Source organism: Eretmochelys imbricata, chromosome 6 (assembly GCF_965152235.1).
Source record: "Eretmochelys imbricata isolate rEreImb1 chromosome 6, rEreImb1.hap1, whole genome shotgun sequence".
NCBI lineage: Eukaryota > Metazoa > Chordata > Testudines > Cheloniidae > Eretmochelys > Eretmochelys imbricata.
The window spans coordinates 123303390-123591747 of record NC_135577.1 but is presented as its reverse complement, the minus strand read 5'-3'; the positions used below and the strand labels follow the sequence as shown (position 1 = coordinate 123591747).

General features: G+C 44.6%; 1 protein-coding gene across 2 annotated transcripts; it reads left to right on the top strand.

Moving 5' to 3' along the window:
• The first annotated feature begins 135781 nt into the window (after window positions 1-135781).
• Window positions 135782-269075, top strand: PELI2 (pellino E3 ubiquitin protein ligase family member 2). 2 transcript variants are annotated; one of them, XM_077820745.1, is made up of 7 exons: window positions 135856-135930; window positions 171789-172278; window positions 183805-183934; window positions 252378-252479; window positions 264749-264946; window positions 265711-265899; window positions 268407-269075. In XM_077820745.1, exons 2-7 carry the CDS (start codon window positions 172136-172138, stop codon window positions 268971-268973), a joined length of 1329 nt encoding a protein of 442 aa, XP_077676871.1. In that variant the 5' UTR covers window positions 135856-135930; window positions 171789-172135; the 3' UTR covers window positions 268974-269075. The 2 variants fall into 2 exon arrangements, with proteins under 2 accessions (XP_077676872.1, XP_077676871.1); XM_077820746.1 differs by lacking the exon at window positions 171789-172278 and having other exon boundaries at window positions 135782-135930.
• Window positions 269076-288358: the final 19283 nt, after the last annotated feature.

The following is a 288358-nucleotide window of genomic DNA, read 5'->3' as shown; positions in this document are numbered from 1 at the left end:
ACCTCCGCCCCCTCCAACCGCTCCCTGCCCCTTATCCAACCCCTCCTCCCAGCCCCAGCCCAGCCCCCTTACCATGCGGCTCAGGGCAGCGTGGCTGGATGCCGCGCAGCCCGCTGGAGCTCGCAGCCCCACGCCCTTATCATGAAAGCGGCAGGAGCTGCCGAGCTGCCCAGGAGTGGTCCAGAGGCAGCGCGGCACGCTGAGGCTCTGGGAGAGGGGGGAAGGCGGGCGAGGGGCCAGGGGAGCCTCCCCAGCCGGGAGCTCAGGGAGCCGTAACCATTTTTAACAACCGATTCTAAAACGGCTTTAAAATTTAACAACCGGTTTGCGCGAACCGGCTCCAGCTCACCACTGCACCGATCCATGCTTAAAGAGCCATTCGCAGGGTCTTTGAGAGGGACGCTCTCAGTTTTGGGAGAGGCTTGCTAATAGAAGATTAGTGGGACAGCTTTTCTGTATCCCACTCCAGGGGCTGCTGGCTCTCCTACCCCAGACATGTATGTACTAAGGAGCCCCACCTTCCGCCTTGTCACAGCCCAGGTTTTTGACTCAGCCTAAGTCTGCTTCACCGTCATTAATGCCTCTTTGCTGTTAGGTTCAGGTTTTGTGCATCCTTAAAATCAGGTTTCAGAGTAGCAGCCGTGTTAGTCTGTGTTCGCAAAAAGAAAAGGAGTACTTGTGGCACCTTAGAGACTAACCGATTTATTTGAGCATAAGCTTTCGGGAGCTACAGCTCACTTCATCGGATGCGTACTGTGGAAAGTGTAGAAGATCTTTTTATACACACAAAGCATGAAAAAATACCTCCCCCCACCCCACTCTTCTGCTGGTAATAGCTGCTGTTACTCTGAAACCTATCTAAAGTGATCACTCTCCTTACAATGTGTACGATAATCAAGTTGGGCCATTTCCAGCACAACTCCAGGGTCCATCATTTAAAAACCTGTTAACTAGTTACAAGCTAGAAATGATGCATGTGATCCCAATGGTAATCTAAAACGCTCCCCTCTGTTCAGTCCACGTACATCATTTCCGGGCTCCAGGACGATTTGCACAGCGTTCTAGGTATCCAGGAAATTGAGCCCATAATTGCACCACAGTAGCACAATGGCCTAAGAAGGGGGCGGAAATCAAGCTGCTGTATGGGACTTGCCCCTTGGGCATAATTATATTTGTACATTTCAGCCACTGCACATAAAGCAGAGAGAGAAAAACCCACCAGCATTTGGCTATAAAATACGCATGTACAGAAGTGAGACTAGCATATGGCCGTGGAATAATAAACCCAGGAAGAGGAATTGAAAGATGCCCGTATTCTGAATCTCAGCACTATGCTTTTCCCCCAGATAATGATCTCCGGTTGCCCTCGTCACGGCAAATATGTAAGAAATGCAGATGATTCAGTCTGGGTTTGCTCACGCAAGCCTTTCCTCAGCTGGACAGGAAAAAGAAGGGAGGGAAATGAGGATGCCTTTTGGAAATGCATTAATGACCTGGGACGTGCTACTCGGCTTTTATGGCCTTGCCTTTAAATTAAGAAATGACAGCGTTGACGATTGCAGCCAGGCTAGAGACGTTTCCGATCAAAGATCCCTTTTACCTTCCAAGAGCATAATGGGGATCTCTACTGAGTACGCCATATACACACAATAGCACCACTCAAGAGAAAGACTTGGGTATTGGGTTAGCAAAAATCGTTATAGTAAGACGGATGTGTGTGTGTGAGAGAGAGAGAGAGAGATGGTTATAGAACTGGGCTGGGACCCAGGAGAGGGGTTCAATTCCTGGCTTTGCCACAAGCACCCTGTGGGACCTGGGACAGGTTGCTTAATTGTTCTGTGCCTCAGTTTCCCACCTGTCAACTGGAGCTAATAATACTACCTTTGTCTGTCGTGTCTACTGTAAGGGCAGGTGCTGTCTCTTGCAATGTGCCTGAACAGCACCTAGCACAATGGGGCCCTGACCTCGGCTGGGGGCCTCTCTGGTGCTCCTGTTATTCAAATAACAACAATACATAGATTGTGCATTATTACAGCTGCTGGCTAGGGCAGGTTTTTGTACTCCATGTAGGAAAAGCTGTGTCCTTAATGATCCTGCCGCTGAGGGTTATTTGTAGGGTGTAGGGGGGAAAGGAGCAGTACGTGTGTGTGTGTGATCGAGAGAGAGAGAGAGAGAGATCTCATAGTCAGAACAAAGACTGGGTCAGTAGGATCCACTCCTGGATCCTGGTCTCTCTAAGCCGTCACGCACTGTGTGACCTGGGACATCTTTGTGCCTGGCTCAACCCAGCTACAAAAGCATGGGGACTGGGAAGCTGAGACCGCATGCTGCACCCGCGCTGCAATAGATCATCAACTGGCTCTGGATCTGGCCACTCTGCTCTCCCCCTGGCAAGGTGTTTTGGAGGGAGCTACGGGGATCAGGCATCGGAAAACCTGCCTCTCTGTGCCTAAAGGCTGCTTTTTCCTACAGCCACCCATTGTCTGCTTGACTGCTTGACTCAAAGAGGCCACTGGTTCCTGTGTACAAATCCATTAGTCAATTATGGGTAGGGAAGGAGGTGAGAGGCCTGGCAGTGAGTAGAAAACAGGCCCATTGGTGACTACGACTGCATTTTTGGGCTCTGTCTCTGAATTGTTTCTTTCCAAACAGATTTTACCTCCTTCCTGCTCTTCCACCCCTTTCCCCACCCAGTCTGTCATGCATGGTCCTTCCTCCAGCCGGTCTTGCTCCAGAATTCTTCTAGCCGCCTCTCTGCAGCTGACTGTGTGGGGGCAACATCCTGATCGACTCTCCTCTGGCTTTTCCTTCATCAAAGGCTCACAGAGGCAGAGGCCCCGCCGGCACTTGCAGTCCGACACCACCAGAGCCCCTGCACTGACTCAGCGCTGTTAAATGTGCACTTGAGTGGACTCGGAGTCATTTTTCCCTCAGAGGATTTTTTTGCCATCAGGACTTCAATGCAGGGTCCTGCCGTATGCTGCTGTTACCAGCCGGCTCGCTCTGTCTCCTCTAGGATATTCAGGCAGTGCCTCTCTCTCCTTGCTTTGCGCCCCCGGAAGCTTAGCGCTCCACAAAGAATACTGCACCTTAAACCGTGATAATGGGACAGGAGTTGGAAGGAAAATGAATCAGATTAAAATTCCAGGATATTACCTTGTATTACACCAGGTCTCGGGCAGCTTTCAGAACCTCCCCTTGCTTGACCCAGGCAGTACCAGCAATTCCCATCTGAGTTTTGGGGAAAGATCTACTCTTAATTCCTTGAAGCCAAATTGGGCCTGACAGAGCTCATGTTGTTCAATTCTCAGCTCCTGAAGGGCTGTCTCAGTACTCGTTTAGAGCCTCGGGTCTGCCCCTCTCTGGAATCTCCTGATCCCTGTATCCTGAACATGGGCCCTGAACACCGGACGCTTTATACGCTGTATGCAAAAAAAGGGTTAATCAGCTGCTGAGTCACTGGCTGCTGATCTTACTCAGATCATGTTCTTTTTTTTTTTCCACCATCAAACTGCAGAGAGAATATTCCCTACTCCAGCAGTGCTTAACTTACACAATGCTTTGAAAGAGGTAAAGACCTAAAACCCAACCATTTTAGGTGACTGTGACCGTGGATTGTGCTTGTATAGTAAATATTAGAAGCTAAACCCATTACAAGAGGTCACCTTTCCCTGATACCAGACAAAATTACATTCCAGCGGAGAGGTGCTTGTTATAGCCATAATCCCAGATCTTTCACAGCAGCGCTGTTGTCCTGCATGATTTCGCCCTGGTTAATCTTTGTGACTTCCAGTTTGTTTGCTGACTTTCTCAATGTCATCCTTGCATAGTTCCTTCCTGTTCTGGTTGCTCACTCTTATCCACTTCTGCAGAAACTCTAGCTGGCAGACCTGCTTCCTTCATCCCCAGGTTGTTTTTTTCAAACAGCAACCTAAATGGGGTGTTTGCAGAGCCAGAGAAGTGACTATGTAAAAGTGGCACCTTCTCTGAGTCACATCCCTTTACTTCACTTACAAAACTAAGGCCTAGTCGACACGTAAAAGTTAGGTCAACATAGCTAAGGTGGCCAGCCTAATCCCCAGTGGAGACACACATAGCCATTGACATAGCTACTGCTGTTCGGGGATGAACGCCTTTCATCACTATAGGAAGCATTTACATGACAGTGCTATAGAATCATAGAATATCAGGGTTGGAGGGGACCTCAGGAGGTCATCTAGTCCAACCCCCTGCTGAAAGCAGGACCAATCCCCAATTTTTGCCCCAAATGGCCCCCTCAAGGATTGAACTCACAGCCCTGGGTTTAGCAGGCCAATGCTCAAACCACTCTGTGCTGCAGTAGCACATGAAGTGTAGACATGGGTGACGTGTTTACGAACTGCAGCTGCTATCCCGGAAGGCCCCCTGATGCCACGGTGATGGGCGATCTTGTAAAAACCTAGATGGGGGATTTCCAAGGGCTTTGCCAACTTTGCTTCACAATACTCCCATGAAGCAGGTGAGGGACACAATGTTTAAAGTTCAGTGAACCCACTACTGTAATGCAGCTAGCTCTGGGTGGGAGGTGGTAGCTGATTGACAGTACACAGCAATGCTACACACCGATTTAGGACATATGAAACGGTAGGGAGGCAGGCAGAATGTCACCCGACCTGAAATTTGGCCAGGACACGCAAATTAGGACCTCAGCTCTTACAGCAGGGGTGGGCAAACTTTTTGGCCCGAGGGCCACATCTGGGTATAGAAATTTTATGACGGGCCATGAATGCTCACGCAATTGAGGTTGGGGTGCGGAAGGGGGGTGAAGGCTCTGGCTCGTGGTGCAGTCTCTAGGGTGGGGCTGGCGATGAGGGGTTTGGGGCATAGGAGGGTGCTCTGGGCTGCAACCGAGGTGATCAGAGGGAGGTAGGGGGATTAGGGCTGGGGCAGGTGGTTGGGGCACGGGGGGCGGTAGTTCAGGAGTGCAGGCTCCGGGCAGCGCTTACCTCAAGCAGCTCCCGGGAGCAGCGGCATGTTCCACCTCCGGCTCCTACGCGGAGATGTAGCCAGGCAGCTCTGCTGTGCACTGCCCCGTCCGCAGGTGCCACCCCTGCTGCTCCCATTGTCTGCGGTTCCCAGCCAATGGGAGCTGCGGTGGCGGTGCTTGCGGCAGGGGCAGCGTGTGGAGCAGAGCGCACTGGCTGCCCCTACGCGTAGGAGCCGGAGGGGTCACATGTCGCTGCTTCCGGGAGCCACGCAGAGCGGCCCCCCGACCCTGCTCCCTGGCTGGAGCAGGGCAAGCTCCAAACCCCGCTCCCCAGCGGGAGCTCAAGGGCCGGATTAAAACGGCTGGTGGGCCGGATGAGGCTCACGGGCCGTAGTTTGCCCACCCCTGTCTTACAGTCTCAAGGGGTCCTTGACGACCACAAGTAGGTCAGGACTTTCAGTTTATATCAGATCTAAGGGACAGCGTCCTGCCCCCTAGCCCTAGGGCAAAGGGCTGGACTCAAGGTAGAGAGCCATATACGCAGTTGTGAAGGCCACTTCTTCCTGTCGCTACGCATGGTAAAGGTCACCCACATGAGCGGCAGGTAGCATAGGCAGGGGAAGGCTGCCTCAAACAGCCTGGCATGGCCCAGCCCACGCTCCACCCCCCAGGAGCTGTTCCCTTCTGTGGCCGAGAGGCTGGGGCAGTCCGGGCCGCGGTGCGCACAAGACCCTGGGGCTGGGGCCACGCCACGCTGCCCGTCTGCCCAGCTCTGGGACCGCGCTGCCTGCCCAGTGCTCTGGGGCTGGGGGTGCTCCGGCTGCGCTGCCTGCCCACCCGGTGCTCTGGGGCTGGGGCTGGAGGTGCACAGGGGGCGGGGCAGCGGCCACAGTGTGTGTGTGTGTGTGTGTGTGTACTAGGCTCCAGTGGGGGAGGAGGGGCCTCAGGCAGAGGGGGAGGACCGGGGGCTAGTCTCCCCCAAGGGCACGTTCACCCGCAGCCCATGGTCACCCACCTAACTCGGTCTGTGGGATCTGAGAGGGTGACCAGAGAAGGTGACTACGACGGTGATGTTTGTGAAAGCAGAATGAATGTGGCCTTTGCAGACACAAGGTCATGTTTGCAAGGCTGGCAGTTAGGGATCTAATCTTTTCAGCTGAGGAGAAACTGAGGATCTGGTCTGAAATCACTGGAGGAGACTAACTCTGGAACCAGCTGATGTCAGCCTTTCTTGTTTCACCATGGCCCTTTTCAGGTGTCCTGTTAATGTGCTTCTTGTTTCTGAAAGATATTCGCCAATGTAAGTAGTGTAAACTTGTGATTAAAAGCTTGGGGTAGCAGCTGTATTCAGAGCCATTTGCATGGGGTAGTTTTTAAAACATGACGCTGGCACTTAGGAGGCCTGGGTTTTATCTACAGCTCTGCCATAGACTCTGAATGTGACCATTTTAACCTTTCCGTGCCTCAGTATCCCCACCTATAAAAGGGAGGAGAATATCTTTAATGGCCTTTGGAAGCACGTCCATCTCTTTGGTTGAAAAATGCTGGGGACTGCACGTACCAAACATGGCTAGTCTGTTTTTCTTTAATTCCTGCAGCCTTTAAAGTGACACAGGATTACTTCTTGTAACTTCCTCCTTTTTCGGAGCATGACAGAGATGGGAGGCCAAAAGCGTAACTAGGCAACCAAAACAAACATTACCTGGGACTCATGTGGAAACATTAAGTTGCAGGGCTGTTTAAATGGGTGGGTGGATGAATCAGAACTTGGTCAATACAGAGGCGGTTTTTTCTGTTCAGATCCCCGAGGAGCTGGTACTGGGGAAGCTATAATTACAGCACAGCTATCCTGGAACGCACCTCCAAAAACTGCAGAGCTGATATACATTGATCGAGCTGCTGTCAGTGCTGAGCAGGCTGGACTTAGAGGTGAAATTTGTTCTCTTCTTGTGCAGTATTATGAAGATCTTACTCAGCCTTTGTGTGGGGTGAGCACTTAACCCCCCCCCCCGTCCCCCACCACTCAGCGCAATGTTGCAATAGGGGCTGAGATCAACAACCCTTGGGGCTGAGAGCGACATGTTGTTCTGGAGGAATGGCAAAGATGGATGGAGACTCTCATGACAACCATGACTTGTACTCCAAATTGGCCATAACCCCAGAGAGCAGCCTTCATCCACATCCCAGCCAAGAGCAAGTGGCAGGCAAGAATGTTCCCATCCTGTTCAAAAGCCCGGGACTGCTCCTTGCTGAGAAAAGACCGGTGCCCAAACCCCAGCAGGGTCTCTCCTGTCCACAGTTGTCTGTATCAGCTAAATGTGCTTTTGCCAGGAGGTCCCTTGCATAAGCTGACAAGCCTCTGTGTCCAGTAGAATCTGCAAAAGGTATCTTTGGGAGAAGCTGGTGGCATTTCTCCTGGATTGGCTGCATAATAAAGAGAAGCTTTGCCCTAATTTGCTTGGTAAAGGACATAAAAGTGCAGATTCTCCTCTCCTCTGTAGTGGTGAATGGAGAAATGGCTCAACTGATTCCACTCACTCTGCTTAGTCAATGGACCAGACATAATGTCCTACTCTTCTGGATGTTCTAAAAGGTCTTAGAACTCTGTCCACATATCTATTCAAGGGACACCATCATAGGACCCAACCACATCAGCCACACCATCCAGGGCTCGTTCACCTGCACGTCTACCAATGTGATATATGCCATCATGCCCCTCTGCCATGTACATTGGCCAAACCAGACAGTCTCTACACAAAAGGATAAATGGACACAAATCTGACATCAGGAATTATAACATTAAAAAACCAGTAGGAGAACAATTCAGTCTTCCTGGACACTCAGTAACAGACTTAAAAGTGGCCATTCTTCCACAAAAAAAACCTCAGAAACAGACTCCAACGAGAAACTGCAGAACTGGAATTAATTTGCAAACTGGACACCACCAAATTAGGCCTGAATAAAGACTGGGAGTGGATGGGTCACTACAAAAACTAATTTTCCCCTGCTGATACTCACACCTTCTTGTCAACTGTTTGAAATGGGCCACCTTGTTTACACTGGCCTCATTAGCACTACTAAAGTGATTTCCACCCCTTCTTGTTGACTGTTGAGAGTAGCCCACTTCCACCTTAATTGAATTGGCTTGTTAGCACTGACCCCCCAACTTGGTAAGGCAACTCCCATCTTTTCATATGTTGTGTATTTATACCTCTCTACTGTATGTTCCACTCCGCATCTGATGAAGTGGGTTTTAGCCCATGAAAGCTTATGCCCAAATAAATGTGTTAGTCTCTAAGGTGCCACAAGGACTCCTTGTTGGTTTTTTTTAGAATGTACAGGCTCTCTTTAGAATTGCATGCTGAGCTCGCTGGCCCTGTTAGCCTTGAAGTCCGTCTTGTGGGCATTCTGGAGGCGTCCAGGGATTTCAAGTCTGCTCTATCTCCGGTTTTTGCATTATGTCCCTACAAAAGTTTAAATTACATGCAGCCAACTCTAACTACAGTCTAATTCAAAGATTTACTGTACTTGGTAACACTTAAGCACAGTTATTCTGAGCCGCAACAACCTGATAATCAAGCAAAAAGATACTAAAAAAACCAGGGGCAAACAGTGGGTTGTTTTTCACTCTGAAATAAAGCTGATCATTCCCGATCTCCTCCTTGTGTGCAGAGAAAGAGCTAAGGTACGGTCCCCCCCTCCCATTTGCTGCAAAGTTTGGCCTTCATGAAATAACATGTTCACACACGAATGTTTTCTGTGGTAGGAAAAACTAGCTGGCTCCAGCCAGCAGCTGTTCCCAAGGAGAGGCATACAGTGTGCTAATCACAGTGATGCATTTGTAGCTATGAACACAGTGGGAGCTTAACAGCAGTGCATGAGGTGTTTGATTTTTCAAAGATGTTGTAGGACTGGATACACCAAGCAGCCATTCTGTTTTGCTTTGGCAGGCTTGATAAAGCAAAAAGTGAGTCCCGTAGTCTCCAAGTTACTCATTAGTCTTCCAAAGTGTGACATTTCAGACAGCTCTCAAAGGCTTTGTCCCAGTTAGATCTATTTCAAGCTGGGGAGGTGATATGTTTTTTCCAGACACAGAGAGCAAAACATATACTTTCAGTCTGGGGCAACTTATTTTAGGGGAAGGAAAAGGACAAAGAAAGAAAGAACAAATATAACTCTCCAGGAGACAGCCAAGTATGTCTGAGTCTGAAAGATCGTCCGTCTTGAAAATGTATCAGGGGTCAACCCTCCAGCAGACAGACAAGAAACGTGGCAAGGGAGCAGTGGACAGAGTTATACCATGGCTTTCTAGACTGGAGAGCAGGTATAACTCTGGAGGTAGCAGGATGCAGGGGATAGGGCACTGGGCTGGAAGTCAGGAGACCTGGTTCCTTCTCTGCCACTGAACTGCTGCGTGACCTTGAGCAGGTCACTTCACCTCCATGTACTCCACTGCCCCAGGTTGTCTATCTTGGGCTGCGACTGTCTTACTATGGGTTTGTACAGCATCTTAGAGGTTTTTAAGGTCAGGCTTGACAAAGCCCTGGCTGGGATGATTTAGCTGGGGATTGGTCCTGCTTTGAGCAGGGGGGTGGGACTAGATGACCTCCGGAGGTCCCTTCCAACCCTGATATTCTATGATTCTATGATTCATCTAGTGCAATGGGGCTTTGATCTTGGCCCATAAAAGAAACAAGCCTAATAAGGGTTTCCAGGGGCATAATTCAATAGGAGCAGAAGTGTTACTACAATTACCAGAAAACCTGTGGCCCTGGAGGAACTTAATGAAACCATCAACATAACTGCACTGTAGAGGTACCCAGAACGTGGCTATTGCTGTCAAATACGTTTGGTGGTATTTTGAACCAAGACATCCTGACTTTGCATCGCAGCCTGGCAATCCAGTGCCATGAGTCAGTGACTCAGTGGAAAATGTTTTCAAAGTGGCAACCCTAAGAGACTATTAGTTTAGAGGTATCAGCCTCCTTTCTTGCAGGGGTGGCCTCTGAAATCCCCAGCCCCTCTCTGCCAGCAGAAGCCATTTTTCCTCCTGTTAGGAAAGTTCCTAGGGTTCCTCTCTGCTCTACGTACTGGAATGGGAAGGTGCCTTGCCTGTTCACAAGAAGAAATTTCCTGGGAAAGCCAGTACTTGTGTAACCCACACACCTGGGTGTGGTGTTCTGTCCCATCTAGTGGCACCAAGACCACTTAGAGAGAAAGATAAAATGCTCTACAGCCTTAGCTAATAGCCAGCTGTCTTTTAGCTCATGCGATAGAGGCTCATGCACTAAGCTCCAGAGGTCCTTGGTTCGATCCCGCCCTCCGGGGGTCTGTCGGCTTTACACTTGGACTCATGGTTACTGTGTCTAATGAGCTGTAGCATTTTCCTATTACAAGGAATAACTGAGAGTTTCCCTTTATGCATTTTCATCAAAATACTACTACTTAGGATCTTACTAAGCATGGCTTTGGAAAAGACTTTTAAAAAAGCAAGAAGATGAATATCGGGCAATTAAATGAAAGCTGAGAGGGGGCTGAACCATGGACCCCTCAAACTATAGGGGAGTTAGGCTCCACATCCAAATATGAATTTACTTATGTATGGGTCCAAGCTAGAATTCTGGAACTAAATCCCCTCCAGTCTGGGAAAAGGTTAGCTCTGTTTTTACCAGGGTGTTGTGTCCCAGAGCCATTATATGCTGTGTCTGAATGAGAATGCTGGCTCCCAACACCACCTAACTTGAAGACAGTTTGGATCCAAACTTTGCCAAAGGAAAGGGAATGAGCGGGAAAGGAAGGATGCTCCAATGATTAGGGCATTAGCCTAGGATATGAAGCCCTGGGCTCCGGAGCCTGCTCTCTTAAGAGGGGCCACATAAGGAGCTTAGATCGATAGAAATGTTCTCAGCCCTCCTAACACCCCCTGAGATTGGGAAAGAAAGGAGCTTCCAGTGTCATGGGGAGTGACTCTGTGTCATCAGTTACCCTAGTGCAAACTGCGTGCAAAAGGCTACCAAATCTGTTTGTACTGGTGTAAATGACTGTGTGCAAGGTGCAGGGCAATGGAAAATCAGGCCCACAGACTCATCCACGTGTCCCTCCAGAGATGCACTAATGCGTAAAAGGAGCAGCTGAGCCGGGCTGGCTGGGTACATGCTGCTGTTTGGGACTGAATTGCTTTCTGCTGTTCTGTGCTGTGAATGGAGCATTCACAGAAGCGATTTCAGTGCCAGCCAGTAGAACAGCAGAGTCGCTCAGGAGCGCACTGTGTATTGGGACTAAAGGGATCTGTTCTTTCCTTGATGAGAGTCTGTAAGGGCTCCCCTAATGGAAGCTGCATGCATGTGCCGAGGGGAGACTACAACCCTAAATTATGACTCCAGCTGTTAGTACCCAGGTTACGAGGCAGCAACATCAGAACCGTAACACCCAGAGATCTTAGCCCTTCCAGCTTGTGTCCGAGCCCTGATCATCTCATACCTTGGCTACTGTAAAGTCCTCCTCTCTGGCCTGAGGGCTCCACCGTCAAGTGCATTCCTGCTGTCATTCTGATCACCTCATCCCCCTCCACTGGTTCCCCTTCAACCACTGCATCAAGCACAAGACTTGCGACTTCATAGTCTGGGAGCATGTATGGTTCTCTGGGCAAGTTAATGATAGGAAGGTAAGGGAGGTGCCATTTGATTCTTAAAAATCAACAGAATCATAATTTTGATGGTTTCGCCCTCTGTGCTGTGGCGGGGTGATGCGCTGCCCACCCCTCCCAGCTCCAGGTGCTCCAATTGATGGGACTTTTGATAATACAATGTCGTCGTAAATAGGTCAAGTTGGGTATCCTTCAAAAGCCTTTCTCGCACAAACACAACGGTACCAAACATGACAAGCCTAGAACATCTATGTTTTTTTAATTGTTTGCTAACACAAACCTGCCGAACATGCAGCCCTCGCAGAGTTAAATGGTGACCCTTGACCTCCAGGACTGTGTTATCAGTTAATGTTCAGAACATGAAACTGGCTTAACTTTTTTAATGCTACAGGTTATTATAAACAGAAGGAGCTCTTCAAGTTGATTTGCCATTGTGATGCTGGCAGACCATGTGCCAGCTCATACAAAGGCCCCAGGCCTCACTGTACACTGACAAAAGCATAGCTGGAAACCGGTCTCACGCACTTGTGGGTTAGTATAGTTAAAATAGATGTTAGCATTATAGGCATGGGTTTAGTGTTTATCCCGTGCTATAAGGTTATACTTAAGTGTTTGCTCTATAACTGTAAAATGTTTGTTCGAAACTGTAACTCACCAAACAGGAAAAAAAAAAAAATCTTCACCTAATGCAAAATGCTGGATTCCTAGAGAAGGTGTGATCTCCTGCCAGTAAGGAAGGACTATTGCATCCAAATGAGCCACTGGGAACAAAGCCTGTCTATTGCTCCTCACACTCACCCATGAGGAGGTGATGTACAGAAGCGCTCATTCTATGTGCTTGGACTCAAGGAAAAGGGGAGATAAAAATCCCTGACCAGAGGGAATTAGGGTCTCTTTATCCTGTCTGGACTCTGAGGGGCAAAGATTCCTAAACATAAGCAAAAGATCCCCATGCTGCTTGGCATAGGACAGCCCTAAATGTCATATAGAGCTGCTTATTACAGAAGCTTATATTACCATCTTAAATCGAAGACTGTAACTCATCTGTGTGTGTATGTTTCCTGTTTTAACCTTGTAAATAACACCCTTGTTTCTTTTCTTAGTTAATAAAGCTTTAGTTAGTTTATTACAGGATTGGCTACAGGCTTTGTCTTTGGTTTGAGATCTGAGGTACAACTGACCTGGGGTAAGTGACTGGTCCTTTGTGACTGGGAGTAACCTGAATACTGGTGTGAGTTTTGGTGTACAATGACCAATTCTATCACATAGTCCAGCTTGCCTGGGTGGCAAAATAGACAGGAATGCCCCAGGGGACTGTCTGTGACTCCATGGTGAGACTGGTATAATGCTTTAGGAGTTTGCACTTGTTACTGGGTTAGTGAAATCTAATGATAGAACATACCGCCAGTCTGGGGCTTCTGCTCTGCTTTTTGACAGTCTGCCTAAAGGGTGGCACTCCTGGTTGTGAGCCACTCCAGACAGCGTGACAGCCATCACTGGCCAAAAAGAAACAGTTCAGTGGTATTGATTATCAGCTTTGTTTGTTATGCCAAAAGAGTTGTAATTAGGCATCGGTTAACGCATCAGCATCCAGACAGAAATTACTGGAATCCATCCATAGGCACATAGTTGCACAACATACATTACCTAACATAATTAATCATAATCCCACAGTAATTTATTACCAAAGCCTTGTTTTTACTTTGGTCTCTATCACTTTTAGGCATCAATGTGGAGACAAAGAGTACTGACCAGTAGCTGAACCTTTGGAGAACACCACCTTGGAGAACCTGGTTCAACAGAACATTCAGTGGCATCTTACAGGCTATAAGTGCACACCCATAAACTGAATTTAGCAAAGTTGGAGAGGAAGCACATCAAGCACCAGGAAGAAGTTGAAGGGACAAGTGCCAGCTTTGGTGAGACTCTCCTTATACGAGGTTCCATGGTATGTGTTTTGAGAGGAACACCTGCTTCTTCTGCCTGAAGCCCACAGGCACTCATTAAGCATAGATTCAACCCAAGCCAGGTGAGAAACTCTAGGAAACAGTCACTCTTAGCAAGACAGTTGCATGGAAAGTAAAGTTAAGTGGGCGCGTGGACCCAAAAGACACCCACACATATGATATGGTATATCACATTGGGTGCTACACCAAGGACATATGTAATGTGTTGAATTAAACGGTAAAAGCCACAGAAACAAAGACCGATTTTACTACTGCAAACTGAAATTCAGCTGGAATTCATAAATTGCCTTGCAGACAGAGATGACCTATACCTACTGAGAGTGGGCAGGGGGGACGGGACAATTGAAAGGTTTGGCCACCCCTGGAACAGTTCCAGTCATGATGTCCCCCCTTTACCCTCAGTCTCCCCTTCCTGCAACTCCCGGCTGCTGCTCCTGCCTCTCCCTGAGGTGTGCAGCTTGTTGGCTCTGGCAGCTGCCATGCAGGGAGGGGGCCTGGCCGCACCATTTGACCGATTGAGGTTGGCAAACCCTGGCAGAAATCTGTGGGGGGAGGGGACATCACCCCAAGTGCCCCCCCCACATTGCTTATGCTTGCAGAGGCTCTAACGTATGGGAAAGTAGTGGTGATAGCCAATGCAGAGGCTAAGTACAGAGAAATTGAACACGATTGAAGAGAAACAAATGTCTAGCCGAAAGGCTCTTAACGCACTTATTGAAGACGAGCTGTGGGATATGGATGTCGTTTTTAGCAAGCCTATCCACAGAAATGAATCACAGCCCATATCCTTAAAAGCAGCAAAAGTGATGGTGCTCTCAAAAGTGGAAGAAAGTGCCGATTTCAACAGTAATGTGGAGACCTCGGCAGCTGCTGTATTTTAACAGCAAAACATTTTGTCCTGCAGTACGTGGGAGTGTTGGGGATCCATTTCTGGTGCTAGGCCTGAACAAACAGTACTGTGTGACCTGCATTTCTTCTTTAAGTGATGTATCAGTGGTCGCAGTGACTTCAGCACCCAGTATGTCAGACAGCGAGCGAGTGGAGCACAAGGCTGTCATTTTATCACAAAGCCTCAGGTACGAGTTGCTTAAGCAAAAGGCAGGTTTCCAACACATACACGACACCTGTGTGGCATGAGCATAATCTACTGTTACAAGTGGCTGTTGGTTTAACAATTCATTCTAAAACCCCTTAGGAAATTCCTCATGCAGCTTACGCACAACACTGACTTCTCCAATCACTCCGACAAAGTACTCTTCCTGGAGACTGCAATTGGAAACGAGGTTCTTTGCTGCACAGAACTGAAAGAAGGGTCGTACATTCCCCCCAGACCTCAAGAGTAGATTTATGTTTTGTGCTGCTGATAATGTAGACTTCCTTCATGACAGATCAGATGGCAAAGGCACCCTTCAAACTACTGTTATGGTGTTCTAGCCAGAGCGTATTTATGGGGACAAGTCCCAGCCTCAAGTGCTGTCTGAACAAGCAAAGAACCATTTCTTGAAGGAGCCTCCTGACTTCCTGACTCACTTACTTTCCTGCCACGGTCCAAAAATTTTTAAGCCACAAAGTCCAATTTTCAGTGAAGTGGAAGTTAAATCAACTATGCTAGAGCTTTCTTCATTCACTACTCTTGACTTCACTTGGTTATTGTGCAAAAGTGGGATGAACTTCAGAGGTGAAAAAATCATTGAGTACAGCTTTAGCTGAAGAGATTGAAGATGTACCCTCAAATGATCTGGACATCCAGGATATACTGTACCGCACCAGGGGCATTCTAACATGGTCAGTCTTTAACTTGGCAGTACATGTAGTGGCAGAGTGAATGACCCGTGAATTCATCCTTCCAATCAGACCTGCTAGCCCTACTCAGACCACTAAAACCCTGCCAGGTTTCCACACCCTTTCAAGATGTGACAGTAGTGGAAAGTTGGGTGGAAAGATCAAATTATGATTCATTTGATTCATCCTCCGGAGAGTATCTCCTTACTCTGAAGATGCTTGGAACAGCTCAGCCGGTCCTCGATGAAGTCATAAATGCCCTGGAGATGTTTATATGACAAGGTCACCATTTGAAAAACAACATTACGACACTTGCGGGGCTCTGTTGGTGGATGTTTTCCAAGAAGCAGGCAAGTGGAGGAAAAATTGCCAGAGACAAGGGGTGCATTTATCCCTGTTATCAAGAGGGCAAACGATCAAGCAATGGAATGGCTCCGGGATGATCGAGCGCATCTAAAACAACCTTTTTCTTTCAGGCATGGATGGGTCTTGGATAGAGACCAGTTATGTGTCAAATACCATGCGCTCCCGAATCAATCCTTCCTCTAATCAAAAGCTTGGGTGCAAAGACCAGATGCTCATCACCTTGCAAATGTTTGGCCAGCAGCCTCCCTTGTATGGAGATGTCTGAGTGGGGCGCAGACAAGGATCGATGTGACAACGAGCCTAGCAGTGGGGCCTTAGCCAGAGATGACGCTGATGATTGCTTTGATGAACAAATGTTTTCAAACTTACATGTCCAGCAAAACTTTCCTAGGATTATCAAAGATCAGTGTCTTTACCAGTCGGAGAACACTTCAATCTCTCTGGTCACTCGATTTCTGACCTAAACGTGGCTATTCTTCAACAAAAAAACTTCAAAAACAGACTCCAATGAGAGACTGCTGAATTGGAATTAATTTGCAAACTGGATACAATTAACTTAGGCTTGAATAGAGACTGGGAGTGGTTGAGTCATTACACAAAGTAAAACTATTTCCCCTGGTTTATTTCCCCTCCCCCAACTGTTCCTCAGACGTTCTTGTTAACTGCTGGAAATGGCCCACCTTGATTATCACTACAAAAGGTTTTCTTCCCCCCCCCACTCTCCTGCTGATAACAGCTCATCTTAAGTGATCACTCTCCTTACAGTGTGCCTGATAAACACCCATTTTTTCATATTCTGTGTGTATATAAATCTCCTCACTGTATTTTCCACTGAATGCATCCGATGAAGTGAGCTGTAGCTCACGAAAGCTCATGCTCAAATAAATTGATTAGTCTCTAAGGTGCCACAAGTACTCCTTTTCTTTTTGCGAATACAGACTAACACGGCTGCTACTCTGAAACCTGTCATTATGCAACGCACTGCATTTAGCCGTATGGAGTGGAAATCTATCAACTTCTTGAAAAAACTCGTACAGATACAGACAGACATCATCTTCCTTTCCAAATGCAAACAGATGGACATCATACCAAAAGGACTGAAGGTAAAAAATCCATTACAATCTACATACCACACAGACTATGCTGACAGCTTGTGCCACACGCTCTCAAAGAAACTGCGGAACCACCTGATCAACATCCTCTACAGCAAACAGGGAAAGATTAAGAATGAGCTCTCAAAACTGGATACTCGCATGAAAAACCAATCTTCCACACAAACTTCCTCGTGGCTGGACTTTACTAAAACTAGACAAGCCATTTACAACACACACTTTGCTTCTTTACAAAAGAAAAAGGACACTAAACTATCTAAACTACTACATGCCATAAGGGGCCACAGCAATGGTTCCCTTAACCCACCAGCAATATTGTTAATCTATCCAACTATACTCTTAGCCCAACAGAAGAATCTGTCCTATCTTGGGGCCTCTCCTTCTGCCCCTCTACCCCCAAGAACTCGATACAGTTCTGTGATGACCTAGAATCCTATTTTCGATGTCTCCGACGCAAGGAATATTTCCCACACACCTCTGAACAACATACTAATCCACAGAGACCTTCCTACCAACACTACAAAAAGAAGGATTCTGGGTGGACTCCTCCTGAAGGTTTAAACAACAGACTGGACTTCTACATAGAGTGCTTCCGCCGACGTGCATGGGCTGAAATTGTGGAAAAGCAGCATCACTTGCCCCATAACCCCAGCCGTATAGAAACAATGCCATCCACAGCCTCAGAAACAACTCTGACATCATAATCAAAAAGGCTGACAAAGGAGGTGCTGTTGTGTCACGGAGTGTGGGGGAGTCCAGGTCCTGCACCCCTCTTCCTGGGATTCACTGAGACTCTCAGCCAGCCAGTAAAACAGAAGGTTTATTGGACAACAGGAACACAGTCCAAAACAGAGCTTGTGGGCACACCCAGGACCCCTCAGTCAAGTTCTTCTGGGGGAGCAGGGAGCTTAGACCCCAGCCCTGGGGTTCCCTGTGTTCCTCCACCCAGCCCCAAACTGAAAACTAAACCCCCGCAGCAGCCTCTCTCCTGCAGCCTGTCTTCACATTCCTGGGCAGAGGTGTTACCTCCCCCTCCTGGCTCAGGTGACAGGCTCTCAGGTCTCCCATCCCCAGGGCACATTCCCAGGTCAACACTCCCCCCTCCCTGCTGCGTCACATCATCACACGTCATCATGAATAGGTTGGAATATGAACAAGAGGCTGCTCGGCAGCTCTCCAACACCACTTTCTACAAGCCATTACCCTCTGATCCCACTGAGGGTTACCAAAAGAAACTACAGCATTTGCTCAAGAAACTCCCTGAAAAAGCACAAGAACAAATCCGCACAGACACACCCCTGGAACCCCGACCTGGGATATTCTATCTGCTACCCAAGATCCATAAACCTGGAAATCCTGGACGCCCCATCATCTCAGGCATTGGCACCCTGACAGCAGGATTGTCTGGCTATGTAGGCTCCCTCCTCAGGCCCTACGCTACCAGCACTCCCAGCTACCTTCGAGACACCACTGACTTCCTGAGGAAACTACAATCCATCGGTGATCTTCCTGAAAACACCATCCTGGCCACTATGGATGTAGAAGCCCTCTACACCAACATTCCACACAAAGATGGACTACAAGCCGTCAGGAACACTATCCCCGATAATGTCATGGCAAACCTGGTGGCTGAACTTTGTGACTCTGTCCTCACCCATAACTATTGCACATTTGGGGACAATGTATACCTTCAGATCAGCGGCACTGCTATGGGTACCCGCATGGCCCCACAGTATGCCAACATTTTTATGGCTGACTTAGAACAACGCTTCCTCAGCTCTCGTCCCCTAATGCCCCTACTCTACTTGCGCTACATTGATGACATCTTCATCATCTGGACCCATGGAAAAGAAGTCCTTGAGGAATTCCACCATGATTTCAACAATATCCATCTCACCATCAACCTCAGCCTGTACCAGTCCACACAAGAGATCCACTTCCTGGACACTACGGTGCTAATAAACGATGGTCACATAAACACCACCCTATACCGGAAACCTACTGACTGCTATTCCTACCTACATGCCTCCAGCTTTCATCCAGACCACACCACACGATCCATTGTCTACAGCCAAGCTCTGCGATACAACCGCATTTGCTCCAACCGCTCAGACAGAGACAAACACCTACAAGATCTCTATCAAGCATTCTTACAACTACAATACCCACCTGCTGAAGTGAAGAAACAGATTAATAGAGCCAGAAGAGTACCCAGAAGTCACCTACTACAGGACAGGCCCAATGAAGAAAATAACAGAACGCCACTAGCCGTCACCTTCAGCCCCCAACTAAAACCTCTCCAACGCATCATCAAGGATCTACAACCTATCCTGAAGGACGACCCATCGCTTCCACAAATCTTGGGAGACAGGCCAGTCCTTGCCTACAGACAGCCCCCCAACCTGAAGCAAATACTTACCAGCAACCACACACCACACAACAGAACCACTAACCCAGGAACCTATCCTTGCAACAAAGCCCGTTGCCAACTATGTCCACATATCTATTCAGGCGACACCATCATAGGGCCTAATCACATCAGCCACACTATCAGAGGCTCGTTCACCTGCACATCTACCAGTGTGATATATGCCATCATGTGCCAGCAATGCCCCTCTGCCATGTACATTGGTCAAACTGGACAGTCTCTACGTAAAAGAATAAATGGACACAAATCAGATGTCAAGAATTTTAACATTCATAAACCAGTCGGAGAACATTTCAGTCTCTCTGGTCACTCGATTTCTGACCTAAAACTGGCAATTCTTCATCAAAAAAACTTCAAAAACAGACTCCAATAAGAGACTGCTGAATTGGAATTAATTTGCAAATTGGACACAATTAACTTAGGCTTGAATAGAGACTGGGAGTAGTTGAGTCATTACACAAAGTAAAACTATTTCCCCTGGTTTATTCCCCCCCCCAAAAAACCTGTTCCTCAGACGTTCTTGTTAACTGCTGGAAATGGCCCACCTTGACTATCACTACAAAAGGTTTTCTTCCCCCCCACCCCCACTCTCCTACTGGTAATAATAGCTCATCTTAAGTGATCACTCTCCTTACAGTGTGCATGATAAACACCCATTTTTTCATATTCTGTGTGTATATAAATCTCCTCACTGTATTTTCCACTGAATGCATCCGATGAAGAGAGCTGTAGCTCATGAAAGCTTATGCTCAAATAAATTGATTAGTCTCTAAGGTGCCACAAGTACTCCTTTTCTTTTTGCGAATACAGACTAACATGGCTGCTACTCTGAAACCTTTCTTTTTTATGTAAGCAATGCATCCCCATGTGAAAGTATCGTTTAAAATAACTGATTTTTAAACATTTTCTTGATGCTATAGCTACATAATTGTTCTAGGTTTGGTACCATTGTGCCCAACTCGACCCATTTCCACCAGCCAGAGGACTTGGAGCTGGGAGACAGGGGCAGGGGAGAATGAGTCCTCCCTGCCACCCTGTAGAGGGTGACCCCACTGAAATGATGATTCTGTAGATTTTTATGAGTGAAATGACGCCACCCTTACCTTTCAATCATTAGCTTGCCTGAGGATCTGCACATGCTCCCAGACTCTAAAGCATGTTTCCTAACCCTTTAATCATTCTCACAGCTCTTCTTTGACAGTGAATGGCCTGGGGCAGGGGTTGTCTTGGGTTTACTTGTTTGGACAGTTCCCGGCACGATGGGCAAGATTTTCAGAGACGCTCAGAGCCAGATTTTCAAGGGCTCAGCAGCTCCCATTGTGACACTTGCAGGCAGGATTTTCCCAAGACCTCAGAACTCAAAATTCTGAGCTCTTTTGAAAATAGAGCCGTTTATTTAGGTATATTGGAGCTCTGCTGGGGGATTGTTATCATTTGTTTATAGTAGGGCCTACGAGGTGTGAGGCACTTCCCAGACATTCTAGAACTCACCTACACACCCTGTCCCTTTAGTCGACGCTGCCAGTGAAAAGCGGCACTTATGAAATCCTTCCAAAGTGTCGTATCCCTTCAAAAATGGTGGCCTGGCTAGCGTGGGAGCTATCTGCATCACAGGAGGGGCAGCCGGCTCTGGAGAGCTGCTACATCTCCCCTGCCCACACCACTCGTGTAGGCATGCGGGAGGGCTGGAGGACTGGTGGCGGAGCTTTGTCTCTGCTCTTCCGTCCAACACGCTGCTCAGAGTAGCCAGACTCAAGCTGCCTTACTTACTCTTGTGCAATTGCATCTTCAAACAGCGCTGTCTATTAACCCTGGGCTACTCTACTGAAGGTTAGTGGGCGTGGGTAGGTGTTAAGGAGAGTATATGTTGGCTGGCATAATGCTGTGATTAGGGAGGAACCTCGCTTGACTCCCAGCTTGAGTTTCCATGGGTGGCAACAAGAGAAAAGCCATGATTTGTAAACTGAGCACATTCTATCTGGAATTAGCCATTATGACAACGAGGCACAATTAAACATAGAGCCCCACAGAGCCATTTCCACAGGGTCATTTTCACGAGACAATCTTCACTTAAAAGTCACTGGACTTCAAAGACTCTGTGCTGCCCCTCTAAGGAGATGTGATAAATTAGAACAGCCTGAGGGCTGCTCTAGCTTATGGCAGCTTCTCCATGCCTGCCTGTGGAGCAGATCAATACAGGTTTAGTTAACAACAAACAGAGTGTAATGCTCTGGCGACTCCTCTCCCACTGCTTCCTGCACCCAGCAGCCTCTAGGCTGCCACACCTTGCAGCCCCTGGCATAGGAACATGGCAGGGGCATGTTGGAGGCAGAAGAGGCTGTGGCTAGAGCACTGTGCTCTGTCTGTTATTGCAATAACCCTGCATTACACCTCTCCAGCTCACATTCCCACTGGCTTAGTACACTGCAGCTCAAGGAAGACTCAGGTTAATTGCTGACCCAGTTAGCTCCTACTAAAACTTGAATATTTATAGCCAAAACTTAAGGGGCTATCCCACAGGGGGTGGTGTAGCCCAGCGGGTCTTTGGATGAGTTATTTGGGACACATAGAATCAGGTGGAATCTTTCCCAATTTTTATTTATGACTGAGGGTGAAAACTATAACGTGTGTGAAAACTATAACAGATGCAGCCTTCCCTTACATAGACTCATAGACTTTAAGGCCAGAAGGGACCATCATGATCATCTAATCTGACCTCCTGCACCTTCCAGGCCACAGAACCTCACCCACCTACTCCTGGAACAGATCCCTAACCTCTAGCTGAATTACTGAAGTCCTCAAATCATGGTTTAAAGACTTCAAGTTGCAGAGAATCCACTGTTTACACTAGTTTAAACCTTCAAGTGCCCTGTGCCCCAGGGTGCAGAGGAAGGCAACCCCTCCCCATCCCAGGGTCTCTGCCAATCTGACCCAGGGGCAAATTCCTTTCTGACCCCAAATATGGTGATCAGCTAGACCCTGAGCATGTGGGCAGTATCCAGTGGGAATTTTGCCTGGGTGAGGGCTGCAGGGTTATAGCCACGTGCCATACTTTCAGGCCTATCTGGTGCATGCTGACATAACGCCATTTGGAAGTTAAGCCACCACTGATATCCTTGCTTATTCTAACTCCCTAGTGATGTGCTCAACTTCTGGCATCAACTTGTTTGTGTTTCTGCAGAGGGTGATACCCAGGCCCCCCTCATTTTCCTCTTTCCTCAGCCTCTTGCACTGGGCCAGCCCATCTTGCTGGTTGACCACTGGAAGCTGCGCCCCCACGGAACCAGCCCACCCTGCTCCTGGGTCATGACTTGCATGGAAGATCATGTTCAGTGCTCCCTCAGCCCAGCACTAAGTGGCCTGCCTGTACAACCCACTGGTGAGTATATGTTACAGGTCCCTTTCTGCGCCGATCCACAGGGGGTATAGCCTCCAGTGACTGAGCTTTAGCTCAAGCTGCAGCCGCTTGGCCTTTTCCCGCCAGAGGTCCCCGATGCAGTCCCTGGGGTGTCATCCAAGATGGCAGCCATCACGCCTGCACTGGGCTAACAGACTCTAGCAGCCTGAATAGAAAGGGCCTGGAATTCTGATCAATAGCATGACGGTGCATCCCACTCGCACACCCGGTGCTAATGAACTGTGCGTCAGGGACCTGCCAGGCTGGCCTGCTCCCTGCCTAGCTGCGCTGCTAGGCAACCAACGAGCCCAGCTGCTCTGCCTTGGAATTGACTGTGTGGCCACAGCCCCTGGTGGGCTGCTGGTTCAGCACTTGGCTTCTGTCCCTCCAGTACTGACCCTCGGCTCGTTTCCTGGACTCTGCCCACCCTGGACCCAGCTCTGACTGGTAAGTCGAACTCTCACTTCCACCATGGCCTGGTCAGCTACACTGTAGCAATATGTGTCAACCTCGCTTGTTTTCCCAAATATTTTACAAGGCCCCCAACACACCCATTTTAGCCTGTAATTATTGTTTATATGACAGTAGCACCTAAAAGCCCCCAACCCAGCCCCATTGTGCTAGGCACTTACAAAGGCATAGTAAGAGACAGTCCCCGCCCGAGAGAGTTTATAAGCTAAATAGACACAACAAAGGATGGGAGGAGGCACTAACCTCATTTGACAGATGGGAGAGCTGAAGCATGGCGGAAATAAATACCTGTCCCAAGAATGTAGGGGGACTCTGTGGCAGAGCTGGGAGCCAAACCTGGGTGAGAGTGGGGTGAAAAACTGAATTTTCAAAAAACTGAAAATTGTAGAGTCTTTTCACAGAAAATGTTTTTGGCAAAAATTCAAAATATTTCAGCCTAAACCAAAATATTTGGATTATGAAATCCCACCACAGTGCCTCATGGGGGTTGTAGTTCAAATGCCTCATGCTCCCATTCTCCTCTAGAGACCAGGAGAGGCTCCATCTCCCATGATGCAGTGCTGCATCTCCTCTTGGGTAGGGGAGGTGGTGCATCATGGCTGTCACATGACTACAGTGCATCATGGGAGATGAAGTCTGGCTGGGGAGCCTGGCCCATAGAGGGAAATGGGAGCATGAGGCAGCTAAAATACGACTCCCATAGGGCACTGCAGTGGCATTTCCAAACTTAAATATTTTTGGTTTTGGCCACAAGCAGTAATTTTTTTCTGGCTTTCAGGTATTCATCTTTTCAACAGAAAATCAACATTTTCCCACAGAAAACAAACACTTTTTTGCAGAAAAGTCTACTTAGTCAAAACTCCAATTTTCCATTGCAAAAGCTATTTTGACCGAAACATTTTGAGGAGCATTACCGCAGACCTCCTGAATCCCAGTCCAGTGTCTTAGCACGAGACCACTCCTCCTGTTAACACAGTCACAACCCTGCCAGGTAGCATCCTTATGGTTCTGGAACAACGCCTTCAGTGCAACTGTCTCAGAAAAGATATGACCAATTAACGCGGATGGAGAAAAAACACACACACAACCTTGCTTTCCAATCATTTTAAAGATTTAGTGTCTCTGAATGTATAAAATTTAGGCAGAGGTATAAAAATCAGTAAAACTTGGACTTGGCTAAGAGGAGAAGGCAGGTTCTACTTATTACATTTGCAATAACAGGGTCCATTAGATTCCACTTTGCTGTGTGAAAACACTGGCAGCTGAACTATGTTCAGCTGGCCTGGATAATAAACCTACCTTGCACTAAGTAGTGGGTGACACAGACAGTGGCCATCACATAGCAAGAGGGAAATGTGGCTTTTCAGAAGACTTGACGGTGGATGCTCTCGTTCGAGGAGAGACAGATGAAGAAGTGTCAGTTGACCTCCCTTTTCCAATAGGTTCCTCTTCTAAGCCTAAGAAACTTTTTCAACACTGCAACCAATTTCCCTGCTGATCTTTATAGCTGCTGGTTTGAAATGTTTGGCAGTTTGCTCTGGCAAGGATTTGATCTCAGAAAAGAACTGGCTGAACTTTTAACCCCTGCTTGCCCGTCAGCATTAGGAACTCCTTGTGACTGGTCTCCTGATCTCCGTTTCAGTGTGACTCAAGAAGCCCACCGCATGTGTCTGTGATGCACTCCATGCTGCAGTATCTACATACGATCTGCTCCGTGCGTTAACATTCTCCCTGCGTCCTAACATTCATGGCAGGGCAGAATTGTCAATTGCACCATGAGGTGCAGCAGTTTGAGGAATATTCTTCCCAGATGCACTCTACGAAGGGAAGGAGCTGCTGGAGAGTGTCACAAATTAGATAAAATTACTCCCAAAGGGCCTTCACCAGCAGAATGGAGACGAGGCATAGAAGCAGCAGGGGGTTACATATCAGGGTTTCGCACATGGACGGATCAATTTCGCAGGGAGCTAAATTCTGGATGAAAATGCCTCTCTGAATTTGTGGCTTGGTAGCACCCACCTGGCAAAAATCTCAGTGGGCCTTATCCTCCACTGGTGTAAATTGGCTCCACTGAAATCAGTGTGAGGGGTGAGATCTAGTGGTTTGGGCCAGTGTGAGTGGAGGGTGCATAACAGAAGCCCATCACTGGAGTTCCTGGCTTGGGGAAGCGGGATTTTTTTTTTTTTTTTTAACTTTCAATCTGGTTCATACACTAGGCTTCTGTAACTTAAGACTTCATTCTTAAGGATTTCATTCTTGGTCTCTGGGAGGAAATGTTTTCCCTGAAGTTCCCGCGGGGGTGGGGGGGGATATACAGGATATTTGGCCCCTTTGTCAGCAGCAGGGACTGGATCTTGCACTGTTCCCTTTAGTGTTCCCTGGTTTTCTCCCCCAGACTTCAGCGCTGTTTCTCCTCAACCTTCTACTTACCTTCCTCTTGGGGCAAAGGTCTCTGGTGACTTTCAGTGTCAACTTTGTGTACATACCTATTCTTGTGCATGTTCTTAGCACTTTCTCTTCTTGTCAACATGCTTGTGAACAAACCTTCGCTCTAATAAATTTGAAGGTGGTTGAAAATACTGTCAAGTAAATTTGGGGCATTTATTCAAACAAATGTTTGTGATAAAACTTACTTTGCAATACTCCCTGAGCTCTGGTGCTGTTTGCTCGCTGTCTACTTCACTGTCAAAATCTGCTTGGTGACGCTGCAGATACTGTAAATAATTTGTACAGCACTTTGGGAGGAAGAGCCAATCTGAAATGTCTGACAATTGTATAGGAAATACTGGTAATACTATTATGTGGGCACTGTGCAACTCAGTGTGGTTTAGAAACATTAATTAACCTTCATAATGCCCTGGTGAGAGAGGGTAGGTATTATTATCATCCCCATTTGAACTATGAATAAACTGAGGACCACAAAATTTGCGCAAGGTAACACAGTGAATTAATATCAGAGCAGGAAGTGGGAGCCAAGAGTCCTGACTCCCAGTCTCCAGATGTAACCATTAGGCTACGTGCCTTCCATTCCAGATTATAACTAGTGCTTACCTATCGTAGATCGCCAAGCATTTTACAAAGGAGGGGAGTAGCCCTGCCATTTTGCAGATGGGAAAACTGAGGCACAGAACAGGGATGTCACCCAGCAGGCCAGGTCTCCTGAGTCCCAGTCCAGTGCTCTACCCACTATTCCTGAATGGGTGCCCAGTTCACCTCCAGCTGAAGTCAGTGGGAATCTTTCCACTGAGAACAATGGACTTTGGATTGGGTCCTAGATCTCCAAATAACCTGATGGCTGGAGTGCTGCAGGGAGGAATGCTGGGCACTGTTCTGTCAGCTGGCCCGAGAAGCACTCAATCCCAGGAGTCTACACAGGCGTGTGGAGTTTGTACGGGGGTGATTCAGCTTCAGGTTTCTCACCAGTCAAGTGCTGGGAACTCATGATGCAGAATGCGACTAACACTTTGCTGCAAATTAGCACCTGCAGTTAATTTATGCTGGACTCGCTCAGAAAACAGACGTTTTTTGTTTTCCTAACCGTTCCTTTGTCAGGGCTCTCTCTTGAAGGAATCACCCTCACTGGCAGCTCTCTCTGTGCCGTCTGAGGGTGTAATGCTTCTAGGCAGCAGAGTAACGAGCAACATGACTGTTAGTCATTAAAGACACCTGAAAGGTGCCGCGTTTTCTTTCTCCAGGTTTGAAATTGACATAAGGGAGAGAGTAAACTTCAAAAAGGGCCACCTATAGGAAGGCACAAAATCAGCTCTCTCTGCAGGTGCGTTTCATAAAGAGGTCGTTTCTGTGGGAGACAGCATGGCCTCATGGATAATGCGCTGGCCTGGGAGTCAGGAGAGCTGGCTTCTAATCCTGTCTCTGCCTGCTGTGTGCCCCGGGCAGTGGCGGGTTGTCCAGGGGTCACCAGTCTGGTGGCTGCGGGCCTGGCAAAAATGGGCTCTCCCCTGCCCCGAGCCCCTCTCCCCCCTCGACAACTGTGAGTGCTGGAGGGCAGAGCAGGCGAGGTGGGCTGAGGAGAAGAGAAGGGGAGAGGAAGGGGGAGGGGACAGGGAAGAGAAGGGGATACGGGAATGGGTGGAGGGAAGCAGGAGCTCGGCATGTGGCGTCCCCTGGGCAGCAGCGGACCCGGCAGTCCCAGTACCACTGTAGGCAGGGAGAGAGAGCCAGTGAACCCAGGGGACTGGCTTCAGTGTCCACGTATAGCACACTGAACTGCGCCTATGGCCCTGGGACTGAGGAGCTCTAGCTCCCTGCTGCGGCCGGGGGCCATGGCCGGGGAAGTGTGGACAGAGCTTCTCCGGTCTTGGAGCCGCAGTGGGAGGCAGAATGGGGCTGACCATGTGTGGAACAGGGGAGGGTGGCAGGGGGAAGGGGCAGAATCGGGTGGGGGGGGGTGGGGAGGGGCGCCCCACTTGCTCTGGCCCAGGGCCCTATGAAACCTTAATCCACCTCTGGTCGTGGGCTGAGTCACTTTCCCTCTCTGTGTCTCAGTTTCCCCATCAGAAAAGGCCTGATAACATGTTTCTACAGCCCCTGGCACAATGTGGTCCCGGTCTATGACAAGGGCTCCTAGGCGCTATGGTGATGCAAAGAATAATGTAAGATGCATTGCAAGTGTCGTGAGGGACACGTCATGGGGATACATAGCCAGCAGAAATCTGTAGGAAATAGAAATATACAAACCTAGATTCTTGGGAGGGCAGTGTCAGACAATCACTCCTTTGTGCAGCACCTCCCCTCTAAGGATCTGAGAGGGCTTTCACAATATTAACCCATTAAGCCTTGCAATGCCCCTGGGAGGTAGATGCCGATTGGATGTCCTTTCATTTCCATCCTTTCCATTCTCTCTATTCTGAGCAACAGATGCAAGCAGCACAGGGACAGGCATCTATAAACAGGCACGCTGGTATTTTAAGTGCTGTGTGAGGCAGACTGCGGCAAATAATAATCATGCTGGGCTGAGTTTTCTGTTGGTCCTGTTGCATCCTGTATCTGTTCTGAGATAAAAAGCCCACTATATAGCAACTCATTAGGTCTTGTGCAGCATCACTGGTTAATAGTGTAATTAGTTACAGTGGCAAAGGGAGATTTTGCAGACCCAGGAGAAGGGATGTTAATCTCTTGGTATTTCAGGGGACAACAAAGGTAGAACACTGCTTGTTAGAAAGAACAGCAGAAATATTGCAGTCTATTAAGTGCCTAACAACTAAACACTGACCAGAGGGTGGTTGTGGCTATTGCTAGAAATATAGGAAAGCACAGATTTTAATTTCAGAAAATGCCTTGTAGCCTCAAGATAGTAAAACACCCATTGGAACAAAGAAAATACCCTCCTGTTTGTGGGCAGTTCAGGAGACTGGGTTTTACCTGCAAAATGTTGACTCCAAGCTTACAGTGCCTGACTCTGATCCCTGGTGTCAGAGAAAGAGACTTTTTAGTGAGGAGGGGCAAGGTGAACTATTTCTGATCAATACAAATATGGCTGTTGTTTACTGGATGTGTGGACAGCACCTATCAGAATGGGGGCCTGATCTGGCTGAGACCTCGAGGTGCTACCACAATATCCATGTTAGAGAATATCATTTGCATTTGTCTTCTTCAAAGTATTTTACAAACATTAATCCTCGCAACAGCCCAGAGATCATTATACCCTTTTTACAGATGGCAAAACTGAGATACCAAGATTAGGGGACTGATCCAAAGCCCATCAAGGACAATGGAATCCTTTCCATTGGCTTCTGTGGATTTGGATCAGGTCCTGAGAGACTTGGCAAAGGGCAACAGGGAATCAGTACTAGAGCTGTGATTGCAAAAAGAAAAGGAGTACTTGTGGCACCTTAGAGACTAACCAATTTATTTGAGCATGAGCTTTCTCCTTTTCTTTTTGCGAATACAGACTAACACGGCTGTTACTCTGAGAGCTGTGATTAGGACTCAAGATGTCTTGGCTCCTGTGTTCAGCCTGTGAGAGTCCACCTAGAACAAGTCCAAAGCATCCTCTGAAAGTTGGACACAACTCAAAGGCCTTCCTGATTTGGGGCAGTAGTTAAAGCTGAAGGAACCAAAGCACCAGAAGAAAAGCTCTCTCTCCTTGCAATAGACCTCGCTGGATTCATGAGGAGCCAGGAATCTCATGAGAACATCTGTGTCTCTCACATTGCCAGCGTAATTTCCAGACCAAAGAGGTTCAAGGAAAGTTCAGCTATGCTTTGGGAAAACATTTGAACTTCAGAATGTTTGTGTGAACCGATTCTCTGAGGCTCACACTTTAGTGCTTCACAGCCAATAAGAGACCCAGTCCAGTACAGATATTGTGGTGACATGGCCGAATTGTATTGGCTTCACAAGAAAACGAAGCAATGCTGTGCATTACTGTGGTGACCCAGCAGGAGACCAGTGACAGGAAAGGAATTACCTTGCATTGACGTGGTGCATCCTAGACTGCTAGCCACTCTCCTGCATGTTAAGAAAGTCTATTCTATTACGTCTAGGCATATACACCCTGCTTATCACCGCCCCCAGTATCTGAGCACCTCATATTCCTTCTTAAATGTTTTAGATCTCGATACACAACCATGTATATGATTGTCTTAAAAAAATTTAGAAGAGTGGCAGATGGGCTTTAAAGGGGCCAGTGAAGTATATCATTGTTATAGCATTATAAAAATAACAGAAAGTATGCTGATCTTCTGGCTAGAGGGGCAGAAATTGGAACAAGGATGATCTTATGGCGCAAACAGTGGGTTGGGACTCAATAGATCTGGGTTCAATTCTCAGCTCTGAAATGGGCTCCCTATGGGACCTTGGCCAAGCCACTTTGTGCCTCAGTTCCCCATCTTCTGCTTGTGTGTTCTCTTTCCCCTCACCCTTTATATGGCTGCTGTCCTCAGATGGTGAGCTCTTCAAGATAGGCACTGTTTTTCATTGAGTACATGTACAGCACCTGGCATAATAGCAACTGGGGCTTCCAAGTGCGACCCTAATACAAATTAATAATAATGAACTTCTTACAATATGTTTCAGAGTAGCAGCCGTGTTAAAAGAACAGGAGGACTTGTGGCACCTTAGAGACTAACCAATTTATTTGCGCATAAGGTTTTCGTGAGCTACAGCTCACTTCATCGGATGCATTACAATATGATACTCTCCTGAAATGTGACTGAGGGCATTTACAACATTCCACAGGAGATCATCATCTGAGCGGGTTTGAAAATATAGTGGTGGAGTGATCTCACTGCATGAATTCCTGTTTCTGCCTGAGTTCTTCTCTCGTCTGGGATCTCAGAGGTGAATGACGCTAGCTGCTACCCACACAGGATCTCTACAGCAGCAGTTTAACATGAGCATAAAGCAGCACTATCTTGCTGTGGATCAACTCTTAGAGAGCTGGTAAGGTGCTCAGGAGCTTTTGCTTAGCTCTGGACCAGGTTTTACCCGCAGCGCTGTGTGTAGGGGGTGGGTGGCTTAGAGAAGATCATGAAGATGAGAGCTGGACTGGCCAGCATGACGGTGAATCAACCAGACTTCGATAAATGTAATTGAACTAGGCCTGTCAGAATGTTTAAATACTTGCTGTGTTCAGAAGGTTCAGATGGTGTGAGCTATTAGTCCATCAGAACATCAGGTAGTCAGAGGACACGTAAGAAAGGTATGCACTCTCTTCTTGTATCTCCAATCATCCAGAACCATCACTACAAATCTATGGGAGCAGGACTGGGTACTTAAAGTCAGCCTCTGGGTGGGGTTTTCAAGAGCTCTCTGCATTGGCCTACCTCTGCTCCCAGGGAAGCCAAGGGCAGATTCATCATTAACTTCTGAGTGAGCCAAGGCAGGCCAGCATGGAGTGCTTTTGAACACCCCCACCCCCAGAGTTTTCCCATCGAACGAATCACCAATGAGCTGCAAGCAAAGGGCACAACATAAGTTGGCTCTCAAAAATGAACAGGGAAGCTGAGCACAAATATTTAGTTATTTACTTGCCTAGCCGTGGTGCTATTCTTCTTCCAGGCGGCAAGGAGAAACACCCCCATATTCCACAGTAGTTAACATCCTTCTTTTATGATTTGTGGGGCCACAACCAAGACCAGCTCCCCAAGTGGCTGAAGGGACCGTGACAAGAGAGAGAGCCATTGGACAGTGAGTTGCCTCCTTTGCCTTTTCTGCTGCGAGGAGGCTTGAGGGTGAATTCCCAAGACAGCACTAGATTGCGAGGCCCAAAAAGTGCAGAGCTGCAAGCACTCAGTGGCATTGCTTGTGTCTGAAGCCAGCCTGTGTGGTGGATATTGGGATTATTAGCCATTAAAACACAAAATAGAGTGAAAGCCAGGCTGGATCCAGCCTTGTGATCTGAATGCACAGTGTTGGTATGTGTTACAATAGCACAACCATAACACGTGCATGTCCAACCAGGAAACGGGCAACTCACTAGAGGAGAAGGGAGAGAAGCACTTAATGCTAGACATAAATAGATAAATAGCCTCTCTGTCTGGTTGCATTTCCTCCATTTCCACCTAAAAATGGTGTGTTGTGTCTCAGCAGCATTTCCTGACACCAACCAGCCTCTGGTAGCTATCGAAACTTGAAACAAAGCTACTGTAACAAATATATTCTTGTCACGTGTTCTCCAGTGGTGTGCGGCTTCCCTCCTGCACGCACCCATGCCAGCCCAAGCAACCAAGGATAAGACTGGCAGAACCCCCCAACCAGACCTTCTCCATGGTTCTAATTTGTAGATAATTTTCAGCAAGTAACTTTATGTCTGAACCACAAACTGGGAAAAACAGTAGCAGAACAGTCTATATCAGCAGGGTGATCTCAGTCCTGCCCATTGCTCAGGAGTGTGGGAGACGATTTTGTTCTGAATGTTGCTATCCTTGTAAATTCCTAATTGGAACAATATCTGTGGTTAGATACTGTGGCAATGGATTTTTCACTAGCACCCAAGATAAATAGATGAATACTCAGCAGCAGGGAAGCTATTGCTGAGCCCAGGGAGAGGTAGAGCCAGAGGAAGATAGAGAATGCCAATAGTAGATTTGTCAGTGGAATCCTGTGGCTTAGCCCTCAATGCAAGGGAATAGACAAACCTATTATCAGGTGGTTGCACAGCTAGTTGGCAACTGGTACTCAGTGATTATCAGTGGTTCACAATCAAGCTGGAAGAGCATATTGAGTGGGGTTCTGCAAGGATCTGCCCTGGGTCTGGTTCTGTTCAATATCTTCATAAATGATTTAGATAATGGCATGGAGAGTACACTTATACATTTTGCGGACTATACCAAGCTGGGAGGGGCCGCAAATGCTTTTAATTCAAATGATCTGGACAAACTGGAGAAATGGTCTGAAGTAAATAGGATGAAATTCAATAAGGAGAAATGCAAAGTACTCCACTTAGGAAGGAACAATCAGTTGCACACATACAAAATGGGAAATGACTGCCTAGGAAGGAGTACTGCGGAAAGGGATCTGGGGGTCATAGTGGATCACAAGCTAAATATGAGTCAATATGTAACACTGTTGCAAAAAAGCTAACATCATTCTGGGGTGTATTAGTGGGAGTGTTGTAAGCAAGACACGAGAAGTAATTTTTCTACTTTACTCAGCACTGATAAGGCCTCAGCTGGAGTACTGTGTCCAGTTCCGGGCACCAGACTTTGGGAAAGAGTTGGACAAATTAGAGAAATTCCAGAGAAGAGTGACAAAAATGATTAAAGGTTTAGAAAACATGACCTATGAGGGAAGATTGAAAAAACTGGGTTTGTTTAGTCTGGAGAAGAGAAGACTGAGAGGGGACATGATAACAGTTTTCAAGTATGTAAAGGGTTGTTACAAGGAGGTTGAAGAAAAATTGTTCTCCTTAACCTCTGAGGACAGGACAAGAAGCAATGGGCTTAATTTGCAGCAAGGGTGGTTTAGGTTGGACTTTAGGAAAAACTTCCTAACTGTCAGGGTGGTTAAGCACTGGAACAAATTGCCTACGGAGGTTGTGGAATCTCCATAATTGGGGATTTTTAAGAGCAGGTTGGACAAACACCTGTCAGGGATGGTCTAGAAATACTTAGTCCTGCCTTGAGTGCAGGGGACTGGACTAGATGGCCTATCAAAGTCCCTTCCAGTCCTACATTCCTCTGCTTCTGTGTGGTCCAGGACACAAGGGATCCACTCTCTGAATCATCATGGCTGAAGCCCTGTCTCCCTTACCATGCAGGTTTTACAACGGTCAGTTAGCATCAACACATTGCTCCAGCAAATAACCTCAACCCTGATGTGGAAGGATCATCTCTGGTGATGAGTGGGTGATTGCCGCTCCAAGTTCACTGTATCCTTCGTTTCTTTGCTGAGACTATCAACAAGGATACCGACTGTGGCAGTGGTTTTTGTGATGTGCAATCAAACAGACCATCAGCTCGCTTATTGTAGCCACTGAACTTGTAATATTTGGTTAGCAACGTACCTGTCAACCCTCTGGGACCCAGCGGCAGGACAAAGATGCAAACAGAGGGTACACAAGAGAATTATCAGCATGTGTCGTGTATACTATTGTGGAAGGAACATTCTTGTGTGTGCTCAAAGATATATTTGGTTCTAAAATAAGGGGCAGCTGATAAATTTGTTCACTCCAGAATTTGAGCTGGTTGAGGTAGAGATGAAAGGCAAAACATCCAATAACCAATCCCATGAGCTATCCATGTTTCCTCTTTCAAACACTCATCCTGGATCTTAACATCCTGTTTTGCTCTGCGCATTCTGTGAGAATTAGCATGTTAGTGAGATAATCCGTCCCTTATTGCTCAGTGAGGAGACATGACAAATCAGTTCTGGCTTATGCTCCTTATGAATCTGTCTTTGAGGCTGCATTGGAGGATTTAGATATTGCTTTCTTTGAGTAAGATACAGCCGTATCAGTTTGAACCACAAAAGGTTACAGCTCCCTCCAGAACCCAGTTAGACTCTTGGCAAGCATTAGAGGGATGTGAGGATGACAGACGGCTAAAAGATGCCAATTAATTGTAAGTAAACAACATGTTTTGTTTGATTTCGAGGGGGAGGGGAAAGGCAATAGAAGAAGACAAAACACCAAGCATACAGATTAGTCTTCTCTTGATCTCCTCTGTAGATACATGATAAATTGTAGTGTCACTTTCACAGCGCTCTAGTTAAGAGTCACTTTTGGCTGCATTGTTTCACTCTGTCATTTTGAAGCAGCTTCAGGCAGAAATTTGGCGTGCCTGGGTTTAGTGCAACAATATATTTTTAAAGGGAAGGAAAAGCGGATGCTCGATGGCTCAGTAAAGAATAACACGCCACTACCATTATTAAGTTCATGAAGTCCACAAAGGACTTTGCTATGACAACCATTTAACCTGGAAAATGCTCAGATATACACTGATAGACCCCAGAACAAAACCCTAAGATATTAGGTACTGGGCCAAATCCTCAGCTGCTATAAACAGGCATAGATCTACTGAGGCCAATGGAGTTATACCAGTTGACATCATCTGAGGATCCAGATCGCTAAACCTACTACCTATGTGCCACTTCAGACCTAAATTATGCAGCCAGGCTCTCCAGTTTCTGAAGCACAACTGCACTAATGTCTGCAGTGCACAGAGAATTATGTGGCAATATTAATTTTATTATAAAAAGGTACCACACAGTGAAAATACACGGTCTGTTTGTCCTGTAACAAAGCAGACCACTCCTGCATTGCTTCTGCTGAGCTGCTCCTGGGGGTCAGGGAGTTAGGAACTGTGCACTGCGGGGGAAGAATCCCTAAATCACATCAGAGTGGAGTTCTGGATTATTGCTGGGTGACATTTTTCATACACAACTTTTTTCAGTGAAAAATGCTGATTCCATTTCACTGAAACATTCTGTGAATTTGGGTTCATTTCACCAAATTGTTTCGGTCAGAAAAAAAAAAAATCCTGAAAAAATCGAAACATTTCATTTTGACATTTTTGAAACAAAATGTTTCGATTTTTTGGTTCAAAAAATTCTATGTGAATCATATTTTTCTTTAATTTCATGTAAAAAAATCAGAAATGTTAAAAAATGCTGACAATTTAAATGAAACATTTCAATTGACCCCAAAATGTGAGTTTTTTGGTGGGTGTGTGTGTGGGTACTTTTTGATTCACCAAAAAATTTGAAAATTGTTGGTTAAACTTGAAACAATTTTTTCCCTGTTTTTTTTTTCTTCCCAGAATTGCCAGTGAACTGAGGAACCCACTAGTCACCCAGCTGCACTCTGGATGTTCATAGAATCATAGAACTGGAAAGGACCTCGAGAGGTCATCTAGTCCAGTCCCCTGCACTCAAGGTAGGACTAAGTATTATCTGTTAAGCTTCGTCCTCCTACAAGCGTCTCCTATTCTCCACAACTCAGGTCTTAGAATCATAGAATATCAGGGTTGGAAGGGACCTCAGGAGGTCATCTAGTCCAATCCCCTGCTCAAAGCAGGACCAATCCCCAACTAAATCATCCCAGCCAGGGCTTTGTCAAGCCTGACCTTAAAAACCTCAAAGGAAGGAGATTGCACCACCTCCCTAGGTAACGCATTCCAGAGCTTCACCACCCTCCTACTGAAAAAGTTTTTCCTAATATCCAACCTAAACCTCCCCCACTGCAACTTGAGACCATTGCTCCTCGTTCTGTCATCTGCTGCCACTGAGAACAGTCTAGATCCATCCTCTTTGGAACCCCCTCTCAGGTAGTTGAAAGCAGCTATCAAATCCCCCCTCATTCTTCTCTTCCACAGACTAAACAATCCCAGTTCCCTCAGCCTCTCCTCATAAGTCGTGTGTTCCAGTCCCCTAATCATTTTGATTGCCCTCCACTGGACGCTTTCCAATTTTTTCACATCCTTCTTGTAGTGTGGGGCCCAAAACTGGACACAGTACTCCAGATGAGGCCTCACCAATGTCGAATAGAGGGGAATGATCACGTCCCTCGATCTGCTGGCAATGCCCCTATTTATACATCCCAAAATGCCATTGGCCTTCTTGGCAACAAGGGCAAACTGTTGACTCATATCCAGCTTCTTGTCCACTGTAACCCCTAGGTCCTTTTCTGCAGAATGGCTGCCTAGCCACTCGGTCTTCTGCTCTTCTAGCCCTCTGAGGGTGTGTCTAAACTGCAGTCTGTGGTGTGAGTAGATATACCCTCTCTAGCTTTACCTGTGCTTGGATAGCTAAGAATAGCAGGGACGATGTGGCAACAGGGGGTTCAGCATGGGCTAGCAATGCGAATACACACCCAGGCCACCCTGTGTGCTTGTACAGCTGCGTCTACACTGCTGCGTCTACACCGCTATTTCTAGCTGTGCCAGCATGGGTAAAACTAGCATCGATACATCTACTCGAGCTGCAGTCCCTCCTCGGGTTGCAGCACTGGAGTTCAGACAGGGCAGGTTTGCTCCCGTTCTTGCTGCTGTTCTGAATTGTACATGATCTCCCTTCCGCTGCTTGTCTTTCAAAGGGCAGCGAGGTTATGTAGGCCCTATGAAGAGCAGAGTGAGAGGCTTGTATGTGATGCCCTAAGCTAACGCAGGGATTCAGGAGACAGATGGTGTAACGGCGGAGGAAGGGTATGTCTACACTGTGATAAAAGAGACGTGACATGGCTGCAGCTGACTTGGGCTCGGGATGCGGGGCTATACAATTGCAGTGTGGATATTCAGGCTTGTGCTGGAGCCCGGGCTCTGAGACCCTGCGATGGGGTGGGTCTCAGAGCCTGGGCCCATGCCCAAATGTGAACACTGCAGTTTTTAGCCCTGTGAGCCCCAGTCAGCTGACCTGTGCTCTGAGACTCAGTGCTGTGGGGTTTTTTATCACAGTGTCGACCTATCCAAAGGTGGCTGGGCCGTACATTCTGGGTGGACTGAAGGAGGGGAGAGGAGGAGTGTATAATGACCAAGGCCTTGGAAAGAGAGAAAGATGTGACAGAACTGGATATGGGGGAATGACGGCAGCCAGTCAAAGATGAGGCGAAGTTTATGAGCCGGAGATGGGAATGAGAGCAGAGCTGTGCACATGATAAGTGGTTCAATCATAGGCTTGTTGTATGTTACTTGGCTCGAGGCTTTTGTAGTGCTGCAGGCAGCTCCTGCATGAATATATAGAATCCCTTTGGGGTCTTCTATGGCCGCTCTTTTACTCAATTTCGTCAAAAAGAAGTTGCTCAAAACCCTGTTCTCGTTCTCCATGTTCACAGGAGCCTCGTGTTCTTTTTCTTTTCGCACTTCACGAGGGGGAATACGCGCCGTGCCTTGTCCCTGGAAGAAAAGGAACACCCTGGAGGACAACAGTTCAGAAAATCTCTCTGAGCTTCCGGTCTTTTAATTTGAAACAGGTTGAGAAACAAGTTCCCCAAGGCAGCTATACTGTATTTAAAGAGAAGGGAAGAATTTAAAATGCAGGGCTAGAATGTGAGAGTCAAGGTGGGCAAGGTAATATCTTTTATTGGACCAACTTCTGTTGGTGAGAGGGACAAGCTTTCGAGCCACATAGAGCTTCTCTTCGGGTTGTATCCTGGGACCAACACAGCTACAACAACGCTGCATAGGGCTAGCACATGTCATTTAACCATAGCCCTGTATGGGGCACAGTGCAGAACTGCACCTCCCTGATCCTGCTGGTAGCATTATCTATTTATAATTTGTATTACGGTAAACCTGCCCCGACCAAACTGAGATCAGGGTCCTGTTGTGCTGGGTATTGCACATCCACATAGAAATAGATAGGCCCTGCCCCAAAGACCTTGCAATGTAAAAAGACAAGAGGGCCCAAGGCTGAGTGGAAAGTTGGCCCAGTGGCAAGGGTGCTAACCTACAATTTATTAGACCCAGGTTCTATTCCCTAGTCTGTCACATGCTCCCTATGTGATCTTGGGCAAGTCACTGAAGGCAGGGTTTCTCCATGACCAGACAGGTGCCAGTCCCTGTGATCTCCCGGACCTAGTTTCGGAAGGCAGCAAGCCAGTATGGAAAAGGTTGAGAAATGCTGACTTAGGGTACGCATCTGCACTGCAGCGGGGAGGTGTGACTCCCCGGGCTGGTAGATGTACACTAGCTGTGCTAGCTCTTCCCAAGGTAGCACCTAGCAATAACTGTGTGGGTGCGAGGACACAGTGATGGCTTGGGCTAGCAGCCAGAACGCAGTCCCCACCCCTTCCCCAGGTATGCACCTGGCCACCCCCAGGGCTATTTTTAGGGGCTAGTATTTGTATGTCTACCTGAGCTGAGAGTGACACCTCCCAGCTGTTGTGTAGCCCTACCCTTACTTGCTTGGTGCCTTGGTCAGCCATCTGCCCAGTGGGGATAACAGCCCTTCTCTGACTCACAGGCATGTTGTGAGGATACAATTTCATGACACTGCGGTTCTGGGGCCACGTAAGTACAGACTGTATCTAGGTGTTTGGCAGGTGGAGAACTGAGCCCAGACAGACGATCTGACTCCCTCAGGTCACACAGCCTCTGTGCCCCAGCTGGGAACTGAACCCACATCTCCTGAGTCCCAATCCAATGCCTGCACCACAAGGAGACCCCTCCTCTCTCTGGGGTGGGGTTTCCTCTGCCCAAGGGGGCGCTCCATGAAGGACTGTGCTGGGTAAGGCAGGTCTTCAGGGAGCTCCGGGGGCGTGTGCTCGCTGCAGCACCCAGAACAGCCTGCTCATCTCCAGTCCATTCCTGGCCAGCTCCGTGGGTCAGTGTGGAGGGGGCATAGAGCAGGGCTGGGACTGCGCCTCCTCCCTGCCTCTCCCCACCCTCTTGGTAATGATCTGTGCTCAGGGTGGGGGCCACACAGAGAGAGCAGTTCCTGCACTCCCCCACGCTCAGTGCACAGGTCAGGGGAGGCTCCTTGCTCCCTTCCCGCCCCCGCAGCATGCAGGAGCCAGTCACAATCTGCACCACGACCATTCAGAATATTCCAGCATGAACACAGGAAAAATCATGGGTTTCCTAGTCCCCCAAGACCTGGGCTGTGCGCTGGGGCGTTCGGGATCCTCTCCCCCACGCTGCGAAGTGCAGCATCTCCGTGACAGATAGAGAAGTGGGGCAAGGGCGGAGGACACTATAGGACAGCAGGGATTTGAGCTGAATTCAATCACTCAGCACTTTGTTTATTTGACACATGCAGCTGCACCTGCTCTTAGTGCCCTCAGGGCCTGAAAATAAAGGCTGGGATGATTACCCTGCATCCACCGGATGGCGGCTTCGCATGCATGTGTCTGAGCAGCTTGAGATTTAATCTGGCTCGTCTGGAGGGTCTCTATGCCCTGGACCAGGGACACGAGGAGTATCTTCCGGGGGACGGGCCACTGGTGCTGGCTTTACTTTGAACATACTGAAGCTTTTCAGTGAAATGTCAGAGGTTAATTGTGTTAAACATTTGGAACTCGGCAACGGACAGTAGTAATGGAGCAAACATAAGGGACTAGCGTATGTTATAAAATATTCTGTAGTGATGCTGGTCTAGGAAGATTTACACAGCAAGCCAAGCATATGGCATGCTTTCTCACTGTAATCATCTCTCAGGACCTGTGCTGCCACCTAATTACACAGCCACATTTTGTCTTTTCTATTTGACGTCTTGTCATGTTTCCCACAGAGACGTCATTGCAGATCTGGCCAAGCAGCAAGGAAATCATCGCATGTTTCCTGTACAACGGGAACATGGGAGGACCAAGGCACTTGGGGGCGGATGGTATTGAGCACCTCCAGCGTAATGACGAGGGACAGGTAAGAACCTAGAGGGGCAGATAGGACTTTCCTACAGAAACATCGTGTGGATTCTGAATTCATGCTGGTTGAAGCACCCAGAAGAGAGCCTATGTAGGGCGTAAGTCCTGTGAACTCTACCACAGAGCCTGTGTAGCTGGTGTGGGCGGTGGGGCGATGCCTGGGGAAGAAATGCTGCATGCCAGAGGGTGGGGGAATGCTCCCTGGTTTGCTGGCAGGTAGTGACCCACTCTGGGATTGAGCTTCATGCTGCACAGGGGCTGCACATCTCTGTGGCAGCTCTACTAAAATCTGTCCTGACTCGTGTGGTGGAACCAAACCAGTCCTTCTGGTGTGCCAGCCAGCAGGCAGTCTGTGACTTAGGAGTGCATAGGGTCCAATGCAGGTGCCCTGCACCGGGGCGAGCTTCAGCCTGACGGTCACTTCTTCGTCCTCCCCATTGGAAAACCGGATCAGCTGCCACCTTCCCGCCCTCCCTTTCACCGAGCCGAGCTGCTGCAGTAATTGTGCATCCCCTCCCCCTCCTGTGAGAAACATGTCAGCTCCCAAGGAGCGGGGGAGGGCTCTGCCTGCCACCTTTGCCGAGCAAACAGGCTCTCTGTCCCATAGCACATGCTGTGCTTCTGACTGGCTGCCCTTCCCCCGGAGGTGGGAAAAGGAGGAAGGGCAGCCAATTGATGGGAGTTGCCTATAAACTAAGGGCTTTCCCTGTAGAATCATCTGAAGACCCATTGCGTTGGCTGGTCAGGGGCACTGTTATCCTGGTTTTACTACTATGGAATGAGATCTGGTGACTTGCTCACGGTAACACAGGGAGTCTGTAGCAGAGCACTGACCCCAGGTACCCATCCAGTACCGTATGAAGAGCCTGATTAATCCCTGAGTCCTTTCTCCTCAGACTGCAGGTCTGTTCCCTATGTGGCATGCTCTCATAGGGCACCGGGGGACTAGAACCCAGGTCTGTAGAGCCAGCTGACATCCCACATCACCACCAGGAGGCCATACAAAGCCACCCTCAAGGAGCACTGAGGAGATTAGGTGCCACAGGAAGACCCACCCGAAGGGTCTAGAGCTACAGCACCCTGCAGCCTTCTGATTGGCCCATGCTCACTGTGTAACTCTGGATGGTGGCTCAGGAAGTTATCTTGGCAGCCAGGCAGACTTCTGGCTTGCTGTGACTCCAGACCTCACCTTGCTTTCTGATCTCGGGATCTGACCCCAGCCTGCCCCTTGCCTCCTGATTCCAGCCTGTAACTAGCTCTGGTCTCCAACCTTGGCCTGACTGACCTTGACTCTTGCATATTGATCCCGGCTCTAGCAATTATGCTGATCCCTGCTTGCTGACTACTGCCTCGTGGCTGCCCTTGACTCCTAGATGCCTGTGTGGCTGTGACTGCTAGGCCAGACCACCCACACCCTGGTCCCTTTCCATTCTAGAGCTAGCACCAGGCTAGTCTTACACATGTAAGAAGTTTTGTACAGCATTCTTGCTGTTGGATTGCTATTATAAAATGGCCATCGGGGGGTGGGGAGGGAATGGTGGGGGAATGAAAGAAACAAGATCCAAATACTCTGTTGGTTGCAAACATTTCTGGTGGTGCTGAGAGATTGTCTCCTAGGAAATGATCTGTGACAGATCAGAGTCTTCTTTTTGTGGATGCTACTGACCGAAAGGTAGAAAAGGATTCATTTCTCAAGGCACCTGTCCTAGAATGTTGTTATGTAACCGTGGCAATGAAGTTAAAGTATAGTTACTAATGTAAACATGTCAGACCTTGACTTTCAGTGGAGCTTAGACTGATAAGTGCCTGAGTCACTTTGAAAATAGGACCTAGGCTCCTAAGTCACCTGAGCAGTTTTGAATTTTTTTCCTTAGGTGTTCTTGCCAGTTTATCTTTCAAGTGGATGGAGTACTAGACTCTAAATTGGGAGAGCAGTGTTCTATCCTTGGCTTGGCCACTGGGTGCCTTTGGCAAATCACTGCCCCTCTCTGTGCCTCAGTTTCCCCATCTGTAAAATGGGGATAATGATACTGACCGCCTTTGTAAAGTGCTTAGAATCATAGAATCATAGAATATCAGGGTTGGAAGAGACCCCAGAAGGTCATCTACTCCAACCCCCTGCTTGAAGCAGGACCAATTCCCAGTTAAATCATCCCAGCCAGGGCTTTGTCAAGCCTGACCTTAAAAACCTCTAAGGAAGGAGATTCTACCACCTCCCTAGGTAATGCATTCCAGTGTTTCACCACCCTCTTAGTGAAAAAGTTTTTCCTAATATCCAACCTAAACCTCCCCCACTGCAACTTGAGACCATTACTCCTCGTTCTGTCATCTGCTACCATTGAGAACAGTCTAGAGCCATCCTCTTTGGAACCCCCTTTCAGGTAGTTGAAAGCAGCTATCAAATCCCCCCTCATTCTTCTCTTCTGCAGGCTAAACAATCCCAGCTCCCTCAGCCTCTCCTCATAAGTCATGTGTTCCAGACCCCTAATCATTTTTGTTGCCCTTCGCTGGACTCTCTCCAGTTTATCCACATCCTTCTTGTAGTGTGGGGCCCAAAACTGGACACAGTACTCCAGATGAGGCCTCACCAATGTCGAATAGAGGGGAACGATCACGTCCCTCGATCTGCTCGCTATGCCCCTACTTATACATCCCAAAATGCCATTGGCCTTCTTGGCAACAAGGGCACACTGCTGACTCATATCCAGCTTCTCGTCCACTGTCACCCCTAGGTTCTTTTCCGCAGAATTGCTGCCTAGCCATTCGGTCCCTAGTCTGTAGCTGTGCATTGGGTTCTTCCGTCCTAAGTGCAGGACCCTGCACTTATCCTTATTGAACCTCATCAGATTTCTTTTGGCCCAATCCTCCAATTTGTCTAGGTCCTTCTGTATCCTATCCCTCCCCTCCAGCGTATCTACCACTCCTCCCAGTTTAGTATCATCCGCAAATTTGCTGAGAGTGCAATCCACACCATCCTCCAGATCATTTATGAAGATATTGAACAAAACCAGCCCCAGGACCGACCCTTGGGGCACTCCACTTGATACCGGCTGCCAACTAGACATGGAGCCATTGATCACTACCCGTTGAGCCCGACAATCTAGCCAGCTTTCTACCCACCTTATAGTGCATTCATCCAGCCCATACTTCCTTAACTTGCTGACAAGAATACTGTGGGAGACGGTGTCAAAATCTTTGCTAAAGTCAAGAAACAAGGTCTCCTGATGAGAAGTTCTATATGAAAGCTGGGTATTCTTATTATGTATTAATAATAATTACAATTTAACCAAAGCAGCCTTTGCAGGGCCGTCCTCACCCATATGCAAAGTACTGGCATGCTGCTCCAGCCTCTTCCCCGTGCCAGCCCCGCCCCCACTTCCCTGAGGACAGTAGCAGGGTCGGGCCTGTAGTCACCGGCGGTGGGAAGTGCAGTGACCCGGCCCCAGCCGCGCTGCCGGTGAGTGCTGGGGGGGGCAGTTCTCCCCTGCCCCCCGAGCCAGCGGAGGCCTGGGGCCCCACACACCCCGCGGCGGGCGGGGGGGGCGCTGCGTAGGGCCCCAGAATAGCTAGGGACGGCCCTGAGCCTTTGACATTTTTGGACTGCTGTAATGAATTACAAATATCTTTTAATGTAGCATATTTTCACGGAGGTTGTTCAGCAACATACACAACACATGAAACAAAAAAGTCACAAGTGATGCACTCAAGTGCTGATTTGCCTTATATTTCCAAAAAAAACCATATATTCTTTGTTGCTATGAGACTCAGAAGTTTTTCCTAGATCCAGTCATTTTGTTCTCATGTCATGGATACAGATCTGAAAGAACAATACGCTGCTAATGGTATCTGCTTTAAATCCTGCTTCAAGAAAACTTTTGCCTCCCACACTTTTTAAACAAATAGATTTGTTTTCCTTTTGTTCCTTTTAACGTCTTAGGTAGATTTGTCCAATGGTTAAATCACTGTCCTCTGTAAAAATGGGTGTCTTTATTTCCATAAAGAAAGAATTCTTTACCCGGCAGCCACTCCTCGAAAGTCAGAGCCAACAGTATTACACAGCTGGAGTATTTGGGTAAATGTAGTTTTATATCAAATTTACCAAACGAATATAAGATAAAAGCAAAGGTCACTCCACAACCCTGAGATTATAAATGTGTCTGAGTTAGGGCCCTTCCTTGTATTTGGCTCCAGTTAAATTATTTCATTAGCCCCCACCCCGCTTCTTAATTGGTCACTTATGTTTAAAGAGTAAGCCAGAGTATCTCATGTGCTGCATAATAGCTAAACAAGCTCTCCAATAAACAGCAAACACCAGCTGATATGCTTAAAGAGATGGATCTATGCTCCGGTCTCAACTCCGAGCCTGGGAAAACCATTAACTTAATGACGGCGTTTTTAATTTGACACACTGTGTTTAATGTGAAACGTATGTGAGTTTCAGAGAATTTGTTTGCTTAGGTGCAGGGAATGGCTGTAATCCCAGTGGGTTTTCAGGGCTGGAGTGCGGCTGCTGTTGTTTCTTGGTGGGTGTCTAAGAGAGTAGGCAGGAGAATGCTGAGAATTCAGCCAAATTAAGTCCTGAAAAACAGCTCTTCGATTAGATTAGAACAAGCTTCGTTTATCCTTGTGTGCATTAGATTCTGTTGTTAACTAAGGGCTGCAAGCATGCATCAAGTTGCCCTCCTGTCCTGGCGCTTCTCCAGGTAACATGTTGATTGCCTGCTTCTCTGAGGTAAACCACAACATGACCCTCCTGCAGCTCCCTGGCTTGGCTACCAGGGAGTTTCAATGTCATTCGTTCAGACAATGTAGGTGGCTCATACCCTGGATCACATAACTAGCATTCCACAGCCATGTGGCTTTGGGGTTGATTCGGATTGTTGAGCTAATGCTCTTTCTTTCTTGTTAATTTCCCTAATACTCTGCTGATCTCCTTCGGTCAATGCAAAGGGAACAGCTGCGTGGAGGTGTGCAGATGGTCAGTCACCTATGGGGTTTCTACTCCTGATGGCCAATCTGGGCTTCTTCCCAGCCTACAATGCAGAATGCTTGTTACAAGCTGATGTCCATTGAGCCGTGTATCCTTTTTTTTTTTTTTTTGGTAATTCAACTGTACTGGGATCCTAGTGGCTACAGCATGTCTGGGTGGCAAGGAGAGAGCTAGGAGCAGGGGCAAGTGGGGAATAGCCTTTGTGTGGCTCACAATGAGAGGCAATGGTAAAGGTCACAGTTAGTGATAGTCCCTGTATCCGAGTGTAACACCGACAGACCCCAGTCATCCGCAGGCAGGATCAAACCTGGGACCTCTGGAGCTAAATGCATGAGCTTCTCTACTGCATGAGCTAAAAGACACATGGCCCTTAGCTAAGGCTGTAGCAGACTCATTAATCTCTAAGTGGTCTCGATGCCACTAGAGGGGACAGAACACCACACCAAGGAGGTGTGTGGGTTACACAAACATCCTGTGCTTTGTGAGCATTTGCAGACAGAACCTGAATCCAGATTTTGAAAATGGACCCTGAATAGGCTGGGGCAAATTCCCTGGACCCTAAAACCCTTGAAATTTGGGGCTCAAAATCGAGCCCCTTGCCACTAGAATCTGCTGTGGCCCAGCATGCTGATTCTGCCAGCGTACAAGGGAGATCCCCTGTGCAGCACAGGGCCCATAGAAAAGCCCTACACTGCTTCCTGACTACTTGCTGTCCCTTACTAGAGTCACACTGGAAATGAGGTTGGGAGGGACATCTCAGGGAAAGAAGGAGTTGAGGCTGGAACACATTGTGCTCTGACTATTCTGGGACTCTGGAATGGTCCATAGGAAGCCATTGCAACAAAAGCAATCCCTGAGGCTGCTCTAAGTTACACTGAGGACATCTGTGGTCCCTGGTTGGCTCCAGAATATGGGGGCTGCACAGCCACTTCTGTACCCTCTCCACCACAAGTCCTGCTCAGAGCCCAGACCTAAAAACATTTTTTTTATAACTTGAGCCTAGTTATAGTATGCATCACTGGAACATGTAATACTAGGGGCAGTATGGTCCAATGGATAGGGGCAGGCGCAGAATTCATTCACCCAGAGTTGTACTCCTGGCTTTGAAGCTGACTTGCTTGACCTTGGGCAAATCTATCTCCCTGTGCCTCTGTTTAACCCATCTGTAAAATGGGCTTATGATTCATAGATTCATAGACATTTAGGTCAGAAGGGACCATTATAATCATCTAGTCTGACCTCCTGCACAGCGCAACACATGACCCTCACCTGCATTCCGTTCACAACTGACTCCATGCAACATTGCCAACATTGCCAACCCCAAGTGTTCAAACAGCATTGTTGGGACCAAAAATATAATGAGTAGCCTAACAATAATTATGATGTTTTTTTTCTCCAAGCTCTGTAACCAAGAAGGCTAGAAATGTTTTTTAATGAAAACTGAGATTTTCCCATAATCACCTGACTCCAGGAGTTGGGGCTTTTAAGAAAAACACCAAGTGTTATGACAAAATTGCAAGCTGGCAACACAATGTGTGATCTTGTGCATGTCACTTAACTCAGTGTCTCTCAGTCTTTCCAGACTACCATACCACTTTCAGGAGTCTGTTTTGTCTTGCGTACCCCCAAGTTTCACCTCACTTAAAAACTACTTCCTTACAAAGTCAGACATAAAAATACAAAAGTGTCACAGCACACTAGTACTGAAAAATTGCTTCCTTTCTCATTTTTAGAATATAATTATAAAATAAATCAATGGGAATATATTTTACTTACATTTCAGTGTATAGTAGATAGAAAGCAATATAAACAAATGACTGTATGAATTTTTAGTTTGTACTCACTTTGTTAGTGCTTTTTATGTAGCCTGTTGTAAAACTAGGCAAATATCTAGATGAGTTGATGTGCCCCTTGGAAGACCTCTGCGAACCCTGATGGGTACATGAACCCCTGACTTAACCATTCTCTATCTTAAAAAGAAAAGGAGGACTTGTGGCACCTTAGAGACTAACCAATTTATTTGAGCATGAGCTTTCGTGAGCTACAGCTCACTTCATCGGATGCATACCGTGGAAACTGCAGCAGACTTTATATATACACAGAGAATATGAAACAATACCTCCTCCCACCCCACTGTCCTGCTGGTAATAGCTTATCTAAAGTGATCATCAGGTTAGGCCATTTCCAGCACAAATCCAGGTTTTCTCACCCTCCACCCCCCCACACAAATTCACTCTCTTGCTGGTGATAGCCCATCCAAAGTGACAACTCTTTACACAATGACAGGTTTCAGAGTAACAGCCGTGTTAGTCTGTATTCGCAAAAAGAAAAGGAGTACTTGTGGCACCTTAGAGACTAACCAATTTATTTGAGCATGAGCTTTCGTGAGCTACAGCTCACTTCATCAGATGCATACCGTGGAAACTGCAGCAGACTTTATATATACACAGAGAATATGAAACAATACCTCCTCCCACCCTACTGTCCTGCTGGTAATAGCTTATCTAAAGTAATCATCAGGTTAGGCCATTTCCAGCACAAATCCAGGTTTTCTCACCCTCCACCCCCCCCCCACAAATTCACTCTCCTGCTGGTGATAGCCCATCCAAAGTGACAACTCTTTACACAATGTGCATGATAATCAAGTTAGGCCATTTCCTGCACAAATCCAGGTTCTCTCACTCCCACACCCCCCTCCAAAAACCCACCCCCATACACACACAAACTCACTCTCCTGCTGGTAATAGCTCATCCAAACTGATCACTCTCCAAGTTTAAATCCAAGTTGAACCAGAACATCTGGGGGGGGGGGAGGGTTAGGAAAAAACAAGAGGAAATAGGCTACCTTGCATAATGACTTAGCCACTCCCAGTCTCTATTTAAGCCTAAATTAATAGTATCCAATTTGCAAATGAATTCCAATTCAGCAGTTTCTCGCTGGAGTCTGGATTTGAAGTTTTTTTGTTTTAAGATAGTGACCTTCAAAGTCCTCCTTTTCTTTTTGCGAATACAGACTAATGTGGCTGTTACTCTGAAACCTGTCATTCTCTATCTTAGCGTCTCCACCTGTAAACTGGAGAAAATGCCATTTGCCCACCTCTGTGTAATGCACTTGGAGATCTATGCCCCATAAAGGCTAAGTATTTTTATTAACTGTTATTCTATACATATTTTTGGAGAACGCACCTCACATATGTATGACTTAAGTTCTTTCAGGGCTTTTTGCTTAACTTAAAGTTAAGCACATGTTTAAGTGCTTTCCTGAATCTGGGTCTTAAAGGGGAATATTTCAGACATGAGATTCTATTCTGTTTTTTCTCCTATTCTGTACAACAGGCAAAGGTTTTATGTTTTCTCTATCATCATCTGTGTTTAATACCAATGTGTGTATATTGTTTTGCTATAACGTTTTGTACAGTAGGCCAGTTTAGTCTGGGGATTTTGTCGTTCGGCTTTGCCCCAAATAGGAAAGTAATGTACTTATAAAATCAAGTCTTTGTAGATGTTTTGTAAAACTGGTTTGTGCCCTAGTGCTAAGGAGTTCCTTGAAATCCCGTCTTTCTTCTATTAGTGGGTAGAGGTTTTTTTAAATAAGAATAATGCTTAATTGTTTCATCTGACGTGAATGAGAAATGAGAAACAGCAGCCAATGCTGAAATAAAGTCTCTTTTTAGGAGCTGAAAAGAAGATAGAAGTTAAAATATGCAAGTATGTTGTAGAGCAAGAAAACTGTGAGCTCTATCAGAATTAACTAGTGAGAGCTGTTCTTCGTCTCCACCATACAGCAGAGGGGATAGACTCCCAGAGCTCCTATCGAAAGGGTATTTTATTTTGGCTAAGACTTGCACAAACTCGAACAATCACTCCAATACAGTGTTTCTCACAGAGTAGATTACTGCTCCCTGAGGGGGCACAAAGGACTAGCCAGGGGCACAAACAGACCTCTCAATTGTTCTCTAGTCTCAGCTTTCATTTAAAAAAAAATAAAGTAAGTATCTAGTTCTTTTGTTGAGAAAAAAACCTTCACAGCCTGAGGCCTGGCCCACACTTGGAAGGCTAGGCTGGTATTGCTCCACTGGTGTACTATCCCAGCAAAGCGCTCTAAGTGGGGACGCAGCTCATTCTGGCAAAAGCCCTCCATAGTGGCATACTCCAGGATCATACTGGGAAAAGCTTTTGCCAGCATAGCTATGGTGGTCACAAGTGACATCTTGGCACACCCCTGACTCACGCAGCCATGCAAGAAAACATCTGTAGTGTAGCCGTGACCTGAGTTTGAAGAGAGCCTGAAACAATAGCTCTGAAGTTTGAAATTTCCCATTCCCTTCAGCTCAGATTCCAGTAATATTGCTTTAAAGGTCAGCATTGTTCATCATTTCACTGCTCACCAAAGTGGGTAAGAAAGGAGAGGAGGACTCACAGCTTGGAGATCCCCACCTGGGCGGGTGGGGCAAGGAAGATGTCTGAATTCAGATGTATTTGGGCCTTTAACAACATGTTGCAGGGTTGCAGAGCAGTGACTGGTTTTATTTTTCTGAAGGCAGAGGGGGCTCAGCTTTCCAGCGTTTGGGAAATGTTCTTCTAACTGAAATCAACATTTGCTTAATGGGAGTTGAGTGTCTATAAGTAAATTGAGGGGGTGTGTGCCTCTTTAGGACTAGACTGTGTCATAGAGGCATGGCCCAGAGTTGGGGAGACTTGAGGGGAAGAGGATTGAAGAGATGCAGTCCCTCCCAAGCTCCCTGGTTTGCTGGGGAAGTGCGTGGGCTATACCACTAACCGCATTGACTTCAGTGGGTGTTGGATTGGGCCTTCCCCCTTTTAAGAAGGGCTGTAGGCACTAAAGCCACCACTAAGGGCCTTATTCTTGCATAGGAGTTCAGGGGCTTGGAGAGGAGAGTGCAGGGAGCCCACCTTTCCCTTGTGTGCTCTGAGCAAAGACCAAGGATCTTTAATGTAGCTAGAGTTTACTCAGGATAGTCCTTAAGGCCTGATCCTCTGCGTGGCAAGGAGAGGGCCCTTAGTGTGGTCCAGAAAAGGAGGAAAGCCTAATCCTGCCAGTGGGGATTGGGCCCAAAGTGATGGAAAAAAACATGCAGCTCTCAAGGGAGAAAAGCTAACTTTTATTTTGCCCTTACGAGGGCTGACCCAAGCAACCTGGCTGTTTATACGTCCGCTGGGTTAAATGAGCATGATGATCACTTTACTAAAGCGGAGATATTCCTGTGCTGCCTCTTAAAGAAAGCAATTACTGCATCTATGGTCAGTATATTAGCTGACACCATTTAATTAAAGCCTAATTTACCTGTGAATGAAACTATTTAAAATTGCTGTGCAGTGTTTTATTTCATTCAATTACTACGAATCACCGTCCGTTTCCTCCGCTGGCAAGGTGGCTGCGAGGCAGAAGAACCGCGGCTCTGTAATGTTCAGGGCCCAGTGAGTTAGACCCAAGGCCCACGACCCCTACACTGCTCCACCTTACAAAATGTCTGGGGTTGGGGGCGGATGTGGGGGCTGGAGGGACAGTTAAGTCTTTGTACTCAAAGCAGCTTGTATGGTGAGCTAGTGAGTTTTCTCAAACTGGGGGCCAGATTTTTCAAAAGAGCTGGGCCCTCACAATTAGGAACAGATTTATTTTTTTTTAAACTCCCTAAAGAAGTAGTTGACCCAAAAGACTGAGTGCCAAGCTAAGGCCTTGTCTACACTACAGAGTTTTGTCGACAAAAGACATGTTGACACTCAAAAAGCAATAAAATAAAAATCGGTATTGCACGTTCACACTCACTTCCTCTGTCGGTAATTGGGGCACTATCATCGACTGTGTGAGCAATGCTCTGTGGGTACCTATTCCACAGTGCAGCTTGACACCTTCTGCTGCTAGGTCTTGTGGGAGGGCAGAGCCGATGGTGGCGCATCTTGGGACTGGGCTCAATGTCCCATGTTGCATTGTTTTCCGTCCCAGCATTCCATGGGCTTGTGGCTTTCTTTTGTGGCATTTTTCAATGGCTCTTGTTTGCTGTGAACCCCAGCATCTTTGTGGGAAGGGATGGATCCCGCACTGCACTCAGATGCTCTGATAACTGTCATTAACGAATCACGAATGGCAGTGCAGTTAATCAAGAAGTTCCTAACTGAACAGGTTTCAGAGTAGCAGCCGATGAAGTGAGCTGTAGCTCACGAAAGCTCATGCTCAAATAAATTTGTTAGTCTCTAAGGTGCCACAAGTACTCCTTTTCTTTTTGCTAACTGAACAAGACTCCCAGCTGCCTGAGATTGTGTGTGATATGGATAGGAGCAACTTTAGATTTCTTTTGGCATTCACAGAACAGCTGCACATGGTGGACCGTCGCTTTTGGGCTTGAGAAACAAGCATTGAATGGTGGGATAGTATTGTCATGCAGGTCTGGGATGACGAGCTGTGGCTACAGAACCGCCTTCCTGGAACTTTGTGCGGAGCTTGCCCCAGCCCTGTGGCACAAGTACACCAGAATGAGATCTGTCCTATCGGTAGAGAAGCGTGTGGCAATCACAATGTGGAAGCTGGCGACTCCAGACTGCTACCGGTCAGTCGCGAATCAGCTCTGAGTCAGGAAGTCGACTGTTGGGGCTGCGTTAATGCAAGTGTGCAGGGCAATTAATCACATCCTGCTACCATGCAGGGCCATCCTTAATATTTATGGGGCCCTATGCAGTATTATTAAACTGGTGCCCCTATGCCCAACGGCTGCCCGGGCTCGCATGTGTATTTTAGATAAGGGCGGTCTTTTGAAGGATTTATTTAGAAAACTATATGTCTGAAGATCCAAGCATTTAAGGTTAAAGATGAATACTCAGACTGTGTATCTAAAATCTATACAAGGATTTTTTAGCGATGTGATTTTATAAGATTCAGCAACACACTGATGAAATATTTTTAAAGTAAATGTTAAACTAAGGTCCTGTAGACTAACATGTTCTGAGTAAATATTACAGTAATGCACAACTGTTTTTGTCATTAAATTCAGAAACTGACAGTATATACCTGGAGGTTGGCAAAGCCTGTTAAATGGCTTCATCACCACTTGAATGGCTCTTTAACAGTTTCAGTGTTGTGCTAACAGGTCTGGCATTTTGGAAGGCTTTTTCTCTTTTAAGTACTAGATTCCCTTCGGAGGAAGACTCACCAGGCTGCAGCAGCCAGCGGTGGTGGGAGCCTACGGGAAGGGTCAGAACAGGGATGGGAAGAGGCGGGCGGGTGGACACTAAGACCCAGGGATGCCTCAAATTTTCAGGTGCCCTATGCAGCCGCATATGCTACATATGCCTAAGGACGGCCCTGGGACAGTTATTCTGGGAAATGTGAGTGAAATAGAGGACGGCTTTGCAGAAATGGGTTTCCCTAACTGGAGGGGCGATAGTTGGCACAGATATTCCAATTTTGGCACCAGACCACCTTGCGATGGAGTACATCAATAGGAAGGAGTACTTCTCCAGGGTGTTGCAGGTGCTTGTGGATCACCGTGGGAGTTTCACTGACATCAACATAGGGTGGTCCGGGAAGGTGCATGATGCAGGCATCTTCAGGAACACTGGCCTGTATAGAAAGCTCCAAGCAGGGACTTTCTTTCCAGACCAGAAGCTTACAGTGAGGGATGTTGAAATGCACATAGTGATCCTGGGAGACCCGGCACACTCCTTACAGCCATGGCTCATGAAACCTTACACAGGAAACCTGGATAGATGTAAGGAGCGGTTCAACAACAGGCTGAGTAGGTACTGGATGACCGTGGAATGTGCCTTTGGCAGATTAAAGACACGCTGGTGTTGCCTTTATGGCAGGTTAGGCCTCAGTGAGCATAATATTCCCATGGTCATAAGCCACGTGTTGTATGTTGCATAATATTTGTGAAGCTAAGGGTGAAAGATGTGCTCAGGGGTGGAGTGCTGAGGCAGACCACCTGGCTGCTGATTTTGAGCAGCCAGATCCCAGAGCTATCAGAGGAGCCCGGGGTGGGAGGTGAGGGGCAGTTTAAATCGGGGAGGCTTTGCGGTAACACTATGAAAATGAAAACCAGTAACAGACAGTATATCTCTGTGATTGGCGCTGCAATGTTACATTACATCTAGTTTTCCTAGGACGCAATGGTGACATTTAGGGTCTTAAATTCCAGAAAGCAAATGATTCAACTGCCTGTGTATGTCTTGGTAGTGCCTGCTATCTCAATTTGTAGGACACAAATGAAGATGAGTTATCATTCAAAAACTTTGCTTTTATTTCACAAAAAACAACACACACACACACCCAAACACGCTTGGTGGAAAGGGAGGTACCAGTGAAGTGCAGACTTTCAGAGCTGTGTGGAGGTCCAGCTATCATTGTGAAAATTGTCCGAGAGGGTGGAGTGAAGGGGAAACTGAGAAGTCCCGGAAGGTGGAAAGGACTGTGCAGGTGGAGTTGGGGTTGGGGGGCACGGGAAAGAGTTCTGAATATGCTGCCGGGGAGGGCGGGCAGGCATCTGCTCAGTCCGCAGCATTATTAAGGACTTCAGCATCTGCGTTTGCTCCTCTATGACTTTAATCATCTGCACAGTAGCATCCTTAACGAAGTCCTGATTTTCTTTTCTGACCTGCCTTTTGGCTTCCCTCCACTCCCTGCGTTCCCTTTTCTCTGCATTGGAGCACTGCAGCACCTCCCAGAACATGTCTTCTTTGCTCCATTTTGGGCGCTTTCTTATCTGGCGCAGATGCTCTGCCTGAGTGCATGGGGTGTCCCTCAAACCACATCTGCAGAAGCACAAGAAACAATCCACAGAAGCAGAATTGTTAAGTTCATGCGCATCATTTAAACTTTTCCGTAAAATACACCTCTGGTAACATTACAGTCACTTTCTCACTGACCCGTGGCAAGCGCACAAACACCCAAAGCATGGTGAGTGTTTGGCGAACACCCAAAGCATGGTGAGTGTTGGCTGGGGCGGGGGAAGCAGGGTGGGGAGAACGCTCTACATGGAGCACTCTGGAAGGGGTGCGGTGCAGCAGACTAGGGAAAAAAATTCTAAATTCTCCCACACTTTTCCAAAGGTGGGGGGGGTCATTGTAGCAGATACCTCCCTCCTGAGGGGAAGCAGGGAAGCAAGGGCACATCTACTACACACGGTCCCTATGCTGCTTGCCACTTTGGTTCCTGCACAAGTGGTTGCTGAATAGCATGGAAAAGTTTCCTACAATGGGGGAAGGAACAAAGCAGCTCTGCCAAGGAACCTTCAGCAGAGGATTGTCAAATACCTCCTGGAAAATTTCCTAGAGATCTCTCTGGAGGATTCCCGTGAAATCTTAGCATGCATTAGCACCCTGTTCCGCCATATTATTAGCTGCACAGGGAAATGTACAGCTCACAGAAACACAGCCAGGCATGTACATTTCTGTACCCTGAACCCAACTCTCCACTACACAAACCACAGCCACTTACCAGGCATCTCCTCTACTGCTTCTTGCTCGCCGGAGAGGAACTGCTGAGACTGGCTAGACACCTCTGGAGTGGAGAAGAGTTCCTGGCTGCCTGCCCCAACAGGCAACCCAGCCAGGAGCTCCACATTTTCGTCTAAGTCCACCTCTTCATCAATGACGTCATCCTTCAGGTTTGGTCCTCTTTCCGTCACCTCCGAAGTATCCACGGGGCTCTTGGCAATGGAGGTGGGGTCACCACTGAGGATAGTGTCCAGATCCTTATAGAACCAGCTGGTCTTAGGTTCGCCTCCCTCGCCTTATGGTACGCCAGCCTCAGCTCCTTTATCTTCGCTCTGCACTGCAGTGTGTCCTGATCATAGCCCTTTTCGCACAAGCCTCCAGAAATCTGCCCATAGGTATCCCAATTCCTATGGCTTAAGCGCAGCTGGGACTGCAGTCTCCTCTTCCCATATACTGATCAGATCCAACAGCTCTGCAGTGGTCCAAGTGGGAGAGCGTTTGGTGTGATAACCCGCCATGGTCACCTGGGAAGATGCGATGAGACTTCTGCACACCGAGCAAACAGGAAATGGAATTTAAAAAATTCCTGGAGCTTTAAAGGGGGAAGGGCAGATGGTTGTTTGCCTGGCTGCAGGGCAGTGGAGTTCAAACTGCTGACCAGAGGGTCAGGATGGGCATTGTGGGACACCTCCTGGAGGCCAATTAAAATGATAAAATTGAGCGCAATTTCTACACTGGCACTTTGTCGACAAAACTTTTGCACAAAAGCCCCCTATGTCTCTTGTTGAGGTGGTTTTATTTTGTCACCAAAACAGGGCATTTTTGCCACCAAAAGTCACATCGTAGTATGAAAACAGCCACTGTTTTGTCGACAAAAGCTGCCTTTTGTCAACAAAACTCTGTAGTGTAGACAAGGCCTCAGTATCACAATGGGAGCTGCTGGGTGCTGAGGACTCTTGAAAATCTGGCTTTCATTTAAATGCCTAACTGGGAGGCGAGTTCTTTGGAAAATCTGGTCCCAAGTGTGGGTGCTGAGCCTTTGAAAATTGGCCCCGTATTAATATAGGATCAACAGGCACCAAAAGTATATAACTTAGGGGAGTTAGGACGGTTAAAAGAATCCCATGTCCATGAACCAAACCAAACTACACAGATTTCAGAAACAAAATGAAACATAAAGGAACATGGGATGAAATCTTGGCCCCACTGAAGTCCCTGGCTACATTACCATGGACTTCAGTGACCCGTAGTGTCTGATGAGGTAATTCAAGTGTTAAACTGAACAGCTGGTTGCAGCAAAAGATAAAATACAGCAGAAAACTGCCCCGCTAATAAAGTTACATTTTGCACAGTATGTTTATGTTCAAAATAATTCTCTGTATTTTGAGCAACAGAAGCTAAACTACTCAGGTAATTGTGGTTAGCAATGCCAGCTTGGAATAAATGTAGGCAGAAAGAACAGTCACTGCTAGCTAAGGGTGGATAATTTACTGACTGTGCAGCTAAACAGTCTCAAGAAATATGCCTGATTTATGTGTGCGTGTGTGTGTGTGACCAATGGACCAGGAAAAGGCTTTAAACAAATAAAATAAAATATTCATGGCTTTGGTCAGACACTCTCTGGGTGTATGTTGGGGTTCTTCATCTCCTATTTAGTTATGTCACGTTAGAAAACAATTGCAGGGTGGAATGTGAGAAGGTAGGTCATGATGGATATGTCTACACTGCAATGTGAGCCCAGGGTTTGTAGAACTCGAGTTAGCAGACCCTGAGTTTGTTACCAAGGGCATGAGCATCTATACTCATTTGTAACCCCAGGTTAGGAATTGTTGAACCCTGGGTTCCACTCTGGGTCTCTAGCATCTACACTGCATTATGGGGGCCTGAATCCAGCCACCCACATCCCAGACTTCCTAGCACCCTCCCAACATGTGGCCTTTCTAGCCCTTTGTTCATGGTGCAGTGTGGGAAAACTTGACTGTCCATCAAACTCGACTGACCAGAGCACAAAGAAAATTGGCCCATGGGGTTGAGGGATACTTTTAGCAGACTCCCAGAGCACGAGGCCACTGAGGCTGTGTCTATACTGCAAAACCATAGGGCTTGAACCTTGGGTCCTGGCTTGACTCAATCTCAGACCCTGCATCCCTGTGAGATCCAGGGACCCTGGGTCTGAGCCCTGGGTTAGTGTAATTTGTGTATAGATAGAAGTGGGGTTAGGCTTGAGCCTGAGATTGAACCCTGGGCTTACATTGTAGTGTAGACATACCCTATGTTGACTGACATGATGCAAGATCCTCAGGAATTTTAAGCAAGTCCTTATTTTTAAAAAGATAATTTTGTAAATTGCTTTTTTAAAAAAAACATTTCTAGCCTGATCTTCTGTTTGAACCTGGGGGGCTGGGAGAGAAGAAGCTAAATAGTTGGATGCTGTTATCAGGTTATGTTACCTTCAAGAAGCAGCTAGTTATTCATCACCTGCCATTTGGATAAGTGCCCTAAGCTTGAGTTCTGATCTTGGCATGCTTCAATGCAGTAGGGTAGGAATCTGTTCAAAGGCTTTCTCTATAAGTTTTTGGCTACAAGCAGAGTTTGATGATGTGTCCTAATGATACAAAGCTGGTGAACACTGTCCTGTTTACAGCGCGTTGAACTTGTAGGAAACAGAACAAACGATTTCAGGGCTTTTGAAATATGAGTCTGTTTAAATGAACGTTAAACAGACTGAGCTGTTGACAGAATAACATTTTTGTGCCTCAAACCAAAAGATACACAGCAGCCCAGTAAAGCCCCTTAAATATATGAAACCTATTAAAAATAAACTCCCCCTGATGCAAAATGCAATAGGCCCTGAACAGATCTGTTCAAAGAGAGCAGACTGGGCCATACCCTCAGCTGGTGTAAATGGGCAGAGCACTGTTGGAACTATTTCACCTGAGGATCTGGCCCTCAGTTTCAAACCAAATTATCTTTCAGTAAACAGCAGAGGCCTTTTGAAAAGATAGAGTTTTGGAGCAACAAAGTTCTCCTGTGCTATTGGCATCTCCTGGCCCCTTGGAATTGGGAAGGAAGCAGGTGGGAGGAGGGAAATGCCAGGAAGAGGTCTCCCTACTTTGGCAAAAGATATTATCCTCCCGCTTTTTTACATATGTTTTCCTGCAATACCGATAAGCTGTTGCTGCTCGTTTTCCAGCATTTTGAAACATTCAGGCTTCACAGCACAAGGGGGAGAAAAGTGTTGGCCTTTGTAGTGAGCTGACAGTCTTCTCTTCATGCAACCTAATAGTGTAGGCCCCAGATCAGGAAGGCACTAGATCCTATGTTTAATTTTAAGCACACTCTTAAGTCCCATTGGCTTCAGTGCTTAAGTGCTGTGCTGAAGAGAGATAGACGTAAGCATATGCTAAAGGTTAGGGATGCTTTTAAATGCTTTGCTGAATTGGGACCCTAGTTTTTCCATTTCCCCTTGGCCAGATCCTTCAAACTATTTATCTGAGACATTTCATTCATGGCCAATACAGGCAATATTACTATAAACATAGAATCATAGAACTAGAAAGGACCTCCAGAGGCCATTTAGTCCAGTCCCCTGCATTCTAAGGCAGCACTAAGTATCATCTAGACCATCCCTGACAGGTGTTTGTCCAACCTGCTCTTAAAAATCCCCAATTATGGAGATTCCACAACCTCCCTAGGCAATTTATTCCAGTGCTTAACCACCCTGACAGTTAGGAAGTTTTTCCTAATGTCCATCCTAAACCACCCTTGCTGCAATTTAAGCCCATTGCTTCTTGTCCTATCCTCAGAGGTTAACAAGAACAATTTTTCTCCCTCCTACTTGTAACAACATTTTATGTACTTGAAAAGTGTTATCATGTCCCCTCTCAGTCTTCTCTTCTCCAGACTAAACAAACCCAGTTTTTTCAATCTTCCCTCATGGGTCAGATTTTCTAGACCTTTAATCATTTTTGTTGCTCTTCTCTGGACTCTCTCCAATTTGTCCACATCGTTCCAGAAATGTGGCACCCAGAACTGGACACAATAGGCCTAATTGAGGCCTAATCAGCATGGAGTAGAGCGGAAGAATTACTTCTCGTGTCTTGCTCACAATACTCTTGCTAATACATCCCAGAATGATGCTTGCTTTTTTTGCAACAGCATTAAATTGTTGACTCCTACTTAGCTTGTGATCCACTATGACCCCCCAGGCCCCTTTCCACAGTACTCCTTCCTAGGCAGTCATTTCCCATTTTGTATGTGTGCAACTGATTGTTCCTTCCTAGGTGGAGTACTTTGCATTTGTCCTTATTGAATTTCATCCTATTTACTTCAGACCATTTCTCCAGTTTGTCCAGATCATTTTGAATTTTAATCCTATCCTCCAAAGCCCTTTCAACTCCTGCTAACTTGGTATTGTCTGCAAGCTTTATAAGTGTACTCTCTATGCCATTATCTAAATCACTGACATAGTTTCTTATACCCAAAAGCTTCCATTCCCATGGGTATCAATGGGAAGTCCATGGACAGATCTAGGACATTTTAATAGTAATAATAATAAAATAGCACATTTCTTCCCCAGCACTCAAAGTACTGTCCAAAGGTGGGCTAGCACTATTATCCCCATTTTAGTGAAGGACAAACTGAGGCACAGAAAGGTGAAGTGGCTAGTCCAAGGTCAAACAGCCAGTTAGAGCTGGCAACAGAACCCAGCTGGATGTCCTCTCCACTGCACCATGCTGTCTCTCATGGTGGCATAGCAGCTCTGAAAGATGTGAGTGGAGGGGAGGACAGTAAGCTGGTAGGTGGCTTTAGGCCTTGCCTGCAATTGAAAGTTAATTCGGATTATGGTAGGGTGTGAATTCCTGAGTAACTCCATGTGTAGATACACTTATTCTCAAATAAGAGGCCTTGTTCCTCTTTAGTTTAATCCACTTTGTGGATTAAGTGGATTAAGCTAAACTGGAACAAAGGCACTTTATTCCAATATAAGATTAAACACACGTAGCTATTCAGTAATAACTCCAGGTGTAGACAGCTGTCATATATCCTGATGTATAGATCTGAGAGTTGGACAGCAGACTTTAATGTCAGAAACGTTGTGGTTCTGATCAAGGAATAAGTAAACCCCTGTGGGTTTTCTTGCAAAGTTAATTCTACTTTCTTTCTAGGTTAGCCAGCATTGTTCCCTTGTATGCAGTATTACAGTTTATTATTCATCATGACAGAACAAAAGGAAGGGGTAACAGAGACACATGATGCAAAATCCTGTCAGCTGTTCAGTGTGATGCAGAATGAGGACAGGAGACTGATCTCAGACCTACATTGTAAATCTTTCTTATCCAACAGAGATCTCTACTACTTTACTTCTTTTACTGTATTATGAACCTATTGTAGTAAAGTGTTTTTGACAGGTGCCAAAAGATCGTAATAGATAAAAAACCAAGCTGCCGCCCCTCCCCACATACTCTGTTAATAGAGCTGGTGAAAAAAATACAGTTTGATTTCCGTGGACAAAATGGCAAATGAATTATCTCATTCAAAAAATGTTGCTGAAAATGTGGATGGAACACGCTCTAAACTGGGAAATTTTCCTTTCATTCTGAAATTTTTGTTTCGGTTTCCAAACCAGAATCAAAATTTCAAATCAAAAGGACATGAAATAAACATGGAGGAGTTCATCAAAATGTCATTGTCTGTATGGAACATTTAAATGTTGATGAAACTGCATTTTTGGGTGAAAAAAAATTACAGGAAAATGGGCACCAGATGTAGCCGTTAAAGATTGCCCAATTCACATCAATATGCTTTAGTCAAACACAAGTGAATGGGCTCAACACAGGGGTCAAAGAGGTGAAATGTTATGGCCTGTGCTTTCCAGGAGGTCAGACTAGATGATTAATGGTCCCTTCTGGCCTTAATCAGGGAGGGAAAATATCCTTTAAAACAGATGTGATGCTTAAATATAATTATATTCTGTTGCGTATAATGCGATGCACAAGAAAACAGAGACATTTCACATTTTGGCTGTTTGTCACCCACTTTGATGGCTTATGTCGCATATTGACAGATTTGAAGGTTTACAGATAAGATTGTAATGTTACTATGTTTCTGAGTCTTCCTTCTTGTCTCAAATGCTTTCTCTCGCTCAGTTTCTAGCCTGGCTGCAAATCTGATAAAAATACATATGCACCCGTCATTTGGAATATTATAAATATTGTCTAGTCAGTTTTATTTCCTTGTGGAATTTCCTAATAACACGGACTGCTCTCGGCTTCTTTAATTTATCTCTGCCTTTTTATTGCTTGTATGATCCTGATCAAGATTTGTTGTAGTGATCAGTTCTGCTCCAACCACCCTGCTTTCCTACTACTTCCTTGCAAGATTCCATTTTTGTAGCCACAGGAATGTCATATACTTTGTCCCGTGCATCTGTATTCCAAATTGATATGTATACAATAATTGCTGTATGATACTATTTACTTGTTGTAATCAACAAAGCCGGACTTATTTTATTGAAGCAGGTCCCTGAACATTCAAATTCCTAATTCAGAAAAGACTTCCCAGAAATGTACAATTTTTTTTATTGAGGAAAATAATGTAACATGTCCATGTTGGGCTCTCAGTCACAATGTATTAGTATTGTATGGATGCTAATGGAATGCAGCCTACTACCCAATGCATTGTGGATTACGGTACGATAAACTCCTTGTACGCAAGAAAGCTTCACAAAGCCGAAACAGGCTTTAGCAGCCCGTGAGTGCTAGTTACTAATGTAAAGAAACATTTTATTATAGCTAGTTGTTATGCACATTCTTATCTTTCAAAGCTCCGGAGTCTGCATGGCTAAACACCCACAGAGGCAGAATTACTCACTATCTCCTGAGGAGAGAGACATAATTATTTCAAAGTTGCTGCTTCCCACCCATTAACTCAGGGGAGCCTGATCCTGCAGACGCTTCCTCACACAAGCTGTCCCATGTGGATTGCAGGGCAACTACTTGGGCATGTAACTCTTTGAAAAATCAGATCCGGGAGTTTTTAGCTTTCCATTTCAACTTATGGGTGGAGTTTCGCCTATGGCTATTATATTGTCATAGCAACATCAAAATAAGAATTGTAAATAATAAAGTCTGAGATATCTGTGATCCTTCCCCTTTGGGGGCTCAGTTCTGCAGCCTTTACTCAGGGCCTGCTCCTGTTCCTATTGGCGTGTTCCCACTGAGTCTAGTGGGAGAAGCTCTCCCCTGCCCCCGACCCCCCCCCCCCGCCGCCTTTCTGAAAGGATTCTCTAGTGTCCAGGGTCTGGGCAAGAGCTGTAGTAGGTTTCCTTGCTGAGAAAGAGCTGGGGAAGGAACCCAGGAGGAGGCCATACAAAAGGTGTCTGAGATGACCTAGGAGACAGGCCAATGAGCCAGGATAGATAGTTGTCCAGATGGGAGGATGCAGCAGCACTTGAGGCTGGAGTGGATGGTCCCTTCGCTGTGTAGGGCCCCAAGACTGAAGCCTGTGGTAGCGTGAGGGGAGCACGACACCTCAGCTGTGCCACAATGAACCATTGTGAGCCCTGGTGCCAAAGGGGAGGAGGTGGAGGCCACACAGACCCAGCGAGAGAGGTGTGCCTGGGGGAAGGCAAAGGACGATTCGTGGATGCCTCACAGGAAGCGGTGAAGGTTGGTTTTTCACTTATCCCAGAAAAGGATGGTTTAGCCAGTGGGCCAAGCTACCTAAGAATGCAGGAGTGAAATCAGGAAGGCCAAATCACACCTGAGTTGCAGTTAGCAAGAGATGTTCAGAGTAACAAGAAGAGTTTCTTCAGGTATGTTAGCAACAAGAAGAAAGTCAAGGAAAATGTGGGCCCCTTACTGAATGAGGGAGGCAATCTAGTGACAGAGGATGTGGAAAAAGCTAATGTTCTCAATGGTTTTTTTGCCTCTGTCTTCATGAACAAGGTCAGCTCCCAGTCTGCTGCGCTGGGCAGCACAGCATGGGGAGGAGGTGACCAGCCCTCTCTGAAGAAAGAAGTGGTTCGGGACTATTTAGAAAAGCTGGACGAGCACAAGTCCATGGGGCCGGATGCGCTGCATCCGAGAGTGCTAAAGGAGTTGGCGGATGTGATTGCAGAGCCATTGGCCATTATCTTTGAAAACTCATGGTGATCGGGGGAGGTCCCAGATGACTGGAAAAAGGCTAATGTAGTGCCCATCTTTAAAAAGGGAAGAAGGAGAATCCTGGGAACTACAGGCCAGTCAGCCTCACCTCAGTCCCTGGAAAAATCATGGAGCAGGTCCTCAAGGAATCAATTCTGAAGCACTTAGAGGAGAGGAAAGTGATCAGGAACAGTCAGCATGGATTCACTAAGGGCAAGTCATGCCTGACTAATCTAATTGCCTTTTATGATGAGATAACTGGCTCTGTGGATGAGGGGAAAGCAGTGGACGTGTTGTTCCTTGACTTTAGCAAAGCTTTTGACACGGTCTCCCACAGTATTCTTGCCAGCAAGTTAAAGAAGTATGGGCTGGATGAATGGACGATAAGGTGGATAGAAAGCTGGCTAGATTGTCGGGCTCAGCGGGTAGTGATCAATGGCTCCATGTCTAACTGGCAGCCGGTATCAAGTGGAGTGCCCCAAGGGTCAATCCTCAGGCTGGTTTTGTTCAATATCTTCATTAATGATCTGGAGGATGGTGTGGATTGCACCCTCAGCAAGTTGCAGATGACACTAAGCTGGGAGGAGAGGTAGATACACTGGAGGGTAGGGATAGGGTACAGAGGGACCTAGACAACTTAGAGGACTAGGCCAAAAGAAATCTGATGAGGTTCAACAAGGACAAGTGCAGAGTCCTGCACTTAGGACGGAAGAATCCCATGCAGTGCTACAGACTAGGGACCGAATGGCTAGGCAGCAGTTTGGCAGAAAAGGACCTAGGGGTTACAGTGGACAAGAAGCTGGATATGAGTCAACAGTGTGCCCTTGTTGCCAAGAAGGCCAATGGCATTTTGGGATGTATAAGTAGGGGCATTGCCAGCAGATCGAGGGACGTGATCATTCCCCTCTATTCAACATTGGTGAGGCCTCATCTGGAGTATTGTGTCCAGTTTTGGGCCCCACACTACAAGAAGGATGTGGAAAAATTGGAGAGAGTCCAGCGGAGGGCAACAAAAATGATTAGGGGACTGGAACACACGACTTATGAGAAGAGGCTGAGGGAACTGGGATTGTTTAGTCTGCGGAAAAGAAGAATGAGGCAGGATTTGATAGCTGCTTTCAACTACCTGAAAGGGGGTTCCAAAGAGGATGGATCTAGACTGTTCTCAGTGGTAGCCGATGACAGAACAAGGAGTAATGGTCTCAAGTTTCAGTGGGGGAGATTTAGGTTGGCTATCAGGAAAAACTTTTTCACTATGAGAGTGGTGAAGCACTGGAATGTGTTACCTAGGGAGGTGGTGGACTCTCCTTTCTTTGAGGTTTTTAAGGTCAGGCTTGACAAAGCCCTGGCTGGGATGATTTAGTTGGGGATTGGTCCTGCTTTGAGCAGGGGGTTGGACTAGATGACCTCCTGAGGTCCCTTCCAACCCTGATATTCTATGATTCTCTGATGAATGAGGGGGAGCTGAGGCATAGCACATCCAGACAACAAGAGGGAGCTTGCAGATCAGTGGGAAACTGAGGCAGTGATCACATGTGTGACGTCAGAGAGGTAAGTTCCTCTTAGCCTGCCTCTGTGGATGTTTCTTCCAGAGTGTTTGTGCTATGGCAAAAGTCCCATTTATCCAGGATCGAATGACTCACATCCATGCCCCCTCTAGGGCACCCTGGGAACATGATGTGGAAATCTTCTCACCCCATAAACCTGCTGGCTATCTACAGTGCCAAGAAGATTTTCCCTGCTGTTGTGGGGGAAGGGGGTCCTGTTAACACTCCTTCATCCTGGGGTACTCCAGGCTGCTGAAACGATTTGAGAATAACAATTACTAATGGTGCTCTGCTCAGAAAAACACATGCATTCATGCAAGCAAGGGAAGCTCTCTGAATGACAGGAGATGGAGACCCCCACAGGTCTCTTCTACCTAAAGGAAGGAAAAGTTTTTAAAATAAGATTTTGGACCAGTGCACAATGCTGAATCTCTTTATTCCTAAGAAGCAGGCGTCTAGCACCAGGGGCACTCAGTGCCTATTGCTGCTCAGTGAGGCCTACCAGTTGCCATGACAATAAGGGCCATGATCGAGCCGTCTAGTCCAAAAGCGTATCTTCTCTCTCATCTCCTTCCAATTGCCTGGCCCGAGGACAGAGAAGTGCTACACAATCAGCTCCTCAAAGATAGCCATAAAGGGTCCAGGGGACCTGACTTTGCCACAGGTGGGCCCAATCCAACTCGCATGACAGTCAATGAAATGATTCCCATTGACTTCAGCCTCCACTGATCACTTGTACCAGAGTTTGTGGATTTGGGGCGCGGTTCTCAACCTAGTGATGTCTGGTCTATTCAAAGAACTGCTCCCATGGTTTGCCTGTGTTGACTAGACAGCCTGTCTGAAGCCTTGCTCTCTACTTATCCTTCCTTACCCTCACCTTGAATACGCCATGTCCTAGTTGGGTTTTTTCCAAAAAGCCTGATACCAACACAGTCACCATATTTCATGGCACTCCCTTTCCTGCAATGCTGCATGGCTGGCGTCAAGTCCAGGAATTGGACTGGGAAACTGAAAGACCTTGGAGAAAACCAGTTCATTGTAAGGAATCAGACCAACCAGGCTGCTTCTCTCCTGAATGTTTCATGCAGCCTTTGGCATGCCTGGTGGTGCAGGCTGTCTTTAATTGCCACCTGGCTTCCTCCATTCATGCCACTTGTGAGTTGTCGAGCCTCCATTTCTTACAGCAGGTGTAAACAGGAGGCAATGAGGCGCCTCTCTGCGCTGGAGCTGTTGGTGGGGTGGATGGAGAGGGTGCAGTACAGATGCGGCCCTCGTTAGCCTGTTTATCAAATCCCAGTGCTGTGTATGCAGAGAAAACCCGTGAGAGTGACTGCACTGTGTTCTGGCCCCATTCTCAGCCTCACTAGGCATGCATACAACACCCCCCTGCTACACCTGTAGGAAAGTGTCGGAAAGCACCACTAGGACCCCGCATGGTCTCCTTTGTAAATTTGCCCCTAGTGACTTCAGTAGGTGTTTTGACTGAATAAAAATGACAGGTCCTTGTGGTCCCTCCAATTAAGTCACCTTCCCTATGGTGATCGTCCTAACTGGCAGAGTTTAGAGAAATGCAACCCGCCATTTACTGATAAGAAGAAAGATATGCTGGCTATGTATTTTTATAGTGGCACCAGATTTTTTCATAATATGCAAATAGACTTTTTCTATAACATTTGGCATCAACGAGGGGGTCTTGACCAAGCTGCATTATCCTTGAGAACCTCTTCTATTCCTTGGTGCAGTTTAACTGTTGGCTGAAACAGTGTATTTCTGGTATATGAGTGTGTGAGTGTGAGGCCTGCCATAAGGTTATGCTCTATGCGTGACCATTTTTTTTTCCCAGTCTGGTAACTACTATCCCTTATTTTCAGGGCATAATGGACCCATTCTCTCCCTCTTTAGAATATCATTTTAATTGGACTGAAACAGAGGCCTTTATTATCAAAAGAAATAGCTCGCAACCAAGGCAGTACTAATTATTTCACTACAGAATCTAGAATAATTTAATCACTGTGTTCAGATTATAAAGCCAGTATTATTAATAGAAATGGACACTCATGGCCTGTTTAGCCTCTAAAACTTCTGCACCTTATGAGAAGGTCCTAATGGGGAGCAAGCTATTTTTCAAATTTAATGTTGTCCAGGCATGTTGCATGGGGGGTTGCTTGGTTTTTAAGGTACGTTTGAGGCTAAACAGGTAATAGAGGTAGATAAAAGAAACTGCTGTTTCATGCTATATGTAATTGTGTTGTAATTAGACAGTGGAGCTCATTGTCACTGGACGTCATTGAGGCCACAACCTCAGTAAGATTCAAAATGGCACTGGAAATTAATATAGATTGCAATATCCAGAGTTATAATAGTGATAATAAAAATTCTGGAAGGGACATTATACCTCATGCTTCAAGGCCTAAGCCTAGTTATTCTCTTACTATTTAGAGACCTATGCGGGGGCAGATTATACTACATCTGCTACTGTGGGGTTCCTTCATCTTCTTCTGAAGGAGCTGGTGCTGGTCACTGTCAGCGACAAGAGACTGGAGTACATGGACCTCAGATCTGATCCAGTCTGGCAACTCCTATGATGCTGTTTCCATTCTCTCCTCCCACCTCCATCTTAAATGCTCTCTATCATGATTTAGGGCTACCTGAACCTCTGACCCCTTCTCTTGGCTGCTTCTGAGTGCAGCCCTCTTCTGGGTTTAGGCCCTGAGTCTTTACCTGTCTTGGGTGGAATTTTGTGATTCTCCCACTCTCAGATCCGGTGCTGGGATACAGCCCCATGTGTACCAACTGTGATTGTCAGCAGGTCCGACTGGACTTGGTACCTGTTCTTCTTACCTTCAGGAACTGTGATCAATGAATGAATACAGCTAGTGAAAACAGCCTCTCCAAAACAAAGTATTGCTTAATCTCAACAGTAGGTGCAAAGAATTGCCAGAGAAATGGAGTTTTAACTCAATAGAAGGTCTCTTACCTAAAACATAGGTACGTCTCGTTTATCCTATTCACCCCCATGGGGTTCCCCACAGTTCCTGCCCCTGGCTGTCCTTCCTGTGCTTCAGGGCTCAGCTTTTATCGACTCCTAAGTTCTTCATTTCTGTGTATCACTTGAACCTGGTCAAACTGATTTATTCAGGACATGTGGGGATGAGGAGGGCAGAGGTAACATATCACACCACATGATCCATTGTCTACAGCCAAGTGCTGAGGTACAACCACATTTGCTCCAACCCCTCAAACAGCGAACAACACCTACAACAACTTCACCAAGCATTCTCAGAACTATGATACCCACATGAAGAAATAAGGAAACAGATCAACAGAGCCAGACGTGTACCCAGAAGTCTTCTGCTGTAAGACAAGCCCAAGAAAGAAACCAACAGAACTCCACTGGCCATCACATACAGTCCTCAGCTAAAACCTCTCCAATGCATCATCAGTGATCTACAATCCATCCTGGGCAATGATCCCGCACTTTCACAGGCCTTGGGATGCAGGCCAGTCCTCGCCCACAGACAACCCACCAACCTGAAGCATATTCTCACCAGCAACTACACACCGCACCATAGTAACTCTAACTCAGGAACTAATCCATGCAACAAACCTCAATGCCAACTCTGCCCACATATCTACACCTGCGACACCATTACAGGACCTAACCAGATCAGCCACACCATCACCGGTTCATTCACCTGCACATCCACCAATGTAATATATGCCATCATATTCCAGCAATGCCCCTCTGCTATGTACATCGGCCAAACTGGACAGCCCCTAAGTAAAAGGATAAATGGACACAAATCAGATATTAGGAATGGCAATATACAAAAACCTGTAGGAGAACACTTCAATCTCGCTGGACACACAATAGCAGATTTAAAGGTAGCCATCCTGCAGCAAATAAACTTCAGGACCAGACTTCAAAGAGAAACTGCAGAGCTTCAGTTCATTTGCAAATTTGACACCATCAGCTCAGGATTAAACAAAGACTGTGAATGGCTGGCCAACTACAAGAGCAGTTTCTTCTCCCTTGGTGTTCACACCTCAACTGCTAGAAGAGGGCCTCATCCTCCCTGATTGAACTAACCTTGTTATCCCTAGCCTGATTCTTGCTTACATATTTATACCTGCCTCTGGAAATTTCCACTACATGCATCCGACAAAGTGGGTATTCACCCACGAAAGCTCATGCTCCAATACGTCTATTAGTCTATAAGGTGCCACAGGACTCTTTGCCGCTTTTACAGATTCAGACTAACATGGCTACCCCTTTGAAGCATATCACAGTTAATAGTCCTGGGGGTGTTTGCTAATGAACTCTTACATGGGCTATTATGCATTGTTGTTGTAACCATGTTGGTCCCAGGATATTAGAGAGAGAAGGTGGGTGAGGTAGTATCTTTTATTGGACCAACTTCTGCTTGTGAGAGAGACCAGCTTTCAAAATGCACAGAGCTCTTCTTCAGATCTCTGTATCAGCTGTTGTCCATCTTCCTCGGCAGTTTTCTCGCTATTGAATTAACCCCTTGAAATCATATAGTAAGTAATACAGTAGCAAACAGATAAACATAGAATCATAGAAGATTAGGGTTGGAAGAGACCTCAGGAGGTCATCTAGTCCAAACCCTTGCTCAAAAGAGGACCAACTCCAACTAAAACATCCCAGCCAGGGCTTTGTCAAGTCTGACCTTAAAAACGTGTAAGGATGAAGATTCCACCACCTCCCTAAGTAACCCATTCCAGTGCTTCGCCACCCTCCTAGTGAAACAGTTTTTCCTAATATCCAACCTAAACCTCCCCCACTGCAACTTGAGACCATTGCTTCTTGTTCTATCATCTGCTACCACTGAGAACAGCCTAGCTCCATCCTCTTTGGAACCCCACTTCAGGTAGTTGAAGGCTGCTATCAAGTCCCCCCTCATTCTTCTCTTCCGCAGACTAAAACATCCCCAGTTCCCTCAGCCTCTCCTCGTAAGTCATGTGCCCCAGCCCCCTAATCATTTTTGTTTCCCTCCACTGGACTCCCTCCAATTTGTCCACATCCTTTCTGTAGTGGGGGCCCCAAAACTGGACGCAATACTCCATATGCGGCCTCACCAGTACTGAATAGAGGGGAATAATCACTTCCCTCGATCTGCTGGCAATGCTCCTACTAATGCAGCCCAATATGCCATGGGCCTTCTTGGCAACAAGGGCACACTTTTGACTCATATCCAGCTTCTCATCCACTGTAATCCCCAGGTCCTTTTCTGCAGAACTTCTGCTTAGCCAGTTGGTCCTCATCCTGTAGCGGTGCATGGGATTCTTCTGTCCTAAGTGCAGGACTCTGCATTTGTCCTTGTTGAACCTCATCAGATTTCTTTTGGCCCCATCCTCCAATTTGCCTAGGTCATACTGGATCCTATTCCTACCCTCCAGCATATCTACCTCTCCCCCCAGCTTAGTGTCATCCGCAAACTTGCTGAGGGTGCAATCCATCCCATCACCCAGATCATTAATGAAGATGTTGAATAAAAGCAGCCCCAGGACCGACCCCTGGGGCACTGTGCTTGATACCGGCTGCCAACTAGACATTGAGCCATTGATCACTACCCTTTGAGTCCGACGATCTAGCCAGCTTTCTATCCACCTTATAGTCCATTCATCCAATCCACACTTCTTTAACTTGCTGGCAAGAATACTGTGGGAGACCATATCAAAAGCTTTGCTAAAGTCAAGATATATCACGTCCACCGCTTTCCTCATACCCACAGAGCCAGTTATCTCATTATAGAAGGCAATCAGGTTGGTCAGGCATGATTTGCCCTTGGAAAATCCATGTTGGCTGTTCCTGATCACCTTCCTCTCCTCCAAGTGCTTCAAAATGGATTCCTTGAGGACCTGCTCTATGATTTTTCCAGGGACTGAGGTGAGGCTGACAGGTCTGTAGTTCCCTGCATTCTCCTTCTTCCCTTTTTTAAAGATGGGCACTATATTTGCCTTTTTCCAATTGTCCAGGACCTCCCCCAATCTCCACGAATTTTCAAAGATAATGGCCAATGGTTCTGCAATCACATCAGCCAACTCCCTCAGCACCCTCGGGTGCATTAGATCTGGATCCATGGACTTGTGCATGTCCAGCTTTTCTACATAGTCTTTAACTTGTACTTTCACCACTGAGTACTGCTCACCTCCTCCCCATACTGTGCTGCCCAGTGCAGCGGTCTGGGAGCTGACCTTGTCTGTGAAGACCGAGGCAAAAAAAGCATGGAATACTTCAGCTTTTTCCACATCATCTGTCACTAGGTTGCCTCCCCCATTCAGTAAGGGTCCCACACTTTCCCTGACCTTCTTCTTGTTGCTAACATACCTGTAGAAACCATTCTTGTTACCCTTCACTTCCCTGGCTAGCTGCACCTCCAATTGTGCTTTGGCCTTCCTGATCACACCCCTGCACGCTGTAGCATTATTTTTGTACTCCTCCCTAGTCATCTGTTCACGTTTCCACTTCTTGTCAGCTTCCTTTTTGTGTTTAAGCTCACTGATGATTTCTCTGTTAAGCCAAGGTGGTCGCCTGCCATATTTGCTATTCTTTCTGCACATCAGGATGGTTTGTTCCCGCGCCCTCAATAAGGCTTCTTTAAAATACAGCCAGCTCTCCTGGACTCTTTGCCCCCTCATATTAGCCTCTCAGGGAATCCTGCCCAAAGTCTGCTTTTCTGAAGTCCAGGATCCGTATTCTGCTGTTCTCCTTTCTTCCTTTTGTCAGGATCCTGAACTCGACCATCTCATGGTCACTGCTGCCCAGGTTGTTACCCACTTCTACTTCCCCTAACGATTCTTCCCTGTTTGTGAGCAGCAGGTCAAGAGGAGCACGGCCCCTAGTTGGTTCCTCCAGTACTTGCACCAGGAAGTTGTCCCCAACACTCTCCAAAAATTTCCTAGATTGTCCGTGCTCTGCTGTATTGCTCTCCCAGCAGATGTTAGGGTGATTGAAGTCCCCCATGAGAACCAGGGCCTGTGATCTGGAAACTTCTGTTAGTTGTTTGAAGAAAGCCTTGTCTACGTCATCCTCCTGATCTGGAGGTCTACAGCAGATGCCCACCACGACATCACCCATGTTGCTCTTGCCTCTAAACTTAACCCAAAGACTCTCAACAGGCTTTTCTCCAGTTTCATACTGGAGCTCTGACATATAACATTCACATTCATAGAAATATTTCAGGCATCTTCCACCACCTTCATACTCTCCCATTTGCAGTTCCTTTTCTCCTGACTGGTTTCTTTCTTTCTGTCTTTCTTTTTCAAAAAACCTTCTTTCCCTTTTCTTCCCAGAGGCAACATCTTTCCCCTTCCTTTGTCCCTTCACTATTCCCCCCATCCCTCCACCCATTCACTTTTGTCTGCCCCTCTCTCCCTTCCTCAGTCTTTCTCCCGTTTCACAGCCCTGTTTGGCTGTCACTCCTGCTTCTCCCTTCCTTGATCCATCATTTCTTCCCCTTTATCTCTCCCCTTTACTCCTGTCCCATCACCCTGCTTTTCTCCCCGGCTCCTCTGGAGTTAATGGTGCTCCCAAGGAGATGAAGCTTTGTCCCTGAAACAATTAATAATAATGAAAAAAGGAGCTCTGTGGAAATAATTCTAACTGTGGCAGTGGGTAGCCTAGGTTATGTTGAAAGGTGATTTCCGTTCTCACAGAAAAGAGCAATTTAACTAACAAACAAACTGTAGAACTTTATTCTTTCCATTACCTGACATTTGAGACAAGGACAGACAGAAAACAGCAAGCAATGTCCTTTAATTAATGACATAAGAGTGTCTGTGTCCCTGGCCATCTGCCTAGTAACATAGCAGTTGACAGACAGGGTCAGATCCGCTTAAGAGGAAGGTGCAAGAACCCACGGCATAGGCAGATGTGGGATAATTTGCCCCCATGATGGTCTCATCCTTCTCCTTGCTGGTTAGAGGTTGGCTCAAGCTGTGGAGCATGAGGTTTAATATCCCATCCAGGATTTTTGTTACCATGAACTATTCCAACTCTGGATATTATTATTATCCATATAAATCATCAGCAGCATGGCCCATCAGAGATAGGAGTTTGAAGAGGCTTTGTAGAATAGACAAGGTGCAGAGCCCTGGTCTCTCCACCCCGTGAAACTCCCAGTAAACACCAAGGGGAGAGCACATTTCACTGGGAGCACATGGCAGTGGAGGAACTGCCTTAAAAATATTATGGCCGGCAGATCTGATGAAAGAAAATGTCACCTTTGACGTGGGGTGACTGAAGTGTTCCCAGTTCATGGGCTAGAGGCATTTTAATAATCAGTTTGAAAGTAACTATTACAAAGCCTCTTTTTACCACATTCTGCCATTTTCTTTACAGTAGTTTTGCTTTTCCTTTCACTCCATAGGTGCTGGAACTAGGGTGCTGGGGGTCTGTATGTACCCCTGGCTTGAAGTGGATTCCAGTATATGCTGCATTTACAGTTTTGTTCACTGGCTTTTAGCACCCCCAGTATAAAACTTGTTCCAGCACCCCTGTTTCATTCTTCACTGTATGTAGGTGATGATTATACCGTTTTGGTTGTCTGCATTAATGGTGTTTGTTTATGCCACTATAGGTCCCTAACACCCAAGGACTAACAAGGCTTTTCTTCCTTCAGAGGAAACATTTTCTATTATCAGTCTTTCCTGCATATTTTTCTGTAGCTAGAAAGACAAAGCAGGGACTGCTTGGTTTCCTTTTCCTATGGATCCCAGGTCCTTCTCTCAGCCCACACACTCCTTTGCTTGTTAATAGCCACTATATTGTTTAGGGGGAGTTTCATGTGGTTGGGGTTCATTTTTTGTTGCTTATTTGTCATTGTCGTAATTGGCAGGAAACTAACTTTTGCATTGGAAGAAGGAACGCAGCGATAATAAACTGACCTAATTGTATTTCCTCCCCCATAAAAGTGGAGGACGTGCTTTGTAGCCTTTATCAGTGCTTTGTACTTTGCTCAGGCTGGGCTAGTCATTGTTTCTTTTCTGATTGCCTTGCATTGTGTGCCTGGAGAAGGATTGTTTCCTCAGCTTTTTTTCCCCCTGGAAGCCATTTATTTTTTGATGTATGTAAGAATCTAATAAAGGGTTGGGGGGAAATAAAAGTGAAACAGGTTCCTTTGATTGGGGATTGGCTGCCTATTGTGGCCTATTGCTGTCCCCTTTAAGGACACTGGGCTGCTGGGGCCAGTCGGCCTTGTTCCAAGGCGTGGTCCCTTTAAGAACAGGTAGTTCTGGGAAGGATCACTAGGCCGTGATGGGAATGGAGTCCAGGTGCTTGAATCATGTGACTGACTGCTGAGGTTATAAAGGAGTGAGCTGAGCTCAGTCTAGGGATTGACACATGGCTGTGAGAGATCACAGGCCTCCAGCCCAGGATGTGGGTTCCCAGGCAGTGTGCAGACCATGGCACACACCTGGCAGCTCACGCCAACCCCTGGAGGAGAAGGGGGTTAGCGAAGCAATAGCTCACAAAGAGCCTCGCCCATAAAGCCCCTGATTGGGGGATGTGTCCAACCCCGCGGATTGGCTGGGATGTGCTATGTAAACCAGGAAGAGGCACAGAAAAGTTGTCTGACCAACTAGGTGAATCCCTGGCTGGTTGCGACTATGGACCCTGCCTACTTGCCTGATTCCTGCCTTCCAATCTGTTTCTGCCTTTGTCACCTCAGACCCCTGTCTTCTCCCGGTTCCTGCTTTTCTGGCTTGATCCAGGTCCCTATTCCTATGCATTACTCTCCACACTGACTCCAGCTTTGACTCTGACCTTTGGCTTGGCACCTGGCTCTGAGGCCAGCTCTGACCCTGGTTCCAGGCTCCAGACTCTAACCATTAGGCCTGACCACCCATGCCCCGGTCCCTACAGCAGCCTGATGCTATCAATGTTTCCATCAATGATGGAAGTAAATATAAAATCCTGACTGATAAAACTTCTGAAGGACACACAGATTGGCATTGTGGTAAAGAATGATGAGGACAGGGTGGTCATACGGAGTGATCTGGGTCACTTCGTAAGCTGGGCCTATTCAAGCAAAACTTGTTTTTAATACAGCTAAGTACAAAGTTAGACATCTAGCTACAAGGAACGTTCTATAGGTACAGAATGGAGATCCTGGCGAGCGGTGACAGAAAAGGATTTAGGGGTCATGGTGAACAAGCTGCTCAACATGAGGTCCCAGAGAAGTGCAGTGCCAAAAAGGGCTAATACAATCCTTGGCGTGTAAATGGGCAGGAATGAGTGGGAGGTGATTTTCTCTCTGTATAGGTGAGATTAATACTGGAATGCTCTGCACAGTTCTGACGTCGGCATTTTTAAAAGAATGTCTGAAAATTGGAGAGGGTGCAGAAAAGAGCCACAGAAGTGACTGAAGGGCTGGGGGAAATGCCTTGACAGTGAGAGACTTCCAGAGCGCATTGTGTTAAGTTTATCAAAAAGACGACTGAGCAGTGACTAGATTACAGTGTTTATCTATGCTCATGGGGAGAAAATATTGGGTACTAAAGGGCTCTTCAATCGAGTGGAGAAAGGCATAAAAGGAACCAGCGGCTGGAGGCTGGAGCCAGACAAACTCAAATCAGAAATGAGGCACAGATGTTTAACTGACGAAACCCTGGAACAAGCTATCAAGGGAAGTGTTAGGATATAGATATACAGGCCTGTCTGTAAAGGCCTGTACTCTAAGAATTTAGGTGTATTCTTATCACTTCGCTAGTCATAGAGGTATAAAAGAAAGAATCAAAATCACTGTCTGCCGGTGTAAGGTCCTTCTCTTACTGTGACAGTCTGAGGCCCTGTGCTTAGGCTAAGGCCTTTGGCTAAGCAACAGAGGCAGCCATAAGCTGGGAAGCGACCAGTCACATCCTCACATTCCAAACTAGTCACATTGAAATCAGGTGCTATTGGGCTTTTAGGAATACAATCCTGTCCTGATAGTGCCTATAAGTGAAGTGCCTAGAAAATATAAAAGAAAACTTAGTTTGATAGCATCCTGTCTGGCAAGAACTCACTTATCAATAGCTGGGATGTGAAATCCTCACTTCTGTATTGTTTTGTCATTATAGTTCCCACTTTGCTATTGTTTATTTGCATGGTCTCTGTCTGGTTCTGTGATTGTTTCTGTCTGCTGTATAATTAATTTTGCTGGGTGTAAACTAATTAAGGTGGTGGGATATAATTGGTTACATAATCACGTTACAATATGTTAGGATTGGTTAGTTAAATTTCAGTAAAATGATTGGTTAAGGTATAGCTAAGCAGAACTCAAGTTTTACTATATAGTCTGCAGTCAATCAGGAAGTGAGTGGGTGAGGGGGGGAAATGGGAACAGGGAATGGGGGTTGGAAAATTGGAATCATGTTTTGCTAAGGCGGGGGAATGGGAACAGGGACACAGGTAAGGCTCTGTGGTGTCAGAGCTGGAAAGGGGGACACTAAGGAAGGAAACTGGAATCATGCTTGCTGGAAGTTCACCCCAATAAACATCAAATTGTTTGCACCTTTGGACTTCGGATATTGTTGCTCTCTGTTCATGCGAGAAGGACCAGGGAAGTAAGCGGGTGAAGGAATAAGCCCCCTAACGGGAAGTGGTAGATTCTTCCATGTCTGGACAAATCAAAAGCTGCTAAGTGGAACTTTTTTAGCCCTAAAACCTTGGTGGCCACAGGCTGAGGCCCAGTCCAAAGCATAAACAAGCCTAACATATCTCCAGGAAAATGTCTTCAAGCCTTTGGAAGAGATCAATGCGAACATCACTTAACTTGAAACAACAGTGGGGAGTGGAGGAGCAAATGATTGCACAGAGACCAGCACAGAAAGCCAGGTGGAAAGATCAGACCACGTTATGAAATCTGTGAGAGGTCAGGAGCAAAGGGGATGAGATAAAGGGAGGAAAAGACCTGAGATGTTAACACTGCTTGAGAGCACTTGGGTTAGCCTCTCCCTGGCCAAAAAGAACATAAAGGAATAAGGCAGGTTCTGATCTTTTTGTCTTTCTTGATGCTTGGAAACCTCATCCTCTAGGACTAGAAAGCAGAGCAGAACATTGCACATCATATGCTGGAGAAATCCTACAAAGAATATGGAAGGGGGAGAGAGAATCATCTTTAAACTAGTCAGTGTGAGGGGCAGACAAATAGGTGTAGGTCTGCTCCTGTTCCCAGTGAAGGAAGCAGGAAAGCATCATAAGGCCCTGGGTATAGGAAGTGGTGCAAAACAGCCTCAGCAAGGAAGATTATGGACAATGAAACGTGACTCATTGGATTTTCCAGGGGAGGTCCTATCACATAAGTAGATAAGCATGAATTTATCCCACTGAAGAAAACCTTTAAGGGGTAAGACACAAATTGTGGGTGCAAGACCAGTAACCCTGGGGCTGTACATAACAAAGATGCAGGGAAAGAGGACAACTGAGGTCTCAAAGTGCTTTTCAAAAGTGGGGAAGCATCATTATCACAATGTTACAAACGGGGAAAGAGAGAGGAAATGACTTACACACAAGGTCACCTGCAAAGCCAGGATCAGAACCCAGAATTTCGGACACCTATGCTAGTAGCCTAAGGCACTGGCCCACACTGCCTAATAGCCTTGGGTTTAGCTACAATTACTGGAGCCTTCAAGATGTGTCCGTCTCTTCATGAGTCGTGTATGGTCTTATTACTACACTTGCCTTCCTTTCCCATTCTTCAATTTAGGCTTGTCTGTTTATGACTCTCTCTTCATTGTGCCTTTTTCACTATGTGCTCTGTGGGGCACAGACCCTTGTTTCAGTATGGGGCCTTGCACACTGCGGTGCTGAAAAATAATTTGAACATCATAATGGTCCCTTCTTTGTATCTGTTTGTACCATACCAAGAACAACAATCCAGATTGGGACTTTTGGCTGCTACTGGAACATAAATATTCAAACTGAAAATAAGATCCAAATTCTTATCAGTGAGGGTACTTAACCACTGGAATTGATTACCAGGGCAGGTGGTGGGTTCTTCATCACTTGGAGACTTTCAGTCCAGACAGGGTGTCTTTCTGAAAGGCATGCTCTAATAGTTCAACTACACGTTGTTCGGCTGGAGGCAGGAGTCACTGGCTGAAATTCTCTGGCTGTCAGGAATCAGGGTCTGCAGCAGAGCCAGTTTCCCAGCAACCTCACAAGCACAGCTGGCCTGTAGTAGGCTGCCTGATTGCTGTGTCACCTGATTTGGTTGGACGAGTCAGCAGACCAGCTCTTAAGCCCACCAGCAGCAGCTGCTGCTTCAGTGGCTGCTCAGATCATTCTGCTAGGGCTACAACAGGTCCTGTACTTACGTGTTCCCAGCCTTGTTCCCATTCTGCTGCAGCCCTGCTCCTGCCCTGTCTCACTGCAGGTAAGCGGGTCCGGACCCTCAGTTCTGATGTCTGACCTCTGGCTCTGACTCCTGACTTCAGCTGTGACCCTTGGCTCTGACTGCCGACTCCTGGATTAAGCACTAGGCATGACCGCCCACATCATGGTCGCTGACACCAGCCTGTGTTATGCAGGAGGTCAGACTAGATGATCATATTGGTCCTTTCGGGCCTTAAAAATCTATGAAACATAAAAAAAAAGATCAGACTGATATAATGTTTCCTGATTGCTTTATGTCCCTTTGATTGTTTTCTCATTATTTATATTGGGTGCCAGCTAAAACACAGGCTAACAATTCCTGAAATCCAGTAACACCAGTAGAGTCACACTGATGTAGGTGAGAGGAGAGTCTCGTGCTGGCTACTTAATATGACAAATTTGCCCAGACACAGACATGCTCATGTTGTAATAAGACGTCAACTTTCCAGATGCTTAGATACCACAGTGATGAGCATACTATCAACACCTGGAGAGAGATTGTATTTTATGGGTACGGTTTGTGCCAATGTAAATGTCAAACTGTAGTAAACAAACCTTTATGGAAGTGGATCATCGTCTCTGGTTCTGTAATCAGGCTATTTGCCCTCTCACTTGACCTCAATGCCTCTCTCTTTACTGTGTATGTGTGAAGCTGCACACAAAAACCGGTTGGAACAGGCGAAAGTCTCTCTTCAGACGTTGAAACCCATGTCATTGCAGACCATCTTCCTGCAGCCTCAAAGCCGCTGCTTTTGGAGAACTGTCTTTCAACCACTGGTTTGTGTGCTCTTGTTTCGCTAATGGTTGGTATTTGTCAGTGCTTTTCCACAATGGGTGCATGCGATATTATTAACAGTGAAGTGAGTGCTGAGTGGTTTTTGTGTGTGGTGAGCAGTCTGTGCTCTCTCGATGAGAGACTATAATGCTAGAGTAGGACCGCTGCTTGGCTAGAGATTTCTAGATAATATGTAGTATTCTGTAGAGATAATTACCAGCAATGGAGTGGGTATTTCTTCCTGCCGTGTTTGTATCAAATGCTTAGGGTAGCTGTGTATAGCTAAACACTCAGTCTTTGAAGTCATGATTCTTGTGTGCACTGTGCAGGGACTTAAGGTGGCACCATCATTGCCTTCCTATTAATGGGATCACATGACCTTTGGGTTTTTTCCATCCCTGTCTGATGCTATTTGCAAAAATCAAATAGGATCAGCCCCTGAACTAAAACCCTCCCAGTGCATGAGAACGTCACACCTTTTCCTTTCATCCACCTAAATCCCTGCTCTTCAAGGGAAAGCACGTGAGTTTTGCAATATGCTCCTAACAAATTTAGGATTTGTCAGACCAATGGTGGAGGGAAGTGAGTTCCAGAGCAGAAAGCCCTTCGCTGAAAACTCCCTGTAACAGCCCCATCCAGCTGGAGCCATTAAAATCTCATTTGAAGTTTTGTGAGGTGTGAGAAGTGGGAATACAGATATGGTGCTGCTGGCATTTTCAGGGGTGATTATCCACATGGGACTCTGCTAAACAGAGCAGGGATTGTGGCTATTTGGATTTGTACAGTGCCTGTCGCAATGGACCACTCAATCTGGCTGGGCAGGCTCTGGGTACTGCAGTGATGATAGATTAATAATAATGGTGATGCTGTCACCTCATGCAGCTTGATTGGGTCTCAGGAGCACAGCCACCTGGGATGGCATATAGGGCATTCCAAACGAGTTCTCAGCTGGGACACCAAGGTAGGCGGGATCATCATGGGCCCCGACTTGCCCAGCTGTGACCCCGAAACCTATCCTAAAGCCTTTGGAGGTCTCAGTATGGTCGTGAGAGCGAAATATTGAATCTTGCATAGGATGTGTAAACTGTGGACCTTTGTCATAATCAGCATCCAGATAATGAGACAAAAGGGATGGCTGAACTGACACCCCTCACCTTTGGTAGGAGAGACGGGCATACCTAGGAGCTAATCAGTATCCCTTGTGTGGTGGATGTTGGTGTTATTGCTGGTATAAAGAAAGAAGTGGGATCTCCCTGAACATATGCTGGAGGATTCTCTGCACCTTGAAGTCTTTAAACCATGATTTGAGGACTTCAGTAGCTCAGATGTAGGTGAGAGGTTTATTGCAGGAGTGTGTGGGTGAGATTCTGTGGCCTGCATTATGCAGGAGGTCAGACTAATGATCATAATGGTCCCTTCTGACCTTAATGTGATAGTTGATAGTATGATATTTGGCAACATGGAGTTGGGCTGGGTATTATTTTACTATTTTCAAATGTTTGAGTGTTTCTTACGAATAAGGAGACTCCAGGGGATGACTCACAAAGTCCTCTATGCAGGTGGTAGACAGCACCCTGGGTCCTGCCTGCCAATGTGGAGCCAACAGTAAGCTGTGGGGGCTCGGCACGCTCAGAGGTGTTCAGTCGGGTCAGCAGCGTGTGAGATTGACCAGATTTGAAGCCATTGCTGACCAGTGTGTATGTAGCCATGTACGTCTTTGGGGCAGAGTCCAAACTTGAAATGAATTGTAGAAAGTCCCCTAAGGGTTTTCAAGGACCCTAAGTGTCAATCTTTGCCCGCCTGAGGGTTTGCATGAAGTCGCACATATGAAACAGTGCTGTTTTCTCTGGCTAAGTTACCGTGTTACTTAAAAACAATGAAGAGTCCTCGTGGCATAAGTTTTCGTGGGCTAAAACCCACTTCATCAGATGCATGGAGTGAAAAATACAGTAAGCAGAATATATGTGATAGCACATGAAAAGATGAGCGTTGCCTTACCAGGTGCGAGGTCAGTGCTAACGAGGCCAATTCAATTAAGGTGAAAGCTTATGCCCAGATAAATTTGTTAGTCTCTAAGGTGCCACAAGGACTCCTCGTTGTTTTTGCTGATACAGACTACCACGGCTACCCCTCTGAAGCTTGTCACCATGTTAATTATGTCCTTCTCATCCTGATGATATCACTGCATAGACACAAAATGAATTCTCCTTTGATTACGTACATGTTGGAACATGATGTGCTTCAGTTAGCAATGTATGTGCTGTCTAGGGTGCTGCAGGCCAGCTGAATGCAATGGTGCAATGAGCGGCAAGCCAGAGCCTGTCTATCGTTATTCCCCCTATTGTAGAAATGTGTGTTTAAAAATGATCTGCAACATCTGTCACCTTTAGAAGCTGGTTATAGCATCTAATACCCAGAGAACAGAATTTGTTAATATGAATTTGGCCCAGGCCAGTCTTATTCCTATTCAGAAATGAAAACGAAAAGTATCTCATCTTCCCAAACCCTGCTCTTGGTGTTAATACCTTCCAATTTGTTGGATTTAAGTTTCAAAGCCTGAGCGCAATGTTCCCTCTCATTTTTGAGAGGCCGTGTGTGCAAAAAATTTCTTCTGTGCAAATTATTGTGCTTCTGTGCAAATTTTTGTGCGCACAGTGTTTCGCCGGGTGCACAGGGTTTAGGATCTGTGTGCGCGCACACATCTTAGAGGAAACAGTGCCTGAGAGACTAACAATGTATGTTAATCCATTACCACTTTATGTTGTGTTGCTGTCAGATCTCGCAAGCTTGGCTGGGGCACTCGTTGGATGGGAGAGTTTGGCAGAAACTGGTGGTTTCTGGAGGTTCAGTAGGTGGCACCCAGTCCCCAGGATTAGTACTGGACACATATCACAGCATGATGGAAAGGGGCATGGTCCTGCTGGAGCGGCCACTGTTGTCCTGGCCAGTACTGAGTATTTAAGATCCCATGGCCCTTCTTTTAAGACCCAACTTTACCTCCCATGACCTTTCTAGAAGGGAACGTGATAAACCTACCCTAGCTAATCCCTTTGTGCCATTGTTCCCCATCTCTCTTCCACCCTTTGTGTCTCTTCTCAAGTTAGTTTATGAGCTTGTCAGGGCAGAGACTGTCTCTTACTGTGTGTTTGTACAGTGCCTAGCACAATAGGGCCCCAATCCAAGTAAGATTCTCTAGCAAGAGCTTCTGCAGCAGGACCAAAATTGCTTTCCTCACAATACATGTGGAAGGGTTGGCCACACTGCAGTTGTCACACGCACACTGGAGGGTGAGCAGGGACAGTTCGAACATCACAAGACAGACCACGCACATAATTTAACCTTTGTTTTTAAACCATGATGGTTGGGGAGGCCGACTCATGGTTTTTGAACTCCCGGAAGTGGCTGGGAACCAGAATTGAATTCAAATCTCTGGCAGTGAAAGTCCAGAAGCTATTGTGCCATCTGGGTCCTGGGTTCATCCCTGCGTGCAACGAGCAACGAAGTGTGAACTGGCCAGGTGAAGAGCAGCATGCACTATGAATGTAAACTCGTTAAAGGGGCTTATTCACCACATGGATGAACCGTTCATGGCAGCTCTAATTTTTCATTAATACTCCACTAGCCTCATTTGTGTCCCACATCTACCTCCCCAGATCCTGTCCCCCGCCCCCTCCAGGTGACTATCATGTTCCTAACTCCCCCTTGCAATTGCAATTCATTGTCATGACCCCTGACCTCATCAAACAGAAATAAATTGCCAAAGTATGGGGATGAGGCATGCTCACATGCAAAGCTGAATCTACACGATCATTGAGAGGAAGGCTGGACATTTGTACCTGATGTACGATAAACAATATTTTCATCTAAGGACCTCAAAGTGCTTCACAAACATTATTTAGCATCACAGTAGTCCCCAGAGACCCATTGTGCTAGGGGCTGTATGCATTCACAATGAGAGACAATTCCTGTCCTGAAGAGCTTGCAATCGAAATCAATGAGTCAAAGAATGGGAGAAAGGAAGTATTATCCCCATCTTACTGCTATGGAACAGAAGCACAGCGAGATTACCTGATCTTACACCCCTGAGCTCATCAGAAGTGTGGCCATTGATTTTTACTGGTGCAGGAGCTGGCCTAAGTGACTTGCCCAGTGACACACAGGAAGTTTGTGGCAGGGCCAGGAATTTGAACCTAGGTGTCCTGAGTTCCAGTCCAGTGCCTTAATCACAAGATCATCCTTCTTCTCATGCCTTACAATAGAGATTCAATAGCAGTTACGGGAAATCTTACCTCTCCATTTTGGGATGAGCAGCCTATAGCAGGAATAACTATGAGTCTCCACAGAAAAAGGGCATTTTCCCCCCACGGCGCAACAATACATTCTGTTACTCCAGGTCTAGGTTAGTATTACAACCACTGTACATTTATTGATCAATAAACTAAGGAGCAGAGAGGCTAAGTGACTTTCCCAGAGTAACACTGTGATTCACTGGGGAGAGCCAGGAGTAAAACTCAGGAGTCCTGGCTTCCATTCCTATGCCCTATCTCAATAGGGATACTTCCTCTTCTTTAAATGACTGTATTTTACGGAGCTGTCAATAGCCAAATTAATCCTCCATTTTTCACCATAGCTGGTCCACTGGGCTGCATAGTGACACTAGTGATTGGGCAAAACATCTGATTGTTCACAGTTCTGTTCAGATGCTACTAGAATAGTTCATAGGTTTGGATAAGCTCTCCAAAGCAATCTGACCTAGAAGTCAGGCTAGGACTCTGTCTCCTAAGGGAAGTGATGAAAGCCCCATTGCTTTGGGACTTAACATTGGAGTGGACAGAGTACTAGTAAATATAGAATAGGAAAGAATTCTGCATTGGCAGGGAGATATAGAATATCTATATATAGATATAGACTATCAGAGTTGGAAGAGACCTCAGGAGGTCATCTAGTCCAACCCCCTACTCAAGGCAGGACCAACACCAACTAAATCCTCCCAGCCAGGGCTTTGTCAAGCTGGGCCTTAAAAACCTCTAAGGACGGAGATTCCACCATCTCCCTAGGTAACCCACTCTAGTGCTTCACCACCCTCCTAGTGAAACAGTGTTTCCTAATATCCAACCTAGACTGCCCCACTGCAACTTGAGACCATTGCTCCTTGTTCTGTCATCCACTACCACTGAGAACAGCTTAGCTCTATCCTCTATGGAACCCCACTTCAGGTAGTTGAAGGCTGCTATCAAAGGTGGATTAGGTGTGTCAGGGTTCCCTCCCCACTCTGAACTCTAGGGAACAGGTGTGGGGACCCGCATGAAAGACCCCCTAAGCTTATTTTTACCAGCTTAGGTTAAAAATTCCCCAAGGCACAAATTTTGCCTCGTCCTTGAACAGTATGCTGCCACTACCAAGTGATTTAGATAAAGAACAGGGAAAGGACCACTTGGAGTTCCTATTTCCCCAAAATATCCCCCCAAGCCCTTACACCCCCTTTCCTGGGGAGGCTTGAGAATAAACAAGATGAGCACAAACCAGCCTTGGATTTTTAAGACCCCCCAAACCCAATCAGATTCTTAAAAAACAGAACTTTATTAGAAGAACAACAACAAAAAAAAAAGATAAGAGAACAACTCTGTAAGATCAGAATGGAAGATAATCTTACAGGCAGTCAGATTCAAAACATAGAGAATCCCTCTCAGCAAAACCTTAAGTTACAAAAAGACACAAAAACAGGAATACACATTTCCTCCAGCACAGCGAATTTCACAAGCCAAAACAAAGAAAACCTAACGCATTTTCCAGATAGATTACTTACTAATTTTACAGGAGTTGGAGGGCTTGCATCTTTGATCTGTTCCCAGCAAAGGTATCACACAGACAGACAAAAGCCTTTCCCCCCGCTCCAGATTTGAAAGTATCTTGATCCCTCATTGGTCATTTTGGGTCAGGTGCCAGCCAGGTTACCTGAGTTTCTTAACTCTTTACAGGTGAAAGGACTTTGCCTCGGGCCAGGAGGGATTTTATAGCACTGTATACAGAAAGGTGGGTACCCTTCCCTTTATGTTTATGACAAGGTGACATCATAGTTTATTTTCTATCTCATCTGTACAGAACTGCAGAACCTCTCCCATGGAATCGGAGTATTTTATTGCTTTCCCCTGGCAGGCGAAATCAGGAAGTGATGAGAAAGGTGCATGAAAATTATAATTTAAAAAAACTAACTGCATTTCTCAGAACCTCAGGAAGGTTTGGCAAAGGCTTAAATAGTTCATCTGATTGTGTTCTCCCATTAAAAGAAAAGGAGTACTTGTGGCACCTTAGAGACTAACCAATTTATTTGAGCATAAGCTTTCGTGAGCTACAGCTCACTTCATCGGATGCATACTGTGGAAAGTGTAGAAGATCTTATTATATACACACAAAGCATGAAAAAATACCTCCTCCCACCCCACTGTCCTGCTGGTAATAGCTTATCTAAAGTGATCACTCTCCTTACAATGTGTATGACAATCAAGTTGGGCCATTTCCAGCACAAATCCAGGTTTTCTCACCCCCGCCCACAAACTCACTCTCCTGCTGGTAATAGGAAAGTGAAACCTGTTCTCCCATTGTTATGCAAAACCTGGAAGCTCAGACTTTTAAAGAGCATTTTTGGTAGGAAACAATGTTAGCATTTTCACTGCCAGGACAGGTAGCTTATACAAAATAGCACAACCCTGCACTGTTGCGGGGTGGGGGGGAGGGACTGCTTGAGCTCATCTGTAGCATCTATCAGACTAAAGCCAACCCCCACCCCTGTGTCATAATCTTAAATGTTTCCTGTCAGTACATTTTGTTCCTCATTTCTCTTGGTGTATACTGAAGTGGGAGATTTTTATAATGACTCACAATGTTCTACTGAGTGGCTTGAAGCAGCAACCTGGGAATCTGCTAAGTGGTCATGCAGCCCAGAATGTTTTGTACACTATTAGAATTGCAGCATCATAATTAAAGGACACGCTTCAAATAAGTGACAGAGGTGTGGGGGGAAGGGGTGCGGGGGGTTTCCAGTGGAGAGAAAGCACAGTGGGGAAGGAGGAGAGTTGGAGTTAAATATCAAAAGGCACAACAAGCTGATTTGAGCAACTAGTATCAAACAATGAAAGCCGATGCAATTCCTTTAAAATGCTAGATGTTCTGGTATCACCAAGGGAACTTTCTGTCTGATTAAAAATAATTACTGCTGGCATTAAATCTGTTTGGAATTACTCCACACAATTCATCTCCTATTTCACACTGCTACCATATGCCTAGCTTGATGAGTGGAAAAGGCTCTTTCATTCTGATAAATGGTGCTTTGTAAATATTTAGAGATGAATGTTCTGGATCACTGTGTGATTTCTTTTTCTTCCCCCCCACCCCGCCACCTTCTGATGGAGCCTTAGTTTGAGGCAGAGACCATAAGGGACCAGATTAATCCCTAGGATAACTCAGTTGATTTCAGTTGGGTCACACAATTGGATGACTTTGACCCAAGATGACGTCCTGGGCGTATAACTTCTACTGCAGAGTAAGTGGTGGGTGGAAACTATGTGCCCTAAGAGTCTTGCTCAGCTGAAACTGAGAGCACTATGTAAAATGTTTCCTGAATCCCAAATAATGCCACACACCGAGTCAGGTATTTTTATCTTGGACTAATGCTGTAGAATCTTTCTGCTGCTTTGGGGCTCTAGTCACATGGATTTTCAGATGGCTTCAGTCTTGGAGATAACAGGGAGTATGACAGATATTGTGGAACTTGCCTAAAGACCTATTTCTGTCTTATTAAAGGAATTCTTTATAAACACAATCCCGGTTCTATGCAGTACATATTCAGGATTCCCCTTTCTGGGCTATTAAGGCTACTGCATGCCAATAGAATCTTTGTTTCTCAAGAGTTCACCTGTTCTCACAGCTTTCTTCCCCACCTGACACCATAATCCTGTGTGTTGGGGCACCTTAAATGTCTCCACTGTGATTGTTCAAACTCCTCTTAGCTGACGTAATCCTACCTGGGGGATTTTCACCCAACCCGCCAACGGTAGATGGCTCAAAGCTCCTCGTCTTTACAGTTTTATTATTTCTGTTGAGTAATCCTGTAGGCCCTGAAACATGGCACTTGATGCTGTACAGAGATATAAAGGAAAAAATTCCTGTCTCAATACATTGATAATCTTAGTTTAAGGCATCATGACAGGTGGGCGCAACAAGCGGAAGTGAGAGAGGGTGGTGAAGCAACAATCTTAATGTGTTTCTGGATAGATGAGCTATGTGCCCCAATTGCTTTCTTCCCAACCCTCCCCTCTTCCTTTTTCTTTATCACCTATTTTACCAGCCTCCGAGTCCTCTAAAATCTCAACTTTGGTATCTCCTTTGACGCCTCTGTCCTTCTCCCTTCTGGACCACGCTGTCACTAAATCCTGCCAATTCCTCCTCCTCCAACATCTCCAAAATTCCACTTCTTGACTGCTATCTTTCATCTGGGCTTCTGCAACCTTTTGATCTCTGGACCTCTAGGGTCCCTGCCTCCTCCCACACCTCCCTCCTTCAGTTTATCCTATAGTTTGAACAAGAAAAAAATGGTGGCACTCCTCTAAGCTCCACCCACAGATCAAGCTCTGCCCACTGTGATGCCAAACTGTGGCACCATTCACAGCGGATTGTGTCACTGTTCAAATTACAATCACATGAGCTTTGCTGGGCTCCTCAGTAAGGTTCGGATACACCCTAGGGCAGGGTGGGAGTAGGAATAGGGCCATGATTAGGACAGCAGGTCCCAGATTCATGTGATAATGTCACAACCTCAGCTTTCATTTAAAAAAATGTTTCTGACCCTCACAGTTGCAAAGAAAACCTTGAATGTGTGAACTTCCTTCCTCTCACACTTTGTCTGCCTCATCTATTTAGATTGCAAGTTTTCAGGGGCAGGGACTTTCTCTTACTATGTGTTTGTACAGCTCCTAGCGTGATGGGGCCTGATTTTGGTTGCAGTCACTGCATTGACAACTTTGTGTGCAGCTTTTATGGCAGTTTCAGCATTACACAGCATGAAAGGAAAAAATACTTAGCTATAGAGCAAAGAGTATTGTGCATGAAAGAGTCAGTGGGGTCTAGTGGCTTTCAAAAGTGGCTCCATTTATTTATTTCACTGGCTGATGGTCCTGACAATATAGTGGGGGAAGTGGTTTTTAATGATTGATTGAATGGAGATCTCTATAAATGTCATCGCTGATCATATGATCAGGGCTGCTCTGGCTTGATAGCAACTTGGTGGCACTGTGGGTTATCCTCACTCCAGTGGGCAAAATGGGAGTGTTTGCAGTGCCCATGCACTCTTCCAATCTGGTTTTTTCAAGCCGTTTATGAACACAACCCACTGCTACATGGCATAGTCTTACATTTTGTAAGATAAAGAGCCTCATGTGTATGCCAAATCATGTAGTAGAAACCAGACAAAAAGCTGCTCAATTTTTCTAATAAATGTTTTTAAAGTTATAAATGAATTCTGTGCAGCTGAAAGGTGCCCGATGAACTTTCCTGGAGAAGGAAAGCCTCTATTTATCCAAAGCACAGGGAGTGGGAGTACCAGATTCCCTATCCTATCCAGCAACATTCTTCTCCCTGGAGCTGGAGGAATCACCTCTACAGATGAGAAAGTGAGTATCCATGTTCACTGCTTTCTTGGCCCCTCTCCTGAGAATGCCACAAGAGTGTCAGTGAGTGTTAAATAGTGGTGTGATGGGTTGATAGCCTTATTCATGTTGCATAGTATCTTACTCCATGAACATTCTTCTTGACATCAGTGTGACTATTTGCAAAAGTGAGTGAAGGTCTCAACAATGGTGTGCTGTGTCTTTTGCTCTTCACAAATCAAAAATAATATGAAGAAACCACAGGGGCACAGCTGGGTCCCAAATAACCATGTTGGCTAAATATAAAAAATATACAGAAACATGGTTTCTGGTGGCTTCTAAAATATAGAACAGAGTGAGTGCCACTAGGGGGTTCAAAAACTATTTAAAGGGATATTACCCTATCTCCAATCATATAATGTGAATTGGGCATAAACCACATAGGCCTCTGAGCATCCCTCCACTGGTAATGGCTCTAGGTAGTTCTTGACCTGGTGTGTACTTGAACGAGCAACCTAGAGGTGAAAGGCACCAGAGATGACTAGTGAGATGACATTGAGCAATCTATACTCTCCCCTCCCCACACAAGACACTTTGAAACTAATGGTTTCAGAGTAGCAGCCGTGTTAGTCTGTATTCGCAAAAAGAAAAGGAGGACTAAGTGAGCTGTAGCTCACCAAAGCTTATGCTCAGATAAATTTGTTAGTCTCTAAGGTGCCACAAGTCCTCCTTTTCTTTTTGAAATGAATGGAATTCTTAGTCTCTGATAGAATGTCCTGTTACTAGACTTCCTTCCGACACAGGATATGCATCAGAAAGTTTGAGGTGACAATAATAAAGGGCCAAAGGCCAGAGTCCTCTTCAGTGAGGTACTGCAGTCAGTCCAGCTTATTTTTCTCTTTCTCTTTGTTCCAGGCAAATTAAAAAAACGGAAGGAGCCCTTGCCCGTCTCATACTCGTGCATACTTTCTGAGAAAACGCCAATTCAATGTATTTGTTTTGCATTTGATTAAAAAGCAAAAGCAAACAGTGGGTATTAGTGGATCCATTAGTTTATTATGAGGATACATTTTTAGAATTCCCCGATTGATTTTCTGAGTGAGCCAATAAAGTGAGCAAACCCTGCATTATTTACAACTGAGTTTAAATGTAATGTCTGAATCAACAGAGCTTGTTTGCTTTCTAAAATTCAAACAAGGACAACACTAAGCTAATTTCTGGGAGACTGGGATTCTTACACCATATGAGGATTTCCCCCAGCTCTCTCAAAAGGATGTAATGGCTTGAGGGAAGACTTTAAGGATTTGGCATAATCCTTCCTTGGAAAACCTTTATCTCTGCATATCTGTACGTTTGTATTAATACATGCAAGGTGGAAGAAACTGGGCAAGAGTTTCAAAACTAGATAACAGACCAAAAAGGCATGGAGGTGGGTTTTTTTTTTTTTTTAAACAATCAGCTAAGTCATCAACTCCATGTAGTTAATTATACATGCTTGCAGCTCCCTAATTAAAGTAATTATTTACCTTAGAAAGTGGGGAGTCATGGCTTTTCAGTCACTCTTCAATTAGCAGAGCTTTTGTTGCTGCTGCTTTTCACTATATTCTGGAGTTCAAAGAGAAGGTGGATAAACTGATCTACTCATTAAAGGTGAAGTCCCTGGGGGCTGCAGAAAACCCATTACTATGGTTCTGCTGCACAGGGAGCGAGGATGTAATGCTGCCTTAGCTTGCTCAACAAGCCTTTTTATTCTGGGTTTTTATGCCCCTTAACTTGGTACTGCACTTGGGCATTGTGGTGACTGGCAGTTTCTAAAAAGCCAGAGAGGAAGGAAATATGGTGGGTTTCTTTTGCAAGCCATGGGGCGGGTTTACAGCAGCCCGCAGAAGGGGGAGGATGTATTGTTGGGCAGGAGTGTGACTAGTGGTTTGCAAATTGCATTGATCTCCTGGTCCACAAAGACCATATTCTTGCCCATACATTCTGGTAAGAAAGGAGGCAACATGGCTGTGGGCCCTTCAGTGCAGATCTGTTCCTCCTCTGGCTGAGGGCATGCCCAGTTTACCCAGGCTGTGTGCTCTTCTCAAGAATGAAATTCTAACCTAGCTTCGGGTTCAGGAAAAACCTCAAACTCACTAGTGCATAAAGAGTCATATTGTGCCCTCAGATACCTTGATCGACTCCGCTGAGTTCCTTTGGGTTCAGACTGGTGTAATAAAGAGTAGAATTTAGCACTGGGAATATATATATTTTTTTCCTTTTTGGTATCCGTGCAAAGCAAAAAAAATTCCAAGACTTTTAGGAATAGTTTTTCAAAGGCACAAAGGATACCTATGCACCCAACTCCCATTGAGTTTCTTTGAAACAGCCCACTGTGCCCTTGAAAACCTTCCCTTCAAATCATTGTCTTCCAACTGGGTCAAAAGTGTAGCTTAACTTCCCCCAAAAATGTAGGGTGAAATTATTGATTGATAAAGGTAACTGGATTGACCTAATATTTAGTACTACACAACATTCTGATTTAAAAACCAAGCACTATACAAAACCAGCGTAGTCCATGATCAAAAACTGGCTCACTGATGGATCTCAGAAAGTTATTGTTAATGGGGGATCATCATCCATTGATGGTATTTCTAGTTGGGTCGTGGGAGGATCTGTTCATGGTCCAGTGTCATTCATTATCTTTATCAATGATCTGGAAAAAATATAAATAGTGGCTACTGTTAGAGTTTGCAGATAATACCAAAATTGACTGAATGACAAATAGGTCAGTTGTCTGGATTGCTTGGTAAGATGGGCTCACTGGAACAGCATGTGTTTCAGTGCAGCCAAAGCAAGGTCACAAACCTAAGAACAAAGAATGTGCAGGTCACACTTACAGGATGGAGGACTGAATCCTGGGAAGAAGTGATTCTGATAACAGCTTAAGGGTGCTGGTGAATCATCAGCTGAATATGATCTCCCAGTGCAATTCAGTGGCAAGGAGGGCTAATGCGATCCCTGGATATATAAACAGAGAAATATCAAGGAGGAGTGAGGCATATTCGGCATTAGAGAGACCAATGCTGGAATATTGTACCTAGGTCTGTTGTCCATATTTCAGAAAGAATGTTGACAAATTACAAAGAGTTCAGAGAGGAGGTACCGGAATGATTTGAGTTCTGGATAATCTGCCTTACAGCGAGAGATTTAAGAAGCTCAATCTTTTTAGTTTATTGACAAGAAGGTGAAGAGATAACATGATCATAGACCTATATGAGTGTGACAGGGTGTACCTACCCTGCACTGGCCCCTCAGGGGTTAACTGTGCATTGCTGGCTGAGGAGGCCACGCCCCTCTGCCTCTGCTGGGCATGCTGAGCCTGGAAGCAAGGTATAAAAGGAAGCAGCCCAGCTCAGTCTGGGCAGGCTGCTGAAGGGGAAGGATACAAATTGCAGGCTCTCTCCTAGGAGCCACTACAGGCCTTGACCACAGAGCCAAGGCGCACCAAGCCCCACAGGGACTCCAGGCTGCCTATGGAATGCAGAGAGGGGACTGAGCTGCCAGGAGCTGCACCGGCCGAGGACCCTGGGGAACCTGAGACCACCATTGTGGAAAACAGTGTAGGAAGCATCCCAGGAGACTGAGACATTGCCCTGGTTCGAGAACTGGGGAACAAGTCAGAGTGTTTTGGGAGGATCCCCACTGACTCAGTGGTGAGCACCCTTGCTGCTGCCAGGGCCCTGGGCTGGGACTCGGAGGAGCAGGGAGGGCCCGAGTCCCCCTTCCCTGGGTGCCATACACGTCTAGGTGATGCTCTACATCCCAGTGGGCCAATAGACCCCATGGAGGTGGGCAGCTTTGCTGACTCTGAACATTGGGCCCCGCAGTCCCATGAGGAAGGGTGAGTTTATTGACTCCAACCACTAGGCCTTATTACCATGCTTTATAGTCAGGGTCACCAGCTTAGGGCCTAACCAGCTGCGGTACAGTCTTTCCCTTTCTTTTGACCTTATGTGACCTGACACCCTGTGATGGGGTGCACCTACCCCATGACAATGAGGATAAGATTTCTGATAGCAGAGGGCTCCTTAATCTAGCCGATAGACTTTAAGGTCAGAAGAGAGCATCATGATCATCTAGTCTGACCTCCTGCATAGTGCAGGCCACAGAACCTCACCCCCCCACTCCTGTAATAGACCCATAACCTCTGGCTGAGTTACTGAAGTCCTCAAATCATAGTTTAAAGACTTCAAGTTACAGAGTATCCACCATTTACACGATTTAACGCTGCAAGTGATCCATGCCGCAGGGTGCAGAGGAAAGCAAAAACAAAAAAACCCAGCCTCTCTGCCATTCTGAATTGGGGTGGAAATTCTTTCCTGATCCCACATATGGTGAGCAATTAGACCCTGAGCATGTGGGCAAGACCCACCAGCCAGACACCTGGGAAAGAATTCTCTGTAGTAACTCAGAGCCCTCTCCGGTTAACATCCCATCACCAGCCATTGGAGATATTTGCTGTTAGCAGTCACAGATCAGGTACATGCCATTGTAGGCAGTCCCATCATACAATCCCCTCCATAAACTTATTAAGCTCAGTGTGACTTATCTGGTTAAAATATGACCATTTAGATCATCGTTGCAACCACGGTTGTATATTTGCAGCAAATATTGTACAAAGGTAGTTGGGTGCGGTGCCTATGAAAAGGTTATGATTCTGCTATCTGTATGCATGTATCATTTTTGTATGTGAAGTTATAAGTATTGGTTCTATACCTGGATTTCAAATGGTTGCTCCTGGGGTAACGCCCACAAGGTAATACCTGGCACATCTCAGAAGGACTATTCAAATTAAGTGGCTCATCAAGAAACACTTGGTTGACAATGGACCATGGGAGACACCCATTTACACTGAGTGGACTGTCATGTAAAGGTGCTGTCTGGAGTGTAGGTAATAGCTTCCTGCAATGACTGAGGGAAATTGGACATGAACATGTGACTTGCCCATGTGACTCCAAACTCCATCTTGTTGCTGTGATTTTCCAGAGTAAGAACAAGGGGGTGCCCTCCACATGGCAAAGCCTATAAAAGGCCCTTGAAACACCTCCATTTTGTCTTCAATCCTGCTTCTTACCTCTGGAGGAACCTTGCTACAATCTGAAGCTCTGAACAAAGGACTGAATGACCCATCCAAACTGTGGATGTACTCCAGGGACTTGACTTGAGCCAGCAGTTTATTCCATCACTGCTACAAGTCTGAACCAAGAACTTGCCATGCTGTATGTAATTGATTCCTTTAACCAATTTTAACTTTCTTTCTGTCTTTCTTTCAATAAACCTTTAGATTTCAGATACTAAGGGATTGGCATCAGCGTGATTTTTGGGTAAGATCTAAGTTATATACTGACCTGGGTGTGTGGCTGGTCCTTTGGTATCAGAATAACCTATTATTTCATGAGACTGGTTGTAAAGAACCACTCATCTCTGAATCCAGTGTTTCAGTGATGATATAAGAACTGGAATGCCTGAGGAAACTGCCTTTTGTTTTCTTGTAAGCCAGTGTGGTGAAACAGGAATTTTATTTTTGTGGCTGGTTTGGTATATCTTATAAAAGAATAACCACCAGTTTTGGGTTGTGTTTTCTCTATTTCTCAGCAGTTTGCCCTGAATTCGGCATCCTCAGTTGTGACCCATTAAGACACGGTTACACTCAGTCCTGAAGGCAGTTAGGTCTTTTGCCCACACTGCTCCCCTTGGAAGTCTGTTCCAGAACTTCACTCCTCTGATGGTTAGAAACCCTCGTCTAATTTTAAGCCTAAATTTGTTGATGGTTAGTTTATATCCATTTGTTCTTGTGTGCACATTGGCGCTTAACTGAAATAATTCCTCTCCCTCCCCAGTATTTATCCCTCTCATGTATTTATAGAGAGCAGTCATATTTTCCCCCACAGCCTTCTTTTGGTTAGGCTAAACAAGCCAAGCTCTTTGAGTCTCCTCTCATAAAGTAGGCACATCAAGATCCAATGGCTGGAAACTGAAGATAGACAAATCAGCCTAGAAATAAGGTGCACATTAAGTGAGAATAATTAACCATTGGAACAACTTACCTAGCGATGTGGTGGATTCTCTATCATTTGCAGTCTTTATTTAAAGATTAAATGTCTTTCTAAAAGATACTCTAGCTCAGCCACAAGCTATGGGCTTGATGCAGGAATTACTGGTTGAGGCTCTATAGCCTCTGTGATATGGGAAGTCAGACTAATTGAGCATAATGGTCCAGTCTGTTTTTAACATTCATGAAAACATCCCCTGTATAGAAGGCAATCAAGAGGCTGATGCATCATTTAAGTCCCACTTAAGCCCTGAGAAAGCCCTGAAGTGTTTATCATTAGTTTATAATTACCTTCATGAGGGATTTAAGAGATGCATAAGCCTTGTGCTAGACCCCTGTGCAGGGGGCATTTCACCGGTAATGCTGAGGCTTTGTCTGTCATCTGCAGCATTATGCTTAGCTGATGCACAGGTTCCCCAAGCAGTCCCCAATGAGATGGTGCCAGCTGTGACATTTTGGGGTGGGTGACTGAGGCCCAGAGAGAGACTGAATTCCTTGCTTGGTGTTTGCTTTAGTCACCACCCTCGTGTGATGTCAGTTGAATTGCATTATTTTTCTTATTGACGGTCAGCTTTGTGCTGGTGCCAATGGATGAAGGTGGGGCTTGTGCTTTTGCCAGTGAATTGTACCGATGGACATCATTAGAGACTTAAGGTATGTCGTCACTGAAAACAAACAAAACTCCTGCAAGCAGCGAGTCTCAGAGCCCAGGTCAACTGAGCCAGGCTCACAGGGCTTGCGCTGAGGGGCTGAAAAACAGCAGAGCAGACAGTCAGGCTCAGGCTTGAGCCTGAACTCCGAGACCTTCCCTCTTGGCTGGGTCTCCAGCCTGAGACTGAACATTTACACTGCTGTTAAACCCCACAGTGCAAGCCCGAGGAAGGTGATCCAGGCTCCGAGACTTGCTGCAGCAGGTCTTTTCCCCTGTGTAGACGTACCCTTAAGCACTCTGTATAGCTAAAAGGGGTGCAGCAGTCACTCAACCCAGCCACTTCCCCCGAGTCACTCTACCCTTAAGTGCCTTAACTCTGCCCTTAACAACTCTCTGCTGAGGCAAAGGTAGTTCAGTCTCCACAGTCCACCCTGGCTTTGTCTCTCCTGCCAGCAGGGAGATCAGTTCCTCGTGGATGCGTTGCTTGTTTTGTGGGGGGGACACCTGTCCACTAGGGACTGCACTGAGACACACCTGCTACTCTTCGGGGAATTCTGCGCCACTGAGCAACGCAGAATTTTACAGAAATTAATGTTGTGTCCCTACCAAGAAGAGGCTCCGATTTTTGTGTGCACATGGCAGTGTTGCTGATTTAGCAGAAACAAAGTACTTTCTTGGGGATTATTTCCCCTCAATGCTTTTTTTAAAAAATGGATTGAAAAGAGACTTCAGGTTCCTGGTATGTTGTAGGGACCAAAGAGACTGCAGCTTGTATCACAGCCAATCAGATCACACAAGAAGCAAAGGCAAGAAATCACTCCTCAGCCCTGCCACTTGATTTAGACAACAACACTTTCAAAGTTTTCACCAAAGAGACTATTACAAAAGTAAGTCAAAGCCCTGATTTAAACCATCTTGTTTAAATATTTTTGCGCTCCTTGTGGTTAGTCTCCAGGCTCTTACTATGTGATTACGTTAGCAGGAAAAAAATGATGCTGTCAGAAGCAAAAAGAAAGGCCTGATTCATTGATGAGAGCAAGTCCTCCCTGCCAACAGGACGCTAGTGTTCCTGCAAAATATTTGCAGGTTTGAAAATGTCCTATAGTAAATACAAACAAGTAAGCGTTGTCACTAAGCAGGGGAAATATTGTAGTGAGGCACCAAAAAGACTATTTGCAGGATGTAATTTGTATAAATGTGGTTTTCGTAAAATTCTCTGTATGGGGTGGCTGTGAACAGATGATTGGATTCCTAGATCACAATACAAAGAAGTTCTGTTCTATGCCCTATCTTAAGGGGGAAAAAATAAATGGCTTTTTTTACTTTAAAGCAATATGGTGATGTGGCAGCAATTGGATCCTTGTTTTACTTCACCTTCCGTCTGAGCAGCCAGCCATATAATCTATGCAGTTACAGCTGTATGAAAATAATGTTGATCTAATTGTGGCCTTGATATAATAAACAAACTTTGCTTTCAGTTCTTTCCTGAATCATGTGCTTCATACTTTTGCCTTTACAGAAGGCTCTTAGGAGAATTTGTTGATTCTTCCTCTGTGTTGCTTCTTCCTTTCCATCTTTGGGGTATAAACCAATCCCTAACTAGTGGGGCTTTAGGAATAACTCATCCACTCAGTTTCCTCCAATTGCCTGCTGCAGGGTTTCTTCTTTTAAAGGATTGTTGAGACTGGTTCTTCTAGTCTGAACCAGTATGGTAGTTCCTCTTTTTCTTGTAGCGATGAACCCAGCCCCTAACCTCAGATCCAAGGACCTCTGAGCTTTGGAGAAGTTCACATCTGGTTTTAGAGCTGAGTTTCATGGCTAGATCCATCTTTATAAGGGCATTATTTATTATTATTCATTTGTGTTGCCATAGTGCCTAGAGTCCCCAGCCAGGCCCCATTTTGTGCTAGGTGTAACCCACACACCTTCTGGGTGTGGTGTTCTGTCCCATCTAGTGGCACCAAGACCACGTTAAGAGAGAGATAAAATGAGTCTACTCTACAGCCTTAGGGGTAGAGACCATCCTGCCTGCTGACGACCAGGGTCCGTCAGTATTACATAGGCACTGTACAAACAGAGACCAAAATGATAGTCCCTGCTTAGGAACCAAAGTTCCATATCTAAACTTGGAGTTCAGCTCCTGTTACAAATACTGTGCTTTGGGTCTATTTATAGTCTTTTGTGATGAACGTCATTTGTTCTAGCATCGGGACTGGTCTGTACAGATGTAGAAGGGGCCTTTTAGCTAAATACCATTTAACTGTGAAATCTCTTGCAGTTGGTAGAATCATTTTTGTTCAGTCTGACATCCTCTGCATTCATAAACCTATTGTGTACCCGACCTAATTGGCTACTTTGTTCCTGATTGAAAACCCATTTACGTTGGAGTCTTTCCACTGGCTTCTATGGACTTTGGAACAGGCCTTTAATCCATATATTTTGCAGGAGGTAATGTTAACGAAGAATTCTGCCAGGAGAGCCACGGCTGATGTCAACATATCCTATTTAAAAACAAAGATGTCTGAAATAGCTCAGGGACTGCAGGCAATGGATATTTTTAACAATAACACTGAAGCGAGCGGATGCTCTCCTCTCTTTACCCAAATGTCTTTGTAAGGGCGTCTAGTCTCCATCAAGCAAATTGCGTGCATCTTGCATATGTCGGTGAAAGGTGGATTACTACAAAAAGTTCCCATTGAAGCTGTGGTTGTGAGATCAGCTGGGCTAGATCCAGCATCCCTTATTCATGTTAAATATGTTACCCTTCGAGTAGTCCCCATTTCTTCAATGGGACTACTTCCAGAGTGAGGTGTTACTCAGTGTGAATACGAGTTGCAGAATCTGGCTCTTAGTAACTCCCTTTCCCCCCTTCATTTATTATTTGTACTACAGCACTACCTATAAGTCCCATCTAAGAACAGGGCGCCATTTTGCCAGGCTCTGTACAAACATACAGTGAGAGACAGTCCTTGCCCGCAAGACCTTACAGTCTAAATAGACAAGACAGACAAATGGTGTGAGGCTAAAAAGAGACACAGAGGTGAAGTGATTTGTCACACAGTACATCAATGGCCGAGAAAGGAAATAGAACCCAGGTCTCCTGATTCCTAGCCTCCTGCCCTATCTACTAGATCACGCTACCGTTGCAGTTTTTCCCCTCCGAGGCTACTGATTCAGCCATAACAACCTTTAATAGTTTGTCAGCTTGTGTCACAACTTCACATTTAAACACCCGGTTTTATATCCAGAGACCAAGAGGAGATAAATTATTAATAGAGGAGATTTTGAGGGTTCAGGTGGGAAATGGAATGAAACCCAAAAAAATCCATTTAACAACATCTGCATTCCTATAGAAGGTGGCCTGTGTTATGCAAATCCCTGTAAGGTGTTTATTCATTCCGCCTCGCTGAGCTCAGAATGAGTTCGCTGTTCGTATTTTAACGAGTTTGAAATGAATGCTGACTAGCGGCATAGAATTTTTACAGAATAGCTGCCTGCCTCTCACCTGAGTCTGACTGCGAGGTTCCTGCCTCATTTTAGGCACTGGCTCAGCTCTGTTCCGTGTAAGTCTGCTGCTGTTTCACTGCTTGTTAACATCGTTTAGGGGCACGAGAGGTCCTGAGTCGTGAAGCTGAGGTGAGAGGGAAACTCTGTGGCTTGGAAAGACGGAAATCCCACATTCTGCCAGGAATCCCCCCCTCTGCTGTTTCTGTCCTATCCCTCCTGTAGAGTGGGGTTGTAGGTCAGCTGTACATGACTGGGCAAGGGAGTAAGCCTCCACTGTGTAGCCTCCCTGGACGGCAAGTCTGGGCACAGAGGGGACAGCAGGTTCTGCAAGGTTGCCACTGTGAGGCAAATCCTCAGCCAAAGCAGGGCTGCTCGCTCAGCTGCCTCTCCAATGGATCTGGACCTCAACATCGGGCCCCTGCTCCGTGAGCCTCCCCAGCTGCCTCCTCCACATCAGCTGAGTCAGCTACATGACCTGCAGCCAGCCTGCCGCCGAACTGTGCCTAGGAAATAGCTGTGCATGCTCCATACCCTTCACTTCCTCACCCCTGTGTCCTGCCCCGACACCAAGTAGCAGGACCTCTTACCACTCGTGGAGGGTGATAAGCCCCAGTGGGGATATTAGTTGGCAGCTCCTTCATGGAGCCGTGAGCATAGGCATGTACCTGGCACAGTTCATCCCCCTCCCCAACATTCGCCCCTTTTGTGGCCTAAGGGAGACGATGGCACACATCTACCTCAAGTGTGCCAGGTTGAAACCTTTCTTCTGGCTCCTCCAGAACTTTCTCCACAGGTTCTGGCAGCACTTCTCCCCACAACCACCTGATCTACACACACCCCATCCATGGCCCTACAAAGTCGCGAGACCTCCTCATCAACCTCCTCCTGGCACTGGCCAAGGTAGCCATCCTCTATACCAGGAGGAGGATGCAGGACGGGGAGGTGCTCTGCAACTGTGTGGCCTATTTCTGCTCCTCCCTGAAGTCACATCTCTCGGCAGAGGTCCTCTGGACCACGTCCACTGATTCCCTGGATGCCTTCGAGGAGCCGTGGGCCCTGTCCGGGGTTCTCTGCTCAGTGTCCCTCCCTGCTGTTGACCCTCGCTCCTGTCCCTGTTTTCTCATTTGTTGTCTCCTGAAACTTTCTTGAGACCTGAATCCAGTAGTTCTGCCCCTTAGTCTGGGGGGGAGGGGCCTTTAGATGTGGGTAGGCTTGTGCCCACCCATCCCCCAGAGACTCAGTAGGTGCCCCTCCCATGGAGTGGAGGCAAGTCACCATTCAGGCATGTAGCAACAACTCAGCTGCACTGACTTACCCTTCCAACAGGCCTGCCATGACTCAGCCCTTGGGCATGCAGCAGCATCCTATACTGAGCTGAGTCTGGGTCAGAACCCTGGGCTTGAATATTTCCCTAATCCTACCACAGCTGCAGCTCAGTCTGTGCAACAGCCCTACCCAGCTGAGAACCCTCCTGCTGCCTTGCAGCGCATCAGACTCTCAAGACTCCCAGCCTGCTCTCAATCCTGTTCCCACGTCTGCCACAGCCTTGCCCGAGCCGTGCTCCAGTTTTGGCCTTGCCCTGCTCGATCTTGCTCTGGCCCTGTTACTGGCCCGCTCCAGCCTGGCCTCTGCTTCCTGACCTCCCACTCTGACTACCCAGCTTTGATCTTTGCCCTCTATCCAGACCCTGCCAATGGTACTGATGTGGCTTGCCCCTGGTTTCTGACCACCCGGCTTCGATCCCTGGCTTGCACCTGGACTGCGGCTACGGTGCTGATTCTGGCTTGTTTACGGACTCTGGTCTCAGAGCTGACCCCGGCCTGTCCCCAGACCTCGAGTCCAGCACCACTCTTGGCCCAGTCCCCACACTATGTCCGGCTTGGACCTCTGCTCCAGCCACTAGGCCTGACTACCGAGAGGCAGCTTTTGGCAGCCACTCCCTTCTCGCATCTTGCAATTGGGCACAGTGTTGGTTCCAACCCCTTTACTCTCCATCCAGCAGAGATGGGAGAGAAGATGTAAGTGGCATGTTGTAATGGCCTAGACTACATTATTTCCGCTGGAACAAGGGGGTGGGCTGAGGGAGGAAATGTTGACTCAACCTTAGAAAACACTGGCTTTGGATTAGTCTCTGGGAGAAATTCTGGGTCCGACCCGATTTGGTCATCCTACTGAAAAAGCCTCCCACGGCAGGTCTCGGACACTGACCTTGTTCCAATCACTTTTCACGCGTCTCTCTCTTCACAGTCCAGCTGCACCCACATCACCCTCCGCATTGCCACAAGTTATCCCACAGAGAAGACTGGCTTCCCTCCCACACAAGTTCCAGCTTATAAATGAACCTCCAGGGGTGAATTTTCAGCTCTCAACCTACACTTGGGCATGAGCACAGGACTGCACTTTGCAAACACCTGCTAAAATTCTAGCACCCGTGTGGGCCCTTCATATAGTGGCACATCTGCATAAGCACAAGCGTTAGCTGTTTTCATGCATTTGCGAACCGGCAGATAGGAATTGCCAGACTGGACCAGGCGGGTGGTCCATCTAATTCACTATCCTGTCTTCGGGTGTCTCAAGATGCCTTAAGAGCATGCCCTTGAACTGGAACTTTGGCTGCAGCAGCAATTCCACCCCCCCTTCCCCCCGCAAACTGGACATATGGTTATTGCCCAGGAGATTTCATTCATGTAGTCTGCACCAAAATGCACTCTCGCACATCCAAGATATGTCTCTAGAGCTATGTAGATCATAAGCTTTTTGGAGCAGGTACCATCCTTTTGTTCTGTGTTAGTATAGCACCTAGCACAATGGGGTCTTGGTCTATCACTGGGGTTCTTTGGTGCTATGGTAAGACAAAGCAAGACAATGCCGAATCAGTAGATGGATATTAGAATTCTCTAAGGAAACACACAAATTCCTTCCTCCAGAATAGGCAGAGTAAATTTATACCAGGCATTGCTCTTCTTAGACGTGCATGTAAAATCTCTCCATAACTGATGTTCCAATAATTGCATGCAGGCTAGGGGAGGCTGATGAATCGTGAAGAAAACTAATGTATGGGCTGATGATATTTCCCCCCTCCCCCCGCCTCCTTCAAATTACAATGTGCTAAATTGTCATTATAGAATTATGAGTGTCAAATAAATAGGAACCTTAGATGCAGTTAGCTCTTTAAACTTATTGTGGGGACTCAATTCTGGGCAATTCGATGTTTCTCTTTGCCATCCAAAGACAAGAGCAATATGCTAAGTCATGTGGCAGGGTTAGATTGAGAGCTGGATGTATGGTCAAACTGCCGCGCATTCTTGTCCTTGTAGCTCAGGATAAAGGGAGGAGTTGTGCAGCGTAGTCACTGGAGAGAAGTGTGTAGTGCGATCTTAGACGCAGTGGTTAGCAGAGCTTAACACCATGGAGTGTCCACTTTAATCACACGCTCTGATCCTTGGGGCTGAAATGACACTGTGCTTTGACTCTCTAGGTTAATGCTCTTCTTTCCATTGACAATTATTTAGACACAAAGTGCTGCTTTATATCCTTATTTTTTTATTCATCTATGTTCCCAACAGTCGCAGTGCTCCTAAGATCTGTGCAAACCGTCCACTGTGGTCTGCTGTCCACCCCAGGTTGGGATCGAGTACCTAGGACTGAAATGTGAAAGAGAACCCTGAGGATGGCTTTAAAGAGGGTGGTGTTATAAACGGATTGAATAGGGTGTGTGACGAGAGCGGTAGAGTGGCAGCTGCCCAAGCAGGGAATTCTGACACAAGCCCTGCTCCTACAGGAACATAAGCATGTGGGCAGCTTTACTCATGTGAGTAATCCCATTGCAAATCAATGGAACTGCTCATTGCAGTAAAAGACACATGTGCTAAAGGGACTATATATACTGGTGTATAGGGCACTGGACTGGGACTATATGTACTGGTGTTTAGGGCACCGGACTGGGACTCAGGAGAGTGGATTCTATTCCTGGCTTGGCCAATGACCTGTTGTGTGACCGTGGGCAAGTCACTTGACGTTTCTAGACCTCTGTTTCCCTTCCCAACCTTTGTCTCTCATCTATTTAGATTGTAAGCTCTTGAGGGGCAGGGATTGTCTGTGCAGCACCACGCACCTGCCTTTATTTTGGGCCAAATTCTGCTGGTCTTCCTCATATTGAATAATGCCGAACTTCTCTGTTAACCCTGTTGGTTTCAATGGGACCACTCACCCTGGTGGCAGGATACGGCCCTCAAAACAAGTCATGAGTCATTTGGGCTTACGCTGAGCAAGAAGTCTTCTCACTGCCCCTCCCAGAGATCTTAAAGCAGCAGCTGTCTGCCACTTTAAGATGTAACAGGCTCTCTGGAGCCTACAGCATAGAGCTCACTGTGGTATGAAATCCCCCTGTGTGCTGGCCAAACAGGGATAGCGGGACTGCCAGTGTAGTCACTTGTACCCCAACAAAGATTTGGTTTAGTTCCAGCTGGCTCAGAGGTTTGGGGCCAGTTCTCATTTCTTCTGCCTTGCCAGACCCTAGATACTAGACTCATAGATTTCAAGGCCAGAAGGGACCGTTAGATCATTTCATCTGGTTGCCTGTGTAACACAGGCCAGAGAATATCCCCATGTGGTTCCTGCATCCAGACTGTAATTTCTGGTTAAGCTAGACCATTAGGAATCTCGGTCTGAAGACGTCAAGCAATGGTGAATTCACCACATCCCCGGGAAAGTTGTTCCAACGGCTAATTGCCCTCGCTGTATAAAACAGGAGCCTTATTTCTCGTCTGAATCTGTCTAACTTCAGCATCCAGCCACGAACTCTGGTGGTGCTTTGTCTCGCATACTATGACTAGTGCCTTTGCAGAGCAGCCCAGTGGTATTTGGCCAGCCAAACGTTGCCTGAATGCCTGGCAGTACTTGTCTGTCTCAGCTGCATCTAACAGCAGCAGCGCTGAGCTAAGAATGCATTAGTTCTGCTCCAAGCAGCTCTCTGGTTGGTACAGAGGAACCGGGGAGCAGGTTAGGAATGTGGGGCAAGGGGTTAAAACACTGAGTCACCACAACCAGAAAAAAATCTTAAGGTGATGGGGAAGGGCCTGGGCTGGCCTAACCCTATTCAGGAGAGGACTAAGGGTCAGAGGAAAGCAGCTGGTACTTGGACTGGGGTAGAATTCCCGTGCAGAATGCTGCCTGCCTTCCTGATTCTCACTTGATTACAGGAGTCTCTCTTTCCTTTTCTATTTTTTTTATTAAAGTGTGTTTTTACCCATGGCTGCTGGGCAGTGTGAAAACATGAACCCTTCAGGCTCAGAAACCAGAAGGTAAATAAAAGGACTTTCTTACCATTTAAAAGTCAATGTCGTGCTTTTGGAGAGCCTGACTTGCACTTTTGGAACACTTTGGGAACACTTTCTTTCATTCAGTACTGGATTCAGAGGACTTATCTGCAAGTTAGGATCCTGAAATCCAAATGTCATCGTATGAATGAAAGAAAGAAATCTGCCTCTTGCCCCTCCAGGCTGGCTATTAATGATTTTGTCTTAACTTCTTTCTGCCTCATTTTACACAGCAGTTAAAAAGGAGATCACTGAACGTAACCTCAGGTGCATGCTCTGTGGCTTGTGGGTTCAAAAAAGAATTAGATGAGTTCACGGAGGATATGTCCATCAGTGGCTATTAGCCAAGATGTTCAGGGATGCAATCCCATGCTCTGGGTGTCTTAAACCTCTGACTGCCAGAATCTGGGACTGAATGACAGGGAATGGACCACTCTATAAACTGCCATGTTCTGTTCATTCCCTCTGAAACATCTGGCACTGGCCACAAGGCAGGATATTGGGTTAGATGGACCATTGAGCTGCCCCAGTGTGGTCATTCTATGTTCTATGTAATGAATTAACGTATTTAAAGCATTTGAAATTCATGGAAGACATTCATAAATGCAAAGTATTATTCTTTCATTGCTAACATACAACTTTCACAGTACATGTTCCACATCCAATTTGTTCTTTATCTATATGCACCATCTATTTCCTGCACAATGGTTACTTGGCTACTTTTACCTTGAGGCTGGGTTACAAGGCCTGTAGTTGCATGTTTTCTCCTGGAGTTTCCTGCCATAAACTCTTCCTCTCATCTTCCATTCTCCCACCTGGTTCTCTCTCTTCCTCTGTGTCTCTCACCTTGCTCTTGCAAAAAGTGTTCTACATCCCTGGGGGTATTAGTTTATATAGCCCTCTCCATGAATGGCACCAAAGCACTGTTAACCAAGTGTATGGGTCTGTGCTTATTAACATAAGGGGTGAGGGATAGATAGCTCAGTGGTTTGAGCATTGGCCTGCTAAACCCAGAGTTGAGAGTTCAATCCTTGAGGCGGTCATTTGGGATCTGGGGCAAAAATTGGGGATTGGTCCTGCTTTGAGCAGGGGGTTGGACCAGATAACCTCCTGAGGTCCCGTCTAACCCTGATGTTCTATGAACATACCAGCTTGGGAGCTCCACGGTTTCTGGATGCTCCTAAGTGGCTTTGCCAGCAAGACAAGCATCACATCGCCTGGATTCCTAACAGAGTTGTATTTAAAGCATTTTTCCCCACCCAGGGGAAAAAACTGTTGAACATGTCATTTAATTCTTTGCTGATCCGTGGTCCTTGTGAAACGTGTTACTCAGTTGAGTCAGGGAAAAGAAAGAAATATTGCAAGTTGCATGTTTGTTCCCATCACTCTGGGATTGAGGTCACTGAGAACATCATTACATCAGTACTCTGCTGGGGCACCTAGCCAGTGAGACATGAAGTTCTGTTACACTTCTGGTGTGCACATGTGAAATAGGTATTTCAGGGAGAGATCCTTCTACTGTCTCACTGGAATATTTTGTTTATGCGGTAGGAGGAATCTCATTAACACTAACTTGAGAGGAACCCAGCCCTGCCAGCTAGAAGACAAATGTAGCCGTGTGGTTGTCATTTGTCAACTAAAGCAAGAGTGACCTTTGCTATCCATTAGGGTGGAACGAAAAGCTTTGGGTTTTAACTGTGTTAAAATGCGCCTGGCTGTTTTTTTAGATCTCACGTCCGTGCATTGCTGGGATTAATCAAATTGTGCATTTGGTAGCGCTTAAACAATATCGTTACATCTGTTATATAAGTCAATCTCTGGATGTTTTTCGAAACAGCAGGCCAAAGTCTGACATTGAAGCCTGCTGCAAGATCGACCCCCCCTGTGCTAGAAGGTTTAGGAGATTGAAGGGCTTCTGAGCTAAGCACCTACCTAAAGTTTTTAGATTGTGTTTAATTAGGTTCAAGTTATCCTAGCCAGAGTTTTAAAAATATATAGGGCCAAATACTCAGCACAGCTCTATGGAAGTCAATGGATCTACACCAACTACAGATTCCAGCTTAGTAGATTTAGGTGGGTCCTCAGTGTTGTCAGACATCAGTCCTCTCTTCCTCGCTTTTGACTGATTGTTTGTTCAAAAGAACATAAGGACGGCCATACTGGGTCAGACCAATGGTCCATCTAGCCCAGTATCCTGTTTTCCGACAGCGGCCAATGCCAGGCGCTTCAGAGGGAATGAACAGACCAGGCAATCAAGTGATCCATCCCGTGTCGTCCACTCCCAGCTTCTGGCAGTCAGAGGCTAGGAAAACTCAGAGCATGGGGTTGTCTCCCTGCCCATCCTGGCTAATAGCTATTGATAGACCTATCCTCCATTAGTTACAGGCACGAAAGGCCACCAAATGAAGACCTATCTCATTTTGAAGGAGTCGTTCCTTGTCCTAGACTCTGTGCAAAGACTGCTCCTGGGTAGTGCCTGTAGTGATGGTAACAACCCCAGATGGTATGTGGAAAACCTGGCCAGCCACGGTGGAGCGTTAAGAGGTGTAGCAGCTGGCATGTTGTACATGGTCTCCTAGGACTCTGCTAGGGCAGTGTGACTGTCCCCTCCCCCCACCCCCCTAATCAGACCTCAGCCTGAATGTTCAGAAGGGTGTGGTAACCACAACCGGGTGCTTGGCATGTTGGGTGTTGAGCACATTTAAAAATCTGGCTCTTTTGGTAGGTGCCCAAATGGGAGCGGAGCTCTTCTGACAGTCTGGGTCTGGTTGCAGGTGCCGAACAGAAGAAAATCTGACCCTGAAACTGACTCCATAGGCAGAGTGGAACTCTTGCCTAGGGAAAATGACTGAATTCAAATGCAGGAGGAACAAAACAAAACTCTAAATCAGAAGTTTCTGACCTCTGCAGGAAACGGTCAGCTTCCTTCAACACAATCGACTGTGCTTTTCTTGCAATCTTGTCCTCCTGTAGCTTCCGTGACTCTTTCCTTTCCTGTTTCTCCTCCCACCTCTCTAATTGCTCCTTCAGCGTGTCCTTCAGAGGATCTTCTTCCTCCTCTTCCCTCCAACTTTCTGTGCGAGTTACACAGGGCTTTGTCCTTGATTCCTCTCTCTCTCTCTCTCCCCCTCCCCATCCCCCCTTATATCTGGGTAATCTCATCAGCAAACACAAATTAAACTACCATCTCCATGTGGATGACTCACAGATCTCTCTCTCTCTCCTCCTGACCTGTCTCTTTCCATTCAAACTAAAAATCTCAGCCTGTCTGACATCTCCAGTCTAGCTGTCAGTTCAAGTTAAATATGACTAAAACAGAGCTCCTAATCTCTCCCTCCAAGATCTTCCCTACACCTCTCCCTCCTGCCCCTCCCAAAGATTGAGAAAGGAATGCCACCATCATCCCACTGCTCACTTGGGCCCCTAACCTGGGCGTCATCTTTGACTCAGACCACTCTGCCTGGATGTGAGGACTGAATGTCTAAATCATGCCAATTCCTACGGCAGAACATCTCTCAGATACGGCCTTTCCTATCCATCCAACTGTTAAAACGCCGATCCAGGCTCTCGTCATCTTGATTACTGCTACCTCGTTTGGTCTGGCCTTGAAAAAAGCCATCTCCATTCAGACTGCTGCTGCTGCTGCGATTGTTTCCTTAGGCCGGCACTTTGACCACATCACCCCTCTCTTTGAATCCCTCCACTGGCTCCCCCATCTAACGCAAGCATAAGCTACTTGACAACCTTTTCGAGGCCTGTCGCCGCCCTGCTTACCTCTCTTTCTCATGACAGAAATGCCTTTGGCTGGCCCAGGATGCCAACCTCCTCCACGTGCTCGTTACATTTTCAAACAAGCTCCTTCGTGCTTTGTCCCATGCTGCCCCTCACTCCGCTGCAAGATTAACTCCTCTGTCAAATCCCTCCTCAAAACTCTTGTGTTGCCTACACAAAACCATGACCCTAGTTCGGCCACTCGTGTGCTGAGACCACTGCCAATCAGCAGACCCATATTGTTTCCTTGTAACCTCCCCCATCCCCAATATAGGTCTGTTGTCTCTTGTCCTGTTCTTAGATTGTAAGCTCTTTGGGGGGCAGGCTCTGTCTGTTTGCTCTGTTTTGTACAGCATCTGGCACTATGGGGTTCTGGTCCATGACTGGGCTCCTAGGTGCTACAGTAACACACAGTCTCTAAGATGTCAGCTAGAAGAGCCAGTAACCACCTAAAAATAACAAGGAGTCCTCATGGCACCTTAGAGACTCACAAATTTATTTGGGCATAAGCTTTCGTGGGTTAGAACCCACTTCATCAGATGCATGGAGTGAAAATACAGGAGCCGGTATAAATACATGAAAGGATGGGGGTTGCTTTACAAAGTATGAGGTCAGTCTAATGAGATAAATCAATTAACAACAGGATACCAAGGGAGGAGAAATAACTTTTGAAGTGGTAAGAGAGTGGCCTGTTACAGACAGTTGACAAGAAGGTGTGAGTAACAGTAGGGAGAAATTAGTATTGGGGAAATTAAGTTTAGGTTTTGTAATGACCCAACCACTCCCAGTCTCTCTTCAGGCCTAATCTGATGGTATCCAGTTTGCAAATTAATTCCAGTTCTGCAGCTTCACATTGGAGTCTGTTTTTGAAGGTTTTTTTTGTTGAAAAATGGCCACTTTGAAGTCTGTATTGAGTGACCAGAGACATTGAAGTGTTCTCCTACTGGTTTTTAAATGTTATGATTCCTGATGTCAGATTTGTGTCCACTTATTCTTTTGCATAGAGACTGTCTGGTTTGGCCCATGTACATGGCAGAGGGGCATTGCTGTCACATATCACATTGGTTGAAGTGCAGGTGAATGAGCCCTTGATGGTGTGGCTGATATGGTTAGGTCCTATGATGGTGTCCCTTGAATAGATATGTGAACAGAGTTGGCACCGGGGTTTGTAGCAGGGTTTGGTTCCTGGGTTGGTGTTTTTGTTGTGTGGTGTGCAGTTGCTGGTGACTATTTGCTTCAGGTTGGGGGGCTGTCTGTAAGCGAGGACTGGCCTGTCTCCCAAGGTCTGAGAGAGTGAAGGGTCGTCCTTCAGGATACGTTGTAGATGCTTGATGATGCGCTGGAGAGGTTTTAGTTGCGGGCTGTGGGTGACGGCTAGTGGCCCTCTGTTACTTTCTTTGTTGGGCCTGTCCTGTAGTAAATGACCTAGTGCATCCTACTCAACTGTGCCTGCTCTAATAAAGAACCAGCTTTGGGGCTGATTCTGTGATCCCAGGATGAGGCTTCAGACCTTTGCTACTGGTTAAAGTGAGCACATCTGAATGGGAGATATACTCGGTTAGTGCATGGAGACTCTGCATGAAACCTTATCATTAAGTTAAGCAGGGGAAGCATAGGGTACCATTTCCCCAGCCCAGCGATACCAATACTGGGGAAACATACCACTGAGCTGGGTGCCACTGACTTGCCCTTATTTCTATGCAGAAGTTGCAGATTTTAATAAAAATTTTTAAACACGTATAAAAGTCACTGTTATTGTCGTGTAAGGGTAGCTCATTTTCATTTGATCTTAAACCTGTTCCCAATTCATAGAATATCAGGGTTGGAAGGGACCTCAAGAGGTCATCTAGTCCAACCCTCTACTCAAAGCAGGACCAATCCCCAATTTTTGCCACAGATCCCTAAATGGCCCCCTCAAGGATTGAACTCACAACCCTGGGTTTAGCAGGCCAATGCTCAAACCACTGAGCTATCTCTTCCCCAATTGATTCAAGCTAAACCACAACAAACCTGATTTAAAACAGAAATAAGAATCTCACACAGCCTTGAGCACCAGTTTAATTAAACTGTTTTTTAAAAAAGTCACAGAAAGGGCTTGTCCTCAAACAAACTGAAACAGAAATAACTATATATCAGCTGTAATTCACACTTGTGATTATTTCAGTGCAAGTCTGTGTGTGGACACTTTTATGGCAGATTAAGAGTGTCTAATTTGGATTTAATTTAACGGGGTAAATAATCAAATTAAATCCAAATCAGACACTCTTAATCTGCAATAAGAGTGTCCATTCATAGACCTGCACTCTGTTAATTACAACCAATATATAGCGGCAAAGAGTCCTGTGGCACCTTATAGACTAACAGACCTATTGGAGCATGAGATTTTGTGGGTGAATACCCACTTCGTCAGATGCATGTAGTGGAAATTTCCAGAGGCAGGTATAAATATGCAAGCAAGAATCAGGCTAGGGATAACGAGTTAGTTCAATCAGGGAGGATGAGGCCCTCTTCTAGCAGTTGAGGTGTGAACACCGAGGGAGGAGAAATTGCTTTTGGAGTTGGCGAGCCAGTCACAGTCTTTGTTTAATCTTGAGCTGAGGGGGTCAAATTTGCAAATGAACTGAAGCTCAGCAGTTTCTCTTTGAAGTCTGGTCCTGATGTTTTTTTGCTGCAGGATGGCTACCTTTAAATCTGCTATTGTGTGTCCAGGGAGGTTGAAGTGTTCTCCTACAGGTTTTTGTATATTGCCGTTCCTAATATCTGATTTGTGTCCATTTATCCTGTTACGTAGGGACTGTCCAGTTTGGCCAATGTACATAGCAGAGGGGCATTGCTGGCGCATAACGGCGTAGATTATATTGGTGGACGTGCAGGTGAATGAACTGGTGATGGTGTGGCTGATCTGGTTAGGTCCTGTGATGGTGTCATTGGTATGGGCAGAGCTGGCATCGAGGTTTGATGCATGGATTGGTTCCTAGTTAGAGTTATTATGGTGCGGTGTGTAGTTGCTGGTGAGAAAATGCTTCAGGTTGGTGGATTGGGGCGAGGACTGGCCTGCATCCCAAGGCCTGTGAAAGTGCGGGATCGTTGTCTAGGATGGGTTGTAGATCACTGATGATGCATTGGAGAGGTTTTAGCTGAGGACTGTATGTGATGGTCAGTGGAGTTCTGTTGGTTTCTTTCTTGGGCTTGTCTTGCAACAGGAGGCTTCTGGGTATACGTCTGGCTCTGTTGATCTGTTTCCTTATTTCCTCGTGTGGGTATCGTAGTTTTGAGGATGCCTGGTGAAGCATTGGTGCCACAGGACTCTTTGCGCTTTTACAGATCCAGACTAACATGGTTACCCCTCTGATACTTGCAACCAATATATAGTTATATCAACTTCAGTATGCAGGCCAGCCCTAATGTAAACCAGTGCAACGTTATCAGGTAGACCAGCCCTGCAGCACGCATCTGTTACCACAGCTATACTGCAGAGCCACAGAAAAGTAATGATCTTTAGAGCGGCAGACTTGCAAATAAGTGTCTTTTGTTGGTCTAACATCGACACCTAGACTTTAAGGTCAAAAGGGACTATCATGATCATCTAGTCTGACCTGCACATTGCAGGCCACAGAACCTCACCCACCCACTCCTGTCATAGACCCATAACCTCTGGCTGAGTTACTGAAGTCCTCAAATCATGATCTAAAGACTTCAGGTTACAGAGAATCCACCATTTACAACAGTTTAAACCTGCAAGTGACCCATGCCCCATGCTGCAGAAGACAAAAAGACAAAAAGGGTCTCTGCCAATCTGATGCAGGGATAATTGCTTCCTGACCCCAAATATGGTGATCAGTTAGACCCAAAGCATGTGGGCAAGACCCACCAGCCAGACACCTGGGAAAGAATTCTCTGAAGTAGGTCAGAGCCTCCCCATCTAGTGTCCCATTACCAGCCATTGGAGATATTTGCTGCTAGCAGTCACAGATCGGCTACATGCCATTGTAGGCAGTCTCATCATACCACCCCCTTCATAAACTTTTTATCAAGCTCAGTCCTGAAGCCAGGTGGGTTTTTCGTACCCACTGCTCCCCTTGGGAGGCTGTTCCAGAACTTCACTCTGCTGATGGTTAGAAACCTTCACTTAATTTCAAGACTAAATTTGTTGATGGCTAGTTTATGTCCATTTATTCTTGTGTTCACATCCTCTCTGTTTAACTTAAATAACTCCTCTCTCTCCATGGTATTGATCCCTCTGATGTATTTATAGAAAGCAATCATGTTTTCCCTCAGCCTTCTTTTGGTTAGGCTAAACAATCCAAGCTCTTTGAGTCTTCTCTTATAAGGTAAGTTTTCCATTCCTTGGATCATCCTAGTAGCCCTTCTCTGCACCTGTTCCAGTTTGAATTCATCTTTTTTAAACATGGGAGACCAGAATTTCACACAGGATTCCAGATGAGGTCTCACCAGTGCCTTGTATAACGGCACTAACACCTCCTTATCTCTACTGGAAATACCTTGCTTGATGCATCCTAGGACTGTATTAGCCTTTTTCACAACCACATCACAATGGTGACTCAGTCATCCTGTGATCAACAAATACACCCAGGTGTTTCTCCTCCTCTGTCATTTCCAAATGGTACGTCCCCAGCTTATAGCAGAAATTCTTGTTCTTAGTTCTTAAATGCATGACCTTGCACTTTGCACTGTTAAATTTTATTGCATTTCTATTTCTTCAGTTTACGAGGTCATCCAGATCTTCTTGTAGGATATTCTGGTCCTCCTCCATATTCTGATACTCCTCCTCTACACCTCCCAACTTTGTGTCATCCTCAAATTTTATTAGCACACTCCCACTTTTTGTGCCAAGGTCAGTAATAAAAATGTTAAAGAAGATTGGTCCCAAAACTGATCCCTCAGGAACTCCACTAGTAACCTCCCACCAGCCTGCAGTTCACATTTCACTATGATCCACTGCAGTCTCCCCTTTAACCAGTTCCTTATCCACCTTTCAATTCTCATATTAAGCCCTATCCTCTCCAATTTAACTAATACTTTGCCATGTAGAACTCTATCAAATGCCTTACTAAAAACCAGGTAGATTAGATCTACTGCATTTCCTTTGTCTACAAAAAATCAGTTATCGTCTCAAAAAAGGAGATCAGATTGGTCGAGCACAATCTACCTTTTGTAAAACCATGTTGTATTTTGTCCCAATTACCTACGTTCACCTCTGTGTCCTTAAATATTTTCTCTTTTGAAAATTGTTCCAAGACTTTTCATACAATTGAGGTCAAACTAACAGGTCTGTAGTTTCCTGGATCGCCTTTTCCCTTTCTTAAAAATAGGAACTATATTAGCAGTTCTCCAGTCATAGGGTACAACCGCCTGAGTTTACAGATTCATTAAAAATCCTTGCTATTGGGTTTGCAATTCCATGTGCCAGTTCCTTTAATATTCTTGAACAGAGATTTTTCCAGGCCCCCTGATTTAGTCCCATTAAACTGTTTTAGTTTGACTTCCACTTCAAATGTGGTAAATTCTACCTCCATATCCTCATTCCCATTAGCCGTCCTGCCACTACCTCTAAGCTCTTCATTAACCTTATTAAAAATGTAGGCAAGTATTTGTTTAGGTGTTGGGCCATGCCCAGATTATCTTTAATCTCCACCCCGTCCTCAGTAGCTAGCTGTCCCACTTCTTTTCTTTTTATTTATGTGGTTATAGAAACTTTTATTATTGGTTTTAATTCCTTTTGCAAGGTCCAACTCTGCTTGGCTTTTGGCAGTTCTCACTTTATCCCTTCACTTTCTGACCTCCAAGGGGTAGCTTTCCTCACTGATCCATCCCATCTTCCATTCCTTGTAGGCTTTCTGCTTTCTCTTAATCACCTGTTTGAGATGCTTGCTCATCCAGCTTGCTCTGCAACCATTCCCTTTCCCCTTGCTTGGGATATAGGCCTCAGATAGAATCACTGTAAAGCAAAGCTGCAGAAACTAAGTCCCCTCCACATCCAGCAGTTGGCTAAAGAGTTGCTGATACCTCAGTGGAAATGAGTCTGTTAATTAATATCTCTTCCTGTTCTGTACAAGATAACACACAATGTGAAAACACCTAATTGAAAACAGGATCTCTAGTTCATAAGAACTCTTATTTGTATGTCTTTCTTCCTGAGGCTTGGTCGACACTACACTCATGTTGGGATAACTACATCGCTCCGGGATGTGAAAAATCTGAGCCCCAAGCGACGTGGTTATACCAACCTACTCCCCAGTGTAGACAGTTCTGTTAATGGGAGGGCTTCTCCTGTCAACATAGCTACCATTTCTTGGGGAGGTGGAGTACCTAAGCTGACGGAAGAAGCGCTCCTGTCAATGTAGGTAGCACCTTCACTAAGTGCTACAGTGCTGTAAGTGTAGACAAGCCCTGAGAGTTCAGTTTTTTCCTCACAGGTTACTATTAGACATGGGCTAAGTTTTCAGAATTCAGTCCACACCCCTAACTATCCTGCATGTTTGAATGTAGAGTGCTGGTGCTGGATGCTTTAGATATGGCATTTTGGCTCCACTCCTTATAAAGATAGGAGCCTTCTGCAAAATTCAGCTCCCGCTTTGGAATTTAAATAGCCCCAAAGGCCAAATGCACCTTGCAAATGCTCACCCTTACCTTTGGGGCACCTCTCGTTCCCGGACACAGCATTGCAGAGGACTTTGCCTTTCACACTCCCTCTGGCAGCTGCTTCCTCGGCCTCAAAGATAAACCCCAGCTGATCCGTTCTCTGGGCTTTCTCTAGACTGTCTGTGGATCAGCTCTTTGGCCAAGTCACACATGGTTCAGTCCCCTTCTGGGATTGAGACTTAAACCCAAAAGTCCTTTGTCCCTCCTGGGCTCACCTCCAAACAATAAGTCCTTTACCCCTCCTCAGCTTGACTCCAATTCTTCCCCCTTTATCAGGGTGCTGGCCAGTCAGGTTTTTCCCTGCAGGGAGTCTAAGAACTCTCTACCCCAACTTTCCACCCCCCCCCCATAGACTCCTACCTCATTCCCTGGGTTTCACAACCCCTAGCTCAAGGCTCCTCCCCACTGTAGGATCACCACTGGACTTAACCCTAGTCCTGTGGCTCTACCCCTAGGTCTAGCCCCAGCCAGTCCCAAACTGTCAAACCTTCCACCAGGCTCTTTCCCAGGAGGAGAGAACTCTCCCTAGCTCCTGTTTCCTCCTCAACTGAGCTTGCTCTTGCTCTCTCTCAGAACCATATACCACCTAGCCCTGCCTCCTCTGGCCAGAAGGCAATCAGTTAATCAACTCCCAGGTGCAGAGCATCCCTGTTTAGGTTTCCTCTCTTGCCCCACTGATGGGGATTAAGCCCCAGTGCACACCTAGGTCTGGAGTTTTGCTCAGGCCTGTATCTAATAGCTTTAGAAATTGTCACAAACAGGGTGGGAAGCTTGAATTGAGGAACAAGTGATAACAAATGTTGACTGCAGAAAAACAAAGTTTCCGTTTTTTGCAAATGGAACAAGCAGGGGGTAAAGAAGGGAACAGAAATACATAAAAACACATGCTCTATATGCAAAAATATCTCTCTGCAGAATCTTTTTTACTAAACTTCCCCTGGTGAGTTATCAACAACTTTTTTCATATTTGTGCAATACAGTAGCTGCAAGGCAGGAATACATGCTCCAGTAACAGGTAATTCTCTTTCCCTGGTAACATTGACAGTAGGATTTCAATGCAACATGCAAGCAAACCAGCAAAGATTTCACACTGCAGGTATGGGAGGAAGCACAGTGAGTTATTCTTCATCCAGCCCAAGTCAAATGAAATGTAAGATGCACATGTAGGAAGAGATTTTCAAAGGCACAAAGAACTTTTGGTGGGATTTGGGTACCCATCTGCCTAGGGTCTTTAAAGATCTTCTCCATACTATACACTTAGAACAAACAATGGTCACAGCCAACAGGCGAGTGTAGCATTTCAGTTCTTAGTAGAGAAGAGCCTTAGATGCAAGATTTTGGGGTCTGCAGAGCGGGGAGAGGTTATTTGGATCCTAGAAATTGACTTAGCCCGTTGCAAAATTTGCACTTAATTTGTCTCCAGCATCTGAGTTAGCAGAAAATCATTAATCAAGTGATCTTCTCAAGTTTTCACCATTTGGGGCTGAAATGTCTCAGAAACACCTCTTAAGAGTTTGGTGCGGTTGAAATTTGACGCCAAAATCAAGGCTAACCGTCATCCTAAACCAGGGCTGAGCCCTGTCTCCGCAGTCCACTGCTAACATTCACTGTTTTCTCATTTGCTTCAAAACAGGACCAGGGGCACATTGCTAAATGGATTGAAAGGTTTAGTGTCACTCTAGCTAACAGCATAGGCTTTGGTGCCCTGCACAGAGCGGCTGTTCGAAACCTTTTACAAGCATAGCAATAGATAATCTCTGCCCCTTCCACGGCACCAGCGAATTGAGTGGGATAGTTTTTCGTCCTTCAGTAGTGGAAGCCACACCTCTGCCACAAAATGGGCTGGCGCATCAGTTATGCAGCACCAGCAAAACGTGCCCTTCTAGACCTCTCTGCACTAATACAGAGAAGCAGCACAGTCCAGCGGACAGGCCACTGGGTTGGAACTTGGGAGACCTGGGTTATTCTATCCTTGGCACTGGGCCTGACTCAGCACAGGACCCGAGGGAAGAGAATCAAAGGTGGCTGTAGGACATCCTGCAACATGGGGACAAGCCAGGGGCGGCTTCCCTCCTCCAGCACAATTTAGAGCAGTCTCAAGGTGCATTCCAGTGGCTGCAATGGGGCTCCAGACATTCTGCCACGCCAGGAGCCACTCCCACCTGGGTATTCACCCATTCCAGAGGGCAGGAACAGCACGGAGCAGGCAGAAGGGATGCCAATTTATGGCCTATGACAGGGGTGGCCAACCTGAGCCTGAGAAGGAGCCAGAATTTACCAATGTACATTGCCAAAGACCCACAGTAATACGTCAGCAGCCCCCCATCAGCTCCCCAACCCCGCTCCCAGTGCCTCACACCCACCGGCAGCCCCGCCGATCAGCACCTCCCCCTCCCTCCCCGCACCTCCCGATCAGCTGTTTCGTGGCATGCAGGAGGCTCGGGGGGTGGGGGGGTGGAGTGAGGACACTGCAGGCTGATGGGAGGGGGCAGGAAGGGGTGGAGTGGGGGCAGGGCCTGTGGCAGAGCCGGGGTTGAGCAGTGAGCACCCCCTGGGACATTGGAAAGTTGGGGCCTGTAGCTCCAGCCCCGGAGTCGGTGCCCAGACAAGGAGCCGCATGTTAACTTCTGAAGAGCCGCATGTGGCTCCAGAGCCACAAGTTGGCCACCCCAGCCTAGGATCTCTGCTTCTTTAGAGCCATCCACGATTTGTGCCCCTCTTCAATCCCCCTGCATAGGAAGAGCACATTTCCATTAGAGAGACAGGCCGTACCCATGATTATAAACTGAACGCTTACTCTTACTGGGAAGTGGTGTTTTAGCAGGGAACACTAGCATTGTGTCGTGTTATACAGGAATGTGTCTGCAGAGATTCTGTTTATTAGGAGGCTCTCTTGTGAAAAAGAAAACATTTTTTTTACATGGAAAGTTTTTACAAGCTTGAATTTGGAAGCTTTCCCAGTTTTGGGGAAATAAAAATTCTAAATCTGTCCATGGAGCATTCCCAGAGGAATCTCAAGAACGTGGAAGCATTTTCCCATGAGTTAGTTTTGGAGTCTTTCTTATTGCTGCATTTAAAAAACTCCCCAAATGATACTCGTTCTGCGCCTACCCATGTGTTTGAAACAAAGGAAAAGCCTGATCCTAAAATCAATAGGAGACTTTTTTTTTTTTTGATGGAACATGGAACTCAGGATTTGGCCCCATAAGCAGAAGAACAAATAGCAGGAAATATCAAAACTACAGTCTTCATAGCTGGCGGAGCACAAAATTAATGCCAGCAACACAGCCCTTGTTCCATGTGCCACGGTTTTGTACACAAGCCTGTGCATTCACATGTCTCACTTTTATAGCTGCTTTGTAGTGCAGCCCATTTGTTAGAATATGTAACCTGTTTCCTAGCTCTAATGTGATTGCAGCAAGCAAAGGTGTTTCCAATAAAATCAGAGAAAAGGACACGTCTGGCCAAACTCCTCTATATTAAACCTTATGCAGTATGTTAGCCCGAGAGGGGTCATGTTATCTACTTTACTCCTTAATCCCTTAGGGAGGTGATTAACCGAAGTTTTACTTAGCAGAAGGCTGTGGAAAATATTTTCTCCTTTGTCCATTAATTTCATAAAATCCAATAGAATGGCTGGGGTTTTCTGAGACCTGAAAAAGTATGTTGTATTTTAATTAGGGCTATCAAAATTAATCATGATTCATCACACGATTAAAAAAATTAATTGTGATTAATTGCACTGTTAAAACAATAATAGAATACCATTTATTTCAATATTTTTGGATGTTTTTCTACATTTGCAAATACATTGATTTCAATTACAACACAGAATACAAAGTCTATGGTGCTCACTTTATATTTATTTTTGTTTACAAGTATTTGCACTGTAAAAAACAAAATAAATATTTTTTTCAATTCACCTAATAAAAGTACTGCAGTGCAATCTCTTTATCATGAAAGTTGAACTTATTAATGTAGAATTGTGTAAAAAATAAATAAATAACTGCATTCAAAAATAAACCAATGTAAAATTTTAGAGCCTGCAAGTCCACTCAGTCCTACTTCTTGTTCAGCCAATCGCTCAGACAAACAAGTTTGTTTACATTTGCAGGAGATAATGCTGCCCGCTTCTTGTTTACAATGCCACCTGAAAGTGAGAACAGGCGTTTTCATGGCACTGTTGTAGCCAGCATCGCAAGATATTTACGTGCCAGATGCACTAAAGATTCATATGTCCCTTCATGCTTCAACCACCATTCCAAAGGACATGCGTCCATGCTGATAACTGGTTCTGCTGAAAAACAGTCCAAAGCAGTGCAGACCGACGCATGTTCATTTTCATTATCTGAGTCAGATGCCACCAGCAGAAGGTTGATTTTCTTTTTTGGTGGTTCGGGTTCTGTAATTTCTGCATCTGAGTGTTGCTCTTTTAAGACTTCTGAAAGCATGCTCCACACCCAGTCCCTCTCCTTTGGAAGGCACTTCAGATTCTTAAACTTTGGGTTGGATGCTGTAGCTGTCTTTAGAAATCTCACATTGGTCCATTCAGTCACAAATTTAATTAATGCATTATTTTTTTAACAAGCGTCATCAGTATTGAAGCATGTTCTCTGGAATGGTGGCTGAATCATGAAGGGGCATATGAATGTTTAGCACATCTGGCATGGAAATACCTTGCAATGCCAGCTACAAAAGTGCCATGCAAATGCCTGTTCTCACTTTCTGGTGACATTGTAAATAAGATGAAGGCAGCATTATCTCTTGTAAATGTAAACAAACTTGTTTGAGCAATTGGCTGACCAAGAAGTAGGACTGAGTGGATTGTAGGCTCTGAAGTTTTACATTGTTTTGTTTTTGAATTAAGTTATGTAACAAAAAAAATCTACATTTGTAAGTTGCAGTTTCACGATAAAGAGATTGCACTACAGTACTTGTATGAGGTGAATTGAAAAATACTATTTTTTGTTTAACATTTTTACAGTGCAAATATTTGTCATTAAAAATAATATGCACTTTGATTTAATTTACATCACAGAATACAATATATATGAAAATGTAGAAAAACATCCAAAATATTTAATAAATTTCAATTGGTATTCTATTGTTTAAAAGTGTGATTAAAACTGTGATTAATCGTGATTAATTTGTTTGAGTTAATTGCATGAATTAACTGTGATTAATCGACAGCCCTAGCTGGAATTTTTCTTCTATAGAATAATGCAGCATGAAACAATCTTTAGTACAATATATTTCATACAAGCTGCACCCCTGAAAACTTAAAGGAGTTAAAGAGAGTTAAGTAACAGTGGCAGAGAGCGGACTTACGTCCAGGAAAAGGAGGAAGGATTTGCTGTCCGCTGAAATCTGGGAAAAGATGGGAAGTCAATGAGGCAGAGAGACAAAGGAAGGCTCTGGTAGGACAGGGACTGGCACCAACACGAAGGGGTAGAGGAAACCTGGACTCAATGAGCATGGTGGCAAGCACAAAGAGATGAGAGAATTTCTGCAGGATTCAGAATGCTCAGGTCTGCCTCTGTTTGGGGAGAGAGGGACGAGAGGCAGTATTATGAAAACTTCGCTTTGCCCACAGAGTGTCTTCTCTGCGGTTCTTTTCCTTTCGCTTTCACGGTACGTGCTGCTGGTTACTGCTGCGGGGAGGGTAGTCCTGAATCATTTTCTAATGTGATTTGACTGGCCATGGGTCAAACTGTGCTAGAACAGTTTTCAGAAACAGTTTTCAAACACTGCTCCAGAACGTATGCCAATGGGGTGTAGGACAGGGTATATACACCCCGCACTGATGAGGAAGGTGCCAGAGATATCCTGTGTGCAGGGCGAGCTCGGCTCTGCTCCTCCAGCCCTTTCAATCATGTATGGTAGAGAGGAGCCCCCTGAGCAGGGAACTGCTGGAGTGACTCCTGAAGCCACATGGGGAACTCCCATCCAGGAGATCTCGACCCACACCCTACGGGAGTGCCGGGAACCCTCAGGGTAAGCCAGACAGAGTGAGCCCAATTCAGCAGCCCAGCCAGATTTCCTTGAAAACTGCTACACAGATGGCCCTTAAGTAAGAAGTTCCTGTTAGCCGCTTTCCCTCTGAGCTGGCTCCAGGAAGAAGTTATTCTTGGGTGCGCTGGGACATTTAACTTTCCTTTTGATCCTCCGTCAGAAGAGACTTAAGAAAGTCTGGAAAAGGCAGAGTCCCCCGTGAAAGAAATAAGAAATTGAGGTGTGTGTATATGCCACCCAGTGGAAATAACTGGGTGTGGCCAGGGACTCCCACCATCTGGGAGAAAAACTGATGAGGATTCTTTTACAGGATGCTTAAAAAGCTAAAAAGATTCAAAGTTAATGCACGATTGAAAAAGGCCAGGATCCACTGGCCCTTTTGCCACTGCTGTGTGCAGTAGTGATCCAAAGCCTGCTGAAGTCAGTGGTGAAATGCCTACTGGTTTCAACTGGAGCCGGATTGGGCCCTAGTGCATGTGTCTGATTGCATAGCAAACAAGACAGAGATGCACTGATTTGCAGCACAGGGGCTGGCTGTGCAAAGAGAATCTCTTGAAACTTTCTTTGGAACAGCAACTTACATTCCACAGAATAGAATGAAATCTGCAGGACAACTCGCAGTCCGTCCAAGAGGAAGATTCATATTGCTCTGGTTGGCGCTCCCCCATCTCCAGAGGATTAGGAGAGCTGGTGAACTCTGTGGGAAAACTCGATACTTGTTGCAATCTTAGCAGTGGCTGTTCTCCAGGGCTCAGTGCTGAAATATCACCTCAGAACAATTGAGGGAAGAAGACTCAGTCTATCCTCTAATAGCAAATTAAACACAACTTTGTGGGTTTGGTGGTTTGCTGCCAAGTGCCAAGACTGTGCTCTGTATTAATAGTTCATGACAGGATTACTCTCCAGTTTTTTTGGCAGGCAGGAGTTCTCTGGCCTTAATTCTGCTTGTGGCAAATTAAAAACATAGCCACTGACTGGTCCATATTTACTAGTAGAATTTGCATAAGCGATTGCTCCTGCGTGTCGTTAAAACCCTAGATTTTCTGAGATGAATAGGATGGGCTGATGCTGCATAAATATGGTAATTTAGAACCACTCATTTTGGGCAGGGACCCACTCCTTCCCCTTTAAACAGTTTAACTGTGGAGGATGAACAGCCAACCTGACAGGTTTTCACATGAGATTATGCTCTCCCATGAATACGAATTCCCTTGTGAGACTGATGGGCACTGATTCTCATAATGGAAGCTTTGCTCTGAGGAGATTTGTTTAAGCTGTCAGGTTGTTAAACGGATGGTTCCTTAAAATTTGTTTATACCTATGCTGAGCCCGGCATTTAAATGCGTGAGTGAAAAGGCTGAAAATAGCAAAGCAAAAGAGAAGGGATTTGAAGTGCTAAAGTTAGGAAAGATTTCCCCCACACTGGCTAGCAGGCAGGGATTGTGGGTCAGAAAAATAACCAAAGAGAATTTGTAGAAGAGATGCAATAGGATAATTTCACCCTCACGTTTCTTGTAGAAAAATCACATCTGTTTAAACAACTCAGCTAGCGTTAGTCAAGTTATGAGTTTCCCCACTGCTAATAGCACTGGGGAATAGGTCAGGGAGGGCTCTGACTGCAGGGAAAGGTTGCATCTAGTCATCTTCCTCTTTACTGCTCTCATAGGTGACTGCAGCTGATGCTAAAGATGACTGACTAGCCCAAAAGTGTCTTGACGAAGGAGAGAGGTGAGATAGAAAATACGTGCTCACTTCACTACCCTAGTCCCAAGCACACTTGTGCCTGAAGGTTGGTTTGTCTGTTTTTTAACTTTCCACTTTATTTCCATTCCTATGCCGAAATAGGCCATTCACAGTGAATCTAATATTTAATTCCCCCACTTTTAGAAACTTTTTTTATCTACATCAGTTATACGAAATGCCTAAATTAGCATAAAGCCCAAGATTTTCAGAAGTGACTAGTGAGTTTTGCATACCTTATTTTGTGCCCTGCTTGAGTTACTCTAAGGGGCCTACTTTTCACAAAGTGCTGAGTACCCAGCCTCTGAAAATCAGGCCCTTTTAAAGGCCTCTGCAGTCAGGCAACCAAAATCATTAAACACTTTTGAAACTCTTGGCCAATTCTAACGATACATAGCAGATTCCAACCAGGGATCTCAGTGGTTGGGTGGAATTGATCTAATGACGGTCCCCAAATTACAAAGCTACAATAAGATTCTTCAATAGCCAGAATTCCACCATTTACCATCTTCATATAAATGAAAAAAACAGTTTAAAGTCTGAAAGGGCTTGATTTTCAGCTATGCTGAATGCCTGCAGCTCAAACTGAGTTCCACAGAAATTCTGGACATTCACCATTTCTGAAAATTGGGGTCTTTGGAGTGGAATTTTCGTAAGCTCTCAGTGATGGTCTAATTCTGTTCTTGTTAAGTCAAAACCCCCACTGATTTCAATGGGAGCAGAGAGGCCAACACTGAATGATTTTGAAAATCCCACCCTTGATTTTTAAAATAAAAGAATGGAAGGAAAAAAATCAGAAGTGGGAAGGAAAAGGGGGACGCTATGTGAAAGGCTGGATGGACACATACCCCAGGCCTATCTTGAATGTGGCTTGTGTGTGGCTTGCTGTGCTCACTTCACAATTCTCGCAGGATAGACTATTGTCTGATTGGTTAAATTCACAGCAGCCAGTGTTTTGGGGGTAACAAAGAGAAAAGTGTGCAAACACCAAAATCATCTGAAAAAATGTGAATGGAGCGGACTTGTCATTTGGAGTCCAGTACAGCTGTCGCATTGTACTTCCCACCCACTTGCTGACAATGTTCCTTCGAACAGTAGAGCATTTGAAAAAAGGAGGGGAAAAGAAAAAGCTTTGTCTGAGTGGCCTTGACAGTGCCAGTCATGCCCTGTGGGCAAAAAGGAGGGGACGGGGTGGGGGAGAACTGTGGCTGAAATGAAACCCTTAAGCACCAAGTTCCTATTGATCCATTCATCATCAGCAGCAGCAGGAGACACAGGGGGAATGCACTGACAGCTGCTGCAAAGAGTGGACTTGAATTTTGCCAGGGGGAAGGATTTATCTGAAGTCCTCTGCTGCAAACTGTGCAGAGAAACCTGGAGTTAAAATATGAATAAATAACCAAAAAAACCAACAACAACGCTTGAATCAGCTTTAAAGTTTTTATGCAGTGTGAAACAAAGATATAAGAACCTGTTCCCAGTTTCCTTATCTTACCAGAAGCGCTGCTGAGACTCAGGAAAGAATGTTATACAGCTATATTTCTGGTGGGGCGGAGCAAGACAAAAACACACACAAATATTTAAATATAGCTCCGTTTTTAGTCAATGCCTTTTGCAGAATTGGAGACTGTTTCTGTGTGGTGAAAATTACGCATGGCTGATGTCTTGATTTTGTTTGGTACAGTCTCCATATGTTTACTCCCCCTTCCGCCCCACCAATTATTGAGTGGGTGCATATTTCAAATTTGAAGATTTATAAGCAGCACTTGCTTGGCGGAGGTCCCAGGTGGTGGTGGTGGAGCAGGTCATCAAGGTTTTGGCTGGCTGCAGATGGAATAAGAAAGCAGTTGAACTGCAGTGCATTGCTAATTAGTCGCAAGTTTGATTGGTTTGAATGAGGAAGCTTGCAGAGGCTTTGTCCCCATCTGTTTCAAAAATAATGCTAACCAGATATAAAATAACTCATTTCTTACACAGGACCGTCACATCCTGTACTTCCTAGTAAAGGTTTCAGCACATCCTTATCACGAACTATATTGTGTGCCTGGGAATAAGTGTTTAAAAGAATACATGAAAAAACAGTCGTCCTTCTGTATTTTTCTCTTGGTAACAATTGTAAGCAGGGAATGTGAGAGACTAAGGCTAACTATTGCGTGTCACTCTGACTCTGAAAATTTTTTGTACGTAGCACGTAACACACAATTAACTGAAAATAATTTTAGCCTATAATAAAATTTGCAGGTGAATGTAACTTCAGCTAGATGCGTGGGCTTTCTCTCATCTATTCTGCTTTTGAGGAGTCTTCACTATTAATCATTACTTAGGATCCTACCCTGCACCATGGAAGTCTACGGGAGTTTTGTCTCTGACTTTAATTGGCACGGGCTCAGTTCCTTATGGTCCAAATGTGGATTTATAAGGTTGTTTAGCTTTCATGGAAAATTACCAGAAGCTCTGGTTTGACATCAGGGTCTGAGCTGGGGTTGTTCTTAATGCTAAAAAGCAGCTGGCTATTTTCATTAACAAATTATTTTCCTTCCTTTCCATAACCCAAGAAAGGGGCTTTCTATTTTTCAGTTAGATGTGTGCTATATATGGTCATTAAGCCTTCCCTTTGAAATGAACCCATGATTTCCTTTAAGCACGGAGAAAGAAAAGGAGTACTTGTGGCACCTTAGAGACTAACCAATTTATTTGAGCATAAGCTTTCGTGAGCTACAGCTCACTTCATCGGCTGCATACTGTGGAAAGTGTAGAAGATCTTTTTATACACGCAAAGCATGAAAAAATACCTCCTCCCACCCCACTCTCCTGCTGGTAATAGCTTATCTAAAGTGATCACTCTCCTTACAATGTGTATGATAGGCAGTTGGGCCATTTCCAGCACAAATCCAGGTTTTCTTCCCCCCCTCCTCCCACCCCACTCTCCTGCTGGTAATAGCTTATCTAAAGTGACCACTCTCCTTACAATGTGTATGATAATCAAGGTGGGCCATTTCCAGCACAAATCCAGGGTTTAACAAGAACATCTTGGGGGGGGGGGGTAGGAAAAAACAAGGGGAAATAGGTTACCTTGCATAATGACTTAGCCACTCCCAGTCTCTATTCAAGCCTAAGTTAATTGTATCCAATTTGCAAATGAATCCAACATACCTCTGAACAACATACTAATCCACAGAGACCTCCCTACCAACACTACAAAAAGAAGGATTCTAGGTGGACTCATCCTGAAGGTCGAAACAGCAGACTGGACTTCTACATAGAGTGCTTCCGCAGATGTGCACGGGCTGAAATTGTGGAAAAGCAGCATCACTTGCCCCATAACCTCAGCTGTGTGGAACACAATGCCATCCACAGCCTCAGAAACAACTCTGACATCATAATCAAAAAGGCTGACAAAGGAGGTGCTGTTGTCATCATGAATAGGTCGGAATATGAACAAGAGGCTGCTAGGCAGCTCTCCAACACCACTTTCTACAAGCCTTTACCCTCTGATCCCACTGAGAGTTACCAAAAGAAACTACAGCATTTGCTCAAGAAACTCCCTGAAAAAGCACAAGATCAAATCCACACAGACACACCCCTGGAACCCCGACCTGGGATATTCTATCTACTACCCAAGATCCATAAACCTGGAAATCCTGGGCGCCCCATCATCTCAGGTATTGGCACCCTGACAGCAGGATTGTCTGGCTATGTAGACTCCCTCCTCAGGCCCTACGCTACCAGCACTCCCAGCTGCCTTCGAGACACCACTGACTTCCTGAGGAAACTACAATCCATCGGTGATCTTCCTGATAACACCATCTTGGCCACTATGGATGTAGAAGCCCTCTACACCAACATTCCACACAAAGATGGACTACAAGCCGTCAAGAACACTATCCCCGATAATGTCACGGCTAACCTGGTGGCTGAACTTTGTGACTTTGTCCTTACCCATAACTATTTTACATTTGGGGACAATGTATACCTTCAAATCAGTGGCACTGCTATGGGTACCCGCATGGCCCCACAGTATGCCAACATTTTTATGGCTGACTTAGAACAACGCTTCCTCAGCTCTCGTCCCCTAATGCCCCTACTCTACTTGCGCTACATTGATGACATCTTCATCATCTGGACCCATGGAAAAGAAGCCCTTGAGGAATTCCACCATGATTTCAACAATTTCCATCCCACCATCAACCTCAGCCTAGACCAGTCCACACAAGAGATCCACTTCCTGGACACTACAGTGCTAATAAACGATGGTCACATAAACACCACCCTATATTGGAAACCTACTGACCGCTATTCCTACCTACATGCCTCCAGCTTTCACCCTGACCACACCACATGATCCATCATCTACAGCCAAGCTCTGCGATACAACCGCATTTGCTCCAACCGCTCAGACAGAGACAAACACCTACAAGATCTCTATCAAGCATTCTTACAATTACAATACCCACCTGCGGAAGTGAAGAAACAGATTGATAGAGCCATAAGAGTTCCCAGAAGTCACCTACTACAGGATAGGCCTAACAAAGAAAATAACAGAACGCCACTAGCCATCACCTTCAGCCCCCAACTAAAACCCCTCCAACGCATTATTAAGAATCTACAACCTATCCTGAAGGATGACCCAACACTCTCACAAATCTTGGGAGACAGGCCAGTCCTTGCCTACAGACAGCCCCCCAACCTGAAGCAAATACTCACCAGCAACCGCATACCACACATCAGAACCACTAACCCAGGAACCTATCCTTACAACAAAGCCCGTTGCCAACTGTGCCCACATATCTATTCAGGGGACACCATCACAGGGCCTAATAACATCAGCCACACTATCAGAGGCTCGTTCACCTGCACATCCACCAATGTGATATATGCCATCATGTGCCAGCAATGCCCCTCTGCCACGTACATTGGTCAAACTGGACAGTCTCTACATAAAAGAATAAATGGACACAAATCAGATGTCAAGAATTATAACATTCATAAACCAGTCGGAGAACACTTCAATCTCTCTGGTCACGCGATTACAGACATGAAAGTTGCGATATTACAACAAAAAAACTTCAAATCCAGACTCCAGCGAGAAACTGTTGAATTGGAATTCATTTGCAAATTGGATACAATTAGCTTAGGCTTGAATAGAGACTGGGAGTGGCTAAGTCATTATGCAAGGTAACCTATTTCCCCTTGTTTTTTCCTACCCCCCCCCCCCCCCCAGACGTTCTTGTTAAACCCTGGATTTGTGCTGGAAATAGCCCACCTTGATTATCATACACATTGTAAGGAGAGTGGTCACTTTAGATAAGCTATTACCAGCAGGAGAGTGGGGTGGGGGGAGGTATTTTTTCATGCTTTGCGTGTATAAAAAGATCTTCTACACTTTCCACAGTATGCATCCAATGAAGTGAGCTGTAGCTCACGAAAGCTTATGCTCAAATAAATTGGTTAGTCTCTAAGGTGCCACAAGTACTCCTTTTCTTTTTGCGAATACAGATTAACACGGCTGTTACTCTGAAACCTGTCTTTAAGCACGGAAGGCTTTTCATCCATCTCATCTCTCCTCATGGTAGTAACAGAGTTCACAGAGTAACACGTTCTCCGATATAAAAGTTTGCCTCCTAATCTTTTCACAGCATCTACTATTTTCATATAGAACCCTCATTAAGTTAATGTAACTAGTAATTCTCAAAAATGAATTTTATGCAAATTTTTCTTCTGTCCGAAAGGTAAGTGTTTCCCTTACTCTTGCAGTAGAACTCCATTGTTTTGCTAATTAGGGGTGTGATCCAATGAGGTACTGAGCACCTGCACCTCCTAATTATTTCAGTGGAAGCTGAGAGCATGCTGCATGTCACAGAGTCAATCAGAATTGAATTAAATCATTATCTTATTGCTATGAAATACAGTTTTGGCCATACATCTGCTTAGACAGTGAAATAATGAAAACTCAGCCGGAGTCAAGATTTGATATGAGCGCTCCTTTCTGTTTACCAGGCTAATGATTTAATAATTGACCAAACAGACTATGTATAGGGAAATTGACCATAAATAATTCCAAAAGCTTGCAGTCCTGAAGGAAACTAAGATAAGTAGTGACAAGACAATGGGGTCACTGTTTTGGGAATTGCAGCCCCAGTGGAGTAAATGTTTTGTTGCTTGGTACTCCCCTGCCCATTTGTCTGTACCCATCTGACATCTCTTGTCATACACGAAGTCACTGTCCCAAAGAGCTGACAGTCTTTTTTATTCTGTGTTTGTGCAGCGCATAGCACAAGGGGGTTCTGGTCCCTGATCGGGGCTCCGAGGTGCTATGGTAATACAAATAACTAATACGAATGTAACTTGACACAAAACTGACACAAGACCTGACTGTTAAAAGTGTCTTTTGAAGGCCGAATGCAGTTTGCAAAGTATTCAAATAAGACCCAGTGCTGCTTTGTCCTCTCTTCCCTAATGAGTAGGTGAGGACAAAGTGATCAACTGCTAGCTTTTATAGCTGATGAATGCAAACTCTTAAAAAGAAAAGGAGTACTTGTGGCACCTTAGAGACTAACCAATTTATTTGAGCATGAGCTTTCGTGAGCTACAGCTCACTTCATCAGATGCATACCGTGGAAACTGCAGCAGACTTTATATATACACAGAGAATATGAAACAATACCTCCTCCCACCCCACTGTCCTGCTGGTAATAGCTTATCTAAAGTAATCAGCAGGTTAGGCCATTTCCAGCACAAATGTGGAAATGTGCTGGATTTGTGCTGGAAATGGCCTAACCTGCTGATTACTTTAGATAAGCTATTACCAGCAGGACAGTGGGGTGGGAGGAGGTATTGTTTCATATTCTCTGTGTATATATAAAGTCTGCTGCAGTTTCCACGGTATGCATCTGATGAAGTGAGCTGTAGCTCACGAAAGCTCATGCTCAAATAAATTGGTTAGTCTCTAAGGTGCCACAAGTACTCCTTTTCTTTTTGCGAATACAGACTAACACGACTGTTACTCTGCAAACTCTTAAGTAATTTCTATTCATCCTTCAAGGAAGTTACTGGTTGAAGCAAATAAAATGGTGGCAGCTGTTTTATATGTGTGCTGTGATTATTATACCGCACTATATATTCACACATAAAGATATATAATGAATCAATTGACCATTTCTCTTTCTTCTTAGGGTGTTAGACCATGGATGGCATTTGAATTACTCAATAGTCTTTCCATTTTAAATCAGTTTGAGGGCCCAATTCATGCAACCACCTAAGTATGTGATTAAAGTTAAGCACATGCTTAAGTCCTTTCCTGAAACATAGCCCTGTTGATCTTCCTCAATTTAAAATAACTTCTTATTGTGATTTAAAATTAAATGCACTTCATCTTAGGGTGTGGGAGTTTTTATTTGGGAACATTGATTTTTAACACTTTTCTGAAGATATCTGGTATCTCCATCCCTTCCTTCCAATCTGCAATGTTGGCATAAACAGCTGCTTGTTATAAACCTAGAAGCAAACTCTCCATCGTCCCAGGAATACCGACAGCAAAGGACCACTGCCAAGATGATTTGTAATTTTCAGTAACAAGGAACACTCTTCAACAGATTCCTTTCCCTACTTTGAAAAGTCACTCACAATCCTGAAGTTGAGACCATGAGATATTTAAAGTTCTTAACAATAATTGAATGCAGCTGTGAGACCATTACTACATTATTTCAACGGTGGAGTTGCAGAGAAACACCAGAGACGTGTTGCTTGCTCCAGTTACAAGGAGGAATTTCTATAGCTGTGGAAAATAATTGTACTGTGGTTTGATGCTGGAACCCACGTAGGCCATTTAGACGTGGAGTACATAACAACACAGCTTCGCCACAGAAAAGAAGATTAAAAATGTCAGAAGCAGAATTTCCTTAGAAATTTCCATGGGGAAATTGGCACTTTTAGAGAAAAGGCCCATCAGCCCCAGAAACGACTTGTGGCTGTCACACACACCTCACCTCTCTCTCCCTCTCTGCTTCCTAGCCTGAGAGAGAGGAAATGGAATTTCAAGATTAAGAGACTATTATTCCTGCTCACCCTTTTCACAGCTCCAGCTCAGCAGCAGAGACAGCATCACATAAGTCATTGTCAAAACAACAAACACATTTAAAAAGAAAAAAAAAATGGATCAGTCCAATTCTGAGCACACATGCCCCTGAGGTTAGCTTATAGTCTTCTACCACAGGTATGAAAGTGGATGCCTTTATGTCCTCTTCTCGGCTAATCTAGCTCAGAACCCTGCAAATATGTCCCTCTTCTGCTGCTAATGCTTCAAACCCAAAGATAGCCCCATGTTTCCCTTTGGACTCTTTCCAGGGCTGTAATTTAACACAGCTATGTAGGCTGCTATATATTATTTATTAATTGTATTACAATAGTATCTAGAAGCCCCGACCAAAATCTCTGGGTGCTAGGCACTATACAAACACACAGAGACCTTCCCAAACAGTTTCCAATCCTAGCAGATAAGACAGACAAAGGGAGGGAGCGTAAACAGAGGCATAAGTAATGGAGTGATTTCTCCAAGGTCACACAATAGTTCAGCAGCCAAGCCAGGTCTCCTGACTCCCAGTCCAGTGCCCCATGCAAACACATGTAATCAGAGTCAACAAAGCAGTTGTCTTGGCTGTTGATAAGAGTGCTTGGCTGGAGAATGCTTGAAAAGTCTGTCAGTCCTATCCCCTTACACCACAGGCCCCTCACAGGTAGGCATGCTGCTCCAGTGCGCTTGGAAGAGTCTGTCTTTCCAAACTGTTTTACCGGCATCCTCAAACAAAGCTTCCAAACCATGGGGAAGAAAAGCTACAGGTGCTGGGATGAAGGTGCCTGAAATGGGGTGGGGAGGAGCAGGGCCCTCTGTCAGCCAGCAGATCTGGCAGGACATGGACACAGTATGCTGTATTGTCTTCAACAGCCGTGCAGTACAGGGATGCTGGAACAATTTGCATAGTGGGGATGCCACTGAATCAAACTGTAAACTGCGTATATGATGGAAACCACATCAAACCAAGGGGTGCTGCGGCACCCCCAGCACCCTAGTTCCAGCACCTGTATGCTGCCTGGGGGCGCACGGGGGGATTCTAGCTCAAATCCACCAGAATTCCTCCTTGGATCTCTGGCTGCTCCACAACCCCTCTGCACTCTTAGGAACAATTTTGACAAGATCTGCAGTTTTGTGGGAGCCAAAGCATTTTGTGGAGATGTACAGGGTGCCACGAAGTTTTCATCGGGAAGAATTGTTTGATCCCGAAGCTTTCTGGTTACTTCTGAGGAGCTGGAAACATGAATCGAAAGCGTTGGGTTTTCTATGTGAAACCGGCCATTTCGACACAATTATGTTTTGCAAAAACATTTGAACATTTGTTGCAATGCAGAACGAAAACAAAATTGCAACACCTTGAAAGTGGCTATGAAATGGAATTGTTGTTGTCTGATCAGCTCCCTGCACCCCTAATTCCCAATGTGCCTGAGTACTCTTCTCATGGTGGCATCTAGCCCATAAAATGAAGCTGTGAGAGGCAGGAGGGCCACTTGCCTGACTTACAGCACCCATATTTGACCCCAGCAGATACAAGATGGCAAAAGGCTTCCTTCTTTCCACTAACCAGCTCTCTAGGGGCCACAACTGTGGAGATCTCACAGGTACCTAAACTCTCTGAACCTTTATCAGAAATATCATAATGGAAGTATATTTCTCCTTGCTCTTCTACCCATCCTCTCATCCCTAGATCCGTGCTCCTGTATGATTACATATTTTAAAAGGGGCTGTAGGGGGAGAACGCAAAATGCTCGTACACATTTGCGTGCCAAAAGAACTCTTAGTTGGAAAGGTTTCAGAGTAGCAGCGTGTTAGTCTGTATCCGCAAAAAGAAAAGGAGGACTTGTGGCACCTTACAGACGAACAAGTTTATTTGAGCATAAGCTTTCGTGAGCTACAGCTCACTTTGAAGTGAGCTGTAGCTCACAAAAGCTTATGCTCAAATAAATTTGTTCGTCTCTAAGGTGCCACAAGTCCTCCTTTTCTTAGTTGGAAAGACAGTCCTGTTCCTAGTGAAGTGCAGGGGAATTTTGTTATTGTCTTAGTGGGAGTAGGACTGGGTTGAATTGTTTTGGAGCAGTTCTTGAGAGTTAAGCTAATTTTGTTTAGATTAGATAAAAGAGGAGGAGTTAATGCAAACTCTTTTTCACACTGGAGGTAAAGACAGGAAATGTAGGAAGGCTTGAAGAGGATGTAGCTAGTATGTTGGAATTTTTCACATTGGTGTTTGATTTGTATTTTGTTTTCTCTGACAGTGACTTAGTGCCCAGCCTTCCTTGCTGTTTGTGTCAAGCGATAAAGAAGATAAATATATCTGTAATAATTCAGCTCTCTGTCTTTAATAAAATCTTGGCGTTTCCTCAAAGCCTCTAAGAAATTCTGTAGCATTTCAAAATTGGCTGAATTTCCATTTTACCTTATCATCAGAAGCAACAGAAGAATATCATTGCCAGGGAAATTAATAGTCATGTACAATTTCAGTGAAGGAAAACCAGATCTTTCAGTAAGAGAACCAGAATTTAATTAACTACTCTTTCAATGGAGTTTAAGCCATTCTGAGGCTTGATGCTGGAATGAGCTATTTGCAAGCCCATGTGAAGCTCATTGTGGAATCAAGGCCATAACTATCAGTGGACAGTTTCGGTAACTTTTCTTCATATTCTTAGTATGTTCACAGTGGTGTAGGAGCCAAATATTGCGTACATGAGACTTTCCAACTCCATTGCATTGATTTCTATCTAGCCTTGGTTGATTCTGTGCTTTTGTTAGGTATCAAACAAAGAGAAAATAAAATTAAGCTGAAATCTAATTGGATTTGTCAGGCAAACACCATACTGTAACAGACTAAGGTACTGTGTACTTATGCAGCAGGACATAAAAGTCTTTAGAAATAACTGTAAAAAGTATTGGCTTATTTTTCTGCCTCAGTTTCCATTCTTGTGTGAGTGCAGCTAATTGCCTATGATATTAGCTCTGAACTCATTTTGCGCACACTCAACCTGTGTTTGTTCATGCACATCATATAGCTGCTCACCCAAAACTATAGGTGCATGACCTTTGTAGGTGAAAAAGGAGTGAGTAAAATAAAATAAAATAAAATGGAAACCATCATGAGGCTGGCTGAAAAATCTGACTCACTGGGCTGAATTCTCAAGTATGGCCAAGCTCTGATTGGTGCAGGACCCAAGGTGGGGATGGGACAAGTATGACCTTATACCACCTTTATGCTCCCCAGATCCTGCAGCTGACTGGGCCACCCAACACTCGTCAGAGCAGCATCAGAGTTGGTCTAACGTCCACTGGCTGGTGGTGGCTCCTTAAGGGCTTATTACAGCAGCCGGGGATTGCAGGAGTGCTGCAGTGCTTTAGCTATGCCCTCTTCAGGCACTCTCTACATGGTGGGAACCTCAGTGGGTTGTTTAAGGCAGCTTGGCATTCCTTTTGCACCACTGGAGATATGTAAAAGAGTCATAGCAGGAGCCATGATCTGGTGTAGTAAGGTTCACTTATTTATACTAATGACCTACTGTGCTATAACCCCTCTAGTTTTGAGTAATGTGGCTACTCTTTAACCATGATTTTCAAAGTTCCCCACCATCCAACCTTAAGTTCCCACCCCAGGATTTCACCATTGTCTTTGGAGAGGCCTCCTGCAGACTATAGAATAGTTGCTATGCTCCTTTCCCGGAAAGGCAGAAGAAATGGACAGCATCCATTCCTATTGCCTGCAGTGGGACTCATTCATAATCTGATCACTGGCTTTTATGGAAGACATTTTTTAAAAAAAAGGAAAGTTTGAAGGTATTAAAAAAACACCCCCAAACCCAACTCTCTAAAGAGAAAAAACTCAGAAGCTCAGGATCGTTGTAACGTCTGCACACATCAAATGGAGCATAAATGTCTGCAAAGTGGAAACATGGACTTTTAAACAGTTTTTCTTTAAACTGCCCTTTAATTTTTTTTAAGCATAAAACAAGAGCTGCTTGAAGAACAAAAGCATGGGATGCTTTTTAAGCCTTTAGAAGATGAAACCAAGCATAAGTGGCTGGAAATGTGGACTTTAAAGTTGCCGATAACTAAAATCCTGTATAGTGTTTCCTTCATCCCACCACCAAACACAACAATAAAAAGACTTTTTGGGAAAAATCTCATAGCTGCCAGTGCTAACATTTAGAAAATTAAAGGCAATGAACATTGGCTTATTCATTAATTTATCCACCCAATGAGTGTCCAGCCAATTGTGTGCTACTGAGTAATGTCCTGTGCAGTGCAGTGAATATGGTGCAGTGAATATGGTCAGTGTGACCATGTCTCCCTGCCGTAATATCATCATTACTGCTGCCCTTAATGTGTACACATCTTGGGAAACGGGGGAAGGGGGTAGTAAAGAGGGAAGCTTTAAAAGAAAATTGTTACTACTCGTGAAACTGAATGAAAATGTTGAATGTGCTTCTGTTCATGGATGGCCCCCTAATGTAATGGATTTGTCCTTGACAATTTTGGAGGATTCCGTTGTTGGTCTTGAATGCTTCTAGCTGGGAGCTCCCACCTTTAAACAGCTCCAGGCCCTGCTTGCAGGGGTGGGAGGGACTGAGATTCAGAATCTGAATGTAGTGGCTCAGACCCCTCTCTGTTAAAAAATAGGAATAAATAAAAAATGGACAGAACTAGTTATACCCCCTAGTGCTAATGCTGGCTGTCTAGTTTCAGAAGAGGGAAGGAGTACTTGTGGCACCTTAGAGACTAACCAATTTATTTGAGCATAAGCTTTCTTGAGCTACAGCTCACTTCATCAGAAGAGGGGAGCTCTTCTGTTCTCCAGCACTTGCATATAACATGCAGCTAGTGATCTAGCTGGGTTGCTGTGCTGGTCGCCTGAATTCCCCACTCTGGGTTGTGATGATGGTAAACTGGAATCCCTGCTTTGAAAGAATAATCTAAAACCTTTTGCTCTGGTTGGCTCTGCCAGCAATCAGAATTCCTGCTCCAGATCACTTTTGCACCTGAAATGTAGAGTTCCCTGTTCTGTGTAGTTACGCTTGCAATATAGATCCCCTTCTCTGGATAGTTGCACCATCAATCTACAACCCGGGACATGGATGGGCTGTTGCTCATATGGAATCCTGCCCGGATTGGTTGTGCTGGCCATCTGGAAGCCGTGCTCTGGCTGGTCTAGAAGCCACCACTCTGACTGGACAGGAAGGTGTCAGTGATCTGTAACCCACTGCTAGTTGCGATGTAGTTGCTGGGGACCTAGAACCTCCGCTCTGGTGTGGGATGGAGGGGACGCTGACCTCAAACTCCTGCCGCGCTGTGCGGGTGGAAAGGCAATGCAGATGGAGAACAGCTGTTCCGGTGTGGGTGAAGAGGACGCTGGTCGGGAACACCCGCTGGGGGGCGTTGTGACCTGAATGCGGAGCGAGAACCCCTGCTCTGACAGGCTGGGACTTGGGAGCGATGCCAGCCTAGAGCCCGTGCTCTGGCACGGGTGGGGGGCATAATGACCCCGGTCACCCTGGCGTGGAGCACAGCGCCTGCCAGTCTCAAACCCATGCCCTGGAGTGGGGCGATGGGGGTGGGGGTGGGGGGTGTTGATCTAGAACACAACTCCAGCGTCAGGTGGACCGACTGCCGAGCTAGAACCCGCCGCCGATCTAGAGCCCCGCCAACCTGCCCCTCTCCCTGGCTGGCGAGGCTCTAGAACCTCGCTGGTACGCGGGGCCGATCTAGAACCCCATGCTCCGGAGGCCGGTGCTCGAGCCCCGTTCGTCCCCCCTGCGAGCGGCAGTGGTTCGCGGCGGGCAGGCGGGGGAGCGTCGGCTAAAGCCGGCGGCCCCTTTAAGAGCTGCCCCGTCTGCTTACTCTATGTTTACATAACAGAGCGGGCTGTACCACTGCGGTCCCCGGAGGGGGGGAGGGAAAGCCGAGACGGGCGGCTAAAGGGTGACTCCCTCCCCCCGCCCGCGGGCAGCGCGTGGGTTGGGGGGGGGGGGAGGCGACGGGGAGCTGGGCCAGCCACAACGCTGCACCTCCACCCCCCCCGCCGCCTGATGCGAGTTGGTACCTCCCCCCTCCCCTTCGGCATTAGTGGCTGTTGTCGGGCGCTCGCGGGCTCAGTGCGGGGCGCAGCGCGGAGCCGGCTCCGGTCTCCCCCCTTCGCCTCCCGATGGGATTGTAGCGGCGGCGGCAGCAGCAGCGGCGGCCCCATGTTTTCCCCCAGCCAGGAGGAGCACTGCGCCCCCAACAAGGAGCCCGTCAAGTACGGGGAGCTGGTGGTGCTGGGGTGAGTGAGGGGGGGTCGGCCCCCGAGGGGGCGGCCGGGGGGGGGGGGGCATCCGAGGGGGCGGGGCAGTGAGTGGGATCCTGAGGGGAGAAGGGCGGGGGCGGGATCCTGAGGGGCAGCTCGGTGGGCGAGCTGAGGGGGGAACCGCGGAGGGGGGGAGCGGGTTCCTGAACGCGCGCGCGGCGGGGGGTGAAGAGAGAGTCGAGGCGGGGGGGGTCAAACGCCTCAGGGAGGGAATCTGTGAGTGGGGGGGGGGGGGATGAGGCTCAGGTCCCCGTGAGGGCGCTGAGGGGGATCGCGATGCTGAGGGGGGAGGGGCTGAGGGGGAGACGCCGGGGGGGGGATTCCCCCTTCGCCCCCCGCCCTCCGGGGGGTGGCGCAGGGATCTTTGTCTCCTGTTGGGCTGTGAAGGTGAAACTCTAGGGGGCAGGAAGCTTCCCCCACCCCGTGCCCCAGCTCTGGGCTGCTCGTGGAGGGTCTGGGGCGCGCGGGGGGGGGGGGGGGAGCATCCCTCTTCCCCTGGCGGCGGCGGGAGCTGGATGTGCGGGTGAGGGGAACGCTTCCCGGCTCGCCTGGGGGATGATCTCTACGGGCAGGGCAGGGCTGGCTCTGGTGTTGCCCTGGTGTTGCTGCTGGGCTGGTGCATTGCCTCTTCCTGCTCCAGATCCGAGGCACAACTTCCATTGGAGTGAGTGTGTGTGTGTGTGTAAGTGATCCGTGCCCCCGCGTAACTAAAGCGCATGCAGTTCCCCGGGAGCTGGCAGCCTCTCAGTCTGTCGGTCTGTCTCCCATTAGCCTAATGCGGATTTGTGGGGCGGATTTACACTTCCAGCTTGGCTCAGGCAAGGGCCTGCTATGGATGGTTAGGGATCATGACTGAGCTGGTTCCATGGACCCTTTTTCTCAGGGGAGCTGGCCACGGTGTGCTGAGCTGTGGGGCCTGCACTGCTGGGAAGGTAGCAGCATGTTTGTGTCCCCATGGCACTGGAGCTGCTGTAGATGGCACCCGAGCAAAGCTAGCTCTCCCTCAGCAAACACGCAAAGTTCCTAAGCATGCAGCATGACGAGTGCAAAGATATACACCTCCCCACCCCCACACCAAAGTTCCTAAACACTGATTATGGAGTGTGCGAAGAGATCTTGCTTACCTTTCTCTGTGCAATCTGCAGTTTGTAGGTGGAGATTGCATGCAATCATTACACTTCAACAATTAAAAGCTTCCCTTCATCTGCTTAGATTTTCTAGTGGCATCTTTGTTCATATGATAGATATTGTCCCTCTCTTCCAGATTGCAGGGGAGATGATGAAATTAGGGGAGGAGGAAGAGGCATTTACTTACATTCAGATTCGTAGTGGAAATGTTTATTTTTTCAGCTTGATATAGATCTTAAAGTAATCGGCTTGGTATTAATGTTCCTGCCCTGCCGTTAGAGCTTGAAGCTTTTCTGTTGAACATCATAGAAGCTACTGATGAACATAAGGCATGTAAGCCTTATTCACTGAGTGCCCCAGAGAACCCTGTAAGATGCATACGTTTACAGTTATAAAAATTAAATGCATGTTCAGCAAAGGGGGAACATTTTTAGCAAATAAATACATAAAGTTTTAAAACTGACCATGAGGCAGAGTTCCTGAACAATTACTGTATTAATAATTTGCCTTCCCCACTACAAATATGTTAAATGCTTACTAGAATGAAGTAGAAAGCCTTAATCATTTTTAGACTATCTCTTATGAAAAGCAATTAATTGGATTTTAAAATACAACAGAAAGGAAAAGCCTTTTAATCTTGCTCTTGTAAGTGTCTGTGTCTTATGGGGTGGTTTTTAAAGTGACACGAAATGTGTGTGTGGTGACAAGAATAATATAGCAAGACATAGTTACTATGGAGTGGAGTTCAGAAGTGAGCTGTAGCTCAAGGAAGCTTATGCTCAAATAAACTGGTTAGTCTCTAAGGTGCTACAAGTCCTCCTTTTCTTACTGCTGTAAATGCAATTACAAATCTTTGAAAAGTGTAAATTGTAGAAAAGCTGTTTATTGCAGCAGTTTCAGTTGGAAAACTCCTTGTCTAGCTGTTAAGAGCAGGAAAAGGTGTACTGGTGGTGGTGGTGTGGTGAGAATGGAGGATAACTTTAGCTGTGAAACAGTTTGTGTCTCTCACTGTAGAACCATAGTGCACTGTTAAATCTTTAATTAAATTATATTGTATACATTGATGATGTGCTACAGATGCTTTTGTGTTCAGCTGGAAACACATTCCCCTTTCTGCTGCTTTGCTATATTTAGCAGTATTTGGGGAGTGCATAAGTGTAAAACATTTGGCTCTGAACTTAATTTGGTAGATTCTGTTCTGCTTTTTAAATAATAGAATGTGATGATCTTATTGATTGATATAAGCAAATGTCTCCTCCTTTAGTGCCATGCATTTATATTTAATATGAAACTTATAGTAATGAGATTTTCAGTAAACATGAAATTGGTTTGAATAGGTTAGGGGACATCCTGTTTTCTGCTTTCCAAATGTTCTGAGGTGTTTCTATACAAACTGAATATTCTTAAGCCCTTTTTACAAGATGCTAACATCTATGCACTACATTGATTCTAATGTAACAAGGGCCTGTCCACTCAACAGAGTTTACTCAGGTGTGTAACTCTTCTAATTTGGTAGTGCCTTAGCTGTGTCTTGGCATGTTTAGATTTGCCTTTGTTGACTACTTCAAACCATGTTAAAACACATCAACGTTATTTAGTAGACTAATGGTGTGGGGATGGGACAAAGCTAGGAAACAAAATTACTCCATTGTGTACATCTTCCATTTTGTCAGCGTTTAAGGCACTAAATTATGAATATATAATATGCTGCATACCCATCTCACCCCAGCTCAAATTGAGAACACTTGCTCACTATAAGTAGTGCCATAAATAGCATAAAGCTGTATTTTCTTTTTTTCCAACCTCAGTGCTGAATCACTGCTGGGAACTCTCAGAACAGTTTGAACATCTGTTCAGCATTCTGAAAAAGTAGGCAGAATAACCTTTGAATTTTCCTATTCCCTTTGTATGAAATGGAAGAATTCCAGGTAACAAGGTTTTGAATGAGATAATCTCATTTTTGGAGGATTAGGTTTAACACCTCCAAATGACAAAAAAAGTGAAGTATCAGAAGTGTAACTCTCCTTGTGGCAATTGCTTAATTAAGAGTAATAAAATGACCTGTTTAACAGGTAGAATCTTAAATATTCTTTTGGTTTTAATGGTTACAATGCTATTTAAACAGCTTAAATAGAAAAAATTGATGTTATGCATATTGGGTCAGACCTATGGGCCATCTAGCCCAGTATCCTGTATCTGACAGTGGTCAGTGCCAGATGCTTCAGAGGGAATGAAAAAAAACAGGGCAATTTCATGTGATCCATCAGTTGTTATCCTGTTGCGGTTTCAGAGGTTTAGGGACATCCAGAACGTGGAGTTGCACGTCCCTGACCATCTTGGCTAGTAGCCATTGATGGACCTATCTTCCATTAACTTATCTAATACTTTTTTGAACTCAGTTATATTTTTGGCCTTTACCGCATCACCTGGCAATGAGTTCCGCAGGCTGGTTAACTTTCTTTATTCATGAGTGCTCTAAGACTGGTTTAAATTAGGTGACCATAAACTGATATTGTGTAGTGAAGCTAACTTGCTCTGCAAACCATTGCATATAATCCTTATATTAAGAAAATAAATTTCCTCTACCCCCACCTCTGCTCACCTTACATTTAATAGTGTTATGAACTAGGTTGTGTTCTACGTATGAATTAAATCTAACAATCAAAGACAAATATTCCACTGGGAAAACTATACGTAATGCCAAAAGTTGAACGTTATCGGAGACTGTACCTAGCGATAGCTGTGTTTCCTTGTCAGCCTGTTAATGTGATCACGGGGTAAGCCTTTGGGGGGGAGGGATAGCTGAGTGGTTTGAGCGTTGGCCTGCTAAACCCAGGGTTGTGAGTTCAGTCCTTGAGGGGGCCATTTAGGGATCTGGGCCAAAAATTGGGGATCGGGCCTGCTTTGAGCAGAGGTTTGGACTAGATGATCTCCTGAGGTTCCTTCCAACCCTGATATTCTATGATTCTAAGTCACTTGGATCAAGTCACCCCTTAACCTTCTCTTTGGTAAACTAAATAGATTGAGATCCTGGAGTCTATCACTATAAGGCATGTTTTGTAATCCTTTAATCATTCTCATCGCTCTTCTCTGAATCCTCTCCAATTTATTAACATCCTGTTGAATTGTGGATGCCAGTGCCAGATACAAGTAATATAATCTTCCATCTCCTACTTGATATTCTCCTGTTTATATATCCAAGGTTCACATTAGCCCCTTTGTCCACAGCATCGCACTGGGGAGCTCATGTTCAACTGGTTATTCACCATGATCCCCATATCTTTTTTTCAGAGTCACGTTTTTCAGGATAGAGCCCCCCATCCTGTAAGTAGGGCCAGTGTTTTTTGTTCATAGACCTAAGTTAACTATTTATTTTATTTATTTATAAAAAATTTGTTACAGCTGTTGTTTCAGGCATTGGCCTACACTTCTTTCGTGTCTTAATAGTGCTTTCCATCAGTAGTTCTCAAAGCACTTTATAGAGAAGCTAAGTATCATTATCTCCATTTTACAGTTGTGGAAACTGAGGCAGAGAGAAGATGTGATTTGTTCAAGGTTACCCCGTAGGTGACTGGGAAAACCAGGAATAGGCAGGAGGTTTAAAACAAACAAAAGGAAGTACTTCTTCACACAATGCACAGTCAACCTATGGAACTCGTTACCAGAGGCTTTTGTGAAGGCCAAAACTATAGCAGGGTTCAAAAAAGAGCTAGGTAAGTTCATGGAGAATAGGTCCATGAATGGCTATTAGCCAGGATAGTCAGGTCTGCAGCCCCATGCTCTAGGTAGGGATGTAAAGATTGTTTAAAAAGTTTACAGTTTAAATGATTAAAAATATTTCATTTAAATGGTAAACTGATTAAAGGGCCGGTCCCCCGGCGGTGCGGCTGGGGTGGTGCTGCTCCAATGGCTGGGGTCTCTCTGGGTGGTGCAGGGCCGGCTGGGGCCATTCTGGGTGGCATGGGGGTTAACGGTTAAGGTGGGTTAACCGGTAAGCCTAATGCTTACCGGTTAACCTTTTACATCCCTATCTCTAGGTCAGTGGTTCTCAACCATGTACCTGAGGCTACACAGAGATCTTCCGGGGACTACTCAACTCATTTAGATCAGTGTTTATCAACCTGGGGATTGTGGAATGGGTTTAGAGGGGCCGCAAGTGCAGGGCAGCGCTAGGGGGTAGGAAGCAGGGCAATTGTCCAGGGCCCCATGCCACAGGGGGCCTCGCGAAGCTAAGTTCCATGTTTCAGCCCTGGGTGGCAGGGCTTGGGCTTCAGATAACTATCGCCATGGAATGTAAGTACAATATTCCAGTCGATTTATTTTATAATTATATGGCAAAAATGAGAAAGAAAGCAATTTTTCAGTAATAGTGTGCTGTGACACTTTTGTGTGTTTATGTCTGATTTTGTAAGCAAGTATTTTTAAGTAAGGTGAAACTTGGGGAATACAAGACAAATCCAACTTCTGAATGGGGTACCGTAGTTTGGAAAGATTGAGAAACGCTGCTCTAGGTGCCCCTAGTCTCTGATTTCCAGAAGCTAGGAATGGATGACAAGGTATGGATCACTCAATTGCCTATTCTGTTCATTCCCTCCAAAGCACCTGGCATTGGCTACTGTCGGAAGACAGGATACTAGGTTAGATGGACCATTGGTTTGACCAAGTATGGCTGGCCTTATGTTCTTATGTCATTTTCAGGAATAGAACCCAGGTCTCCTGAGTTTCAGTCAACATGCTATCCACTAGACTACACAGCCTCCAAACTCTTCTTTGCAACCAGGAGGGCTGGGTACTTAATAAAAAATGGTTTTGAGCATATTTCTGTGGCAAGCAGTGGATTCTGCAGCAAATGTTGTGACCACGGACTGCGTGGGACCTTGTTATTAGTTAAAACTTCAGCCTCATTGTGTGTTGTGTGATGCTTTTTTGCTTCATCGCTTGACTCTTTTTCTATACACTTTTTACCTCTGTAGAACAGAATATATGGCATAGATGCCTTTCCTGAAACTTAATATTCGAGCAGCTCAGGTTCTGCTATCAGGTCTCATTTAATAGATCACCCTAGGTTTCCACATAAGAACCGTTCTCTGGCAAATGTCATGGTGGTCAATGGGTTCAACGTGTTTTACTTAGTGCTTACTGTATTGGTGAAGAGAAGAGTGTACATAGTTGGTTTGTTCAAAAGTCACAGCTGGAAGGAGTCAGTTCTGCAGAAGCTGCTTTTCTTTTCTTTGTTACTAGCAGTAGGGTCATTGAGATCTTTGTGGGTGGGCACTTCATGGAAATAGTTTATTATGTGGAGGCATGTTCCGTAAACTATACAGGTTAAGAAGACATGGTCCTTGTCCTCTCAAAAGCTTTCAGTGGAATTACACTCAGATACCATAGTGGTGGGCATGATACCTAAATAGAACTCTAGACATGATGCATCAAAGTGTGTTGTAAAACAGTAGGAAGTGGCTAACGGAAGGATGACGGTTGCAGCAATAAGACTACATGGTTACTTAGCAAAAGCTAGCATGCAGCATGATAGAGCAAAAGTTTATTTTTTTTAAACTTAATATAAACAAAATATAGTTTTAACTTGGTTCTTGTAGGTGTCATAGGAATAGGACAGAATTTTGCTGTATACCTTGTTTTTTGGCTCTCTTAGAACCTTGGTCTGTGCCTAACAGCTGACCTTATTAATTGCATTGCCACATCAGTATAAAATCCCAGCTAGTGACATAAAATAACATCAATCACTTCAGACTGATTTACTTGTTACAAGAATATATGTGGATTTTAACTTTCAGCAAAATATCAAACACCTTGCATGTTTAATACTTGCTAGAAAATGAAGTTGGATGCACTCCAAAAGTAAACTCTAATTCTGCGCCTCCTCCCCGTCCAGGGCAAGCCCATCACACATAGGGAAGCAGAATAAATTCTGTATTTGGAAAGAAAAAGGAAGACATAATCTGCATTCACTCAGAAGAAAACAAGTCCGACAAACTTATTTTCTGGGTTCCTGGCCTTCCTATTTACTGCACTCTAGGTAAAGAGCCAAAGTGCTTATCTTTTTGTCGGTAAGATCAGTGGTGCGCAGCCTTCTGCATTCAACTGGACTTCATAAATGTATGGATACTGTAAGAATCCACTGGGCTCCACTGAAAAGTGATGAGAACAGGCATACTGTCAGAATCCTAGCGTCCATTAAGTCTTGAAGCAAAGCACAAAACTTTTGACGTCTCAGTGATTCTTTGCTCCCAATTCCTGTGAGCATAGGGAGTGTTATGGAAGTGATACTTAGCTAAGATGGTGGGGAAGGTGCATTTTGATATCTTCCCACTGGCAGGCTTGTGCAGAGTTCGTTACTCTGGAAAGGCCCGGCTTCCCATTTCTTGTCTGGAGACTGCCATGTGGTAGGCCTAGTGGAGAGAGGCAGAGGCTTCTCTTGGAGGTCTTGTCGTAAATCTTGATTGGTTGGGAGAAGGGAGGCAAATCTCTCTTGTGTTGTAGAGAAAGCTCAAGTTTGTTGACATGGTCATCCCTACAGTGGCCTGTTAGAAGAAGGCTGCAACAGGGATTCGGAAAGCCTTAATGTGGGGATCAGAGTGGTCTTACGGTATGTACATGTGGTCAAACACTTGCTCCCTCCTTCAACCCTCAAACAAAACTAGATCAAAAGCATTGTGCCCTTAATTAGTAGCAAACCTCCCCAAATAGACTAGTATACAATGACTGATATTTGTCAGATGGGTGAGAGGCAAGCAAATCAATCTCTCATCTGTGCTGACCTCTTCAGAATAAACACCCTTCCCCTGGAGCCTTAATGGCAGTTGAGGACCAGTTTTTGGCTGTGGTGTCTTAAGATATTCTAAAAAGACTTATTTAAATATGTCTTGACAAAGTGACACATTCTCTATAGCTATGTCTCCGCTAGGATTTTAACAGGTTTTAAACTAATTTTTTTTCCTGGTGTAGACAAGGCAAGTTGGAGGTTTAAACATTAGCTGATAGACCTAACAACCCTTAGGATTTACCTTTACCAGCTAATGAGTTAAACCTATAGTTTACTTTGTCTACATTAGGGTTTTAACACTTTGTTAGTTAACATGTCAACTAATGCATACGAAAACTATGTAGACAGCACTTTGAAGTTAAGGCTTGGGCTCTGAAGCCCTCTTCCTGGCTTCAGAGCCCAAGCTTGAGCCTTAGCTGTAACTTCAAAGGACTGGCTACACAGCTATATTAGGTCACTAGTGTGAGCCCAGCTAACCCAAGTCTGTTGACCCAGGCCATGTTTTTGGTTGTTTCTTGATAATCTGGATGGGGTGGGGGAATCTGGGGCTCTGCTATTTGTCATGGAAGCACACTTGCAACCTTTACTAAATGATCCACAATTGTTAGACTATGATGGGAGATATTCATCATTCAGCTAAAAGAAATTTTTTAAAAGTGCCCAGTGCAGACTCAGTGTCAACTTTTTTGAAATACATTTCACGGTCAAAATGGATGTTGAAGTACCTCAGCACACTGAGGGATTTATGTCAATAAAATGGCTGTTTGAGGTAAGTTGGCTCTTGGTTAGGCATGAACTAATCATGTCACACTTTTGTAAATAGAAAAGGAGTACTTGTGGCACCTTAGAGAACCAATTTATGTTGCTCACGAAAGCTTATGCTCAAATAAATTGGTTAGTCTCTAAGTTGCCACAAATCCTCCTTTTCTTTTTGCGGATACAGACTGACACGGCTGCTACTCTGAAACTTTTGTAAATGTGACTGTTTCTTGGTAGCAATGGCTATGTTTTTTTTTTTTTTCTGGGGGAAAGCAGTGAGGAAATCCTCCTTTTTATTTGTACTGATAGAAGTGGTTTATTGCTGACTTCCGTTTTCACAGTCCTGACTGTTGTGGCACTTGGGCACATCACATGTCTTGACTGACTTTAGATAACGATTAATATGCCTTATGAAGAGTGAACTGGTCACATGTATTCATTTGGCATGGGAAAGGTTCTGATACATTACACTGCTGATGGCTAACGCATGGCCTGAGGGCAACATGTGCTCCTATAAGTACTTGGCATTGCAGTAGGAATGGTCTTCCGTTATGTGCAGCATTCTATACAACAGTTATACCTCAGCTATAGCAGTCATCTATCTGTACAACTGGCTGCTTCGGTGTCCTCATATTACCATGAGACAAGTATGAAGCTGAAATATGGTGCACCGCCTCCTCAAAGATAATGTGGGAGAGGCAAATGAACAGGCAAGTGAGAAGTTAAGTAGTGACTGATGTACAATATGTGTTAGAGGGAAGAAGGCCAAGAAATAGTGTGGTCTGGTACCTCAGTGCTGTGATTTCAACTGTTTAATCACTGTTGTATTTAAACCACTCTTGCAAAATTCTAGTTGCTAAAGGCAGGAAATTTTTTGCCATCATATCCATCCTCTTTCCCCCACCCCCTATGAAACGAAGAATCAAGTAGAACCCTGTCCCTTAGTTGATAAACTTAATGACAATTTTACAAGACTGTTGTTCATATTAAAATGGCAGTGATGTGTGTTTAGAAGGCTTGAAATTTAACTTCCAGTCTGATAGGCTTATACTCCAGTTTATTTCAAAATCTAGTAAGTTGGTACATTCTGTCATGAAATAAGTTATTCTTTCAACTGGGCATACTTTCAGTGCTGGCTAATGGGCAGGTAGATTTAACAGATGAATTGCTTCCCTTTAGGGCATATAAATGTCACCACAGATGACAGAGGTACTGATTGTGAAGACCATTAGTTACTGTAAGAAACTAAACAAACTGAAGTGCAGTAATAAAGGTTGAAATCTCTTGTTATATATTATAAATAAACTAGAGACCAAATGTGCAGATTCTTTACTATATGTTCTGTTTAGTTTGGGCACAGAGGTTAATGGGCTGAAACTTTCATTTAAGCACAGCTGCATTCTTTCACATAGAGCAGCTTGACTTTATTTTGACTCACTAACTTAAGCATTGACTCATTGAAATCATGATTCTAGAATCTTGATTCTACAATCTCCTGTCTCAATGGGAATTCTCTTTTCATAGATGAGATTGTATTATTGAAAAGGATGTTAGCAACTGAAAAACTCTTTCCTCTTTGCATGTCTTATACCACGAATCCTTCACTTTGGAGTAGATGGATATTTTTATGTTTAAACCTCATGGGCAGATTGGCCAATGAGGTACTGTTGTGCCTCAAACCACATTGTCCTCCTTTCCAGTTTGTTCTACCTCCAACAGAAAGTAGCTGCAACTTTCAGGGTACTATAAAAAAGGTGCGCTCCTACTCTTCTTGAGAAGACTGAATGTGAGGGAATCTTTCAGACAGGATTTGGGAATCCTTGTGGCAATTATGTCTTCATTCCCCTGCTAGTTCTCACATCTGAAACTTGCTGTTCTGAATAGGAAGGTAGAATGGTTTCTCTGGTCACTATGAAGTGAGAGCTCTGTCTCTAGCTTCTGTCCTCCTTTCTCTTAACGTGTCTGTGTGTGTGGGTAGTATAAGGCAGTTGGTTTTCAGTTTCTGGGAATATTCCCAGGTTAGTCTTTGCTTTGTTTTTTTCATCCTGCTTTTAAGAAGAATGTACAGATTTTATCCTTAATCCTGTCTGGGTTAATGAGAACAGTAAATGTGAATCTTGAAAGGGGCTCTTAACCATCACTAACAAGCCAGTTATTTTGGAACTGTGACCTTGCATTTAGAGAACTAAAAATTTAAGGAAAAAAAGTTACAGGTTTTTGATCTTCAGCATCCTCTGATACTGGCTGTGGATGCAATGTCCTCTTCTCACAGGCAAATCTACAGTCTGTTTTCACAGTCTTGCTGGACAACTTAAGTTCTATGCCCTTGGCCTGATTCACTTTTTTAGGGGAACTAAGACATACAACTCCCATTGTTGTCAGCCAGCCCTAATTGCCATTGAAATTCTGAAATCTTCCTCACTTGGCCTACCTAGTAGTTAATGCTCCTATGATCTAAAGAGGGCTAAACACCCCTTTCTTAGAAGCACTCGAAAGATGTGATACAGTCCTTTCCCTTACTCTCAGGGGCTGAATATGCTATCTTTGCAGCATTTTCATCCCTTATTGGTTATGGGAGAAAAAGGGACTTCTGCTTCTGCTTCCGGCATCACCTCTAATATGGTAGCACAAAATTCTGCAATTAGACTGCTGACCCAGCCCTGCCTTATCTCCCTCTACAGTTGCATAATCAAACCTCCAGCTGCTTAGGCACTCAAGCATGTATCTACTCTTCTACCAGTTTTGTGAACTGGCTGCACATAGGACCCAGTGTAATGTTTTAAATGTCTTTCCATGCAAGGATCTCAAGGCACATACCAGAAAAATCACAAAAGGTCAAACACCACTCCTCCATAAGAAAACACAGGCTGTAACCATTTCAGGGGTGTAATGTAATCAGGTTTCTGACTCCATAAAGTAGGAGGGCAAAGCTTGAGTAACTTATATGCATCAGAACTCTCCTCCATAGAATTAAAATTGTGTAATGGGTCTCTGTCAGTGTATTGCTATTTAGAATATAAAACTTCTTTTAGGGCAGGAGGACAATTACACATGGCCTTACTGTACTAGAAATTATTTAAAGCCATCATGGTCAGAAGTGATTGGTTTGCTTTAACAGAGTGTTATTTTTACAATCTGGTCCCTGTATGTATTCAGGGAGTCCTGGCAAAAATAAGCTTTCACTACTACTGTTGGCATTGCAGAGTGAACACAGGCAGGGAGAAGGAAGCTGGATTGTAGTGTTAGCCAAATTCCATTTGCAGAATCTTTATTCAGCCCCAGGCCAGAAAGAACATAGTCTAGCTTCCAAGTTTCAAGCAGAGTTTGCAGGGTTGGCAGTTGTGCGCAAAAAAAAAAGGCAGTCTCAGTTACTTGTAAACTGAGCATGTCTGATATGAAAGTAGCTGAGCCAGTGAACATGGCACCCAGTGATGGAATATTATATGTGCAGAACTGTATTTTATGAAACTCAATTTGGGTTCAGTTAGTAGTTTAAAAAAAAATTAATGTAGTTGTTACCAACTAATAATCATTTGGAGGATACTTGCATATAATCCTGTGTTGTGTTAACTCTTAGACATTAAACATAATGTATTGGTGGTAATAGCCATTCATCCATTGGAAAGCCTGAGCTCAATCATAGGGTTAGAAGGGACCACAAGGATCATTTAGTCTACACCCCTGCCAACATGCTGGATTTGTTGTGTCTAAACCATCCAAGACACATGGTTATTCAGCCTCCTTTTGAAAACCTCCAGTGAAGAAGCTTCCAAAACCTCCTGAGGCAGTCTGTTCCATTGACCTACTGTTCTTACAGTTAAGAAGATTTTTTTGAGATTAAATCTGCTATGCTGTAGTATAGTTTGAACCCATTGCCTCTTGTCTTCTATGGCAAAAGAGAACAACTTTTTTCCATTTTTTTTTTTTATGGCAGCCTTTCATAGACCGCTATCATATCCTCCCCCCTTAATCTCTTTTCCAAATGAAACATACCCAGGTCCTTAAGCCTTTGCTCATATGTCTTGCATTCCATCCCTTTGATCATCCTTGACGCTCCCCTCTGGATATTTTCTAGTTTCTCTACATCCTTTCTATATGTTGGTGACCAAAATTGGACACAGTACTCCAGCTGAGGCTTAACCAGTGCCGAGTAGAGCAGTACTCTTACCTTCCATGACTTGCATGCTATGCCTTTGTTAATGCAACCTGAAATTACATGTGTGTTTTTTTTTTTTTTTTTTTGCAACAGCTTCACATTTGCTGACTCATCTTGAGGTTGTGATCCACCACAACTCCCAGATCCTTCTCAGCAGTGCTGTTGCCAATCCAGTCCCTCCCCCCCCATTCTGTATTTGTGCATTTGGGTTTTCTTCCTGAAGTGGAGCACCTTTCATTTGTCTTTGTTGAATTTCATTTTGTTGTCTATAGCCTAGTTCTCCAATATATCAAGATCCCTCCAAATTTTAGCTCTAGCCTCAAACGTATTGGCAGCCCCCCCCATCTTTGTCTCATCTGCATACTTGATCAGTATGTTCTCTATACCTATATCCAGGTTATTAATAAAGATATTAAACCACACCTGACCCAGAACAGATCCCTATGGAACCCCACTTGAGTCCTCCCTCCAATCTGACATCATTCCATTCATAGTTACTCTTTGTTTGCCATTGTTTAACCAATTATGTATCCACTTAATGGTACTTCTGTCAAGCCTGCATGTCTCCAGCTGGCTTATCAGGATGTCATGTGGGACTGTGTCAAAAGCCTTGCTGAGGTCCAGGTATATTAGGTCCGTTGCATTCCCCCATCCACCAAATCAGTTATCCTGTCCAAGAAGCAAATTAAGCTCGTTTGGCATGATTTGTTCATGGTAAATCCATGCTGGCTGCTAGTGAGTACCCCTTCATCCTCCAGGTATTCACAAATTGAATGTTTTATACATTGCTCTGGTAGCTTTCCAGGAATTGAAGTCAGGCTGACTGGTCTGTATTTTCATGGCCCCTCCTTCCCCCCCCTTTTTAAAGATGTCACTACATTAGCCCTTCTTCTGTCATTCATGAGTTTGTAAATATTCTTGCCAGTGGCATCGACATTTTTTTCAGGTAATTCCTGCAGTACCCTCGGGTGAATAGCATCTGGCTCCACTGATTTGAATATATTCAAATTAGTCAGAAGATCTCTAACATGTTCTTTACTTATCCTGATTTGTACACCCTCCCCTTTATTGTCTATGGTAACTTTGCTAGTCGTCAGGTCACATGTTTTTTGTGAGAAGACAAGCAAAGTAGGCACTGAGCAGCTCTGCTTTCCTATTGTCTTCCATTATTAGCTCATCTTCTCCATCGAGCAGTGGACCCGCACTGTCTTTGATCTTTTTTGTTTGTCTGACATATTAAGTCATTCTTTGCCTTGGCTTTTGTGATTTTTGTCCCTACAGACTTGTGCTATTCCCATGTATACTCCCTGGCTACATGCCCCTCCTTCTACATTGGCCTCCTGTGGCTCTTCTTTTCTTTCCTCTGCATCGGCATAGCTTGGTGTTGAGCCTCTAGTATTACATCTTTTAGGAACTGCCAGCCCCCTTCAACTCCTTTTCTTCCTAGTTGGTCTTTCCATGAGACCTTGCCTACTATTTTTCTGAGTTGTTGAAATCCAAGTTTCTGAGGTCCAGTGTCCTTGTTTTGCCTTTCTCATGTCTTCCTTTCCATAGGATTTTCAGTTCTATGTATTAATAAAGTGATCGTTGTCTGACAGCCCTTTCCGTTTCCCTCTACGCATGTCATAACTCCTAACACACTGTGCTAAACAAAACCCGTCTAAATGATTATAAGCATCTTTTATGTAGATTTTTTTTTTAAATGCAGTCTCCCCCCCCCCCCATTAAATGTTTGTTGCTGCACCACTTCAGTGTCATACTAGATTTAATGCCCTTTCTGTTCATCATTTCCCCTCTTGCCTATGAATTTTTATGCAGTGTTCTGTTCTTGCGGCCCTTTTTTCACGGAACCTTACTAAAATATGGTGGTAGAACCTGCAAATAAAGGAAGGAGCAACTGTCTCCCTGGTCGCAGCTGTTGGACATAAGTATACTGTGTGGCATAACATGTTTTGCTTGAATAGTGTAAAACTGAAATTGTCCTTTATCTTTGGTTTCCTCCTTTAATTTGCTCCAGCGATCCATCTGGATACTAAGTATGGTAAAAGTTCAGTTTGAATCATTATAACTGCAGGAGTAGCTTATTTCCATACCCTAGCCAATTAATACAAAAGAGGCAATTAGTGAGTTCTACCATTTTGCTATCTCTTGTGGTGGGGCACTTAAAATGAAGCTGTTACTTAAGTCAACACATCTTTTTTTTTGTAGAAATTTATATTGCCTTTCTGATTTATTTTTCTTGAAATATAATCATGTTTTAGGTCTGGAAAAGGCTTGTGGAGGTCTCAGTGAAATTGCCTCTGGAGGTCTCTACTTTAAGATTCATATAACCTGCTTGGGGGTTGTAGAACCATTTGAAGAGTATGTATTGGGAGGAGTGTGTGTTGATTAAGAATCCGACTTTTCTATTCTGGCTATATGAGAGAGCAGATGTTGGGGTTGAACAATGTAGGTAGACTTCAGTTCTGCCGTTTGAATATGGCTCTTCTGTTAATCCTTCTAAAAGTATGGAGGTTCAGGAATAAGTCAGGGTGTAGCATCGAATCATAAACAGGTCATGTTTTTATTTCTTAGAATAAAAAGATTTGGTCCCTATTCAAATTTGGCTGCCATTTTGGACCTACTGTCTTCCTGAGGATTCTGCTTTCGTTATCCCCCAGGTATGAATTGCTACTTGAAGGGGCTATGTATATTTTTAATATTTAATCAGTCTGTTCCCCTTTGATGATCTAACTAGGCTTAATGAGCCCCTCAGATTGAGAACTTCTACTGTTCTTCATTCTCTCAAACTAGCTTTGATGAGTAATCTTTGCCAAGAGAGTGGCAAGCATGGGGCAAATCCGCCCTGTACTTTGCTTTGTAAAGATAAGGTTTTGCTGTGTCTCCATTTGGTTCTTGATCAAAGTGGTGTCAGACTTCCACCCAAAGAAAACAATATAATCTCCTTTTCCCTCTTCCTCACCTCCGGTTTCCTTGGGGAAGTTAGGCTGTATGGTCTTAATGCTTCAAGGTCCTTTTGACATCATCTGGTGTAGCAAATTGCTGGCACTATTATGATGGGTCTCGCGCTTTCTCTTCTTGGGTGGGGGTTCAGGGCACCATTTTTTGCCCCTGAACGGGGGGTATCAACTGCCCCACTAGTGTCTAGAGGAGGGGAGTGGAGAGGGAGGGACCCGGGCCCGCCCTCTACTCTGGGTCCCAGACAGGGGCCCTAGGGATAGCGGTAAACCACTAGAACTAGCGGTTCCTTCCCCTGGACTACTTCCCTCTCCTGCCCTTCAGCTTGTGGGGCTTCCTGCCCTCCCTCTGCACAAACCAGGTGTCCCTTTACCTAGGGTCTTGGTCGTCTTAGCCCACCGCAGCACTTCTCCAAACTCTCCTCTGCTTCCCTCCAAACTGCTCTCTGCTCCAACACCAATCCACTCTGCTTCAACTCCTCCCTTTGTCTGATTGAAGCAGGGGGTTTTTATCATGTGACTGGCTTCAAGTGCTTTAATGGGCTTCAGGTGCTTTAATTTATAGAAAACTTTCTTCCCTCTACAGGAAATAAGGCCCCCTTCTAACATGCTCCTGCTGCCCTCTAGCCATGCTGTATCACATATTCCCCTCCTCCCCCCCCATCCGCCCCCTTGCTCAACACCATGGGGTTGGGCTACTTGGGACGAGATAGGCCATCAGCGTTGCTGTGTTGGCTTCCGGACGTATGCTGTACCAGGAAATGGAAGGGCTGCAGGGATAGGAACCACCTAGTCACTCTTGCGTTCTTCTCCTTGTTTCTGTGCATCTACTGGAGTGGGTGTGGTCTATCACGAGGGTAAACCGCCGCCCCAGTAGGTAGTAGCGGAGAGTCTCCATAGCCCATTTTACCGCCAGACATTCCTTTTCAACGACGGCGTACTTTTGTTCCCTGGGGAGGAGTTTCCTGCTGAGGTACAAGATCGGGTGTTCCTCCTCCCCTGCCATCTGTGAAAGGACGGCTCCTAGCACTACCTCCGAGGCATCTGTTTGTAGGATGAATTCCTTCTTGAAGTCTGGGGTTATGAGTACTGGATGGCCGCAAAGGGCTGTCCTTAAATCTGCAAATGCTCCTTCTGCCACATCAGACCACTTTACTATCTTGGGGCCCCGAGCCTTTATCAAATCCATCAGTGGCCCAGCTCTTGTGGCAAAATGAGGAATGAATCTCTGATAGTATCCTACTATCCCTAGAAATGCTCTGACCTGCTTTTTGTGGACTAGTCGAGGCCAACCTTGTATTGCCTTCACTTTATTCACCAAACCTCTCCCTACTACATACCCAAGGTATCTGGCGTCAGCTAGTCCTATCATGCACTTGAGAGGGTTGGCAGTGAGGTCGGCTTTCGCAGGGTGTCTTGCACCGCTTCTATTTTTCCTAGGTGCGTTTCCCAGTCAGGGCTATGGATGACTGTCATCTAGATAGGTGGCGGCATACTTGGCATGGGGTCACAGCAATTTGTCCATAAGTCCTTGGAATGTTGCAGGGGCCCCATGGAGTCTGAAAGGGAGGACAGTGTATTGGAACAGGCCATCGGATGTAGAGAAGGCAGTGTTTTCCTTGGCATTCTTGGCCAGGGGAATTTGCCTAAATCCTTTGGTCAGGTCCAGGGCGGTTAGGTTATCGGGCTTTGCCTAATGATCAACTAGCTCGTCAATGTGTGGTATCAGAGAGGCATCGAATTGGGATACTTCATTCAACTTCTGGAAGTCGTTGCAAAACCTCAGGGTGCCGTCAGGCTTGGGAACTAGGATGATAGAGCTGGACCACTGGCTTTGGGATTCTTCAATAACCTCGAGTTCCAGCATCTTCTTCACTTCTGTCCTAATTTCTTCCCTTTTTAGCTTCTGGTATCCGGTACGGTCTTATTGTCACCCTTACTCCGGGCCTGGTGACAGTATGATGTTGGACCAGTGTTGTACGGCCCAGCTGAGTACAGAACATGTCCTGGTTCCGTTGGATCAGATCAATGACCTCTGTTCGTTGTTTTGGAGTTAACTCAGGAGATATCTTCACCTGCTCCTGTGGGTCGTCTCTCTGAGGTGGAGCACCCTGAATGACCAGGCACGTCTCTCGGTCACGCCAGGGCTTCAGTAAGTTGATGTGGTAGATTTGCTCTGACCTTCAGCGGTCTGGTTGTCTGACCTTATAGTCCACCTCCCCAATGGCTTCCACTATCTCATATGGTCCGTGCCAACTTTCTGCTGTCGGCACTAGCACCATCACCTGTTCCCCTGGCTGCAATCTCCGTACTTTCACCTGACGGTTGTAATATGTCCACTGGGCTTCTTGTGCTTTTTTCCAAATGTTCTCGTACTACAGGGGTTACTCGAGTTATTCGCTCTCTCATCTGTCACGTGCTCAATGACACTCTTTCCTGAGTTGGATTGTTCTTCCCAATCTTCCTTGGCAATATCTAATAGTCCGTGTGGGTGGCGGCCATATAGTAGTTCAAAGGGAGAGAAACCAGTGGACACCTGGGGGACTTCCCATATAGCAAACGTTAGATACGGTAGAAGGGTATCCCAGTCTTTTCCGTCCTGAGCTACCACCTTCCAGATCATACTTTTAAGGGTACAGTTAAACCGCTCGACCAGTCCATCTGTTTATGATGGTAGGCTGAGGTCCGTATGGCCTGGATGCAGAGTAGGGTACATAAGTCTTTCTTTAATTTTGACATGAAAGGGGTTCCTTGGTCTGTCAGGATCTCCTTAGGGATGCTACTTTCTTGATTAATATATTGGTGGTTTTTAAATACAGAACCTGTTTTCATCCTCATATCCTACACACTAAACTATTTAACTGATAACCATTTTAAAATGCCATTTTTTGTGCATTTTTAATTGAATTCCAATTTCCATACAAATGCAGCTTAATACAATCATGAGTAAAAAAAAAAAAAAAAAAAATCTCAAACAAATGAATCACCACTTCCTAAGGTAAAAAAATTAAGAATCTGAATAAATATATGTAAAATTATACAATTTCTTAAATAATTGTGCGTAGATTGTACTTCCTAGTTAGCAAAAAGTAACAAAATTAGTGTAAAGACCACACTTAGTTACAGATCCACATGTTTTAATGGTTAGCAACCAATGAGGGTCAACTTCTCTTTAGGAAAATGAAAACAAAAGCAAAATTAGATTAAAATTTATTTAAATCAAGGTTTCCTGGTTGCTGATTTAAAACTTACTTATATAACTTCTATTTAAATCCATCTACTCTGCCTCCCTTGTAAATTTTGTGTATCAGTAGAGCGCAAAGGTCCAAACTGTGATTGGAACCCTGTACTAGATACCAACACGGATAGTAAGAGATTGCAGTCTACATAGAGACTACAAAGAGTGGAAAGGGAAACGAGAGTGGTCAGTTTGGATGAGCTATTACCAGCAGGAGAGTGAGTTTGTGTTTTGGGGGGGTGGGTGAGAACCTGGATTTGTGCTGGAAATGGCCCACCTTGATTTTCATACACATTGTAAGGAGAGTGATCACTTTAGATAAGCTATTACCAGCAGGAGAGTGGGGTGGGAGGAGGTATTGTTTCATGGTCTCTGTGTATATAATGTCTTCTGCAGTTTCCACAGCATGCATCCGATGAAGTGAGCTGTAGCTCACGAAAGCGTATGCTCAGATAAATTGGTTAGTCTCTAAGGTGCCACAAGTACTCCTTTTCTTTTTGCAGATACAGAGAATTGAAGTGGTTTTCCAAAGGTTATGTGGATCAGTGGCCCAGTCAGGATTAGAATTCAGTTTTGCTGATTTACTGTCCAGTGCCCTAGTAGCCACTATATCAGCTACCTCCACAAAGTAGTTCCAGGTCTCTGCCTCTTCTCCTGCTCTGTTTTCCCAAATAACATCAGAGTGAAAGTGTCCAGAGTCTGACTTTGCTGGTCTGTTGCTTGGAAAAGCTATGGGCCAGGAGTAGAAGTGCTAGAGCTGTTTGTGTGCAGAATCACAAAGATGGACTATAGCTGTTTGCATTTAGAAGATAAGTGCAACCATAAGGATTAGAAAAATAACACTCTTCACTGAAAGTTTTAAATGGTCAAAGTTGACTGCTTAAATACTGTTTGTCAGGGAAAGCATCTTGCTTGCTGGTGAATAGGCGAGTACTTAATTTAAGTAACCTGGCCTGAACTTTGAGTTAAATGTATTGTCTAGTTGTGTTATGACCTAACTTCACATCAGTCCTATCCACTTCTTGCCCTTCTCCACACTTTCCATCTGTCGTCCTTCCTCCTTTACCCATCAGGTTAGGACTCAGATGTTTCTTAATCTGACATCCCAAAGCACTCAGCCATTCCATTTCCCATTTGGGCAAAGTGGAATCACAGCTATGCTGGGTACTCTGTATAGTCAGACTTACATAAGTGGATGTTAATGCTTCTAATCTAAGTGTTGTGTTTTTTTAAGTTAGAAGCATAATTTAAAATATTACAAGATTTTGGAACCCCCTTTTTTAGTGTAGCAGCGTATTGCATACATTTGTTTTGTTTTGAAAGTCAATCATTAACTAAAGAGACAAGGTGGGTGGGGTAATATCTTTTATTGGACCAACTTCTGTTGGTGAGGGAGTCCAGCTTTCGAGCCACAGAAGAGCTCTGTGTGACTCAGAAGCTGGTTTCTCTTACCAACAGAAGTTGGTTCAATAAAAGATACTACTGCACCCACCTTGTCTTTCTAATATCGTGGGACCAACTGGGCTACAACTACGCTGCATACAGTCATTAATTAAAAGCATGCAGGTTCAAAATCTATTGCCTTGAGCAAACTAATTTTCTCTTGTCCTCTCTATGCGTGTATTTATTGTACTTTCATTTTTAGAGGGATTTTGCTTATCTGCTATGTTCTGAGTTATCAGTAATGGCAAAAGTTACATATCTATCTTTTTTTCCTAAACTATATCAGTACTTAGTTGTCCAAATGCTGGATCAAACAATTATAGTTGTATTTAAATAGGTACTTGGTGTCTAATGGTCAGATGAATAGCCTTTCTCCTATAGCAAGGTGTGTGTGTGTGTGTGTGTGTGTGTGTGTGTGTGTGTGTGTGTGTGTCTCAGTGAGAGAGAGAGAGATATGGATGGATCCTCTACACACCACTCCAGCATAGGGAATGGCCGGCCGGCCAGCCAGCTGTCCCAGGTAGAACAAAGGCCTTGCCTTAATACACACATCACCATCCACTAATATTGCTGGCTGCTGCGTGCATTGCGGTGAATGTCTTAGTTGGTGGTTGACGGAAAACACTGAATAAAACTAGCATCATATTACCCTTAGATTTTTTGTTTCTTTTTTTGTGGGAGAAGAGAAATTGGGTGTCACACATTGCTTGAACAGAATGCTTCATTGCATTGTCACAGATCCCACATTTGCAATTGAAAAGAGATGAACTACAAGAAACTACAAAGGTTTCATGGCTTTAGTGTATTCTACAAACGAGCATTTATCTTTAATCAGTGGGTGTAATAGACACTGATTCCTACCGAAGGTAATCTCTCATATTCCTCCCATCCTATGGCCATGGATGGTCTCTAAGAAATGCATATGATGGAGTTCTGTTCTTGTCTCCTCTAGCTGTAGCGATATACGGGCTTGGTGACCTTGCATTGTGTGTTTTCATGTATATGGTTTGGAACAGCCAGGTCACATGACTATGCTTCCATTGGAGAAGATCCTATTGCTGTAGCTCTCTGCATAAAGCAGCACCCTTTTTGCATTTTCTAGACTGAGCATTAGTGTTAAGAAATTTGATTTCGCATAGAATTGCAGTCTTTTGTATAAAATATTTTCCATGAGAATCCTATGCAAGAGTATCTCTTAATTACTGCCTCTTGAAGTAAATATTTTTATATTCCCCTTTGTATGGGCAATTGTGTATCTTCATTGCTCTTGAAATATTATAGTATGGTAGGTCCAGATGAAATGGTTCCAGAATTGATATTTTATCTTAATTGTGCAAAAGATTCAGCAAAGTTTTGTTCTTTGGTTTCACAAGAGCAAAAGTGACAAATTAGCATCCAGAAGATTGAAGTCTTGAGCAGGTAAGCCGTGGCAATGCAATTGTTAGGCAAACCTAAAAAGCTCAGGGAACGAAAGATGTATATTTTGCTCTAAAAAAGTACACCATATTATATCAGCAAAGTTAATTGTATCCCTTAGAGGTGAACTTCAAAATTTCACTTCTGTACTTTTCATTTTCTAATGGTAAAACTAATGCCTAATACTTATAACTGAATTTTTTTTTAGTTTTTGTGCAGTTGACAGCACTTTGAATAGTCAGTTTACAATCAAAATGGTAACAAGAAAAGGAGTATTTGTGGCACCTTGGAGACTAACAAATTTATTTGAGCATAAGCTTTCGTGAGCTACAGCTCACTTCATCGGATGCATCCGATGAAGTGAGCTGTAGCTCACGAAAGCTTATGCTCAAATAAATTTGTTAGTCTCCAAGGTGCCACAAATACTCCTTTTTTTTTTTTGCGGATACAGACTAACACGGCTGCTACTCTAAAATGGTAACAGTTTCCCTGCGTATATAGACTTCCAGCAATGAAGGAGAAAAAACATCCACAAAACTAACATTGGGGTGGAGGGAAATAATAAAAAGTGGTAGGGCGACTTGGTGGGGCCGGTGTAGGATCTGAAAATATTTTTAAACTTAAACTGATTCTTCTTTAATCTTTCAGATTACAAGTTGACTGCCTCCTTTAATTCTTTTCAAATTTGGTCTTCATAAACGTGTATTTTTAAGAGAATTCAAAAATGACTTGAGTCAGTGTTATCCTATGGCAGTGTGTAGTCTTGCAGTAGGGATCGTCAGCTGTATTATCCCTAATTTTTTGGCATAACTGTGTTCAGAAAATATAGGTTCAATGTTTTGTCCAATAAACAGCATAAATAACTGCATATAGTTGGGGACTGACTCGGTCATTCTTCCCTTGCTGGTTTTTGTTTTCTCTGGTGTCTTTTTCCTAGTCTGTCTTTCAGCTCAATTCTGCTGACAATAAAGTTGATGAACATGTGGAGAGGGAGTGGGAAAGAAAGGGGATTACATACAGTTCAAGCTGGTCTGGTATACAGCGAGCTGTTCAGATTTCCAGAGTAAGAGAAGCACAATTGCAGAGACAGCTGGGTGGATATGGATTTATTGGATAAGCGGCAGAGTCCTTAATTATCTAACTCTATCTGTTCTACATCTCAGAAACCCTAAATGGGAAGGCATTTACATACCTGATCTTCCATTGTTATGAGCGGGGGAAATACTATTGAAGGGGCCATTCCAATTTTATTGGTCTGTGCTCATAACAGTTGATAGTATTTTTATAAATGTAGCCTAGAAACTGAGAATTAGCTTAGTGTAATCAACATTTTGTCATAAATCTCTCAAAATTGTTAAATGTGATTCTTAAAGTGAGGACCTTGGATCTGCTGAAACAGCAGTGGAGCAAAGATTAGCTATTACAAGGTATTTAGAGAACACGGGGACCCCACAACCACACACAGATATACTTTAAGAAACTGATCTAAAGATGTGCTAGAGTGAACCTTTCCTCTGAGCGTTCTTTCCCTTGCAGCATATTCTTTGGGGTCTTATCCACCTATTCCTCTTCTCTTGCCAGCATAAGTCATCTAACATGATGGGTTCACCTTTGCTGAAGGGGCTGATGAGCCTTGGTTCTTGATCTCTAATCGTTCCTCTTCTCCTCTCTTGATTTCAAGAAGTGGGGTGAGGGGAACAGTCCACCTCTATCTATTATCTCAGAGACCTGAAGAGGTCTAAGGAGAAGGATGAGTGTTTCCCACCCACAATTCAAGAGCAAGCTGGGGTGTTATTCCTCCTCGGCTGACTCACTTGGGGCTTGTCTACATTACCCGCAGGATCGATGGGCAGCGATCGATCCAGTGGGGATGGATTATCGCGTTTTGTCTAGACGCGATAAATTGACCGCTGAGCGCTCTTCTGTCAACTCCGGTACTCCACCGGAGCGAGAGGCGCAGGCGGAGTCGACAGGGGGGCGTCAGCTGTTGACTCTCCATAGTGAAGACACCATGGTGAGTAGATCTAAGTATGTAGCTGAAGTTGCGTAACTTAGATTGACACTGTCCCCTCCCCCCCCTTGTAGACCAAGCTTTGTAGACATCAGATCTCAAATTCTGTATCTGTCCAAAGAGGACAAAATGAAATGAGCTCAAAGGGAGAAATAAGTCTGAGTCTGCTTCTTTTTCTAGGCATTGCTAATGTTGTTATTTCATGAAGTTATTTAAGGCCAAATTTACTACTTGAGTGTTTCTCTGGATTTATATTAGCATAATTATTTGAAATGGGCAGTGTCACAGTTGGGTTAATTGTACTCTCAGTCATCAACATTATGATTAAAAGTAGTTGTATATGGGAATGAACAAATGTTACTCTTTAATATCAAAGAAACTTCTGCTCCAGTTCTCCAGTAACTCATTCTGTTTCTATATAAATTCACCTTTTAAAAGATAAACCTCAGATAACTCAGGATTAGTATGTTGGTTTATGTTGAGCTATTTGCACACAATAGCCTCTTATTGGACTATGCTGTAGACAGCCACCGTTAAATCTCCAGGACTACTTCAACTATAGGAGGAGGAAGGAAAAGATTAGGGGAAGACAGGTTCATAAACTGTAGAGAACTGACTTTCAAGGAAGGAGAAGAGTTGTGAGTTTTCAAGCAAGGTAACTACTTTGTGCTAACACTGCATAATAATCTCCAAATACTAAAGTAGGCTGCACAGTAAGGTTCAGACTCAACAGCTTGTGCAGTAGTTGGTGAACAGCAGACTTTTCAGGGTTTAAAGTACTGAGCTTTTAACATTTTTGTAAAGGCTCTTTGCTTAAAGGATCAATAATTTAACTTTTAGGATTGGCAGAGCAATGTATAATGTAGAATGGCTTTCATTTTTATCACATGCTTATCTTGTTCCTGGGTTTGTTTTTGTGCTCAAGAAGGAGAAATGGAGTTGGGGGAGAGGATGTCTTCTGTACCTGGGTTTCTTTTATGCCAAAACAATGAATGTCTTAATCTGTGTGACCTTGGACAGTTGACTTGACCTCTCGGTCTCTAGGTATCCCCATATATAAGACGGGGTTACTCCATTACCTGAGTCCCATCTCAACAATCCTGTAAATGTAAAATAGTCTTCTGTGAAGCACCAAAATAAGTTCTTACTCAAGAATTCTTCTTTGAGTGATGGTCCCTAAGTGTGTTCCAAATGTGGGAATGCATGCGTGACATGCACCAGGGCCATACGATTTTTGTAGCAGTGTCCGTTGATCCGCACATGCGTTGTACATAGCTTCATGTTCCAGGCAAGATTATATGAGGCTGTGCAGGTCAGTGCCCCTTCAGTTCCAACACATGGTTGTAGTTGGAATTCCTGTTCTTCTGTGATTGTGGTTTGGACTGGGAGAGAATTCTTGTCTGTTGTATATAGTTTTTCTTGTTTTCTTGTATAGTTAGCATTAGGTAGCATAGTTAGTCTTCAGTTGCCCCAATCGCTGCCCATTTTCCCCCCGCCCTGCTTGCCCAGGGACTATGCCTTGCATTTCGAGGTTCAAAAACTGTGCTTCGTGCCCTCGCTCATTTTTCATGAGCGAACACCAACCCTGCCATTACAGCTTTAGGGAAACACATCTCACTGCGAGATCTGTAGATCCTTCCCACCGTGGACCTGAGAGGCTTGTCTGCTTTGCCTCCGTAAGTTCCCCATGGAGGTGGCTCTTCAGCCGTGTGCACGGTGCAATCTGAGACTGGTGGACTGAGCAGTGCAGTGCCCTTCACTGGCAGTGAGTGCTCCACCTAGCATGTCCCGTTCAGCTGGTGCAGGACAAACCCAAGCATTAGAGCTGCAAACATGCTCATGAGCATCGGAGCAAGTCCTCCTCATGGACTACCTCCAAGCACAGCATTCCCTCCTTGAGCCGTGCCAGGTTGCGCGAGAAGTTGTGTGTGGACCATGCTGCACCACAGCCTAAGCTTCCCCATTCTGAGGACAATGCAAAGAAGAGAGATGCACTGGCTGGCCACACAGACCAGTCTCCAGGGCACATGCCACCCATGCAACCAGCGTCTCTGTGCCCGCCGGTCCTATTGGCACTGTGGACACCACTGTGCTCCTCCAGCAATCCTACAGTTTTCCCCCAGGCTCCTGAACATTTTTAATCTTTTCTTCCAACAACACACCTGGATTTCCCTTGCCCGCCTTCTCCGTGGCTCGCAGTGATGGGAACCCCCCACTCCAGCGGATGAACCGCTTCTCCTGCATGGGCCCTACCCAGCCCTAAGTCACAGTGTTACCCGTGCACTCTAGGACACCCCACCTTTACCTTTCCATGGGCTCAAGGCGTACCCTGGTTAATTTAGGCACCCTAGCCCAGTCTCTAGGGCTCAGGGCATAATTTTCTGCAGGTTTGGGGTCCTTTTACTAGTGAAAGAGCCTTACACAGTAATATCCTTAACCTCTATTAACAGTCACCAAAACAGAATATATACGCTATACATCGAACCACTCCCAGTGAGGCAGACAAACTTTTCTTGTTGGCCAGTCAGGATCAGATCGTCCAGAGTTCCAGCTTCCTGAATGGTGCGGTTTGCAGGGTGTTGAGATCTGGCAACTCTGTGTCCTGGAGTTAGGTTCCAAAGAACTTCCTTTTGGACCCCAGTTTTTATAGTCAAAGTTGAGTCCTGCTTAGCTCTATCTTAACCAATCATTTTAAACTAAAATACTACAAAACAGTATTTTTCACCAATCCTCGCCCATTTCGAAATGATTCTTTAATCAATTATATCCCACCACCTTAGTTGATTTAAATCTTGCAAAATTAGGCATGCAACAGAGAGAAACAATGAAAGAATCAGACAGAAACCATACAGATAAACAATAGAGAAGTAGGGACCCTTACCACCAACCTTACCTGCCTTTTCAGGCCTCATACCCCTCTGCCCAGGCTCCTGCAGCAGAACTGTCGGGCTCAGAGGCAGAAGCAGAACTGGAGACTGTACTGCAGGTCCCTATGGCCGCTTCCTCCTCTCCAGATGAAACCCTGATTTCCCTCCCCCATCCTCTTGCCTCCTGATGATCACAAGTAATACGAGGATCTGCTGCAGAGAGTTGCTCTGACCTGTGCATACGTATGGAGGAGGTACAGGACCAACGCTAATTGTTGGGTATTCTCAAACCCCGAAGGCCAACACGTGTCATGCTGCCTGTTAACGATGGTATCCTGCGGTCTGCGTGGGCAGTCTGACACACACCGGCTTCCTGTGCCCCAATGCCCAAACCAGCATAATACAGGTACTTTGTCCCCTCTGGGGGGGGGGGAACTTCCTCTTTTCTCACCTTCCCCCAACTTCTTTGGTGGTGCACCTGTCGACTGAACAGGCACAACAGCGCACACACACACAGACCTATCCCTCTGCACCTTGCAGCCAAACTCCTCAACCTTCTGGGCTGGAGGGTCTACTCCTCAGCAGCATTGCATTTTGGTATTGCCAACTACCAGGCTCTGCTAGCAAATTATGACTTCAGTAACTATGCCAACCTTACAGCGTTCCTGGATGACCCACCACAGGACAAAAAGCAATGTGGAGGAAGGCCACCTGGCAGCCAAGATGAGTCTCCAAGCCACCGTATTGATGCAGTGGATAAGTCTTTCTGATCCCTTGCCACGGGCATAGTTGTATGCTGAGAATTGTGGCTGCAATCCTCTGGCTTCCCACAAGGGGTTCAGACCACTGTCCATGACCACCTCTTCGATAAAGACCAGCTCCTATTGGCACAGATGGATGAGTCCCTGAAGGACGCAAGGGTGACACTTTGATCTCTTGGGGTATATGCCCTGATGCCCAATTGTAAACAGCAGCGGCAGTCCTTCCGTTCCTGGTCGTATGCACCATATCAGGCCCCCTATCAACGCTAACCTGAACTCTTAGAGAAAATGTCACCGTTCCCAGAGCTACTGACTTGTAGCCCCCTGCCATGGCCACCTCCTCCACCTTGATCCATCAGCAACCCAAGACCCAGTTTTGACATGCAAGTCGAGAACTGTGAGCCTCCCCCCGGTCACATTTGGGCCATCTTGCCTTATTCGCTCACAAGATTACCATGGATCATTGCGTATTGGATATCATATGCATGGTTACTCTATATAGAATTTCTCATTCTCTCCCCTCCCCCCCCCCCCACATGCACTGGGAGCCCCTTTGGGCACTCACTGGGGGATTTTTTTCCATCATATCGTCCTGTGATGAGAGGCGTATGTGCTTTTCTCAAAGGGTGTCATAGAACCAGTGCCCTGCCATTTCATCAATGGGGTTTTGTTCCATACTTTCTCATCCGCAGAAAGGGTGAGGGGCACCACCCTATACTCAGTCTTCACCTCCTCAACACCTTCATCAGAAAATCCAGATTCCGTATGGTGATGAGTTAATCTATCATTCCCTCCCTCCTCTAGGGAATCTGGTTTTCAGCTGTCGACATGAAAGATATTTGTACTTTCACATTTACATTCACCTGGCCCACTGCAAATTTCTCTGCTTTTGTGTGGGCAGCAGCCAGTGCTAATTCAGAGTTCTCCCCTTTGGCATCGCAGTGGCCCCAAGGGTCTTCAAAAAAGTCCTTGTGGTTGTGGCAGCATAAATGTGGTGTCTAGGTTACTCTATGTACCGTTACCTGGATGACTGGCTTCTGGTCACTCCCTCACACACTGAGCTTATGTTTGCCATTCACACTCTCCTCGCAGTTTTCAGCGTCTTATCAGAGATGAGAAATCGGTGTTTGTACAGATGCAGATCAACTTCATAGGAGTGCACCTCAATTCTGTGGCGGAAAATGCCTTCCAGTGGACTGCTTTGCAACCTTGACAGCTCTAGTGATGGACATCCACTGCACTCGATGCACCACTGAGCATCATAGCCTATTCCTCCTTGGGCACATGGTGGCCTACACTTAGGTGTTGCTGCATGCCCACTTACACATGTGCTACCTCCAGGTGTGGCTCCTGTCAGTCTTCAGACCCCACAGCGATCACCTAGATGCCAAATTGCTCATCCTGAGGTAGGTTCTGGCCTCCCTCACCTGGTGGACTGACTCTTGCAAGGTGTGGATTGACACCCCCTTCGCTGCCCCTATCCTGACCGCCACTCTGACCTACAGAAACCTCCCTCGCTGGTTGGGGTGCTCACCTTAACTAGCACACTGCCCAAGGAGTTTGAGCACCATACAAGGCCTGCACGCACATCAGTGTCTTGGAGCTTCGAGTGGTTCGCTTTGCTCGCCACGTGTTCCTGCCGCTCATGTGCACACGTCATGTTCAGCTGCTCCGCAACAATATAGCAGTAGTGATGTTTATCAACAGGCAGGGAGGCACCAAGTCCCTGTCACTCTGTTTAGAGTCCATCCACCTCTGGAACTGGTGCATCTGTCATGTTACACTACAAGCGGCATACCTCCTGGGGACACACAACTCCCTAACTGGAGCACTCAGCAGGACCAGGTACATCATTAAGTAACGGGAGCTCAACGACCCCACTCTCTGCTCCATCTTCCAAACGTGGGGCACCCCTTGCTGCGACCTTTTCACTGCACAGGACAACTGCAAGTTATCTTTCTACTGTTCCCAGGGAGTCATGGGACACGAGTCCCAAGGTAATGCTCTCCTTCTTCCCTGGCGGGGTGACTTCTGCTATGCCTTCCCCCTCATTCCCCAAGACCTTTGGAAGATCTTCTGGGACTGGACCATGGTCATACTGATAGCCGCATTCTGGAATCATCAGTTTTGGTTTGCGGACATCATCAGACTCTCCATCTGCCCCCCAGACCTCCTTCGCATGTTTTCAGGCCTCTTCACCCAGGACTGAGGCAGGCCACCATCCCAGTCCAAGCCTTCTTCACCTCATGGCCAGGTTTTTGGATGGGGCTCATGTGTAGACAACACTTGTTGGATACTGGTGTGGCAAATCCTTACGCACACCAAGAGTCAGTGAACTGGTGGCCATGACTCACATCACCCCCACACACGGTCTTTAATGAAGACAAGATTTCCTTACACCTGCATCCCAAATTCCTCCCGAAGGTGGTTTCTGAGTTGCACTTCAACCAGTCAATTCACCTCCCAGTCTTCTGTCCTAAGCTGCACACCTCTCCTGCGGACAGGACCCTTTACTCACTTGCCGTCATTGCATTCTACCTCAACAGAACCTGTGTCTTTTATGCCTCACCATGGTTGGCTGTTGCCGTTATGGACAGATCCAAGGGCCATTCCCTCTCCTCCCAACACACCTTGAAGTGGGGCTCTGGATGCATCTGAGCATGCTATGTGCTGTCTAATGCCCCTGCCGCCTGGCAGGATTATGGTGCACTCAACGTGGGCACAGGCAGCAACATCTGCCTCTTTGGTGGACATCTCCTGGCATAAAATCTGCCGACCAGTGATGGAGTGTTCCGTACATTCTTTCGCTGCCCATTATGCCATCACCCGGGGGTGTCAGAAGATGTTGCCCTGGATTGTGCAGTCTCTTGCATCCTCGCTTCCACCTCCATGCTGATAACTGCTTCCTACTCACCCACATTTGGAATACATATAGGGGCCACCACTAGAATAAGATGATGATGATGATGAAGAAGTTACTTACCTGTAACTGGAGATTCTTCGAGATGTGTGGTTCCTGTTTGTATTCTAGTACCCACCCTCCGTCCCCTCTGCTGTGGACAGCACTTTGCAGCAGTAAGAGGGTCACTGAAAGGACGTTGACTCGCATAGCCTCATGTAACCTTGCCTGGAACACGAGGCTACGTACTACCCACATACGTATATATCTCCATACGTACGTAAATATATATTTACATGTACACACCCTGACCCCCCCCTCCCATTTGAGCAATATCTTCTATTAGCCAATATCTACCTCCCCGATTGGATACATATCCATTAGCATTAAAGATGAGCCACAGTGGGAAAAGGGAAAAAAAATTAAAAAAAAAAAAAAAGAGTCCTTGTGGCACCTTTAGAGACGCCCAAATTTATTTGGGCATAAGCTTTCATGGGTTAGAACCCACTTCATCAGATTTATGAAGTACAAGATACAGGAGCAGGTATAAATACATGAAAGGATGGGGGTTGCTTTACCAAGTGTTAGGTCAGTTTAACGAGATAAATCAATTAACAGCAGGATACCAAGGGAGGAGAAATAACTTTTGACGTGGTAAGAGAGTGGCCCATTACAGACAGTTGACAAGAAGGTGTGAGTAACAGTAGGGAGAAATTAGTATTGGGGAAATTAAGTTTAGGTTTTGTAATGACCCAGCCACTCCCAGTCTCTCTTCAGGCCTAATCTGATGGTATCCAGTTTGCAAATTAATTCCAGTTCTGCAGCTTCACATTGGAGTCTGTTTTTGAAGTTTTTTTTGTTGAAGAATGGCCACTTTGAAGTCTGTATTGAGTGACCAGAGACATTGAAGTGTTCTCCTACTGGTTTTTGAATGTTATGATTCCTGATGTCAGATTTGTGTCCACTTATTCTTTTGCATAGAGACTGTCCGGTTTGGCCCATGTACATGGCAGAGGGGCATTGCTGGCACATGATGGCATATATCACATTGGTAGATGTGCAGATGAATGAGCCCCGGATGGTGTGGCTGATGTGGTTAGGTCCTATGATGGTGTCCCTTGAATAGATATGTGGACAGAGTTGGCACCGGGGTTTGTAGCAGGGTTTGGTCCCTGGGTTGGTTCTTGTTGTGTGGTGTGCAGTTGCTGGTGAGTATTTGCTTCAGGTTGGGGGCTGTCTATAAGCAAGGACTGGCCTGTTTCCCAAGGTCTGTGAGTGAGGGGTAGTCCTTCAGGATAGGTTGTTGATCCTTGATGATGTTCTGGAGAGGTTTTAGTTGGAGGCTGTAGGTGACAGCTGTGGCGTTCTGTTACTTTCTTTGGGCCTATCTTGTAGTAGGTGACTTCTCGGTACCCTTCTGGATCTGTCAATCTGTTTCTTCACTTCACCAGGTGGGTATTGCAGTTTTAAGAACACTTGGTAGAGATTCTGTAGGTGTTTGCCTCTGTCTGAGGGATCGGAGGAAATGCGGTTGTATCTTAGAGTTTGGCTGGAGACAGTGGATCATGTGATGTAGCTGGAGGCATGTAGGTAAGTATAGTGGTCAGTAGGTTTCCAGTATAGGGTGGTGGTTATGTGACCCTCGGTTTTTAGCACTGTAGTGTTTAGGAAGTGGACCTCTTGTGTGGACTAGTCCAGGCTGTGGTTGATGGTAGGGTGGAAATCGTTGAAATCTAGGTGGAATTCCTCAAGGGCCTCCTTCCCGTGGGTCCAGATGATGAAGATGTCATCATTGTAGTGCAAGTAAAGTAGAGGCATAAGGGGATGAGAGCTGAGGAAGCGTTGTTCTAAGTCACCCATAAAAATGTTGGCATATTGAGGGGCCATGCAGGTACCATAACAGTCCCACTGACTTGAAGGTATAAATTGTCCCCAAATCTGAAATAGTTGGGTGAGGACAAAGTCACAAAGTTCAGCCGCCATTTTTGCCGTGTTGGTATCGGGGATGTTATTCCTGATGGCTTGTAGTCCATCTTTGTGTGGAATGTTGGTGTAGAGGGCTTCTGCATCCATAGTGGCTAGGATGGTGTTTTCTGGAAGATCACTGATGGATTGTAGTTTCCTCAGGAAGTCAGTGGTGTCTCGAAGATAGCTGGGAGTGTTGGTGGCGTAGGGCCTGAGGAGAGAGTCTACATAGCCAGATAATCCTGCTGTCAGGGTGCCAATGCCTTGAGATGATGGGGTGTCCAGGATTTCCAGGTTTATGGATTTTGGGTAGCAGGTAGAATCCCCCTGGTCGGGGCTCTGGGGATGTGTCAGTGTAGATTTGTTCCTGCGCTGCTTTAGGGATTTTCTTGAGCAGATGGTGTAGTTTCTTTTGGTAATCCTTAGTGGGGTCAGAGGGAAATGGCCTGTAGAATGTTGTGTCAGAGAGTTGTCTAGCAGCCTTTTGTTCATATTCCGACCTATTCATGATGACTAGAGCACCTCCTTTGTCAGTTTTTTTGATTATGATGTCAGAGTTGTTTCAGAGGCTGTGGATGGCGTTGTGTTCTGCACGGCTGAGGTTATGGGGCAAGTGATGCTGCTTTTCCACAATTTCAGCTTGTGCACGTTGACGGAAGCACGATGGAAAACAGATTACACTTTTATTTTTCTTTTTGTATGTTTGAGAGAACAAAACTCTTTCAGGCCTTTAAGTCCTCTGCTTGTTTTTACACTCCGAACACTGGGTCTTTGTCTGTGGAGTTTTTTTTAATTTGCTTTGGATTTAAGAATCTATATTTATCAACTGCTTTTAAAAACATAGGCACAATGTGTGCTATACACAATATAATTGACTTTATAGGAGAGCTTTCTGAGTAACTGTGGTTGAATTGACTTTGACATCAGAGACAGTGAAACATGGACAGCCAATTGCACAAACACCTATTTACTCCAGTGTCAGAGGGAATCTCACCTGAATATGGAAGAGCTGGTTGAAATTACACTTTAGAGAGATGGAGGTCATGTTTACAGATTGAGGAGAATATTAGACAGGCAGCGATGGTGCAGTCTCCACCAGTCAAGGACATGTTACCCACAAAACAAGTCAGCCTTCAGATGGGAGTTCTGGACTCCTCCTGATGCTGAACTGTCAAAGCAGCATCTGTACAAAGATGTGCTTGATCATTGTACACCTATTTCCACCCTTACTGATGACCTGGCCACAATGCATGTCTCTATATCCTGATTGGATTATGAAGAATACAGCAGTGTCCCTTCTCTGCAACATGGATAACTGTGGATAACAAACATATTTCACTTGCTCTGTTGGCTTCTATTACAATCCTGCCAAGTTTAAGGACTTGGTCTTACACAGGATGCTTGTAGATCACTGCCCTTGACACTTCTGCTACCTTAGCGCAATGAAACTATTTCCTCATAGCGAAGTTCACTTGTGCAGGGGATGTCTTCCTTATGGGCTGGCTCAAAGCTATGGAACCTACTCATGCAGGTACTAAGAACTACTGCATAGAATTGTAGGACTGGAAGGGATCTTGAGAGGTCATCTAATATAGTCACCTGCACTCAGGGATGGACTAGATAATACTTAGTCCTTCCCTGACAGGTGTTTATATATCTCTGCTCAGTCTGCTTTGGATGCAAAGTGCACTGTTTTTACCTGTCCTTGCCATATAACACACACAATAATGGCTTACACTTACAAACAAAAAGTAGTCCCCTCTGTTTTTTCGGGGATGGAGATTGGGGAGGGGGGGAGAGCCCCACTTGAAAAATTCTGCTTACTGTGAACCTATGGAAAGCCCATTGGTGTCAATGGAAAGACTTCCATTAATTTCAATGGCCTTTGAATCAGGACTTACGTGTGCAAAGCACTCAGGTACTGTGACAGTAAGTGCAGTAAAAAACCTCATTTGCCTGAAAACAAAGGGAAAGAGGAATCATGGGAGGAAACTGAATAAATCCTCAAGGGGAAGATGTGACTTGTACACAAGTAAACATTACTGTATATCTCTGAAATTCTGTGTGGCTACATGCATTAAATACCTTGAATTCATATCCTACACTCTCTTTAGTAGCCAATAGTCAACTGAGACACAAGGTGGGTGAACTAATCTTTTATTGGACCAACTTCTGTTGGTGAGAGAGACAAGCTTTTGGTACAATAAAAGATATTCCTTCACCCACCTTGTCTCTGTAATATCCTGGGGCCAGTACAGCTACAATACTACTATACTGGAACTAAATTAAATTAGATTTTTTTCACTACAGCATAATAATTCCCCAAATTAGAAAAGATGTAACTGTTATTGAAACTGCAATGAAGCTACTAGAAGAATAGCAGCAAAGGTGACAAATTTTACGTAGGGAGTTCAGTGTCGTCAGTAGTGCCTCCCATGACTTCTTAGGCCAATCAAGGATTTAGATAAACCCGGAGGTTTCATAGATTCCAAGGCCAGAAGGTACCATTGTGATCATCTAGTCTGACTTCCTATATGGCATAGACCAGGTAACTTCCCCAAAATTCCTTTTTATCTAGAACATATCATCTTTAATAAATAAATAAATAAAATCCAATCTTGATTTAAAAATTGCCAGTGATGGAGAATCCACCACAACTTTTGGTAATTTGTTCCAGTGGCTATGTCTATTTCCAGTCTGAATTTGTCTCACCGTTGGATTATGTTATACCTTTCTGTGCTAGACTGAAGAATTCATTATCAAGTATTTATTCCCCAGGTAGGTATGCATAGACTTCAATCAAGTCACCCCTTAATCTTCTTTTTGTTAAACTAAATAGCTTGAGCTCCTTATCTATCCCTGTAAGCTACGTTTTCTAATACTTTTATCATTCTCATGGCTCTTCTCTGAACCTCGTCCAATTTATCAACATCCTTCTTGAATTGTGAACACTAGAAGTGGACACAGTATGCCTGCAGTGGTTGCACCAGTGCTAGATAGAAGTAAAATAACCTCTCTGCTCCTACTTGAGATTCCCCTGTTTATGCATCCAAGGATTGCATTAGTCCTTTTGGCCACAGCTTTGCTCTGGAAACTCACGTTCTGCTGATTATCCGCCATGAAATGAACGGCAGAGTCTGCCTGTGTCTAATTTTCATTTTATACAGCTGCTCATCACCATAGTACTATATCTAGAGCATCTTCCCCTCCTTGGCAGTAGCAAAGTCCACAGTGGATTCATGGGGTTTCTGGCCTCTTTTTTTTTTTAAGGTAGGGTTTTTGGCCTGCTAAACCCAGGGTTTTAAGTTCTATTCTTGAGGGGGCCATTCTGTTTCTCCTTGATGCAAAGCCACCCCCTTCGTTGATTTTTAATTCCCTGTAAGCCATGTTGTCAGTCGCCCCTCCCTCTGTCAGAGCAATGGCAGACAATCGTTTTGCGCCTTTTTTCAGCCCAGATCCACAGCGCTGGGAACGTGGAGCCTGCTCAGATCACCACAGCAATTAAGAGCACTATAAACACCGCGCGAATTACCCAGCAAGATATGTAGAACCATAACCTCCAAGAAAAGCTAAACCAGGTGAGGAGGAGGGGACTGCAGCGTGGTGACAAGAGTGATGAGGACATGGACATAGACTTCTCACAAAGTATGGGCCCCTGCAATGTGCACATCATGGTGTCAATTGGGCAGGTTCATGGTGTGGAATGCTGATTCTGGGCCCGGGAAACAAGCACAGACTGGTGGGACTGCATCGTGTTGCAGGTCTGGGACGATTCTCAGTGGTTGCAAAATTTTTGCATGCGTAAGGGCACTTTCATGGAACTTTGTGACTTGCTTTCCCCTGCCCTGAAGCGCAAGAATACCAAGATGAGAATAGCCCTCACAGTTGAGAAGCAAGTGGCGATAGCGCTGTGGAAGCTTGCAATGCCAGACAGCTACCGGTCAGTCGGGAATCAATTTGGAGTGGGCAAATCTACTGGGGGGGGCTGCTGTGATGCAAGTAGCCAGCGCAGTCACTGAGCTGCTGATGTCAAGGGTAGTGACTCTGGGAAATGTGCAGGTCATAGTGGATGGCTTTGCTGCAATGGGATTCCCTAACTGCGGTGGGGCTATAGACTGAACCCATATCCCTATCTTGGTACTGGAGCACCAAGGCAGCGAGTACATAAACCGCAAGGGGTGTTTTTCAATGGTGCTGCAAGCACTGGTGGATCACAAGGGATGTTTCACCAACATCAACGTGGGGTGGCCGGGAAAAGTACATGACGCTCTCATCTTCAGGAACTCTGGTCTGTTCCAACAGCTGCAGCAAGGGACTTACTTTTCAGACCAGAAAATGGAGATGTTGAAATGCCTATGGTTATCCTTGGGGACCCTGCTACCCCTTAATGCCATTGCGTATGAAGCCATACACAGGCAGCCTGGACAACTAAAGGCCGAGCAAGTGCAGAATGGTGGTAGAACGTGCATTCGGGCGTTTAAAAGCGTGCTGGCGCAGTTTACTGAGTCATTTAGACCTCCGCGAAACCAATATTCCCATTGTTATTACTGCTTGCTGTGCACTCCACAATATCTGTGAGAGTAAGGGGAAGATGTTTATGGTGAGGTGGGAGGTTGAGGCAAAAGGCCTGGCTGCTGATTACATGCAGCCAGACACCAGGGTGGTTAGAAGAGTACAGGAGGGAGCGGTGCACATCGGAGAAGGTTTGAAAACCAGTTTCAGGAATGGCCAGGCTACGGTGTGAAAGTTCTTTTTCTCCTTGGTGCACCCCCCCCCCCCCCCCGTTCACTCTACTTTCCTGTAAGCTAAGCACCTTCCCCTCCCCCCTTCGATCTCTGCTTGCAGAGACAATAAAGTCATTGTTGCTTCACATTCATGCATTCTTTATTTGTTCATCACACAAATATGGGGATAACCGCCAAGGTAGCCTAGGAGGGATGGTGGAGGAGGGAAGGACAAGGCCACACAGCACTTTAAAACTTATTGAATGCCAGCCTTCTGTTGCTTGGGCAGTCCTCTGGGGTGGAGTGGCTGGGTGGCTGGAGGCCCCCCCCCCACCGCGTTCTTGGGCGTCCGGGTGAGGAGGCTGTGGAACTTGGGGACGAGGGTGGTTGGTTACACAGGGGCTATAGCGGCAGTCTGTGCTCCTGCTGCCTTTCCTGCAGCTCAGCCATCCGCTGGAGCATATGAGTTGATCCTCCAGCAGCCTGAGCATTGATTCCTGTCTTCTTTCAGCAAGCTAACGCCACCTACCATCTTCAGCCCGCTACCTCTCCTCGAGGTCATATTGTGTTTTCCTGCACTCTGAGATTGTCTGTCTCCATGTATTTTGCTGTGCTCTGTCAGTGTGGGAGGACAACATGAGGTCAGAGAACATTTCATCGTGAGTGTGGTTTTTGTCGCCTTCTAATCTTCGCTAGCCTCTGGGAAGGAGAAACATATGCAGCTGGTGGAGGAGAAAAAAAAGGGAGAGTGGTAGTTAAAGACACATTTTATAGAACAATGGGTACACTCTTTCACGGTAAACCTTGCTGTTAGCATTACATAGCACATGTGCTTTCATTACAAGGTCACATTTTGCCTCTTATTGAGGGTATGCCAGTTGGGTGTGAGAGATCACTCATGCAGGGCTGGGCAACAGAATTCTGCTTGCAGGCATCCATGGTAAGCCACAGTCTTTTGGCTTCTTTAACCTTCATAACATGGGAATGGTTTCAAACAGCAGCGCCCTCATTTCCCATATGAAGTAGCCATTGGGTTGGCCATTAAAAATGGGTTGGCAGTTTAAAAGGAGGTGCTGCGGTTTCCAGGTTCATGTGCAGCAGAAACCCAGCTAAGGCCCCACACTCAATTCTCTGGGATGATGGCTTAACCCCTCCCCCCACTGCATGGCTAACAGCGGGGAAGATTTCTGTTTAGCCACAGGCCAACAGCCCAGCAGGAATGGGCACCTCTGAATGTCCGCTTACTAAAGCCACCCTGTTTGAACCAGGTGACCATGAATATCTCTCTGAGGGTAACACAGAGAGATAAAGAATGGATGTTGTTTGAATGCCAGCAAACACCGGGACCATACGCTGCAATGCTCTTTTTCTGCAATGATTCCCGACTACGTGCTACTGTCCTGGTATGGTAAAGTGTCCTACCATGGAGGAAGGAATAATGCTGCCCTCCCCAAAAACCTTTTGCAAAGGCTTTGGGTGTACATCCAGGAGAGCTTTATGGAGACGTACCTGGAGGATTTCCACTCCATCTCCAGGCACGTTAACAGACTTTTCCAGTAGCTGTACTGGCCACGAATGCCAGGGCAAATTAATCATTAAACACGCTTGCTTTTAAACCATGTATAATATTTACAAAGGTACACTCACCAAAGGTCCCTTCTCCGCCTTCAGGGTCCGGGAGCCCGCTTTGGGTGGGTTCGGGGGGTATTGGGTCCAGGTCCAGGGTGATAAACAGATCCTGGCAGTTGAGGAAACCGGTTTCTCTGCTTCCTTGTTGTGAGCTATCTACAACCTCCTCTTTATCAACTGGCTCTGTGGATGAGGGGAAAGCAGTGGACGTGTTCCTTGACTTTAGCAAAACTTTTGACATGGTTTCTCACTGTATTCTTGCCAGTAAGTTAAAGAAGTATGGGCTGGAGGAATGGACAATAAGGTGGATAGAAAGCTGGCTAGATTATCTGGCTCAGCGGGTAGTGATCAATGGCTCCCATGTCTAGTTGGCAGCCGGTATCAAGTGGAGTGCCCCAAGGGTCGGTCCTCGGGCTAGTTTTGTTCAATATCTTCATTAATGATCTGGAGGATGGTGTGGATTGCAGCATCAGCAAGTTTGCAGATGACACTAAACTGGGAGGAGAGGTACATACACTGGAGGGTAGGGATAGGATACAGAGGGCCCTAGACAAATTAGAGGTCTGGGCCAAAAGAAGTCTGATGAGGTTCAACAAGGACAAGTGCAGAGTCCTGCACTTAGAACGGAAGAATCCCATGCACCACTACACACTAGGGACCGAATGGCTAGGCAGCAGTTTTGCAGAAAAGGACCAAAGGGTTACAGTGGACGAGAAGCTGGATATGAGTGAACAGTCTGCCCTTGTTACCAAGAAGGCCAATGGCATTTTGGGGTGCATAAGTAGGTATATTGCCAGCAGATCGAGGGATGTGATCGTTCCCCTCTATTTGACATTGGTGAGGCCTCATTTGGAGTACTGTGTCCAGTTTTGGGCCCACACTACAAGGAGGATGTGGAAAAATTGGAAAGCATTCAGCGGAGAGCAACAAAAATGATTAGGGGACTGGAACACATGACTTATGAGGAGAGGCTGAAGGAACTGGGATTGTTTAGTCTGCGGAAGAGAAGAATGAGGGGGGATTTGATAGCTGCTTTCAGCTACCTGAAAGGGGGTTCCAAAGAGGATGGTTCTAGACTGTTCTCAGTGGTAGCAGATGACAGAACAAGGAGTAATGGTCTCAAGCTGCAGTGGGGGAGGTTTAGGTTGGATATTAGGAAAAACTTCTTCACTAGGAGGGTGGTGAAACACTGGAATGTGTTACCTAGAGAGGTGGTGGAACCTCTTTCCTTAAAAGTTTTTCAGGTCAGGCTTGACAAAGCCCTGGCTGGGATGATTTAATTGGGGATTGGTCCTGCTTTGAGCAGGGGGTTGGACTAGATGACCTCCTGAGGTCCCTTCCAACCCTGATGTTCTATGATCATCATCTTCCTTGCCCCCAAAACCCATTTCTGTGTTGCCTCCCACTCTTTGGACAGAGTCAAAGGACAGGGTTGGGGTAGGGGTGGTTGCACCCCCTAGAATGGCATGCAGCTCATCATAGAAGCGGCATGTCTGGGGCTCTGAACTGGAGCGGCCGTTTGCCTCTCTGTTTTTTTGGTAGGCTTGCCTGAGCGCCTTAATTTTCACGCGGCACTGCTGCAGGTCCCTGTTATAGCCTCTGTCCTTCATGCCATTCGAGATCTTTTTCAAATATTTTGGCATTTCATCTTTCTGAATGGAGTTCTGCCAGGACAGATTCGTCTCCTCATACAGCGACCAGATCCTGTACCTCCCGTTCAGTCCATGCTGGAGCTCTTTGGTGATTCTGGGACTGCATGGTCTCCTGTGATGATGGGCTCTGCATGGTGACCTGTGCAGGTGAGCTTGCCATGCTGGCCAAACAGGAAATGAGATTCAAAAGTTCGCGGGCCTTTTCCTGTATGCCTGGCCAGTGCATCTGAGTTGAGAGCGCTGTCCGGAGTGGTCACAACTGAGGACTCTGGGATAGCTCCCGGAGGCCAATATCATCGAATTGCATCCACAGTACCCCAAATTCGACCCGGCAAGGCCTATTTCAGCGCTAATCCCCTCGTCAGGGGTGGAGTAAAGAAATCAATTTTAAGAGCCCTTTAAGTCGGGGGAAAAAAGGGCTTCATCATGTGGACAGGTGCATGGTTTAAATCGAGATAACGCTGTTAAATTCGACCTAAACGCATAGTGTAGACCAGGCCTTAGTCATGGACTAGGACCCTATTGTGCTATGCAGTACAAACACAGAACTAAGATTGACCCTGCCCCAAAGAATTCGGTCAAGGTAACACAGGCCTGTCTCTTTCCTAGGAAGAAGGATGCTACAGTGCATATATGTACTGGACTCTTTCCTCTTTACCCATATTACAGTTGGTTGCTCTTGACAGTTCAAAGTACAGCTTGAACTTCTGAATGATCAGAAAATGCTTGCTTCACTTGCCAGTATCATCAGAATAACTACTTGAAAAGTGGAGCAAAGATTTCATTCTCTAGTGTCAAGTAACCTGCAAGTTGCTGTGAAAGAGTTCTGGGTCTCAAAAATCCTCATGGGATTTTACTTTAAGTTCAGGGGCTACTCTGTACATCCTGGGAATGTCACAATTTTAAGGTGTCAAATTTCCTTTTAAAAATAGATTTAAGCTGTACTTTTGCTTCTTACTATAGTACCGATTCCAATATCTAAACTGTATTGTTAAATCTATTCACCTAAAATTGGGTTATTTCTGATTATGCACTATATGTGTCTTATGTCTTTAAAAACTAACTTTGTATTTGTGGATAATCTAAGCACTATATCCAGATGTATAGACATTCTTTTCTCAACCTATGCATTACATAATTTTTTTAACATTAGCTTTAATAACAAATTTTAAATCTGTACTCTGCTGTAATATCTCTTAAATGGATTCTTTCATTAGTGACCAGCATTGTACATTGCAAAAAGCACGTGCAATATCATGGGACAAACTTGCTCTTTAGGATGAAAGGGAGCTGTGTGCTCTGTTCAGGCTTGCAAGGCAGTTGTTTGAGGTGTTAATAGAACTAGCCTTTTAAAAACAAACCAACCTCTCCTCCCCCATCCCTAAAAACTATCTATGCTAGTGGCTTTTGTGCAGCCCTCTACAGTTTGCCATAAAGCACTGAATGGTATTCCACCAGGCAGAGCTCTTAGTTGGAGGAGCATTCAGATAGCTTTCTAGAATAGATTGGCTGTCTGTCACTACAGGGGCAGGATTATTGAGGTTTTTTTTTGTTTTTTTTCTTTTAAGATTATTTCCAAATTGTTCTGTGGCAAGACTTCTGTTGGTGACCCAGGCAACTTCTGAAACTGGTATTTTTAGTAGTTTTCATGGCTACAAATGGCTGAAGATTAGGCAGGATTCAAATCTATCAGTTCAAGTGGGCTTTCCTGGGGAGTTAAGGTGGTATCCTTATTGACAATATACATTCATTTGGATGCCATCCTGCTAATAGAATACAGAAGTACTGAACGAACCTTTCTTCCACTACTTGACAACGCTCTCAAATTAGACTAATTTGTTTTCGTACATTTAAAAAAACCAAGCAAAATATTCTTCTATCTGCTACTTACCTCAAAATATCAATGAAATAAGACACTGTCAATAAATGTATGATGCAGTAAAATCTATTTCAGAGGGAGGGATAGGTAAAAAATGCAGTGCTGAAACAACTTGAGGTTAAATTTTCTGAAACAGTATGCATTGGCTTCCCTATCCACAAAGGTAAATATCACTGAATATAATCCGAAATGGGGAAAAAAATCCTCAGTCTTGTATAATGAAGTAAAATATTTCCTTGTCGGTATTTTAAAATGTAAACTGGAAGTTCCAGTATTTATTAATATAATCACCAAATAAGGTACTTCTTGTGGGAGTCTTTTGTTAATCCATACCCAAAAAAGCAAATAGAGGTGCTCTAGTAAGAGGGCCTCCCAATCAACCAGAACTTGAAGGGCCTCTTTCAACCACACCTGTACAAAGCAATGAAGTTGACCGTCATGCTGCATAATAGATCTTAAGCAAGTCTCTAACTCTAAATGCTAATTATTGTGTCCAGACTGTATAGCACAATAATATATGAAATTGAAATGGAATAAGTTGTCATGTTGAAGAGGATCTCCACTGACACTAAAGTCTGTCTTTTGCCTCTGACTTTACTTTGAAAGCTATGTCAAGTACTTCCTCACTGTAGAGATTTCATATGATTCATTGAGGTGGGGAGAAAACTAACTACTTGGTCTATAATCTGTCAATAGTCCTTTCCAAATTAAACTGGGTGAGGCATTTTGATTTAAGTTTGCTGAGTGACAGAGGCTTGTACTAAGAAATGTCTCTGTACATGGTGACATTTGTGTCACTAGATTGATGCAAATGATGGAAAGCAAAACTGCTGCTGTTTCTCAATGGAAAACCTAATTGCCTGTTGGCCTACCTTTCTAAAATGCCTTTTGAGGCCCTAAATTGCTTAGTCATGTAATACTGTAGTAGTAATGATATGTAACACTGCCATGGCGCTCTGCATTTTCAAAATCTTATACAAGTATTGACTATCACAATGCCCTTGTGAGGGATAACTACAGCAGTATATTTCCTATTTCATAGAGTGGAAAGGAGATACAAGTGATACACCCAAGTGCACACAGTTAGAGCAAGGAGCTCCAAAGGCTTTCAGGTTGTTTCTAGGTACAATTCAAGGTCTCTGAAGCCTTCATGTATTTGGTCCTGTACATCTGTGGCCTTGTCTACATTTTCTCCTGAAGCTCGTTGCCACTTGTGTTTACAATGGTGTGAGTGCTGACAGGCTGCCAGCACAGTTCTTACCCCATAGGGTTATATGGTGCTGTTTAAAAAGCCAGTGCCAGGTCTAAATCAGCTTTCCCACCATTATTACCACCAAGAAACTTTTAAGGGGAAAAATAGTGTAGGTGCACCCTAAGGCCATCTTTTCTGCATGCTTTATCCTGACACTTCAGGACATCTAGGACAGCATTTTTCAACGTTTAGGTTGCGACCAGGTAGTGGGGTCGTGGCATGCAAGGCATGTGAAAAGTCCTGTCAGCGGTGCTGCGCAGCTAAGGCAGGCTAGTGTCTACCTGTTCTGACACCGCACTGTGCTCCGGAAGTGGCCAGTAGTGGGTCCGGCTTCTAGGAGCGGGGGAGGGCACGGTGCTCCGGCCAATTGGAGCTGGGGGCGTGCAGTGCCTGTGGGCGGGAGCCATGCGGAGCTACTTGTGCGCCTCCGCCTAGGAGCTGGACCTGCTGCTGGCCACTTTGGGCGCAGCGTGGTCCGCAGTGCCAGGACACTGCAGGAGTGGTAGATACGCTGGAGGGGAGGGATAGGATACAGAAGGACCTAGACAAATTGGAGGATTGGGCCAAAAGAAATCTGAGGTTCAATAAGGATAAGTGCAGGGTCCTGCACTTAAGATGGAAGAATCCAATGCACCGCTACAGACTAGGGACCGAATGGCTAGGCAGCAGTTCTGCGGAAAAGGACCTAGGGGTGACAGTGGACAAGAAGCTGGATATGAGTCAGCAGTGTGCCCTTGTTGCCAAGAAGGCCAATGGCATTTTGGGATGTATAAGTAGGGGCATAGCGAGCAGATTGAGGGACATGATCGTTCCCCTCTATTCGACATTGGTGAGGCCTCATCTGGAGTACTGTGTCCAGTTTTGGGCCCCACACTACAAGAAGGATGTGGATAAATTGGAGAGAGTCCAGCGAAGGGCAACAAAAATGATTAGGGGTCTAGAACACATGACTTATGAGGAGAGGCTGAGGGAGCTGGGATTGTTTAGTCTGCAGAAGAGAAGAATGAGGGGGGATTTGATAGCTGCTTTCAACTACCTGAAAGGGGGTTCCAAAGAGGATGGCTCTAGACTGTTCTCAATGGTAGCAGATGACAGAACGAGGAGTAATGGTCTCAAGTTGCAGTGGGGGAGGTTTAGATTGGATATTAGGAAAAACTTTTTCACTAAGAGGGTGGTGAAACACTGGAATGCGTTACCTAGGGAGGTGGTAGAATCTCCTTCCTTAGAGGTTTTTAAGGTCAGGCTTGACAAAGCCCTGGCTGGGATGATTTAACTGGGAATTGGTCCTGCTTCGAGCAGGGGGTTGGACTAGATGACCTTCAGGGGTCCCTTCCAACCCTGATATTCTATGATTCTATGACAGGCGGGAAGCTTGTCTCTGCACCTCGGCTGCGCTGCTGACCGGGAGCCGCTGGAGCTATATCTGTGCCCCAATCCCCTGCCCGAGCCCAGAGCCCCCTTCAAACCCAGAGCCCCCTCCTGTGCCCCAACCCCTTCATCCCCAGCCCTCACCCTAACTCTCTGCCCCAGCCCTGAGTCTCTCCCACACCCCAAACTCCTCATCTCCAGCTCCATTGGGTTGTGGGCCTCAACAATTTTCTTCAACTGAGTCCCCAGGAAAAAAGTTTGAAAACCACTGATTTAGGATACTCCAGGCAACATCCCCTGAGACATGCACATGAGCCAGGGTGTTCTCATTAAAGGTCCTTTAACTCTGGAATTTGCTTCTTCTAAGTTCCAAAGACTAGGTTTGCTGCAAATCACATCTGCTGCAGTCTTTTGCTGGAGTTGAGAGGATTTAGACTTTATAGGTTGGCTTTTCATGGAGTTTAATGGTATGTTTGTATCTTTCACGTTTAAGTGTTAATGTGTATAGAGATATGATATACACATTATATGTAAACTGTTACTTGTGGTGAGGAGTGAGGGAGATTCCATGACATTAAGCATAGATATAACATTCACGCACACTTAATAACTGTATTTGATATTCTAGATTGCCAGTCCTGGAGGCAAAATAAAAGCAGCTGCACTAAAATTTGAAGCATAACATAAATATTTGTCCCTATTCCTGGTGCAACTTTCTGCCTTCAGGCGCTAAATGAAAACATTTTTCTAACCCTTTGGCTTCACTATAAATGTCAAAGCTTAAATAATAGATTTTCTTCTACTTGTATACCTCCGTATATTTATAAGACTCTACCACACATACTTTGTAAGCTGCTGTTGCATTTTGGGAAGGGAATCGTTATAAAATGTTGCTGTCTTATGACAGTGAATGATCTGTATAGATATACCTTATATCTTGCCACTAATTTAATTTTTGTATATTAAAAAAAGACATGATTTGGATCTTCATGAAAACATGCCATCTGTGATCAGGAGAATCCAAGTGAATTACAAGAGCAAAAGAAGTGTCTCTGCAGCTTCGTGGATGGAAAATACTAGCTAAAAATCTCCGTTAAAACCTCTGTCATTCAGAGATAGGAGTTATTTAACTAATGCAGAAAAGTCATGCAAGATAGGAAGTTCAGACAAAATAACCTTTTCCAGCATAACCCTGTAGTATACTTAAAATACTGAGACTGTTCTTACGTGGAAACTGCAGAGTTGCATATCTTTCTCAAAAAGAAAAGGAGTACTTGTGGCACCTTAGAGACTACCTTTTCTTTTTGCGAATACAGACTAACACGGCTGTTACTCTGAAACATATCTTTCTCAGTTATCAAGTAGCCCTACTAAGATCTGGTACTAAATATTCAGGTGTTTACACAGCAAAACTTTAATTTAAAAATACAAGAGAACATAAAATGACGCTAATTATTCTGTGTGTGATCTCTTAAGGAGTTACTTCTACACATGTAGCTATTTCCTGTTTGAAAACTTGAGTAGAAAGAGTATTGTCTTGAGGCAAGCTAAAACCTGCCAGCATATTTCACAGGTATTGCTGTCTTGTGTAGATGACTCTGTGTGTGTGTGTATGTATATATATATTTTTTATATATATAAAAAATGCTAAAAACATTCAGATTGCAAAAGTGAGCACTCAAGTTAGGAAATGCCAGAATTATGGTTGCCTGTACAACCGGTTATTTGGCCACCTTGTACATATGCATTATGGTGTAGTTTAATTACCTGATCATACTATATTTTTCTACAGGACCCTTTTCTCATTTAATGGGCAGGAACTGATTTATGGAGAGGCATCTCTGTTAATTGCACTGAGGAAAGAGAAACCTGGGGGGCATATTTATAAAGCTGATTCTAGTCTGTTCAGAGAGCTCACAAGTATATTGCATTGTGCACAAGGACTGTAGTAAGAATCTTCCTCACCAAAGGATTTGGGAAAGCTAGGCATTTTGAGGCTTGTGCACCCCCAAAGAATCCGTTCCTTGGAGGAAGCTGTATTCTCGCTGACGCTGGATCACCTTCCTCTAAATAACTAGTACTTTGGGGCTGCTCTCTGTAGAGAAAGAGGAAGGAGGTAGAGAATATTAATACATATCATATTCATGAGGAAGGCTCATTAATGATTTCATTCAAGTGTCTCATTTCACAGACAAGGAGGTGAGGTTTTAAATTTCCAAAATAATAAATCAAACCTCATTAGACCTCTGGTAGATTTTTAAGATCCTAAGTGATTTACGAGCATAAATCCCATTCTTTCAATGGGATGTGCCTCTAAGGACTTAAGAACTTCTAGAAACCATTTCCCTTTCCCCCAGTGGTTTCTGGAGAAGGGAATGGAGAAACAAAGGTTTCAAAAACTTCCAGTACTCTAAAATGTGCAGAAAAGTTATAATTGCCTTCAAAGTACAGAAATTTTGGGAGTCATAAGGCTAGACTGGTGTTCCAATATTGAGTGCAGAAATGTTTCCATACCTTGTAAAGCCAGCATTCTCAAAGGGCTAGTCTACACTGGCAACACTAAAGCAGCGCTCTAAAAAAACCCCACTTTCACGAGGGGCGTAGCTTCCAGTGCTTTTTCACACTCCTGAGCGAGAAAGTTGCAGCGCTGTAAATTGCCAGCGTAAATAAGCCCAAAGTTGCTGCACTCAACTGTCAGCCTTTCATAGCACATAACAGGATCTCTTAAGATAAGTGAAAGTGTTAAGTTCAGATTCACCAACTTGTTCACACTCTTTAGAAAATTAAAGCTGTACATATTGGCTCTATCTAGTAAGTAAACTTTCTTGCTCCAGGGTGTGCTGCCTCCTGCTTTGTACTCTTTATGGCACGTGTTCTGATAGTTTCATTTCCAACTCTGCTTCCCTTCACTGCTGCATGCCAAAGAGTCTGGAATAAACATGAACTTCTTGTCTGTTCTTAGGTACAATGGCTCCCTCCCTAATGGTGACAGAGGACGTAGGAAAAGCAGGTTTGCCCTCTATAAGCGACCTAAGGCTAATGGAGTCAAACCCAGCACTGTTCATGTGATATCAACGCCCCAAGCATCCAAGGTATGTGGCAGTTGGAGAGAGAGTCTCTGCTTCCTGATAATCTTGGCTGAAGATAAAACTTACTTTTTTGGGTGGTATGCTTGTTTTCTTTTTTTGCCTTGCTGCCATCGTTTTGGTTTTGTTAGTGTTTAGACTTGAAATGAACTAGCCTGATTAAAAGTCCTGCAGTGGCTTCTAGTGATACTCTTAGTTGTAATTTAAACGTGAACACTAATTTTGAGCTGAGTAGTTGTTTTCACAAAAGATTAATTCATATATGACCCTGTTGCTTCCGTACAAAAAGTGTACTTTATCATCCGTGATAAATCTTCATTTTTGCTATATAAAGCACAGAATAAGAGGCTGTAATTACCGGTGATGCACACAAATATTTCCCTTATTTTAGTAACCTGTAATAATATAATTAACACTAGGATGTAAAAAAACAGTTTGATACCTCTTCAGAAAGAGAGTCGCCATTTTATTATTCAGAAATTATTGTTCTTTCTGGGCCTCTAATCTCTCTTGGTGTGTTAATGGCTCTGCATATGAGTGCATGTGCATCCAGTGATGTGGGATTTTTTTCTTCAAGTCCATCATTATGGTTATGGGAGGGAAGCACGGGTAGCATAAGCTTCCTGGTGAAACAAAATTGACTCTCCTTGGTGGAAAGTTTTGTACTAGTTAGGGAGATATAATTTCTTGTAGAATGTGGGTAAGATTTATTTTTTAAAGAGCCTCTTTTCTTGCACTATTTCAAATGATGGTTGAGAAATCCTAAAAAATGGGCAAATACATCCCACAGTGAACTGTGACTAGTTTTTGTTCTTTGTAATGAATGGCAGATTATATAAATTTTATTCTAAGTGACAAATCTTGTTGTCTAGACTAGAATCAAAGACAAAGCTGTGCTCCATGAATTTTGAACTTGGACGTGTTTAATTCAGGAAATGTCAATATTGTAGACATTCAGCTGCTTATTACCCTTTGTTCAGAGGTCATCCATGGCTATTCTGTGATTGGTTTTGAATGTGTAATTTCTGTTTAAGCACTTTGGAAGAAAATATGGAAGCTTCCCCAGCTTTCTTGAATAAATTGAGGCTAAATGATAAAGTCAAGCAGTGAAGAAATATACAAGAGCATACACAAAATACAAAGTCTCCAGCCTGAAAAGAAAGTGGGTCGGTGTATTGGTGGCTATAAATAGAATTCCAAGGTGTGAACAAGAAGCCTATCTTGAAAAGACAACAGACTTAAATAGAGAGATGAAGGATGGTCAGAACTCCTGCTAATCAAAGGTTCTGTGGCCACATAAAATAAAATTTGTGGCAAAGGTGAAGATGACTGGTGCAAATATAGTTATTTTTGCTAGATGTAAGGAAAATGCAGTTATTCAGTTTAAGGGAGTTAATAAAATTCTTAACATCAAAATAATGAGGCACCGAAGGGGACTTAAAAGCTACCCCTGACTTAAAGATTGGAGGGGTAGAACAGGAATCCATGTATGATGAGGAAATGTGAAGAGACCATAGGTAGACCAAATTCCAGAGAACAGGACAAAACTTGCCATTGTGCTTAATGTGTACTACAAACACACCTGAAGAAATGATTAATACAAGTGGGGGGAACTTAATGAGGACAGGTAAACCTGAATAGTGAACAGTCAGTCTTGCAGGGCTGAAGTGGACTTGCCTTAAGAAAAACAATCAGTGCCGAAAAGGCTTCTAGCGTGTGGAAGAACACAAAGATTGAAGATGAGCTGTCCAGTTACCTAAAATATATTCAGTATGTTTAAAAAGTCTTAAGTATTCATATTTGGTTTAGTCAGTAGATGAACAGAATTGAGATTTAAGAAGAAAAAATGGAGTGCCTTCTTGGTTTTTAAGCCTTTAGCATGTACTTGGGTCACAACCTATGTTTCACAACTATGAGTATGAGAAATGAAAGCTAAGATTCTCTGTCATGGTTCAAGATGGACTGTATCTTTGACATGCCTCTCCTCCTGCCCTATTGGAGCCCTTTTACAAGTAACACCTTGTACAGGTCCATCACCTGCACTTCTGAGTGAAATCCCATGATTCAACCCACTTTTGGATTGGATCTCCAGGTTACAGTACCCCTGTTTACCAACTGTCACTGTGCCTCCGTGGGTCACAACCGACCATACCAAATTCAGGACAAGCCGCTGGGAAAAAGGGCAGACACACACCAAAACTGGTGGTTATTCTTCCATGAGAGATACGAAACCAGCAACAAAAGTAAACTTCTGTCTCACCACGCTGGCTGACAAGAAGTCAGAAATTCAGCCCCCTTAGGTATTCCAGTCCTGGATTCAACAGCCAGACACTAGACTTAAAATTGGTTTTAAATAGCCACTCATCATTATCAAACAAAAGGGTTCTTCTGATCCCAAAAGACCAGCCACATACCCAGGTCAATATACAACTCAGATCTTACCCAATAATCATGCTATTGCCAGTCCTTTAGTATCTAATATTTAAAGGTTTATTTATAAAAAGAAAGAAAGGTGAGAGTTAAAATTGGCTAAAGGAATCAAATCCATACAATAATTGCAAAGTTCTTGGATCAGTGACGGAATAAACTGCTGGCTTGTTAAGTCTCTGGTTGCTTCCAAATCGTTAGAAGGTCTTCAGTCCTTTGCTTAGAATGCTCCCATTAGTATAAGTATAATCATAGTCCAGAGGTGGCTCTTGCTATAGTATCTCTCTGCCTGGATACTATCCCCACTGAAAAGTGATCGCCCAAACGGGTTTGATCTTGGCTTTTGTCTGGCACCCACTGACATACTGGGGAAACCCTGTTTTAAAATATTAGGGGTTTTCTCTGGTTCTGTAGGCTGCTGACACTGAAGTTCCACACCAAAGTGAGTGTGACTTGTGCGTGTGCTGCAAGATTCTTGCTGTGTTGCAAGCAAGAGTGTATAGAGGCATGCTTGACGTTAGTCACTGGGTAGATCAGTGCAACAAATAGCCATTGAACCTGATCACCACCCAAGGAGCAAGTTTAAATTTTGTCCTCAGAATGTCTGCTGTGGACACTGCTCCTACTCTATGCCTGCTTTCTCCTTTGAATAGCAGGTCCTTTTGAAAGTTTTGTAAATTTTGTAGTCATTTGGTCAGAGGATTTCCAAGATACAATCCCCACAAAGTATGCTCCTTTTTAATGTTTTCAGATTCTTAAAACTTTTGGCGCAAAGCTAGGACAAAACTAAGGCTGTGACCCTTATAAAACTTATAGTGGGACTGTCCCTGAGCTCAGCTATTCAGCTTTACCAAGGACCACTTCAGAAATATTTCAAATTATTATACTATAACATCTCTAGTACCTTTTTCTTTTAACAGACAGTTCACATCTCTACAAGCTGTTTCCTCAGGAAGTCCTTTGATACAAACGGAAAAATGTACTCGTGTTGACTTAACGGAACAAATCCTGCCCCTAATGCCATCTGCCCAAGTCCCCCCTGGGACAGTCCAGTGTATCCAATGCAGTTTTGTGTCTGGAATATGAAGCTGGTATGTTGATGTGGGGCTACTGTGGAAGGGAAGACATTCATTTTCATCCAACTGAGAACATCTTTATTACAATGAATGGGCCATTTCATACCTCTGTGAGCCTCAGACTGCAGAAATGTGGGCAGAACCCCTTCCCCATGTACTAACCCCGGATTTGGGGTAGGAGACTCAAGCACCACTGTTTCCTCTCCCTTTTCATGTCCAGCTGGTGCATTTCCTCGTAGCCATGCCACCATTCCCAGTCCCCAGGGCCCTTCCAAGCTTAACAAGGACATATTTGCTCCAGGAGGAGGTTGGAGCTCAGAGAGTTAAACCCCTCAGTCTCTCTACCACAATTTCCTTAAGCAGGGGAGATGCTCTGTCAGCTCTATATTAATGAAAACTGAGTTTGCCTTGCTCGATCTCATACCCTTCCAGAAGGTAGAGGGTGGCTAAACTTACATAACTGTTTACCCCCCCAACTTCAACTCTGTCCCCTGGAATTAGGCACAGGGACCAAAACACATGCTCAGATTGGATAGTCCTCTGAACTGTGAAGGGGCTGTAGTGGATACAGGTTTGAGGGGGTGTATATGTACAGGAGAATCTCAGAGTTCTGAACACCTCAGGAATGGAAGGTTGTTTGTAGCTCTGAAATGTTCGTAACTCTGAACAAAACATTATGGTTCTTTCAAAAGCTTGCAACTGAACATTGACTTAATACAGCTTTGAAACTTTACTTTGCAGAAGAAAACCACTGCTTTTAACCATCTTAATTTAAATGAAACAAGCACAGAAACAGTTTCCTTACCACGTCAAATCTTTTTTTAAACTTTCCCTTTATTTTTTAGTAGTTTGTTTAACACTGTTCTGTGCTGTTTGCTTTTTTGTTGTTGTCTCTGCTGCCGCCTGATTGCGTACTTCCCACTTCCAAATGAGGTGTGTGTGGTTGACCGGTCGGTTTGTAACTCTCATGTTCTACTGTATATACGCATTACCTTAATTCTTTTTCTTGGCTCTGAGGTTTAAGTTCATCCATTCCCTGGAAGGGCATGAGGCAGTGCTACTCAACCTTAACTCTGTTAACAAAGCGTTGTGTTTTGTTTTTTTGGGGTCAGTGATTGGTGAAAGGGGTGGAGGAAGGGGCTAGATTAATGCTCCTTGACTTGAGGGCTAATGGTGGAGAGTAGAACGTAGCAGGTGGCTTTTTTTCCCCCCGTCAAGGCTCTGTACCTGGCTTTTTTGCATGTTTTTTGAGCAACTTCCTATCCAGAGTACCTATTCTCCTATGGGTTAGTACCATATCTGAGGTAGAAGCGAAACTCAAACAGCTTAATGGGACTAAATCGGGGGGCCCAGATAATCTTCATCCAAGAATATTAAAAGAATTGGCACAAGAAATTGCAAGCCCATTAGCAAGAATTTTTAATGAATCTGTAAACTCAGGGGTTGTACCGTATGATTGGAGGATTGCTAACATAGTTCCTATTTTTAAGAAAGGGAAAAAAAGTGATCCAAGTAATTATAGGCCTGTTAGTTTGACATCTGTAGTATGCAAGGTCTTGGAAAAAATTTTGAAGGAGAAGGTAGTTAAGGACATTGAAGTCAATGGTAAATGGGACAAAATACAACATGGTTTTACAAAAGGTAGATCGTGCCAAACCAACCTGATCTCCTTCTTTGAGAAAGTAACAGATTTTTTAGATAAAGGAAACGCAGTGGATCTAATTTACTTAGATTTTAGTAAGGCGTTTGATACGGTGCCACATGGGGAATTATTAGTTAAATTGGATAAGATGGGCATCAATAGGAATATTGAAAGGTGGATAGGGAATTGGTTAAAGGGGAGACTACAACGGGTCCTACTGAAAGGTGAACTGTCAAGTTGGAGGGAGGTTACCAGTGGAGTTCCTCAGGGATCGGTTTTGGGACCAATCTTATTTAATCTTTTTATTACTGACCTGGGCACAAAAAGTGGGAGTGTGCTACTAAAGTTTGCAGATGATACAAAGCTGGGAGGTATTGCTAATTTAGAGAAGGACAGGGATACCCTACAGGAGGATCTGGATGACCTTGTAAACTGGAGTAATAGGAATAGGATGAAATTTAATAGTGAGAAGTGTAAGGTCATGCATTTAGGGATTAATAACAAGAATTTTAGTTATAAGCTAGGGACGCATCAACTAGAAGTAACAGAGGAGGAAAAGGACCTTGGAGTATTGGTTGATCATAGGATGACTATGAGCTGCCAATGTGATATGGCTGTGAAAAAAGCTAATGTCGTCTTGGGATGCATCAGGAGAGGTATTTCCAGTAGGGATAAGGAGGTTTTAGTACCGTTATATAAGGCACTGGTGAGACCTCACCTGGAGTACTGTGTGCAGTTCTGGTCTCCCATGTTTAAGAAGGATGAATTCAAACTGGAACAGGTACAGAGAAGGGCTACTAGGATGATCCGAGGAATGGAAAACTTGTCTTATGAAAGGAGACTCAGGGAGCTTGGCTTGTTTAGCCTAACTAAAAGAAGGCTGAGGGGAGATATGATTGCTCTCTATAAATATATCAGAGGGATAAATACCAGAGAGGGAGAGGAATTATTTAAACTCAGTACCAATGTGGACACAAGAACAAATGGATATAAACTGGCCACTAGGAAATTTAGATTAGAAATTAGACGAAGGTTTCTAACCATCAGAGGAGTGAAGTTTTGGAATAGCCTTCCGAGGGAAGTAGTGGGGGCAAAAGATCTATCTTGCTTTAAGATTAAACTCGATAAGTTTATGGAGGAGATGGTATGATGGGATAACATGGTTTTGGTAATTAAATATTCACGGTAAATAGGCCCAATGGCCTGTGATGGGTTTTAGATGGGGTAAGATCCAAGTTACCTGGGAAAGAATTTTCTGGGAAAGAATTTTCTGTAGTATCTGGCTGATGAATCTTGCCCATATGCTCAGGGTTTAGCTGATCGCCATATTTGGGGTCGGGAAGGAATTTTCCTCCAGGGCAGATTGGAAGAGGCCCTGGAGGTTTTTCGCCTTCCTCTGTAGCATGGGGCACGGGTCACTTGCTGGAGGATTCTCTGCTCCTTGAGGTCTTTAAACTACAATTTGAGGACTTCAATAGCACAGATATAGGTGTGAGGTTTTTTTTGTAGGAGTGGTGGGTGAAATTCTGTGGCCTGCGTTGTGCAGGAGGTCAGACTAGATGATCATAATGGTCCCTTCTGACCTAAATATCTATGAATCTATGAATCCTGCAGGGGTGTACAACACATAGAACAAGATGCTTACTGAGCAGGCAGGACAGCAGCATGTCCCTTCTAAAGACAAAGGGATCTGGAAGAAAGGAGTTGTAGGATCTGGGGAAGAGAAGTGGAGAAATAAGGGGCGTGTAAAGAGGCAGAGGAAGCAAGGAGAGAGCCATGAAAGGCAGTATGGAGATAAGATTGCAGTATGTGTCCAATTCTGAAGTACATAGAAAAAGAGGGAAAAAGTAGTGGGGAGAATGAATAAATGGGTAAGATGCAGGTACAGACTTGAGGAATATAGGTCACACCTATGCCTTTTGCTTCCACCTTATGGTTTGGGATGAAGGGGAGAAGGCTTCATCTTGAATAGACTGAGTAATGCCCTCAGGACTTGCCTAATCCAGAGGCTAAGAACTGCTGCTGTTCTTCAGATGCGGACCTCACAAGTCATGACTTCACCTCCACGCTACGCTGCAAGTAGCTCGCAATCCGGTTACTTCCTCAGTGGAACAGGCTGATGTGAATACATAGTACCTGTATGGAAGTGTCTATATTGAGTGCATTAATACTGAAATGTTTGGGGCCTGATGTCTTCAGGCTATTGATGACAGGCAGCAGGGTTTTCTAAGTTTGAGTGCCCCTAGTTTTAGAATCTGTTCCACTTGTATATCTGTCGGATACTATGCAAGCATGATGCATTTATTTTGTTTAGCTTTTGTAGTAACAGATCCATATTTGTGTTACTCTGTATTTATAGCAACTTACTGACTTTCATAGTAGTTGTGTTTCAGAAATTAATAAAGTGAAATGTAACATTTCTGATTTTACAGTATGTGTTTGACATACTATCTATCCAAGTATACTAACTATCCAAGTATACACCATTACACATCTTCCAGCTGCGTTTGGATTGATTACAATTTTTCCTTTATAGTGGCTATATAGCACAGAATTGAAGAGGCATATTGCACTGTGACACATCCTATTAATAGGATAATTTAAGTTAACACAGGAGTTTTAGTGTGCAAAAACTCTTAACTGTGTTTTCTTCTTTTAACAAAACCACTTCTGAGTTCAGACTGGCTAGTGAAGTCACTCTTCAAAAATTTAGGGCCCTTGTATCTCTTTGTGCATACTGGTAAATTCTGGTCCACACTACTTAGATGATGAGCGAAAACATGTCTGTGTGTGTGTCTCCAGCAATTTCACAAAGTTTTCATGGTAATCTTAAAACCCAGACTTCAAATACAGTATCTTTAGACAGGTTTCAGAGTAACAGCCGTGTTAGTCTGTATTCGCAAAAAGAAAAGGAGTACTTGCGGCACCTTAGAGACTAACCAATTTATACGAGCATAAGCTTTCGTGAGCTACAGCTCACTTCATCGGATGAAGTGAGCTGTAGCTCACGAAAGCTTATGCTCGTATAAATTGGTTAGTCTCTAAGGTGCCGCAAGTACTCCTTTTCTTTTTAGTATCTTTTGAACATCTGGGTTCACATTAACCACAATAGTTAGCCACCTGCCAAGCTCCCTCTTCTGTAAGGCATCTAGTTAGCTAATAGAACAGCTCTCATCCATCTTACATTTTATATGCACTACAATAGGTGTACAATATACCAATTATTGCTTTTTACAGAGACAATAAAAGGTAAGTATGAGTTGGTAATTAAAACCTTTTACTGTTCTGAGTACTTGGATTCAGGTAGATACATCAGGTTGAACCTATTCCTTTGCTACTTCCTTCGAACCCTTATAAAAGAGCTTTTGTGTATTTATATTGCTGTGTGAGGCAGGGTCTATGGATGTGTGCCAGAGACCAGTGATGCAATGGATTGCAGCTGGTGATCCTTCTGATGTGAAAAGGATTTTTTTTTAAACCCTTTTCATGACAGGCTTTTCTGGAATCTAAGAAACCTGAGACTAAATCAGGTACCCTAACAATAGCTTCTGTGTGTCCCATTGTGAGTGGTTCCAGAAACTCAGAGCGAATAAAGAACAGAGAAACCCTTTTTGTTCCTGATGATAACTTATAATTTGACACTAAAATTTTTGTTCTGCTCGAGCTCTTCAGCATAGCTATTTGCATTTTTCATTTGTGGGAGACTAATGGAAATTTTCACTGCACAGAATATTAATGAGCAGCCGCTGTCTTCCCCTTCATTTCCTGGATATGAAATTTGTATTCCTGCTTTGTTTGCCCACCCATATGGACGTTATGAACATCTCCTTTCATTTGAGGGGAAGACTCATTTTACTCTTGCTCTTTCTGCTAGTGACTTAAATTGAACCTCTTTTTGCTGAAACACTCATTTCTGGCCATTCTACCTACAGGAGAGGTTGTTCATTTCACTAATATCAGAACTAAAGGTAACAGTTAGGCCTAATGGCTCCAAGTGCCTGGGCTCTGCATAGACTGACTCATAGTCTCGTAAGCCCCAGTTTGGCAAAGCACTTAAATATGTGCGTAAGTCAAACACAAAGTTAAACGCATGTGTTGCTGAATCAGGGCCTGAGGCTGAGGAGCCACTGGGCAATTTGCTACTACACCTTGGCACTTTACAGAGCTCAGGGCATGTTTGAGAGAGGCTTTTCTTACAGGGACTTATCGTTCTTCCCACACCATCAGGTGCGTAAAGCACAAGTCAAATGGCATCAGTCATTTCTGTGCTAGGGTCACTTTTCCAGGTCTTTTCTATTCAGATGTAGTAATGCTCTTCCAAACACTATAGTACTACAGAGTGGATTGAGGAGCTGGCAGTATTGCATGATAACACGCAAGAACAGTTTTAAATTATGCCGACTCTTTGGTGGTGGTTTCCCGCTCTTCTGAAGAGCCCTGTGCGGATACAAAATGTATATCCGCGGATATAAATTGGTATCCACGGAGCTGTAGGGCTCTGCTGGGAACCACCGCAGCAAAAGCAGCAGCCCAGTGGGCCACTGCCCCCAGGAGCCAGCACTGTGTATCAGCAGTTCCTCTGGTGTGGCTCTGCTGACCCCAGCACTGCCCACCAGGGGTTGCGGGGTGGTTCAGGCATGCTGGAGGCACCGCCGGCGTAGGGCACTGGCTCCTGGGGGTGGCAGCCTGCCGGGCTGCTGCTTTCACTGCTGCGGTTCCTGGTAGAGCCCTGCAGCGCCACGGATACCCGCATCCATGGTTATAAGTTTTGTATCCGTCTAGGACTCTACTCTTTAGCACAGAAATCAGCTGCATGTGATTTTGGTGCTCCTTAAAAATGCTGGATCGACAACTACTGAGCCCAGACTTCTCTGGCCTGTTGTGTGGCTTGTGAAAAAGCTGTGCATGCTTTCTTTACATTGCTCTAATAGTGAAAGTCAAGCATGGTTTATGGGGACTGTTTCTGTTTTCAGGGGGAGGTGGTGGGGGTGGGTGATCTTGGCAGTCTTCGCAGGGAGGCCCAGGAGAAAGCAAAGGTGACAATTCTGGTGTATGGGCACCTTCCTACTATAAACGGGGCTGAAACCACCAAAGTGAATTCAGGCCATTATTGTCTTTGGCTGGATTTGAACTAGTGATCTACAGGCTCTTATTTGAATATCAGTACTAAAATTAGTTTATAAATTTAAACCTACATACAGTGAGTTTATGTATTGACTATATGCATACACATCTTCACTGTAGATCAAAAACTTGGTTCTGTCTGGAACAGTCAAAAATTACTTACACAGAAATGTTCCAGAAGTGTTTGTAGTTGAAATATTTTACTTTGGCATTCAATGGCTATTCAAAAGCATTGCCTGAGAGTGGTGGGACTGTGAAGTGGAGCTCTGCGATTTGTTTTCTAGGTCAGTGGTTCTCAAAGCCGGTCTGCCGCTTATTCAGGGAAAGCCCCTGGTGGGCTGGACGGGTTTGTTTACCTGCCGCGTCTGCAGGTTCGGCCGATCTTGACTCCCACTGGCCGCGGTTCGCTGCTCCAGGCCAATGGGGGCTGCGGGAAGGGCGGCCAGCACGTCCCTTGGCCCGCATCGCTTCCTGCAGCCCCAATTGGCCTGGAGCGGTGAACCGTGGCCAGTGGGAGCTGCGATTGGCCGAACTTGTGGATGTGACAGGTAAACAAACCGGTCCGGCCCGCCAGGGGCTTTCCCTGAACAAGTGGTGGACCAGCTTTAAGAACCCACTGGTCTAGGTGACACTATTTGCACCCTCTCCCAAATCTATCTTGCTCAATAGATTTTGTGTAAATAACTTCTTAAACAAAAATACATCTTAAGTAATACTTAGAATCTAACTGTAAAGGGGCATGTTTTGTGTACGCAAAGTATTTTCAGGTGTTTAATCTTAGGGATCCACGTGGTTCATCATGTGACAATGAGCTGTTTACCACAGTTTAGCAATAGTTTTACCTGCATGTAGTACAGAACTCCCACACCTGCTGCTTTGGCAGGCTTACAATAACACATTTGGCTCTCAAGTTCTCATGGTCACAACTGTCCAGTTTGAGTCTTCAGTCATTACGATTGTTCTCACACCTGTTACTACTGGTGCTGCTTGTAACCTTTATTCCCTACTCTGAATGAAAGAAGGTAAATTGGGATTTGGACCTGGAGTGCCCTTTACTGCAGAAGCGTCCAGGATTTTAATTCCTGTGGTAGCTGATCTTCTCTACCCCTCCACAGAATCTTCTAAGGAGGAGTGGGGAGTCTGTCAAGTTTGCATATGAGGGATGAAAACACGTGGCCAGCAGCTATATTATTTCCACTCCCAAACACTCAAAAACCATGAGTCAGGCCCCAAAATTACAGGATCTTATTAAATTAATTTGGGGGTCATTTTTATTTGCTTTCTGGTTTTCAACAGTTTACAGATCACATTTTCAAGGTTTTTTTTCCTGCAACCATGAGGGCTAGAAACGTTAAATGCAAGCTGAGCTTCCGACATATTTGCCTGTCTCAAAGAGCTGAGACTTCTATAATTTAGTGTTTTTTCTCTAAGACTTAAGATAAAATCAAAGGATTGGCAGTATTAGTGCTAATCTCCTGGGCCATTCTTGAAGCGTGCATGTGAGTTCTGTGTTGGAACCGGGCAGTTACTGCACAACCAAATCACTTGCAAAGTAGGCTAATTTAGGCCAAAAGTATACTGTGAATTAATGGGAAGGAGCTACTCCTAACAGCAAGTATGGCTCCCCCATTCTTTACAGATCAAATTTTATGTTTTGACACTGCACTAGCCAATAGGTGAGTGTTCTGTCACAAGTTGGGCATTAATGTTCTCCTTGTAGAAAAAAGCGTGATCATTTCCCCTCTATTCGGCATTGGTGAGGCCTCGTCTGGAGTATGGTGTCCAGTTTTGGGCCCCATGCTACAAGAAGGCTGTGGAAAAATTAGAGTCCAGCAGAGGGCAATAAAAATGATTAGGGGGCTGGAGCACATGACTTATGAGGAGAGGCTGAGGGAACTGGGATTATTTAGTCTGCAGAAGAGAACAATGAGTGGGGATTTGATAGCTGCTTTCAACTACCTGAAAGGAGGTTCCAGAGAGGATGGATCTAGACCTTTCTCAGTGGTACCAGATGATAGAACAAGGAGTAATGGTCTCAAGTTGCAGTGGGGGAAGTTTAGGTTGGATATTAGGAAAAACTTTTTCACTAAGAGGGTGGTGAAGCACTGGAATGCGTTACCTAGGGAGGTGGTGGAATCTCCTTCCTTATTGGTTTTTAAGGTCAGGCTTGACAAAGCCCTGGCTGGGATGATTTAGTTGGGATTGGTCCTGCTTTGAGCAGGGGGTTAGACTAGATGACTTCCTGAGTTACCTTCCAACCCTGATATTCTATGAAAAGGCAAATTACTCTGAACATTTTTTTTTTTTTTCAAATTTTGGGGGAAGAAAAGAGAAATAGTAAATACCTCCTTACAGGTATGTGATCTGGTTTTCTAGGCACTTCAGTTTCATTTTTACTGGCTTGTGGTGGGTGGAGAAGAGAACATTCTCCCTGTCCTCCAGACCTGTCCTCTCCTCCTGTCCTTTTTTTCAAGCTGTGTGCAAAGGGTCTTTCTGATTGCTCATTCAATAACCTGCAGTCAGTCTCTCTGCCTCTTGCCATCACAACAGCAGCATGTACCATTACTGACTAGGTTCCTGCAGTCCTAATCAAGTTTCATGCTGCTACCAGAAAAGTACAAAGTTCAGACGCATAGATATAATTGTTGTTTTTGTGAGACTCTTTCCGTTCAATGACTAGGGAAACTGCACAAATGTGGGATTCCCCGTGTTGACTTGCACAGTGCAAACCATTGTGTCTGTGTAGATCAAGAGAAGAGATAGTTAGCAGGCAGTTTCCTTTACGTATGTGGTGTGAGAACAAAATGGAAAATATTGTTTATAGGGGTAGAAAGGCAAAACTAAAGTTCCTTTAAGAAGGTCATTCCAAATGTTCTTTTAGATCCAGGCTGTTTGGCCAGAATTGTGCCCCATCAGCACTTTCATAGTCTTATGAAGCTACCCATGCAGGCTTTAATTAGGCAGGAGTTAATGATAGACATCCCCCCACAGTCACATGCATGCTCTTTGGGAATTGGATGTAAAGCTTATGGAATAACTGATCTTTCAAATAGGGAGCCAGGTTGTGATCTCTTACGTTTGTCATTATACCTATGGTTCATCCTAACCATCTGTTTGTCCCTTTATATAGCTGAATCCATAAAGGATGGACCTTCATAAAGTATGAACATTTATCTACGCTAGTTGAATTTTGAAGTTCTCCCTGTCGTGTAATCTCTTCGGCTACCCTCCTTTCTAGGATTAGCTAGAAGTCCTCTGGCTCATTTTGAGAGACATATAAAGGTAGAGAGCGTTTCAGGGAAGGGAGCGTACCAAAGCTCAAGTGGAGGATTATGAGGAGATGTCTTGGGATCCCCTCTCCAATCAGTTCTTTCAGATGGGGATAGTTTCTCTTAACTGAATCTCTTTGGATCATTGAGACAGAGGTAAAAGTTTTTTAGTTAGTTCCTACTTGATTACTTAAGTTGCTGTTCTATCCTGGATGTGGTTTTTGGGTGTGGCTTTAACAGTGGCAAACTGAACTGTCTCAACTTCTGCATATTGTAAAACTCTGTATGTTGTATCAAGTTTTAAGTTGACATTTTGAATGCCTCTATTAGCAACTTGTGCCGTGCATGCACACAGGGCTAAAGTTGAATTATTGAAAGGAGTGGGGCTTAATCATTTGAAGGTCACACACAAAAACATTCTTGTTTTTAAAATGTATCCCACCTATATTGCAGCTTACTTTTTCTCCTAGTTCTGTTTGTTTAGTATCGTTTTCTCCCCGCTTTTACAGGACTCTCTAACTTTAGTCTACTGACATATATTAAATCTCCATTTGTCTGTTAATTAGATATTTTGTAAGGTGTAATTGTGACTTGAGCAAGGATTGATGCCTTATATGGAAAAAAATACTTTAGCCTAAACTTCTTTTGCCAACATTCTTCATCCAGCATATACAGACAGGATTAAAATTGAAGGTATTGTGCAGTTAGCCCCTCTCCCTCATTTAGGAGCAGGCTGACTAGTTCTTTTCAGTGGGGGAAACATTTTTTTTAAACATGCTACCAAAACAAACCATTACATTTCACCCAATTTTCCCTGTGGGGAGAAAGGAAGAGAGAGTAAAACACATAAGAAACGTCACTCCCATCATTTAATGTGTACTGGAAGGTGATTACAGTGATGAGGGTAGTATATAAGAAACAATAACAGAATAATGAGTTTTGTGTATTTAAGAAGTGTAGGGGTGGCCACTAACACAAGTTGGTGGGGTAGGGGATGGATGGGAAGCTTAAGCTTCTCTATGCAGAAACACATTGTGATCTGCTGTATAGCTCATTACACTTTTAGACTGTTTCTTTGCCACCAAAGTTCTAAACTTCAGTCATCTAACTGGAGAAGTGTGTGTTGGTTTGGTTATTTTTTTGCTGATGAGAAACTATTAAAAAAAACACCTGTGTGCCACATGATGTTCCTCCTTTAGATTTCAAACTGGCATCATAACAGGTTTTGTACCTTTCCTTGTCAGGCTCTGAAACAATTTCAAAACACTACCTAATCCTGCCTTTCAAAAAATCACATAAATGTAGGGCCGGAAAGGACCTTAAGAGGTCATCTAATCCCCACCTCCCCTGCCCCATGCTGAGGTAGGGCAAAGTATATCTAGATCATCTCTGAAAAGTTTGTCTAACCTCTTATTAAAAATCTCCAGTGAGGAGGATTCCACAACCTCCCTCGGAAGCCTAGTCCAGAGTTTAACTAGCCTTAAAGTTAGAAAGATTTTCCTAATATCTAACGTAAATCTCCCTTGCTGCAGATTTAACCCATTACTTCTTGTCCTTCTATCACTGGGCATGGAAAACAATTGATCGCTGTCCTCTATAACAGCCCTTGTTATCCGGTTCCCTCTCAGTCAAGATTAAACATACTTAATTTTTATTCTTTCCTCATAGGTCAGGTTTTCCGAATCTTTTACCATTTTTAAGGCTGTCATCTGGATTCCCTCCAGTTTGACCATATCTGCCTTAACGCATGGCGCCAAGAACTGGCCACAGTACTCCAGCTGAGGCTTCACCAGCACTGGGTAGAGTAGGATAGTTATCTCCCCTGTCTTACGTATGACATTCCTGTTAATACTCCCCAGAATATAGCCTTTTTAGCACTGTATCACATTATTGACTCACTATAATCCCCAGACCTTTAGCAGTACTACTGCCTACCCATTATTCCCCATTTTGTAGTTTTGTATTTGATTTTTTCCTTCCTAAGCGTAGTACTTTGTATTTGTCTTTATTGAATTTCATCTTGTTCAATTCTGACCAATTCTCCAATTTGTCAAGGTCGCTTTGAATTCTAATCCTGTTCTCCAAAATGCTTGCAACCCCTTCCAGCTATGTGGCACCTGCAATTTTATATGCATAATATTCACTCTGTTATCCAAGTCACTAATGAAAATATTGAATAGTACTGGACTGCGGGCAGACCCCTCTGGGACCCTGCTAGATGTACTTGTGATGCTCCCCAGGTACCAGGGGCTATGAGTCACCTCACCACTACCTCCTTAGCATAAGGAACCCTTGTCAGTGCCTGCTGGGGGTCAGCTCCCTAAAACTACTGGCCTGTGGCTGTAGAGGCACTGCCTTCCAGGCCTCCGCAAGCCTTGCTCTCTTGTATTGGTTAGCAAAAGGCACACATCAGCCCCCGAGTCCTTGGAGCATTGCCCTGCAGCGTCCAGCCCATTATCCACTGAACACTCGCAGAATTGCCGGGCCTGCTGCTCCTAAAGGAGCAGCACGCGCCAGCTTGGAAGTTTCAACTTCGCATCACCACTTTGCTCAATGCCACAGCACTTAGATATATTTATTGTGAAACAAAAGAATAAGTTCGTTATTAAGGAACAGAAATTCAAATGATTAGTGAATAAGAATATTGGAAACAAATGGTTAGATACAAAATAAAATCACAACCACTTTCCAGAACCTAAACTTAATTAACAAGTTATCCTCTGCCTAAAGAAACTTCTCACCCAAAATTCTCTCCACCATTTTCAGCCAAGCCTGGCTGAGACCCCTCTTTCAAGAAGAAAACTGGCTGTTGGTTTGCTACTTAAGGGAAGGATGAGCGGGTGTCCTCTTTGTCCCCCAAATATACGAGAGCAAACCTTTGTACACCTTCAGATAGTTCCCTTCCTCCCCAGCTGTTAGCTGCTGCTTGTTACTTTTTCTCTCCGAAGTTTTCACAATTCTCCATTAGCATAGAGGACTTACCTTTAATGGTTGATTTTTTTTTTTTTTGGTTTTGTTTTCTGAAAAAAAGATGAGTTATGACGTCCTTTGAAGGACTCCTGCTATTTTACGTTCGTTGTGGATTTGTACTTCAGTGATTAGAGAGATCATTATGGAAGTCAGCAGCAGCAGCAACAACAACAACACCGCTCACTCTGGTATTTCTAGCATTCCACTTACCCTGCTAGGCGGAAAGATTTCTACAGGAAGGGACACAAATCACAGAGAAGAAGGCCTTCTGGTTCCAATTTCAGCCAGCCAGCCCATCCTCCAACAGCTTTGGGCAAGCAGCCAATTTGACTCTGCTGTCGAGAGCAACGTTCCAATAATTAATTTCCCGACAATAATCCCTTCCACTGGGGACAGGCTCTCTCACTTCTACAGTTCTTGGGAGTCAATAACCATGGACAAATGGGTCCTAAGCACTGTAGGATCGGGTTATATTGTCCATTCCCCCTTCCCACACCTGCCCCAGACCCTTCTCAGGGACCACCCTCGCGAGTCACTGCTCTTAGAGCAGGTGCAGACTGCATGCTTCTGGAGCCATAGAGGAGGTTTCCCCTTCAACGTCGGGGAAAGGGATTCTACTCATGGTACTTCCTGATCCCCAAGTTCAAGGGAGGTTGAGACCTAATCTCCGTCCCCACAGTCTCAAATGTGTAAAATACATGAGATTCTGCATGGTAACCCGACCTATGATTCTTCCTGCTTTGGATCACGGCGACTGGTTTGCTACTCTTGATCTTCAGAATGCCTATTTCCAGTGGTGGTCTTCCCAAGACACAGAAAGTTTGAAATTGTAGTGGCAGCTCAACATTGTCAACACAGTGCTCCCCTTTGGCCCCATGCATATTTACTAAGTGCCATGACTGTAGCAGCAGCATATAGTTCAGGAAAAAAAGGAAATTCATGTCATTCCGTATGTAGATGATTGGTTAGTGAATAGCAAGTCCAAAGACAAGGTCTGTCATGTCCAGTTCACACCATCTCTCTGATTGACTGGATCTGATATTGAACAAAGGAAAATAAACATTGATCTCAGCAGAAAATTAGAGTTCATTGGGGCCCAACTAGATTTTACAAGTTTTGATGGCTTTTCTGCCAAACAAGCAATTTCAAACAATTCATCGCCTATGTCTGTCCTTCCAGTATCACCCTTCAGCTGTGTTCCATGTGTGCCTGAAGTTGCCAGGTCATATGGTTTCATGCACTTAAGTAGTCCAGCATGCAAGATTGCACCTTCATCCTCTTCAGAGCTGTTTGAAGTTGGTAAGTCTTCTGAATTGTTAGTCATTGGTTAGCCTACTACAAGTGCCATCGGCCATTCTAGGGTTCCTAGAGTGGTAGACGGATCAGATCAATGTACGTTAAGGTGTTCCCTTGTTGGTCCTCCACCAACCAGGGCTATAGTTACCAATGCCTCCACTATAGGTTGGGGAGCACAGCTAGGGACATCGAAAGTTCCGTATTTGTGGATAGAACACAAGCTTCCCTTCACATCAATGTCCTGGAGCTTTGAACTGCTTAAAATGCATGCTGGGCTTGTTGGCCTCATACTTACCGAACAATACCAGAGCAATGTATTTTGTGAACAAGCAGGAAGGAGAGTGCTCCAGGAAGCAATAAAGGTTTTTGTTTTTTTTAACTTGCATCAAGGAAGATATCATTCCCACAACTGCGCATTTACTAGGTGCTCTGAATCGGTTGGCTGATCACCTCAGCAGGAATTTCTCCCAGAATCATGAGTGGCCTACGAAAAGCAGTGTTCTGAGCTCCATCTCCAGAGAATGGGGTATTCTTCTGATCAGCCTGTTTGCAAGAAAGGACTCTTGAGTTGGGTGTCATCCAGGCTCTTTAACTGATGCCTTCTGTTTTAATCTGGGGATCAGTGCTGATGTACGCCTTCCTCCAATACCTCGTTTGTCAGGTTATTCTTGTGATTAAGTTGGATTGTGCCAAACTGATACTTTTTCTTGTGCCTTCAGTAACAACAAATCAGGCAGTAATCATTCTGTAAAACCAGGTAACTTATTGCAGTTAGTCCTAAAAGTACTGAAGTGCTTTGCACTGTACAAGTGATTAGAATCACCTGACTTTGCTTCTCCCCCTCCCTCAAATTATAGTATCATTTTATAAGTTAACATCACAGACCTCCAGAGTTACATATTAATGCTGTATACCATTTGAAAGTGAAAAATCCAGCTACTTTTAGGTATAGTAGCTCTTGAGATAGCAGTAGTAAAATCTGGTTGGAATTGTAATAAGGATGGAACAGTGGTTTTCAAACTTCTTTGTGATGACCCAGTTGAAGAAAATTGTTGATGCCTGCGACCCAACGGAGCTGGGGATGAAGGGTTTGCGGTGTGGGAGGGGCTCAGGGCTGGGACAGGAGGTTAGGGTGTTGGAGGGGGTCTGGGCTGAAGGTACAGGTTCTGGGGTGGGGCCGGGGATGAGGGTTTTGGGGTGCAGGAAGGGGCTCTGGGTTTGGGGGGGCTCAGGGCTGGATTGGGGAGCAGGCTTACATCAGGCGGTTCCCAGTCAGCGGAGCAGCGGGGGTGCTAAGGGGGGCTTCCTGCCTGTCCTGGCACTGCGGACCACACTGCGCCCTGGAAGTGGCCAGGTCTGGCTCCTAGGCGGAGGTGCGCAAGCAGCTCTTGCCCGCAGGCACTGCCCCCCTGCATTCCCGGCCAATAGGAGTGCGGAGCTGGTGCTTGGGGTGGGGGCTGCGTGTGGAGCTCCGTGGAGCTCCCCCCACCCCCCCTGCCTAGGAGATGGACCTCCTGCTTGCCCCTTCCGGGGTGCAGCATGGTGTCAGAATAGGTAGGGACTAACCTGCCTTAGCCGAGCAGCACCGCCGACAGGACTTCTAATGTCCTGGTCCATGGTGGTGACCAGAGCTGCCGCGACCCAGTACTGGGTCGTGACCTGCAGTTAGGTATAGAAGGCAGAGAGGCAATACAGTAATTAGAATCCTGTGCTTTGGAGGGCTCATATGTTGCAACATGACAACCATTTATTAGGGTGAGATGGCTACACTGTTAAAATGTAGAGACTCAACATGTTCCTAGTTTTAGGTTGATTAAAAATCTACTGAATGAAATACATGGATTTAAATTCTAAGAATTGGAACAAAGCCATGAACGTGAGAGTGAAGATGAAGAAAATCCACTAATTATATGTAGAAAGGAAATGCCTAAGAACTTTGAGGAATCCTAAATGTAGTGACCTTGGTGGTAAAAGCCATAAAGGGAGATGGTCAACTTGAAGTTCTTATATTTTTTAATTGGCGGTTTTACAAATTGAATGTCCAGTAGAGCTCTTTAAGTATTATTGTCTGGATTTTGTTGAAACATTTTCTGGGAGAAGTGGAGGGGCAAGGATTTTTCTGCTCACCTGTTGATAGCTATAGGGATGTTTTCTGCAAGGGAGAAACTGCCTATACAGGTCAGCAGTAAAAATGACTACATTTGATAGCGCTTTGAATAGAAAGTAAACAAATTGAAGTAATATTTTTCTGATGGTTTATACAAATAGACCTTTGTCGTATCTAGAAAGTGGTGACACAGAACAGCAGCTGCAGTAGTTGCAATGTGTATCTTGTCTAAGTTGGGAATATTAAAATGGTGCTTCGGAGCCCCCATCCTGCAATGAGAGCTGTGGTGGACCCCTGGACGATGCTTTACAACCCCCAGAAATGTACTGGAGCTCCAGTGGTACAATGAGATCTGTACAGGTGGACAGGCTTAACAATCTGCCTGCATGGATCTTGTTGCAGGATCAGGCCTTAGAACTGTAGCATCAACTAAAAAAAATGAAGCATGAAGGTTTTAAGGCGGGGGGGACCAATTAGGCAAATTCATGTCGGTGGTACTCATGTTAACCGTGGGTAGCTGAGTAAATGTTTATGAATACTTCATTAAAAGGATACCTTTAAGTCACAGTTATGACCCCCATGACTTTAATTTGTGTTACAATTAACACCTAAAGTTACTGTAAGAAAGATCAGAGAAAATAGCTGTGTATGGTCGGTTTCCATAGGCGGTGGGTATAATAGGCCCCTGGCACCGACCCGCCACCAGACCCCCTAGGCCACGGTGGCCCAACCTGTGTTCCGTCTATTCCTGTCCCTGCTTTTCCTCTTCCCCGAGGTGCCTGCTGCTACCTGGTTGAGTCCCTCCTCTTCTCCACTCCACCCTCCCGCTCTAGAGGTCTCCGCTGCCTGCCTCATCCCTCCTCTCCACCACTCCCCTGCGAGGCCCCCCTGCTCGCCATGTCCTCCTCTCCTCCACCCTCTCTCCCTCACGAGGCACTCGCCGCATCCCTGCGGGAGAGGGTGTGGAGCAGAGGAGAGGAGTGGAGAGCGAGCAGCAGGGGCCTCGTTGGGAAGGGGGAGTGGAGGAGAGGAAGGACGTGGTGAGTGGTGGGGGACCTCGCGGGGAAGGAGGGTGGAGGAGAGGAGAGACATGGAGAGCGTGGGTGGTGGGGGCCACGTGGGGGGGAGGAGGAATGAGGCAAGTTGGGGTGGAGAGTGGGCAGGGCCATGGGTAGAAAGCCTCCCTCAGGGGAAGCTTCATCTGCTGCCCATGTCACTTTCCCTATATTTTCCCTTACTGAATACTCAAGTGGTAAGTCCCTCCCCCTCCTTTTGTTTGTGAGTCTTCTGCATAGCAAGAGAAGATGGCACGGAAATTGGCAAAGGGGTTGAGGGGGCAAGATTTTTAATAATTGACTAGATTTCATGGGTGGGGGGGTGGTGTGTGTGCGTGTCCCCTGTGGTATAAATTAAGAACTCTTTTAAAAGTCTCTGCTGCAGTCTGCTTATTACAGTCCAAGGTATGTTTGTCAGTACTATAGAAATTCTGCCCCTCCCTGCCTTGTTCCTCAGGCTACCGTATTGTTTGGTTTTGTTTAAAAAGATATTTTCAAGCTCTTTCCTCCTTTGCATGCCTGAACCCACCTAGAGATCTTCTAGCACTGGAGGTCAGAGTAATAAGGAAGTATCTTGGTGGTCCAGATGGGAGATGGACAGGCACAAAGGTGACCCAACCTCAGGCATGGATATTTTCCCCTATTTTGTTCCAAATGAAAAACTTTGGCCTCGGAAGGCTAGATTTTTTGAACACTCAGTACTTTACAAACTCTTGGAGGTATTCTGAAGGAACATTTTGTTCTCAGGAGCTTTATCATAAAAAACAACTGTAATGTTTCTTGAGTAGTTATAAATGAAAAACTGCAAGTTATAGAAATTCTAACAATTGTGTGCTCTGGTGTTATCAGGAAGTCCAATTATAATAATTGGTGACTGTGATCTTGTTTAAAACTTCTTTGGCTCTCAAGTTTTAGTACCTTATCACTTTGTATTGAGATGAATCCCCTGTTGTACTTGGTACCATACATACATAGACAGTCCTTGCCTAAAAGAGGTTCGTATCTGTCTAGATAAGACTGTCAAATGGCGAGCAAAGGAAGAAGTCCTATCTTGATTGTCACAGAGGGATTCAGTGAATTGTCTCAGGTTATTCAGACTATACCTACACTACAAAGTTAAGTTGACTTTGTGTAAATTGACATCAGGCCTCCAATTTAAGCAAGTCGATCTTGTGTCTCCACACTCATTGTGTTGGTGGAGTACATCCTCACTAGCAGGGCTTGCATCAATGCACGGAGCACTGCACTGCGGGTAGCTATCCCACAGCGCACGTAGCAGAGTGGAATTTTGGGTTGGGCTTGCAATGCCTTATGGGACAAAAAACATTGGCGTGGGTGGTTATGGGAACATGGCGTTAACCTCCCACGATGCACTTACCTTCCTCCCTCCCTCAAATCAATGGCAAACAAACCAAGCCTTTTTCGCAAGCTTGGGTTACCCACGTGGACGCCATAGCATGAAAAGCATGGACCCCACTTAGCTGTACGCTGTTGTTGTGAGCATTACAAACACCTTGTGCCTTATCTTGCAGTATTTACACAGCCGATACAGGAGCTGCTGCGCGGAACAATGTGATTCTACGCAAACAGCCCTGCTGGAAGACATAGCGCAGGGAAATCCGCAGATGCTGGCGACAGTCACGCATCACCTTTACACGGTTGAGCGCCATTTCTGGGCCCAGGAAACAAGCACTGACTGGTGGGACTGCATCATTATGCAGCTATGGGATGATGAGCAGTGGCTGCAGAACTTTTGAATCCATAAGGCCACTTTCCAGGAACTGTGTGAAGAGCTTTCCCTGGCCCTGAAGTGCAGTAATACTAAAATGAGAGCAGCTCTGACAGTGGAGAAATGAGTGGCAATAGCTCTGTGGAAGCTTGCAATACCAGACTGCTACCAGTCAGTGGGGCATCAATTTGGAATGAGTAAAACTACTGTGGGATCTGTTGTGATCCAAGTTTGCAGGGACATTAGCAGACTTCTGCTAAGAAGGGTAGTGACTTTGGGCAATGTGCAGGGCATAGTGGATGGTTTTGCCACGATGGGATTCCCTAACTGTGGTGGGGCGAAAGATGGAATGCATATCCCTATCGTAGCACCAGACCACCTTGCCAAAGAGTACATAAATTGAAAGGGATACTTCTCAATAGCTTTGCAAGCACTGGTGGATCACAAGGCTGTTTCACCGACATCAACATGGGATGGTTGGGAAAGGTGCATGACACACGCATCTTTAGGAACACAGGTCTGTTCAGAAAGCTGCAAGCATGGACTTCCTTTTCAGACAGTAAAATAACCATTGGTGATGTTGAAATGCCAATCGTGATTCTGGGAGACCCAGCCTACCCCTTACTCTCATGAGTCATGGAGCCATAAACCGACAGACTGGACAGCAGTAAAGGCTGGTTCAACCATAGGCTGAGCAAGTGCAGAATGGTGGTGGAATGTGCCTTTGGATGTTTAAAAGGTTGCTGGTGGTGTTTGCTTACTAGGGTAGACCTCAGTTAAAGCAATATCTTCATTGTTATTGCTGCCTGCTGCGTGCTCCATAATATCTGTGAAACAAAGGGAGAAAAGTTTCCGCCGGGGTGGGAGGTTGAGGCAGATTGCCTGGCAGCCAATTTTGAGCAGCCAGACACCGGGCAATAAAAGCACATTGAGGGGGTCTGCATCTCCGTGAGGCTTTGAAAACCAGTTTCACCAATGATCCTGAGTAATGTGACACTTATCTTTGTTGTTCCTTAACAAACTGTCTCCCCTATTGCATTTTCTCCTCTGTAAACTCCACCACCACCAACCACCGTGTTGAATGAATAAAGAGCCTTTTCTCCTCAATCCATTAAGTTTTATGTTGTAAGTTTTACAGAAACACACAGAGACAGCAAAGAAAAGTAAGATAACACCGTGGGGGGAGAAACCAGGAAAGCTTGCTTACAGATGCACCACAATAACAATCAAAGATGTGGGAATGGGCACTTTCTGGTCCTTGCACTGAACACCATGGGAAGGTACAAGGGATACTGAACCTCTCCCCTCCCCCCCGCCTCATAGGGAGCAGGATGTAGAACTGGGCGATGATAGCAGCAGGTTCAGCATAAGCTGCAGAGGGACTCTAGCATCCAGCTGCTTTTCTTGAACCTCAGACTCCTCAACATGTCAGACTGCTCTTTCATAATTCGCAGCATCTTTTTCTGCATGGCATGCTCTCCTGTCCTCCCTGTCTATGTCCAGGTTCTCAGACGGTATAATCCTCCATGCTCTGAGTTCCATCTTGTCGCTTTGAGGCGCGCATAAACTCATTGAACATATCCTCCCAAGTTGTCTTTTTCCGCCTTCTAGTCTGGGAAAGTCTCTGTCCCAGTGTGGAGGATGCGCTGACTGACAAGTTTTCAGCTACAAGGAATGCAAAGCACTAGGATAACATTGACCATGCATACACTGTTTCTGGTGGAAAGTTAATTTTTTAAAATTAAAAAAAACCACCTCTCAATATACTTCACTGCAAACCACAACATAATCACAACCGTTGGCAATTGCAAGAGTCAGTTTGCTGCTTCAGCCATGGTGAGTAAGGCCAAGAGGCATGAGATCTTGTGCTGATGCTTTTGTGAAGACATTCTTGGGATCATAGGTTGGAACTTGAGAAAAGCCCCTTTTCCCTTAGCAACCTGGATGGTGCTTGAGGAGAGGCACCGGTGTAAAGCCCCCCAAATAGTTACTTTTTTACAAAAGTGGCACTGGGTTGTGGGGGGAAGGGAGATAAATAAGCAGCCACCCCCTTGTTTTTCAATGCTGGTTGCAACACAGTGATCCCTTCTAACCAAAACCACAGCACATTTGGGAAAGCATGGTTGTGTGATTCAGATTTCATCAAACGGGAGGTGCATTACTTGCTGAATTGTTTGCAGTTTAAGGATTAGCATTGAAAACTCCCCGTTTCCCCTAGGTGACCCTATGTGATATCACTGTCCTGAGGGTAACAGAGGCAGCAAGGGAACAGATGCTGCAAGCATCTGGGTACAAACCTGGTTCTTATGCTGCAATACTATGTGCTGCAATGATGCCAACAGCATTAATACTGGAGTGGCACGGTAAAGTATCGTACCGTGGTGGATGAAATAAGGCAGCCCTTCCCAGAAACTTTCTGCCAAGGATTGCAGAGTACCTCCATGAAAGTGTTCTAGAGATCTTCATGGAGGATTTCCAGGCCATCCCCATGCACGTAAACAGTCTTTTTCGGAGAGCACCTTCTGTGTAGCTGGAGATGGCCATTGATACCCACTACACCTAGTTTTTGTTCAGATTAAACAAAAAAATAATAGTATGCAATCCTTACAGTTTGATTGGAAATGTGTACTCCCCGGAGGTACCTTCCCCAGCATCACGCTCCGCCACCAACTAGTTCTGTTGAGGAATGGGCTCTAGGGTTAAAAACAGTTCTTGGATGTCAGGGAGAATGGATTCTCTGCTTTCCTGCCTCACATTTTCCTCCTCCTCAACAATGTCCTCTTCGTTGTTGCTCGAGGTTGCCCAGGGCTCCTGGGCGCTATCCACTGAGCATTTTGGGGTAGTGGTGGGATCACCATCAAGAATCTCATGCAGCTCCTCATAAAAGCAGCATGTCTGTGGGGCAGAAGCGGAACGACTGTTCCTGTCCCTTGTCTTCTGGTATGCTTCCTGAAGCTCCTTTATTTTCATGCGGCACTGCTACGTGTCCCTGGTTTAGCCCTTCTCCCTCATGCTCTGTGCGATCTTGGCATAGATGTCAGGTTTATTCTGCTGGATCGGAGCTCTGCCTGCACAGAATCTTCTCTCCACACAGCAGTAAGATCCTTATTCTGGGTACTCCATGGCGACTCAAGGCAGCAAATGCACTCCAGCATGATCGGCTGTACTGGTGAGCTCTCTACACTGATCAAACAGGAAACGAAAATTCAAAAGTTCCTGGGGCTTTAACAGGGGAGCAGCTGTTTCCTGTGTACCTGGTTGATGTGCTGTGGAGTTGAAAGTGGTCTCCAGAGCGGTCACACAGAGCAGTGTGGGACACCTCCTGCAGGCGAATTCATTCAAATTACACAACGCAGTGTCTACACTGTCCCCATGTCGACCCATGGATGTCGAATCAAGCACCACGCCTCTTGTGGAGGTGGAGTACAGAAGTCGACTTCACAGGCCACTTAGTTCGGTGGAAGGGACTTGGTAGCGTAGACACTCACATTATTAGATTGACTTAACGCGGCTTATGTCTACCTAAATTTGTCGTGTAAACCAGGCCCTCAGGTAGTCTGTGGCAGAGCTGAGAATTGAACCCATATACCCCAAACCCTACTCCAGTGCTTTAACCATAATACCATCCTTCCAGATGCATACTGTATCTCAGCAAGTGCTTGTTTGACTTGCATATCAAGTGATGGAAATGAATGTCTTCAGATTAACAAAAATGTTAAGTAAAGTATATTTTTGTAGCTACCCTGGTAATTCTCTTGAGTTTTGGGCAAAATGGGATCTAAAAACAGTTATTGGTGGCACTTGGAGAGAGAATTTTAATGCACAGATCAAAAATTGTGCTTGTGGAGCTTGGCTACAGAGTCATTTGTAGTATAAATAGTGCACTAGCAGCAGCTAGCCAGTCTGACCTGAGCAAAAATATACCAATAAATAATGTCTAAACTGGCATAGAAAATTTGCTGAAGGAAACAGACAAGAATTTCCCCATTGCTATCTAGTAGTACAGTTCCTTTGATAAAAAACGTTTTATATCTGATTGCCTTTGTTCCTGTTCACTGTAGCTCTTGATTCACATTTCTTTGCAAATTTAGAGAAGGCTGCCCTCTCAAATTTATTATAAAAAAGAGAGATGGAATACATTGCTAATCCCTAGTATATCTATCTCTCTCTTTGAAGATTTTCCATTTATACCTGTTTCCTGCTGTTTTGCCTGTTATCAGTCTCATTCCAGTTTTCCTCTCATTTCATGGTTCTGCATCCTAGACGTTAACCTTTGATGTGGAACTTTTCAAAATGCTTTGTAAAATCTAAGATTGCATAACAGTGGCTGCTGTAACTGGCATTGATGTCATCTGAGGATTCCATCATTTTAAGTGAGGATTTCCCCTTCCTGAAATCACTTTGCCTGTTCTGAATCAAGATGTGCTTAACAAGCTATAAAATCAGTGTCTCTGGTTTTCTCTTACTGCATGGCTCTTGAATTGAGAATTTGTTGTGGAATTCTGTGTTAAGTGCCCATAGACTCTATGGTAGTTGAGTACTAGTAGAATAAATATAAAAATGGCATAAATTAATATAAAAATTTGTACCAAATCAGCATGAATGTGGCTACGATTTTAGATCTGTGATTTTCTACTTTTGCATCCAGGTGCATGTGAATATAACATGTAACATTAGAATGTAACAAATTGTGCACCTCCTCCTTTGCTATTTAGACTAATGCTGAAAGCAAAAGTGTACAAAGATTTCCCCCAGGCAAAAAGGTTGGACTGCTTTTTAAGCGCTCTTAAAGAACACATAGTATTAGAATATAACTCGTGCACCTTTTTATCTCCACAAAAATAGCTGCACTGTGCCTGTTCTGGGACACCTCATGGCAATGTTTTACTTCTGCAAGCAGAGGTCACTCTCTCCTAGCCACTTTGTGAGGAAGCGATAGCCCTCTTTGAACTAGTGGCTGGTTAATAGACTGTATCTGGCAAACAGTGTTGATGGCAAGGGAATTTGAGTTGCGGACCATAAGATGAGCATGAATGATCTCTGAAGCAGTCAGAAGTGGACTGCTCCTCAGAAGATGGTGCTGATCTTCTCTAGGTCTCTGCCTTAAGCAGCAGTGCAAAATGTCCTCAGTTGAGCTTCCCTGTCCTAGAGCACAAATGCAGTAACAGATGTGTTCTTGTTGGACTGGTGCAGAGATCTCTCTGCATTTCCCGGAATTCCATTATTTCTGCTGGCAATCAGGAAGATCACATGGGACATGGTCCCTGAGATGACTCCAAATTGGGGCCAATCAGTATGGACAGATGGCTCTCCTGAATCTCTCAAGGGTGTCTCCATGTAAGCTACCAGTGTTTCCAGATCTCCTGTCTCAGGAACACACTTGTTCCGCTTCACAACTTTTAATTACCTCATCTCTCATGACACTAATGTCTGACTTTTGGCAAGCTTGTGAAGTATTTTGCTGAAGTCCAAGAAAGTTTCCACACTGAAATGCCAGAAATATGAAAAAAAAATTTGCTATAGGCAGTAGATGACAAACTCTGTTCTACCCCATTTAATATATTTTGGGCTATTTTTATTATATCTAAAGTGTCTCTGCCTCTTGCCTAGTCCATGAGTCAAGATGCTTCTCTCTAGAGGCAACTGTTATACTGATAAGGGCAAAAGCTTCAGTTGTGCCAATGTCACAAGATTCCTCAAAGGGCTGGATAGTGTCTTTCTAACTGTGTTAACATGGGGTCTCTGCTTAGTGCTAACAAAGTTAATGAATGAAGTTCTGGGGAGCACACCGCCTTCTGCCTGTTGCTAACACCATTCATAGTCTTTGCAATATCTTCAAGAAAAGGTGAGTTGGAGACCTCGTTCCTGTGGAATGAGGTGATAGGAGAATCAGCAGTTAAAGTTGTCCTGCACTGTTATCCAAATTTTCTACGAAGAGCAGTGTCTGAGTTTTACTTGGGCTAGACTGTTAATCTCCAGGTCTTCTTTCTGAAACCTTCACAGTATAGGCTGTGATGCCTTCTTGGTGTGGCCAGAACTGAGAGACACCATAATACCCCTTTGCCTTAGGAGAGAGAGATTTCCTGCTACTAAATTGTGTGTCAGCTCCATGACACGCCAGTCTGTTAGCCAGCCCAACAAACTCTTCAAAACTTTGCCATTCCTAACTTTGCCTTGCAGGGTAACTCTTGGTGTACTTCAGTTCCCGAGCTCTCCAGTAGCATCTCCTTGCAGCATGCAGTCCATGTCACTGTATGCCCACAGTAATACCAAGTCTGTCTCTAAAGAGACCGAATACACACCAACATGTTGGTTCAGTTGAGAATGCACACCTCACTTTAATATAACAGCACTGGGATTAATTTATAATAAAACAAGAAGAATTTTATTAGTAAAGAACTGAGATTAAAGTAATACCAAGCAGAGATAATAGGAACAGAAAATAGTTACAAATAAAACAAATATAATCACACTTTCTAGTAAAACTGAACAGGTTACAATCCTTGTCTACAGCAGTTTTTTCACCCACAGCCACTTAGTGTCACTAACCCCACATGGTTGAGGATCCACTGTTAATGGAATGCAAAGAGCACAGACCTCTTCGTTATCCATTACTAAGGGAACAAGATGCCCTTTTGGTTCTTATATTTCCAAAAGTTCATTGTCTTTGCCTCAAGAGTCAGGATGACCTCCTGGAGTTCAGACTGTGGGGTGTCCATAGTGCTGACACTATGCTTTCTATCATCCTCTTGATAACTGGTGTTTACCTCAGATGCAAATGAACTGCCCATTGATTCTTACATTAGAGATGCAGGTGAATAGACATTCCTTTGTCTAGGACAAACTTGTTTATCATATCTCCTCCTCCTCCCCCCCCCAACATATTTCCAGCGGACATACATAAGTCTTTACACAATAATGACTGGTGTCACCAGCTTTCATTTGATACTTCACATCGCACGCTTTACAGATAAATACAGTGACAACAATGTGTTAGTGGTCGTGAATGTGTCAAGCCTGGTAAGAGTTGCGGTATAGTGGGCTTCCATCAGTTGTCATTGAAGGGCTCTTAGGTCATATTAGTGTGCAACAGTTCTCCAAAAACAGCCATATTTTTTTTAGTTTAATATAGCCACCCTACACGCCCATATAGTATATCATTAGAATGCTTGTCGTATGTATGTTTAGATGAGGTATAATGTGGTGCTGTAAGCCTGTAGGCGAGGTGAAACAGTGGTATCCAAAGTGAGTGTCACTTTCTGCTTCGTTAAGAACAACATAAAATATAATGAAAAGGAGTACTTGTGGCACCTTAGAGACTAACCAATTTATCTGAGCATGAGCTTTCGTGAGCTACAGCTCACTTCATCAGATGCATACCGTGGAAACTGCAGCAGACTTTATATATACACAGAGAATATGAAACAATACCTCCTCCTACCCCACTGTCCTGCTGGTAATAGCTTATCTAAAGTAATCGTCAGGTTAGGCCATTTCCAGCACAAATCCAGGTTTTCTCACCCTCCACCCCCCCACACAAATTCACTCTCCTGCTGGTGATAGCCCATCCAAAGTGTCACCAGTAGGAGAGTGAATTTGTGTGGGGGGGTGGAGGGTGAGAAAACCTGGATTTGTGCTGGAAATGGCCTAACCTGATGATTACTTTAGATAAGCTATTACCAGCAGGACAGTGGGGTGGGAGGAGGTATTGTTTCATATTCTCTGTGTATATATAAAGTCTGCTGCAGTTTCCACAGTATGCATCTGATGAAGTGAGCTGTAGCTCACGAAAGCTCATGCTCAAATAAATTGGTTAGTCTCTAAGGTGCCACAAGTACTCCTTTTCTTTTTGCGAATACAGACTAACACGGCTGTTACTCTGAAACCCATAAAATATAATGTAAGAATGGCCATACTGGGTCAGACCGAAGGTCCATCTAGCCCAGTATCCTGTCTTCCAACAGTGGCCAATGCCAAGTGCTTCAGAGGGAATGAACGGAATAGGTAATCATCAAGTGATCCAAGTTGTCACCCATTCCCAGCTTCTGGCAAACAAAGGCGAGGGACACCTTCCCTGCCCATTCTGGCTAATAGCCATTGATGGACCGATCCTCCATGAATTTATCTAGTTCTTTTTTTAACCCTGTTTGGTCTTTGTCTTCACAACATCCTCTGGCAAAGAGTTCCACAGGTTGACTGTGCATTGTGTGAAGAAATACTGCCTTTTGTTAGTTTTAAACCTGCTGCCTGTTCATTTTATTTGACCCCTAGTTTTTGTGTTATGAGAAGGGATAAATAACACTTCCTTATTCCCCAGTCATGATTATATACACCTTTTATAGTTCTAGAAACACATTATTTTTCTGTTTTTTTTTTCCTTAATGCTTTAAAGTCCTCAAATAGCTAATTTATTTGCTTGAAATTTGGTCAAATTGAATGGTGTGTTGCTAACTGCTATACTATTAACTTATTGTGTTTCTGAATGTTTGGCTTTATTAATAGGGTAAGCAAAACATGAATCTGCTGCCAGCATCACAAATGGATTTTCTTGGTCTTCTGTCCTTGGCTTCAAAATATTAGTATAATTTACAGTTGGATTCAATTACTCACAGATTATTTCTGTGCAGTAGCCTTTCTTTGTAATATAGATAATGAGATCAAATGAGAAAAACAGATTGTTGTCGAATGTTTTTACAATATTGAGAGGGATCTGACTTGTTTCATGTTGCATGTCTTTAAGAAAAGGCTGCTTTGAAGGGATGTAAAGGTGTATGTAAAATGTACAGGCTTAACTAGAACATACTTCTAAAAATAGAAATGGGAACTTTACATGAACACAATTCTGTATGCTGCTAATTGTTTAGCTAAACCAAATTCAGCAATTGATTGACTTTTTTTTCAAAAATTTTATAGCAGTGCCTAGAGACCTCAACCAGGCGCTGTACAAATACATAGTAAGAGACCGTTTCTGCCCTGTTGACAATCTAGATAGACAAAGGTGGGAGAGGATACAACCACCACAGGGTGAACTGAATTTCTCAGTGTCATAGAGTAGGTCAGTGGTAGGGTTGGGAATAGAACCCAAGTCTTCTGAATCAGTCTGGCCCCCGACTGTATTTGTGCCTCTAAAATTATAGTCTGCCCAGCTGACTATGCTGATTCCACTCTCCAGACACGCTCTGGCCTGGAGTAGACAGGAGATATTGGATCTCCCAGGCCTGTGGAGAGAAGAGGCTATGCAGGCACAGCTATGAACCAGCTGTAGAAATGTGGACATCTGTAAGCCGATTGCATGCGGAATGCAAGAGAAGGCGTGTGACTGGAATCTGTAGCAGTGCTGCATGAAAGCAAAGGAACAGTGTCGGGTATATCAGAAGGCTAGGGAGGTCAACAGTCAATCTGGTGCTGAGCTGCAGACCTACTGCTTTTAAAACGAGCTTCACGCAATACTTGGCAGAGACGAGACAACCCCCTTTCTCCCCCACATTCCACTGTTGATACCTCTGAGGAGCCAGAGTCACAGGCCCATGAACAGCGAGAACAAGGAAAAGGAGGATGGAGGACATGCAACTGAGGTGTCCATCTATGTCACGAGCTAGGACCTGTTTGAGACTCCATCATAGTCCAGTCAGTCCTGGCAGTCGATCATGGATGAGCCTGAAGCAGGGGAAGGAACTAAGGGTAAGTATGTAAATGTATTTCCCTTTACAGTGGTGTACTAATAGCACCCCCAATTTAAGAGGGCACAGCTATTGACTTCTCATAAATTTACTTGAAGTAGAAGAGGTAGTTGCATAACAGAGAGGTAGATTTATTATTTTATTTATTCTACCCCTGTAGAGTTGGGGAGGGGGGTGTGTGTGAGAGAGAGAGGCATGTGAAGCAATTTGTTTATGTATGCGGGATGTCACTTGAATCCTTTTGAATGATCTTGATTAAACGTTCACAGAGATACTCCGCAGTCCTCTCCAGAAGGTTCCTAGGGATGGCAAGAGCCTTATTCCTTCCTCTGTGATACGACACTTTCCCACGCCCGTCAGTGGTGACTTCAGCAGGAGCCATTGCAGTAAAAGGGTAGTGGCATACAGACCTAGATGGCTTTAGGATGGCAGCAGCTGCTGTGCTCTCCATGCCTTTGTCATTCTCAAGAGTGAAATATCTGTTAAAATCACCACTACCTGTGGAAAATGGTGCGAGTATTCAGTGCCACCGCCCTATGCTCATAATTTCATGTTGCCAAGGAATTCCCTCTTCATTTCCCTGGTGCTGTGAGTGGAACCGTGCACCAGCACTGTGAAGCAGAAGTGTCAGTAAGCCCTCCCACCTCCCAAGCGCCAGGTTGCCACCCCAGGCCACCCTTGGCTGCTGGCAGGCCGGAGCTACAGGCCACCGGCTGGAGCTGAGCACCCCTGGTGGCTTAAGGGTAGGGAGGGAGGGAGAGTGGGCAGGGCCATGGCTTGGCTCAGGGGAGGCTTAGCCTGCTTTGGCTTTCAATACCCATCGCCTATGTCTGAATCTTAACTTTCCCTTTCTATGTGACTATACTGATGATGTTAGGTTTCAGAGTAGCAGCCGTGTTAGTCTGTATTTGCAAAAAGAAAAGGAGGACTTGTGGCACCTTAAAGACTAACAAATTTATTTGAGCATAAGCTTTCGTGAGCTTATGCTCAAATAAATTTGTTAGTCTGTAAGGTGCCACAAGTACTCCTTTTCTTTATACTGATAATGATACCATTATATATTTTATCTGTAACTGCTGCCGTTACAGCCTTGAGAGTTCCCCCTTCATAGATTTGAGCCAAATAAGGAAGATCCTCATGTTTAGCAAGATCCTGCAAGCAAGTGCTGTGTCACACCATGAGCAGAGGGCCTGGAGGGTGAATATTACAAACTATACGGAGAAGTTTGAATTGTATGAAAGCACAGATAGGCTCAGGAGTCCCAGCAGAAAAAGGAGAGGGAGATGCACCAGAACATAATGGCTTTTGGCAGCAAACACAGATGCTGCAGACTCTTGTGGACCCAGAGGTTCAACAGTCAAAAGCTCACCTCCCTTTGCAGTTAATGGAAAATGCCATTATAACATCTCCCTCCACCTCCCTTCCCCCCTCCCCCAACTATTCCACCTGGCATCTGGGACTGCATCCCTACCCCTACCAGTCCACCCGGGAGGACATTAAGGACAGCCATAGTGTCAAGTACACTGATATGCGAGAGCCGCAGTTGCTGTATGTGTAGCTAAAATGGACATGAATGTTCTTTCCCTTTCATACACTCTCTGCCATAAATTTATTAAGTTTTTGATGCATTTGCTTTTGACATGCATGGAATTTTTTCTGCAAAGATTTTGTTACTCAGTAAATTTCTGTTTTGGAAAATAATTCATATTTAATAATTCCCAGCATTTGCTGCAGAATACCTAGTAATGCTGAACGTATCCACTCAATTCTTGTTGTACAGTGACACAGCTAAATAGGATCAGTGGGGAAAAAAAGTGTAATAATCAAATGTACAAGAAGCACCACAAAACTAATGGGTTCATTGACAGTGCTATATTCATAGATGTACACCAAGCACCACACAATTCCTAACAGGTCCCAAGACAGCAGGGTCAGGTAGAGTACAGTACACAATGCATTTACTGTGGCTCACTGTTAAACTACTGTTTTAGAGCCTCCCTGAGCTGCATAGCTCCATGCTGAGCTCCTCTAATAGCCCTTGTGTCTGGCTGCTCAAACTCAGCAGACAGATGCTCCTCTTCCACCTCCACCCTGGTGACAACTTTTCCCTGTTTGCTTCACAGATATTATGCAGGATACATCAGGCAGCTATAACCTTTGGGTTTGGGTTGTGTTTTTTTTTGACTGAAATCCAGTCTTGTGAGTAAGCAATGCCAGCATACCTTCAGTCCGCTCATATGCGCTCGTGCACATTCATGCACTGGTATAAGGGCCCCAGCCAGCTCTGCACCCTCTCAGTTCCTTCTTGCTGCCTGTGACTGTCACTGGAACAGCTCCTCTTGCTTTGGCATACTCCTATTCAGGGATCTTAGTTCTTTTCCCTTGTTTCTGTATACCCAGTACTTTATTTTTCTTAACTTGGGCTGTTGTAGATTAGTTGTATGTAGTTGGTTGGCACTTCTTGCTCTGTTATAGGAGTTTCGTCTGCTCCCAGTGCAAGGAGATTCTTCGGTCCTGGGTTTCAAGCCCTGTGCCTCCTGCAGCAAGCCTACAGCTGTGAGTGACCCGCACTCCAGTTGTCTAAAGTGCCTGGGACAGACTCAGATCAGGGACTGCTGCCCGATCTGTTGGGACTTCAAGCCCCATATGAAGGACAGGGAGGTCAGGTTCAAGTCCCTCCTGATAGAGGCAGCACGCCGTCCCTCATTGGAGCCAAGCTTGTCTAACTCAGCACCCAGTACCTCCATGTTGGTGCAGAGGGCTCCTTCCACTGTGAGAGTCTCTCAGCACTGTTCTCCTTTACTGGTATTGGGGAAAAAACCTATAAGAAGCAGCTGGCTGAGACAGGACATTAAAAAGAGCCAAGCATGGGATGCGCAGTGGAGTACGACCTGATTTTGACCACTCCTTTGCCTCTGCTCCAAGTGCAGCATCCTTGAATCCACCTCGTATGCAGGCTCCATAGAGTCCAGTCCTGGACCATCCCATATCACTTCAAATATATGGAGACACTTACATTGGCGGGCACCAAATTTAAGTGAAGACACTCTCATTGCTAGGTTGATAAAAGGCAGCTTATGTCAACCTCACTGTGCAGTGTAGACCAGACTTGTGTTATGAATTCTTGCAGTATGATTAAGTTTGCCGTGCACTGTAATTTGCAGAGCTGTAGGCCCAGTTAACTTCGGTTTCTACATTAGCAGAAGCTAATGTAGAACCTAATGCAGAATGACTGGCAGCGGAAAGTTGTCTTTTTTTATTAGGGGTATTTGGATCAATGAGTATATGGACCACTCTGGACATAACAGCAATGATTCAGGTATGAAAGGATGAGTTAAAATTTTTGAGACAACGATGACACTTTATTTCACAAAACAAAAATCTATTTTAAACTACAGATTTTGCTTTTTTGGTGCTTCTCAATCCATTTTCAAATATCTGTGACAGGATCACCACTTTAAAGTATTGCCAATATTTACACAAATGACCATCTCCGTTTGGCTTTTAGTTTTAATCCTAGATGGCTTCACTTTGAATTTTTTTAAATGATGTGCAGTTCAAGTTGCAAGTGGGTTGTAGAGTTAAAGACCTCTTTAAAAGAAAACTGTCTTCAACATTGTTTTGGGGAACATGTTGGCTTTTTAACCATTTTTAGACACTTCTGATAAAATTGTAATTCACGACTTTGAAACTCTTTCTAATGCCTATCTGTGAACCAGTAAAATGAAGAAAATTGGCAGTTTACACACACTCTGGGTGTATATGTACCTTACCAACAAAATATAAATTACATATAGGAGGTGATTGCTGACTTTAAATTTTTGAACTATTCTATATATTTTTCCAGGTTGTGGGGCTTTGACTTTTCTTCCATTAAGGAGAAAAGTGTAGGATGCATGCTGTGCCTTATAGCTATTATTTCTCAAAACTGTCATTTTATTTGTCATGTTTCTCCTAATACTAGCTTCCAGCCAGATAGTCAGTCATCTGTGCATCAAATGGCAGAATACCCTACTGCTGATCAAATTAATCTGTTTCTAGAGCTGGACAGAATTTAAATTATTATTCATGTTGGTTGCGTGTTTCGTTTGCACTGGAACTACGCACTGACCCTAGAGGATCAGTTAGGCTGGAGTAGTGAATGTCTACGCTACAGTTAAACGCCATTGGTTGGCCCATGTCAGTTGAGTTGGGCTCAGGCTCCAGGGCAGTTTAATTGCAGTGTAGATGTTCGGGCTTGGGTTGGAGCCTGGGCTCTGGAACCTTCCCCCTTCCCAGGGTTCCAGAACCTGGGCTTCGGTTTGAGCCTGAACATCTGTTTTGCAGTTAAACAGCCCTGGAGCCTGAGCCTGAGTCAGCTGACAGGAGCCAGCCATTTGTATTTAATTGCAGTGTAGACATACACTTAGAGCTGCTTTTATTCTTAGTCTGAGTCTTTAGAAGATAAAAATAAGAAGCCACTCTATGAACATTCACTGGAAAGCATAATGTGTATATAAAAGGAAATCTCTTGCATTGAATTGCAAAACTGTACTCTTCAACACCAGTTATAGCTGGCCCCAGTCCTGCAGGTCATTGCATGTGAGCCTGCCACTGCACCCTCACAGCCCCACAGAAGTCAGTGTTGCTCCTTCCAGATGTATCTCCGTTTTCCCACACAGTAAAGTATGGTATCAGGTAGTCTGTGACTAATTTGCCATCATAAGATATTGCATAGGACAAATAGAAAATAGTACAAGTAATGTGCTTTAGTAATATCGATGCTGTTCTGGATAGCTTTGTGCTATCTTAGTATAACCATTAATAGTCACTGTGATTATATAGCTGTACTAGACATTTCTTAATTTCCCGCTTGTGCTCCTGCTGGTGCTGCTCTATCGGTGGTAGCAACAATGGGGATTTGTCACAGGGTGGCTGGCCCCTTTTAAATTAGGGGGGCCCACCATCCTGATGTTCACAGTCTGGCCAATTAGGACAGCACTTGGGACTATAAAAGATCAAACAGAAGGGGGGAGAGGCAGGAGGTTCTTGTGGAGAGGTTGAAGGCAGGAGACCAGCAGAGGGGCTAGCTTGCTGACCTTCCTGTGCTGGAGATTTGGAGGCTAGCGGGCTAGGGGAACAGTGGCGGAGTCTGCCTGCTGGCCTGTACAAGATGTAAGATTAATGTAACGGGAAGTGACGGATGATCCCCTGGTGAAAATAAGTCCCTGGCAGAGATGGGTGCTGGTGGTTCTGCTGGGAAGAGCAGGGTTGCACTTTGGCTGGAAGGACTGGGGTGGCTGTCTGGGCAAAAGGACAGGAGAGGACTGAAGAGCTTGGGTGTGGTGGAAGATGTGGAGTGTGATATCTACAGTGTCAGTGGACTAAATGTGGGATTTTAAGGACTGTATGCTCTAGGTGTGATAAATGGCCTATGTTTTGAACTTTTGTTACAGATTATTTGCACTATGTTTTTGTAATAAACTGGCTTCAAGGAGGAAGGAGTGGGGGTATTGAGGTAAGAGAGCCTGTCGTAGAATCTTTAGGAGCATGAGTGGGGAAGTGGTGTGGGAACCTTGGCATAAAAGCTCCCAGGCACAAGGGAGGGCTTGGGGATGGGGGTGAATAGTGTACAGGAGCATTAATGTGGGCTGTCTGCTGGCATGTTAACCACAGTGTAGTCTAACGTTGCTCTTAACAGGTCTGGATGGCAAGGTGATTAAAACGATAGTTGCCTGGCTGCACTAATGCTTCACTGCTCCAACCATTGTTATCAACTATGAGAATTAAAAAAAAACAAAAGCAAATCAGGCTTGTAATGTAGAGACAAGGCTCATCTAGCTAGAGATCTGTCAAGGGATTGCAGTGCTGCCATTACTGTTGTGGGTAGGGGAGAGAAGAGGAGTTCTTATCAGCTGTACCACAGAACCTCTTAAGATCGAATGTTCCCAACTCCTCATCTTGGGGCTTTTAAAACATGTTACTTAATACACTGCACTCCTTTTATAAGAATCACATCCGTCCCAGATATTTGATTCATATAAGTGGTTAATTCTTACAAGCGGAATTGCAGAGAATGGATGAAATCGACTGTTATGTTTTAAACAGCTGGCTTTTTTATTCAATTGACAAATGTCTCTTTTACCGTAACTAAATTTTGTAGTCTTTAAAGATATTCAACATGGAACAAAACCATACCGATATTCTAACTGAGCAACACGCTATTATTATTATTATTTATTATTTTTATTATTATTGTTACCCAGTCATTTAGCTGATACTTTTATTGAAGGCAATTAATAATACTGAACAGTATGTTGCAATTTTACACAAAGTGAAAGTATATTCTGTTCATGGGATTACTCTTGTGTGCTCTTTTTAAGCAGGTGTCTTTGCATTTTTAGACTTCCTAATCTGCAACTACTCTTGAAGGTAACTAGGAATTCTTTTCATACTTCAAAGCATTTTAACAAGTAATTTTTGTGTGTGTAGAATTCTATCCTTCTCAGGCCACACATAATGCTTTAGAACTTTGTTTTTCATATCAAGGCCATTTTCTTTTCTTTGTTTGACTGAATAGCCAGTTGTCAAGTCGGTATTACAGGTTTGTTGTGATTAGCCAAAAACCTTTATTGAAGGTACGTACGTATGTATCTACCATACAAGAACCCACATCATACCATGAGTTCCCAATGCAATGCTGTGGCAAAAAGTGCTGATGGAATCCTTGGTTATATACACAGAATAAGAGTGGAAAGGTGATGATTTTTTTTTTAACCTTTGTGCATGGCATTGGTGGGAAAAAATACTGGAATATGACACATTCTTGTGTCAAAATTTTGAAAAAGATGTCAAAAAATTGGAGGGGGTGCAGAAAAGGGCCACAAAAAATGACTTGAGGGCTAGAGAAAATGCCTTGCAGTGAGAGACTGAAAGAGTTTAATCTGTTGAATTTATCAGAAAGAAGACTGAGAAGTAAGTTGATTAGTATCTGTATTTTCTTCCTATGACGTAGTTACACACAATAAAGAGCTCTTCAGTTCAGCAGCAAAAGACATAACAAGAACTGATCGCTGAAAGCTGAAGCCAGACAAATTCAAATTAGGAATTAGGCAAAAAATTTTAACAGTGAAGGTGATTTAACCATTGAAACAAATTGCCAAGGGGAAGGGGTGGATTCTCAATCTCTGTCTCCAAATCTAGATTGGATGCCTTTAAAGTATGCTTTAGTCAGAGACCCAAGTATTGAGCTCAATACAGGGGTAACTGGGTGTAATTTAATGGCCTGAGATATACAGCAGGTCAGACTAGATCAGCGTTTTTCAAAGTTCGAGTCATGACTCAGTACTGGGTCGCGGCATGTAAGGCATGTTGAAAGTCCCATTGGCGGTGCTGCCCAGCTAAGGCAGGCTAGTGCCTAACTGTTCCGACACCGCGCTGCGCCCCAGAAGCAGCCAGCAACGGGTCTGGCTTCTAGGCAGGGGGGCCATGGGGCTCTGCGCGCTGCCCAAGCACTGGCTCCGCACGCCGATTGGCCGGTTACCGGCCAAGGGGAACTGGGGGGAGGGTGTCTGTGGACGAGAGCCGCATGGAGCCGCTTGCATGCCTCTGCCTAGCAGCCGGACCTGCTGCTGGCCACTTCAGGCACAGCGTGGTCCACAGTGCCAGGGCAGACGGGAAGCCTGCCTCTGCACTCCGGCTGCACCACTGACCAGGAGCCACCGGAGGTAACCCAGCACCACAATCCCCTGCCCCAGCCCTGAGCCCCCCGAAACCCAGAGCCCCCACCTGCACCCCCACTCATTCCCAGCCCCATCCCTCAGCCCTCACCCCCACACCGCAACCCTCTGCCCCAGCCCTGAGCCCCTCCCACACCCCAAACCCCTGATCCCCAGCTCCATTGGGTCGCGGGCATCAACAATTTTCTTCAATTGGGTCCCCAGGAAAAATGTCTGAAAACCACTGGACTAGATGATCCAATAGTCCCTTCCGGCCTTAAACTCTAATACACTAATTCAGTTCTCAGACTTAACAAATATCTTTACCTTTCTTAATTCTCCTTTTGGTGAAATAAAGTTGGGTAACTTGTTACTGCTGAGAAGTTGCTGGAGTGGAGGGGTCAGCAGGGGGAGCCTTATTAGTATGCTAATTCAATACTGTCTTGAGGCAAGCCTTGATTTTCACCATTACAGTGTCTAGCGCATACATGTGAGACTTGAGATTGGGAAGAAATGAAACTAGAGCACTAGTACAGAATGAAAAATGGATATTCTTGGAGGAATATTAAAGGTGAGTTATGTGTGCTATACATACCAGATTTCACAGTAACAGCCGTGTTAGTCTGTATTCGCAAAAAGAAAAGGAGTACTTGTGGCACCTTAGAGACTAAGGTGCCACAAGTACTCCTTTTCTTTATACATACCAGAAAAACTGCAAGCTGATATCTATGGAGAAAGTAATCCAACACGCACATGTTCCAAGTATAAATAAGAAATCTGGGACACAGTAGTACCAAAAGACAGACCTAAGCAAGACAGGACAGTAGGTTAGATATTTGCTATGCAGTTTGACCATTCTGGGTTGCGTTTGTAGAGGTATCATGTTCAGAGCAAGAAAGTAAAAAATATATCTGTTTGTGGGTTTGAAATGACTGCAACTGGACTATAAGAGTACAGGACACCACAATTGTTTCTGGCCCTTTGAATTCTCTTCTGTCTTTTTGACAGTGAGGAGATTGGCGAAATTAATTTAAATGCTCCCCCTTAGCAAAGCAAAATTAACGAAGTCCTGAGCTATTCCCCACCAAAAGACCAAGACGGATGCAGTTTAAAATTTCATAGGCAGACAAAATAAAAGTTGGAAAGTTACTGTATGTAAAATTATGGCTAATACCCTAATGTAAATGTGGTTATACCAGCTGGCGTCACTTTAAATTCCTGTGTTATCTGTACTAGCAGACCTAATTTAGCAATTACTGTGGGACATCTTGAGTGAAAAAAGTTTAAACCAATTGTCTTACACGGAAGCAAAGCAATCAAGATGAAACCTTTGTTTATAAAAGCTGTTGTAAATTATCTACTTGTAGAGAGAACTTTTGAAATACCTTAAAAATGGTATCTGATTAGGTTAGGGTTGCCAGGTGCCCAGTTTTCAACTGGAAAGTCCAGTCAAAAAGGCAGCCTGGCAGTGTCTGGTCAGCATTGCTGACCGGACGCCAAAAGTCAGTTTACTCTGAGTGGAGGGGGAGTATCAGGCTGTCAACCCATGCCAACCATGGGCATTGTTTGGGGGAGCATTGCCGCCCCACTGCCTCCACCACAATTGATTTCTGTGAGTGCTGAGCAGGGCTTGCTCTGCTCAATCTGTCCAGGGGGCGGGGGGGCTCTGTCCTTCCCATGCTGCACCAGCTCGCTTGGCCCCTCTTTCCAGCTGAGGGTGGCTGCTTTGGGACTCTGCCTCCTGAGTCATAGTGCCCATCTCTGTCTTTTTCTATGTGTGCTGCGTCCTGTTCTGTATGGGGCGGTGTGACGTTCTTGACATAAGCTGGGACCGTATAGATCCTTGTTGCAACCAAAGTCCTGTAGTGGCACCAAATCTTGTATAAAGGGGATCAAATGAGGTGTCTAAGACAAGGTTATGGTTTGCTGGTTATGATTATGCTGTCTATATGTGTATCATTTTTATAGTTAAAGTTATGAATGTTGGCTCTATACTGTCTGTATTTCAAACCTGTGCTATGCTTCTGGGGAACACTCCAGACAAGTTGGTGTCAGCTCTGCCTAGCCTGCTTGATGGCCGGTTAAGGACCATCAGCTATACAATTGACCCCCTGAGAGAAGGCAGGCTCACCTTATGACTCAGCAAGGTATGCAGGGACATGCCTATGGAGAGAACTCTGAGGTTTTTCCAGGCCATGTGATGGACAGCTTGTCTTTGGGACAAAGAAAGAAAGAAAGAGACCACATGGCAAGAGAATATGAAAAGCTGCTGCAGCTTCTCCATCTTGTTTTCAGTCCTGCTTCTTACCTCTGGAGGAACTTTGCTACACTGAAGCTGTGAACGAAGGACTGATGACCCATCCCAGCTGTGGAGGTACTCCACAGACTTGATTTGAACCTGCAGTTTATTCCATCACTGCTGCAAGCCTGAACCAAGAACTTTGCCATTACTGTATGGAATTGATTCCATTTAACCAGTTCTAGCTCTCATCTATATTTCTTTCCTTGTATGAATAAACCTTTAGATTTTAGATTCTAAAGAACTGGCAACAGCGTGATTTGTGGGTAAGATCTGATTTGTATATTGACCTGGGTCTGGGGCTTGATCCTTGGGGATTGAGAGAACCTTTTTTCTTTTAATGGAGTATTGGTTTTCATAACCATTTGTCCCCATAACGAATGGCACTGGTGGAGATACTGGGAAACTGGAGTGTCTGAGGGAATTGCTTGTGTGACTTGTAGTTAGCCAGTGGGGTGAGACCAAAGTCTGCTCTGTTTGGCTGGTTTGGTTTGCCTTAGGGTATGTCTACACTACGGAATAAGGTCGAATTTATAGAAGTTGGTTTTTTAGAAATCGGTTTTATATATTCGAGTGTGTGTGTCCCCACAGAAAATGCTCTAAGTGCATTAAGTGCATTAACTTGGCAGAGTGCTTCCACAGTACCGAGGCTAGAGTTGACTTCCGGAGCGTTGCACTGTGGATAGCTATCCCACAGTTCCCGCAGTCTCCGCTGCCCATTGGAATTCTGGGTTGAGATCCCAATGCCTGATGGGGCTTAAACATTGTCGCGGGTGGTTCTGGGTACATATCGTCAGGCCCCCCTTCCCTCCCTCCCTCCCTCCATGAAAGCAAGGGCAGACAATCGTTTCGCGCCTTTTTTCCCTGAGTTACCTGTGCAGACGCCATACCACGGCAAGCATGGAGCCTGCTCAGGTAACCGTCACCGTATGTCTCCTGGGTGCTGGCAGACGCGGTACGGCATTGCTACACAGTAGCAGCAACCCATTGCCTTCTGGCAGCAGACGGTGCAGTACGACTGGTAGCAGTTCTCGTCGTGTCCGAGGTGCTCCTGGCCACGTCGGCTGGGAGCGCCTGGGCAGACATGGGCGCAGGGACTAAATTTGGAGTGACTTGACCAGGTCATTCTCTTTAGTCCTGCAGTCAGTCCTATTGAACCGTCTTATGGTGAGCAGGCAGGTGATACGGATTGCTAGCAGTCGTATTGTACCATCTTCTGCCGGGCAGGCAAGAGATGAGGATGGCTAGCAGTCATACTGTACCATCTTCTGCCGAGCAGCCATGAGATGTGGATGGCATGCAGTCCTTCTGCACTGTCTGCTGCCAGCCAAAGATGTAAAAGATAGATGGAGTGGATCAAAACAAGAAATAGACCAGATTTGTTTTGTACTCATTTGCTTCCCCCCCTCCCCCGTCTAGGGGACTCATTCCTCTAGGTCACATTGCAGTCACTCACAGAGAAGGTGCAGCGAGGTAAATCTAGCCATGTATCAATCAGAGGCCAGGCTAAACTCCTTGTTCCAATAAGAACAATAACTTAGGTGCACCATTTCTTATTGGAACCCTCCATGAAGTCCTGCCTGAAATACTCCTTGATGTAAAGCCACCCCCTTTGTTGATTTTTGCTCCCTGAAGCCAACCCTGTAAGCCGTGTCGTCAGTCGCCCCTCCCTCCGTCAGAGCAACGGCAGACAATCATTCCGCGCCTTTTTTCTGTGCGGACGCCATACCAAGGCAAGCATGGAGGCCGCTCAGCTCACTTTGGCAATTAGGAGCACATTAAACACCACACGCGTTATCCAGCAGTATATGCAGCACCAGAACCTGGCAAAGCGATACCGGGCGAGGAGGGGATGTCAGCGCCGTCACGTGAGTGATCAGGACATGGACACAGATTTCTCTGAACTCATGGGCCCTGCCAATGCATGGATCATGGTGCTAATAGGGCAGGTTCATGCTGTGGAACGCCGATTCTGGGCTCGGGAAACAAGCACAGACTGGTGGGACCGCATAGTGTTGCAGGTCTGGAACGATTCCCAGTGGCTGCGAAACTTTCGCATGCGTAAGGGCACTTTCATGGAAATTTGACTTGCTTTCCCCTGCCCTGAGGCGCATGAATATCAAGATGAGAGCAGCCCTCACAGTTCAGAAGCGAGTGGCGATAGCCCTGTGGAAGCTTGCAACACCAGACAGCTACCGGTCAGTTGGGAATCAATTTGGAGTGGGCAAATCTACTGTTGGGGCTGCTGTGATGCAAGTAGCCCACGCAATCAAAGATCTGCTGATATCAAGGGTAGTGACCCTGGGAAATGTGCAGGTCATAGTGGATGGCTTTGCTGCAATGGGATTCCCTAACTGTGGTGGGGCCATAGACGGAACCCATATCCCTATCTTGGCACCGGTGCACCAAGCCACCGAGTACATAAACCGCAAGGGGTACTTTTCAATAGTGCTGCAAGCTCTGGTGGATCACAAGGCACGTTTCATCAACATCAGCGTGGGATGGCCGGGAAAGATACATGACGCTCGCATCTTCAGGAACTCTGGTCTGTTTCAAAAGCTGCAGGAAGGGACTTTATTCCCAGACCAGAAAATAACTGTTGGGGATGTTGAAATGCCTATATGTATCCTTGGGGACCCAGCCTACCCCTTAATGCCATGGCTCATGAAGCCGTACACAGGCAGCCTGGACAGTAGTCAGGAGCTGTTCAACTACAGGCTGAGCAAGTGCAGAATGGTGGTAGCATGTGCATTTGGACGTTTAAAGGCACACTGGCGCAGTTTACTGACTCGTTTAGACCTCAGCGAAACCAGTATTCCCACTGTTATTACTGCTTGCTGTGTGCTCCACAATATCTGTGAGAGTAAGGGAGAGACGTTTATGGCGGGGTGGGAGGTTGAGGCAAATCGCCTGGCTGCTGGTTACGCACAGCTAGACACCAGGGCGGTCAGAAGAGCACAGGAGGGCACGGTACGCATCAGAGAAGCTTTGAAAACCAGTTTCATGACTGGCCAGGCTACGGTGAAAAATTCTGTTTGTTTCTCCTTGATGAAACCCCCCGCCCCTTGGTTCACTCTACTTCCCTGTAAGCTAACCACCCTCCCCTCCTCCCTTCGATCACCGCTTGCAAAGGCAATAAAGTCATTGTTGCTTCACGTTCATGCATTCTTTATTCATTCATCACACAAATAGGGGGGTGACTACCAAGGTAGCCCAGGAGGGGTGGTGGAGGAGGAAGGAAAATGCCACACAGCACTTCAAAAGTTTACAACTTTAAAATTTATTGAATGCCAGCCTTCTTTTTTTGGGGCAATCCTCTGTGGCGGAGTGGCTGGTTGGCCGGTGGCCCCCCCACCGCGTTCTTGGGCATCTGGGTGTGGAGGCTATGGAACTTGGGGAGGAGGGTGGTTGGTTACACAGGGGCTGTAGTGGCAGTCTGTGCTCCAGCTGCCTTTGCTGCAGCTCAACCATACACTGGAGCATACTGGTTTGGTCCTGCAGCAGCCTCAGCATTGAATCCTGCCTCCTCTCATCACGCTGCCGCCACATTTGAGCTTCAGCCCTGTCTTCAGCCCGCCACTTACTCTCTTCAGCCCGCCACCTCTCCTCCCGGTCATTTTTGTGCTTTCCTGCACTCTGACATTATTTGCCTCCACGCATTCGTCTGTGCTCTGTCAGTGTGGGAGGACAGCATGAGCTCGGAGAACATTTCATCGCGAGTGCTTTTTTTTTTTCTTTCTAAGCTTCACTAGCCTCTGGGAAGGAGAAGATCCTGTGATCATTGAAACACATGCAGCTGGTGGAGGAAAAAAAAGGGACAGCGGTATTTAAAAAGACACATTTTATAAAACGGTGGCTACACTCTTTCAGGGTAAACCTTGCTGTTAACATTACATACATAGCACTTGCTTTTGTTACAAGGTCACATTTTGCCTCCCCCCACCGCGTGGCTACCCCCTCAACCTTCCCCCCTCCCTGTGGCTAACAGCGGGGAACATTTCTGTTTAGCCACAGGCAAACAGCCCAGCAGGAATGGGCTCCTCTGAGTGTCCCCTGAAGAAAAGCACTCTATTTCAACCAGGTGACCATGAATTATATCTCACTCTCCTGAGGATAACACAGAGATAAAGAACGGATGTTGTTTGAACGCCAGCAAACATACACTGCAATGCTTTGTTGTACAATGATTCCCGAGTACGTGTTACTGGCCTGGAGTGGTAAAGTGTCCTACCATGAAGGACGCAATAAGGCTGCCCTCCCCAGAAACCTTTTGCAAAGGCTTTGGGAGTACATCCAGGAGAGCTGCGAATGCCAGGGCAAGGTAATCCTTTCACATGCTTGCTTTTAAACCATATATAGTATTTTAAAAGGTACACTCACCGGAGGTCCCTTCTCCGTCTGCTGGGTCCAGGAGGCAGCCTTGGGTGGGTTCGGGGGGTACTGGCTCCAGGTGCAGGGTGAGAAACAGTTCCTGGCTGTCAGGAAAACCGGTTTCTCCGCTTGTTTGCTGTGAGCTATCTACAACCTCATCATCATCATCATCGTCCCCAAAACCTGCTTCCGTATTGCCTCCATCTCCATTAAAGGAGTCAAACAACACGGCCGGGGTAGTGGTGGCTGAACCCCCTAAAATGGCATGCAGCTCATCATAGAAGCGGCATGTTTGGGGCTCTGACCCGGAGCGGCCGTTCGCCTCTCTGGTTTTCTGGTAGGCTTGCCTCAGCTCCTTCAGTTTCACGCGGCACTGCTTCGGGTCCCTGTTATGGCCTCTGTCCTTCATGCCCTGGGAGATTTTGACAAAGGTTTTGGCATTTCGAAACCTGGAACGGAGTTCTGATAGCACGGATTCCTCTCCCCATACAGCGATTGGATCCCGTACCTCCCGTTGGGTCCATGCTGGAGCTCTTTTGCGATTCTGGGACTCCATCATGGTCACCTCTGCTGATGAGCTCTGCATGGTCACCTGCAGCTTGCCACGCTGGCCAAAGAAGAAATGAGATTCAAAAGTTCATGGTTCTTTTCCTGTCTACCTGGCCAGTGCATCTGAGTTGAGAGTGCTGTCCAGAGCGGTCACAGTGGAGCACGCTGGGATAGCTCCCGGAGGCCAATACCGTCGAATTGTGTCCACAGTACCCCAAATTCGAGCCAGCAAGGCTGATTTAAGCGCTAATCCACTTGTCAGGGGTGGAGTAAGGAAATCAATTTTAAGAGCCCTTTAAGTCGAAATAAAGGGCTTCATCATGTGGACGGGTGCAGGTTTACATTGATTTAATGCTGCTAAATTCGACCTAAAGTCCTAGTGTAGACCAGGGCTTAGAGGTGGAAAAACCCCAGCCTTAGGCTGTAACTGCCCTGCTTTAAGAAATTTATCCTGAATTGGCACTCTCAGTTGGGTCCTGCCAGAACCAGCATTGTTACAGTGGGGGAAGAGGCAGTGGGGAACGAAGGGGGATGGGATAGGGCAGGGGAGTGGGATAGGGGCAGGGGGCAGTGTGGAGAGGAAAGGGGATAGGGTGGGGAGAGGAAGCGGATGGAGGATGGGGCAGGGGAAGAGAAGGGAATAGGGTAGGGTTGCCACCCATCCAGTTTTACCCAAACAGTCTGGTTTTTGGCTTCTGTGTCCGTGTGCCATTTAGGGTTGTCAGGTGTTTGGGGATTTTGGGATCTGGCAACCCTAAATGGCACCCGAACCAAAAGTCCAGTTACTGTGGGGTGGAAGGTGGTGTCTGATCACTAACCCATGCCAGCCCTTGTTCAACCGGGGCCGCCCTCTGCCTGCAGGCAGGCTCGTTGAGACGATACAACAAGCGACACAGAGAGTGAGAGGAGCAAGCGATTGGGACAGGGCCTTGGGGGGAAGAGATGGAGAAGGGGGTGGGGCTTAGGGGAAGAGGCAGAGCCGTGGGAGGGCTGTTGGGGGAAGAGACAGGGAAAGGGTGGGCCTCGGGGGTCCGGTTACCAGTATTTAGAAAGGTGACAACCCTAAATTAAATTTTAGAGTAAATTAATGAAATCAGAAGTTAAACAATATTGAACAGGCTAAGTAACCTGAGGTCAATGAATTGTATATATTCTGTGCATCATCCTTTCTTTTTTAGCTGCTCCATCTAGTTTAATCAGTCATCCCTAAGCGTTGCCTGCTGAGGGCATTGATTGGGGCTCCTATGCACTACTATTTATAATATAAATAATAAATAACAATAACCTGTATCACTCCTGAGACATAGGTAAGTAGTAAATTCGTTGTACAGTTAAACTGGCATAAACAACTAAGCGCTTGTCTATATGGAGAGCTAGTGTGTGGCAAGTCACGGTGCGAATATTAGTGTTTGAAGTGGAAGTACTTCAAGGTGCGCTACCTGATTTTTAGTGCATGGTAGCAGGATCCACATGGCCACCTAGTGCATGGCAGGATAGTGCTCTGTAGACTTGCACCATGACTTGCTGCATGCTAACTCATTCTGTAGACAAGCTCTAAGCAACTTGCCCAGTGTGTGTCAGTAAATCAGTAGCAGAGCTTCCAATAGTGCATCCCCTGCGTTAGGGTCTTGGCTTTAATTTGGGGTGGGGTGGGTGGGAAGCTTGTGGCTCAGCTTTGCTACATGGAAGCTCCCATCTTTTGCTTACATTAAGATCTGTTGATGCAGCAGTAGAGGTGCTTTCAACGGTGTAAGTGCTAATTACACTTTAGGCTGCATGACATGGTGCTGAAAATACTTGCGCTCAGTATACATTAGTCCCTATACTGCTGCTCATGCCTGTGATGGAAAACTGGTACAAATATTTGTACTTCGTTTGCTCCGATGAAGTGGAATCGTCCATTTTGAATCCATGAAATTGAATTAAGGAGGTGGGGACATCAGGGTAGACAATCCGTTTTTTTGTTTTGGTTTCTTTTTAACTTAAAATCCCTTTTTAATGTGCAAATAAAATCTGACACTTCTATTCTTTCCATCCTATAGTTTTAAATTACTAAAGTGAATGGTTAGTAGTTCTGTTATTTGTATTGCATTAGCACAAGTCATGGACCAGGACCAACTGTGCTATTCACGGTGTGAACGCAGGACAAAAGACAGTTCCTTCCCCCAAAGTTTACAATCTAGTTTTTTAATGGTTAGTAAAACTTCCGTTTTTACAGACGTTTTTCCTACTGGGACATTTGTTGCTTGAAATATTTTTCAATGTTGAAAGACGAATCCAGTGCATAATTGATGAGCAAATAACCCGTGCTCTAGTTGCCCAGCATCACCATCTAATAAATATTTAACTTGCACAAGTTAAGAAAGCTGAAATGCTTTGATCAGACTATACTCCACCATTGCAGTTTGACATTGATGGGCCTTTGGTGCTCTTGAATTCCACCCTTAAGTGCCTAAATATGGATTTCCGAGTGTTTACTGTAGGCAGCTGTTTTTGAAAATTTTAGTCTATGCATTAAAAAGTTCACAATAATTCTGAAGTTTATACTTTCTGTACATTAGCTATTGTTAACAGTGAAGCAATTTTTGTTCTGCAATTGCAAAGATTTTGTTTGGCAACAAAGTTTTATATTTTTAATGTCAGACTTATGCACAAGCTTAACTTTAAGCACACGAGTACTTGACTTCAGTGGGGCTATTTGTGTGAATAAGGTTAAGTACCTGTTAGAGTATTTGCAGGATCAGGATCTTGATATTCAATACTTTGTGGGGAGTAGTTAGTTATAGCAATTTTGAAAAAGTCAAAAGACCCGCTAGAGGCATTTTAAAAAAGTAGTTTAAAATTTATAACAAATTAAGGTGTAAAGTTGCAATAGTACAAATTTTTAAATTACAAAGCCTCAACCTGATTTAGATTTGATGCCTTAGAAATATCAAGTGACTTAAATCATATTTAATTCAACGATTTAAATCGCTTCAACCTGGGGAGCAAACTCTGTAGACTCTACTGGCCAGTGCCTGCCTAAGGGACTTGCACATGGAAGCAGCAGTTCTGATTAAACGTATTCTATTGTTCAAATTACATCTTGCTGAGTCTTTCTTTTTTTTTAAACATTCTTCCTCCTACAAAGATCAAGATTGCCTTTACTTCATAATTATATATAATAGGTCCCCTGTGCTTGTAAATGATCTTATTTAGAACAGTTTGTTTGTATTCTGCAAAAGCACACTCTGTACTCGGCGTGTTAATATTCTTCTTTGTTAACTGCTGATGTTTTGTGCAACATTAAAGCGAAAACCTAATGGATACATGGTTTTAGGAGAAACTAGAAGACATCCAAAAATAGTCACTAAACCATTTTGCATTGGGATTATTTTTGTCTTGTGCTGTAAGGTTTTTTGTAACTGGGCTTCCAAGTTTAGGAGTTTATTTTACTGTGCTAGAATATAGAAGAACTTGAGCTCTATGTTAAAAGGAGATTTTGAAGAAAATATCAGAATACTTTCCTGCAGCAGGTTCCCCTTTGTGCTTTCTGCTGACCCAAGAAAGGGCTAAACTGACTAGCTTATGGTAATAAATTGACTAGCTTATTGCTATTTGTATTTTATTTCATATATTTATATATGTATAACTTTTATATATTTTATATATGTATAACTTTGATAGTAGTTTGTTAATCTCTGTTACTTTGAGTGGAAGGTGCTTGGAAATCCCACTTCAGATGATGTCTAAAGATGAACTGATTTTTTTTAACTATATTCAGAGCTCTAACTGTATAGGAGAGAGAAGCAGTATGGTGGCTTTTGGATATGCTTCATCTAGTATCGTGTGGTAGAAAGTGAAAACCTAGAATTTTAGTTTACAGCAAATCTGCGTGGTTTGAATATTACATTTTTTTTAAAGCTTGTCCCTTTTTTAAGAAACTGGATTTTTAAGGAAATATTTTTTTTGCTCCAAATGTTAACATACGACTTTTGAATAAGACTGTTCACTTTAATTTTATGTGCGTTAAATTCCTAGACTTAATGTTATTGAGTCTTGTACTAGTAGCATAGTATTTAATATCTTATGAAGCTATATGCAGTGTGGTTGTAGGCATGTCGGTCCCAGGATATTAGAGTGACGAGGTGGGTGAGGTAATATCTTGTATTAGACCAACTTCTGTTGGTGAGAGAGGCAAGCTTTCAAAAGACGAATCTGGGAGCTTAAATTTAATTACTCTGCTAGACACCAAAAATCATAGACTGAGCAGAGACACTGGATTTATGGCTTATTCCAACAATGTATAGCGAATGAATACCCTCTTTTTGTCCTAATATTGCAGAGGTGTTAGTGGGCCACTCTACCTTGAATATGTGCTAGCTACTTTTAAACAATCTGTTCCGTCTTGCATTTAGCAGGGATGCTAGGAGTTCCTTTCCCAGTTCTGAAGAAGGGGTGGGTGGGGGTGTGTGTGTGTGTGTCCTGAAAGCTTGTCCCTTTCACCAACAGAAGTTGGTCCAATAAAAGATATCACCTCGCCCATCTTTTGTCTCTCTCATTATGAAGCTAGCAGTTAACAACTTAGCCAAAAACCAAAAAATTGAGGTGAGGACCTTGGGCCATATACCTTTCTACATTCTTCAGCTACTTTAATTCTACCTTTTGATGTGGGTGTTTGTATTGTTAAAAAAAAAAAAAACCTCTCTAGAAAGCAAGGACAAGTGCAATTCTCCCTCCCTCCACCCCCCAAAAAACCATTACCAGTTTCCAACCATTCATCCACTATACTGTAGCAATAATTATTCACACCAATTCCTTTCTACTGTGCTCGCTGTCATTGAAACAGTGCTACCACACTAAACACAGTGAAAAATTACACTGTAATACACAACCTTATCTTCAATCAGGTTTGAAAGCTTATGCTCAAATAAATTGGTTAGTCTCTAAGGTGCCACTAGTACTCCTTTTCTTTTTATGAGTTCATGTGAAAATGTATGTGTGCACATCCTGGATACTTGTGTGATTGGTCATAGTTAAATGTGTAGCAGAAGTTCTTTGATAAGATATGAAAATTTTGAGTAATCACTTGGTTGGGGTGTGTGTGTGCTCTGTTTTCTGTATAGAGATACTGAGATTGCGAGCCTGATTCTCTAACATTGGTTTTAGACCATTTTTCCAATGACTTTTTAAAATTGGTTAAATGCCTCTAGGGGTATGATTTGGGGTGACTCTTTCAGAAAGGTCAGAAGGTACTATCCTGTTATGGAGCAAGGAGATACTTAGAAGTACAGTAGCTGACTGGCAGTGTGATACTGTCTTACAAGGCATAGTTGGAAACAAATGCTGATACTGGAAACTATCTGCTTGGAATTCACTTTGAAGTCATTGTGGTCTTTTGTATAAAGAGTTTGCTCCAGAATCTACCCCAAGTTAATTTGTTCCCTCCCTAAGTGATCTAGTAGTGATCTCCTTGCTTGTATGTAAAGTCTTCTTGACTGGGTATAGAAGATCCATCCAACTTTGGATGTTTGTGTTTGGAAATTTGTGTTTCAGGGGAAAAGTCACAGCAATACAGAGCCAAGGAGGAGGGCAGATAAAATATGGATGGGGATGCCCTTCTTCCCCAAAGAAAAATAGCACAGTAGCGGTTTCTTTCTTATTGTCTCATTATCTCTGCCCCTTAAAACTAATAGACAACCTTTTTGCTTCTTTCTGTAAGAAAACTGAAAAGCCCCACACAAGTCTTGCTTAGCTATATTGATGCATGTTACATCATCTCTGACCTCTTTCACCGCAAATTTAATTCAACAACTGTTGTAGCAGTCTGGTCTGTTTTGAGAGAGTTCTCTTTTAACCCAGTGTGTAATATGAATAGGCTTGGCAGAATTTGATCTTTATTTTTCCCCTCTAATTTTGACTGATAGTATTGATGTTTGTTAATAAGCATTTTGAAATCTTTTTGATTTGTTTTAAATGTTCACAATTGTTGGGGCAGACAATGTCTTCAATGACAGATATTGACATTCAAAAAGTTAAAGCTTTATAACCATTAAAATATAAATTGTCAACTTCACATGTCAAAATATACAAATTAAATATCCTTAAAACAAACTCAAATCAAAAGTTCTCAAGCAGTGTTTTTTATCTTGCCTATTTGTAGATTTCAGTTGTCAATTTGTGTATGTATGGTGAAATCAACATTTATGGACTTTGAGGAATAAGAATTAATCCTTGCAAGTCTAAATATAAACTAAGAAATACTGTCAAATTTGGCAGTTATTTAATGACAGGACCAGTTTCAATAGAATTTAAGTTTCATTGAATGAATCTGTTGAAACTGACTTTGTTTTATGAAGAGAATTTTCTTCAGTAGTAGGTAGCAACATAAAATTCCTTATTCCTAAGATAAAAGCCTTAACAATCTAATTGAGTTGCTGGGAGTGTGTGAGGGAAAAGTTTCCTTCACTCTTGGTATGTAACAGTTCTGTTTTATTAAACTATTTCTGTAAACAATCAGTATTGTTGGCAAGGGTAGGTTCATATCTATTTTTATTTCTCATGAGAGATTTTTGGGCAGCTGCTCAACACTTTTCAGTGTTAAGGTAACTATCCAGAGAGTCTTTGGCTGTCTTAACATAAAATCACTCTGTCAGATTCAATATATAGTGTCTGGAAGCTGCAGAATGATCTGAAACGTCTCATCTCATTAGTATACTAAGACTGCGTGCCAGTAGTGGTGGGTTTATCAGTGCTCCTAGATGCTGCTGATTCACTGGAACACACATTGCTCATGTACAGTTTGTACAAAATCTCCAATGTACTTTATCAGTAAAAGTCACTTGAGGAACTTACATTGTCACTTCATTTTTCTTCCCTTTTTTGAGGATTCTGACTGGTGACTTCATGTAAGTGTGTGCCTGGTACACTCTGAGAGGAGAACATCCATGTTTCTCAAGGACAGTCGTGCCCTCATGATGCATTCACTGCCTTGTTCTTGATGTATACTATGCATTAATAACTCTCTGTCTTCTCTACAGGTAGCTGGAAAAACTTTCTGATGGCTAGTGTACTGCTTATACTGCAGTTATTGTAGTGACTCTTGTAGTGGTGCAAAGTTTTGGGCCATATCGTCAAAGTACAGCTTCGTATGCCATGGTATTGAGTTTCTAGGTGTGTATCCTTCAAGGAGAAGATCCTGCCCCTCCTGGATGAGTAACAGGATTATTCTAAGAATAACACTGTCCCTTCAGGAGACCACGGATAAGGCAGAATTTGTCCAGCAAACCTTTACCATGTAATGTTAGGGAATCACTCTGTAAAATATGACAGGTTTCAGAGTAGCAGCCGTGTTAGTCTGTATTCGCAAAAAGAAAAGGAGGACTTGTGGCACCTTAGAGACTAACCAATTTATTTGAGCATAAGCTGAGGTGAGCTGTAGCTCACGAAGGTGCCACAAGTACTCCTTTTCTGTAAAATATAACTCCCAAAAATAACTTCTAAAAAATAAGTTTCTTTATGGAAAACTGCTTTGTTGCCTCTTAAATTCTGTGGCTATCTGTGGCCATCTCACTTATTTCGAGAAAAGGGAGAAAACAAATCATAGAATCATAGAATATCAGGGTTGGAAGGGACCCCTGAAGGTCATCTAGTCCAACCCCCTGCTCGAAGCAGGACCAATTCCCAGTTAAATCATCCCAGCCAGGGCTTTGTCAAGCCTGACCTTAAAAACTTCTAAGGAAGGAGATTCCACCACCTCCCTAGGCAACACATTCCAGTGTTTCACCACCCTCTTAGTGAAAAAGTTTTTCCTAATATCCAATCTAAACCTCCCCCACTGCAACTTGAGGCCATTACTCCTCGTTCTGTCATCTGCTACCATTGAGAACAGTCTAGAGCCATCCTCTTTGGAACCCCCTTTCAGGTAGTTGAAAGCAGCTATCAAATCCCCCCTCATTCTTCTCTTCTGCAGGCTAAACAATCCCAGCTCCCTCAGCCTCTCCTCATAAGTCATGTGTTCTAGACCCCTAATCATTTTTGTTGCCCTTCGCTGGACTCTCTCCAATTTATCCACATCCTTCTTGTAGTGTGGGGCCCAAAACTGGACACAGTACTCCAGATGAGGCCTCACCAATGTCGAATAGAGGGGGACGATCACGTCCCTCGATCTGCTCGCTATGCCCCTACGTATACATCCCAAAATGCCATTGGCCTTCTTGGCAACAAGGGCACACTGCTGACTCATATCCAGCTTCTCGTCCACTGTCACCCCTAGGTCCTTTTCCGCAGAACTGCTGCCTAGCCATTCGGTCCCTAGTCTGTAGCGGTGCATTGGATTCTTCCGTCCTAAGTGCAGGACCCTGCACTTATCCTTATTGAACCTCATCAGATTTCTTTTGGCCCAATCCTCCAATTTGTCTAGGTCCTTCTGTATCCTATCCCTCCCCTCCAGCGTATCTACCACTCCTCCCAGTGTAGTATCGTCCGCAAATTTGCTGAGAGTGCAATCCACACCATCCTCCAGATCATTTATAAAGATATTGAACAAAACCGGCCCCAGGACCGACCCCTGGGGCACTCCACTTGACACCGGCTGCCAACTAGACATGGAGCCATTGATCACTACCCGTTGAGCCCGACAATCTAGCCAGCTTTCTACCCACCCTATAGTGCATTCATCCAGCCCATACTTCCTTAACTTGCTGACAAGAATACTGTGGGAGACCGTGTCAAAAGCTTTGCTAAAGTCAAGAAACAATACATCCACTGCTTTCCCTTCATCCACAGAACCAGTAATCTCATGATAAAAGGCGATTAGATTAGTCAGGCATGACCTTCCCTTGGTGAATCCATGCTGGCTGTTCCTGATCACTTTCCTCTCATGCAAGTACTTCAAGATTGATTCTTTGAGGACCTGCTCCATGATTTTTCCAGGGACTGAGGTGAGGCTGACTGGCCTGTAGTTCCCAGGATCCTCCTTCTTCCCTTTTTTAAAGATGGGCACTACATTAGCCTTTTTCCAGTCATCCGGGACTTCCCCGGTTCGCCACGAGTTTTCAAAGATAATGGCCAATGGCTCTGCAATCACAGCCGCCAATTCCTTCAGCACTCTCGGATGCAACTCGTCCGGCCCCATGGACTTGTGCATGTCCAGCTTTTCTAAATAGTCCCTAACCACCTCTATCTCCACAGAGGGCTGGCCATCTATTCCCCATGTTGTGATGCCCAGCGCAGCAGTCTGGGAGCTGACCTTGTTAGTGAAAACAGAGGCAAAAAAAGCACTGAGTACATTAGCTTTTTCCACATCCTCTGTCACTAGGTTGCCTCCCTCATTCAGTAAGGGTCCCACACTTTCCTTGGCTTTCTTCTTGTTGCCAACATACCTGAAGAAACCCTTCTTGTTACTCTTGACATCTCTCGCTAGCTGCAGCTCCAGGTGCGATTTGGCCCTCCTGATTTCATTCCTACATGCCCGAGCAATATTTTTATACTCTTCCCTGGTCATATGTCCAACCTTCCACTTCTTGTAAGCTTCTTTTTTATGTTTAAGATCCACTAGGATTTCACCGTTAAGCCAAGCCGGTCGCCTGCCATATTTACTATTCTTTCGACTCATCGGGATGGTTTGTCCCTGTAACCTCAACAGGGATTCCTTGAAATACAGCCAGCTCTCCTGGACTCCTTTCCCCTTCAAGTTAGTCCCCCAGGGGATCCTGGCCATCCGTTCCCTGAGGGAGTCGAAGTCTGCTTTCCTGAAGTCCAGGGTCCGTATCCTGCTGCTTACCTTTCTTCCCTGCGTCAGGATCCTGAACTCAACCAACTCATGGTCACTGCCTCCCAGATTCCCATCCACTTTTGCTTCCCCCACTAATTCTACCTGGTTTGTGAGCAGCAGGTCAAGAAAAGCGCCCCCCCTAGTTGGCTCCTCTAGCACTTGCACCAGGAAATTGTCCCTTACGCTTTCCAAAAACTTCCTGGATTGTCTATGCACCGCAGTATTGCTCTCCCAGCAGATATCAGGAAAATTAAAGTCACCCATGAGAATCAGGGCATGCGATCTAGTAGCTTCCGTGAGCTGCCAGAAGAAAGCCTCATCTACCTCATCCCCCTGGTCCGGTGGTCTATAGCAGACTCCCACCACTACATCACTCTTGTTGCACACACTTCTAAACTTAATCCAGAGACACTCAGGTTTTTCTACAGTTTCGTACCGGAGCTCTGAGCAGTCATACTGCTCCCTTACATACAGTGCTACTCCCCCACCTTTTCTGCCCTGCCTGTCCTTCCTGAACAGTTTATAACCATCCATGACAGTACTCCAGTCATGTGAGTTATCCCACCAAGTCTCTGTGATTCCAATCACATCATAGTTCCTTGACATCACCAGGACCTCCAGTTCTCCCTGCTTGTTTCCAAGGCTTTGTGCATTTGTATATAAGCACTTGAGATAACCTGTTGATCGCCCCTCATTCCCAGTATGAGGCAGGAGCCCTCCCCTCACAGACATTTCTGCCTGTGCTTCCTCCCGGTATCCCTCCTTCCCACTTACCTCAGGGCTTTGGTCTCCTTCCCCCGGTGAACCTAGTTTAAAGCCCTCCTCACTAGGTTAGCCAGCCTGCTGGCAAAGATGCTCTTCCCTCTCTTCGTAAGATGGAGCCCGTCTCTGCCCAGCACTCCTCCTTCATGGAACACCATCCCATGGTCAAAGAATCCAAAGCCTTCTCTCCGACACCACCTGCGTAGCCATTCGTTGACTTCCACGATTCGACGGTCCCTACCCAGGCCTTTTCCTTCCACTGGGAGGATGGACGAGAACACCACTTGCGCCTCAAACTCCTTTATCCTTCTTCCCAGAGCCACGTAGTCCGCAGTGATCCGCTCAAGGTCATTCTTGGCAGTATCATTGGTGCCCACGTGGAGAAGCAGGAAGGGGTAGCGATCCGAGGGCTTGATGAGTCTCGGCAGTCTCTCCGTCACATCGCGAATCTTAGCCCCCGGCAAGCAGCAGACTTCTCGGTTTTCCCTGTCAGGGCGGCAGATAGATGACTCAGTCCCCCGGAGGAGAGAGTCCCCGACCACCACCACCCGCCTTCTCCTCTTGGGAGTGGTGGTCGTGGAACCCCCAACCTCAGGACATCGCATCTCATGCCTTCCAACCAGCGGAGTCTCCTTCTGCTTTCTCGCCCCAGACATATCATCTGGTCCACCCTCCGCAACGGTACCTGTGGAGAGAACATGAAAGCGGTTAGTTACCTGTGTCTGTGTTACTGGAACCCGGACATTCCGCTTACCTCTTCTGGAGGTCACATGTTGCCAAGCTTCTTCACTGGCCTCTTGGCTCCTGTGTGCAACCTGCTCTATATCTTTAGAGCTTTGTGCCCCTAGAAGCCTATCCTGAGTTTTGTCCAGAAAATCCTCAGTTTCTCGTATGCAACGCAGGGTCGTTATCTGTTGCTCCAGACCTTCAATCTTCTCTTCCAATATGGAGACCAGCTTGCACTTTGTACAGACAAAGTCGCTTCTGTCCTGTGGAAGAAAGACAAACATGGCACATCCAGTGCAGGTCACAACAGCTGAACCCCGCCCTTCCATATCACCTTCCTACTACGAGCTTCCTCAGAGCCGTTTGCAAGACGTAAGCCTCACTGGGCTCACTCCAGGCGAACTCCCAGGCAAACTCCTGCTGTGAGCTGCTCTGCTGTCCCCGCTGCTCTGCTGGTTCGCTGCCGCTCAGCTGGTTCGCGAAGCTCTGGCTCTTTTTAAACAGCCAGGCTTCCCTGACGCAAACAAACAGACACCCTAATGCCCGCCCCCTGCAGGCTAGCAGCCAATCAGACACTCACTCAGGCTCTCACACTGCCCTCCCAGCAAACACACGCTCGGATACTTCCTCAGCAAGCAAACAAACACACACTCGGATACTTACCAGTCTCCTAAAATGTTCATTTAGGAGATGCTCTTTAGGACAAATAGTTACTTAGTTACGAGGCACCCGTATAGGTACGGCTAGGCCGAAGGCTCCAGCAGCGGCATTGGGAGCGGTGCATTGTGGGCAGCTATCCCAGCATGCAAGTGACTGCAATGTGCTTTTCAAATGGGGTGGGGTGGGGTGGAACGTTGGTTGTGTGTATGTATGGGGGGAGAGTGTGGGTTTTTGGGGGGGCCGAGAGCATGTCAGCATGCTGTCTTGTAAGTTCAGATAGCAGCAGACCCCCTTCTCCCCTCCTCCCCCCAGCATTCCACACTAATGGCTTTCTTTGTCTCGGAGCAGATAAGCAGCCGGCTGTCAGAAACGGAGCTTTCAAAGGGCATATCCGCATTCCTGCAGTGATTCAAAAACAATGACAAGAGTGGCCACTTGACTTAAGGGGATTATGGGAAGTTTCCGGAGGCTGATCAGAGCGCAGTAATGCAGCATCTCGTTCACACTGGTGCTGCAGCACTCCAGCGGGGGCGCAGCAAACGTTATTCCACTCGCCAAGGTGGAGTACCAGCAGCGCTGTAGCTGCAGAGTCAGAGCGCTCTACGTGCCTTGACAATGTGGACAGGTAGTGAGCTAGTGTGCCTGGGGCTCCTTTATTGCACTATAGCTTGCAAGTGTAGCCAAGCCCTTAGTTACTGAGCAAACACTTAAACATTACCTTATAACGTGGGATACAGATATTATAAGTAAGATTAATGCATACAGCCACTTACAAGCATTTCATAAAGTTTAAACACTAGACACATTTTTACAAATCTAATATCTCTCAACAATGCTAACACACAGTGAAACAGATTGGTTTCCAGCTATGCATTTGTCAGTGTTCAGTGAGGTCTAAGGGGCTTGGCATGAGCTGGCAATTGGTCTGCCAGCATCACAGGAGAGAGAAGGTCATTTGGTAGGAGATGGAAGGAGAGGAAAAAATGGTTTGGTAGTGAGAAAAGGGGGAAGAGACTAATGCCCTTAAAATTTTCTCTCTATATTTGAAACACTTGGAAGGAGAGACAGATCTTCTGACATAGTTAAACCCTAGTGTGTTAGGCTGGTGGTCATTTGTTTTTATTAAATGATTTTGTAAACTTCAGCAGTGACCTGCAGTTCTTAAACCCACATCTCCTCCTATCTCTTGTACACTCAGTTTGTAACGATTTCTCTCCTCCCTCTAGGGGCATTCCAACTAGTTCTATTGTGGATCATATGCTCTTCTTTGGTGTGATATCTTATAATTCATTCTGCTGGTGAATCACTGAAGAGAGCTGTGTATTTAGAGAAAAGTCAGTCTGAGTTCTTCCGGGAACCGTGCGGAGCCAGCGCAGGCAGGGAGCCTGCCTTAGCCCTACTGTGCCGCCGACTGGACTTTTAGAGGCCCGGTCAGCAGTGCTGACCAGAGTCGCAAGGGTCCCTTTTTGACCAGATGGTCTGGTCGAAAACTGGGTGCCTAGCAACCCTAATTCTAGCGAATACCAACTGCTTCCACGTACCATAGGTTTCGCTGAAGGATTGTTTTTCAGTCACCAGACTTAGGTGGTTTGTAGGGCTATAAATCCATTTGCCTGCAAACTCAGTCACAGTAGCTATGTCAGGTATGACATTTAAAGGAACTGAGAATCCATTACTTGATCACGACAATACATTGCCAGGCTCCAGATGTGGTGAGCTTGCCCCATTGAATCGTATGGGGTTTATCACTGTTCTTCTTAAGTGAATTCTGTTACATGAGAAATCACCTGATGATGACTCCAAAGGAATATTTAGTTCAGCAGCTTTGTGTAGTACCCTATAACAGTAGTATCTGTAAATGCAATATGAATACTCTTCTTTAAGGAAATACAACATTGCCAGAATTACATTCATACAAAACTAGTTCAAAGTCCCTTTTAGCCACATTTGTCCCATGTATAGTTTGTACCATGTTGTACCATGTTGACAGGGAGTCAAATTTAGCCCTGGTGCAAGTTACACCTGGACTGTACATGGCCCAGAAACGGCAAAAAAATCTTCCTTTTACAGTGTTTCAGATTTAGGGATTTATTGAATCATTTTAACTATTAGGCTGATTATCATTTGGTTTTAGAAAATGACCATGAGCTACATTGAAATCTCTTCAGTAAATGTTGGAGTTAACAAATTTGTGCACAGGGTTTTTTTGCCCATTTAATTTTAATACAGATTTGCCTAGTTCTGCAAATATTTCTTGTGAGGAAAATGTTCAATAAATGCAACTGTTTTAAAAACCTGGTTTTTGTTCATATTCATGTTAGTGGCATCTCCTTTCCTTTCCTTTTTTTCTGTGTGGATTTGCTAACCCTTTGACTGAGGGCAATCTCATGAATGTTTCAAGATATTCATTTAGCTGTTGGTGGGAAAATTTTGACAGCTGAGAGGTTAAAGGCTCAGGAGGTGTTAGTGTGGATACCCAGATAACATGTGCACAGTAGGCTGAAATTCCTTAAGCTTAAAGACCTCGTTGTAATGCTAATGTAAACACTCACTCGTTCTGTTTATAAGGAAAGCAATAACATGAAAAGAAGAACTGGTATGTGGCTGAATAGGAAGCAGATGGAGAGACTTTTTTTAAACAGCTGTGACTCAGATTCTGGTTGATACGGGCACTTTTCCCCTCCCTCTCTATGCATACAAAGCCCATGAAGTTTCCATGACAATGTTCTCTTGCCAAAGGTTACAGCTATTAAGTATAATTTTTTTGTCTGCTATCATAAGTCAGTATACATTTCCAGCTTTATTGTAGTCTAGTACTATAGAAGCAATAATTCTGGGTAATTGAGGTTTAGTTTTTACATTACTATGGAATAAAAAACCTGCAAACCATCACTCTTTAGGTACAAATAGTATGATTATATTAATTGAAAGGAATTTTATTTTAAACCATGTCATAATTGGTAGATTTCAGAGTAGCAGCCGTGTTAGTCTGTATTTGCAAAAAGAGAAATTCCTAGTTTTAAATAGGAACATAAGAACGGCCATACTGGGTCAGACCAAACGTCCATCGAGCCCAGTATCCTGTCCTCTGACAGTGGCCAATGGCAGGTGCCCCAAAGGGAATGAACAGACAGGTTATCATCAAGTGATCCATGTCCTGTCACCCAATCCCAGCTTCTAGCAAACAGAGGCGAGGGACACCATTCCTGCTCATCCTGGCTAATAGCCATTGATAGACCTATCCTCCACGAATCTATCTAGCTCCCTTTTGAACCCCGTTATAGTATTGGCCTTCACAACACGCTCTCGCAAGGAGTTCCAGAGGTTGACAGTGTGTTGCATGAAAAAAATACTTCGGTATAAAATGGTCAGGAGATTCTGTTCTGACTTGGACAAAATTTCATTGCTATAATTTGCTTTTCCAGTACCAAAATCTACACTAGCTTTGACTTGTGGATTCATGGCCATTGGGAATATGTTAATTTTACCTTTTTCACCATCCCTTGTTCACTAGCTAAAATCTCCTTTCCCTATTTCTCTTTAACTCTATGCAAATGAAGGATTCACGCTTACCAATTTCATCCTTCAAGTAGGTGTGGTTCATAGAAAAAAAGGGTCTGAAAGAAATAAACCTTAAGTCATGTGCCCCTCTTTGAAAGTCATATCAAACTTCAATCGATATTGCTCCCCCATGCACTAATACAGAGAGTAATATACATTTTAAAATAATACTCTAACCCAAAAACAGAATTTTTGTACAACTTTTTTTCACCTGTATTAAAAATGGAAATACTGATGCAACCATACCAGTGGTTGTGCTACCCATGTTAGGGGCAAGGGTAGAGTCCATAGTGTCGGGGGGGTTATTTAGTCAGGGGGTACTCAGTTAACGCCCTCTTAATAAGGAGCTGATTTTAATAAAGTATTCTAAAATCCACATGCATGCATAGTGAGAGTCTCAAATATTAGTATGTCACAGGAGGAGTAGGGATAGGGGAATACTACTTGGGTGTAAACTCGGGGTCATTTGGTCAAGGAATTCCTCAGATACAGTACAAGCAGCTCATAGTCAAATTGCTTTAAAAAACATGGATAGCAAGATGGTCTTGAAAATGGATATCCCATAATAGGGGCTAAGACTCTAGGAGAAGAGAACCTATAGGGGTGACTGGATCCGTTCATATCTCTTCAGTTCTCCCATGATCCAGAAGGTTTTGCTAATATTCAAAGTGGAATACAGCGTCTGGGGCTCTACTCCACTCCCCCTTGCTGCATCTATTTGGTAGATGTGCTCCTCAGAGCCTGTTAGTTTCCACCTTCTTTCCTCCACTTGCCTCCTGGAGCAGTACGGGAGTCACGGAAGGGCCAGAAAGAGGGCAGAGTTGGTAGTTGAGTAGCAGTGGTGTGTCCCTTTAGCCTCCGTACCCAGAGGTACGTGCCAGTTGTACCTCCTGCACTATCACCATTTCATCAAAAAGAGGAAATTCACTACCTCAGAACCCTGTATTAAAGTTAAGGTTGACCGGCACTGCCTTGTACCTCTCCAGAAGGTATACATCAGCCCCACCCCACAACCTGAATTCTTCCTTCTGAGTGATGTCCCGTCTTGCCCTGACAGACAACACAGCACTCTGTCCTTCCAGACGATATGGAGCACTGCAGGACGTAGCACACGGTACAGTGTAGGAAAAGCCTATCAAACTGTGTCCTCACTAAAGCAAAGGTTGTATTTAGAGCAGGCTCTGTGAACACCGCATGGTATTAGAGTAGCAGCCGTGTTAGTCTGTATTCGCAAAAGAAAAGGAGGACTTGTGGCACCTTAGAGACTAACCAATTTGAGCATAAGCTTTCGTGAGCTACAGCTCACTTCATTGGATGCATGCAGCCGATGAAGTGAGCTGCAGCTCACGAAAGCTCATGCTCAAATAAATTTGTTAGTCTTTGAGGTGCCACACGTACTGCATGGTATGTTTACACTGTAGCTGAGAGCAAGCCTCGCAGCCTGGATAGATAAACTTTTGCAGGCGTGGCTCCCTCTAGCATGCTAAAAATAGATATGTAGATGTTGTGACTTCAGAGACCAACCTGTAATGTCTACACAGCTATTTTTAGTTCACCTGTGTGAGCCCTGCTAACACACGTCTGTCTGCTCAGGTTGGGAAGATTGCTTCCAACTGCAGTGGAGACATACCCTAAGGGCTACACCGAGCCTTTGCACAACCACTTCCCAAACCAAAGTTGCCTGATGTTAGCACCCCTTGTCCTAAGGATTCCCTCTGGAACATCACGTGCCCTTGCCTCTGACCTGTAGTGCACTAACTGCTTCAAATCTCCATGGCAAACAGGCTTTTGTGTTCTTCTTGCACAACCAATGCATCTCCCCACAGAAATGAGCCGTCCATGATCTCTGGCATCTGCGAGGGGGGGCAGATGCACCTTTCTTCATGTTTCAGCATGCACTATGGCAACCTGCTGCAAGTAATCCCTGCACCAGTCAATATAGCTGTCCTTAACACAATGTAGGGCAGTTGGAGTGCATGCAGACAAATGAGAGAATACAGTTGTGGGACACACCACAGAACATAAAATGGCACATTACTTCATTACTCCTGATGTCTGCTTATTATAGGGCAGCCCTGGCAGAAACAAACTTATCCTACATCCCCCCTCCAAAGTAACTCTTGCCAGCTCCAAGGGGCAGAATTAAGGTTGCAGGGCTCATGTGCACCTTTAAGTCTCTCTATTTCCTGGTTTTCAGAGGTTTAGCTATAGGTGTGGTTGATGTTCTAGGAAGTATTGAGGCGCTACATTAATGAAGTTTTTGGGTAGTGAATTAAATCAGATGCCAACTTTTGCAAATCTATCACAGATCTTGTGATATTTAGTGCATTTTCTCAAAATGCCAACTCCTGGAGCAGTACAATTATGTCACAATCTCCACTGTGTTTATTTTTTTTAAATGAAATAAACTGTCCTTCGTGGTTGTGGTGGAAAGCTTAAGCACAAACCGCAAAGGCCCTTAGTGCAAGTTGTTAGGTAGGTTCTGTACCTTTCTGTGCTTGTACAGTGCCCGATGCACTGGGTGCTACTGGAAACAAACAGTTTTACTTTAGTGGCCAATTGTTTTCTAAGGCAAGTAGTAAAAATACATATGAAAATTTCTGTGAACTGGAGCAACTGCCTGGGCTGTATTCACTGTGGAAAGTATGTCTTGTACACTTGGAACAATTTCTGAGCATTTTGAAAAGGAGTTGTACAATACCAGGAAATACACTGCTAAATTCATATTATTTAAACCCAGTTTTTCAATGGAAGGGGGAGAAAAACCCTGCTGATATAACAGATTGAAAAGGTGCATCCATTGCTAGATACGTTACTTCAAATGTGATTTTCATTTCTCATATCTGAAGAAAATGACAGCCTTTGGCAATATTAATTAATTTTTCTAAAGCCGAGGTTATGAGTTAGTCTAAAAGTAATTTCAGGTAAACCAGCTTCTAAAGTAGCTAGTATATGGGTCTAGAATAAGGTGTCTACAGCTCAGGTCACCTAGTAAATGCTAATAGGAACCAAATGAGAGTTCGGGAATTAAAGCCGTAATGCATTAGTGAGCGTGTGGTATAGGATTCATTGGAATACGGTGACATTTATGAAGGGCCTAATATTACAGCTCATACATCAAAAGGATTTGTTTTTCAGATTGCGTTAGACTGCTTTGTGACTAGTGAGGGCTGGATTCTAATCTAATGGCTGGAGGAATGGAGATAAAAATAACTTATAGGCATGTCCTGGCCTAGTTTTTTTCGGAGAAAGTATTGGTCAGGGTCAGTCTAATAACGATTAGACATGCTAAAGGAGCCAAAATTCTGATTAGATTTATGCAATCTATGCCACATAATTAGTACCTGTAAAGGTCCATAGTATGTTACAGAAGTAAAAAAACATTCTTTACGTTGACAGCAGTAGAATGGTATGCTGGAAAAAAAAAATCAGACTAGTTTAGCAGTCTAGGCTAAAAGTTCACTTGATTTGCTCTTTCAGTTAGAGACAGCACTATATAAAGTGCCCATTAGCTCTGAGACCGATAGGACTTGTGTTTCCAGAGTTGGTCATTAATCTTTCCAACCCCTATTAATGTTTGTCATGTATTTATATACTAAATTTGTCTTCACGTTTGTAAATGTGGTTATGTATATTAAACTTTGCTGCTTTCTGTGTTTAAAAGTTGTATGATTTATGTTACATATGTTGTTTTCACTATATTATTTATACTGCAGTAGCACCCACAGATCGTAGTCAGGGCTCAGGACCCTATTATGCTAAGTGTTGTATGTACAAAACGTAAAAGATTGTCTCTGCCCTAAACAGTTTACAGTCTAAGGCCCAATCCTGCAGTTTTTGATATGCTGGCAGACTGCTGACTTGTATAGAGCCCCAATGACTTCAGTGGCAAGATGGGACCTAAATAGATAACAGGTGACTACAACAAATGGTGAGACAGTTATGATCAATGTAAAGTTATAAATGCATGGAACTTCTGCAATTTATTTATACATTATAGCAGTTATAATTACGTGGGATAGATTGCATAAATCTATGGAGAAATTAGCTTATCAGTGATTACTGTGCATGTATAAATTCATAATTAAAAATGGTCCAGTTTTTGTCCATTCATAAAACAAAACATCATAGCCTGAAATCTTGTAACCTCTTTAATGTTGTAAATTGTATTCCATGAAACTGAAATATGGCTAAACATGTTCACCTGGAACAATGGGATACATTTCTTCTTCCTTACAATAGTGTGATTTTAAAAAAAAAAAAAAAATTAAGTCTGGAATGTTAGACTTTGCTGTTTCCGTGTTTTCTGTGGCTTTCTCAGGCCTTTAATGGTACTCCAAAAAGCTTTTTGTGGCTCATTTAAGAAATCAACTCTATTGCTTTGGGATCAGTTAGAAAGTCTCAAAACAATTTTCAGGGACTTTATTTCACTATCTGAAGCAATAAAGAAAAGTATACCAAGCTGCTCAATTTAACTATCCATTTCCATATTGGATACTTGTCATTTTGTAAATCAAGAGAAATATGAATAAATCACCAGTGTGATAGATGATCTCTTTAAACATCGGTTGATCTAATTAATTATGGCATCATCTTTTAGAGTTGTGACAGTGTTGAACTTGGGCATTTTTAACCGACTTAAATTTCCATTCTATTGGTACATGTACTCTGTGCTGCAGAAATTCTATTTATATAGATGCATCTGCGTGCTGAATAACTATTAATTCTGCAGACTATGCTGATCTCAATAACTTGAGCCAAACTGTTCAGTCTTTACAAACTAAAAAACTATAATTCATCTGGAATGAGTTAATGTTGGCTGGTTGTTTTGTTTTGGAAGATGTAATTTTTAGATTCTAATGGTCTTGTGTCACTGATCATAAGTTAGTTGGTGTTTCACTTGCGTTAGTACCCCCTTCTGAAAATTTGAGAAAAAATAATTTCTTAGTACTTTGTCCTTTGATATGAGGCTGAAAAGTGTTATGAAAAAGTCAAGTATTATTTGCACTGGATATTCTTTAGAAATGAGTATGAACTTATATGCAGTTAATGTATTATCCCGTTATCTGCCGGACTTGGTTTTTTCATATTTTTTTGTAATGGTTACATTGTATATTCAATGTAATGCTATTCTGGTAAATTCAGAAAGCTTAAAAATCATTTTGTTTCAAATGAGTTACTACTTTAAACTTTATATGTATAAAAACAGTGAATCACTGATGCTATTTAAGCTTTAGATAACTCTTGCTAAAAATTGAATAAAATTAATTTTTTAATAAAAAATAAGTCTAGTTTAAGTGTGGTGTCTTCTTTTCTTTTTTGTTTTTGTGCAAAGGAAGATGGGGTATATGGATGCCAGGATTCTGAGGGGTAGTAATTTTAGGCCCATGATGAAATTTCAAAAACAAACCTGGTAGACTGGGGATCTAAATTTCTCAAATATTAGTTACGCTTGTAGTCTTAAAATACATAGGGAGCAAACAGATACAGTTCTTGAATCCGAAAAGCCATTGTAAGAACTAAGGTGTTTTGTTTGTGTGTCGATTTACTCAGCTTTGTAATAGAATGTTGTAGTACACTGTTCTTTTTTCTGGATTATTGTCAGGTGTTTTATTTAGTGAAATGAGTCTAATTATAATGTTTAACAGTAAACTTATGTGAAACGGAAATATCTTTTTGTTCTCTTATTCAACAGGCCATCAGCTGTAAAGGTCAGCACAGTATCTCTTATACGTTATCCAGAAACCAGACAGTTGTAGTGGAGTATACACATGATAAAGATACAGATATGTTTCAGGTAAGACTCTGCTTATTAAAATAGTATACTTGGTATACAGCCTCTGCAACCAATCCCACTTGTACTCTTTCTTAAGTGTTACCTTTGTGCTATAGAATTCTCATGGCCATATTTAGAGCTGCTCTTCCTATTGAACAGGCTATCTTTTTTAACCAGAGCCAGTAACATCCTTACCCCCTTCTACCACTGTTTGTTTTCAATACGGGTATCATAGCAGCTGTAAAAATGGCACATGCAATGTATTTGGGAGCATTAAGAAACACTAAGGCCCAGAATACAACTAGAGTTAGAGGGGTTGGAGTAGAAAGGGAGTAGTTGGGAGCAGGAGATGGGAGAAGGAAGGGAGAGGCAGGAGCAAAATGGGGTCAGAAGACGGTGGGGCAAGGAATAGGAACATGGATGGGAGCCAGGGATGAGAACTATGCCTTCAAGGAGGCAGGGGTCCTATGGAAAAAATATGTGATCTTGTAATTAAAGATTGCGTCATAATGCATATAAACAAGGACACTGAATTGAGGATGCACAGGAAGCCTTATTTCTGGCATTGTCTAACTTTTGAGTGCTTGACTTTGCAACAGTAACATTCTCTTAACGTAGGTTATTTTTTAATGTCATTATTAGGGCTGTTAACTCACATGAATATTGCGATTAATTTTTTTAATCATGATTTAAGCGCAGATTTCATCGCACTGTTAAACAATAGAATTCCAATTGAAATGTATTAAATATTTTGGATGTGTTTCTACATTTTCAAATGTATTGATTTCAGTTACAACACAGAATACAGAGTTTACACTGCTCACTTTGTATTATTTTTATTACAAATATTTGCCCTGTAAAAATGATAAACAAAAGAAATAGTATTTTTCAGTTCACCTCATACAAGTACCATAGTGCAATCTCTTTATCATGAAAGTGCAACTTACAAATGTAGATAACTGCACTTAAAAACAAAACAATGTAAAACTTTAGAGCCTACAAGTCCACTCAGTCCTACTTCTCGTTCAACCAATTACTAAGAGAAACAAGTTTGTTTACATTTACGGGAGATAATGCTGCCTGCTTCTTATTTACAATGTCACCTGAAAGTGAGAACAGACGTTCTCATGGCACTTTAGTAGCCGGCATTGCCAGGTATTTACATGCCAGATCTGCTAAACATTTCTATACCCTTTCATGCTTTTGCCACCATTCCAGAGGATATGCTTCCATGCTGATGATGCTCTTTTTAAAAAAATGTGTTAATTAAATTTGTGACTGAACTCCTTGGGGGAGAATTGTGTTTCTCCTGCTCTGTGTTTTACCTGCATTCTGCCATATATTTCATGTTATAGCAGTCTCGGATGATGACCCAGCACATGTTGTTCATTTTAAGAACACTTTCACTGCAGATTTGACAAAATGCAAAGAAGGTACCAATGTGAGATTTCTAAAGATAGCTACAGCACTCAACCCAAGATTTAAGCATCTGAAGTGCCTTCCAAAATCTGATTGGGATGAGGTGTGGAGCATGCTTTCAGAAGTCTTAAAAGAGCAACACTATGATGCGGAAACTACAGAACCTGAACCACCAAAAAAGAAAATCAGCCTTCTGCTGGTGGCATCTGACTCAGATGATGAAAATGAACATGCGTTGGTCTGCACTGCTTTAGATCGTTATCAAGCAGAACCCATCATCAGCATGGACTCGTCCTCTAGAATGGTGGTTGAAGCATGAAGGGACATATGAATCTTTAGTGCGTCTGGCATGTAAATATCTTGCAATGCCAGCTACAAATGTGGATGCCTGCTGTCGCTTTCAAGTGACGTAAACAAGAAGCAGGCAGCATTATCTCCTTCAAATGTAAACAAACTTGTTTATCTGAGTGATTGGCTGAACAAGAAGTAGGAATGAGTGGACTTATAGGCTCTAAACTTTTACATTGTTTTATTTTTGAATGTAGTTATTTTTTGTACATAATTCTATATTTGTAAGTTCAACTTTCATGATAGAGATTGCACTACCATACTTGTATGAGGTGAACTGAAAAATACTGTTTCTTCTGTTTTTTACAATGCAAATATTTATAATAAAAAATATATGTACATTGAGCACTGTACACTTTGTATTCTGTGTTGTAATTGAAATCAACGTATTTGAAAATGTGGAAAACATCCAAAAATATTTATGTAAGTAGTATTCCATTATTAACAGTGTGATTAATTACTATTTTTAATTGCTTGACACAATTTCTGTACATAGTTAGGGTCACTAGGCTGAGGAAAAAACTTGCACAGTCTTTTCTTGTCAAGGCCACACACGTTCATCTTAACAGTAATTAAATCATCCTACTTTGAGTTATTAAACGCCTTTGTTCAGTCTGTAACACTGAAAAGCGTCCAGCACTTGGTTTTCTTTCGGTTGACAGAAGAGGAGAGGAAATGGCCTAACTATCCAAATGTAAATACCCTCTGCTCCAGTCATTTTCTATTCTTGCTCCATGTAAAGTTCTCCCAGGGGAATCTGTCAAACGAACCTGTTATCTTTTTTTGATGAGATTACAAGTTTGGTTGATAAATGTAATAGTGTTGACATAATATACTTAGTCTTCTGTAGAGCATCTGACTTGGTACTGCGCAACATTTTGATCAAAAAACTAGAGAGAGAAAAAATTAACCTGGAATTCATTAAATGGATTAAATGCTGGGTAACTGATCAGTCTCCTGTTAGGGGGCTTATTCCTTCACCCACTTACTTCCCTGGTCCTTCTCGCACGAACAGAGAGCAACAATACCCGAAGTCCAAAGGTGCAAACAATTCGATGTTTATTGGGGTGAACTTCCAGCAAGCATGATTCCAGTTTCCTTCCTTAGTGTCCCCCTTTCCAGCTCTGACACCACAAAGGCTTACCTGTGTCCCTGTTCCCATTTCCCCCTTTAGCTAAACATGATTCCAGATTCCCCACCCACCCACTCACTTCCTGATTGACTGCAGACTATATAGTAAAACTTGAGTTCTGCTTAGCTATACCTTAATCAATCATTTTCCTGAAATTTAACTAACCAATCCGAACATATTGTAACATGATTATTTAACCAATTATATCCCACCATCTTAATTAGTTTACACCCAGCAAAATTAATTATACAGCAGACAAACTATCACAGAACCAGGCAGAGATTGTACAGACAAACAATGGGGACTACAGTGATAGAACAAACAGAGAAATGAGGATTTCACATCCCAGCTATTGATAAATGAGTTCTTGCCAGACAGGATGCTATCAAACTAAGTTTCCTTTTCCATTTTCTAGGCACTTCCCTTTCTCTGGAGGTGATAGGCACTATCAGGACGGGATTGTATTCTAACAGCCCAATAGCACCTTATTTCAGTGTGACTAGTTTGGAATGTGAGGAGATGACCGGTCGCTTCCCAGCTTATGGCTGCCTCTGCCGCTTAGCCAAAGGCCTTAGCCTAAGAACAGGGCCTCAGACTGTCACAGTAAGAGAAGGACCTTACACTGGCAGATGGTCATTTTGATTCTTTCTTTTATACCTCTATAACTAGCCAAGTGATAAGAATACACCTAAATTCTTAGAGTATAGGCCTTTACAGACAGGCCTGAATATCTATATCGTAACATCTCCAAATGAGGAATCATCACTGAATAGGTGTGTTTTTATCACCCTCCACGGGTGGTAAGAGGTGCTGCTACTTGGTGTCGGGGCAGGACACGGGGGTGAGAAAGTGAAGGGTATGGAGCACGAGCATGCAGAGCTATTTCCTAGGCACAATTCAGAGACAGGTCAGCTGCAGGTCATGCAGCTGACTCAGCTGGTGTGGAGGGTGCAGCTAGGGAGGCTCGTGGGTCAGGGGCCCGATGTTGAGGTCCGGATCCATTGGAGAGGCAGCTGAGTGAGCAGCCCTGCTTTGGCTGAGGATTTGCCTCACAGTGGCAACCTTGCGCAGAGCCTGCTGTCCCCTCTGTGACGAGTTCAGTCACAGAGATCCCCTTGGGACTATCAACTGATGTGCTGAGACTACCTCTGAGCCTGTTTTGTCTGCCAGTTTGGGCCTCCAGAACCCTGCCTTGTTGAGCCAGACACACGTGTCTGCTCCAGCACAGACCCATGGTTGAACCATGCACCCCAAAGCTGCAGACTTAACTGAAAACAGCTTAAGTGCTCCTGTCTCTGGCACCCAGACACCCAACTCCCAATGGGATCCAAACCCCAAATAAATCTGTTTTACTCTGTATAAAGCTTACACAGGATAAACTCATAAATTATCTGCCCTCTGAAACACTGATAGAGAGAGATACATAGCTGTTTGCTCCCCCAGGTATTAATCACTTACTCTGGGTTAATTAATAACCAAAAAGTGATTTTATTAAGTATAAAAAGTAGGATTTAAGTGGTTCCAAGTAATAACAGACCGAACAAAGTAAGTTACCAAGCAAAATAAAACAAAACATGCAAGTATAAGCCTAATGTATTAAGAAACTGATTACGGATGAAATCTCACCCCCAGAGATGTTCCAGTAAGCTTCTTTCACAGACTGGACTCCCTCCTTGTCTGGGTCCAGCAATCACTCACATCCCTGTAGTTACTGTCCTTTGTTCCAGTTTCTTTCAAGCATCTCTTGGGGGTGGAGAGGCCATCTCTTGAGCCAGCTGAAGACAAAATGGAGAGGCTTCCAGGGCCTTTTATATTCTCTCTTGTGGGTGGCACAACATGCAACATGATGGCGTTTGTAGCACCTGGGCAAGTCGCATGTCCACGAATGATTAAGCTTTTTGCAGGCTGACGCCATTGTTCACATGTTAGTTTGAACGTTCCCAGGAAAGCTCAGATGTGGACTGGCGTCTCCCACAGTCCATTGTCAGTTAAGTGTTTCTTGATTGGGCACTTACTGAGAATAGTCCTTTCTCAAGAAGCTGACCAAATGCTTCACTGAGGCTACTTAGAATCAAACACATCGAGATACAAGTACGTAGCCAATATTCATAACTTCAAATACAAAAATGATACATACATACATACATACAGCATAATCAAACCCAGCAAATTACAACCTTTCCATAGACACCCCACTTGGCCTCCTCTGTACAAGACCTGGTGCAACCATAGGACCCTGGTTGCAACAATGATCTATACGGTCACAGTTCATGTCAATAACGTCACACGTACTATAAAGGAATGATGATCCTCAATGTATTTATTGAGAATGAAGGCTTTATTTTATTTTATAGAGTAGAGCAATACTTCCGATGTTCTGTTTAAAGTAGTAGGGTCAAATTCTCTTCCGTTGTCATTGCGTGAAATTCCATTAAAGTCAATGGATCTACACTTGTTTATATCATCAGAAAATTTGGCCCACCATATTCAAAGAGTGATCTTAAGTAGTGTTCTTTGACAATAGACATGAGTGATCAATGAGCGGGTGACTACTTATAGCTTTTAATAACAAGTCGTAGGCAGTGAGGCTGTCTGACAGATTATGATTGGAAAAGTTATGATTGACTTTCAGGATTACTTCAGCATTACTGTACATCAGTGTTTGTAGCCCTAGCATGTTTGATGTACGTGTCCCAAACTACATCCTATAGCTCTCTAAATAAGAGCTCATAAAGTATTAAAACAAAATCGAAGCAACAATCTGCAAACTGATACTTGGTAGCATGACCTTCCAAAAGAAAGACACTGCGTGGGGGAACTAAATCTTTCAGAGAAATGGTAATGAAATCCAGAACCGTTCACCTCTAAATTGGTAGTTCAAATCTAGTGTAGGTTCAGAGTAATTGTCCTCTGACTCTAATGTCAAATGACTTAATGGTCAATTTACCTCCTAATGGATAAGTGCCCATGTGGCCAAAATCATTACAATTGATACTGATTAACGTTTTTTGGGTTCTTTTTGATAGTCTCAAAGGCAAAAGATTTGAATTGGCATGGAAACCGGATAGCTTTCTCTCGTGAAGGTAGTTTCTGCCACATCCATAGGGATAGTATACTGCTGTTTTAAATTATCATAGTCCTGTGTGAATTTAGTGTCTCTAGCAAATGCTAAATTTACTTTTTTAAATGTTGAGAGATTTTTTAAATGGCTTTACTGCATTTAATATGTGGTATTATGTTACACAGAAGTAATTCTACATAAGTCTTTTTACAAAGAGAATGGAATATCAAAATATAAGTTTAGTACAAGTATATGTTTATCAATGAAAATTTATTAATCTCAGGATTATCTTTATCTTGTGTCACTTTTTAAAAAAAAAAACCTAAATATTTCCTCTCATTTCAGAAATGTCTAAGCCCAACGGGCACAAGAAATAAAAGCTTCAAGCCTATAGATCTTAATGCTAGTGTCTAAAACAGTTGAGATTCCCTGTTGCCAGGTCATTTGATATGGCTATGCAGAAAACCAAGAGTTATGTTATGCTTTCAAGGCCAATAGGACAATTCTTCTGTTGTTGTTTTTGTTGTAACCACCTTAAAAGTTCTAATAGCAATCCAGAGTTAGAAGTTTAAGAGCTGGAATAAATACAGTGGGGAACATTTGTAGTAAGCACACAACTTAGACAGTAGTGTCTGATGTCCCTTTAAGAAGATCTATAAGTGTGTTACATTGTATAGCGTTTGGCTGATCTCTGCATCACTGTGCAAAATCATAGACTAGAGTGTCATGATGACTACAATACTCATGCCATTGATAAGAAAAGGCACAATCTAAGAACTTCTGAGCCTTCAACATGTGCTAAAAGTTTGTTGGGAAATCTGTCAAAGGCTACCATCGAATCAGGACCAAGTTTAACCTTTATATGCAGATTACTGAGACTGAATTTCTTCATATTAAAGCAAAATAAAGCTAATTATCTTCAGCATGGCTGAGGTGACCCTCACATTGTTATGGTTTGAATTAAGGTGGAACAGATTCTGAAACGCAGAGCAGTTAAGGATTCCCTAACACGCCTTTACTATTAGAGGCAATCTGTACAACAGCTGGAAGCCAACTGTGTATTCTGACCAGTGTATAAGTAATGCTTTGATGTCAATAAAAAAAACCATATTAACCTGCCACAGAATCAAATAACCACAAGGTAAACAGTGCTGTGTGTAACACTTTCTAAAGTCAGGCAGGAATTTGACTGAGCTGTTGCTACTGTGCAACCATGGTACCTTTTAACAGGAATTCCATAGGGAGATAAATACAAGTCCATTGGAAATAGGAAGGAGGTACAGTTAGTTAATGGAGCATTCTGTAATATTTTTAGTTTGATGTTTTTTAAGCAACACAAACCGTGACACATCCAACGTTGTGTACCTAATTTTTACTGTATCTGTTTTGTGCATTCTATTAAAAATCTTACATTCTCTGAAAAGTTGAAGTGAATAGTTTTGGTTAGACTGATTAGTACTTTAATTATTTCTGTGTGTTTTTGCTTTAAAAAATTTACTAAATTCTAAAAGCAATCTGGAACGGGGGCAGGGAAAATCCTTGCTTGCTTTTATATTAATGTGTTAAAATGTCAGGTTCAGCATGTGTTTGTTGGTTTGCTGCATAGTTTGATGTTCTAGAGCCGGGGTGGCCGACCTGGGCTCCGGAGCCACACGCGGCTCTTCAGAAGCTAATATGCAGCTGCTTGTCTAGGCACCGGCTCCGGGGCTGGAGCTACAGGCGCCAACTTTCCAATGTGCCGGGGGGTGCTCACGGCTCAACCCCGGCTCTGCCACAGGCCTGACCCCACCGCCTCCCTTAAGCCTGCAGTGCCCTCACTCCTGCTTGCCACAAAACAGCTGATCGAGAGGTGCGGGGCAGGGGGGGAGCTGCTGATCGGCAGGGCTGCTGGTATGTGGGAGGCGCTGGGAGTGGGGTGGGGGAGCTGATGGGGGGCTGCTGACGTATGAAATCAGGTGGGCCAAATCACACCTGGAGCTGCAGCTAGCAAGAGATGTCAAGAGTAACAAGAAGGGTTTCTTCAGGTATGTTGGCAACAAGAAGAAAGCCAAGGAAAGTGTGGGCCCCTTACTGAATGAGGGAGGCAACCTAGTGACAGAGGATGTGGAAAAAGCTAATGTACTCAATGCTTTTTGCCTCTGTTTTCACGAACAAGGTCAGCTCCCAGACTGCTGCGCTGGGCAACACAGCATGGGGAGTAGGTGGCCAGCCCTCTGTGGAGAAAGAGGTGGTTAGGGACTATTTAGAAAAGCTGGATGTGCACAAGTCCATGGGGCCGGATGCATTGCATCCGAGAGTGCTAAAGTAGTTGGCGGCTGTGATTGCAGAGCCATTGGCCATTGTCTTTGAAAACTCATGGCGATCGGGAGAAGTCCCGGACGACTGGAAAAAGGCTAATGTAGTGCCCATCTTTAAAAAAGGGAAGAAGGAGGATCCTGGGAATTACAGGCCAGTCAGCCTCACCTCAGTTCCTGGAAAAATCAAGGAGCAGGTCCTCAAGAAATCAATCCTGAAGCACTTAGAGGAGAGGAAAGTGATCAGGAACAGTCAGCCTGGATTCACCAAGGGAAGGTCATGCCTGACTAATGTAATCGCCTTCTATGATGAGATTACTGGTTCTGTGGATGAATGGAAAGCAGTGGATGTATTGTATCTTGACTTTAGCAAAGCTTTTGACACGGTCTCCCACAGTATTCTTGTCAGCAAGTTCAAGTAGTATGGGCTGGATGAATGGACTATAAGGTGGATAGAAAGTTGGCTAGATTGTCGGCCTCAATGGGTAGTGATCAATGGCTCCATGTCTAACTGGCAGCCGGTATCAAGTGGAGTGTGCCCCAAGGGTCGGTCCTGGGGCCGGTTTTGTTCAATATCTTCATAAATGATCTGGAGGATGGTGTGGATTGCACTCTCAGCAAATTTGCGGATGATACTAAACTGGGAGGAGTGGTAGATACGCTGGAGGGCAGGGATAGGATACAGAGGGACCTAGACAAATTAGAGGATTGGGCCAAAAGAAATCTGATGAGGTTCAACAAGGATAAGTGCAGGGTCCTACACTTAGGACGGAAGAATCCAATGCACTGCTACAGACTAGGGACCGAATGGCTAGGCAGCAGTTCTGCGGAAAAGGACCTAGGGGTGACAGTGGACGAGAAGCTGGATATGAGTGAACAGTGTGCCCTTGTTGCCAAGAAGGCCAATGGCATTTTGGGATGTATAAGTAGGGGCATAGCCAGCAGATCGAGGGACATGATCGTTCCCCTCTATTCGACATTGGTGAGGCCTCATCTGGAGTACTGTGTCCAGTTTTGGGCCCCACACCACAAGAAGGATGTGGATAAATTGGAGAGAGTCCAGTAAAGGGCAACAAAAATGATTAGGGGTCTGGAACACATGACTTATGAGGAGAGGCTGAGGGAACTGGGATTGTTTAGTCTGCAGAAGAGAAGAATGAGGGGGGATTTGATAGCTGCTTTCAACTACCTGAGAGGTGGTTCCAAAGAGGATGGTTCTAGACTATTCTCAGTGGTAGAAGAGGACAGGACAAGGAGTAATGGTCTCAAGTTGCAGTGGGGGAAGTTTAGGTTGGATATTAGGAAAAACTTTTTCACTAAGAGGGTGGTGAAACACTGGAATGCGTTACCTGAGGAGGTGGTGGAATCTCCTTCCTTAGAAGTTTTTAAGGTCAGGCTTGACAAAGCCCTGGCTGGGATGATTTAATTGGGGATTGGTCCTGCTTTGAGCAGGGGGTTGGACTAGATGACCTCCTGAGGTCCCTTCCAACCCTGATATTCTATGATTCTATGATTACTGTGGCTCTTTGGCAATGTACACTGGTAAATTCTGGCTCCTTCTCAGGCTCAGGTTGGCCATCCCTGTTCTACAGTAAGCAGGATTTTTTACAAATGGGCTTGCTTTTTGTATCATTGCTACAGATTCATTTGATAGGGTGAATATTAAGTCTCATATATTTGGTTCTTTCTTGGAGAGTTTTTCTTCTTTGTATAGACAGAGTGGATTTATAGGTGGGATGATTTAGAGATTGGCTCTGGTTTACCTGCAGAGATGTTTCTGCACATGATGGATCCATATGTGTGTTCCCATTGCTGGCCTTTGAAGTGCAAGTAAGCTACACAGATTGTAACCTCCTCACTAAACTTTTTAAGGATCTTCATTGAGAAGTTATTAGTTTACATATAAATGAGGATTCTTGGAATTAAACTACATTGGCATACAAAATATTTATCGTTTCCTTTTGATTAGCAGCAGATCAAAAGACATCTGTTCAGAAGTACTTTAAATTACATTTTTTGTTTCTAACCTATAACTGCCTGATTACTGTCCAGCATGATGTAACAACATTACTTGCATAGAGAAGTACTAGTACCAGCTCAGTGTTGTGTCTGCACCTTTGTTAGATAGTCAGATCCATTTGTCCATTTTATAATTTGCGATTCCAAATGGACAGTTGTTCCTTGTTTTAGAATTGTTTTATAGATGTGGGGGGAAAGGTTTAAATGCTTAGGACTTTTTATGAGAGAGTTTCCTTATCTCAGCGTCTTTATTTTTCTCAGAGTAAGTGCTTAATACAAAAAGTGTTGTTTAAAATGTCTTTTATAAATGCATGGGTGGCTCCAGAACATCTGGCCAAATGAGTATCCTGTCCTGAGAATCTTATATATAAGAATTACAAAATGCAATAATGTCTAAAATATGAATTAGACTGTCTGATTTTCTGTTAAGAATAGGTTTTAAAAACTGCTGTTTTGGTTTAAAAACATGCTTCAATTTCATGGCAATTTTAAAATGACAGTAGAAAGTTCTTTAACTTTTATTTCTCTGAATGTAGGAGCATAGTATTTATTTGCAGAGAAGGGGGTATGAAATACAGCAGTAACCAACATTTTCACACTTCTAACTAAAATACGCCCCCCCTTTAAATAAAATTTATATGCTCCAGATTTGCCGTTACATACGCAGCCACAGCAGTTTTATCAAATGAAAAGCTGTCTTGCTATGAAAATGGTGAATATTTGCCAAGGGCAAATATATGAAAATATGACAGTCCAGAGCAGGAATTTCACCTTCCAGACAGGTGGTTGGCAGAGTGTAGATAATTGATGTGATCAGAATTAACTTTGTCAAGATGAAAAGGAGTACTTGTGGCACCTTAGAGACTTACCAATTTATTGAGCATGAGCTTTCGTGAGCTACAGCTCACTTCATCGGATGCATGCTGTGGAAACTGCAGAAGACATTATATACACAGAGACCATGAAACAATACCTCCTCCCACCCCATTCTCCTGCTGGTAATAGCTTATCTAAAGTGATCATCAAGTTGGGCCATTTCCAGCACAAATCCAGGTTTTCTCACCCTCTGCCCCCCCCCACACACAAACTCACTCTCCTGCTGGCAATAGCCCATCCAGAGTGACCACTCTCTTTAAAATGTGTATGATAATCAAGGTGGGCCATTTCCAGCACAAATACAGGTTTTCTCACCCCCCCCCCCACCTTTTTTTTTTTTTTTTTTTTCAAAAAAACACACACACAAAAACTCACTCTCCTGCTGGTAATAGCTTATCCAAAGCGACCACTCTCCCTACAATAAGAAAAGGAGTACTTGTGGCACCTTAGAGACTAACCAATTTATTTGAGCATGAGCTTTCGTGAGCCACAGCTCACTTCATCAGATGCATACCGTGGAAACTGCAGCAGACTTTATATATACACAGAGAATATGAAACAATACCTCCTCCCACCCCACTGTCCTGCTGGTAATACCACTGTCCTGCTGGTAATACGGTATGCATCCGATGAAGTGAGCTGTAGCTCACGAAAGCTCATGCTCAAATAAATTGGTTAGTCTCTAAGGTGCCACAAGTACTCCTTTTCATTTTAAAGAGAGTGGTCACTTTGGATGGGCTATTACCAGCAGGAGAGTGAGTTTGTGTGTGGTGGGGGAGGGGGGGGGGCGCGGAGGGTGAGAAAACCTGGATTTGTGCTGGAAATGGCCCAACTTGATCACTTTAGATGAGCTATTACCAGCAGGAGAGTGGGGTGGGAGGAGGTATTGTTTCATGGTCTCTGTGTATATAATGTCTTCTGCAGTTTCCACAGTATGCATCCGATGAAGTGAGCTGTAGCTCACGAAAGCTCATGCTCAAATAAATTGGTTAGTCTCTAAGCTGCCACAAGTACTCCTTTTCTTTTTGCGAATACAGACTAACATGGCTGTTACTCTGAAATTTGTCAAGATGGTAGCATTGATGTTTCTGTGAGGTATATTTAGAGAGCTGTATATCAAATGCATTTTGAATTTTTGCAGGTTGGGAGATCAACGGAAAGCCCTATAGACTTTGTAGTAACAGATACAATTTCTGGCAGTCAAAACAATGATGAAACTCAGATCACACAAAGCACCATATCCAGGTTTGCATGCAGGATTGTCTGCGATAGGAATGCACCGTATACAGCAAGGATATTTGCAGCAGGATTTGACTCTTCTAAAAACATATTTCTTGGAGTAAGTACTATTGATAGCTATGTTATGCACAAGCAAAAATAGCCTGTATGCCATGTGCTTTTTTAAAAAAAAATGAGTCATAAGAATTTGCTCATTACAAATTCTGTATATTGCCATTGACTTTGGTGCCTAGGTTTATTAAAACCTCAGAAATTCTATTATTTGAAAATTTATGGGAACTTCAAATTTATTAGTGAAATTTATTGCCATTTTGTGAACTCTTCCAGTGGCTTCTAGCTATCTTTAATATCAGAGTCTAAAGTATGTGGCCTCTTTTTTGTTGTTGAAAAGACTGGCAACAGCTCTCAGAACTCACTAGGCATTCACCATTAATTAAACTTACAGTGGGATTGTTTTAGCTAGATGAGTACTAGCTTCCAAGGAAAGATATAACCGCCACCCAGTACAAGCCACAGTAAAGGCTATATAAGCTGCAGTGGTTAACAGCATCTTCATGATTTCAGTGTTAGCCAATTTGTTTGTAAAGCCAACATAGGGATTGCACAAGCATCTCATGTGTGACATTTGGTTTATTGAGTTAGAAGTAACAATTTTCTGCAAAAGTTTAAATACTGGTTAAAAATGTGCAGCTAAATCTGTTGCTGCTTTGAAAATATCACCCACGAGCTTTGCATTCACCAACAGTGTTCTTTACCCTTATAAACACTAACTGTGCTGGTGAAATATACTGGAGTGCTGATCCTACTTGAGGCTTTGAAAGTAAAAGGCTGCCTTCTTTCCCATTGTTATGGTGTTACATCTAGGAAAAAGCAGCAAAATGGAAAAATCCCGATGGGCACATGGATGGATTAACAACCAATGGAGTTCTGGTCATGCATCCAAAAGGAGGGTTTACCGAGGAGTCTAAACCCGGAGTGTGGCGGGAAATTTCAGTTTGTGGTGATGTATATACTCTACGAGAAACCAGATCTGCTCAACAAAGGGGGAAGCTAGTAAGTTGAAAGTGCAAGTTATTCAAAACCAATGTACTACTAACATAGGCAAACCTCTTTTTCCTGGCACTGAGAACTGTGATATTAGAAGTGTGGGGTACAGGAAGTACAGTATTGTGTCTGAGCATTGTCACACCTAGCACTGGGGCAGGGGATCACGGAGAGAACATACACAAACACCCCACTCAAAGATAGAAGAGCCGGGGAGGGTCCCTTGTGGGAGATCTGAGCAGGTTACTGAGTCAGTCCTGAGAAGTGAGCTCCACTGCTCCTCCTGCAGCTGCCTAAAGACCCCCAAGAGGCCTGGCTGCCCTTTGATCTGCCACTAGCAGGGAGAGGGAAAGAAAGCAGGGTCCCCGTACTACCACCAGGCCTATGTGGGGAAGAGCTTTGCACATGTCAACCTCTATATTCTGGTTTTTTTGCTACAGTGCTCTCCTTCCCTGCTCCTCATCCATCTCTTCCTTCCTTTTTTCTAAGGAGGGGTGAGATGTAACTGTTCAGCCGTCAAGCTGTTAGACTCTGAGGATTGCGGGAAGTGTAGGTAATAATTTTCCAGCCCCCACTCATCCATTTTCAGCCTTGCATTTTTTCTTACTGGGCAACCCATTCTTCCTCTCCTCCCCACTCTGTGGCCACACTCCTCCTGCGCCTCCCAACTCTGGGGCTCAAGAGGGTCCTTTTCTGCACCCTTTCCCTCCCTTCCCTCCATCCCTGACTGTTGCTGATATCTGGGGGAGAGGACTGATGCTCCCTGTCTGGGTTGCTTAGGACTGCAGCTTTTAGAAGCAGGAGTCCTTCCCTTCTCAGTAGGCACTTGTTCCCCCAGGTATTTCCACCTCTTGACTTATTTAATTCTAGTTTTGGTTTGTAACTGATATAAAAAGAGAGAGCACCATATCCTGGGTTGTAGGTGCCTTTGCTATATTCAAAAATACAATGACTTGCTAACAGTGTACAATCCTAGTCAAACACCTTTAGTGCTGCCGAGGAAAAGCAGCTCTAGAATAAGTAAGTCTCCTCTCCCACAGCCAGAACAACTTGCCTTCTTATTGTAAATAAAATGACATGGCATACTGGTTAGTACAGCTGTGAGCAATGTTCTTTGAGTGGGTTCATAAAAATGAATCCACAAAGTTTGCAATGTGTTCAGTCCATGATGCTAAGAAACCTTTCCCTTTTCTGTTTGTAAAGAATTTTCTGACTCTTCATTTGATGAGCTTCTGTTCTGATCACTGAACTTCATACCTGTAGCACTTGCTGTAAATTACCTTTTATCAATAGATTATTATATCATTATCTAGGTTTTTTTATAGGGAATGATTTACTGTTCTTAATCCACAAATTTGGGCTAAATTAATATATCAAGTGTGGTCGTTCCTCCTGCCAGCCACACTTATTGAAGTGCTCTGTTTAATATCCAGGATATTTATTTGATATGACAGTACTGGATGTTCCACCCCTTAGCAACGTGTAAAGCTGATGCTGGTTAATTATACACTTCTCACTCCTGAGAAGTCTGTTCTCAGTTCATGTCCCACACACATTTTAACGTGCATTCATCATTTCAGTGGTGGTACCAACAGCGCAAGTTGCCTATATGTTTGTGACATTAAAACAAATTAGAGAAAGCTGCACTGAAGCTGTTGTTTTGTTTAGTATAGTCTCTCAAAATATTGCATAATCACCTGCTTTCATTCAGAAGAGAAAATGAGAATTTTTAGACAGTAAATCTTATGCTGTAGTTTGTACACAATGCCTGTTTATATACTGAGCCTGATTTTTCAGAAGAGCTGAGTCCCTTCAGCTTCCATCCAATGAAGTGAGCTGTAGCTCACTAAAGCTTATGCTCAAATAAATTTGTTAGTCTCTAAGGTGCTACAAGTACTCCTTTTCTTTTTGAGAATACAGACTAACACGGCTGCTACTCTGAAACCTGTCAATATGAGTAATAGGTGCTCATCACTTCTGAAAATTGCGGACTAAGATTTAGCTGTCAGTTACTTTTATGCTTTAGTATTAAACTTACAAAAGTATTTGTGAATTTGGCTAGCATGGTATCTGCAATATAACATGTCACTTGCCTGTCCAAACAAAGGAAGCAAAATGCAACAGAAAGCTCCAAAGGAGTGATACAGCTCACTATCTGGTACACATCTCAGAATGAAGGAGTGGGAACTCTCTAAATCCTGTCAAAACTGTCTGTAAGTAAAACAGACAACCATAGAGAAAATCCATGCTAGGAAGGCGAGAGAGACCCAGGGAAGATCATACTAGAAGATCAGAGAGAAAGAGACATGGCAGGTAGGAGAGAGACCCCCACATCAAAAGGGTGAGGGGGAAGGGGAGAATAATTTCCAGAGAGGTTATTTGTAAACATTCTGAGAATTTTACTAGAGAATTATGGGAGTGAGTGGTATGTGTTGAGGAAGAGGAGTCATTCACAGAATTAGCTAAATTGTCTGTAAAAGATCCATCTCAAATTTATGTTTGTGTTCTACCTCTAGGTAGAAAATGAGACCAACATCCTACAAGATGGCTCTCTCATTGACCTGTGTGGAGCCACTCTTCTGTGGAGAACAGCAGATGGTCTGTTTCACACACCGACTCAGAAACACATTGAAGCTTTGCGACAGGAGATAAATGCCGCTAGGCCACAGTGTCCTGTTGGGCTGAATACTTTAGCGTTTCCCAGCATTAACCGTAAAGATGTGGTAGAAGAGAAACAGCCTTGGGCTTACCTTAGCTGTGGTCACGTTCATGGCTATCACAATTGGGGACATCGCAGTGACACAGAAGCCAATGAGCGCGAGTGTCCTATGTGCAGAACCGTTGGTCCCTATGTGCCTCTTTGGCTTGGTTGCGAGGCAGGGTTTTATGTGGATGCTGGTCCTCCAACTTATGCTTTCACCCCTTGTGGACATGTGTGCTCTGAGAAATCTGCAAAATACTGGTCTCAAATCCCACTGCCTCATGGTACTCATGCATTTCATGCTTCCTGCCCTTTTTGTGCAGCACAGCTGACTGGGGAACACAACTGCGTCAAACTAATTTTTCAGGGTCCAATTGACTGATGCCATTTTACAAATGACCACAATAACATTTTCTTTAACAATTTACTGTGAAGATTTTGCCACTAACTCTAGATTTTTCCTTTTTATAATACTGTTATTACTGGGGAGGTGCGGGGGAGGGGCCTGATGGGGGTTGAAATGGGGATACATTGATACCTGGAACTTGACAGATATCAGTGGTGTTGCATGCTCATCAGCGGCATATTCATGAAGTCTTCTTGATCAAATTGTAGTATGTTTGTGATAATCTTTCTATTAGCACCCTTGATCAGGGGGAAAAAAAAAGTCAATGATTTTTTTTAATCTTGGATTTTTTAATGGAAAATTTTTTCCTTCAAAACTTTGACAAGCCTTTAAAAACCTATTTTTTTCAAATCTAGAAGGAACATACAGAATGTAATTTCTTTAATTTGCAATATAATTAACTTGAATAGTTTCTCAAAGAGCTAATATGGAATGTGTGGGCAAACATAGGTGAATGTTAACTAGACACAACTGTCAATTTGGATCATAGGTGAAAGGTTAGCTGCATAAATTGTAGCATATAAATGCTATTAAATCACCTGTCACGGTATAATGCAGTTGGCAAAAAAGGCATCAAGGATTACTTGAAACTGGAGAGTTCCTGTTTGCTTTGATTTCCTTTCAGTGAGGTGGATATCCAGTGTTCATGAAATACAGTATATGGTTGATTTTTTTTTAACCTGCATTTTGTGAAATTGAATTACTTTTACACATGTAAAGTTGTTTGTACCTTTTTAAAGAGAGAATTTCTGTATATTTGTAGTCCTGCCTTTGCTTTCTTTCTGCTTAATGTGGCTTGCCCTTGCTGCTCACCTTGCATGCCTGGAACTACTGGGTTAATTAAGATGTAGCAACCCTTTTAAGAATTGCATTAATGAAGGGATAGCACTGCAGCAATAGAAAATAGGTTTAGGTGCTGTTATACAGAATATATGCACATAAACCTAAATCCAGCAAGGCATTCTAAGCACATGCTTAACTTTAAGCACATCATTAGCTCTTTTGACTTCAGTGGGACTTAAGTGCTTGACTGGATTGGGGCCATGCTGTCTTCTTTTGAAATCAAAAAGTGATTAAAAATAAGCTACTGGGTTTTTTTCAGCTCACTTATATGATACAAGCCAAAATGCTGTGAGGAGAGCATCCTTCCATAATTTAACTGTAGTTTTTGTTACACTTACTGCCATCTTTTCTTGCATTTTTGAGAAGTGCTGGAATCTATTTTTCTTTAAAATGTTTGCAAATCAAACAGAATTCAAATGTAATCATTAAATACACGCAACAGAGTATATTGTTCATCTGCAGTAGATAAAATGAAATTCCTGAGTTTTAAGAGAACAAATAGGTGTTTACTAGCTAAATAAATCAGAATTTCATGAGAGATCTACCATCCCGCTCTGCCAGCTTCATTTGGTTGAGAATAATAATAATTCTTGATCCTTGCTTTCTGTAATCTAGGTATCTGAGGTATCAATCTATCCGGGTTGAAAGACTTTGGGAGAAAATCATTAAAAGGTGAAACTGATTATTCAAAACTCAGTTCTGTTAAAGTGATTACTATATCACTTGAAATTTGCTATATTTGTGCCCTTTGTATAAATATATAATTTATATGATTTTAATATATTGTGTATATACTTGAATTGGCCTGTTCATATTTTGGTTGTCAAATTGTTTTATAGTTAACCTTATAAACATTTAAAATGTCCCTTGCCTATGGTGGTGGGACATATTATTTCGTCTGCTGCTGTTTAATATAATTTTGCTGTGTAAAAAATTTTGGCATTTTAATAATTTGAAAATAGCTTTACTTCTGTTTTTAAACTTTATTTTCGTTTTGCCGTAAAAGGTAGTGTTCATTCTGCAGCATTCCCTGTACAAATCCCAAATTGTACAGTTTGCTTGTCCCACTCACTGGTTGGAAAGGGGACAGATCTTGTTAGTCTAGAACTATACACTTCTTCCTAGTGCCTTTTCAGTGAGATCCTTTTGTGGTTCCATGTTCCAAGTCCTTCCACAAGGCAGCCTTGTGGTTACTGTCCACCAAGAAGGACAACCCAACCAGACAGAAAAAGATGCTGTTAGCCTTCGTTTCTCTGCCAGGGTTTGTGGCATAAACATAAGGGTGTCCCTGTCTCTTCTATAGCTGTCTTCAGTATAAATTCCTCAGGTTCCACATGCATTCTGCAGCATTTGTTCTACTTAGCATATACCTCATCTGTGAGAGGCAGACTCCACCCTGTTCTGTTGAACTGTGTCTGTTAGCTAGAGAGCTTTTGTCATGAGAGAGGCCACGAAATCAAACTTTCGGGAAATGTACATTGTTGTCTCAAGGTCACAAGATTTAACGCTTGGCAGTAGGCATTACAAGTGGTAGTCAGAGCCCTAGATTTTGAGACCTTTTGCACTCACAGGACTATAATATGCTTCACATCCCTGATATAGTAACTATTTTGGCAAACTGCAAGTGTAGTCTCCCCATGAGGGTTAATGGCCTGTAGTCATAAAAGCTCTAAGGCACCTCCATACCAAGCCTCTTTATGTTCCTCCTTCGCCATTATAATCTAGATGTGGGAGCTGATGTCCCCCCATCTTGCCCAATCACGGACACCTGTACAAAGTGGGTGTAAAATGCTACAGTTTTGCACACTCACCTTGCCATGGTGTAAATGACTACTTAGAATGCAAGACTGTGGAGTTTCAGGCCATCTGATTTTCAGTTGCAGAGGTATCACTTGAAAGACTATGTCCAAACTCTTTTATTCCCATCAGGCTTGGATTAGCACAAGAAATGCTGCAAGAAGGGAAATAATGTCTTACCAGTGAAACCAACTTCTAGAAGTTCATTTGTATGAATCCCAGTACTCTCCCACTGACCAGTAGTTAGAATCAGAGGGAGTCTTTTTCTCTCCCGCACACCCTACTCCCCAATCCCCTTTCATTGCTCTGGAATGAAATTGGGGGAAAATCAGGTTTTGTGAATTAATGAAATTTGTTCTGTCTCTCTTATACATACATACAAAGGAATTTGCAGAAAGGTCATCTGTAGACAGAAAACAAACGTTCTTTTATTTCATGATTTAAATGACCATTCCATCAGACCTGTCAGTGCTTTTGCATATCACTGAACAAAAGTCAGCAATAATGTATTCCATAAATAATATTTTTACCAGTTACTCCATCAGTTTCATTTGAATGAGTCAAAGCTGTTTGAAGCACAACTCTACTCAAAGTATTTTTCTAGTCTTTTTTTTTTAGTCTCTGCTTGTAAGTTCTTGTATGCTGCAGCTCTCACGTTCTCCTTTTTTCAGGCAGTTTTTTGGAAGGAGGGCTAAAGTCTACACTGAAGACTCAGTATTAAGTTGTCTGTTCTTGAATTGTGGTCCAAATTAAGCAAAATCTTTTAGTACAGTAATTCATATTAATCATGACTCAGTATTTAATTATGAAGTATGGTACCTTTGTGCCTCAGAGTAGCCTGGCATAGATGGTTAGAGAAGAAATGCTTTGGGACATGGGTGGAAAGAAGGAGAAAGCCATTAAGAAAAGACTGGCTCTGTTAAGAGCAGCAAACCAATTCTGATGCAAAACAGGACATAAACATGTTTGTAGCCGTTTTGATTTTCATGTATCTCTTGGTTGATTTTCCAAACTTGTTTAATTTATTACGTAGTCAAAAACTGAAGAGAATCCTTTTTATAAACAAGTTCAACAAAGGTTTAATTTCACTTCATTAAGAAAAAAAACCTTGCCACTTTTGTTGCTGCTTTATGGGTTGGGGGAGGGATTTTTTGTACTCTTTATTCCTGACTCTGGAATTTGAGAATCCTGTTTTAGAATATGGCCAGAAAGCAGAGGGGGTGGGAGTGGGATGCTGCCTAATCTTCATACTTAAATAACTCACTATTTTTGAGAGACTACATAGTGTCTTTATAGAATTATTTTATATATTTACACACACAGACACAGCCAAAACATGACTACTGGTTTGAGCTTTGATAGCTCTCTGTTTGGGGCTGCTGCAGTGGCTAAGTTAATTCCTTGCCCACTATTTTTTAAAGGCTTAAGCGTACTATGGGAAATGGAACTTCCCTCAAAATAGAGCCCTAAAAGAGAAATCCATTTTTATCTCCGATGTTGATAAGCTTTGACATTAAATTCTAGTGCAGAAGAGCAACCAAAAAGAATTCTTCATCTGGCCATCATCATTGCCAATGGAAGGCACTGAAATGCATTCCGGCTTGGTAACAAAGCTGTCTCTGGTACAGAACTGCTTTGCTGTGTCTCTGACTTCTATTAAAGGCAAGAGTTGCAAAAGGCATTTTAAAACAAGATTTGTGCCCCTTTTTGATTCTTTCTGATCATTACAAAAGATTGAGAGGATTTACTCCATATGACCAAGGTCAGGTCTTCACCAGTTTTGTGAATGACTCAGATGCCAGGTGGGAGCTCTCACGCATTAATTGAAGTACAGAGGTGTTGAACCTAAAACACTTAAGGGAAAGAAAGTTGTTGTTAGCCACTTGAGTTAGAGACGTTAAAAAAGCCAAATAGTTTGAAATATTCTGGCTAAAAATCTCTTCCTCTCTGATGCTCAGTTTACAGCTTCTTGTTGGTATTTTAATTCCACTTGTTCTCCATTTATATAGTTATAGGGTAGACAGTGCAAGAAAATGTGTGTGTTTTGTGGAGGGGTGGTTTTTAAAAAAACAAACCCTTTCAGGATTGCTTGATCTCGAAGAAGCAAAGAGGGGCATGGACTTCTCTCTTTTGGCGATTTATTTTTAATTCCAATTTATAATGGTTTGCATTGTAAGTAGTCCCCAAAGCTGGTGCTAGGAAAAGTGAAGGATAACCCTATTCATTCAGGATCAATTTCTGTCTTCCTTACACAAACAAAACTCCTACCCAGATTCTGTAGTCCTTATGCAAGCAAATTCGCATAGACTTCAGCATTAGTTTTGTTCTTGAAAAGACCACAGTATCTGGCCTTTTGTTCCTATAGATGTGGGCTGGGGTGTATACTTTTAGCACTAGTTAGAGAAAGACATGCCATCTTTGTTTTTGCTAGCAGCAGAGCAAAAGTATAAATTGCTGGGACATCAAACAGAAGTTACTTTGAAGAAAGCAATAGCTCTCAAATCACTTTATTTTTAATGGGGCATATTTATACTTTCCAGATGGGCAGTTAACCTTCACCAAGTACCTTGTGTTCCTTTGCATCATGGGTAACTGATGGATAAAGGTGTGCATTGTGTTCCACTTTCATCAGACACATTAATAAATAGGTATCCTTACACGGGCTCTTGTCTTGTAACACAGCTGTAGGAAGAGTCTCTCATTTGAACAGCAAGCCCAGTATCAAGGGGAAGTGGCTATGTTTACCTTATACAGTGTTACCAGTTGTTAAATTTTCAGGATATATTTGTAAAACCAATCTTTTATATGCCATGTGAAATGGATTCAAAAATTATTTCTTCACTGTTGTACCTGTGGAAGTACAAGCCATTTTACAGGAAAAACTTCAAAACTATTAAAATGTTATCTCAGTATTGACTTTGAGTCCTTTAATTATTTCTTCCTCCAGATTGTCAGTGGAATGTAACTTTTCGTTGCAAAAAAAGTTACTAAAGTCAACATAAGAAATCAAAACACCCTGGTGAGAACTTCTGTGCAGACAAGTTAATGGGGTGTATTCCGTGTGAATGCTCTAAAATTTGTTAATCTTCTTTTTTCCCCTTGTTTAAATTGAACTTTTCTTGTGCTTTCAATGCCAGCTGCCTTCTTGTGGTGTTAACATCATTGCTAAATAAAAGCAATTTCCAGGAATAACATGCTTTGTGACTTTTAAAAATTAATTCTCTTAATGGCAACTTTGATGTTTTGTTTGCATCTCTGTATTTGTCCCTTTTTTTGTATGCACAAACAGAATACATAAGCTTCATTTTTAAAAAAATGTCCTAAGAATGGTTGTCTGTGTGTGTTTTTTGTTTGTGTTTGAGGGGGAGTGAGGGTGTTAAAGACAATATTGGCACCAGCATGGAAAGGGGAAATAAGAAAACCTGCAGCTTTTTCTCAGCATGGCAGTATGATGTTTTCTACTAGGTTTTTTTAATGGAGAATTATTTTAAATAATTTTCCAGGGAGTCTGATCCTCTAGGAAAACCAGAAATTTAGATTATCTGTATATAAATGGCTCCATCTGTAAATTATGGCTAACACCAGTACACATGGGAAAATAGCTTTCTCAGTCTTGTGCCTTTAAACTAGTCATGTGTAGGTAGCTGCTTCATTTGTACTTTCCTCTTTCAAATGCTTCCTTAAAAACCCACTCCTAGGCATTTTTCTTCTTCACAGCCAGGCCTGATCTGCCCTGTGACTTTTCTTCTTAAGCCCTGATCTTGCAGATATTTCTGCATGTGAGTAACCTTAAGTACATGCATAGTCACATACTTGTGTGCTTAAAGTTACTTATGTGTATAAGAATAGGAAGGATTGTGGCCTTCAAAAAGTTTGGGGCTTCTTAGGCCAGGATTCAGGAAAGCACTTAGGCGCATGCTTAGCTCTAGTAGTTTTCAGGATAACACGTAGGTGTATGTTCAAAGTTACACATGTGTGTAAGTCTGATTGACTTGAGTGGAATTTAAGCACAGGCCTAAAGTTAAGTACATGCTTAATTGCTGGTCCAAATAATGATACTTTCCTGAATTGGGACCTCTGATTATAAAGTGTCTTGAAAAATATAACTCTGCAACGTACATTAAACATTAGCAGCCCGAGCCTGATCAGTCAGTAGCTCAAACCAATATTAGCACTGCTTGCCTTAAAACTGCAGGAGGAAGGAATCCACAAGAGGTGAAAAATAGCTCTGCTGGGCCTGATTGATGGAGGAGTTGTGGTGTTGTCAGTCTGTTTACAATCCTGGTACTGGGTGAGGAGGAATTTTTTGTTGTTCTGTGCTGCGGAGGAGGAAGCAGGGAGAGGTGATGCTCGGAGCCAGGACTGAGGTGGGGAAGGAGAAAAGGAAAGCTCTAGGGCAAAATAAAACGAACAGAAAACATCTGCTACTGCAGGCCTCTGAAGAGTTGCATGTGAATTGGATACTTAATTGTCTTGCAGATCCTGCTGTGCATTTTTAGGACCACACTGACGGCCTCTGATGGAAGCATACTTCACCATGTGGGTAACTTTGGGGTGGGGGGGTGAAAATTATATGGCTCTTAATTCAAATTCTGAGGCATCGTAAGGTTGTTTGATTTTATTTTTTTTTTTAATAAAATCGAAGAGGTACTGGTGCAGAGGTGAATGCTTTATGCTCAAGTTTCATTTGGTATAAAACAGCACCACAGCTGTTGTTTGCAGTAGAGAGGAGACTGATGTGCTTAGGTGCAGGAAGATGCATACACTGTTGCTTACTATTTCGAAAAGTCTTCCAGTCCAGACTTAACATTTTGAGAGGGGCTTTACAAAACATCACACTTCTTAAGAGAACACACTTTTTTTCCGAAATTGAATATTTAAAAAAAAAACCTCCAATTAATCTCACACTTATACAAAGTTCCTTTCTGCCTAGAGAGCATATGTGAGAAATTTCAGATGGAAATGAGCTTGTTTGCAAATGCAATGTGAATTCACTCTTGGCTGCATAATGGAATGTAATTAACAATACTGATCTGAAGAACAGCTCTGTAGAGCTCAGCAGCTCATTTCACCAACAGAAGTTGGTCCAGTAAAAGCTATTGCCCCATCCATCTTGCTACCTAACTCACTTAGAGGGACAGAGACGGTTGTGCTCAGTGCTTAGTACTGTCTGCCCACATCTCAGTGTGGGCAGTTATAGTCTTCCTGCTCCTTGCATCCCCCATCTTGATTTGCAAATAGTATTCTTCACTTCCGGTCGTAAACTCTCGTTCCTGCCATCGAGTTATACAGCTGTAGTATTTCACCTAGTAGGTGGCTGCATTTCAACAGTGATGAAATTATTTCTCTCTGCACATAGTTTCTACAGTGCGTTGAGAACAACGATTACTTGAAATCCCCTAAGAGTATCGCTGTGCTAATATAAGATGTTGGTTCCTCTCAAACTGAACTCCCACCATTGAACCCCTCTCTCCAGAGTTGAGTGGCGCTAAACCACAGCTCTCCCTGGTGCTCTGGTGGAAGGAAAGCTGATGCTCACGAAAGCTCATGCTCAAATAAATTGGTTAGTCTCTAAGATGCCACAAGTCCTCCTTTTCTTTTTGCGAATACAGACTAACACGGCTGCTACTCTGAAACCTGTCGCATTGCTTTTGTTGTTCTCAATCTCCACAGACCCGGTTCTCTCCTATTTATATGCACTTTGTGGCATTGTAATCTTGAAGAGTGCTGAAGTTCTTTAGGAGGAGAGACTATCCCCTGCATGCTAAGTATTTTAGAGCGATGTCATGAAGAGGTTTCCACGGTAGATAAGTGTGATGTGAGGCTCTAATCCTGCATTCCTCACCCGCCCCAGATACCCTGATGGCAAGGTTAGGTCCAAGATGGGAAGCAGACAGCAGAAGTAAGCCTAGTAAACAGACCTGCAGTGATGACACTGGCTGTGCCGGTGTGACAGCATTGTGATACCCATGTGTGATGTGTGTCATTGGTCAAGCTGAGAATATGCATTTTGTACACAGGCGGGCAACCTGGACAACTCTTCAAGCATCCAAAAAAGGTGAGTCACGCTAGCGGTGTGCAATAGGTGTGTGTTCCCACCTCCTTACTTTGGGACGGTGCAAATTCTGGCTTCCCCAGGGTGCTATTTGACTAATGGGTGGCCTGGACGCTAGTGCTTGGTGGGGTTGCTACTATGTACTGCTCAACGTTGAGGGAAGATAATCTATAGAAGCACGTTGCCCTTAGTTCATGGGGTGAAACTAACGGCAATTCTTTAGGGTAGCAGGAATGCAGCTGTTCAATGATGGTGCAGCAAACAGCTGGTGTCCCCCAGCCCTGCCCTCCAGCTGACCAACGATCACTTCATTTGGTGTGAAATTGCCCTTATGACAGTGGCTCTTTTCTAGTTGTCTTTGCTTCACAGCATGAAATCCCGCAGTGGCTGTAAATCTACAGCCCTTTAACGGGAAGGGAGGAAACTTCAAAAGTGGAGGTGGGGTGAACAGATGTTTGGGGCAGGAGCGGCACCTTCCTCTGGGGAAAGCACTGGGTGCAGCCGCACTCAGTGTGATCTAGACAGCAGCCCTGGGCTGGATGGAACTCAGAGTGGGGTGGGGAAGTCAATTCTACAGTATGTTGCCATCTGTTTTTACCATTGTGTTTCATGTTATGAGTATAGCACTGGGATCCCTCACTGTGGGAGAAGTGCCCACTGACCAACCCAGATTATGTCCTCATACCTCTGACAGCACATGCATCTTCCTCTCTTGCCCCCCACCCCGCCATCCCCCTTTCCTCTGAAGCAAATGAGAGAGAATTTGCAATCTCCAGGCAAAAATTGCCCTCTAGAGACATGCAGCTGCCCCTGGAGTATATCTTGGCAGCTGCGTAAGAGCTAAGAGTAAACACTGTGACGGATTGCGAGTCCGGGGGGAGATAGGTCAGATGCAATTATCCAATGGGAATTTCGCTAGGGCGCCAGGGCTCATAGTTCTTCTTGCAATGAGATGGGGCAGCACCCAACTTCGTTCTGAAGGCAAGTTGTTTAAAGTGCTCCTTGTATTAGCCTGTGTTCTTCTCGGGGGGTGCAGCGGGTCGACAGGAGCAGGCAGCTGGAAACCTGAGCACGTGGGCTGGCCATGGCTGTCCTTTCACCAGAGCACTTGGCACTGAAGGCCAAACCCAGCCCTCTGCTCCAGAGCTGTGAAGGTCCCTCGTGCCAATAAGAATGTCCGTACGAGGGGATGTGAAGAGCCTGTTGCAGAGTTTGGGCAAGGAGCGCAGCTCTGCTAACGGGGCTCCTTGTATAGCGACTCGCAAGCGGGATTGCTGGGGGACTTGCAGGCCCTGGGATGCCCTCGTGTGCTGCTCCCCCTTATGATCATCATCCCACCCGGGTGTGACATGAGCAGCAGAGAGATTGCTTGGCTCCTGAGGTTTAAGGGCTGCCGAGCAGCAGCCTAGCCAGGTGTGTGCATGGTGGGGCAGTGGGAAGGGTTCATGCTCTGAGACTGGAGAAGGATTTGGGCCAAATTACAAAACTAAAGTTACAGATCCAGCTCAGCTGGATGGTCAAAGCTACAAATAACATCTGCCACCTCTGAGCTAGCTCTGTAGCTCATTTCCCCCCTCCTCTCCCTTATGCCCCCCTCCAACCACACCCCTCCACTAAGCAGAAAGGGAAAGGATCAAATGGTTACATTTTTTCTCATGAGGGAATCCAGAGGGTTGGGTGCTGGGCTGAGTTAGTCGAAGGCAAACTGAAATCTGCTGGTGCTTTGTGAGCGACAACTATTTAATTAAATCTGCCAGGATCCCAACCTGCTTCTGAATCTCATCTCTCTTGACAAATACAGACCCGCGTTCTGCTCCTTGCTCCCCCACTGACCTGCTGTGTGATCGTGCGCAACTCACTCCTCTGTTCCCTCTTACTATTTGTCTGTCTTGTCTATTTGGGTTGTAAACTCTTCAGAGAAGGGACTGTCTCTTATGCTGCCTAGCACAATAGGACCTTGATCTCTGTTGGCGCTCGCAGCCCCCAGTACGTAAAAGAGTAATAGTAAGAACGTGATGTAGCTGGTGGCTTTTGTATTGAAATGATACAGCTGCCCTATGATGTAAACGCAATATAAGCCGTAAAGCTAAACAAGAGAGAAGTCTGAAGGAAAGTGCCATAAGCATGAGAGAAAAGAGGATGTGAGTTCGAATGCTGCTGACCTAGACATAGGCAAGTACTTCCCCTTTCAGTCTGTTTCCCCATCTGCGTAATGGGGATAATATTTACCTATGGCTGGCAGAAACTTTCTGATGGAAAATCGGCTTTTCAACTAACACTTTCCACGTTTGGACAAAAAACTTATTTTTTCTATTTTCATTGCAATGTTCCGAGTGGGTTCCCATTTTCCAGCTAGCTCTATATTAACACCTATAGCTCCCTGGATTGTTTTGAGGTTTATTAATCAATAACTACAACATGGTGCTTGGATCATATGCAGTGCGAAGGGTTAAACTCCAGTGCCCCCTCATTGTTCGGTAGTTTGTTTATTCCATATGCACGGTGATCTGACTCTGATCGCTGCTTTGCTCTGTCAATTTTCACCAATGGCTAACAGGCCGGGCTGCAGGGTAGCGCTCTGTCTGGTGACTTGGGTTTGATTTCTCACTCCTCAGGCCAGCAGAGACTGAGAGCATTGTGGAAGGAGGCAATGCTTTGTGCTGTCCTTTGGCCAGGTTAGGAGGATCACTCCTGGTCTAGTTTTCCTTGGTTGAGGAAGCTCATTGTGGATTGGATAGGGGTTGTGCTGTCCATTGAGAGGGAAGTGGAAGGAAGGGCTTTAGGTGTTGGATTAGTAGCTGCTGGGGTTTTAAGTACATGGATCTGAAGGGATCCAGACAGCCAGAGCCTCCAGAGGGCAAGGATTGCAAAATTTACAGGAATTGCCTTCTGTACTTGAAAAATGTTCTCCCACCCCCAGACAAGTGTAATCCAGATGTTCTAACTCTGCCTTCATTCTGACTGTGCCTTTCTGCATGATCCAGTCAGGATGGGGGGAAGCAATCTCAGAGCAAGGTTGGAAACACCACATTCGCCAGACAAGCTGGCAGACCCGCTTCCTTTAACCTCCAGGAGGGTCCAATCCTGCATCCAGGGAAGCCAATGGCAAAACTCGCATCAACCAGGCAGATGGAGCAGCGTGTGACCAAGTATTAGCTGAGGTAAAACAGTCGCTGCTGTTGGACTTCAGGATTCAGGAAGGGAACGGCTACACTACGAGGCTTTTAGCGACACACCTGTGCCCCGACAGCCGTGCCGCTAAAGGCACACCGTGTAGCTGCTGTCTGTCGGCAGGAGAGAGCTCCCCTGCCAACAAAAAACTTCCACCCCCCACGAGCGGCAGCAGCTTTGTCGGCAGGTGAGTGCTCCTGCCGACAAAGCGCTGTTCACACGGGCGCTTTTTGTCGGTAACGTTTTTGTCATTCGGGGGTGTGTGTGTGTGTGTGTGTGTGTGTGTTTTAACACCCTTGAATGACAAAAGTGTTGCCGACGAAGCACCAGTGTAGACAAACCCTATGGAAAGAAATGTCCCGTGAAGGGTTCTCTTCATTTAACAAATCCCTGTTTGCAATGGCTCTACCCCTCCCGGAGACCTTCATGATCTGAAGGTCTCTGGTGTGTCCACCTCTAGCTGCCAAGACACAGCACCTTGATATTACAGGGTTTGGAGCTCTAGAAATACCATGGATGGATGGATCTCTCTCTACCTGGGTTTTTATATTGTGCCCCTCACCATGGTATCTGAGTGAGAGGCATGGCTTTTATCTTCTTGTGTGTGCTTCAACTTTATTTTTTATTACAAATATTGGCACTGTAAAAAAAAAAAAAAAAAAAAATCAATGGGAGTTAAGCAATTTCCCAATGCAGCTTAGTTGAATTTAGTGGAACTTTAGCATGTGTTTCAGTGCTTTGATGCATACAGGCCTAAGACTGTCATAATTACTTAGTCCTCCGTTGCATTTGTTTCCTGTTTATTTTGGTGTCTTGCCACTAGCTTTACAGATTCATGAACTGATGAAAAGATGAAATCTTAAGGAGGACACTTGTCATTGTGCTTAGGCAGGTCGCAGGGGATAAAACGTCTGAGCTCTGCAGACAGGCCGTATTTGTGCTGCTTACGCACTCGTCGTACAGTGTAGAGCTGGTTGAAATTTTCGAGCCACCCTTTTTTTTTCCTGACAAAATACAGTTTCATGGAATTCAACATTTTTGTGGGGAAATGTCCAAATTGATAAATTCCTATGGGAAAATTCAAAATGTTTTCTTTTGAATCAACATTTCAACTTAGTGACATTTTTGTTTTGACATTTCCAAAGCCAAAATGTTTGGAAATTTTTTCATTCAATGAACGCTTTGGATATTTCAACATTTTTGTCCCAAGCGGGGAGAAAAATATCAGAATTTCTGTTTTCCAACCAACTGTAGAATTGTCAAAGGTTCAAGTAACGTGATTCCATGATAGGTCAGTTCAAGCTCTTTGAAACTGATGATGCTATGGAGATACTGCACTTGTCACGAGCAAATCACGTGGGGAATTTCTACTAAGGGCTCGTGTTATTGACAAAAGCTTAACGATGCCAAATGGAAACCAGCTAGGAACTAAATATAGATGATGTGTGTGCATTTGAATGCCTTTGTAAACTTAGAATATATAACATTCCAATTATTAAATGAAGAACACACGTCATGAAATAGTTCAAGGGACAGATTTTCAGCTGGTGCACATCAGTGCAGCTTCATTGAATCCAGGGCAATTACGCCAGCTCTGTTTAGCTTTAAGAAACAACTCCTAGAAGTCTGACTGAGGAGAATGAGAAATTAGTGGTTTAATTATTATTTGTACTGCGGTAGCACCTCCAAGAGCGGCAGTCATGGACCAGGACCCTTTTGCGCTAGGTGCTGTCAGAGCCGTCCCTAGGGTACAGCCAGTCAGGGCGACTGCCCCGGGCCCCACGCTTCCGAAGGAGGCGGGCAGGGAGGTGAGGTGGGAGGCGGGATGGGGGGGTGAGGCTGAGACCCCCTACCAACCCCTCCCCCCAGCGCCTCCTGCATACTGGTGGGCTCCGCGGATCAGCGCCTCCCCCTCCCTCCCAGCGCCTACCACCAATCAGCTGTTTTGTCTGGAGGCGCTGGGGGGAGGGGGAAGAGCGAGGGCGCACTGTGCTTGGGGGAGGGGGTGGAACTGGGCGGGGAAGAGGTGGAGTGGGGGTGTGGCCTTTGGGGAAGGGGTGGGGCCGGGGGGAGTAGCCCCGGCAGATAGAAACTTGGCGCCTATGTCCTAGGCCCGCACCCCCCTAGGGACAGCCCTCGGTGTTGTACATACACGAAACAAATAGGCCCTTTCCCTTCTATATTTCAGACTATGTACCTGCCTGATGACAATTTTATTGAAAGGCATGTGTGTCTAAGCAGTGGTTCACAAACTGGGGGTGGGCCCCCCTGGGGGGTGCGGAATGTCTTTTCGGGGTGTGAGAAGCTTTAGGGGGGAAAAACACTGCGCACATTTTACCCAGAGCAATGAATAACTAGCAAAGCGGATTCCTCCTGACATGTCAGGTCCTACGATGGCGCTGTGCATTTGACTCTAAGTAGTGCTGTGAATTTTGGCGGATTGCTGGTAATCTTCCATACAAAGTCCTTGCCATCTATATGTTAATCCATTTGCTACAACACGGTGTGCACATTTACTTGTAAGCATGAACCACAATTGCAGTTTTGCTTTTGCTTTTAGGACAGTGGATCACTGGTTCGTTCATGCAACAGGAAAAAAACCAACTCAAGTGAAAAGCAAAGAAGCCGAAACTGGTTCACATGAAGGACTGCCACCGCATATATCATATATGTACTTGTGTGGCAGGTGGGAGGGGCGTAACCTACTACAGACACAGCAGGGTGCGGGCGCGCAATCAGATACGTTTTAGAACCACTGCTCTAAAGCAAACAAATTGAGCTGAAAACGAAGAGAGTGGATTGATGCCATAGTCCTGGGCCAAGTGAGGCAGTACTGGTCAGTGTTTCTACTACCACACTTCTCTGGTCATCCCCAGTTCCTGCAGACCGTACAATGGTTTAAACAACAGTTTTCAGCCCTTGTGTTTGCAAAGATATTCTTCCAAACACAATGTGACACTGGGGTGTTCTCAAGTCTTCAGACAGCTGCAGCTCTGGGAGGTGTGAATTGCCCCCATGAATCTCAGTGGAGGGTTGAGATTTAAATACCGGTCCTAGATTCTTGATACTAGTGACCTCTTGCTGTTTCAAGTTCCATATCAATTTTATTAATCGGATTACACAAGGCATATATGCTACAAAGAGGTCAAACAGAAATCGGCCAGAGATGATATAATTATTTTCATAGTCATTTTAATTTCAGAAGCCCCATCAAAGAGCGACTGAAGCCGCAGCAGTTGGCTGGAATCCTTCCCAGTATTTTTCAAGATGTTACAAAATGAATTTAAGAAACAAATGAATTTAACAAACAGACTAAATGGGGAGACTGCTTTTTAGAGCTGCTGAAAAGGTGGTTTCAGGGTTAGCACAAATTTGATAGTCAGGGAACACGTTGTGGCTGTATAGATGGACCTCAAGGCATGAAGACTGCATTGTGATCGTACCAGGTAAACTTTTCCAATGCGCCTAAGAGACTTCAGTGCCTAAATCTCGTTTTCAAAAATGCCTTAGGCCCAACAACTGCTGGTTGAGCGACAGCATATCTGAGAATTGAGCTGCTCAAACATTTGCCATCCAAACTATCTTCAGATAAAAAGTTGTTTTTGACAAAAACTAATTTTTTCACAAATTATTTTTTGTCTGCAGAAAGCAAAAGTTTCAGTTGAAAACTTTTTGCCTGGATACCGAAAAATTTTGGCCATAAAATCGTAGCGTTTTGGGGGGAGGCAGGTTGTTTGTTTTTTGTTTTTGATGAAACATCAACATTTCTCATGGAAAACTTTTTGATTTTTTTCATCAGCAAAATTTTACTCGGGGGGAAAAAACCCTTATTTTCTGCCCAGCTCTAGTCTATATGTTGAAATTACTGTAGTTGGGGAAAATACCTCAGCAATAGTCCCGTGAATACTCATTTGAACAAAAACCTGAATTCTTTCACTACACTTGACTGATTCCAGTTCACTTCCATAGTCATGGAAGCCCATTTTTAAGCCCCTGTAAGGCCGTGCCCTGACTGGGTCCTCAGGAGCTGCGAGGAAACATGGGACCTCTGCAGCTACATCTCTGAAACTCTACTGTCTGAGCTAAAATACCCTGCTCTGTTAGCTCAAAGGCTGCAGCAGACTGAACTTTCGTGTGACCCAGTTGCTACAGGGGATGCAGCATGCCCTGTGAGTTATTAGAGATGGTGATGGAATGTGAAGTCTGAACTTGAGGTTTCTCCTAGACTCCGAGAGTTAAAGGACAGAAGGGACCAGCAGATAATTTAGTGTCACCAGAAACCTGATTCGAAAAGTTATGGTTTTCTATTCCTGGGATGGAGACAATGCTGCACGAGAGCTAGGTGTACAGCCCAAACCCACCCACCTCACTCAATGTTTTAGGTGTGAAAGGTTCACAAGGAATTGTGATAGAACCATCTACAGTGCAGGGACTGCGTGAAGAAATTACCTGGTGAATGATTTCAGTTAAAGCCAAATCGGAACAGAGATGGAAATCCATCAGAAGGATGGTTTGCCACTGATTAGTTGCTCAGCTTCCCTCCCTGACTGTACAAACAGTGGTTTAGCTATCCGGGGTAAGGTTTCCAAGAGGGCTCACTGTTGACTTCAATAGGAGTAGGGTTAGGGCAGCACCGAGGGGTAATCAGGGTATGTCTACACTGTGATTAAAAACCCATAGCTGGCCTGTATGGGGCTCGACCTAAGGGTCCCTTTAATTGCAGTCTAGCCGTTTGGGGTGGGCTTGGGCTGGAGCCCGGACTCTAGGACCCTGTCAGGTGGCAGGTTCCCAGAACTCAGGCTGCAGCCTGAATGTCTATGCTGCGAGCTTGAGTCAGCTGGCATGGGGCAGCCGTGGGTTTTTAATTGCAGTGTAGACATAGCCTCATTGGCCATTTGTCTATAAGAAGAGTCAGCTCCTAAGAAATGAGAGCTGAGTGCCAGTCCATCGCTAAGAGAGAGGAATCCGTGATTCCCTCAGCTGATTAAATCCCTAATTGACTGGTGAACTCAGACAGGTTTAGATGGGGTAATTCATTTCCTTCCTGCTCTGCTGTTCCCATCTCTCGCTAGCGGGCCGCAGTTCCACAAAAGCTGGATATGCCAGTTGTCTGGTGCAGATCCAGCTCCTCTTCAGTTGTGTGCACACAAATTCAATTCTTTATCTCAAATAAGGGGGAAATGGCGTGGCTGGCCGAGTCCCAGCATGAGAAGGCGAAGGAATGCCTGTCCCAAGTGAAGCAGGGAAAAGAGGATGTGACGCCATAAGCCATAGAACAAAACCAACGCAAAGCGAGCAGAAAGCAAGTGTGTATGTAGTGGCTTTGTGTGTTTGAGGGAGTGATGTTACCCCCTACACCTAGGGGCAGGCACAGGCAGGGGATACGGTCTGCCGCCCTGACCGGGAAAATCGAGAAGTCTGCTGCTTGCCAGGAGCTAGGATTCACGATGTGACAGAGAGACTGCCGAGACTCATCAAGCCCTCAGATCGCTACCCCTTCCTGCTTCTCCACGTGGGCACCAATGATACTGCCAAGAATGACCTTGAGCAGATCACTGCAGACTACGTAGCTCTGGGAAGAAGGAGTTTTAGGTGCAAGTGGTGGTCTCGTCCATCCTCCCCGTGGAAGGAAAAGGCCTGGGTAGAGACCGTCGAATCGTGGAAGTCAACGAATGGCTACGCAGGTGGTGTCGGAGAGAAGGCTTTGGATTCTTTGACCATGGGATGGTGTTCCAAGAAGGAGTGCTAGGCAGAGACGGGCTCCACCTAACGAAGAGAGGAAAGAGCATCTTCGCAAGCAGACTGGCTAACCTACTGAGGAGGGCTTTACACTAGGTTCACCGGGGGAAGGAGACCAAAGCCCTGAAGTAAGTGGGATACCAGGAGGAAGCATGAGCAGGAGTGCACGAGAGGGGAGGGCTCCTGCCTCATACTGAGAAAGAGGGACGATCAGCGAGTTATCTCAAGTGCCTATACACAAATGCAAGAAGCCTGGGAAATAAGCAGGGAGAACTGGAAGTCCTGTCACAGTCAAGGAATTATGATGTGATTGGAATAACAGACTTGGTGGGATAACTCACATGACTGGAGTAGTGTTATGGATGGATATAAACTGTTCAGGAAGGACAGGCAGGGCAGAAAAGGTTGGGGAGTTGCACTGTATGTAAGGGAGCAGTATGACTACTCAGATCTCAAGTATGAAACTGCAGAAAAACCTGAATCTCTGGATTAAGTTTAGAAGTGTGAGCAACAAGGGTGATGTCATGGTGGGAGTCTGCTATAGACCACCAGACCAGGGGGATGAGGTGGACGAGGCTTTCTTCCAGCAACTCACGGAAGTTACTAGATCACAGGCCCTGGTTCTCATGGGAGACTTCAGTCACCCTGATATCTGCTGGGAGAGCAATACAGCGGTGCACAGACAATCCAGGAAGTTTTTTGGAAAGTGTAGGGGACAATTTCCTAGTGCAAGTGCTGGAGGAACCAACTAGGGGCAGAACTCTTCTTGACCTGCTGCTCACAAACCGGGAAAAATTAGTAGGGGAAGCAAAAGTGGATGGGAACCTGAGAGGCAGTGACCATGAGATGGTCGAGTTCAGGATCCTGACACAGGGAAGAAAGGAGAGCAGCAGAAATCGGACGCTGGACTTCAGAAAAGCAGACTTTGACTCCCTCAGGGAACTGAAGGGCAGGATCCCCTGGGAGAATAACATGAGGGGGAAACGAGTCCAGGAGAGCTGGCTGTATTTTAAAGAATCCTTATTGAGGTTACAGGGACAAACCATCCCAATGTGTAGAAAGAATAGTAAATATGGCAGGCGACCAGCTTGGCTTAACAGTGAAATCCTTGCTGATCTTAAATACAAAAAAGAAGCTTACAAGAAGTGGAAGATTGGACAAATGACCAGGGAAGAGTATAAAAATATCAGGAAGGCCAAGTCACACCTGGAGGTGCAGCTAGCAAGAGATGTTAAGAGTAATAAGAAGGGTTTCTTCAGGTATGTTAGCAACAAGAAGAAAGTCAAAGAAAGTGCGGGCCCCTTACTGAATCAGGGAGGCAACCTAGTGACAGAGGATGTCGAAAAAGCTAATGTTCTCAATGCTTTTTTTTGCCTCTGTCTTCAAGAGCAAGGTCAGCTCCCAGACTACTGCACTGGGCAGCACAGCATGGGGAGGAGGTGACCAGCCCTCTCTGAAGAAAGAAGTGGTTCGGGACTATTTAGAAAAGCTGGACGAGCACAAGTCCATGGGGCCGGATGCGCTGCATCCGAGAGTGCTAAAGGAGTTGGCGGATGTGATTGCAGAGCCATTGGCCATTATCTTTGAAAACTCATGGCGATCGGGGGAGGTCCTGGATGACTGGAAAAAGGCTAATGTAGTGCCCATCTTTAAAAAAGGGAAGGAGGAGGATCCTGGGAACTACAGGCCAGTCAGCCTCACCTCAGTCCCTGGAAAAATCATGGAGCAGTTCCTCAAGGAATCAATTCTGAAGCAC

Bases quoted from the DNA above. Each gene is read 5' to 3' on its own strand.
- PELI2 (XM_077820745.1), top strand. From the start codon at position 172,136: ATGCGTAAGGGCACTTTCATGGAACTTTGTGACTTGCTTTCCCCTGCC. The intron at 252,480-264,748 runs GTAAGACTCTGC...GAATTTTTGCAG, and splicing joins AAGATACAGATATGTTTCAG to GTTGGGAGATCAACGGAAAG. The intron at 265,900-268,406 runs GTAAGTTGAAAG...TTCTACCTCTAG, and splicing joins CTCAACAAAGGGGGAAGCTA to GTAGAAAATGAGACCAACAT.